The sequence below is a fragment of the Tasmannia lanceolata genome, unplaced genomic scaffold (assembly GCF_043159265.1).
Source record: "Tasmannia lanceolata isolate RefF3 unplaced genomic scaffold, GAP_Taslan_0.1 ptg000015l, whole genome shotgun sequence".
Lineage (NCBI taxonomy): Eukaryota > Viridiplantae > Streptophyta > Magnoliopsida > Canellales > Winteraceae > Tasmannia > Tasmannia lanceolata.
This window is the reverse complement of record NW_027518692.1, coordinates 2,061,230-2,349,587: the sequence shown is the minus strand read 5'-3', so window position 1 is coordinate 2,349,587 and position 288,358 is coordinate 2,061,230. Positions and strand designations below refer to the sequence as shown.

The following is a 288,358-nucleotide window of genomic DNA, read 5'->3' as shown; positions in this document are numbered from 1 at the left end:
GATGTAACGCCAAATACACATGTACTCGGGTTTAGGCGAAGCTGATACTTCCTGATTCTTTCGAAGAATTTTCTTAATGCAAATGTGTGCTCAGGTCGAGTCTTGCCCTTTACAATCATGTCATCTACATAAACTTTGACCTCTTTATGGATCATATCGTGTAGAAGAGTTGTAGCAGCCTCTGATACGTAGCACCAGTATTTTTCATACCAAACGGCATCACCCTGTAGCAGTAAGTACCCCACTGAGTAATGAACGCTGTTTTCATCATGTCCTCGGGCACCATCTTAATTTGATTGTAGCTTGAAAACCCATCCATAAAGGATAAAAGAGCATGTCCAGCTGTATTATCCACCAGGAGAGCAATGTTTGGAAGAGGAGAGTCATCTTTAGGACTTGCCTTGTTCAGGTTTCGAAAATCGACACACATTCGAACCTTCCCGTCCTTTTTGGGCACCTGTACAATATTTGCAAGCCATTCAGGATATTCCACTACTTCGATAAATTTTACTTCTAACAGCTTCTTTACTTCTTCATAGACTTTCAACTCCCGTTCAGTTTTGAGTTTTCGGAGTTTTTGCTTATTTGGCTTAGCACCAGGAATTAAGGGTAAGCGATGCTGAACAATTTCTTCACTTAATCCTGGCATGTCATCGTATGACCAAGCAAAAACTTTCTTGAACTCTTTAAGTAAGGTGATCAATTCCTCGCGCTCTTCAGGAGATAAAATGTTGCCAATTCGGATCTCCCGAATCAAGGTTTCATCACCTATATTCACAATTTCAATTTCCTCTTCGAGTGGCTTTGCTCGACGACTCTCCTCCTGTTGGATCATGTGCCTGATTTCAGGGAGAGTGTCGTCGGCATCCTCATCAGAGGGGGAATCTTGATTGTTATTATTAAGATTATCAGATTTTGAAGCAGAAACATTAGAAACAAAAGTAGAGACAAGAATGTATACAGAAGAAGAATCCTTTATTTCATTGAATGTTGAATCAAGTACATCAAATGATGAATTACCCACATCGAGCTTTACAATGGACTCTTGAAATACATTTACAGACTCAACAGATATGTTGACACCAATGTCAACTAACTCTGAACTATGTACTGAAAGAATATCTGACTCAACGATAGAAACAACATCTGACTCGATTCCGCTGGAAGAAGAAGAATTGCCACCGACCTCAGGAGACTCAACCTTTATAGTACTTGCATCAAAAGAATTGTTAGAATAAACAGACTCCGAATCAGACTCAGAGACTAACACATACTTACGAACAACTAACTTTTTGAAGGAATACAACTATACTGGAAAGTAACCTGGGGTAGGACCTAAGAGGTCCAGTTAGTCAACAGTTCCTCTGCCGGGGTGATTAGGTGAGCGGGATTTAGAATCAAAGCACTGTGATCAATCACAGCAATAGTCTGGGACTCCACATGAAATAATGAATTCAGAAGACTCGGCTCCATGTGTTCTGCCCAATCAGTGTTCGACTCAATTTTTGTGATCTGCACACCTGTCAGCTCATCTTCTAACTCAATGTCGAAGAAAATTTCAAAACTTGGCAACCTCTGACCTGTATTCTCATCCAGCCAAGTCTCAGCAAAGCCACATAAGGGAAAGTCTGCACCCTCTTTCCGGAATCGGCCGTTCATTGTCAAATTAATTGGCGCCACTGCTAATTCTAACCCTCTTCGGCGACATTTTGATCATTTCAACATCAATTGTTTCATCTCTTTAACTTCTTTCTTCGTGGATTTGTACTCCAGCCCAAATAGACCATTAAATGTTTTGAATACTGGAAACTCAGTCAAACCCTTATGATATTTACCTAACTCGGCACCTGGTATGTACCCCTGTCGGCGAATCATCTTGATAACATTCGAATTTGTGCTGGTTAGGAGACAAATTTCCTCATTCATGGCTTCTTCAACAGTGATTGCAGTCACTTCTAGCGAAAAACCAGTCAGACTTACATCTTCAGCCTTTCCCACAGTCAGGGCTTGAGTAATCTGCCCTATCTCAAGGTCTGGATCTCCTTTTACAGGTATCACACTGTTCTTGTGAACAAACTTCAACTTTTGGTAAAGAGTGGACGAAACAACCCCGACCTTGTGCATCCATGGTCGACTAAGTAGTAACAGAAATGAAGCTTTAATATCTAAAATCTGGAACTCTATTTCAAAGTCCTCTCCCCCGATCTGTATCTCAGTGACCAGAGTTCCGATTACATCTCTACGAGTGCCATCGTACGCCAGAATCCAAGGTTGTCGCAGTACTTAGTGGGCAGACATATAAACCAGAGCCATTGTCAACCAACACCTCTGGCACCTTCTTCTTATTGCAAATGACGATGATTTTTAGATATTTGGTGTGGTCTCGGCCCTCAGGAGGTAGATCTTCATCTGTAAAAGACAAGGCTTTAGACGCTCTTGCCATAGCAACTAAGCTCACCAGCTCATCAGGAGTGGTGTCGACAGAGACTTGTGCTGCGTTAAGCTCTGGAAGGACTAGCTTTCTGTGCTTAGATAAGCCCCATACTGAGATATTAGCCTGAGTCTTTTTCAGTTGTTTCAACAAGCTCTCATCTTCTTCATCTACGTTCACCTTATTCTGCCTCTGATTTTTTGCATTTCTCGTAACTTCTGCAGGATTTTCTACGCTCAACTCCGGAGGTTTGAAAACACGTCCGCCTCGGGTCATGTAACGCATTTCGTCACACTGATCATCTAATAACAATAATTCGTCCTCTTCCATACGGAAAACATACGGCACTTTACTGACTCTTTCTTCTTTGAAATCAACCGCCCTAAGAAGATACAGGGTTTTCTTTGTCTTTCCCATGCTGTCATTCTGAAACACGTAAGACGGAGACGAAGACGACTCAGCAAGTTCAGTGTCGTCAAACGAAATTACATAAGGCTCCTTCTTTTTCACTTCCTCAAGCTCTTTCTCATCAAACTTCATTACATAAGTTTTTTCTGTTGTTATGGCACAAATGACGGTTGATGGATTAAGCAAATGTTCATCAGTAAAAATGGCATTGGTAGTAGGAGGAATAGCATGATGGTTAGGAAGTGGGTTCTGAGTAATGTTTGGTTTTTCAACTGTAAGCACGTCCTTGTCAATAATATTCTGAATTGCATGCTTCAAGGCCAAACAATTTTCAGTCAAATGTTCTGGACCTCTGTAATATTCACAATATTGATCCATCTTCCAGAATGCTGGTAAGGGATTAGGGGGATGTTTAATATCGGGAGCTGGATCTTCCTATCTTTTATCAGCCTCTTGAGTATCATTGGTATAGGATACGGAAGGGGATCAAACTTTTTGTCAAAGATACTCGTCCTTGGTGTCCTTGCAACTTTTGTGACAACTCTGACCATAGGTCTGGTGTAACTGACAGCGTGAACCTCCTTGGGCTGGATTACAAGCCTTTTACCCTCTCAAATTTCAGAACAAACTTTTGCTCTCAGATCCTTTGCTATGGCATCCTCTATCTGAGTACCAAAAAAGATCATGAGGGGAGTCTATGCTTGAAGGTCGGATCCAAAGTCCTTCAGGAGGGAGCACTAACAGGGCACACCAATCTTCAAATATAGGAGAAAGTTCAAAAGACCCAAATCGAAAGACATGAAAAACAGGATCCCAAAGTCCAGCAGCTGCTTGAAGAAACTTCCAATTTATACTGCGACTATTCAAATGACTAAATGAACCGATGAAATGCTCAGCCATACTCCTTTCTTCACACCTTAACGAAAAAGATTTAATAGTCTCAGCTATCCATTTGTCTAACAAATTATTCGCCAAGATCAGACCTAACACCCAGATGAAACAAGATGAGAAGGGAATGAATATAACATTGAAGGAAATAAGTAAATAATAAGAAGAAATTTGACAATTGATTATACAGGAAGGATACAATCAGCGACACTAAGTTTTTCATCAAAGATCAAAGATAATCAATAGATCAGAAAATAGACCACGGCCATAAAATGACAGAAGTAGGTCATAAACCGGATCTAAATCTGATGATGAATATCAACAACTTTACGATCAAGGAGATCAGAGTGATAGACCATGGCCATAGGGACAGCGAACAAGCTATCGGCCAGATCTCAAGACGAAACAGGTAGACAGACAAATATGTACCCTAATGAATAATAAATACACAAATTGAATCTATGACACAACAAAAGAATAGGTACTCTATCAAAGGGAAGCAAATAGACCGTGGCCATAAAAACAACATATACAGGCCACTAATATAATAATGAAAGTAATTTGACAAACGATCCACAAAATGGATAGACAAGAATAAACAAAAGGATCATGATGAAACAAACTCATGGTTTATCCTTAGCTGGTGTAAAATTCGATAGCATAATGGCTATGCAAGAAAGTCAAGGTAAAGTAAACCAATGGTTTAACTAACTCTAAAGAATAACGGTCATGCTTAACATGTTCTGCGAAAAATTCAGCAGCATAACGGCTAGACAAGAAAGTCAAGGTAAGGTAAACCAATGGTTTAACTAACTCTAAAGAATAGCGGTCATGCTTAACATGTTCTGGGTAAAATCCGTCAGCATGACGACGCTACAAAAGGAATCTCAAAGCTCAACATAAACATAAGCTCATAATCGGTAAACGAAATAGGGTTATCAAATGAAGGACTGATCATAGGTGAGAACATATGACAACGGGTCAAATCCTATAACCAACACATCGAAGGATAGATTATGGCCAAGGTAATGGCAAGGAAAAGCCACTGACCACATCTAGATCTAGATAATGAATGGATATAATCGATTGAATTGAATAAGGAACTCCAACTAAGAGGAAAATCCTGATATATATATATATAATAAGTATATATAGATATATATACATATACATATATCCTAACCAGTGACACCAGCCCTAAGTCTAATCTAGCGGAGTCAAGAAAGTCTCAACTCAAGACAGACTGATGAGTGTACTAGGACCGTGTTGTAGCCATATAAAATAAGCTACCCTAGTCTACAAATGAGACAAAGTTCCTAACTCTAGGCTTCACATGTGTAAGCAACACATGTTCGTCCCTATATGAATGCAATATATATAAACATGGGCACTTCCTAGTTGGATTTCACTAAGTCAGTAAGTATATACATAATTTATAAAACAAAGTAGGGCTCTGGACTCAATCTATCGGGTACTATGCGTATGATCCATACTTAATATGTATAACAAAAGTACGTCCGATGTTATACATAGTATGCTTCATTGCTTATCGGCTCCTGTAGACAAAAGTACGCCCAATGTCTATGGCTGCAGCACCGGCGCATAGCTTGAAAATAGATACAATAGCACCATCAGGGTAATGACATCCCATTTGGTACGCATTGAATCTATCCCATGGAACCAATGATAATGAAAAATAATGAAAAAAATATATAATATGATAATATATGATGTGCAGTGTGATACCTCTTGATCTAAGGATAAATCTTCAAACCAAGACGTATATAAACAAGCTCAGAGTCGCCATCCATGGATAGGCCATAGAACCCCAAAAACAAATTGTGGGACCCGATCCCGCCAGAGGGGAATGGCCCGCGAGCCGCCTTCCTCTCTCTTGGTCTCTCGTACCCACATGAATGGCGTGTGCTTTTTATTACCCAACAAGGCAGGCAACAACCAAGCCATAGGGTGCAGACAAACGTGCAACCCAGTACCCATAAGGGCAGGGGTAAGCCACCGAGCCTAGCAAGGTGTGATTTAATTCATCTTTTCTGTGAACTTGGGATCACTAAGGCAATCCGAATTCCACACAAAAGCGAGTGACAGAATCGCCACCTAGATGAGAGATCTAGGACCCATAATTGACCAGAAATCTAGACTCGTTACCTGGTTACAAGAATGGAAGGTATGGGGAGTTACCACCACATGCACCATTCATGCCCGATAATCGGTCTTCAATTCCAAAAGTTAACTCTTTTGAATTTCTTTTAAATGGCTCATTTAACTCTATATTAATGTGCGAACTACGTGACATGCATCCTAAGATCTAATTTCAATGTAATTCCTAAATGTGTATCTTGATTTTCTTAATTTGTTTGAACTCAATCTAAGTGAAAGTTCTCATAAAATTCTAATTTTATGGAAAGTCCTAAGTGATTTAATTACTTTTAATTTAAGGATTAATATACAAAACCCCACCACTTATGTGTGGAGCCGACTCAGGCTAGGTCGGTGCACCTGAACTAAGCTACTTATGCCTAACTCATCTAGGACACCGACCTAGACTGGATTGACTGTTTTAACAATTTAAGAGAAATTATTTAATTCAAGTTGAAGATTTTATTATCTAAGATGCTATATGGTCCTATCTAAGTGCAAGACGTCCCTTAGACTAATGCAGGTTAACCTACATCCTAGGTAACTAGGTTTGTCCTAGGGGGAAATTGGGTGACTAGTGTAACTAGATCTATGGCACGGTTGCTATCCATAGCAAACGCCCGTGATGAGGCTGGACTCCTAACTCTAGGACTCCCTAAAACCTAGGACACAACGTGACGTAAGTGTTCCTAAGGGCCCCTAAAGGTTCCTACGATAAGAGACGGTAATCCAACGGCTTCTAAGACGCGGATCGAGTTAATTTGATTTGTTGAACTTAATGATTTTTTATTTTTGAGAATTTTTGATTCCTAAACAACTAAGGAATACCAAAGGCTCTATGGTTCGCAAGTTTCGGTCTCGAATCACAACCATGGGAGGGAATCGTGCTCTCAACCCTTGTATAATTTAGCACGTAAGTTATAGTATCTTATTGCCTGGCATGTTTCTCAGGATTTTCATGGACAGTGGACTTCGGAGCCAATAACATACTATAATTTACGCACTCCAATTATGCTGGATCGATCGCAATTAGTATACGATTATGGTTACTATCTCAGCAGTTAAATTGTCACAGCATAGCTAATTTACATAGGCAATCTATGAACCCTAAGGTTTTTGTTTCAAAAAAAGTTAGGAATTGAATTTATGATGAAAAGTTAAGGTTTTTTGGAGATTTTTACTGACCTTTGTATTGATTTGCTATTAAATTATGATTTAATATCATTAAGACCAGATTGCTATGATCACACAGTAACCCTAAGAAATCGAACTCCAAATCAGTTGAAACGTTTTCAGTAACAAGATATAGATGATTGTGGCTTACTGAAAAAATTTCATGAATTATCATTAAGATTTGATATCAATTTCTGATTTTTCAAAATTCAAATCAGATTATAGATTAACACAGCAACCTATATCATATCAATTTTAAATAACTCCAAACTTTCACAGAATAAAGATATAGATGATTTGAGCTTACTGAAATTTTTTTATGAATTATCATTAAGATTTGATATCAATTATTCAAATTTCAAATCAGATTACAGATTAACACAACAACCTATAGAATATCAATTGCAAATCAACTTAAATTCTTACAATATAAAGATAAGCATGAGCTTAGACTACTGTATGACTTTCATGGGTTTTTATTATGATTTGATGCCAATTAAAATTCAGACAAAAATCGGATGAAACCAAAGAATTACTTGAAAAGCAAACCTAATGGTATCCTAAAATCAAATTAAAAATTTCAGTAGATAGATAATAGATTATAAAATTTTCTATCAAAATTTTAAAATTAAAAGTTAAATCTCCTCCATAAAATTGATTTTTAAATAGAAAGGAGATTTCATTTCCTAGGAATTAAAACCCATTTTTTTAAAAGAAACTTGTGAAATCATATTAAATCTTTGTAAAATCTTTTGAAACTTTTTCACTAACCTTCTAATAGCCTAAACTACTGGTTTGTAGGAAAAAGATTCGAAATTTCATTAATTTAATATAAAAAGAATTACGACACGTAAAACGAAGAAGTGATTAGAAAACAAATAAAAAAACATTTTTTCGAAAATCCAAATTTATGAGAAATTTAATTTATTATTGAACATTAATTCTAGAGAGTTTTATCAATTTTTAAAACCTTTTGATATTTATTAAAAATGGCCAAAATTTAAAATAATTTAAAACCGGATTAAAAAAATTCAAAAAACTCCGAAAATTTTTGGGTGGTCTGGAAATCAAAATATTGGTTTGGAAACAAGATTTTACAGATTTTGGACATGGGTTGATATACGTTTGGCTTCGTTCATCAAGAAATAACCCCTTTCGGGGTTATTTTTGAAAAAATAGAATGCAAATTAAAACGGCCAAACCGCGACTAGAACTTAAGTTTTCAGTAGTATTTTATTTTATAGAAATCCCAAAAAATATCAGTTTTTAAAGAAACCCACGTTTTCAAACACTTGCTTTGATAATCTGATTTAAATCCACATTGAATAAAAAACGAAAGAAAATCATTATTAAATGGAGAAAAATTAATTTTTTTGTGAAATTTTGGATTTTGAAAACTTATAATCTATATTATAACATACTGGAATTTCAAGAAAAAATTCATTGATTTGTTCTATCAAAAGTAAAACCCTAGCATGCTTTTCTACTTTTGATATTACAAAGATAAAGATCCTACCTTTGATCACGCTCCTTGTCTCTACGGTGCGTAGATCCGACGTATACGCTTTGTCGCACCCTTTTATATGATGAAGAAGAACCAAAGAACACCCCAAAGATCCTTGATGTGTGATTTGTTGAAGAAGAAAAGGGAATTCAAGAATCCCTTTTGTGAAGAACCCTTGAGAGAGATGAACACACTTCAAGAGAGAAGAGGTTTTTTTCTCCATTTTTTTTTCTTTTTTTTTGGGAGGAGAGAGAAAAATGACGAATTTGGATTTTTTTTGGATCTTTTCTAGGATTGTTTGCTTTGATTTTTATTCAAAAAATGCTAGGGTTAAGAGAGAAATAGTAGTTTTCAATGTGAGAGCTCCCTTTTTGGCTTGTTTCCAATTTTTTACTCTTGTTTTCTTTCTTTCTTGTTTCCAAATTGGATTTGATTCCAATCTTAATTTCTTGTCAATCAAAACATGCTATTCTTCATTCCACATTGCTTTTTTGGAAGAAAACTTTTTTTAACAAATCATTCATCTTTTCATTCTTTTCTTTTTTTATTCTTTTTATTTTTCTTTTAACAAATATGATGTCACCATTGTGACGTCATCAAGGTTGGGTACTCAACTCATATGGGTCAGCCATGTGGGGCGCCCACCATGGTGGTCAAACCATATGGGTGAACCCACATGAGCTCCATGTTTGCGGGCTTTAGCCCAATGGGCTATTTCACACGGGTTTCGGGTTTTTCCGTAAAAATTCAATAAAATCTTTCTAAATTCAACATTCTATATATGGACCCAACCCATTTGACATTTATGGTGCATCCCTCACACATGATCGGACCATCTTTTTTGGAAAATAACTTTTCGGACCAATATGCCCCTATTGACTGTTAGACATCCAAATGCGACCAAAATACCCTCAGATTGGTTTTCCCCTAAAGGGAAAAATTAAAAATAGAAAGTCTTTGTGGTCAAACTTCAAAAATAGAAACTTTTAAAATTAGGTCCTTTCGGTGAGCAATATTAAACAGGATCATTTGGTATCCCCTGAAAATACCAAAAATGCCCTCAACACTCAGAATTTCTAAATTAAGCGAAACCCTGAGAAATTCTAAATTTAACAGGTTTTTCAAAATTCAGGAAATCATTCATAATCTCTCAGACATATTTCGATGATCAAAAGAATTACAAAGAAAAAGATCAAATTGCCCTGAGGTACTAGAATTTGGCGAGACTAGGGAAAACCCTAAGAAATTCCAAATATAGCAGATTTTCAAAAATTGATGAACGGACTTTAGATTTCTTAGACACAACTTAGGGACCAAATATGATATGTTGAAAATGTCTAAAATACCCCCGAAGTGCAAGACTAAGAGAAAATCTTGAGATATCTAAATTTGGCAGGTTTCCCAAATCTTACGAAATTACTCCAAATCCATCAACCGTACCCTCAAGGTGGTTTTGGATATATGAGAAATGGTTGAAATATTCATAAGATGATGAAAATGTGGAAGCCCCATGAGTTTCTAAAAATAGTAGCTTTTTCAAAATTTGTAAAATCACTCAAGATTTCTCAAATATAACTCAGGGGTCAGACAAGACACATCGGAAATGACCAAAATACCCATGTAGTGTAAAAATGGGCAAAAATGAGGGAAACCCAAAAACTTCTAAAAATAACAGATTTTTTCAGTTGGTTGGAAACTTGAATTTTCATCTTCTAGATACCATTGGAACACCCTACAAACCTTTACGATCGCGAATCAACTTCAGAACTCCTTCAACGAGGTGAAATCTACCCTAAAATGCACAAATGCCTAATCCTAGGTGGAATGCGGACTCGAGACTTGATAAACTTCCAAATCTTTTGCTTTTTAAAGTATAGTAAAATGGAAGTTTCTACATAAATATGCTCTGTATACCATGGATAACCAGAAATATATATGGGTTCGTGCTTGATTACGAATGGAGAAGGTCCGAAGAGCACCCCCAATTCGTCTGAGTGCAAGCACTTGGTCTCTTATGCCATTTATTATTAACCTTGAAGAGTTTTGGCAAAAATCATGTAAAATATGAACAAATATCTCCTAGTGGGCATCTACCTAAACATGCATGACCCGGGGATAAAATAATAAGCATGCACAAAATAAATGGAAGAAGTGTCGTCTAATCACAGCTAGGTTATGACTGACATGCCTAACTGGTGTCTAAGTTCTGGTGGACAAACACATGCATGCTACAACTAAAGGTATAAGGTCTGTACAGGACAGTAAAAAAAAACACAACAGAACATATATCATGATTCGATACCACACACGACACATCCTAAACTCTAAACGTACTCCTCGACTCTTTGATGGTCTGATGTTCCTCCAAGCCGCCTATGTATCCCCGTCTCCACGAGAATCAGAGTCACGTAGTTCTTCGTGCCTATTCTAAACTATAATGCCTAAGACATCTAGACCTCTATCCTAGACTCGACTTAAAAGACCGGACTAGTTATTAAAGCTTCTTGTGCGACTATTTAAATTCCAATGGATTGTGAATTTTTAGGACACCCTATATGCCTTAACTAAATGCAAGTTAGCCTTAAGCTAATGCAGGAGGTTCCTACAACCTATGTGTAACTAGGCTGTGCTTCCTAAGAAAAATAATGAGATTACTAGCGCATCCTAGACCTAGTCATCAGTTGGCGATATGAATCGCCAACTGACCGGATGGAGGCGTAACAAACTCCTAACTCTAACACAAACACACAACAACCACAACAGTCAAAGAACATATCAAGGAGAAACTCCTAACTCAAAAAACTCTCTATCTAGGACAAACTCCTAACTCTAAAGGAAGATCTTCTTGAAAAAATAAGGTTTTAAAGTTATTTGAATGATTATTAAAAGATTTACAAAGTCTATTTACAAAGTTTGGCTGGACTTCGGATAAAGATCCCAAGCTGCACTACGTACCTCGTGAAAGAGGATCAAGCCAACGTAGTTCGGAATCGAACTCTCCTAACTACCACTAAAACACAACACTTTTCAAATGATTTAATGATTTTTATGTTTTAAAAGTTTGTAAATGTTTTTTTTCGAATTTTAAATGTTTCAAATGCTTTTGGATTTTAAAGTTTTCCAAATGTTTTTGAATTTTTAAATGCTTTAGATGTGTTTTAGATTTTTAAATGTTTTTACCCTTTTGGTCAAAGACCTAAGGGAATACACAAAGCAAAACCCTAGGGCCAACAGGGGAAACCCCTAAACCGGGTAAGCTACCAAAGACAAAGAAATGATCTAAGATCCCAAACAAGCAAAGCTCTAATAAAACTATGCTAGTCTCTAATAAAGAAGAGCGATGGCAACACTAAGGAGAAACTCCTAACTAATAACACTAAGGAGAAGAAAAAATAAGTCAAAGACTATCTAGTAACGCTACCAAAAGATCGAATGAGTCAAAGACTCTCTATTAATACAACAAAAAAAAGATGAATGAGTCAAAGACTCTCTAATAATAACACCTAAAGGACGAGTGAGTCAAAGACTCTAATAATACCACTAAAAAGACAAATGAGTCAAAGACTCTAATAACACCACCTAAAGGACGAGTGAGTCAAAGACTCTCTAATAATACCACTAAAGGGACAAATGAGTCAAAGACTCTAATAACACCACCTCAAGGATGAGTGAGTCAAAGACTCTCTAATAATACCACTAAAAAGACAAATGAGTCAAAGACTCTCTAATAATACAACCTAAAGGACGAGTGAGTCAAAGACTCTCTAATAATACTACCAAAGTAGAGGCTAATGAGACTAAGCAAATCTCCTGGACATAAAGGCGGGCTCCAAGTATCCTTATCATTGCCCTTGCAATGATAAACAGGGATGAGGTAACTAACAGACCAAGTTGGTCTCCAACTAGTAGGAGTACATGTTGGGATAGAACTTGGAGAGGATTTTACAAACAAGGCAAGGTCTTGCCTCCTATGAGTTAACCTTCTACAAAACTAAGATAGGCTCCCTAAGGGATATGTTCTAAACAACAAGGCTTGTCTCCAAAGGAGAAGTGCCTTAATGAGACATAGTGTGTTTCCTAGTGGGGTTCTAGATGACTCTTTCATTGCCCTAGCAATGAAAGGGGAAAACTACCATCTAAGGGTATCCAAGAGACTATGCAGGTCTACTAACGTAAAAGAGGGGAGAGCTACTCGGACCAAGCTAGTTCCCTAAAGATGGGCTTTTTCTAACAAGACATAGCTTGTCTCCAAAGGGGAGGCTCCAGCTAGCGCCATCATAGCCCTTGCAATGATTTTAACCCAGCATAGACAAATGACACATGTGAATGGGATAAATTGAGTATCATTTATAACCGTTAACTTGTCTAATCAAAGTATATCCTGATATAAACCTGAGCATTTAGAACCTTAAAGTTTCTATCACATCAAGTATGAAAGCAAATTTCGTAAGTCAAACTATTTTTGCTATATCAAATAACTTGTGAGAACAGTGTTAGAATTAAAAATGATAGCAAATAAGAGCACATATCTTTCTTCAAGTTGTTCAGAGAAATGCAAAGGGAACAAGTGAACAACAACCATCATTTATACTACCATTTGGGTAATGAGGCATATTCATCTCATTTCCCTTTAGTTATATTTTCTTAAACTCATTAAGGACTATAATAGTCTTTGGAAATTTATCACAATTATGAAATGAGAGCAAAATTGTCTCATCATCTAAGTGAAGGATTGCTACTGGTCATTACTAGCCAAAGGAAGTGACTATTTCTAAACAGGTTTATTATACACATATCCAAAAATGATCAGTTCTTATGTCATTCCATATGCGAAAACAAAAGAGATAAGCTAGGTTCTCATCCAAAATAGGAACAATTTAATCCTTTTTCATGTATCATCAATAAACCAATTAAGTGATACACATCAAAGCACAATTCCCTGATATCATTTTACAAATATCAATAGCAAATGACCAACTGTGATATATTCACTTCGATACGTGATCCATCTGAGATCATTTATCATGTATCAGTAACCAACAACTAGTTAAACTTTATATACATCAAAACACAATCCATTTGCTGTATTTTACGTATGTTGATCGTCAACAGATGAATTCAATGTACTCATTTAAACATATTCAACCTAATATCATTAATCAATATACATACCAAAGCATACTCATCTTGAAATCATTTCACATATGCTAAATTCCATATCAATGAAATTAACTAATGCTTAAAACCTCTTGTGTTTTTCGAAAGCTTAGATACTTCACCACTACTTTGAACTATATTGACCTGAGATAAATAACACTCTTATTCCCTCATTATTAGGTAACTGAACTATGGAACCGAACAAGAATCAAGAAAAATTTGAGCATTTCATGAAAGTATTTCTTGAACAAAATCGTGGAAGCTACATAGAGATCTTGAATCCGGATTATTAAGCAAATGAGATATCAAGGAGAAAGCAATCAAGAGGCTTGCAGGCAAATACTTCGAATCTTAGTATTGCAACAGTAAAAATTACAATTACAAAACAAATGACGGAAAACCCTCACTTATTAAAAACTTCGCAAGAAAACTGGTAAAAATTGCAAAAAAAACATAAGTCACTGATCTCAGAAATTGTCACAACAAATTTAATGCAGTACAAAATATTGCACAAAAGCTCAAATCAAATCTACATACAAAGCTATAGGGAAATAGCTAGTTCAGATCCAAGCACAGAGCATACAAAGATTCAAAAGCAAATGAAAAATTGATGCAAAAAATGGAACCCTAACTTTACAGCAAAGGAAATAAAGCAAGGAAGAAAATCAGAAATTGAACCTGTTGGAGAGAAATATTCAGCCAGAAAATGTTCGTATTTGATCCGATCTTCTCTATCTTTCTGATTTTTCTGAAATTCCTTCTTTTAAACCATCAATTTTTCTCAATGCTCTCTTAGTTTCTCGAGTCGATGGCAAAGAACAGAAGCCAGAGACATTTAGAGTTTAGAAGAAGACATAGCTTGGATCTAAGATTTCGAAGATAAAAGAGGACTTTTATGGTTCTAGCTTGGATTCACAACTCACAAAGCCAGATCTATATGAAACAGGCTCGATTAAAGGGAAAATAAGAGAATAGAGGTTTGCCAGAGCTCCAATGAATTCAGCCGGAGAAGATGATCCAGGTTAAGGTTAGGGTTTGGGAAAAATCTTCTTCTCTCTCTCTCCAGCTCTCTCTTTCACTCAAATTTCCAACGAAAATAAATCCCCTTTTTTCCTTTTTTCATTCGTTTTTTTTTTATATAAAAAAAATGGTTGCCGATATTGGCACTACCACAATGTGATGCGTGAGCGGTTTGATAAGGTGCGCCCATCATTCTTGTTTTATTATAACCTCGCTCTGCCCATTCCAGGATAAATCACCCCCCTTTTGGATTGGTACTACGCACACCATATTGGCTCGTTCGCTAGGCAAACACACTCGGATCTCGACGAAATTTTGCAGGGACCCTGGTGGGACCCTAACCTAGCTTAGGATGAAATTTGGGGTCCTAATTCACTGATTTGGTGGGATTTTGCACAAACAAATGCGAACTTGGGTCCGGTCAAAATCGGGTGTCTACACCTACTAGGGATCCTAAACTACCCTAGGGTTAAATTTGGGACTCTAAATCACTGGTTTGATAGGGGTTTAATCAAACGAAGTTATTTGGGGTTCGGTCAAAATAAGGTGTCTACACAAAGAAAGGCTTGGGTTGTGTATTAATGCAGTCTGGGAAACTTATTGCATATGCATCTCGGCAGCTGAAGAAGCATGAGCTCAATTACCCTACGCATGATCTAGAATTGGCAGCAGTTGTCTTTGCCCTCAAAATATGGCGTCATTACCTGTATGGTGAAAATTTTGAGATCTTCTCTGATCACAGAAGTCTAAAATATTTGTTTGATAAAAAAGAGCTGAATATGTGCCAACGCAGATGGGTAGAGTTCCTCAAAGATTATGATTTCTCTTTGAATTACCATCCTGGTAAATCTAATGTTGTGGCAGATGCATTGAGCAGGCAGAGCGAATCTAAAATACTCAGTTTATTGGTAGAAGAATGGAAACTCCTAGAAAAATTCCAAGACTTGAGACTTGGATATTGTGTTGTTAGTGAGAAGTCCATACTCGCTAGTTTCCAGGTCCAGACAGATTTGATTGACTTGATCAAATCAGAGCAGGTTGGAGATCCACATATAGAGGAGATTAAAGCAAAGCTAGACAACATAATAAACTTCACAGTTACGAGGATGGTAGCTTGTATTTTCAGGGTAGGTTATGTGTTCCAAATAATGCAGAGTTAAAAAAGAAGCTATTAGAGGAAGCACATCAATCTCGATATACCATATTTCTAGGTAGCACAAAAATGTACCAAGGGTTAAAAGGATATTGCAGATTATGTGGCTCATTGCTTGACTTGTCAGAAGATAAAGGTGAAGCACCTGAAACTTGAAAGTACTCTACATCCATTAGAGATTCCACTATGGAAATGGGAATCGATATCCATGGATTTTTTACTTGGGCTACCAAGAACCCGCAAGGGCATGGATAGCATTTGGGTAGTAGTTGATCGCCTAACATAGTTAGCCCTCCCTGAGAGCATTCGCCCCGAGCGAAGAACTAAATTCTACCTGAGAGCGCCTGCCCCGACAAAACAACCAAACCCTTCCATTCAAGACCCCTGTTGCATCCCTTCCATTTGAGACCCCTGAGGCATCTCTTCCAAATGAAGACCCCTGAGGCAACCCTCCCAAATGAAGAGCCATGAGGCATCTCTTCCAAATGAAGACCCCTGAGGCATCCCTTCCATTCGAGACCCCTGAGGCATCTGATCTTTCTAAGATTTCAATCTTCGCAAAATCATTTTCTATTTTTTTTTCTTTTTTTTCTTTCTTTCTTTCTTTCTTCTTTCTTTCTTCTTCAACTAATCTTGGGCCAGTCAAAATGTGTTGGCTGTTCAGCTTTGGCATTCGCGCGACAAGCACGCTATTCCAAAGAGGGGCATCTGTAGACATCCCATTTTGACCGGGCCCTAAACCCCCTCATTTGAACAAAATCCCATCATATCAGTGAGTTAGGATCCCAAATTACACCATAAGCTAAGTTAGGATCCCACCAAGGTCCCCGCAAAATTTTGTCGAAATCCGAGTAGGTTTGCCTACAAAACCAGCCGAGTAAGAAGCGAGGTGCAAAAACAGAATGGGGATGAATTATCCCATTCTAATTTTTGACCTAATTTCTTCCCGAGACCACCCATTTTCAGGAAAACACATAGGAGGGGTGCCTTAAGGTAATAGAAGGGGATAAAATTATGTTAATTTTTAACTTAATTTTTTCTCTTTAGACCACCCTTTTGCCACCAAAATAAAACAAAATTTTTGAAAAGGGGTTGTCCTATAAACTAATGGGGGACAAAAATTAAGGAAAAACTCTATAAATAGAGCATTTGGGCTCTCATTTGAAAAACTTAGGGTTCTTAATCTAATTTTAGAGAAAAGAAGAGAGAGAGAGCTTTCTAGAGAGAGAGAAGATTCTAGAGAGAGAGGCTTTCTAGAGAGAGGATTATAGAGAGAGAGCTTTCTAGAGAGAGAGAATTCTAGAGAAAGAAGGAGATCTAGAGAGAGAAAGAAGGAGGCGAAGAAGATTTCACGGAGAGATGCAAGAGAAGAGCCCAAGGTTAGTAGATTTTGAGTTTTCTTTGAAAATCTAACATAAAATGGGAAATCAAAGTGGAAAATGCTTAAAAATGGTTAGATCTAGTAACCTAGGGCTAAAATCTACCAAAATATGTTTAAAAACATGTCTCATATAAAGATCTAAAGCAATTCATCTTAGATTTTGAGTTCTAGTTGAATTTCGATGTGAAAATGGCAAAATAAATTGCTGTCCAGGTTCGTCACTTTAGTTATAGTTATGCATGTGTATGTTTACCACTTTCTAGATGTGATGAGTTAGGACTAGATATGATTGATGAAAATTGGTAACATGGTTATCTGTTATCAGATCGATACTAGTTTTCTCCGCATCTTTCTGAGAGACGAAATTCCCCTCTCCGGACCGGGTCCCACACACCCTTCTCAGATGAGAATGCAGATGGAATTGCCCTCGATATCTGAAAAAGGGTTAAACAAGAGGAAGAACGTCGAGCATAGCCACTCAAAGAATAAATCGAATCTGTTGATAGCGGTATCGAAATTCGAAGCTCGGGAAAGATGGATTGGCAAAACTTTATCTCCCGAGGAAGGCAAAGAATTGATAAACCTATTCAGAGGGGTTTGAGGTAGTCTTGCTTGATCCTATAAGGATAAACCGGGTGAATGCCCTGTCGTTGTGCAAAGCAAGACTCCATTAGCTTTAGACATTCAGTCAAGAGGCAAAATTCAAGAGAAATGAACATCAGAAATCCAGTGGAGCTGATGAGATATTGAGAGAAGACTTTCATGAAATGAAGTCATCGATATGAGCTTAAAGAGAACACTTGGGCTATGGAGTTTCAAGTCAAAACATACTAGGAGTAAGAACAGTTCTTATGTCAAAAAAAAAGAGAACATCAAAAGAAAGAGAACATCAAAAGAAAGAGAATATCCAAAAGAAAAGAAAGCATGAGGCAAAGACAAGAAGGAGAATGGAATGTGTCCCTAAGACAACTCCTTAGGAATATCAAAGACCCAGATGATGGAGTCAATGAGATAGATCATATATGAAAATTATTTTCAGCATTTGGAGACTCATAGGAGTTGTAGAATTTTGAGTACCAATTCAAGATCTCAAAGATTCGAAAGTGGAGCATCGTAGTTCAAGTCTTACCTGAAAAACTGCCAGACTCCTCGACAAAAATATTCAAAGCTGTTGAACCTTATTCTTCAAAAGCTTGTACATTAAAACACCAGGAGGCTACCCTTGGACGTTTGAGCCCTTATAGCCAAAATCCTGACGTCTTAAAATCCATTTGTAAAACCTTTGGGCCGAAAAGTAAAAAAATCAAGCCATTTCTTCAAACCACAATATAAACCAAGAGCATTTTTTAAAATTTTGGTTCCGAACTACGTCAGACCTGATCCCCACCTCTTCCGGGGTACGTAGGCAACCTGATCAACTCAGGTTCGGTCAGCCTTGAGGATAAAAGCTAAATCATCCTCCTTTCAAAATTTTGAAGCTAAAAGGCTAAACCAATCTTTGACAAACCCCAAAGCGAACTACGCAGACCTGATCTTCCATTTTTTGGGTAGGTAGGCAATCTGGCAAGACTAGATACGGTCCAAATCGTTTGATCCAAAGAAATATCCTACCTTTTTGTACTTAAGCTTACCTAAAAAGTCCTTCTGGTGAAACAAGCAAAGGCTAAAGGCGAACAAATAAAAATAGAAAAAAAAGAAGAAAAGAACGAGATTCTGAAGACCCACTAGTTTGAAAACCCGAAAGGGTGGCCTAGACAAAACTAAGAGTCATGTACTTGCTAAGTCAATAACCAAAGGGATTGGCTCATGCTAAAGTAAGGATAGCGGTCTGATTGATTGGAAATTTGAAAGAGGCAAAAACTTCACATAAAGAGTGAGTTACATAGAAACAGAAGGAGTTCCTCAGTTACGAAGAATTTCAGAGTTTGAGTAGCATGAAAATTCCAAGCAAAGGTTGAGACAAGTGGTTTATTAGACCAGAAGCCTGGAAGACATCAGTTGTGACTTCTTGCGAGAGGAGAAATCAATAAGATAGAGAAGTAGTCTTCAAACAAGACAGGATCTTGAAATCCAAGTAGTGTCGGCAAGACTTGCATTGATATCCTTTCTAAACTAGGGGCATTAAGACTGAGTAATCCGAAAGGGGTAATAACCATGATGGGAATCCTGATGGAGAAAATTAGTATCTCTTGACCTGGTTTTCAAGATTATTCTGAGAGCGGCTAGTCTTACCATTTTAAAAAATACACATTAGATTTAAGAGTGAATCAAAATTAAGTTGAGTCCCTCGAATAACGTACATTTTCTTTGATGGAGTCCTTGGAAGTCTGTTCCTCGTTCATATCCATTTTTCTTTGAAGGTCCAAAGTTGTCTGGTATTGGAGTAAATGGGTATATACCTTCCAAAATGACAAGAAAACTCAGAGTAGATCCTGGTTTAGGAATTAAGGAGGAGGCAAAACGCATCTTATGCAGACTTGCCAAAGATATCAAAGCTTCAATCAGTGAGCAGTAAAAGAGATAATTCTTAGACTCAGCCATTGTGGAGAGTGTCTTATTACTAAACCAAAGAAAGAACCCATGCAAATACAAATTTTTCCTACTTATCCCGGTTCTGCTTTCTTAAGGCTTTTGTCATGGAAGTACATCACACTAGGGGGCATCATAAAAGATACTAAGCATGCAATGATAACTGGGATATCTATTCTCAGCAAACAAAGATAAGAGAAGCTTGAGCACATTCCTTTGAGTCAAGTTTTTCAATTGAATGCATTCTTCAACAAAGTCAATGTTCAGAAAATCAATTTCCCTAACAGAGTCTAGAATTAGCTCACACAGTCTCCAAAACTTAAGCAGAATGTTGTTCACCTTTTGAAAAGAGACAATACCCGAAAAATCCATCAAGTCATTGTAGACACCCCATTTTGACCGTACCCTAATCCCTCCCTGTTTGAGCAAAACCCCATCAAATGAATGAGATAGGACCCCAAATTTCTTACCAAGCTAGCTTAGGATCCCACCGAAGTCCCTGCAAAATTTCGTCAAAATCCGAGCTGATTTGCCCAGTGAGCGAACCCCGAAAAGTGTCTTGGTGCAAGTTTAGAAGGGTGGCGATTTAGCCAGTAAAGGGTTTGTGCTGGAATCTGAAAAAACAGTTCAAATTTGCCATTGTAGGCTGTCCAGGAGGATATCGGGGTACACAGATTAATGTACAGGATAATTGAGGGGTGCATTATCCGAGGCCAGGGCAATTTTGTAAATAGTAAAGATGCTTTTCTTCCCCTTCAAGTTACCATTAGGCCCTAATCTAGATTACTAAGGGGTTAGGGGCTAGGATTAGTTAGGAGGCATCTTAGGAAGCTTTCTTGGAAGCTTCCTAGATATTTTTAGGGTTTTGATCCTAGCCATCCAATGCACTAGGTAAAATGAAGGCCTAGGATTTGTGGAGAAAAAGAAAATATTTGCCCCCTGTTTTCTGTTTGACCCCCCCTGCTTATATGAAAAATTATTGAAATCCATTAGAAGCGGGGTTGTCCTGGAAAAGATGGGGGGTCGCATTTATCATTTCTCTTGCCTTACAAAAAGCCCATCGAGCTAGGGTTTAGAGAGGCTCCTTTTGTTTTAACACAGAGAGAGAGAGAGAGAGAGAGAGAGAGAGAGAGAGAGAAAGAAGGGGAGGAGCCGCCATCTCCACGGCCTCATCTCCATCTTCGCCATCATCTCCCCATCCTCCCTAACAACCACCACCCTCTTCTCCAACCATCTCCATCCTCTTCTTCTTTTCCTTCTTCTTCGTTTCCTCCCCTACCTCCGACCTCACTCCCTCCGGAGCTCCGGCAGAATTCCACCATCTCCATGGATTCCGGCCTCCATCACAAGCAATCACCATCACATTCAACCCATACCTCTACCCTCAACATTTCCTGTTTCTACCCCTTTCTATTTAACACCAAACCCATTTGATCGTCTTCATCAAACCCCACTCTGCAACATCCAAAATCCCAAAAACCCTGACTAATTTCCCCAATTTGCAAACCCTCTTCTCCGGTGGCCATCACCGGAATCCCGCGAAGCCATCACAGCCACCATCTATTTTTCTTCCTCCACCACACCCCCACCTTCATTTCTAGCATCAAAACCCATTCTCTCCGACCCATACCCACCTCTAATCTTCCTCCCACCTCAGCCACCACCATAAGTCCACCATCATCTCCATTTCTTTTACAGAACCCCATTTTCTTCCCCAAGTCCACCACCACCTCCACCCATTTCTGCAATCCGAACAACCCCTCCCCCCCAAAAAAAATCCAATACCCCATCAAACCCATCTCATTTTCTACCCATAATCTCCCAAACCCACCTCCCATTTCTCTACAACTCCAGCCGGCCACCTCCATTAAATCTGCCCCACAACCATCTGCAATTCCTCCATCACCTAACCCTCCTCCACAATCATTTTCATCTTTTCATCTTCACCCTCACCTCCGCAAAACCCTCTTCACCCATACCGCCATCCAATCTTTCTTCGCCATCACAGAACTCGTTTTCATTTTAACTGAGATTTAGAGAGAGAGAACGAGCATAGAGAGAGGGTTTCAGAGGCTGAGAAAGAAGACATCTCCATTTTTCCGGTGAGGTCATCGGAGCTCCGGCCGGCCATTTTCCGGCTCATACTAGCGTCCGCCATCACCTTCATCATTACCTGCTATTCCCCTCTTTTCTTTCACCGATTGTTTTATTTCCATTTTTCGAAACCCTAACCTTAACCTTGTTCTTCTTCAACCATGTCTTCCGGCCAAGATCTGACCTGATTCCGGTCATGTTCTAAGGTTTGAATCCTTCAGGAGATCTTGATCTACTAATTCAAGTCATTTACAGATCAGAATAAGGTAAGTTTCTGTTCTAGCTTGTTCATTTCATGGAGCTTGTCTGATTGCTTTACTATTTGTTCTATGAATTCTGTTGGCTGTGAAATGCCTCCCTATGGAATTCCTTAGCAAAATCTGCATATGATATTCGACCTTTAAGTAATTTCTCTGAGCTGAAATACTAGAAGGGTTAGGTGTATTAATGCCCACGTATACGATTTAAAAGAGATCATGTGCGTTTATTCTAAACTGTTGGCAGATTCATTATTGTGATTTTCCTCATGATGTTTTAGTAGCAGTTTGCATCAAATTTTGTTATTTTGTTAGCATTTGTGATTAAGTTCAGATTGGCATAATTGTTATAATATAGATGATGTCATCATGAGCTGTGGAGGTATTCCACTTTTAGAATAAAAGTTCAATGTGTATCTTTCATTTCGCTCATGGGCTCTCATTTTGGTATTTGGAATTCTCGAGGTTATGGATTTGTTCTTCATCTTGTTTAGACCATAAACTAGATCCGTTTCTTTGGTTCTTCCAATGATTGGTCACGGTTATTTTAGTTTCATTGAGTTGTTGGGATAGGCTAAAAAGTTGAAGCAAGTGAAGTAGGGATTATCATTGAAGGGACTTACTCAATCGTAGTAGTACCCTCTTTCCTTTTATTCCCTCTTTCTTTAGGATAGAGATTTCTCAGACCTTTAGATTCCCTCATATATTAGTTTCTCTCCATTGTAATGGCGATGGCGGAATGTTTCTTGAGCCACCCCTTCGCCCTTCGTGTCCATTTCTCCCATCTCATCATTTTCTACAGGGCTTAGAGGTTTCTCCTTTTTTGAGATCATTACTTCTTATAAGGTTTAGGACTTCCGTCATTTTCGAGATCATTCTTTCCGCATTCCTTGGGATCCTTTTTGATTTTCGGGATTCTCAAGATTTTGGGAACACTTTGTCTGGCTTATGGCGACGATGGAGCGTTTCTTGAGCCAGCCCCTTTCCTTCCTGCCTAGAGCTTTCGCAGGTTAAGGGATTCCCTCCTCTTAGAGTGTTTAACTAGTTAGGACCCTTCCTCAGTGACTGATTGTTCAATAATTCTTCTTATAGGGTTTTTGTCTGTCCATTTTGTTTAGAAGTCTACCCTTAGGGTTAGAAGCTTTTTCATCTCTCGTTTGTTTAGGATTTTCTCTCGCCATTAGATATCGTCTCCTTTGGAGATTTATTAGGGCTCATTAGTTTTGTTTTTGTCTCTTCGAGATTGTTCTTTTCTTTGGGATTTTAGTCCCCCCTATTTTGATTTCTTTCCCCTTAGGCTTTAGGGATCCCGTTTCCCTCTAAATTACTCTACTGTGATATGGTGGGTAAGGAGGCTCTTCTATCGGATCCCCTTTAGCTGAAGGGTGTTAACACACTTTTTAAACGTCAAAAATATAAAAGCACTTCAAAAACATTTGAAAACATCAAAAACCTTTAAAAAATCTAAAGTGTTGAGTTTTATAGTGTATTAGGAAAGTTCGTTTCGAACTACGTTGGCTTGATCCTCTTCCACGAGGTACGTAGTCCAGCTTGGGATTCTTATCCCAGGTCCAGCCAAACCCTTGTAAATAAATCATTTAACCCTTTTAAAAAAAATACCAAAAATCTTTTGTACCTGTTTTCAAAAGCTCTTCCTCTAGAGTTAGGAGTTTCTCCTAGATAGAGAGTTTCTTTTAGATTTTGGAGTTTGTCTTTGATTTGTTGTGTGTTTATTGTGTGTTTGTGTTAGAGTTAGGAGTTTGTCCTAGCTAGGAGCGCCTCCGTCCGGTCAGTTGGCGATTCGCATCGCCGACTGATGACTAGGTCTTAGATACGTTAGCAATCCTATTGTTTTCCTTAGGGCATACAGCCTAGTTACACGTAGGTTTTAGGAACCACCTGCATTAGGTTAGGGCTAACCCGCATTTAGTTAGGGCATATAGAGTGTCCTAAAATCCACAATCCACTGAAATTTAAATAATCGTACAAGAAACTTTAATAACTGGTCCGGTCTGTTAGATCGAGTCTAAGATAGATGTCTAGGTGTCTTAGGCATCATAGTTTAGAATATGTGCGAAGAACTACGTTGCCTTGATTCTCGTGGAGGCGGGGATACGTAGGCTTCTTTGGATTAACATCAGATCATCTAAAGACTCGGGCGAAATCGTTAGAGTCTTAGGGTCTATTGTTAGCACTTAGGATTTATGTTGGTATATTAAATTTTGCGTAGGATCATGATAGTGTGCGTTCATTTCTTAGCTTTCTCACATGCTTTATTCTTTTATCTGCCTGCATTGCTGTTTATTCTTTATTTCGTTCACATGCTTCTTCTTTTATCTGCCTGCTTTTCTGTTTATTCTTTACTTCATTTATTATATCTTAATTTATTTCATGATTAACTGCTAGTTCTAGATTTTTTATCCTGTGCAGACTTTATACCTTTAACTGTAGCATGCATGTGTTTGCTCACAAGAACTTAGACACCTATTAGCATGTCACTCATAACCTAGTTATTCTTAGGTGACATTTATTTCGGTTCTTTTGTGTGTGCTTATTTTCATCTCCGAGACATGCATGATTAGATAGACGTTTTCTCGGAGATGCATGTTCCCATTTCACATATTTTTGCTTAAAACTCTTCGAAGTTAATAATAAATGACATAAGAGACCAAGTGTACTCACTCGGGCGAATTGGGGGTGCTCTTCGGACCTTCTCCATTCATCATCAGGCATGGACCTTCTGTATCTCTGGTTATCTGTTGCAAGCAGAGCATTTGTTTTTGGTTCCGTGGCGTATCCATGGATGGCGACTCTGAGTTATTTTTAGATATATCTTAGTTTCGAGCCCTGGCTCCGGATCAAGATGTATCTCTTTCTTTTTATATCGCCACTCATGTTATGCTGTGAGGGTGGCAACAGTTTCGAGAGTTCCTTGGTAGAGCTCTCCTTCACGTTGTGGAGATCTAGAGGATGCTAGAGACTCGTTCACTCATCATTCCTCGGATCGGGGTCCACAGGCTGGCGACTCTGCTGGGGAGTTCTTGAAATATTGCCTAACTCTATAAAAATGCCATTTTTACTAACTTTGGAGAAATTTGGGCTAGAATCATTTTAAATGGGAACTCTGTCGTCAGAATCCAGGGGCACCAGATAGGTGCGTAAATAAAACGAGGGATTCACACACTGCACATCATATGTTATCATATTGTTTATTCTTTATTTCTTTCATTGTTTTTCATTACCCGGATGGCGCTGTTGAATCTATTTCCAAGCTATGCGCAGGCGCTGCACCCGTAAACCCTCGGTGCACTTGTGTTTACAGCAGCCGATGAGCAATGAAGCATACTATGTATAACACTCGGTGCACTTGAGTTATACATATTAAGTATGGTTCATATGCATAGTACCCGATAGATTGAGCCCTACTTTGTTTTATATATTATGTATATACTTACTGACTTAGTGAAATCCAACTAGGAAGTACCCGTGTTTATATAAGTATATTGTATTCACATAGGGGCGAACATGTGTTGCTTACACATGTAAAGCCTAGAGTTAGGAGCCTTGTCCCCTTTGTAGGCTAGGGTAGTTCATTTTATATGGCTACAACACGGTCCAAGCACACTCATCAGTCTGTCTTGAGTCGAGACTTTCTCGACTCCGTTAGATTATATTAGGGCTGATGCCCCTGGTTAGGGTGTATATATATATATGTATATATATGTGTGTATAGTGTATTATTCTTATATTAGGGCTTATCCTTCTGAATAAGGTTTCTTTATCTATTTGAGTCATACCATTCTTTCAGACCCGGTCGATGACTCTTGCTCTTGCTTGGTCATCATCCAGATCGAAGTCTACCCTGTCATCTTTATCATATGATTATTCCTGTATCTCGGATTTATATCCGTTTTGTCGGCTGTCAAATCGGGGCTTGCTTTCTACAGAGATTTTCTGATCTATTATCGCCGATTAGAGTTTGTTAACTATTTCAGTCTTGGATCAGGCCGATGGTTCTTGTTCACCACCTTTTATGACCATGATCCATTTCTCGATTCCTCGTTATCCGTTTTATTTAAAATTTGTGAACCTAATCATTCATTGCTAGCTGTTAGACCAGGACCTGTCTATCAATGGAGTTTTCTGGTCTATCCATTAGCCACATTGTTTCGTTCCCCAGCCTTCGGACCTGGTCAGTAATTTTCCTCTATCGTTATTATGACCGTGGTCTGCCTTTTGTCTCTTGAGTGTACAGTTGTGTCGTCCCTATGTACATGACTTATTTGCTGAGTCGATTTGTAATTACCTTCTTGTACCTACACCATTTGTTGAGCTGATTGTCTAGATTAGGACCCATTTTCAGTGGGTATTCCTGGTCTAATTCATCCTATCTACATTCTCTTGATTCGGTTGGTGGCATTTCCATTGCCATTGTTGAAACCATAATCTGTCTTCTCGTCCTCGGAATGCACATATCTCTTGTGTGTATATGATTCTGTCGGTTGATTAGATTAGGACCCATTTCTAGTGGGGGATTCTTGGTCTAATCAATTATATTTACATTCTTTCAGATTCACCTGACGGGTGGCCTGCACTGGTCACTCTCATGGCCACAGTCTATTTGCTACCCTTTGATTGTATATCCATTCTTTTGTTGTGTCATACATCCATGTTGTGTATAATTTACTCATTAGGTTAGATCCTTGCTCGTTTATTTGTTTTGTCTTAGATCTGGTCGATGGCTTGTCCGCTGTCTCTATAGCCATGATTTCCCCTTTAGTCTTTTGGTCGCAAATCCAACCCATGACCAAGCGTCGTCATTCATGGTCAGTCCTTCATTTGATTACTTCTCCTTGGTGACCATATTTCGCTTACCGATTGTGTGCTTATCTTGCCATTATTATTTGAGTGCAAGTATCATTGCTGAGAGTCCTACATTACTGAGTTTCTATTCATTTACCCTTATGCTGAGTTGTGGGGATCACCTTATATAGCCGTCATGCTGCCAGATTTTATATAAGCACCTTGAGCATGATTGTTATCTTTTCAGAGTTATTGATAGGCAATGAGTTTACTCTACCACGATCCTTTTTGGGGCCGTCATGCTACCAGATTTTACTCAACTCATTTTCAGTGTGATCGCTATCCATTAGGATTATTGATAAGTCATGTGCTTACCCTACCATGATCCTTCTTACAGTTCTGCTGTTGGTTTTATCCAATGGAGAGATGCGTTTGTATTATCTCTTGTTTCAACTTGTGTATATCATTTTCATGAGATTGCCTCATACTAAAATCAATTTTTGTCAATTCCATGACAGGAGTCTGACCTACTTGACCTCACCCATCTGCTGCACCAGTTTCCTTTTATTTTACCCAGATAAAATGGCTATACCTATGGACATCCTGGCGGGAGTGATAGAAGTTCTAAAGGAAGTATCTAGAGAAGTGTCCAGTGTGAAGGAGGAGGTGGCCCTTCTGAAAACAAAAGATGATGGAAAATTCATGATTTCTGAAGTGGTAGAATTTCTGAATGATGTATCTAAAGAAATGTCCAGTGTGAAGGAGGAAGTGACATTTTTGAAAAGAAAAGATGATGGAAAATCCGTGATTTCTGAGGACTCTGTAGTCCAAAATCATCTTCCTGTGACCCTTGATCCTATCAAGGCCATGATAGCACATATTGGTGATTCTGAAGAAGAACAACTTATTGAAGAGAAGTGTTTTACACCTCCTACTGTCGTAGGAAAGGAGAAAGAATTTGCTGACGAGTTTAAGACGTTGTCTCCTATGATCCCTATTCCTATCTCGGTCCCGGTATCACATATTGATAATTCCAAGGGCAAGCAACATGTCGAAGAGAAGTGTCTCCCATCTCCTACTTCGGTAGAAAAAATGAAAGAACGTGTTAAAGAAATTGAAGAATTGACCATTGATCACCAAAGCGTGAAGAATCCAAGGAACGATAGCAAATCAATTGTTGATTCTAAGAAGATCAACATTATTGAGTCATCTCATCAAGCACCTCAACCCGTCATGCAAAAGTCTGATTAAGGAGATGAAAAACCAGCACAGAAGCCTAAGAAGAAGTTCACTCCATTACCGAAACCTCCAGCGGTCATTCTCTGAAAACTTGTTAAGGATGGACAGTTGAAACTCATGGCTCAAAAGCCACCTCCTAAGGTTCTTCCAAGGTTCTACAACAAGGACGAATTCTGTGAATATCACCAAGGCCCTGGTGTGGGACCCGATCCCGCGAGAGGGGTGGGGCGCGAGGCGCCACGCTCTCTCTTGGTCTCTCGTACCCAAGCGAATAGCGTGTGCTTTTTATTATTGATTTTAATTACCCAACCAAGCAGGCAGCAACCAAGCAGGCAGCAACCAAGCCATAGGGTGCAAAACAAACGTACAACCCAGTACCCATAAGGGCAGGGGTAGGCCACCGAGCCTAGCAAGGTGTGATTTAATTCGTCTTTTCCGTGAACTTGAGATCACTAAGGCAATCCGAATTCCACGCAAAAGGGAGTGACAGAGTCGCCACCTAGATTAGGGATCTAGGACCCATAATTGACCAGAAATCTAGACTCGTTACCTGGTTACGAGAATGGAAGGTATGGGGAGTTACCACCACATGCACCATTCCTGCCCGATAATCGGTCTTCAATTTCAAAAGTTAACTTTTTTGAATTTCTTTTAAATGGCTCATTTAACTCTATATTAATGTGTGAACTACATGACATGCATCCTAAGATCTAATTTCAGTGTAATTCCTAAATGTGTATCTTGATTTCTTAATTTGTTTGAATTCAATCTAAGTGAAAGTTCTCCTAAAATACTAATTTGAGGGAAATCCTACATATTTTAATTAAGAATTTATAAGAAAACTAATATACAAAACCCCACCACTTATGTGAGGGGCCGACTCGTGATTGGTATGCCATCAAGCATCCAACCTGCCTACGTACCCAAGCCTCACTGGGATCAGAGTCGACGTAGTTCGGTGCACCTGAACTAAGCTACTTATGCCTAACTCATCTAGGACACCGATCTAGACTGGATTGACTGTTTCAACAGTTTTAAGAGAATTTATTTAATTCAAGTTGAAGATTTTATTATCCTAGGACTTTATCTAAGATAATATATGGTCCTATCTAAGTGGAAGACGTCCCTTAGACTAATGCAGGTTAACCTACATCCTAGGTAACTAGGTTTGTCCTAGGGGAAAATTGGGTGACTAGTGTAACTAGATCTATGACTCAATTGCTAATAATAGCAATCGGTCGTGATGAGGCTGAACTCCCTAACTCTAGGACACCCTAAAATCTAGAATACAACATGACACAAGTGTTCCTAAATGGGGCTCTAATGGTTCCTACGATGGGAAGCCGTAATCCAACGGTTCCAAAGACATGGAGTGAGGTAGTTCAATTTGTTGAAGTTGATGATTTTTGATTTCAAGGATTTTCGATTCCTAAACATCTAAGGAATACCAAAGGCTCTATGGTTCGCAAGTTTCAGCCTTGAATCGCAACCATGGAAGAGAATCGTGCTCTCGACCCTCGTATAATTTAGCACGTAAGTTATAGTATATTATTGCCTGGCATATTTCTCAGGATTTCCGTGGACAGTGGACCTCGGAGCCAATAACATACTATAATTTACCCACTCTAATTATGCTAGATCAATCGCAATTAGTATACGATTATGGTTACGATCTCGGCATCTAAATTATCCTAGCATGTTCTTTTACAAAGGAAATCTAAGACTCCTAAGATTTCTGTTTCAGCAATTTAAGGAAAGAATACGTGACAGAAAATTAAAGTTCCCTGGAAGTTTTCATAATGATTTTGGTTAATTTCGATTTTTAATTGATTTTATCAATTTCAAATCACATGGATGATTTTACAAGTGAACTCATTGCAAACAAAATAAGTTGAAATTTCTACAGTAACAAGATATGAATGAATATAGCTTACTGGAAAACTTTCATATATTTTTACATTAAGTTGCTATTAATTTCCGATTTAATAACAATGAGACCAGATTTTTAAAATTACGAAGAAACCCTTTGAAATAGAAATCTAAATCAATTGAAATTTCTAAAATGACAAGGTATGAATGAATATAGTATACTGTGAAAATTTCATGAATTTTATATACGATTTACTATCAATTTCATATTTTTAAAGATTCAGATCAGATTATGAATTTACACAGCATCCCCTAGGAAAAAAATTTCAAATCAATTGAAAATTTTACAGTAACATGTTATTTGTAATATAAGACTACTGTAAAGTTTTTGAAAATTTTAATCATGATTTGATATTAATAAAAAACCTCACAAAATCTGATTGTTTCATAAAAAAATATCAAACAATATACCAAATAGAATCCTAAAATCATTAAAAATTCATGGCAGAATATATCAGCATCATATTATTTTACGACAAAATTGCATTAAGTTTAGAACTTATTTGGTATATTTTTCATTTTTCTTCTTCAAAAAGATGTCTTTTAAGAGTTTTCTATTTTTTAAACATGATTTTTGAGAAAATTATGACTTTGAAAGATGTCCTTTAACATTGCTCTGATATGATGAACACAAGAAAATTATAATATTCCAAGAAACAGATCATCCTAAAGCAGCTATTTTTTCCAATTTCCTAATATCCCGGTCATTATTTCAAATTAAATTTCAAACTTCATTCAAATTCTAGAAATCCTTAGATCCAACATTTGATCCAATCCGATAGTTCTTTTAGTCCCGTTACATAGATCATTGCATTAAATTTTGAGACGAATCGAACTTTGAAACACTCATGTAAACCCGATTTTGAGACAACCCATATATTATTGAATTAAACGAGCGTAAATACTAAAACCATGCAAAAATACGTAAAAAAATACGGAATAATTCTAGAAAAATCTGAGAAGAGTGTACCTACCTTTGGTATCGATCCTAGCCTAATCTGAAAGCACGAGAATCCGAGGATGATGATTTGATGCCGAAATTCCGAGATTGGATCTGAAAGCCTCTCTCAATGTTGGTGAAAAATAGCCTTTCCTTTCCCAAGAGTGTGAACCAAAGGATGATCAAGCCTCAATGGAGAGAGAGAGAGAGAGAGAGAGAGAGAGAGAGAGAGATGAGAGCTTGAGAGATGGAGAGATAAGAGAAAGAGAGAGAGAGAGAGTGGTAGTAGAATTTGGAGGAAGATGAGAGAGGGTTGGGCAGCCACAAAGAGATGGATGTCCCTCCCTTTCCACACTCGTTTTCCCTTCTCTTCTTTTTTCTAGAAAAAAGCAAACAGGTCCCTATATGTCCTTCTTGTAACTTCCTTATGCTGCCTTGTACCAAAATTAAATAATATAAAGTTTCCACTTGTGGTGTTTCTCAAAAAAGAAGGGAAGAGAAAATATCTTATAAAATATATATCCTTCCCACATTTTTTTATTGTGTCCAAAATAACACCAACTACCAGCTGCTTATATGGCATCTTTCCTATATAGAATTTTGATGATGTCACTTTCAAAGAAAGTTTCTTTCCTTGTTGTTGCTCATGTTAGCAATATAATATTGCTTTTGGGTAATCTCTATCAGCCAATGGATTCCTCTTTCCCACGTGACATATCAAAATTGCAACGTACAAAACGAAAATAGCCACCATGGACTCGGCCATGTATTCGGTCATATCAATGAAATAATCTCCAAAATCAATTATGCCTAACTCAATTCAACTCCACTTCCATCTAGGCACTATAAATTAAACTTTATAATAATAAACCCCCACTTTGGTTGGACGAATGCAATGTGGAATAGATTTAGCGCTTTGGATACAAGTGTGTCCCCTCTATTCGACCGAATGAAAGTTGATTTTTACACTTTGCTAGGCCCACTTATTCTGTAAAAATTCATGAATTGAGAATATCCAGCCTTACTAGTTTGGGTAGAGACTCATAATGAAATTTACATGGAAATTAGACGGACCCACTAGTATGTTTGGAATCAATAACAACGGCCCCGCACCCAATTTTTGATAAAAAGAATGAAATCCATAGAAAACTTTAGAAATTTGGGAATGGGTTGCCTACTTAGAATGATCCGAACTGTCCATTTGGTGGGACCATTTGACAATCTTGATTGTTCAAATAATGGGCTGCAAGGTGAATTGGTTGACCACACCCTTATCCCCTTCTATAAGATGATCCTAGCTATTTAATTGATGGGCCGCGATGCAAATTGGTTGCATCCCGCAATTCATTCCGTGGGCTGATCCAAACCATCCAATTTATTGGGCTGCAATAAAAACAATTCGCATTCCTCAAATCCTCCTCGTAGGATGATCTCAACCGTACAAGTGATGACCCTTAATATGAATATGTTGCAGCTCTAGAAATCAGCACCTTGGGACGATCCAAACCGTCCAAATGATGGGCCACGACATAATGAATTGTGTTCCACCAAATCATTTTTGCGGGCTGATCCGAACCGCCCAATTCATTAATCACGACTCGAATTGATTATGCCCCGTGAACCATCTCCATAGCATGATCTAAATAGTCCATTTGATGGGGCCACTTGATGATCTTGACCGAAGCAACTTATCACAAAGCTCTCTCTCTTATTTAGATTCCTGTGGATCACCCTTCTCAACACCCGGCGAAAAAATGCGAAACACGGCGGAAATGACCGAAGAGATCGAGAAAACATAACAGAAGGACACGAAAAATGAAAAACACTAGAAAACCGATAAAAAACACTAACCTCTTCATTGATTAAAGCGGAACAAAATGGGGGTGTCTACACCTGGTCACATCTCCAATCGTTTTCGCTCCCTCAAATTTACGATCCAGGATCTCATAGATAGGGACCGTCCCATTTGGCCCGGGTTTAATGCTACTCAAAATCCTTCACCTAGACGTGTTGATATTTCTCCAGCTGTTGCTAAAGCTAACTCGACGGTTGAGCCTTTTGAAGATCCTTCCGTCATCATTCATCCCACATTTGAACTAGGAGGTACTTCGGCTGCAAATTTGGGAATGTCAGAGTTAGAAATGTCAGGAGGTAGTTATATGCCAGCAAGATCGTTACCGATGCCAGTTATTGAAGATCAGCTTGAAGCCGGGTCAACAGGACCTACACCAGGGTTGAACCCCTAGTTATGGACATCATGGAGAAAGGACTGCCACCCATAACCTTTCAGTGCCAGTTCATTTGCCATCGAAGAAGTGTTGTGTGTTGTTTGTCTTTCATTGAGTGTATACCAATCTTCTTCTTTCAAAGTTGGTAAGTCTTATTGTGTCGATGTCAAAATAAAAAAAAATAAAAATGTGTGTCATGTTTGTCAGTCATGTTCATTCATAGTCTGTTGTTTCCATCCTTTGTCAAGTTCAATGTAGAGCCCATTAAGGCGCGTCGAAAAAAAAAGGAATTACTAATGTACTTAAGAGTCCTCAATTCAATAAAGTTGTTCATTTTGTATTTTTTATGTTCTATGATTCACTCTTAGATTCGATGTTTAAATAACTAAAGACACCCTTCTCGTATGAGAATGCAGACAAAATTCCCCTCGAGATCTGAAACATGATCAAATGAGAGGAAGAGCGTCGAGCATAGCCACTTGAAGAAGAAATCGAAGCTATCGATAGTGGTATCGAAATTCGAAACTCGGGAAAGATGGATTGGCAAAACTTTATCTCCCGAGGAGCGTGAAGAATTGATAAACCTATATAGAGGGGTTCAAGGAAGTCTTGTTTGATCCTACAAGGATAAACCGGGTGAATGCTCTGGTGTGATGCAAGACAGGGCTCCACCATCTTTAGATATCAAGTTGAAAGTAAAAATTTTAGAGAGTGAAGCATCAGACATCCAGTGGAGCTGATAAGATATTGAGAGAAGACTTTCAGAAAATGAAGTCACAAATTTGAGCCCTAAAGAAAAGAAACACTTGGTCTACGTGTATTCAATGGGATTTCGAGTCGCAACATCTCAAGCGTATGGACATTTCTAATGTATAAAGGCAAAAAAAAGGGGGGGTGGGGGTGTGAGAGAAAGACAAAAAGAGAAGTGAATAAGTCTCTAAGACAACTCCTTAGAAATATCAAGGACCCAGATGATGGAGTCAGTGAGATAAATTGAATATGATAATTGTCTTCAACATTTGGAGACTCATGAGAGTTGTAGAATCTTAGACATGGATTCGAGATTTTCAAGACAAAAGATGGGCACCATGTCTGAAGTCTCGCCAGGAAACCGCCAGACTCCTCGATAAAAATATTCAATGCCTTTGAACCTACTTCACTCAAAAGAGCTTGCAAGGCAAAACACCAGGAGGCCATCCTTGGACGTTTGAGCCTTTATAGCCAAAAGCCCAACGTTTAAAAAAAAAAAAAAAACCTTTTGTGAGCCTTTTGAGCCAACATTTTAAAACCAAACAATTCTTTCAACCATATCATAAACCAGGGGCATTTTATGCACCCGAACTACGCAGACCTGATCCCCAACTCTTCGGGGGTACGTAGGCAACCTGATCAATTCAGGTTCGGTCAACATTTGGGATAAAAGCTAAATCATCCCCATTTCAAAATTTTGGAGCTAAAAAGCTAAACCATTCTTTGTTTAACCCCATGGCGAACTACGCGGACTTGATCCTCCATTTTTGGGGTACGTAGGTAGTCTGGCAAGACCAGATTCGGTCCAAATCGTTTGAACTTTTGATATCTAACCATTTTGAACCCGAGCCTACCTATAAAGTTCTTCTGGTGAAACAAGCAAAGGTTAAAGGCAATTGAAAACAAAAACAGAAAGAAATGAAAAGAACGAGAGTCTGAAGACCCACTAGGTTGAAAACCCAAAAAGGCAGCCTAGAGTCATACGTTTGCTAAGTCGATAACCAAATGAGCTGGCTTATGCAAAATGAGGATAGCGATCTACTGGATTGAAAAATTGAAGAGGCAATCCAGTCAAAGGCGAAGACTTTCCAAAAAGTGAGCTGATAAGACATGGAAGGAGTTCCTCGATTATGGAGAACTCTGACGTTTGAGTAGTATGAGAATTCCAGGCAAAAGCTGAGGCAAATGGTTTGCTAGACCAGAAACCTAGAATGCAATAATCATGAGTTCCCACCAGAGAAGATTTGATGAGATGAAGAAGCGATCACTTCAGAGGGCAGGATCTTGGAATCCAAGTAGTGTCAATGAGATTTATTTTGACACCTTTTGTAGACACCCCATTTTGCTTTGCTTTAATCAACAAAGAAGTAAGTGTTCTTGTTATCAGTCTTTTTCAGTGTTTTCCATTCTCGTGTCCGTCCATTATGCTTTCTCAATCTTTCCGATCATTTCCGCAACGTTCCGCATTTTTCTTTTCGCTAAGAGTTGAGAGTGGTTATTCAGAAGAATCCAAGCCAGGGGAGAATTCGGACCCTTTCGGTGGGTCCGCATTGAACATTTATTGAAATTTGGACCGGTTTGGGGGGCCCGCATTGAACCTGTTGACTAGATTTGGGTCAAGCAAATGTGCCCCGCATTATTTTTAATAAAAAGCATGAGTTCTGAATTTATTGGGATCGAATAGGCAAAGCTGACTTACATGGTTGCCATAATGTATTTCGGCCAATCTAGCATGGGCTCTCGACTGTTGTAATTCAAGCTTAAGGTGGCAGCCCATCAATGGATTGATTTTCACTAAAGCGATTTAGTCATCGCAAACTATTTGTGTTGTGGCCCATAAAATGGACCATTCCGATCGCCTTATTGGAAGGGGTTGTGGGCACAGTCTATTCATGTTCAGCCCATCAATTTGATGGCTTATATCTTCCTTTCTCTTCCCGCATTTTGGTTTGTGGATCAAAATCCTACCCTGGAAAAAAAGTAGAGCAACTAATTTAATTCCATGGGGGTTTGGAAAATTTGAGTGGGACCCGCAATTCCTAGAGAATGAGATCCTCATGAGACTTAGAAAAATATCAAAAGAGGAAAATTTGATGGTCTCCAAGCCAAATTCGTTTGCTTTAGGTGGGGTCCATTGGTTGATCTTATCTTTAGTAATAAAATCTCCTCTCTTTTCTTCTTGGAAAGGTCTATAATAAGCTCATGCAAAATATAGTTCTTTGAATCTTGGCTGATTCCCGCTCTCTCTAGTTTAGCAAGAAGCCAAAATCCTTGGTTTCTTTCTTTTCTAGTTGGAAGAAATTATCTTGGCAAGGGTTATTAAAATAGAAAAAAATAAAAATTCTGAGAGGGAAGAAGGAGATTTCGGCAACTTTCCGACATAGATTCTAAAAAAAAAAAAAAAGAATATAGAGCAACAGGATAGAAGGAAAAAAAGAAAAAAAAAAAGGAGGAGGGTGACCTTGATCGCTGGCTCGATGTTTCCCACTTCCCCGGATAGCTTCTGTGTTTTCCTCTCCCCTCAGAGGCTCGGTTTTGATCTCTCCTCTCATAGGCTCAGTTTTGATCTCACACAGACCACCCTCTGTTTCTCATCTCACGCAGACCACCCTTTGTTCTTCATCTCACATAGATCACCCTCTGTTGTCTTTAACCTTCCTATTCTCTCAATAAGCCCACGTGTTCTTCCAACTCTCTGGAATACTCCCACAAAACTCAAACTTCATTTCAAAGAAGAACCAGAGCGTCGGTTTCTTTTCAAAAAAAAAAAAAAAAAAAGAAGCTAAAAAACGGAGTGCCGTATCTGTTCCCATCACCTTCCCCTCTCAATCTCTCTCGATCATTCTCAACTAACACCACCCATCTCTCCCTCACTCTCCCACTCGATATCTTCTCTATATACTCACCCCTCCATCTCTCTCACTTTTTTTTTTAGCCCACCTAAAAAAAAAAAAAACGAAAAAAACATAGTATCGTTTATACTCTGTTTTTTTCTTCTTCCACCATCTCTCTCTCTCTCTCTCTCTCTCTCTCTCTCTCTCTCTTTCTCTTTCTCTGTTCATCTATCCCTCTCACTCTCATTCCCTCTTAGCCTCTCTTTCGGCCTCACTCTCTCTCCCTATATACCGTTCTCTCTCTATCTCTACCTCTCACTCTTATTCCCTCTTAGTCTCTCTCTCTCTCTCTCTCTCTCTCTCTCTTACTCTCTTACTCTCTCTCGGCCTCCCTCTCATCCACCTCATCCCCATCAGTAGTGAGAAGAACAACAAGCAAAATCTAAAAAAAAAAACGAAGAAAGAAAGAAAGAAAGCGGGAGATCGGATCGAGCTTCCGCGGGATTTTCGGACTCTGCGGCTCTCGGATTCGGCGAGGATCTTCACCGTAGGTAGGTACACTGTTCTCGGTTTTTTTTAGAATTATTTGGTATATTTTCGAATTTTTGCATGATTTTTAAGCATTTAATTGAATTTAATTCAATATTATACGTGTGAGCTAAAAATCATGGTCTGCATGAGTGTTTCAAATCCGTTTCGTCCCAAAATTTAATACGATGTTCTACTTAAATAGAGTAAAATAATTTTCTTGTAAATGCTTAATCAAATCACTTAGGATTTTTCATGAAATTAGAATTTTAGGAGAACTTTCACTTAGATTGAATCCAGACAAATTAAGAAATCAAGATACACATTTAGGATTCACATTGAAATTAGATCATAGGATGCATGTCCCGTAGTTAGCATATTAACAGAGAATTGAATGAGCCATTTAAAATAAATTTAAAAGAGTTAGCTTTTGGAATCGAAGACCGATTATCGGGCAGGAATGGTGCATGTGGTGGATAAATCCCCATACCTTCCATTCTTGTAACTAGGTAGCGAGTCTAGATTTCTGGTTAATCATGGGTCCTAGATCCCACATCTAGGTGGCGACTCTGTCATTCTCTTTTGTGCGGAATTCGGATTGCCTTAGTGATCCCAAGTTCACATAAAAGATGAATTAAAATCAATAATAAAAATGCACACGCCAATCGCGTGGGTACGAGAGACCAAGAGAGAGCGTGGCGACACGTGCCCCACCCCTCTCGCGGGATCGGGTCCCACAGTTTGGCGACTCTGCTGGGGACCACCTAACTTCATTCAAATTTCAAAAGATAATTCATTTGAATTTAATTTAACTGGCTCATTTAACTATATACTTGTTAGATTAGTTTGTCTTGTTTTATTTTCTCATCACATCTTACTCAAACTGAATCTAACAAAACCTGAAGGCATCATAGATTGCGCGAACTTATTGCACACACTTACATCACTCGCATCTAAACTCTTGCATCTCACGTGCACACACATCCTATTTTAGGAACCCGGAGTGTTATCTAGCATGGTTGACTGGGATTTCATCACCTGGTGCCTCTGTGCTAGAGAAGCATTCCACCTTTAGCCTAGCACCTTATGGTGCGTAAACGGATCTTTTGTTCACATACTGATACGCCGGACACTGGTACAGTATATCGAACATGGATTCGCGCTAAGGGAGCTCTTGGCCTTACCCCTAGATTAACCCACACATGCATGTAGAATACGAACACATGTGCATCACGTGTGTGAGCCTAGTTTAGGATATCTTACCCATTTGTGTCTAGATTAGGCCGTGGTCCATCTTCTAATGGTCATGATCAGTCCTTAGATACACGAACAAAGTCATGAGTCGAGATTCTCTCTCCACTCCGATAGATTAGGATTAGGGTTGATGCCTTCAGGTAACACTGTTAAAATGTGCAAAGATTAAAAACTTTCCCTTTGGAGTTAGGATATAAATCCCATCATTTCCAAAGATCTCATAGGATTAGCCATTCATGATCTATCCGTTGAAAGCAATCTTATGCTATCCCATCTCATCTCTTGATCGTACGTCTTTCAATCATCTATCATGTGATTCGATCATGTATTCATACTTTCTTTATACTGGCAGGAACTTATCCCAATCTCGTGTTCATGTAATCCTGATCATTCTTTATCCCTTCTCTTGGCTTACAGGCACCATGTCTACTCGTGCAATTCTTGATTGGATCCGTGGTACATTAAGAGAATCTCACATCTATGCCATAAGTGAGCAAGAGAAAAATCTCTTCGGCTACGTGGCAACCATCAAGCTCGATTGGGGATTACTCTATGCTGCATTAGAGTGTTGGGATCCCGATCATCATGTCTTCCGTTTTGGCAACCAAGAAATGTGTCCCACCTTTGAAGAATGGTGTGCCTTATTGGAATATCCTGTGGATGGCCCTCTAGTGAAGCCATCCTGTGTTCCAGATTATCGTCCTTTGTTCCTTCACTTAATGAATAATCCAGATGAATCCATGAACTCTTTCATGAAAGGCCAAGAAGTGTCCATGCAACATCTGATTGACATTTACCCTCCTATTGGACACATTGGTGCTGTTGATATTCAGAAAGCCCGACGTCGTGCTCTGAGATTCTGCTCTTTTGCTAGGTTCCTCATTGTCCAGCCTTCTCGCTTTGCGTCAGCTGTTCTCTTGGACCTCGTCGATCAAATGGATCGTGGTGCCAATCCAATTCCTACTATGCTTGCACAAACCTTCAATGGATTGGATGATATGGCTCACTTTCGTGCCACTTCAGGTCCAGGCTCTTATATTCGCTCTTTCGTTGGGTCTTTCTCAGGATGTCCTGCATTACTCCAAGTGTGGTTATGCCACAAGCTAAAAATTGCAGCTCCTGTCCATTTTGATCATACGTTATACACATTCAGTGAATGGCATCATGATGTTTCTTTCGATCACAAAGACGATTGGGTTGAATGGTTAAATTCTCGCCAACAAGATCAGATTTATTGGCAAATTCCTGGAATCCAAGAAGCCGTCTTCAACACTGGAGAAGCTAACTATGTTCGCCTTCTTGGCCTCAAAAAGACTTCCTTCTATGTTCCTGCCAGGATTCAGCGTCAGTATGGAAGGGAGCAATCCATTGTGCCTCCCCTTCGTCATTTCTACCCGCCTGAGGATCTCAAGCCCAAGATTGTCAAAGCCGTTTCATCTGATTGAACCATGTACTCAAATTTTAATGATTGATCAATAAAGTTCATCTTTCTCTCTCATTATCCTAGTCTATGCATGCGTCATTGTTTACTTCTTTCCGTGATTTTAAAATGTGTCTTTCAAATATTTCAGGGCAGTAAAACACCATAGCTAACCCCACTGCTCCTTGGGTTCGGGTCTCTTCACAATTGGAGAGGAATTCTGTCTCTCCACCACCCTCTCTGAGAACCCCAGCATCTCCTTCTTTCTCATCCTCACCAATGGTAGATAACCAAGATGGCCTTCCACCTGCTGCTATTACCGATACTCTTACCTTGATTCTCCAACAGCTTCAAGAACTCAAAGAGGAGAACCGAGTTATCAAGGCTCAGCTTTCTGAAAAGTTGGGACCGTCGTTGTCCAAGGATAAAGGGCCTATGCACCAAGCAGCTACTTCAGCAGCACCTGCCCAACCAGTGTTCATCAATATCCCTGATAAAGCCGAAGAAGACTTAGAAAAAGAGCAGTACAGCGAGGATCGCAGTAGGCCTTCTCAGTTCATGGTTGATAAGTCTGTTATGGAGAAATTAGAGACTCTTACCAGGAAAGTTCAAGACATTCAGTTTCAAGACCAAGGTGGTTTCAATCCCAGTGATCTTACTCTATTTCCTGAAATCCGCCTTCCTGCTAATTTTCAAATGCCCGATTTCGACAAATATGATGGTGTGGGTTGTCCAATCACACATTTGCAAATGTTCACCATCATGTGTCAGCCTCAAGGCTTATCTCCTGAGCAAATGGCTCAATTGTTCCCAGTTTCCCTAACCAAGGTTGCTAGGAGATGGTTCATGGTCTTGGACAAGACTCGTTACAGGACATGGAAGGATATCGGCGAGCAATTCATCAGGCAGTTCAAATATGATGATGGGACAGAAATCACCAGAAAGGATTTAGAGAGAACAAAGCAAGACTCGAGGAAATCCTTTCTGATTTTTGTGAAAAGATGGAGGAGAATAGCAGCTCAGATGATGGAGCGCCCGTCTGAGGAGGAGCAGGTTCAAATAATCATGAAAAATATTTCCCCCCAACTCCAGTATCACATGTCATTACAATATTATCCAGACTTCAAGCACTTCATTGTGGCAGGCACCCAGATAGAGGAGGCTATGGCTCAAGGTGTATTTAACCGTAGCAACCCAAACCCCAGAGACTTCAAAAAGCCCCCTCCAGCCCAAGTCAGTAGCATCTCTCGTTCCAACGCTCAGTCCTCCAAATCCCAAGAACCTCTAGTAATGGACTATGCTCAACCCGCGACCGCACCTCGGCAACAAACCCGGGTAGAATTTACCCCTCTCCCCATTCCATCTTCAGAGGTGCTTAAGCAGTGTCTGGCTTCAGGTCGCATAACCCTACCTGCCATCCGGCCTCCACCCAATCCTCTACCTGCAAATTGGCGAGCTGACCTACACTGTGAGTATCACAGAGGTCCTGGTCATCTTACTGACAACTGCATTGCCTTGAAATATAGAATCTAGAAACTCATTGATGAGAAAGTCATTGCCTTCCAGCCAAGACCCAATGTCACCCAAAACCCGCTACCTGGTCATGCTAACCCTCCTGCTGCTGTTAATGCCATAACCATAGGAGATTCTGAGTTTGACTCTCTCACCCTCATATGTGCCTTGGAACCCATTTCTGAACCCCAAATCATATTCTGTGATGAATCATACCTAAGAGAGTCTGTACCTCCCTTGGTAATCACCTATGAGCCACAAGTCCCTCAAATTATCACTTATGATGAGCCAGAATTAGATATTACAAGGGGCGGAAGAATTTTCAAACCTGCTGAATTGAGAGTCGAAAATCCAGGGGCATTGGCTCGAGGAGAGGAGCCGCAATATGTGAAAGATCCAGATGATGAAGTTGTGCAGCAGTTGAAGAAAACTCAGGCTGTTATATCTGTATGGGGATTATTGATAGCATCAAAGAAACACCGAGAGGCTGTGTTGAAAGAATTGAATACCACACAGGTATCCTCAGAGATATCTCCGGAGCAACTGGCTGAAGTTGTTGCTCTAACCCAGGCCACCAGGGCCATTAGTTTCTCAGATCAGGAGCTGCCTCCTCAAGGTCGGAATCATGCTAGAGCTCTTCTTGTCACTATTGTCTGTGGAGGCAAGAAAGTACCATCTGTGTTGGTAGATAACGGATCCGCCTTGAATGTGTGTCCATTGAGAACTGCCATTACCTTGGGTTTCGGCCCACTGATTTTGCAGAATCAACCCTTGGTATCCTCGCATATGACAACACCAGCAGAAATGTGGTCGGAGTCCTCACCACCAAGATCGTTATAGGCGGTCAAGAATTTGAGGTTGAGTTTCAAGTTATTGATATCAAAGCCTCGTTCAATATGCTTCTAGGACGTCCCTGGTTGCATAAGGAAGGTGCTGTTGCTTCAACCCTTCACCAAAAACTGAAGTTCATCAAAGATGGGAAGTTGTTCACTGTCAGAGGTGACGAAGAGCTAGAAATAGGGCAGATAACAGGAGAAACCTTGATCATTCCAGTTGCAAAAGCAGATGACTACAATTTGAATGGCTTCGCATTCGACGTTGCTGCTATTTCTTATGAGGATGCCTCTCGGGAGGAGTTGTGTTTGCCGTTTGCCATCAGTCCTGTGGTTGCCAAAATAATGAGAAAATGAACTACTTCCCTGGTATGAATTTGGGCCGTGATCCAAGCAAGGCATCTCATTGGCGCCCAATCAAAGCAAACCACGGAATTTTCGGTCTTGGATATGTACCCACTGAGGAGGAGGAGGAAGCCATGGAAGAATTGTTGAAATTGAAGGAAGAAGTCCGCTGCACCGGAAGGGTACTCCCAATGGCTCCATATTCCTTATCGATGAATGGTCACTTTATCAAAGAAGGTGAGACCTCTACATACTATGGGTTTTCTGAACCATGGTATGACTCAGTGACAGGGATCACGATACCTGGTTTTGAAATATTCAGTGGCCTCGCTCTCCCAGAAATAGAACCGCCGATATATTATGTTGAAAAAGCTGTTGAGGACTGGTTAGTCTACCTTGAGCCAGATGTTCTGGGATCCTTGTTTGAAGAAAATGTGCCTGATGTTGATTAATATTCTGAAGAACAAGAAGAGACAGATTGTGAAGATGTGCTAGTGGCAGTTATTCAGAGTAATGATACCTTTACTGAACCTCAGAGTCAGATTGCACCTGCAACATAAAATCTTTCAAACTGGAGTTCTGATGTTTTTCCATCTTATTTTATTGCTAAGTCAAGTCTAGTCAAGTCGATTGAATCAGTGTCAGTGCCTAGTCCAGGCGAGTCATTTTCTGATTTTATTTACTATTTGAATCCTGAGCCTGTTCAGGATGAGTCCAATGATAATGATGTAATTTCTTTCAATTCAATGAAATCTGATTCTCAGTATGTCTCTGTGTTTGCTTCTGACTTTAATAATGATAACACTCCCTCCTCAGACGAGGAAGAAGGGACCGACGAAACTCCTCTTGAATTGCAGCATATGCTCAAACAAGAGGAGGAGCGCCGAGCCCAGCCTCTTAAAGATGAAATCGAAATTATAAACATCGGAACAGAAGATTTAATACAGGAAATACGAATTGGAAATACTCTATCCTCTGAAGAGCGCGATGAATTAATAAACCTACTTAAGGAATATAAAGAAGTTTTTGCCTGGTCCTACAAAGATATGCCCGGGTTGAGTGAAGACATTGTTCAGCACAAGCTACCTTTGTTACCGGGAATTAAACCTAAAAAGCAGAAGCTAAGGAGAATGAAGCCCGAGTGGGTCTTGAAAGTAGAAGAAGAGGTTACTAAGCAGTTGAATGCTGGATTTCTGCAAGTGGTGGAATATCCAGAAATGGCTCGCAAATATAGTACCTGTACCGAAGAAAGATGGAAAGGTGAGAATGTGTGTAGATTTCAGGGATTTAAACAAGGCAAGTCCAAAAGATGATTTCCCTCTACCACATATCGATATCCTGGTAGACAATACGGCCGGGCATGAATTACTATCTTTCATGGATGGTTTCTCGGGCTACAATCAAATTAAGATGGCACCCGAGGACATGGCTAAGACCTCGTTCATTACACAATGGGGGACATATTGTTATCGGGTAATGCCATTTGGTCTTAAGAATGCTGGTGCGACATACCAAAGAGCAGCTACAGCCTTACTCCATGACATGATACATAGAGAAGTCGAAGTTTATGTTGATGATATGATTGTAAAGGCCAAGGAAAGGAGAGATCATATCCCAAACCTTAAGAAGTTCTTTGAAAGAATTCTCAAATACCAGCTTCGCCTGAATCCTAGCAAGTGTGTGTTCGGGGTTACCTCCGATAAGTTGCTTGGATTTATGGTGAGTCAAAGGGGCATAGAAGTAGATCCTCAGAAGATTAAGGCTATCCAGGAGATGCCGCCGCCTAAAACCGAGAAGGAAATTCGGGGATTCCTAGGAAGGATACAGTTCCTAAGGCGATTCATTGCCCATCTTACATCAACTTGTGAACCTATCTTTAAGCTCTTAAAGAAAAATTCTTCCAAAGTATGGACGGAGGAATGTCAGCAGGCCTTTGAGAAGATAAAACAAAGTTTGTCTGAACCGCCAATAGTAGCACCAGTAATACCGGGGCATCCTTTGCTGCTTTACTTGTCAGTAACAGAAACCACAATGGGTTGTATGTTAGCACAGCAAGATCTAGAAACCAAGCATGAAAAGGCTGTGTATTATCTCAGTAAGAAAATGTTGGAGTATGAACAGAAATACACTGTCCTAGAAAAAACATGCTTAGCCTTGGTTTGGGCTACTCAGCGACTCAGGCATTACCTTTTATCACATAAGGTCCTGCTTTTGTCAAGGATGGATCCTCTGAAGTATCTCTTTGAAAAACCAGCCTTGACAGGAAGAACTGCCAGATGGTTATTGTTGTTGTCTGAGTTTGACATCACCCATGTAACCCAAAAATCAGTAAAGGGCCGAGTCATTGCTGAGCAATTGGCAGAAGCACCCCGAGAAGAAAATCAGCTTTTCAAGCCGATGTTCCCAGATGAAGAGATCATGATGATAGAAGATTGAAATACTCAAGAGGGGGGGTGAATTGAATTTAACTCAATATTAGGCCTTTTGAAAATTACCTATGAACCCTAATTGGAATTTTTCTTCACTTAATTAAATATTTGGTTAGTGCAAATATAATTGAAAGAACAAAGTGAAATGCCAAGCCAAACAATAATGGAAATGCAAGAGTGAGAAATGACACACCGATATATAGTGGTTCGGCCAACGGCCTACTCCACTCTACTCAAGGTCGCACTTGAGGGATTCCACTATTGGAGACCTCCACGATGCCCGGCTCCGAGGCGGTTACAATTCCAAGGGATATTAAACAAGGATGCCCTTACACCTTTACAAAGACTCTCCTTCTCCGCCGAGTTCTAAGCGGTTGCTCTCTAGGGAATTAAAAACGGAATGCCCTAGCCACCTATACAAGATAAGAAAGATTGATAGCTTGGCTTCTTCTTGAAAGCTTGATGCCCTTTGTAGTTCCTTGATTGCTCTTCAACAAAGATTTGCAAGTGATAGCTCTAAAATATCCAAACTCAATAGGTTCACAAGTGAAAGGCAAGTTTGGGAAAAACCAAAAATCTTAAGCTTGAAGGGGAATAATCCTCTAGATGTTGTATAAATAGTCTCTCCTCAAAATATGACCGTTTGGGGGTGTAGATAACAAAAATCAACTTTTAAATCAAAACCCAACGGCTCTTTTTTGAGCTGTCGCAAGGTTCTCGGAGTTCCGAGAAATATTCTCGGAGTTCCGAGACAACGGCCAGAAAATGGAATTTTTCTACTGGACCGTTTCTCGGAGTTCCGAGAAATTTTCTCGGAGTTCCGAGAAAATGTCCAGACGCTACTGGACCTTTTCTCGGAGTTCCGAGGGAACTCTCGGAGTTCCGAGCTCGGAGCTCCGAGAAAAATCTCGGAGTTCCGAGAAGCCTAAAAATCTGCAGTTTTTGATTTTTATTGCTTGTTTGATTTTTAGCTTTTGGAACTCAACTCCTATGATTATTTTGGAATATTTATGAGGGTCCTAACATGTTGGTCCACCACATAACCATTCACTAATCCATTTTAAGTTCTTAAGTGTTCTTTGAAAAACATTTTGAAAACACTTTGCCTTGACTTGGAAATCTAAAGAGAAAGGATGTACAATGATACCTATGTAGCTTTCAACTTCTCTTTAGTCTTGGTCTTCAATTGATCTTCCATCTTGTGTATGCTTGCTTGAGAGATGAGGTGAGCTTCACTTAGCTCCTTTGACTCTTGTATGGGATATCTCCAAGCATGACCATGTTGTGTGTTGGTTTCTTCAATGATCAATCCTATCTCAAACACACCACTTCAAAGCAAATTGATTAGTATTCAAAAACACAATCAATTATGTTTAGAATCATCAAAACAAGATAGGAGAGTAGACCCTTGGGCTTACAATCTCCCCCTTTTTTATGATGACAAACAAAATTGATTATGAGGTGTGTGTGGAGTGACATAGTAGGCAAGTGAATACTGGAACTCCCCCTCAATATATGCACACATATAAATGATACAAGTTATAAGCATGTGGTGCATATAGTCAATTGAATAGATAATCAATTTCAAACTTCTCCCCCTTTTGTCATCGACAGAAAGGGTGTAAAAAAAAATTTAGGAGTGGATAACTCCCCCTACATCAATGCTTATGGTATAGAAATATATAACCAAGTAATGTACATATACCTGTTCATGATCGAGATGTTGACATATGTCAAAATGTTAGGTATTTTAATTAAAGTGAAGATACCTCTCCAACTTAGAAAACTAAGAAGGCTAAGAATATCAATTGAGTGATTTTTAAGATTAGTATTTTACATCTCATTCATGCAGATACTACCAAACAAAGATGGTATATATATAAACACTATATAGATAAGCTGGTGAAAGGCACAAAGTATTTATTTGGCAATTTTTTTGATTTGATCCGCACTCCATAAGTTTAAGGCACTTCAGATATAACAAATTATATTATCACTAAGGGGTTTTGTAAAGATATCCGCTAATTGTTCTTCAGTGTTGATATATTTTAAGCAAATATCCCCTTTTTGTGAGTGATCTCTAATGAAGTGGTGCCTGATCTCAATATGTTTTGTTCTTGAGTGTTGTATGGGGTTCTTTGTTAAGCTTATAGCACTAGTGTTGTCACATTGGATGAGAATATTGTCCATTTTAATTGCATAGTCCATCAATGTGCTTTTCATCCATAGGACTTGAGCACAGCAAGCTCCAGCTGCCACATATTCTTCTTCTGTTGTGGACAGAGCTACTGAATTTTGCTTCTTGCTAAACCAAGAAACAAGTGATTTACCCAAGAATTGGCAAGTCCCACTAGTGCTTTTCCTATCTACTCTACATCCAGCGAAGTCTGCATCTGAATATCCGATGAGAGTGAAGGAAGATGATCTTTCATACCATAGTCCTAAACTTTGGGTTCCTCTTAGGTACTTGAAGATCTTCTTAACTGCCGATAGGTGAGACTCTTTTGGATCCGATTGAAATCGAGCACAGAGACAGACAGTAAACATAATGTCTGGTCTGCTGGCCGTCAAATAGAGTAAACTACCTATCATACCCCTATACATCTTTTGATTCACAGATTTGCCAAATTCATCCTTTTCTAGCTTAGCAGTAGTACTCATGGGAATTCTTGATATCTTACTGCTATCCATGCCATACTTCTTTAATAACTCCTTTGTATATTTTTCTTGATTTAAAAATATTCCATTTTTATATTGTTTAATTTGGAGTCCTAAGAAGTAGGTTAACTCACCCATCATGCTTATTTCAAATTCATTTTTCATAAGAGTTGCAAATTCATCACATAATTTTTGATTAGTTGAGCCACAGATGGTATCATCCACATAGATCTGGACAAGGAGGATATCTTGATTTTCTCTTTTGATAAACAGTGTTTTATCCACCTTTCCCATCTCGAATCCCTTTTCAACTAAGAAAGTACAAATCCTCTCATACCAAGCTCTAGGAGCTTGCTTTAATCCATATAAAGCTTTATCAAGCCTGAAGACATGATTTGGATGTTTGAAGTCTTCAAAACCTGGAGGTTGCTCAACATACACTTCCTCTTGGATATAGCCATTTAGGAAGGCACTTTTGACATCCATTTGATATAGTTTAAATCCTTTATGAGATGCATATGCCAAAAGTATCCTAATAGCCTCCATACGGGCAACAGGAGCAAATGTCTCATCATAATCTATCCCTTCCTCCTGATTGTACCCTTGGGCTACAAGCCTAGCTTTATTCCTAGTGATAATTCCATTTTCATCCAATTTATTTCTATACACCCATCTCGTGCCAATGACTGGATGATCACTAGGTCTAGGCACTAGCCTCCACACTTTGTTCCTTTCGAATTGACTTAGCTCTTCTTGCATAGCCATCAACCAATATTCATCCTTTTCAGCTTCCTTGATGGATTTTGGTTCTAATTCGGATAGGAACGCCAAATTGTTACTCACACTACGATAGTATGATCTAGTTCTTACTGGCAATGTGGCATCACCTAAAATTTGGGATTCAGGATGATCTACCAATGTTCTCCTATCCCTAGGCAATGAGTCATCATTTTCATTTTCTACTTCCTCACTAGGTAATGTATGACTTGTTGATGCATGAGGAGGAGCACTCAATTTTGGAAAAAGATGTTCAATGGGTTCATCCTCATCATGTGGCATTTCTTGTGGTGTTGGCTCTCTTTCATCAAATGTCACATGCATGGATTCTTCTACTACTAGGGTTCTCCTATTAAATACTCTATATGCCTTGCTATGAGAAGAATACCCTAAGAATATTCCATCATCCGATTTCCTAACAAATTTGTGTAGATTATCTTTGATGTATAAAATAAAGCATTTACATCCAAACACTCTAAAATAGCTTATATTTGGTTTCAAGTTTTTCCAAAGCTCATAAGGTGTTTTCTTAGAAATTGGCCTTAGATATACCCTGTTTATGATATAGCAAGCGGTGCTAACCGCTTCCGCTCAAAAATATCTAGGGAGATCATTTTCATGCAACATAGTTCTAGCCATTTCTTGGAGAGTTCGATTCTTTCTTTCTACTACTCCATTTTGTTGAGGTGTTCTAGGTGCGGAAAAATTATGTTTTATGCCATGTTCATTACAATAAGTGTCAAAATGTACATTTTCAAATTCAGTTCCATGATCACTTCTAATGTGGGAGATGGCAATACCTTTTTCATTTTGAATTTGATTGCACAATGTAAGAAAGTTTTCATAAGTTTCATCTTTATGTCCTAGAAATATGACCCATGTGAATCGTGAGTAGTCATCCACAACTACAAACACGTACCTCTTTCCACCTAGGCTACTAGTCTTCATTGGTCCAAAAAGATCCATATGAAGTAGCTCCAAGGGGTAGGAAGTTGAAATCATATTTTTAGGTGCAAATGAGCTTTTCAATTGTTTTCCTAATTGACAAGTTCTACAAATGTGATCCTTGATGAATTTGAACTTAGGCAATCCTCTAACACTTTCTTTTGAGGAGAGGGTCGAAATGAGATCCATTCCGGCATGACCCAACCTCCTATGCCATAGCCAAGAATCCTCACTAATGGCATTAAGACAAGTCACATTTTGGAGTCTAAGATCATCTAATCCAATTGTGTAAATGTTATTGTCTCTAGACCCTATGAATTTCACTTCTCCATTTATCTTATTTTTAACAATGCATTTATCGGGATTGAAGACAACTTCAAAACCATTATCACATAATTGACTAATGCTAATAAGATTATGGGACAAGCCATCAACAAATAGTACATCATGTATGGGAGATGTAGAGTTACCTATGGTGCCTTCACCTTTGACTTTTTCTTTCTTATCATCTCCAAAGGTAACGTCTCCACCATCCTTGAGCGATAGGGATGCGAATTGAGTGAGGTCTCCGGTCATATGTCTAGAGCATCCACTATCAAGGTACCATGTGTTCTTCTTGTTATGGCTTTTAAGGCATACCTACATATGAATAGGCAAGTGAGATCCCTTAGGTACCCAAATCTTCCTAATCTTGCTATGTTCATTTGTTTTCACATTAAAGTTCAACTTAATCTTATCTTGTTTAGCATGTAAGCAAGCAACCTTGTAATGACCTTCTAGACCACAATAAAAGCAAATTTTGGTACCGCTAGAAGAAACCTTTTCAAGTTTAGTTTTATAGTTGGATATTGTGGTGTTCCATTTATGTCCAAGTCCACTTTTGTCACTTGACATTCTTTGAAGATTTACAAGCCTATCCAATTTTAATGAACTATTTTCAAATTTTTCAAAAAGTTTCTTTAGTTCATCATACTCAAAAGATAATCTACCATTTTCATGCTTTAGATTGTTGTTTTCATTTGAGAGTTCTTGTCGGTTTTTATTTAAGATTTTGATAGAAGCTTTTAACTCATGAATTTCTACTTTGTATTTTTCATTCTTATCATCTAAAAATTCATGATCCTTTTTTAACCAACCAAATTCTTTTGTCATGTTAGCAAGAGAATTTTCAAGTGATGCAATTTTATCAAATTGAATTTCAAGTTCATCATTTGCATTTTGTAGGGAATCAAGAACTTCTTTTAAAACAATAACATCATTAAAAGTGTTTACCTCATTGTTGTCGTTTGTTGAGGCCATGAAGCATACGTTCCTTGCTATCAAGCAATCTTCGCCATCATTTTGTTCGCCTTCGCTATCAATTTCCTCATCCCATGTGGCGGTCATTTCTTTCTTGCCATCTCTTCTCTTGAAGCGGGTGTTTGAAGTTGGTTCATTGTTGAGTGGACAATCCGGGCGAATGTGTCAAAGCTTCTTGCAACCCTAACATCGTGGTTGAGAAGATCCATCACCGAGTTCTTCTTTCTTCTTGAATGGAGGGTTTGTCCTTCTATTTTTCATCCCTCCCATGTTCCTTTGCAAGAATTTGATCCTTCTTGTTAGAAGGGCAACTTCATCTTCCATGTCTTCTTTTGCATCTTCATTTTCACCTACATTACAAGCAAAAGCAATTCCTTTTCCTTTTTCGATTTTAGTTTCGATTTCGGGTGCTTTTGTTTTGAAAATCATTTCATAGGTGATCAAGGACCCTATTAGTTCATCTAGGTTCAATGTGTTCATGTCCTTGGCTTCAGTGATTGCGGAGGTTTTGGATTCCCAAGACAAAGGTAGGGACCTAAGGATTTTAGTCACTAAATCTCTATTGGAAAATTGTTTTCCAAGACCCCTTAATCCATTTACAAGATTGGTGAATCTAGTGTACATGTCGGCAATTGTTTCATCGGGTGTCATTTGAAAGAGTTCGTATTGCCGAAAAAGATGGTTCATTTTAGATTCTTTTACTTGATTGGTTCCCTCATGAGTGACTTCTAAAGTGTCCCAAATTTCCTTAGCCGAACTCAAATTTGATACTCTATTGAATTCTCCGGGAGATAAAGCACAAATAAGAGAATTCATGGCTTTGGCATTATAATTCGAAGCTTGTTGTTCGGCTTCGGTCCAATCATTTAAATTTCTTGTGGGTAAGATGTATTCATTATTAATTGCTCTCCACATTTGATAGTCTTGGGTTAAAAAGATTTTCATTTTGGTTTTCCAAAAACCATAGTTTGTTCCATCAAAATAGGGTGGCCTAGTGTTTGAATAACCTTCATGGTGTTGAGGGTAGTTTGCCATTTTAGAATCTTTACTCTAGACCGGTTAGGGTTTTCTAAAAATTAGAGACGAGGCTCTGATACCAATTGAAATACTCAAGAGGGGGGGTGAATTGAATTTAACTCAATATTAGGCCTTTTGAAAATTACCTATGAACCCTAATTGGAATTTTTCTTCACTTAATTAAATATTTGGTTAGTGCAAATATAATTGAAAGAACAAAGTGAAATGCCAAGCCAAACAATAATGGAAATGCAAGAGTGAGAAATGACACACCGATATATAGGGGTTCGGCCAACGGCCTACTCCACTCTACTCAAGGTCGCACTTGAGGGATTCCACTATTGGAGACCTCCACGATGCCCGGCTCCGAGGCGGTTACAATTCCAAGGGATATTAAACAAGGATGCCCTTACACCTTTACAAAGACTCTCATTCTCCGCCGAGTTCTAAGCGGTTGCTCTCTAGGGAATTAAAAACGGAATGCCCTAGCCACCTATACAAGATATGAAAGATTGATAGCTTGGCTTCTTCTTGAAAGCTTGATGCCCTTTGTAGTTCCTTGATTGCTCTTCAACAAAGATTTGCAAGTGATAGCTCTAAAATATCCAAACTCAATAGGTTCACAAGTGAAAGGCAAGTTTGGGAAAAACCAAAAATCTTAAGCTTGAAGGGGTTGCAAGTTAGCTTGAGTGCTTAAGAGGGTTTTTCAAAAATCAAGAGAGAGGAAATAATCCTCTAGATGTTGTATAAATAGTCTCTCCTCAAAATATGACCGTTTGGGGGTGTAGATAACAAAAATCAACTTTTAAATCAAAACCCAACGGCTCTTTTTTGAGCTGTCGCAAGGTTCTCGGAGTTCCGAGAAATATTCTCGGAGTTCCGAGACAACGGCCAGAAAATGGAATTTTTCTACTGGACCGTTTCTCGGAGTTCCGAGAAATTTTCTCGGAGTTCCGAGAAAATGTCCAGACGCTACTGGACCTTTTCTCGGAGTTCCGAGCTCGGAGCTCCGAGAAAAATCTCAGAGTTCCGAGAAGCCTAAAAATCTGCAGTTTTTTATTTTTATTGCTTGTTTGATTTTTAGCTTTTGGAACTCAACTCCTATGATTATTTTGGAATGTTTATGAGGGTCCTAACATGTTGGTCCACCACATAACCATTCACTAATCCTTTTTAAGTTCTTAAGTGTTCTTTGAAAAACATTTTGAAAACACTTTGCCTTGACTTGGAAATCTAAAGAGAAAGGATGTACAATGATACCTATGTAGCTTTCAACTTCTCTTTAGTCTTGGTCTTCAATTGATCTTCCATCTTGTGTATGCTTGCTTGAGAGATGAGGTGAGCTTCACTTAGCTCCTTTGACTCTTGTATGGGATATCTCCAAGCATGACCATGTTGTGTGTTGGTTTCTTCAATGATCAATCCTATCTCAAACACACCACTTCAAAGCAAATTGATTAGTATTCAAAAACACAATCAATTATGTTTAGAATCATCAAAACAAGATAGGAGAGTACACCCTTGGGCTTACAATGAATATCCAGAAACTGGTTGGACCCTCTATTTTGATGGAGCAGCAAACCAAACAGGGCAAGGAGTAGGGGCATTGCTGGTGTCACCTCGAAATGAGCATGTTCCGCTTGCTGTTAAGTTGCAATTTAATTGCACCAACAATATGGCAGAGTATGAAGCATGCATTGTTGGGCTTGAGGCTGCATTGGCCTTAGGCATAGAGAATCTTGACGTATGTGGAGATTCGAAGTTAATCATTTGCCAAACTCAAGGAGAATGGAGAACCAAAGAAGAAAAGCTATTGCCATATCATGAGTACTTGGATGCTCTTGCTAAACAATTCCAGTGCATCACTTTCAGTTATCTGCCAAGGTTGAAGAATAGATTCGCCGATGCCTTAGCAACATTAGCTTCTATGATTGACATACCTCACAATATGAAGATGAGGCCCATCACGGTTCAAGAGCAATGGGCTCCTGCATATGTTGATGCTATAGAGATAGCTGCAAGATGTCCCGATGGTAAACCATGGTATACGGACATAAAGAACTACATCTCAGGCCAGGGGCATCCCAATGAGGCGTCGAATAAAGAAATAAGGACTTTGCAGAGATTGGCAGCTAATTTTGTCATTTGTGGAGGAGAGTTGTATCGACGGTCTTTCGATGGAATTCAACTCTTATGTGTCACTGAAGATCAGGCAGAGAAAATTCTCGCAGATATTCATGAAGGGGTGTGTGGGCCTCATATGAATGGAAAGATGCTGGCAAAGAAGATCCTACGTCTGGGGTACTATTGGCCAACATTGGAAGCAGATTGTCATACATTTGTGAAGAAATGCTATAAATGTCAAATACATGCGAATCTCATCCATGTACCACCCACCGAATTGCATTCTCTTACCTCTCCTTGGCCGTTTTCGGTATGGGGAATTGACATTATTGGCAAGATTTCTCCCAAGTCATCTAATGGTCACGAGTACATACTCGTCGCAATTGACTACTTCACCAAGTGGGTCGAGGCCGCTTCTTATGCAAAGCTTACGTCCGCATCAGTTGCTAAATTCATACGCACCAATATCATATGCAGATATGGAATTCCCCATGAACTTATCTCAGATAACGGATCTCATTTCAAAAAAGAAGTAATCACTCTTTGCGAAGAGTTCAAGATTAAGCATCATGAATCCTCACCCTATCGGCCGCAGACAAATGGAGCGGTAGAAGCTGCAAACAAGAATGTCAAGACTATCATTAGCAAAATGTTAGAAACTTATAAGGATTGGTCGAATAAGTTGCTGTACGCCTTGTGGGCTTACAGAACATCAATTAGAGCTTCAACTGGGGCAACCCCTTACTCTCTTGTTTACGGGATGGAAGCAGTGCTACCTGTTGAGATCCGTGTACCTTCGCTCTGGGTATTGACTGAGGTCAAGTTGCCAGAAAATGAATGGGCAGATGCCAGATATAAAGAGCTGAACATGCTAGATGAGAAAAGGTTAAAGGCGCTTTACCATGTGCAAGGTTACCAGCGCAGAATAGCTCGGGCTTTTAATAAAAAGGTTAAGGTCAGAGATTTAGAAGAAGGCAATCTTGTTCTCAAAGAGAACCGAGCACCAGTGTTTGACCCACGAGGCAAGTTCAAGCCAAATTGGTCAGGACCCTACATTGTGGACCAAATCTTACCCGGAAAAGCTGTCAAGCTCCATAATTTGAATGGAGAAATATTGCCAGAACCAACAAATCTTGATCAACTCAAGAGGTTCTATGCTTGAACACCAGAAGGCCGTCTTTTGGCCGAATAAATCCCAAATTCATAACCAAAAATTAAAAAATATAAAACCTTTTGCAAACCCTTTTGAGCCTAAATAAAAATTTTCTTCAAAACCCAATATACTAGGGGCATTCGCCCTGAACTACGCATGACCTGATCCCTACACCGGGTACGTAGGCAGCTCGGTCAAACCGAGTTCGGTTGTTTCAAAAGAAGAAAATCGATCATTCCAAAAAGAAAGTAAAAAAATAATAAACAAAAAGAAAAGAAGAAAAGAAAAAGGAAAAATCCATGCTATCCGAAAAGAAAAGAAAATTGAAATACCTTCAAGCTAGGGGCATTCGCCCTGAACTACGCATGTCCTGATTCCTACACTGGGATACGTAGGCAACCTGTTCACAGGTTCGGTCGAAACTCTTGCAAAACCTTAAGCCATTCTTTGAAAAGCCCTACCTCACCTATAAAGTCCTTTTGGTGTTCAAGTAAAAAGAAAAATAAAATGAAAAAAAAGAAAAAAAAAAGAAATGGAGCTTGAAGATCTGCTAGATTGAAAACCTGAAAAGGCGATCTAGGCAAAATTTATGATCATTCCCCTGCTAAGTTGAAAACCTGAAAAGGCGACTTAGGCAAAAGTTAAGGGGGTGGCCTGCTGAGTCGAAAACCTGAAAAGGCGATTCAGGCAAAAGTTAAGGCCGAGCGATCCGCCAAGTTGAAAATCCAAAAAAGGAAGACTTGGTCATGGTAAGATGGGATTCTCCCCAGAAGAATTACATCGATCTCTGAAATCACAGTAGGTCGGCAAAAATAACAATGAGTCCCGAAATTAGGGGCATTAATTTCAAAGCAATCCGAAAGACGATAGAAAGATATATGAAGTATTACTGTCTTAAAAAATAAGTGAAGATGTTTATCAATGGAGAAATATTCTTTTAAAGAGGCCGGCCTAACCCAAAAGAAAATGCTGATAAGTCAGAAACATCACGAGATTACTTGAGTAATCTTTCTTATTTTGTCTTTTTATTACAAATGTCTGTGGTTCTATTTTTTTAGAAAAATTTACGAACTCTATTTTTTAGAATTGTTGTAGGGTGCAATCACTCTGAAGGCAGGTTCATTAACAGGTTCTGAGAAACTTGGAAAAAGGTGACACTGTCACGAATGGCGAAGATCTTTGAAAGAATAATCTCTGGTCAATGAATAGAAGAAGGTTAGAATGCCTCAAATTGGGGCAGGTTGCTAATGAAGTGGCATCTCATATTCAAGCCCTGAAAGTCCTTTGCTTCATGGTGTTATTAAATCCTTTGCTTCTAAAGTTGTTAATTAGAAATTTCGATTTCTTTCAAAGCTCAAATTATCATATCTCTCTGAATCCATTTGAAAATCATATTTTCTCTTTGAACATCATACAGCTATGATGTCTCATTTCCTTGGAATCCGTACAAATACGATATTTCATTCTCTTCGAGTCCATACAACTATGGTCTCTTATTCTCTTTGAGCATCGCACAAATGTGATATCTCATTTCCTTGGAATCCGTACAAATACGGTATTTCATTCTCTTCGAGTCCATACAACTATGGTCTCTTATTCTCTTTGAGCATCGCACAAATGTGATATCTCATTTCCTTGGAATCCGTACAAATACGGTATTTCATTCTCTTCGAGTCCATACAACTATGGTCTTTTATTCCCTTTGAACATCATACAACTATGATGTCTCATTTCCTTAGAATCCGTACAAATACGGTATTTCATTCTCTTCGAGTCCATACAACTATGGTCTTTTATTCCCTTTTGAACATCATACAACTATGATGTCTCATTTCCTTGGAATCCGTACAAATACGGTATTTCATTCTCTTCGAGTCCATACAACTATGGTCTCTTATACCCTTTGAACATCATACAACTATGATGTCTCATTTCCTTGGAATCCGTACAAATACGGTATTCCATTCTCTCCGAATCCATACAACTATGGTCTTTTATTCCCTTTGAACATCATACAACTATGATGTCTCATTTCCTTGGAATCCGTACAAATACGTTATTTCATTCTCTTCGAGTCCATACAACTATGGTCTTTTATTTCCTTTTGAACATCATACAACTATGATGTCTCATTTCCTTGGAATCCATACAAATACGGTATTTCATTCTCTTCGAGTCCATACAACTATGGTCTCTTATACCCTTTGAACATCATACAACTATGATGTCTCATTTCCTTAGAATCCGTACAAATACGGTATTCCATTCTCTCCGAATCCATACAACTATGGTCTTTTATTCCCTTTGAACATCATACAACTATGATGTCTCATTTCTTTGGAATCCGTACAAATACGGTATTCCATTCTCTCCGAGTCCATACAACTATGGTCTTTTATTCCCTTTGAACATCATACAACTATGATGTCTCATTTCCTTGGAATCCGTACAAATACGGTATTCCATTCTCTCCGAGTCCATACAACTATGGTCTCTTATACCCTTTGAACATCATACAACTATGATGTCTCATTTCCTTGGAATCCGTACAAATACGGTATTCCATTCTCTCCGAATCCATACAACTATGGTCTCTTATCCTCTTTGAGCATCATATGAATATGGTGTCTCATTTTCTTGGAATCCGTATAAATAGGGTATTTCATCTTATCCAAGCCCATTCAAAAATGATGCTTCGTTTTCTTCAAAAATCTTTCGAAAGTTAACAATTATTCTCTCTAAGACCATTTGAAAATGGCATCTCATTTCCGCTGAAACCGTTCAAAAATGGTATTTCATCCTCTTGAGAATCCATTCGAAAATGATATCTCATTCTTTCATTGCCCGTTCGAAAACGGCGCTGCATCATAATCATCTTTTGTTCTGGATTGCAAGATTTTTGCACCCAGAGCAAATCAGGTTCTCCGTTATTCTAAACTGCCATTTCATGGTGTTTAGAGTAAATGATTTTTGATATATGTTCAAATTCTAGGATTTCATCTAGGGTCTTGCATTAGGTAGTATATGTTTGCGTCTAGGTTCCATTTTGTCGAGAGTCCTTTGTCGATTAAAGCCACGCAAAATGGTTCTGTCATTTTTGCTTTGGTATTCGATGACTACGTCATCTCTACCAAAGAGGGGCATCTGTAGACACCCCATTTTGCTTTGCTTTAATCAACAAAGAAGTAAGTGTTCTTGTTATCAGTCTTTTTCAGTGTTTTCCATTCTCGTGTCCGTCCATTATGCTTTCTCAATCTTTCCGATCATTTCCGCAATGTTCCGCATTTTTCTTTTCGCTAAGAGTTGAGAGTGGTTATTCAGAAGAATCCAAGCCAGGGGAGAATTCGGACCCTTTCGGTGGGTCCGCATTGAACATTTATTGAAATTTGGACCGGTTTGGGGGGCCCGCATTGAACCTGTTGACTAGATTTGGGTCAAGCAAATGTGCCCCGGATTATTTTTAATAAAAAGCATGAGTTCTGAATTTATTGGGATCGAATAGGCAAAGCTGACTTACATGGTTGCCATAATGTATTTCGGCCAATCTAGCATGGGCTCTCGACTGTTGTAATTCAAGCTTAAGGTGGCAGCCCATCAATGGAGTGATTTTCACTAAAGCGATTTAGTCATCGCAAACTATTTGTGTTGTGGCCCATAAAATGGACCATTCCGATCGCCTTATTGGAAGGGGTTGTGGGCACAGTCTATTCATGTTCAGCCCATCAATTTGATGGCTTATATCTTCCTTTCTCTTCCCACATTTTCGTTTGTGGATCAAAATCCTACCCTGGAAAAAAAGTAGAGCAACTAATTTAATTCCATGGGGGTTTGGCAAATTTGAGTGGGACCCGCAATTCCTAAAGAATGAGATCCTCATGAGACTTAGAAAAATATCAAAAGAGGAAAATTTGATGGTCTCCAAGCCAAATTCGTTTGCTTTAGGTGGGGTCCATTGGTTGATCTTATCTTTAGTAATAAAATCTCCTCTCTTATCTTCTTGGAAAGGTCTATAATAAGCTCATGCAAAATATAGTTCTTTGAATCTTGGCTGATTCCCGCTCTCTCTAGTTTAGCAAGAAGCCAAAATCCTTGGTTTCTTTCTTTTCTAGTTGGACGAAATTATCTTGGCAAGGGTTATTAAAATAGAAAAAAATAAAAATTCTAAGAGGGAAGAAGGAGATTTCGGCAACTTTCCGACATAGATTCTAAAAAAAAAGAAAGAAAGAATATAGAGCAGCAGGATAGAAGGAAAAAAAGAAAAAAAAAAAAAGGAGGAGGGTGACCTTGATCGCTGGCTCGATGTTTCCCACTTCCCCGGATAGCTTCTGTGTTTTCCTCTCCCCTCAGAGGCTCGGTTTTGATCTCTCCTCTCATAGGCTCAGTTTTGATCTCACACAGACCACCCTCTGTTTCTCATCTCACGCAGACCACCCTTTGTTCTTCATCTCACACAGATCACCCTCTGTTGTCTTTAACCTTCCTATTCTCTCAATAAGCCCACGTGTTCTTCCATCTCTCTGGAATACTCCCACAAAACTCAAACTTCATTTCAAAGAAGAACCAGAGCGTCGGTTTCTTTTCAAAAAAAAAAAGCTAAAAAACGGAGTGCCGTATCTGTTCCCATCACCTTCCCCTCTCAATCTCTCTCGATCATTATCAACTAACACCACCCATCTCTCCCTCACTCTCCCACTCGATATCTTCTCTATATACTCACCCCTCCATCTCTCTCACTTTTTTTTTTAGCCCACCTAAAAAAAAAAAAACGAAAAAACAGAGTATCTCTATACTCTGTTTTTTTCTTCTTCCACCATCTCACTCTCTCTCTCTCTCTCTCTCTCTCTCTCTCTCCATCTATCCCTCTCACTCTCATTCCCTCTTAGCCTCTCTCTCTCTCTACCTCTCTATCTATCTCTACCTCTCACTCTCATTCCCTCTTAGCCTCTCTTTCGGCCTCACTCTCACTCCCTATATACCGTTCTCTCTCTATCTCTACCTCTCACTCTTATTCCCTCTTAGTCTCTCTCTCTCTCTCTCTCTCTCTCTCTCTCTCTCTCTCACTCTCTTACTCTCTCTTAGCCTCCCTCTCATCCACCTCATCCCCATCAGCAGTGAGAAGAACAACAAGCAAAATCTATAAAAAAAAAACGAAGAAAGAAAGAAAGAAAGCGGGAGATCGGATCGAGCTTCGGCGGGATTTTCGGACTCTGCGGCTCTCGGATTCGGCGAGGATCTTCACCGTAGGTAGGTACACTGTTCTCGGTTTTTTTTAGAATTATTTGGTATATTTTCAGATTTTTGCATGATTTTTAAGCATTTAATTGAATTTAATTCAATATTATACGTGTGAGCTAAAAATCATGGTCTGCATGAGTGTTTCAAATCCGTTTCGTCCCAAAATTTAATACGATGTTCTACTTAAATAGATTAAACTAACTATCGGATCGGATCGGACATTGGATCAACGGTTTTTTAGAATTTGAGTGAAGAGTGGTATTTTATTTAAAATATTGGCTGAGTAATTACGAAATTCGAAAAAATAGCCATCTCAGGATGATCTATTTTTTGGAATTTTAAAATTTTCTTCTATTCATCACATCAGAACAAGGTTGGAGGACGTGTTCCGGAATCGTAATTTTCTCGAAAATCGTGTTTTAAAAATAGAAAACTCTTCAAAAATATCTTTTCAACGAAGAAAACTAAAATATATACTAAACCAATTCCAAAATTAATGATATTTTGTGGGAAACTCATATGATACTGATACATTCTACCATGAATGTTTGAGAATTTTTAGAATTTGTTTGGTATATTATTTTATGCTTTTTTTTGAAAATTATTAGATTTTGGGGGAATTTTTACTGACATCAGATCACAGATAAAATTCTTAACATTTTTACAGTAGTCTTATATTTTATATTTCTTACTTTTGTAAAAGTTTCAAGTGACTGAGATCTTGTTTCGTATGGGGTGTAGTGTTAATTCATAATCTGGTCTGAAAATTGAAAAATTCGAAACTGATAGTAAATAGTTTCTAAAATTCATGAAAATCTCACATCATGCTATATTTTTTCATATCTTGTTACTTTAGAAATTTCATTGAATTTAAATTTCTATTTCTAGTAGTTTCTGTGTTATTTTTACAATCTGATCAATTAGTTGTTAAATCAAAATTAAATATGATCTTAATGTAAAAATATGTAAAAATCTTTCAGTAAGCTAAATTTCATCATATCTTACTGCTGTAGAAGTTTCAACTCATTTCGAATTTGTTTACAACAGTTTCACTTGTAAAATCACTCATATGTTTAAAATTGATAAAATTCATTGAAAATCCGAAATTAATTGAAAATCATCTGAAAATCTCTAAAGAACCTTAAATCTCTGTCACATATTAACTCCTTAATCCATTAAAATAGAAATTTTAGGATCTTTAGATTTTTCTGGAAAAATGGCCAGCGCATCTATAATCGTATCTCAATTGCAATCGATCTTTGACAATTTGAATATTTAAGCTATAGCATGTTGTTGGCTCCGAGGTTACTGTCCACGGAAATCCTGAGATATGCCAGGCAATAAGGTGCTATAACCTAAGTATTAAATTGCACAAGGAAAGAGCGCACGATTCCCTTTCTTGGATGCTATTCTGGGCTGAAATTGATGAACCCTAGAGCCATTGGTAATCCTTAAATGTCCAAAAACTGAAAATCCTTGAAATCTGAAATTAACTAACTTCAAGAGCTTAAATCGATTTGTCTCGAGTCTTTCGGAACCATTGGATTATGGTTTCCGGTATAAGAACCATTAGAGCCCAATTTAGGAGCACTGGTGTCAGGTCGTGTCCTAGGTTTTAGGGAGTCTTAGAGTTAGGAGGCCAGCCTCATCACGGACGCTTGCTATGGATAGCAACCGTACCATAGGTCTAGTTACACTAGTCGCCCAATTTTTCCCTAGGACAAGCCTAGTAAACTAGGATGTAGGCTAACCTGCATTAGTCTAAGGAACAACTTGCATTTAGATAAGAATCATATAGAATCTTAGATGAAATCCTAGGATAATAAAATCCTCAACTTGAATTAAATAACTCCTCTTAAAACTGTTGAAACAGTCAAATCCTGTCTAGATCGGTGTCTTAGTTGAGTTAGGCATAAGTAGCTTAGCTTAGGTGCACCGAACTACGTCGACTCTGATCCCAGTAAGGCTTGGGTACGTAGGCAGCTTGGATGTCTGATGGCATACCAACCACGAGTCGGCACCACAACAAATTGTGGTGTTTTGTATATTAATTTTCTTGTAAATGCTTAATCAAATCACTTAGGATTTTTCATGAAATTAGAATTTTAGGAGAACTTTCACTTAGATTGAATCCAGACAAATTAAGAAATCAAGATACACATTTAGGATTCACATTGAAATTAGATCATAGGATGCATGTCCCGTAGTTAGCATATTAACAGAGAATTGAATGAGCCATTTAAAATAAATTTAAAAGAGTTAGCTTTTGGAATCGAAGACCGATTATCGGGCAGGAATGGTGCATGTGGTGGATAAATCCCCATACCTTCCATTCTTGTAACTAGGTAGCGAGTCTAGATTTCTGGTTAATCATGGGTCCTAGATCCCACATCTAGGTGGCGACTCTGTCATTCTCTTTTGTGTGGAATTCGGATTGCCTTAGTGATCCCAAGTTCACATAAAAGATGAATTAAAATCAATAATAAAAATGCACACGCCAATCGCGTGGGTACGAGAGACCAAGAGAGAGCGTGGCGGCACGTGCCCCACCCCTCTCACGGGATCGGGTCCCACACCTTTCTAAACTAGGGGCATTGAAACGGAGCAATCCAAAAGGGGTAATAACCATGACAGAAATCCTGATGGAGGAAATTAGAACATCTTGACATGGTTTTCAAAATTATTCTGAGAGCGGCTAGCCTTACCATTTAAAAATACACATCAGGTCTAAGGGTGAATCAAAAGTGAGTCGAGTCCCTCGAATAATGTACGTTTTCTTTTCTAGAGTCCTTGAAAGTCTGTTCCTCATTCATATTCGTTTTCCTTCAAGGTCCAAGTTGTCTGGCACTGGAAGAATGAGTGTATACCTTCCGGAAAAAAAAATGAAAGATCCTGGTTTAGGTATCCTGTTCAGACATGATGAAGATGACAAATTTCAAGCAGTAGGTGGTGGAAAGAGTGAACCTCAAATAGAGGTCAATGAAAGGAGAAGTCTTTGAGCTTAGCCATTATCCCATCTTTATTCCAAAGAAAGAACCTATGAAAACCCAAATTTTCCTACCTATCCTGGTTCTACTTTCGTTGGAACTCTTGTCATGGAAGTATAATACACTAGGGGGCATCTTTTATGACTTGCGTCATAAAAGATATCGCGCACAAAGGCAATCAGTGCCAATGTTTACAACAAGTTGAGATGAGAGAGATATAAGCATGTCTCGAGCCAAATCTCTAAACTCCTCAAATGAATCCTCTTTCTAAAAGAGTCAACTTCCAAAGAAAATCAATTTCCCCAGCGGAGTCTAGAATTTGCTCCCGCAACCTTCAAACCTCAGCAGAATGCTTTTCACCTGTTAAAGAAGGGTCAAAACCCAAAAACCCTTGTCAAGTTACTTGAGTTTGATCCTCAGCAAGGAGCCCATACTTCCAATTTTCTCGGCAAGGGAAAGCTAATCCCAGAATTCCTCAAAATCTAAAAATCTAAAAATTGATTCTCCAATCAACAAATAAGTTATCCGTGCAAGTCTTGTACATGCTTGGCTCTTCGTGGTTTGCCAGGCAGGCACATCATGGACCCTTGCTTCCTGAGTGGTTCTTCGTGATCTGTCATTTAGGATATATCATGGACCCACTATCCATGCTCATTTCATTCATCTCCATTACTTGTTGTTATTCTTGTTGGGCTCTTCGTGGCTTATTACCACGGACCCCAAATTTTGTACTAGGCTCTTCGTGGCTTATTGCCATGGACCTTAGATTCATTGCCTGGCTCTTCACGACTTGTTGCCGTGGACCCTCGATTACTTCTTGGCTCTTCATGGTCTACCATTTGGGTACACCATGGACCCATGCTCCCCGAGTGGCTCTTCGTGATATGTCCTTCTAGAAATATCATGGACCCACTATTCATAGTCATTCCATTCATATCTTTTACATGTCATTTGTTTCTGCATGTTGGGCTCTTCGTGGCCTATTGCCTCGGACCCCAAATTCAATGCTTGGCTCTTCACGGGGTATGGCCGTGGACCCTTGATTCCTTTCTGCTGGGCTCTTCATGGTTCCTTGCCATGGACCCTAGATTCATTGCGTGGTTCTTCACGGCTTATCACCGTGGACCCTCGATTACTTCTTGGCTCTTCATAGCTTATGGCTATGGACCCTTGATTCTCATTTTTCTAATCCATTAATCACCCAACATCTTTCTTGCGAGGTTCTTCGTGGCTTACCACCATAGACCCTCGATTTCTTCTTGTTGGGCTCTTCGTGGCTTATTACTACGGACCCCGGATTATGGCTTGGCTCTTCGCGGTTTGTTGCCGTGGACCCTCGATTTCTAGTTTCCTAAAAAAAAAAAAAAATTTGTTCCGCGAGGCTCTTCGTGGCTTACTACCACGGACCCTCGATTCCCGTTTGCTTGGCTCTTCACGGTTTACCACCGTGGACCCTCGTTCTCTGCAAGGCTCTTCATGGCTTATTACCATGGACCCCTGATTAAAATTTCCATTCAACTGTCGATCTTTCTTGTCTAGTTTGGTGAAAAGCTGGACCGTAACTCCATCTAGTTATGCTATTGTTCTTAAAAAGTCAAGTCATGGTCCGTAGTTCCACAATATACCTCCACCTAAGTGCGGAGTCAGGAATACCTGTGTGACCGATGTGTTACTCGAATTATTTGTCTGGTGAGAGGCTATCTCACCAATATGTTTTGAATTCTGAGTTATGTGTCCAGTGTTTCACCAAATTAATTTTAAGTCATGTTGAATGTAAAATTTTAAAACCAAATTCTCCCTGAGAGCATCCGCCCCGAGCGTAGAAATCTGAGAAGTACCAAATCCCTTCTATTTAAGACCCCTGAGGCATCTCTTCCGTATAAAGACCCCTGAGGCATCCCTTCCATTTTCAGATCATTGAGGCACCCGTTCCATTTTCAGACCCCTGAGGCTTCCATTTCATATCACAACCTTTACGGTATCTGATCATTCCAACAGTCCAATGTTCACAAAATCATCTTCTTCATTCTTCTTTCTCTCCAATCAATTTTGGGCCAGTCAAAATGTGTTGTCTGTTCAGCTTTGACATTCGAGCGACAAGCACGCTCTGCCAAAGAGGAGCATCTGTAGACACCCCATTTTGACAGTACCCTAATCCCTCCCTGTTTGAGCAAAACCCCATCAAATGAATGAGATAGGACCCCAAATTTCTTACCAAGCTAGCTTAGGATCCCACCGAAGTCCCTGCAAAATTTCGTCGAAATCCGAGCTGATTTGCCCAGCGAGCGAACCCCGGAAAGTGTCTTGGTGCAAGTTTAGAAGGGTGGCGATTTAGCCAGTAAAGGGTTTGTGCTGGAATCTGGAAAACAGTTCAAATTTGCCATTGTGGACTGTCCAGGAGGATACAGGGGTACACAGATTAATGTACAGTATAATTGAAGGGTGCATTATCCGAGGCCAGGGTAATTTTGTAAATAGTAAAGATGCTTTTCTTCCCCTTCAAGTTACCATTAGGCCCTAATCTAGATTACTAAGGGGTTAAGGGCTAGGATTAGTTAGGAGGCATCTTAGGAAGCTTCCTAGATATTTTTAGGGTTTTGATCCTAGCCATCCAATGCAAGAGGTAAAATGAAGGCCTAGGATTTGTGGAGAAAAAGAAAATATTTGCCCCCTGTTTTCTGTTTGACCCCCCTGCTTGTATGAAAAATTATTGAAATCTATTAGAAGAGGGGTTGTCCTGGAAAAGATGGGGGGTCGCATTTATCATTTCTCTTGCCTTACAAAAAGCCCATCGAGCTAGGGTTTAGATAGGCTCCTTTTTTTAACAAAGAGAGAGAGAGAAGGGGAGGAGCCGCCATCTCCACAGCCTCATCTCCATCTTCGCCATCATCTCCCCATCCTCCCTAGCAACCACCACCCTCTTCACCAACCATCTCCATCCTCTTCTTCTTTTTCTTCTTCTTCGTTTCCTCCCCTACCTCCGACCTCACTCCCGCCGGAGCTCCGGCCGAATTCCACCATCTCCATGGATTCCGGCCTCCATCACAAGCAATCACCATCACATTCAACCCATACCTCTACCCTCAACATTCCCTGTTTCTACCCATTTCTATTTAACACCAAACCCAATTGATCGTCTTCATCAAACCCCACTCTGCAACATCCAAAATCCCAAAAACCCCAACTAATTTCCCCAATTTGCAGACCCTCTTCTCCGGTGGCCATCACCGGAATCCCGCGAAGCCATCGCAGCCACCATCTATTTTCTTCCTCCACCACACCCCCACCTTCATTTCCAGCATCAAAACCCATTCTCTCCGACCCATACCCACCTCCAATCTTCCTCCCACCTCAGCCACCACCATAAGTCCACCATCATCTCCATTTCTTTTACAGAACCCCATTTTCTTCCCCAAGTCCACCACCACCTCCACCCATTTCTGCAATCCGAACAACCCCTCCCCCCAAAAAAAAATCCAATACCCCATCAAACCCATCTCATTTTCTACCCAGAATCTCCCAAACCCACCTCCCATTTCTCTGCAACTCCGGCCGGCCACCTCCATTAAATCCACCCCACAACCATTTGCAATTCCTCCAACACCTAACCCTCCTCCACAATCATCTTCATCTTTTCATCTTCACCCTCACCTCTGCAAAACCCTCTTCACCCATACCGCCATCCAATCTTTCTTCGCCATCACAGAACTCGTTTTCATTTTAACTGAGATTTAGAGAGAGAGAACGAGCATAGAGAGAGGGTTTCAGAGGCTGAGAAAGAAGAAATCTCCATTTTTCCGGTGAGGTCATCGGAGCTCCGGCCGGCCATTTTCCGGCTCATACTAGCGTCCGCCATCACCTTCATCATTACCTGCTATTCACCTCTTTTCTTTCACCGATTGTTTTATTTCCATTTTTCGAAACCCTAACCTTAACCTTGTTCTTCTTCAACCATGTCTTTCGGCCAAGATCTGACCGGATTCTGGTCATGTTCTAAGGTTTGAATCCTTCAGGAGATCTTGATCTACTAATTCAAGTCATTTACAGATCAGAATAAGGTAAGTTTCTGTTCTAGCTTGTTCATTTCATGGAGCTTGTCTGATTGCTTTACTATTTGTTCTATGAATTCTGTTGGCTGTGAAATGCCTCCCTATGAAATTCCTTAGCAAAATCTGCATATGATATTCGATCTTTAAGTAATTTCTCTGAGCTGAAATACTAGAAGGGTTAGGTGTATTAATGCCCACGTATACGATTTAAAAGAGATCATGTGCGTTTATTCTAAACTGTTGGCAGATTCATTATTGTGGTTTTCCTCATGATGTTTTAGTAGCAGTTTGCATCAAATTTTGTTATTTTGTTAGCATTTGTGATTAAGTTCAGATTGGCATAAGTGTTATAATATAGATGATGTCATCATGAGCTGTGGAGGTATTCCACTTTTAGAATAAAAGTTCAATGTGTATCTTTCATTTCGCTCATGGGCTCTCATTTTGGTATTTGGAATTCTCGAGGTTATGGATTTGTTCTTCATCTTGTTTAGACCATAAACTAGATCCGTTTCTTTGGTTCTTCCAATGATTGGTCACGGTTATTTTAGTTTCGTTGAGTTGTTGGGATAGGCTAAAAAGTTGAAGCAAGTGAAGTAGGGATTATCATTGAAGGGACTTACTCGATCGTAGTAGTACCCTCTTTCCTTTTATTCCCTCTTTCTTTAGGATAGAGATTTCTCAGACCTTTAGATTCCCTCAGATATTAGTTTCCCTCCATTGTAATGGCGATGACGGAATGTTTCTTGAGCCACCCCTTCGCCCTTCGTGTCCATTTCTCCCATCTCATCATTTTCTACAGGGCTTAGAGGTTTCTCCTTTTTCGAGATCATTACTTCTTATAAGGTTTAAGACTTCCATCATTTTCGAGATCATTCTTTGCGCATTCCTTGGGATCCTTTTTGAGTTTCGGGATTCTCATGATTTTGGGAACACTTTGTCGGGCTTATGGCGACGATGGAGCATTTCTTGAGCCAGCCCCTTTCCTTCCTGCCTAGAGCTTTCGCAGGTTAAGGGATTCCCTCATCTTAGAGTGTTTAACTAGTTAGGACCCTTCCTCAGTGACTGATTGTTCAGTAATTCTTCTTATAGGGTTTTTGTCTGTCCATTTTGTTTAGAAGTCTACCATTAGGGTTAGAAGCTTTTTCATCTCTCGTTTGTTTAGGATTTTCTCTCGCCATTAGATATCGTCTCCTTTGGAGATTGATTAGGGCTCATTAGTTTTGTTTTTGTCTCTTCGAGATTGTTCTTTTCTTTGGGATTTTAGTCTCCCCTATTTTGATTTCTTTCCCCTTAGGCTTTAGGGATCCCGTTTCCCTCTAAATTACTCTACCGCGATATGGTGGGTAAGGAGGCTCTTCTATCGGATCCCCTTTAGCTGAAGGGTGTTAACACACGTTTTAAACGTCAAAAATATAAAAGCACTTCAAAAATATTTGAAAACATCAAAAACCTTTAAAAAATCTAAGGTGTTGAGTTTTATAGCGTATTAGGAAAGTTCGTTTCGAACTACGTTCGCTTGATCCTCTTCCACGAGGTACGTAGTGCAGCTTGTGATTCTTATCCCAGGTCCAGCCAAACCCTTGTAAATAAATCATTTCACCCTTTTAAAAAAAATTACCAAAAATCTTTTGTACCTGTTTTCAAAAGCTCTTCCTCTAGAGTTAGGAGTTTCTCCTAGATAGAGAGTTTCTTTTAGAGTTAGGAGTTTGTCTTTGATTTGTTTTGTGCTTATTGTGTGTTTGTGTTAGAGTTAGGAGTTTGTCCTAGCTAGGAGCGCCTCCGTCCGGTCAGTTGGCGATTCGCATCGCCGACTGATGACTAGGTCTTAGATACGTTAGCAATCCTATTGTTTTCCTTAGGGCATACAGCCTAGTTACACGTAGGTTGTAGGAACCACCTGCATTAAGAAACTTTAATAACTGGTCCAGTCTTTTAGATCGAGTCTAAGATAGATGTCTATGTGTCTTCGGCATCATAGTTTAGAATATGTGCGAAGAACTACGTTGCCTTGATTCTCGTGGAGGTGGGGATACATAGGCTTCTTTGGATGAACATCAGATCATCTAAAGACTCGAGCAAAATCGTTAGAGTCTTAGGGTCTATTGTTAGCACTTAGGATTTATGTTGGTATATTAAATTTTGCGTAGGATCATGATAGTGTGCGTTCATTTCTTAGCTTTCTCACATGCTTATTCTTTTATCTGCCTGCATTGCTACTTATTCTTTATTTTGTTCACATGCTTCTTCTTTTATCTGCCTGCGTTTCTGTTTATTCTTTACTTCGTTTATTATATCTTAATTCATTTCATGATTAACTGCTAGTTCTAGATTTTTTATCCTGCGCAGACTTTATACCTTTAGCTGTAGCATGCATGTGTTTGCCCACAAGAACTTAGACACCTATTAGCATGTCACTCATAACCTAGTTATTCTTAGGTGACATTTATTTCGATTCTTTTGTGTGTGCTTATTTTCATCTCCGAGACATGCATGATTAGATAGACGTTTTCTCGGAGATGCATGTTCCCATTTCACATGATTTTCGCCTAAAACTCTTCGAAGTTAATAATAAATGGCATAAGAGACCAAGTGTTCGCACTCAGGCGAATTGGGGGTGCTCTTCGGACCTTCTCCATTCGTCATCAGGCACGGACCTTCTGTATCTCTGGTTATCTGTTGCAAGCAGAGCATTTGTTTTTGGTTCCATGGCGTATCCATGGACGGCGACTCTGACTTATTTTTAGATATATCTTGGTTTCGAGCCCTGGTTCCGGATCAGGATGTATCTCTTTCTTTTTATATCGCCACTCATGCTATGCTGTGAGGGTGGCAACAGTTTTGAGAGTTCCTTGGTAGAGTTCTTCTTCACGTTGTGGAGATCTAGAGGATGTTAGGGACTCGTTCCCTCATCATTCCTCGGATCGGGGTCCACAGTCATCTGAATTCTGTTCTCAACACATATCATGCACTTCTAATTACTCTCGGCAAGAGATAATTAATCCATCAGTGAAATCATTAAAGTTTGGTAAATCTATCAATCATGCCGTGACTAAATAGAATTTCCTTTGAATCTTTGTCTAGTCGGCGAGATCCCAGGCAGTGGGATTGTTTAGATGTTTTGTTGTTTAGAAGAGGAAGACCAAGCCGTGGTCTGTGTAGTTGTTGTTGGGTGAAATGCAGTTTCACCGTAGAGTCTGTGGTTCAATAAAATGCAATTTTATTGATACCATTAGGGGGTAACAGGCAGTGTTACCACAGTTTTGAGAGTTGGTGAAAGGCAGTTTCATTGTAAAGTCTGTGGTTCAATAAAATGCAGACTTATTGATACCGTTAGGAGGTAACATGCAGTGTTGCCAGAGTAAAGAGTTGGGTGAAAGGCAGTTTCACCGTGAAGTCTGTGGTTCAATAAAATGTAGTTTTATTGATACCATTAGGAGGTAACAGGCAGTGTTACTAAGGTTAAAGAGTTTGGTGAAAGGCAGTTTCACCGTGAGGATTGGCGGATCAATAAAATACAGTTTTATTGATATCGTTGGGAGGTAACATGCAGTGTTACCAGAGTTAGAGAGTTGGGTGAAAGGCAGCTTCACTGAGTGGTTGGCGGATCAATAAAGTGCAGTCTTATTGATACCGTTAGGAGGTAACATGTAGTGTTATCGAGGTTAGAGAGTTTGGTGAAAGGCAGTTTCACTGTAAGGTCGGCAGAACAATAAAATGCAGTTTCATTGATACCGTTGAGGGGTAATAGATAGTATTTTAAAAATGAAGACCTAGAGGAAGGCAGTTCCTCACAGAAGTGAAGATCCCGAGAGAGGCAATTTGTAACGGAGATAAAGATTCGGAGAAAAGCAGTTTCTCCTGAAGATGAAGACATGGAGGAAGACAGTTTCCTCACAGGAGTGAAGATCCCGAGAGAGGCAGTTTCTCGTGGAGAAGAAGATTTTGAGAAATGCAGTTTCTCCCGAAAATAAAGACCTGGAGGAAGGCAGTTCCTCACAAAAGTGAAGATCCTGAGAGAGGCAGTTTCTCATGGAGTTAAAGATTCAGAGAAAGGCAGTTTCTCTTGGATATGAAGATTGGGTGAAAAACAGTTTTCCCTTAGAATTGGAGATTGGGTGAAAAGCAGTTTCCCCGTGGATATGAAAGTATCTTTAAGCGTAATTTCACCAACATGATATGAATGCTGAGTTAAGAGTCGGAGAGAGGCTATCTCACCAATGTTTGCCAAGTTAAAATCTAATGGATGGAAATTTCATCAATATGATAATTTTTGCAGAGTCAGAGTCCGGTGAAAGGCTATTTCACCATTTTACCGTTATGAATATCATTTTCAAAACTAAAAATCTAAAATTTCGTATTTTTCAATTTCGGATCGGCCAAAATGAGTTGTCTGTTCAGCTTTGACATTCAAGTGACAAGCACACTCTGCCAAAGAGAGGCATCTGTAGTCACCCCATTTTGACCAAACCCTAAAGAGATACATATGATTAAAAATTCCTTCAAATCATGGAAGAGCCCCAAATTTCTCCCTAGCGTAGGTTAGGATCCCAGCTAGGTCTTTGCAAAATTTTGTCAAAATCCGAGCAAAAATGCCTAATAAGACGAGTCGAGTTAGAATGATGTAAATAGGGGAGTGTATTAGCCATTAGCTTAGCCAGCTTTTACACTAGAGTGAAAAGGGGGGTGATTTAGTTAATTCCACTAAGAAAACTTAGCTTAGCAAGTAAGCTACCTTTAAAGGGAGTGAACTATCTCACCCTAATTTTTGACCTAATTTCTTCCCAAGACCACCAATTTTCAGCAAAATCAAATATAAAACACATAAGAGGGGTGTCTTAGGGTAATAGAAGGGGATAAAATTATGTTAATTTTTTACTTAAATTTTTCTCCTTAAACTTCCCTTTTGCAATCAAAATCAAAGCAAAATTTTTGAAAATGGGTTGTTCTATAAACTAATGAGGGACAAAAATTAAGGGAAAACTCTATACATAGAGCATTTGGGCTCTCATTTAAAAAAAATTAGGGCTCTTAATTTAATTTTAGAGAGAGGGAGAGAAAGCTTTCTAGAGAGAGAAAGAGAGAATTCTAGAGAGAGAAAGGAGATCTAGAGAGAGAATTCTAGAGAAAGAATGAGATCTAGAGAGAGAAAGAAGGAGATTTAAAGAGAGAAAGAAGGAGGAGAAGAAGATTTGAAGGAGAGATCTAAGAGAAGAGCACAAGGTTAGCAGATTTGAGTTTTCTTTGAAAATCTAACGTAAAATAGAAAATCTAAGTAGAAAATACCTAAAAATGGTTAGATCTAGCAACATAGGGCAAAAATCTACCAAAATATATTTAAAAACATGTCTCATATAAAGATCTAAATCAATTTACCTTAGATTTTGAGTTGTAGTTGAATTTCGTTGTGAAAATGGCAAAATAAAGTGCTATCCAAGTTCCTTTTTGCCATTTTCATTAATTTTCGGTTGGAATTCGTGAAAATTTATTATGCTTAGGTGTAGAGCTCGTTGAGATCTTCGATTTGGCGTATAATGGCCCAAATTGACTAAGAAACGAAGAAGTTATGCCAATTTTAAGATTTCAGCTGAAATCTTAAAATGGTCAATTCTTGGATATTTTGTGAAAATCTTTAGATCTGATGTGTTAAACTTTAGAATTCAAAAATTTATGTGTTAATATATGTGTGATGTGAATATCTAGTGAAATTCATGATAGATATAGGGTTTCGATGTGAAATGTTCTTGTAAGATATTGAAAAACTTCAAAAATATATGTTGTCCAGATTTGTTTTTTGAGTTTTTCACTAAAAGTCGGTTAGAACTTAGTGTTTTACTTCATATAAGACTTGTAGAGCTTGTTGATATCTTCGATTTGGCATATTACGGCCCAAATTTGGCCAAAGGATGACACAGTTATGCTCTTTTTAAGTAACAGCCATTCAATGTGTTAAATTTTCTAATTTTTGAAAATTTATTGCGTCGAGTAACTTCTGGGCCGTTTCTGGCAGGATTCGGCCGGAGCTATAGAAGACAAAGTTGTTTGTTATAAGATTTCCTGAAACTTTGTCAGTGTGTGTATTTTTCCAGAAACAATGTCCGGCGTGTCAAAAATCACTTTCAAAGTTTCAATTTTCTGGTAAAACTGTGTTTTCTGTAACAGCATATTGTCAACCATTTTTGGGGCACTTATGGCCGGATCTGGCCAGATCCGTAGAAGACAAAGTTGTTCCTTGAATGATTTTCTAAAACTTTGAGTGTCAAAACCGAGCGCGAACTCTCAGCTAAAACACTAATGTGCTTTTTACTGGCGATGAGCCGGAAATGGCCATTTTTGGGCCACTTCCGGCCGGAACCAAACGAAGTGGATTGAGAGAATGTCACTCATGCTGAGATATACAATTTTGATTAGTAGGGATTTTTATGGTTTTGATGTTTGAGGGGTCCGAAATTCAATGAAAAGTTTCATTTTCACACTATTTGACATAACTATGCAATTTCTTGAAAATCATGAATAGCATGAGCTCTAACTATTTTTAGTGGTTATTTTTTGATGTTTTGAGTTTGGAAGCAAGTCATGAATCATCTTTTGGATGTTTTCTATGATTTACTTGCCATTTCTTGGATATTTTTGTGAAAATTGCTTCTTTAGTTGTGATTTTGCCTTTTATTGCTTTTCAAGACTATTTTGGGCCTATATCATTTTTAATGCTTATAGTTGGATATGATGAGCGTGCTAACAAGTTTTAAATCATATATTGAATAATTTTCATGAATTGTTTGGCATTTTTACAGTTTTTTTAAGGTTGTTTTGAGCTTAGATTAATTCAAATGGATGTTTTTTTATTATGGTGAGCATGCTAGCAGATTATAAATCATATATAGAGTAATTCTTATGATTTATTTTGAATTTTTGTGCATTTTAGTGAAAAATTGCATGTTGTGTTGTGTGCTTTTAATACATTTTCAATCATAAGTTATTGAAATCAATGATGTATGCAAATAAATAATTTAATCATGATCAAACCTGAATAAAACATGTTGAAAATATCTAAAAGAAGTTGAAATTAAGCATTAAAAGATGCTAGGACCCTGCTAGAGACACACCAAGAACAAGCATGCTCAATTCTTCCGGTTCTTGAACTAAATGATAACTTAGCATCTAAAACTCATAGAATCACTTCTAAAACATGTTTAAACCTTTCAAATCTTACGAGTTTCATTATTGAAGACATGTCATGTCTCATTCCGTCTTTGAGATCCATTGCTTACATCTCTTGCCTCTCGGTTGCATCATTGCCCATTGATTATATCATTTTTCTTCATTGCAAGGGCGATGAAGGCATTAGCCCAAGCTCATCTTTAGAGGGACATACCGAATCATGGTAGTACCCTCTGTCTTCTTTCCTCTTCTTTAGGAGAAAATATTTGGCCTTATAGATTCCCTTGAACATAGGTTCCCTTGTTCATTGCATGAGCAATGAAAGAGTCATCTAGAGCTCATCCTTAGGGAGACAAGCTATGTATCAGTAGAAAAGTCATTCCCTTTTGGGACAGGCTTTGTCTCATTAGTGATTCTCACAAGTAGTTGTACCCCTTTCTAGTTGAAAACCAACTTGGTCTGTTAGTTGCCCTATTCCTATTTTTCATTGTAGGGGCAATGATAAGGATACTTGGAGCCCACCTCTTTGTCTAGGAGACTTGCCCAGTCTCACTAGTACCCTTCTTTATCTACTTTTCTTCTAGGAGACTTGCCCAGTCTCATTTGCACTCCTCTCTTAGAGTTACCTGGTTAGGAGTTAGTCCTTTAGTATATGAGTCTGTCCTTAGCTAGAGAGTCAGTCTTTTAGCATAGGAGTCTGTCTTTCAGGAGGCTGTCCTATCGTCATAGGGAGCTAGGATTCTGTCCAACCTTACACAAGTTATGGGATTCTGTCCAACCCTTGCAAAGTATAGGATTCTGTTCAACATTTGCAAATCTTCTGAGTCTGTCCTGCCCTTATAGATGTTTAGGAGTCTGTCCATTTCTTTTGTGAGTTTGTCTTTAGATAGGAGTTTCCTTTTTAGCTATAGGGATTCAGCCATTCGCACTGACACTCTTCCATGTTGTGGATCACGAGGTGTAGACATATGGGTTCCCTTTGGCTGAAATGGTGAAATCACTTTAAAAATTCAAAAAAATTGGAAAACTTTAAACAACAAAAACACTTGAAAACATGAAAATTCAAAGACAACAGAAATAAAAAAACATACAAAAGCATTCTCAAAAGTTACGAGTCATTAGGAGAGTAGTTAGGAAAGTTTGTTCTGAACTATGTTGGCTTGATCCCCTCCCACTGGGTACGTAGGCAGCTTGGGATCCATATCCCAAGTTCAGTCAAACCTTCAAAAATAAAGATCTCAAACCTTCCAAAAATCCTTAAAAATCATTAATAAATTCAAAATCCTAAAAAAGTGAGAAACTCTTAAAAACCAAACCTTTTCAAAAAGATCTTCCCCTAGAGTTAGGAGTCTGTCCTAGATGTTTGGGATGTCTTAGAGTTAGGAGTCTGTCCTGGATATGTTGATGCTTTGTGTGTTTTGTGTGAGTGTCCCTAGAGTTAGGAGGCCACGAGTCGTGGTTTGTTAGACACTTAGTCGAGCCAATGGTTAGATTATGATGCACTTAGTTAGCCCATTATTTTTCTTAGGATATACAGCCTAGTTACACATAGGATGTAGGGCCCACCTGCATTAAACTAGGTTGACTTGCATTAGTTTAGGACCATATAGGTGTGTCAAAAATACTTAAACAACTTAAACATGAATCGTGTCGTGTCGTGTCGAGTCTAGTGTGGTCTAGGCACATTTAGGCATCGTAGCTTAGAATAGGCCACCGAAAATATGGGTTTGATTAACCCAGATTATGAAGTTAATGATTTTCAGTTCTTTAAAGGTTTCTAACTCCTAAAATCTAAGGAATACCAATGGCTCTAAGGATGACAAGTTTCATCCTTGGGTTGCATCCATGGAAGGGAATCGGGCTTTCCACTCTTACACAATTTAGTATATTGCCTGGCATGTTTCTCAAGATTTCTGTGGACTACAACCTCGGAGCCAACAACATATTATAATTCAAATGCTCAAATTGTCAAGGATTGATCGCAATTAGGATACGATTATGAATGCCACATTGGCATCTAAACTATCCTTATATTGCAAGTTTACAAAGGAGATCAATGATTCTTAAGGTTTCAGTTTTGGTGGCTTAAAGATTTAACATATGATGGAAAATTATAGTTTTCTGGAAATTTTCATGACACTTTGAATTAATTTCAATTTTTAATTGATTTTACCAGTTTCAGGCCAGGTAGGTGATTTTGCCATAGATGATTATTAGACATAGGATTATAAAGTTGAGGCAAGTACAGTACAATAACTACATGGATACCAAAATAATGAACAACAAGGGAATACACATCCATGGCAACCAAAAGATCATGTGTGTGTATATATATGATACATAAAACTCAGTATACATGAGCCAATAGATGGAAGAGACACACCATCTTCACATCATGTCAAAACATCATCAGAGATACATGAATGAGTGTGAAAGACATGTACTAGACACCACCACAATAGATACAGTCATACAATCTCTGAGACATGAACCAAAATAAAACATAATGCCCTCTAGGCAGATATCAGTACATCCATAATCATGCCATACAAGGCATCTCCATCCATATTTATATACACATAAAATGCCCCTACTGGGCACAACCATCTATCACTCAAAATATCAAGCCCACACTAGGCATCATCCACATATCGTAAAGCCCATATCGGGCACAAACATCATCCATGAGAGAATAAAAACATAGTCAAAAAGCCCATACTGGGCAAGAGAAAGCTAAACAAAACATGATAATCAGCAGTAAAATGTGATCGACTGTTGTAAGCCAAAGGGTTCCCACGGGTTAATCATTCATCTTATCTTCTTGTTTTGATGCTAGCAAACTAAATTGATTAGCTTTTATGAACTAATGTGTTGTCTTAAGGTGTTGTGTCATATACAGGAATTTCATGTCATAATCGCATTACACAACTCAACTCAACACATAGCTTGTGGATCAAGAAAGCAAGGAGCAAACAGCTTGCACCTACATTGGAGTCATTACCATTTGGAGATGATCAAGTCAAGGAGCTCAACATGAAGATTCCACAAGTTCCCCAGCAAGTGTCAAGAAGGAGCTTGGAGTTGAACATGCCATGGTGACACCTCATGTACCTCAACATGCATAGAAGATTGAAGGACAAGTCACAAGAGCCAAGACAAAGTTCAAGATGTTCACTCAAGCCGAAGAAGTCCAAGAAAGTGCAAAGAGCAAAGGCATTCCAAGAAGACTCAAGGTTTTTACTTTTAGAATGTATTTGGAGCCCTCTTGATTTTATGTTTAAATGCACTTTCAAAAAGGTTTTCACACTTAACTTTTTACATCTTTGGAAACCATACACACACACCCAAAAATGTGTTTGAAAACCTAGGACTTTAGCCCAAGACCAAAGCCCAAAGCCCCTGGATTTTAAAAGTTAAAAATAAAATTTTACTCAGGGCCGGTCGACCGGGCTATGCCGGGCGACCGTGAGATGCTACCTGGAACTTCAGGGCATCTCAAAAATTATAGGGCCGGTCGACAGAGTTAAGCCGAGCGACCGTGGATATGTTTTCTTGAAATTCAGAAAACATCTAGGTTGGGCTTGGAGGTCGACCGCCATAGGTCCGGTCGACCGCGATAGTGTTTTTGAGCTGAAAATTTATTTCAAACAGGTAGCCCTCGTCGGGCGACCGCCTTAGGGCCGGTCGACCGCGATGGTATGAATTTTGAAATTCAAATAGAGAGCCCGATAAGGGCAAGCGATCGTCGTGCCTCGATCGACCGCCGCGACATGAAAATAGAGCCGTTGGGGCTTTCGCGGGTTGACTTTTTCAACTCTGTAATTTACAATTTTACCCATAAACGGTCATATTTCCTTGTGGGCTATATATACACTATCCAAACCTTTCAAAACAACCTTTTGGCAACCTAAACTTTTATACGAAAGGTTAAAACCTCTTTGAACTTGTATTTGTACATTCTATGAAGAGGTACTCCATAGGCTTTACATTTTATCTTTCTTGGAGTATTTGTGAGCTTTCAAAGTTGTAATCAGCTTACCTAAGAGGCAAAGAGAGTTCTGATTTCTATTTCTTCATTTGTTTGTGAGGGTCTCCGATTCTGCCCGTTAAGAAAAGAGAATCATTGTAAGAGGGAGGTGCCCTCGTAAGGTTTTGTGTGAAAATGGTGTGATCCCTTTGAAGGAGAAGCTGGTGTACGGCTTTGAGATTCACCTGTTGAAGAATCTTATTGATTTAGTGGAGATCCCAAGGAGGAAAACTTGGAAGAGTAGAGGAGGTCAAGTTGTGACCGAACCACTATAAAACTTGTGCCTTGTGGATTCTCTCTTATCTCCTTCTATTTGCACTTTGGTGGTTGGTAATCTCTACCCTTTATTTTATGTTTATGTTTCATTGAACAAGGGTTAGAGTATATAAGCATAAAGTCATATCTAATCCCTATCCTACATTATATTTATTAATTGATAAATGGTTAGACTTATTAAGGCTTAATGGGTAAATTAATTTTAATAATCCACTTAATTAAGCCCCAAATTTTAATTAGCCAATTCACCCCCCTCTTGGATTGTCACCTTGTATTTCATTTGGTATCAAAGCATAGGCTCTTAAAGAGATTTTGAAATTCAAAATCTACAAGAGATAAAGATCCGTGACAATCCAAATGGACTTTGAGTTAGGACAATCCGCTATAATTCCCCAATTCTTTGATGGAACAAATTGTAGAGCTTGAAAAATAAAAATGTTTGCCTATCTCAAATCCATAGACATTGACATCTTAGATGTCATTGAAAGGGGATTTTCTATTCCAAGTAAATGCACTAAAAATGATGTACAATTATTTTCATTAAACTCAAAAGCTATTATTATAATATGTTGTGGACTATGTCCCAATGCTTTTGAGAAAATACCATCATGTATAAATGCAAAAGATATTTGGACTAAACTTGAAAATTCTTATGAGAAAAGTGATAGTCTCTCTTCAAATGATAAAAATATTATTTTTGAACAAAAAGAGACTCTACAAAAATCTTTTGCAAAGGAAAATTCTTTCAAACATTCAATTTTCGATTTGAAAAAACAAATTAAAAATTAAAAATGGAAGTAAATGAATGCTTGGAAAGAAATGAAAAATTAAGTTATTTAAGTAAAATCTTGATAAATAAAAATGATGACTTAATTAAAAAGTGCACTATCCTTGAAAAAGAAAATGAAAGCCTTGAATATACAAACAAGGATTTAAATGAAAAATATAAACTTGTTTGTGAAAATGAAGAACATTTAAAAATTAATTCTACTCATCAAATAAATCATTTTAAGAATCAAATGAATGAGTTTGAATTAATAAATAAAGAACTCTTTATAAAGAATCAAAGATTACAAGAAAATAAAGATAAATATACATGTTTTCATATGTACTCTTGTGGTTCTAATTGCTCTTCATCTTCCCTTGCTTTTTCATGTTCATATTGTGGTAGATTAGGGCATCACAAATCTAGGTGTAAGCTTAGATTTGTGAAATCAAACAAGTTTGTGTGGATAAGAAAAGATTCACTTCCACACACAAACTTGGTTGGAACCAAAGTAATTTGGGTTTCAAAATTCCCCACTAAAGCTATTTATTAAAAATGCAAATATAATGGGGTTGTGCTTAAATTGCTATATCATATGAATTTTTCTCTAGATACTATCTCAATGTTGCATTCATTGTATCTAGATCACATGTGCTTTAATGATATATCATTTTATAACTAAGCATAGATACATATCATTAGTCACGTTTTTAATAGTATGTATCTTTGCCTATTGAGCTTCATGATCATATCATATATCACTTATAGTCTATAAAGAAAATAAGAAATTACCTCTATAGACTATATGTTGTGGTTTATTAAAAATCCTTTAAGTAAAACTCATCTAAGTGCAAAAACACACACATCTGCACTTAGCATCCACAATTAGATGAGCTAACATGTCAAATTTTGCTAAACATAGATCAAACAAGTGTCACATGTTGTATCTAGATAAATCCATCAAGAACACATCCAATATAAACTTTATTGAAAATATATGTCCATTTATTTTCTTGAGCTTAAATGTTAGAAAAATATAAATGAATTTTTAGATGTCCTCACATAGTCTAGGGATCGAGTTTACATGTTCATTAGAATCCCATAAATGCAAAAAATAGGAGAAATTCGATTTGTCCACAAAATCCCTTGGAAAATATCAAAAAATTGAAAACAGCGGTGTATCGGTCGACCGAGCCTTGGCGAGCGACCACGAAAGGCAACCTAAACAAATAAAATCGAAACAGGCTAGACGCAGCGGACGACCACATGAACCCGGTCTACCGCAAATGATCGAAATACGAAAAATAAAAGGGACAGGCGGGCCGCGGCGGGCGACCACGATAGCCCGATCGACCGCGTTGGTCGAAAACTGTGTTTTAAAGGGCGTCCGCAAATCGATTTCTTCACTTCGCTGTTTCTTTCTCTCCTAGGGTTTTCTTTCCTCTTCACTTCCAAGCTATTTTTGATCAAGAACTTCAAGATTAAAGAGTTCTAGTGAGTTTTCTTCCATTTCCTCCTCTCATTCTCTCGTTCTTCCCCTTCCATTTTGTATCTTCCACTCCATTCCTTCTCTTCTTTATTTCTCTCATCACATCTATCTCTAATTCACTGATTTCTCTCATCCTTCACCTTCTTCTTTCTTCCTTCATTATCTTTCACTTAATCCCTCATCTTTCACCTCGTTTTCTAATCTTCTCACAAAACCCTAACCCTAGAATGAAATCCTCAAGAAGGAAAATGCTTGCACGTAAAGAAAAGAGGCCAAGATCTGAATCCAGAGATAAGGAATTTCCTAATGAACACTTCTTCAATCAACAAGCACAAGAAAGGTACGAGCTCCTCAAAGATAGGCCAATCATCTCGGGAAGGAAAGTCGAGATTGCTGACCTTACTAAGTTTGATCTCTTCAATCTCTTTGCGGCACAAGGATGGGTAACATTTCTAGAATCTAACTACTTGATCTTCCCCAAGCTTGTAAAGTTATTTTATGCAAATCTTTTAATATCAGATGGAGGAGCAGTGATGAATAGCTACTGTAGATCACAGCTTGTGTTGAATGTTGCAGAAATTTGTAATATCCTTGATGTCCCTAATAAGGGAAAGAGAATCTTCTTATGGGGAAAAGATGACATGGAAAACCATCACTTCACAAGGAAGGATGTTTACGAAACTTTAGGATCTTTCCCCCCTACTGGTGAAAAATTGAATATCATGTCTAATCAAATGAACCATTAGGCCAAAATAATCCATAAAGTTGTGGTTCACAATTTTATTCCAAGAGCTGGCAATCTTGATGCAATTAAGCCATTTGAAGCATTCTTAACTCACTGTATTATTAAGAAGATTCAACTGAACCTTGGTACCATCATTTTAGGATTCATGGTTGAAGCAGTTAAGAAGGGAAAGTGAGGTTTACCCTACGAGATGCTCATCACTAAATTGCTAAATTATAACGGAGTAGATTTGATGAAGGCCTGCTTCACATTGCCTGATCCTGTGATCGATTCTTCTACCTTGATTCAAATGGGAATAAGAGATACCACAGGAGGAGGTAGCAGTAGAGTTGGCTCTAGTAGAGTACCATGGGGACAGGCTGAAGTTGAGCAAGTACAAACTACTGAGCCTCAGAGATCATATGAGCATTTTGTCAGACAGATTGATCAGATGAGCGCAGAAATAGGAAGGCTTACTAGGGCTAATATTCAGAGGGCCAATGATCATTCGCAACTAATGGATACCTTAGCCACTAATAAGAGAGAGAGAGAGAGAGCATGATGAGCTATTACAGGCTATATCAAGATCTCATTCTCCTCGACTTTACTCATCTACTCCTCCCCTTGATCAACCTCCTCCAAAGATGTAATAAATTCCCCAGTTTGACTGTAGTTGGTACACCAGAAATGGTATACTACAGTGCTGCTAGGACATCCTTCTCCATTTCTTCTTGCCCTAGATGAGCTTTTGGATATTATTATTATTATGTTGTGATAAATGTTGCCCAGAAAGGGTCTTATGCTTGATGGACGTTTATGCCCAGTAGGGGCTTTCATTTTGTCAATGTGGATGGATATGTCATGTTTGGCATATGTTTGGATGATTTTAGATATTTGCCCAGAGGGGCATTATGCTTTTATGGTTCATTTTGTTTGTCATATCTTAGAGATTGTATGACTGTCTCTATAGTGGTGATGAGTTCTTGTTCTCACACCCATCATGTGTGTATCTCTGACATGTTGACAGGATGTGAAGGGGGTGTGTCCCTTCCATCTTCTATTCATGTATATGGAATCTTATTTCATCTTATCTTTATATATACATGATCTTTTCGCCATGGATGTGTATTCTCTTATTTCATTATTTTGGTATCCATGTGTTTATTAGACTGAATTCACCTCAAGGTCATCATATTTTGTCTAATATTCATCTATTCATGTTCAAATTGTGAATATCTTTTGAATGGAACAAATGTGGAACGGTTAAAGTGATTTTATGCTTGAATCCTTTACAGTTAGACTAGATGCACATAGTCAGGGAGAGCTTTCACTTGCAAATGTATAACTATCTAGGGCCAAATAACTTAAACTCAAAAGTTATTTTATAGTTCTAAGCATGTTCATGCTCAGGAAAAGACTTGTCTGTCCTATGACAAGAAAACTCCTACATAATGCAACTTATGAACTTGAAAGGTTAAGTTATAGATCTGAGCATATCCTTGCTCAGGTAAATACTTATCTGCTTCAAAAAATTACAAATGAAGCCCAAGTATTCAAATCATTCTGCCATGTCATGCCCTACAACAAAGGTTTCACCTAGGGCCAATGACAAATTCATAGGGGGAGAGCCAAATGGTTATATTTTCATGCTTCTATAGATCATTCTGATGTGCTCACAAGGTCTATTGCCCATATTCTTATGCTTAACTTGCGAATCATTTGATCCAAAAAAGGGGGCTTATCATGCATTTTACTTTTGTTTTCTCTTTTATAAGCATTCCTAGAGCTTGAATGGTATATCATATACAAGGCACATAGCTTAGACAAGCTATTATTCATCTTGACACCCCACCTGCACTTCCACTTGTTGATACCTACCATTTTGCTGTTGCTAAAAGGGGGAGAATTTTGAAAATTGATTAGGTAGTCCATCTGTATATGCACCATATGCTTTGTAGCCATTAATTATATTTGTGCATATAGTGATTGGGAGCTATGCTCTATTGTGCATATCATATCATGCATACTCATCTATTTTGTTAACAACTCCTTCCTCCCTAATCAATTTGTTTGCCATCATAAAAAAAAAGGAGGAGAATGTAAGCCCAAGGATTCCCATGAGTTAATCATTCATCTTACCTTCTTGTTTTGATGCTAGCAAACTAAATTGATTAGCTATTATGGACTAATGTGTTGCCTTGAGGTGTTGTGTCATATACAGGAATTTCATGTCATAATCGCCGTTACACAACTCAACTCAACACATAGCTTGTGGATCAAGAAAGCAAGGCGCAAAGAGCTTGCACCTACATTGAAGTCATCACCATTTGGAGATGATCAAGTCAAGAAGCTCAACATGAAGATTCCACAAGTTCCCCACCAAGTGTCAAGAAGGAGCTTGGAGTTGACACCTCATGTACCTCAACATGCATAGAAGATTATAGGACAAGTCACAAGAGCCAAGACAAAGTTCAAGATGTTCACTCAAGCTGAAGAAGTCCAAGATAGTGCAAAGAGCAAAGACATTCCAAGAAGACTCAAGGTTCTTACTTTTAGAATGTATTTAGAGCCCTCTTGATTTTATGTTTAAATGCACTTTCAAAAAGGTTTTCAAATGGTTTTCACACTTAACTTTTTACATCTTTGGAAACCATACACACACCAAAAAATGTGTTTGAAAACTTATGACTTTAGCCAAAGACCAAAGCCCAAAGGCCCTGGATTTTAATAAAAGTTAAAAATGGAATTTTACTCAGGGCCGATCGATCAGGCTATGCCTTGCGACCGCGGGATGCTACCTGGAACTCCAGGACATCTCAAAATTATTGGGTCGGTCGACCGGGGTACGCTGGACGATCACGGATATGTTTTCTGAAAATCTAGAAATCATCCAGGTTGGGCTTGGAGGTCGGCCGCCATAGGTCCGGTCGACCGTGATAGTGTTTTTGAGCCAAAAATTTATATCAAACAGGTAGCCCTAGTCAGGCGGCCGCCCTAGAGCTGGTCAACCGCGTCAGTATGAATTTTAAAATTCAAATAGAGAGCCCGATAAGGGCGGGTGACCGCCGTGCTATCTTCTTGTAATTTATAGTTTTACCCCCAAATGGTCATATTTTCTTGTGGACTATATATACACTATCCAAACCTTTCAAAACAACCTTTTGGCAAGATTAAATCCTATCTTCTTGAACCTAAACTTTTATATGAATGGTTAAAACCTCTTTGAACTTGTATTTGTACATTCTATCAAGAGGTACTCCATAGGCTTTACATTTTATGTTCCTTGCAGTGTTTTTGAGCTTTCAAAGTTGTAATCAGCCTATCTAAGAGGCAAAGAGAGTTCTAATTTTTATTTCTTCATTTGTTTGTGACGGTCTCCGATTCGGCCCGTTAAGAAAGGAGAATCATTGTAAGAGGGAGGTGCCCTCGCAAGGCTTTGTGTGAAAAGGGTGTAATCCCTTCGAAGGAGAAGTTGGTGTACGGCTTTGAGATTCGCCCGTTGAAGAATCTTATTGGTTTAGTGGAGATCCCAAGGAGAAAAATTTGGAAGAGTGGAGGAGGTTAAGTTGTGACCGAACCACTATAAAACTTGTGCCTTGTGGATTCTCTCTTATCTCTTTCTATTTGCACTTTGGTGGTTGGTAATCTCTACTCTTTATTTTATGTTTATGTTTCATTGAACAAGGGTTAGAGTATATAAGCATAAAGTCATATCTAATCCCTATCCTATATTATATTTATTAATTGATAAAGGGTTAGACTTGTTACGGCTTAATGGGTAAATTGATTTTAATGATCCACTTAATTAAGCCCCAAATTTTTAATTAGCCAATTCACCCAGCCCCAAATTTTTAATTAGCCAATTCACCCCCCTCTTGGATTGTCACCTTGTATTTCAACTGTGTCTGCTGCAAAGAAGGTGCTGGCCATCGATCAGTCCTGAGGTGGAGGAGGTGTAGTATTTGGTGGCCTGACTCCGCTAATAAGCTTGCATCATCTCCCTATGCTGCCTCGCCATAAGCTCCATAAGTCTCTCATGATCAGAGGCTCTCTGGCTCTCAGCAGTCGTAAAGGTAGTAGAGAGGGTATCAAACCCAGTAGTGAGGGTGTCCATGCCAGACTTTAATGATGCGATATCTCTGGAAAGAATCTCATATACACCAGTGGTAGGGGGCTGACACTGCTGAGCCTGTGCTTGCTCATGTTCTCTACTCTGCTTCTGCATCAGTGCCACTAGTTCAGCTTCATCCACAGCCACTTCTATGTCATCTTGTGTGACCCCACTAGGACCACCTACTCCTGGTATAGGAATTCTCATAAGGGTAATGGTGGAATGGTTGAGTGGTGGACCAGGGTTTGTTGAGAAGGCTTTTTCCAGATTAATCTTATGAAGCCTTAGGAGTTTAGTAATTTAGATCCCATAAGGAAGACCAGCTTGTCCTCTCTTTACTGCCTCATCCATGTATCTCAAAATAATATACCCCAAATTCAACTGAATTTTCTTCATGATACAGTGGATCACAATGGCTTCAAAGGGCTTCACAGCATCAAAATTTCCAGCCCTTGGAGTGATATTGTAGGCTTCTATTTTATGAATCAGTCTAGTCTTGTCATTCATCGAGCTAGCAGTGACATTAATCTTTTCTTCAAGAGGGGGGACTGTGCCTGGTGTCTGGTATACTTCTGACATATTGAAGTGGAGGCCAATTTCATTTTTCCCCCAAAAGAAAATTATTTTTCCTGCATTAGGTTTATCAAGCCAAGTACATAAATAAAAATCTGATTTTTACTCTTACCCTCGCTATTTACAGGTTTCGAGGCTAGAATTTCGCAGGGTGCTAATTTGGCTGACACTGACATAGGTCTACAAGAGTTGGAAAACGTGATTTTTCATCTCTTTTGATGGGTTTTCGAGAAGTTTAGGCCGACCGTAACTCTTCTGTTTGGACTCCGAATCGCACGCGGTCAAATCCTTTGGATTCCTCGTTCCAAGGAGATTCCAATGAACCTAATATCGGTGGTTTTTGAAATACGAAGTGCTTTTGGGTAAACACGATCATTTGCCCCAAAGTTAACTTCTCGGTTGAAAGACCATGTGGAAACGGAATTTTTGGCCATGCCGTGAAAGGCAGGATATCGTGTAAAGACTGGCTTTGGTTTCACCTATAGGTAAAGTTCATTTTTGGAAATTTATCCTAGTTTCATAACCTAGAGAGATTGAGAGAAATACAACAGGTGCTCTGGGACTCGTCATGAGACTCTTCCTCGCGACAGCCTATCATAAGTTCCACCTTGACAAAATTGGGTGTCTGCAGGGGGTAATCCAACCAAATCATTAGGAAATACTTCTGAAAACACACACGGTGACTATATCAGTCACTGTAGGTTTGGGCTTCTTTTCATTTGTAACTTCCACACTGACTAAGTATCCTTCACAACCCCATTGTAACAATTTCTCTGCCTTCATAGCTGCTATGAACTCTAGTCCTTTTTTCTGCCTTACTCCTTCAAAACAAAATTCTGCCACTTCCGGTATGCAAAATGTCACCTTCTTATAATAACAATCTACTCTAGCATGGTAAGTAGAAAGCCAATCCATGCCTAGAATAGCATCAAAGTCATGCATATCTAAGAGTACTAGATTTACTAAAAGGTCTTGATCTCTTACTTTAACCACACACCCCTTGTAGAACAAACCAATCTCTAACATATCTCCTATAGGTGTAGTTATCCTCAAAGAAAACCCTAGGGTTTCTGGTGTTATGGCCAATGCTTTAACAAATGTAGGGGATATAAATGAATGTGTAGAACCGTGTCAATTAAAATTTTAGCATCTACTGAATTGATCAAAAGTGTACCTTCTATAACTTGATCTGAGGCGCTGGCATCCTGATGGGTCAATGCATATACCCAAACCAATTGTGCTGCCGGTATCCCCTGACCCTGTCGTTGGTTCCCCCTCTGCTGATTCTGATTAGGCCTTGGTTGATTTTGATTCCTACCCATCTGATTCTGTGAGGGTGGTCTAATAATTGGCTGTTGTGATTGAGTTGGAGGTTTAAATTGTTGCTGCTGGGGTCTGAAAAACTGCTGCTGAAATGGCGGCCTAAACTGCTGCCTCGACGGCTCTGGACACTCAACCCATATATGTCTAGATCTTCCACAATTATAACACACTCCTTTCATCATCATACAAGGCCCCCCATGAGTCTTCCCACAAGCATGACAAGCTCTAACACCATGCTGATATGAAGCACCTTCTATCTTACTCCTCTTAACTGGAGATTCTTGTGTAGGAAATGATCTGCTTTGATTCCTAAAAGCCTGTAAGTGCCTTTCTTCCTCCTTTGCTTTTTCTGCTTTAGCACAAGCTTCTTCCACCGAGTTAAAATCTAGAATGCTAATTCGAGCCCTAATCAAAGGGTGAAGTCCCCTAATGAACTTCTGGACTCAATCCTCTTCTTTTGTTATCATCCCAGAAGCATAATGTGCCAATTTTGTGAACTTATTACCATACTGAGCTATGGTCACACTCCCTTGGGTCAACTCTGCAAACTGAGCTACTAATCTATCTTTCACATGGCGAGGAAAGAACTTATTATCAAACCGCACTTTAAACTGCTTCCATGTCTCTCCTCTAACCTTAGGATAATTTTGAAGAACTGGGTCCCACCAAACTCCAGCCTCCCCGGTCATGGAAGATGCCACCAATTTGATCTTCTGCCCATCGGTGCATTTCGTGACATCAAAGATCCTCTCTACCTGTCTCAACCAATCATCTGCCTCTAATGGGGTTCCCATCCCTTTAAACTCTGGTGGATGATAATCCTTATACTCCTTGTGGATCCTGGACTCCCTTGGAGCCACTTTGGCACTTTCTATACCAGTGTTGGAATTCCAACGAGCTAGGACATTTTCTCCTAGAACTTGCAGCACCGCTTGATTTGTGACTTGATTTGCAGACTGATTTTGCAGGTAATCAGTCAATGCCTGCAGTGCTTGAGTTAATCCTGCTTCCTGAGTCTGTCCTCCTACTGCCCCTGACTGTCCCTCTGCTCCCTCCAAGGGACCATGACTACTCTCACCTCTCCCCTATGATCCTTTTGCCATTAGCTTCTGTAATAGGAAAATAAACAAAATTAGTTCTATAAAAAAATATTAATTGTAACTTTACATAATAAAAATATATGAAAGTAATTCAAATGTGAGAGAGACACAATACGAAACACCCTAACTACCCATCCTGGATGTACCCATTCTCACAAGCGTGCCAAGAAACGGCTCTAATACCAACTGTAACGACCTGTGGACCCCGATCCGAGAGAGGCGGGGGACGAGCCCCACACGCTAAGTCTCTATGGATCATCCACGTGAATGGAGAGCTCTACCAAGGAACTCTCGAAAGAAGTGCCCCTCATAGCATGAGTGGCGATAAAAGGTGAGATACCTCTCGATTCGGGGACTAGCCCAGATTTGAGGCGTACCTTAAACAAAGAAGAGTCATCATCCAAGGAAGTGAGCCAAGGATCCCATACTATGCTCTGTTGCAACGGATAACCAGAGATATAAAATAAGGTTCATGCCTGGTTACGAATTTGGAAGGTCCAAAGAGCACCTCGTCCTCCCAAGTGCAAGCACCTGGTCTCTTATGCCATTTACTTATTAATTTTGAAGAGTTTTGGGCGAGAGTCATGTGAAATGGGAACGAATATCTCCGAGAAGATGTCTATCTAATCATGCATGTCTCGGAGATGAATAATAAGCACACACAAAATAGATGAAAATAGTGTCACCTAAAATAACTAGGTTATGAGTGTCATACCTAATTGATGTCTGAGTTCTGGTGTGCAAACATATGCATGCTACAGCTAAAGGTATATGATCTGTACATGAAAGTAAGAAAACAAAGCAAAACACACAACACAATTTAATTCTATACATGACTGGACAAGATGAATCCTAAAACTCTAATGCGACTTGACTCGGACCAAGATGGCCGTCCATCCCAGCTGCTCTACGTATCCCGGCCTCGGGAAGAATCGGAGTCAACGTAGTTCGGTAACTACGATGCCTAACCATCTAGAACCGCTATCCTAGACTCGATCCACTAGACTCGACTGATTTTTTAAAGTTTTTTATACGATTGCTTAAATTCAAGTGAATTGTAATTTTTAAGACTCTCTATATGTCCTAACTAATGCAAGTTGATTAGCCTTAAGCTAATGCAGGTGGGCCCTACATCCTATGTGTAACTAGGCTGTGCATCCTAAAGAAAACCATGGGCTGACTATATGCTTCCTAGTCTAACCATCGGTTCGACTAAATGTCTAACCGATCGACTCGATGCCTCCTAACTCTAGGGACACTCACCCGACAGGACACACCATATCAATACAAATCAGGATAGCCTCATAACTCTAAAACACCCCAAATGTCTAGGACAGACTCCTAGCTCTAGGGGAAGATCTTTTTGAAAAGGTTTTGAAGAGTTTTTGTATTTTTTTTGAAGGTTTGAAATATTTATTTTTAAAGGTTTGGCTGGACTTGGAATGTGGATCCCAAGCTGCACTACATACCCTGTTGAAAGGGATCAAGCCAACGTAGTTCGGAACATAATTCCTAACTACTCTCTTATGACTCAAGATTTTTGAGATTTTTGGTTTTTCATATGTTTTTTATGTTTTTGACACAAGAGGACGTAATCCTATCATCATAAGGGGAGGACAGACTCCTGATATCCCGCAAAGGTTGGACATCATCCTATGCTTTGAGGGGGAAAAAGACAGAATCACGACTCTGCAAGGGTTGGACAGCATCCTATACCTTGCAAGAGTGGATAAAAACACATGATATGATTAGAGGTTGGAAAAAATCCTAACCCCTATGATGATAGGACAGACTCTTGAAAGAAGGACTGACTCTCTAGCTAAGGATAGACTCCTATGCTAAGACTGATTCTTTTAAACTAGCGACTCTAAGAGGGGGTGCTATCTAAACAAGGCATGCTTTTAGAGAAAGGGAAGACAAGGAAAAGTGCTAATGAGACTACGCAAGTCTCCTAAGGATGGACTCACTAATGAGACAAAGCTTGTCTCTAAAGGATAGAACATTCTCTGCACGAGACATAGTTGTCTCCCTAAATGGGTATGACTATCTGCTGAGACATAGCTTGTCTCCCTAAAGGGTGGGCTCAAGATATATCTTTCATTGCCCTTGCAATGAATGGGTTTCTAATATCTAAGGGATACACATATAAAAGACTGGTCAAGTCCTTTGAAAAGAAGAGGGGAGTGCTACTTGGACTGAGCAAGTCCCCTAATGATGGGCTTGGGCTAGCGCCTTCATCGCCTTTTCATAATGAGAAAGGGCAAGGGTTCAAAGGGTGTCTAAAAAGCTAAGAAACTTCTATCTAAAGAAGGAGAAAGAAAACAGGGGGTATCACCATGACAAGGTATGTCCCTCTAAATATGGGCTTGGGTTAGCACCTTCATCGCCCTTTAAAGAAATAAATTCTGTAAACACTATGAAATCACCATATGCCTCACTAGCGCACCAAATACTATGTATTCAAACCAAATAGATAAGGACTAAACATTTGAGCATGTCATTGTACCTTTACACTGTATGAATAACTAGAGTGAACCCCCAATGCCAAAACTATAAAATCAGCATATTATCCAATACAAAAATAGTAAAATTGAACCAGTGAATGACTGAACTAGTGCATAAACCAACGGGACAGTGACTGAGTGTAATCACAATATGAGTGTATAAACCTGATGCTACTTCTTATGCTTCAATCAACAGGCAACCAGCTATGGTATATACACATTGAAACACAGTCCATTTGATATCACTTATATATGTTAACTCACCAATGAACCAAATAAACTATGCACACATTGAGGCATATTCAACTTGATATCAACAACATAAGCATTAGGACTTAAAGCAAGGTTATGAATTCTATTTTCTTATCAGTGTAATATTCATGAACACTAATCAATCAAAAATTGAACACCATAAGAACTGAACCAGTTTTTCAATCAAAACTAATCAACATAGATCAATTATAAGAACATGAACCCCATCCCACTATTAAGGACTGAACCGATCTTTCAGCCAAGGTTCCATTACAACAATCAATTCATTTCAAAGAGGTGAGAATCACCCGCATCAGGGACTAAACGAATCCTTTAACCAAAGTAGAATCACATAGATCATTTGATTGTAAAAAATGAAAATCATCTAAGCATAAGGAATTAATCAAATCCTTCAAACAAAATAAAGAACATAAATCATTCAACCATGTGTAATATAGCAGGGATTTACCTGAACTAGAAAATGAAGAGAATTGAAAATTTTTAAAAGGACATTACACCTGCTATGCCGATGATCCACAGAGTCAGTTCCGAGAGATCTTTCTTCTGCTAATCTTCTTTACTTTGCTTCTTTTTTTTTGCAACTTGAGGCTGGAACTTGCAGAGGTTATCGGATCGTGAATTTTTGTCGGATTCCGGCGAAAATTGCCGGAAATTATGGAAATGAGAGATCTAGGAATAGAGGTGAGAAATGATATCTGATAGAATGAGGAATGGGCTGAGTTGGATCCGGATCTAGGGCTTGCAAAGAAGATGAACAGAAGATGAAATCCAGCTAGATCTTGAGCTCACCGGAGCTTGCCGGAGAAGAAAAAATTTGACCGGAGAAGAGAATTAAACAAAAAAAAAAGGGTGTCAGATCTGGGATTAGGGTTTGAGAGATGAAAAGTATCAAAAGAAGAAGATTAAAAACTCTAATGAAGTAATTTCATGAGGAAAGTTTGGTCAGATCTTGACCGGAGCACAACCGAAGAATGGCAGGAGATTAGCTGGATCGGAGAAGAAGAAAATGAACGAATGAGTTAGGGTTTGGAATTTTAGGGAAAATCTCAGATCTATGAATTTCAAGGTTAGAAATGAACAAAATTTAACAGAGAATAAAGATCTGTAAAAGAAACTTGATCAGAGACTGGCCGGAGTTCCGATCGGAGATGGCCGAATCGATCGGAGAAGAAGATGAACAAGAGGATTTTTTTTTGTAAGGTTTTTAGAAGAGATTAGGGCAAAAATGAGGGGACAAAAGAGAAGAACAAGCTTAACTAGATAAAAAATAGATCGATCGGAGCTAAGCCGGAGCTTTAGCCGGAAATAATGGAGGAGATCAATTTCTCTTTCTCACTCGCTGGTTTTCAGAAAATGAGAAAACCCCCTTCTGCAGAAATGGGTTTTTTTTTCATTTTTTATAGAATGAAGAAGGGAGGGATATCGACATAACTAGTTTGATAAGCGCACGATTGCGCAAAAAATTGATGGGCGCACCTTCGGATCGTGTCCTATTCGGCTCTAGGTCGGCCTCCTCCAGGATAATCCACCGCCCTTCTGCGAACTTGCACCACGACATTGCTTGACTCGTTCGCTAGGCAAACGCGCTCGGATTTTGACGAAATTTCGCAGGGACCTTGGTGGGACCCAAAGCTAGCCTAGGGTGAAGTTTGGGACCCTAACTCATTGATTTGATGGGGTCTTGCGCAAAATTGGAAGGTTTAGGGCACGGTCAAAATGGGGTGTCTACACGACCCGAATTTTCAAAAGGCCTAAAATTCGGATCGTTAACTGACTAATGGAATAGAGTATAGAGAATTTATTTCTAAACCATAATTTAACAAGTCATAATGAAACAAGCTACTAACCATTTCTTATAACTACTAAAAAAACAACAACGAAAAAGTTTACACTCTTATCCTATATGAAATTACATATCTCATAACTCTAAAAGGAAAAAAGCAAGTTACCATATGGACAACTATACATCAAAATTTACATGTAACACCCCAAAAAAAAAACATTCCTAAGAACGCATGTAGATCATCGCCTCCCTCACTAGATCCCCATGTCCCCAAAATTCTCATTCTTTACAAATGTATCATCACCTTCCACATAGATGTTTAAGGGTAAGTACATCTCTAACATGCGTTATTCAAGATTCAATAAATATATAACGCTTTAAAATAATCTAAAACATTTAAAGACAACCTGTAAAAATAAGAATTAATCACTAAATTATTTGAAAATAAATTGTAATTGGAACTTAGAGTTGATTAACATGGAAAGTGGGCTATAAAAAAATTAAATGAAATTCTTTACAAGTAATGAACTCACACATGAAAACATACTCACATGAAACAACACATAAACTCACCCATGAAAATTAAAATCCTATATGAACACCCATAAGTTCCTTTCCAATTCGACACAATATGCAAATAAAACAAATACTTTCATCATTCTAATTTTTCTTTTTAAACAAGTTGCTCTCACATATGGTCCAAGAGCTACTTATACCAATTCGGCTTTTGGAATTCCATTACCAATTCGACCATTGGATACTTATTTGCTCCGAGTCCCTCCCCAATTCGGTCAAGGCGTAACATCGGAGTGGATCACTGCGCAAGTCCTATACATATACTGCTAGGGTTCCTTACCAATTCGGCCTAGGTCTCACCACCAATTCGGCCCGTGAGTCTACCTCTTATGGTCTCACCACCAATTCGGCCCGTGAGTGTGTTCCATATGAGTGGTTTCTTTGTAGATAACCCTGTATTTTTTTGCAGTATCTATCATTCTTATTTCACAGCCAATTTGGTTTATCAATCCATTTTATTCATAAATTAACACATCCATTCAAATAATCATAACTTCACTCATGTATAAGATCACATATGCATCACATTTGCAATAAGTCTCCTACATAAACTTATCCATCTCCTTCAAATGACTGTACATGCAACTCATTTCCATATTACCAAATGCATTAAAATTATAATACAACCACTAATTATAAATTTTATAGATATGTAAATTATTAACTATCTTTTTTTTAAGATATATATCTGCATTAACAAATTTTCAGCAGAGGGGCAAGTTGATGTTTAGTCAAATCAAAATACAAATCATATCAAATTTTATATAAAATCAAATGAAACCATTTGAAATTGAAAGAGGACTTATGATTAAAAAACATAAAATTTCTCCAGAAGTTTTACAAATTTTTTTTTTTTTATGATTTAAGTATAAAGAAATCATCATCTCAATTCAAGGTTTAAACAAAATTTCTACACAGGTAAATTTATATACATTCAATACAAAATCAATATCAAATAGAATTTAAATTTAAATTTAATGAATCCAACTGGATTTTAAAAAAATTATTACAATTTCATAGCATATAAATTTTCTGTAATTTTTGTAGTTTTATATGATAGCATTAAGAAGTCAGGAAACAATACTTAAACTCAAGCTGTAAACACAGTTTCCATACAGGGCAGCTTGATATCTAGTCGATTAAAAATCTATATAAAATTGAATTTAAAATTAAATTAAATGAAACCACTTGGATTTCAAAGAATTCTTATTATTGTAGAACATATAATTTTTCCAGAATTTTTACAGTTTTTTATAATAGCATTAATAAGTTGGAAAACAGCACTTACATACAATCTTTAAACACAGTTTTTGTACAGGGCAGCTTTATGTCTAGTCGATATAAAATCCATATAAAATCAAATCGAACTTGAAATTGTATAAAACCACTTGGATTTTAAATAATTATTACTATTACAGAACTTATAACTTTTACATAATTTTTACAGTTTTTTATAATAGTATTAAGATGTTATGAAACATCCCTTACAATCAAACTTTACATAACATTTCTGTTCAGGGCAGGTTGACCTTTACTCAAATAAAATTCCATATCAAATCTAATTTACATAAAAATTGAATGAGACCACTTATATTTGAAAGAAAATATAAGATGAAAGAATATTTAAATTTTTCAGATTTTTTAGATCTTATTAACATGGGTTTAAGAACCTAGAAGTCAGAATCTAAATTCAGATTCTAAATACAATTTATGCATATAAGATATTGATATGTGGTCAAAGAAATATTCATATCAGATTGGATTTTCATTAAAATCTAATGAAACCACTTGGATTTTAATCATGAATAATTATTATAAAATATATTATTTCCCCATAATATTTGGAAAAGATTACATATAAATCAATAAAAATATATGAATTAGCATGTGAATTCTTACCTTTATTCCCTCTCAAATTGATCTAAATATTTTCTCCAAATCTCTTTCCTTATTGCTCTAGGTTTCCTCTTTCTTATCTTCAGTTTTTCTCCCTAAGACCACAGTAAATCTCTCTCTTGTTTTTTTTATTACACTCCATTCATTTTTTAACTTTTATTTGAGGTTAGTAGGATAATGCTAGCCATTAAACTTATTAATGCTAATGGTGTTGACGTGTTGTAATTAAATTTAATCATAGAGTGTTGTAGTTTCTCTAACATGGACACCTAGATAGGAGAGGATAAGATTCATGGCTTACAGCCATGTGTAAAGAGGTGCTTTGAATGAGTTTTTACCCCCTCTGTTTAACATATTTACAATATGGCACCCATTAAGGAAATGTTCATTCTACCCTAAATGAAACAAAAATTTACAACACCTACCATTTTACCTTTTAAGTCCAAGTTGCTAAGATCATGGGCCTTGTAGATCTCCATTAATCTCCAATACAATAAAATTGTAAATAGCTTCAAATTAAGGTTCTTAAGAGTAATATACTTAAAAATTCTTCTAATCATCCCATAATCTGTATCTATATAGTAGAAGAGAAAAGAAGAGAATTTTTTGAATTATTTCAAAATTCTAATAGAATTACACATCACTTTTTTAACTTTTTTTAACAAAGGCACCCATTCAACCCACATATTTTCAATCCTACCCCCTCCTTTATGCTTTTTAACAAAGGCACCCATTAAAGCCACATAATTTCAATCCTACCCCCTCCTTTATGCTTTTTAATTATGGAAACCTCTATAGATTGGAGGGCTAGGATCAGCCTATGGAAATGGTCTTACGGACACAACCTTTTGTTGTTGTGATCCATCACATGGACCGTTTGGATCAACCGATGATGTGGTCCGTACAATTCTTTGTCAGCCCGTGCATCGCACGGGTTTTTTTACTAGTATATACTATATAGCATAAGAGAAAAGGAGAGAATTATTTGAATTTCTCCCAAAATTCTATGAGAATTACACATCACTTTTTTTGACTTTTTTTAACAAAGGCGCCCATTCAACCCACATATTTTCAATCCTACCCCCTCCTCTATGCTTTTTAACAAAGGCACCCATTAAAGCCACATAATTTCAATCCTACCCCCCTCCTTTATGCTTTTTTAATAAAAAAAGTGAACAAAGTCAACATAGTGACGTTTTTTCTTTACAAAATTACGGATTGGGTACATATGTTACATAATACTACGGATTTTTTTGAACATATTACATAATACTACGGATTCATAATGCCTTTCAAAATATTGACGAATTACGAGCACCTTAAGAGGAACAACATATTATGGAAACCTCTATAGATTGGAAGGCTAGGATCAGCCTATGGAAATGATTTTACAGGCACAACCTATTTCTATTGTGTTTCATCACATGGACGGTTTGGATCAACCTACAGTTCTTTGTCGGCCCGTGCATCGCACGGGATTTTTTTACTAGTGTGTGTGTGTGTGTGTAGCTAGAGAAAAAAGGAATTTCTTTTCTTTTTATCTGAGATTTACACGTCAGTATCACTCTTTTACCATTAACCCCTTTGCTGCTATCTAACATCTATATCTATGAGAAATTATTTGAGGGTAAAATCGTCAATATATTCCTGATATTTTACGATTCTATTAGATGTCTATGCTTTTCGCACAATTTCTTTGTCTTATTCATACGAAAAGTACTGACAAAGGGTACCTGTCTATGACAATTACAGAAAAAATACCAAGAAGAGGTATAGACATATGACAATAACGACAAAACTACTTGATATTTCGCATTTGTGACAACTTGCAAAATATTGACAAATTCTGGGCACCTGAAGAGGAACAACAATTATGGAAACCTCTATCGATTGGAGGGCTAGGATCAGCCTATGAAAATGATTTTATAGGCACAACCGATTGATGTTGTGTTACATCATCACATGGACGGTTTGGATCAATCTATAACTCTCTATAGATCGGAGGGTTAGGATCAACCTATGAAAATTCTTTTTGGGGCACAACCTATTGAGGCAGTGGCCCATCTAATGGACGGTTTGGATCATCCTATAGTACGAGCCATACCATACATTTTAATAAAGTGAGGAGTGTGATCATAAAAATACGGTGAGTTGTGCCATTATAAAATATGGTAGTGAGGACATTAGCACTATATATAATTTGAAACCATCGCTGTATGCTTTTGTAATTAAAAAAGTGGACAAAGTCAACATAATGATGTTTTTTCTTTGCAAAATTACGGATTGGGTATAGATGTTACATAATACTACGGATTTTTGGGAACATATTACATAATACTACGGATTCAAGACGCCTTTCAAAATATTGACGAACCCGATTATTTTTTAATACAGAACATGTTCATTTAGTACATAATACTACGGATTTCGACCACCTGTCAAAATATTCCGGGTCCACTCGAATGCATGGGCTTGGCTATAGATGGTGCGTGAGACCCACCTGTCAAAGCATGAGTGTGAAATACTCCACTTCATCAAATGGGAAAGTGATTAACCATTTATATTTTTCTCGCCCCGTGCATCGCACGGGTGTTTTTACTACTACTAATATATATATATATATATATATATATATATATATATATATATATATATATATATTAAACGACCTAGGTGTTACAGCATGTACCGGGTCAAGGCAACCTCTGTTAGCCCAAGGTTCCCCATGGGTTCAACTAATCACTTTTACCTTGTTGTTTTGAGGCTCGCAAACTGAAATTGATTAGTCTTTATGGACTAATGTGTTGCTTTGTAGTATTGTGCCTTAGACAGGAAACTCAAATGTCACACCAAAAGGCAGCACATTTAGCATAATATAACTCAACACATGGCTTGCGGATCAACATGCACAATGAACCAAACGAGCTTGTTCATACATTGGAGACATCATCCTTGGAAGATGTTCAAGTCAAGAGCTCAAGTTAAAGATCCCACAAGCATACCTTGCAAAGTGCCAAAAGAAGCTTGGAGATGAACTAGCATTGATGACCACATCATGTACCATTGAAGATGTTTAAAGAATGGAGGAAGTCGCAAGGCCCAAAGCATGTTGAAGATGTGCAAGAAAGTGCTAAGGAGCCAAGGCAATTCAAGAAGACTCAAGGTTCTACCTTTTATAGATTGTATTGGAGTCCTCTTGTCAAAATGTATTTGCACTTTCAAATGATTTTCAAAACAACCTTGACATCTTTGAAAACCACCCACACACCCAAAAATGTATTTGAAACCCTTGGACAAAAGCCCAAAGACCATAGCCCAAAGCCCTAAAGTTCAAATGTGTAATAACAAGTTTTCAAAACAGGGCCGGCCGACTGGGATCTCCCGGGCGACTGTTGGATGGATGCTAGAACTCTGGCATCTACCCGACAAAAGTGGGCCGGTCGACCGAGGCAACCCCGGTCGACCGCGGATAAGCTCCTGGAAATTCAAGAGCCATCCAGAAAGGTCTTGGCGGTCAACCGCCATTGGTTTGGCAGATCGCGAATAGGTTTTGGACAAAAATTAAAAATGTCCAGAAAGCCCTCGACGGGCGACTGCGACATCCCCAGTCGACCGCGACTGTTTAAAATTTCAAAATAAAAAAGAGCGCCCGATAAGGGCGGGCGACCGCAACATCCCGGTCTACCGCCCCCATTGGCAAAGTAGTCGTTGGGGCTTGCGCGACTTGCTTTTTCTTGGCCCGTTATTTACGGTTTGGCCCCCAAACGGTAATATCTTTGCTTTGGCTATTTATACCCCTATCCTAGACCTTCTAAACAACCTTTTGCAAGATCATTTCACATCTTTAAGAGCTTAACTTTGAAATCTAAGGTTGTTCCAAAAAATCCTCTTCAATGCTTTGCCTTGTGTATTTACATTCAACAAGAGGTTCTCCATAGGGCTTTATTAATGTAATCTTTTGGAGAGACTGTGAGCTATTCATTGTAACCTTTGGATATTGAAATCTTGGGGTAGATGGCAACCCAAGAGGGGGGTGAATTGGGTTTTAAAACTTTGCCAAAAATATTGCGAAAATGAAAACTAAGTGGCAAATTAAAACTTTAAACACAAATGAAAATAAACCACAAATGCACAATCACAAAATAAAGAGAGTGAGAGAAATAGACAAAGAGCACCCGAGATTTATAGTGGTTCGGTCACTCAAGGACCTACTCCACTCCACCAAGACCTCTTGGTGATTTTACTACGGATTCCCTTAATTGCGAGGAATCAATCCAATTACAAAGGTTCGGCTCCGCCTCGCAAGACTTGCCACGAACCGGAGAAAGCTCCGCGTCTCCAACACTCGCTCTTGAGATGGCTACGCGTTTCTTCGCACTAGTCAAAATGCAATGTTCTTCAAATAAAGAAAACTAAAAATCCCTTTACAAGGGTTACAAAGGATGGATGAAGATGTACAAATATAAGCATAATCCACTTCCTTGGTTAGAGATGAGAGAGGCATTAAAAACACTTTGGTTTGATCTTTTAGATGTTCAAGATAATGCAAAAAGATGTTTAAGAAAGGTTTAGATAGTGTATATATAGCCCATTTGAAAATATGACCATTTGGGGGTAAAACTGTAAAAAACGGAGTTGAAAAAGTCAACAAGAAAAAGTCCCAACGGCTCTTTTGCTAGGCCGCGGCGGTCGACCGGGCCACAGCGGTCGCCCGCCCTTTATCGGGCGCCTTTTTTATTTTCAAAATCTCTACCGTCATGGTCGACCGACCCAATGGCAGTCGTCCGGTGAGGACTACCTGTTTGCTCAAAATTTAAATTCAAAAACTTTTTCGCGGTCGACCGACCCTTGGCGGTCGTCCGCCCACACCATGCTGGATTTGTTTTTGTTGAAACAGAAACCAATCCGCGGTCGTCCGGGACTACCTCGGTCTACTGGCCCTATAAATTTTGAGAAGCCTGGAATTCCAAGTTCCATCTCGCGGTCGCCCGGCATAGCCCGGTCGACCGGCCCTGTATGAAATTCCTTTTTTACTTTAAAAACTTTAGGGTCATTTGGGCTATGGTCTTTGGGATTTATTCCTACGTTTTCAAATATATTTTCAAATACATTTTAACCTATGTTTAGTGCCTTTGACATCTCTAAAAACACAAGGAGATGAGTACAAACTCTATTGACTTGAAAAGGCACTACAATCTTCTCTTGATCTTCAAGGATTCAAGTCCTCCATGCATCTTGGATCATCCTACCTTTGGCACTCCAAATGCATTCCAATTAGCTTCAATGCCTTGATCCAAGCTTCCTTGATTGCACACTAATGAAATCTACAACTTAGACAAACAAAAGCACATTAGTGATATAAAATCACTTGTGTATGAAATCATCAAAACAAAAAGGTAATGCCAAGGTTGGAACTATTGGGCTTATAGATATCAAGAGGCATTGAGTGAGTTTCCACCTTCTTCCTTTTCATTGTAATCGGGGTCTACGATTCGGCCCAACAACAAAGGTGAATCCGGCGCAAAGATGAGTGATTCCCTTGGAGGCGGTTTGCGAAGAGGGTTAATCTCCTTAGAGGCGGTTCGCAAAGAGAAGTGATTCTCTTGGAGGCGGTGTGTGAAAATGGTTGATCTTCTTGAATGTGGTTTGCGAAGAGGGTTTGTTCCCTTGGAGGCAGTGTACTTTTGCAAAGCTTGGGACTTGGCATGTGAAGTCTTATTTTAGTAAAGAAAAATTCCAAGGAAAGTCCAAGTACTTGGGTAGTGGAGTAGGTCCATTTGTGATCGAACCACTCTAAATCTTTGTGCGGTCTCCTTGTTCTCCTTCTTGCCTCATTTGGGTGTTTGGTAACATCTAACCTTAATTTATGTTTATGCTTAATTGAACAACGGTTAGATTTAAACTTATAATGTTTTCAAAATCTTAATTAAATTTGATTTTTTAATTTCTATCAAATTTAGTATAAAAATTTTAATGACCAATTCACCCCCCCACCTCCCCCTCTCGGTTTGCCCTTTGGGATTCAGCCTTCCTTCCACCAAAGCTATGCAGAAGGTGGGACCCATTCCTATGCAAGAGCCGTTCGTACGCTCGATCGTAACTTATAGGCACATGTTTTCCCTCGACGGTCCGATGTTCAATTCTTACTAAATGAGTGATCATCCCCCACGAGATTGTTTTAGGACTGTCTTAAACATCCAGCTTAGTGCTGCCACGTGTTCTAAAATAGGAATATATTTGTCATTAGTATGATGATATAGAGACTGATTTGGAGATCTAGAGTGGAACCGAACTAATAGCATCTTCACAAGCATGGTTTTAAATTTTGACCGAAATTTCGGATTTCGGTGGAGACCGACACCGAAATCACACTTACCCGAAACAGTATTTTATTTTGGCCGAAATTTAGGGCGAAATTTCATTTTTGCTAAATTTCACCCAAAAAACCTGTTTTTTTTACAGAAATTTCAACTGAAATTTCGATCGAAATTTTGATCGAAATTTTGTATCAAATAAAATACTGTTTTCTTTGTTTCACCGGATTTCGGCCGAAATTTTGATTTCTAGGGCTTCAGAAACCGGTATCGAAATCGAAATTTAAAACCTTGTTCACAAGTTAGAAATCTTGGATCCTTGATTTTTCGCTTTACCCCCTTAAATGGCAAAACTACCCTCCAATGCCATGTGGCATGTAGGGATTTGTTCGGTTCCACTCTAGGTCCCCAAATCAGCCTCCATAGCAGCACTCTTGTCATTAAGATCAACTACCAAGACCACATGCATCTGGTCTTGATGAATGAAAACGTTTATGATCTAATATGCAGCTGGCATATGTGCCTGGTATCACATCCAATCTCTTCTCTTCAAAGTCCAATGCCGAATGGAGACCTCAAACACTAGATTTAGACATGCAAAAATAGTAGCTCAAACACATCTTAAATAAAACATTTTCCACCATGCCTATCATAGTCTAGAATCATCCGGTGAGGGCGACACCTAGGTGATAGGCCATACTGATCATAGACCACAGAATAGTGGCTTAAACACATCTTAGAGAACATTTTTTTCACACAAGGTGATAGGGTCGCACTTAAAAACTGAATTGGGGTTCAAAGCTCTTGGTGGGGATGTTTCCCATGTAAAGTTGATCATTTTGTGTAATTCTGATGGAATCAAAGAGTATATATATATATATATATATGGAAATTTTATCAGCACTACTGTATTTTGATGAGGCACTCCTCACATTATTAAAAATACGGTATGGCCTGCACCATAGGATGATCCAAACCGTCCATTAGATAGGCCACAACCTATATAGGTTGTGCCCCAAAAATTATTTCCATAGTTTGAACCTAACCCTCCGATCTTAGAGGGTTAGGATCAACACTCTAACATTCAGATCGGAGGGTTAATTTGGATCAACCTATGGAAATATTTTTTAGGGCACAACCTATTTAGATTGTGGCCCATCTAATGGACGGTTTGGATCACCCTATTGTGCGGGCCATATCGTACTTTTAATAGAGTGAGAAGTGCCCTCATCAAAATACAGTAGTGCTGGGAACATTTCCCTCAATATTTTGGAAAGTGATATATTCGTAGCTTAATTTTGTTTCCTTGGGCCACCCACTTACCATATATGGGTCCGGACGACCCAAGAGCCCGCCACTAGAACCCAACCCTTAAGGGGCTAGGTCCAAGGGGCGTCCTGCTAAAACAGTTTCCTTAACCTTCGGCGAATAGTAATGAGTCTTCACCGGTTCGGTGGCATCTTTGGTTGGATCTTCCTTATGAATCTGGTCTTCTCTCCAGAGGGGCTACTCAGTCGACTGGTAGAACAAGGTCCCACGCCTCCCGGCCAACTAGGATGGGACATAAAACGTCTTCAGGTCTTGCACAACCGATACCTCCATTTTTGCCATGGATTTTGTGAGCCCATCAGGAGTGCGCATCGTTTGGACCTCTTTTTGGAGAAGAATTCCATTTCTAGAAGTCCCCTCTCGTATGTCACCTTACTCACTTCAGGCCTTTGGACGACTAAGTCAGCTCGGCTTCTCTTTCAGAATCAGATTCACTTCCGACGTGGACACACTTGACCCTGCGTCACTTGATGTATCATCGAGAAATACCTATTCAGATTCTGCGTTGCTTGCTGCATCGAGAATAGCTTCTCCTTCTGAACCTTCGTCATTCTTTGAAGAGGGAATTGATGATGATTCCAACCGGCTCTGTAGTTTCGAGGCTGGCTTAGATCTTTCTGCTGTTTTGGGGAACATCTTGGCCTTCACTTCTGCTTTGGTTGGCTCCCTTTGAGGGGTCGCAGAGGCAGAAGGGTGACCCACGAACCAGGGTCTAACAGGATGCGATTGACATTGTGATTGTCAATCTCCCCAATCACTTGGGACGATTGTGTTCAGTTGTTTTCAGAATGAGGACGTCGTTAGTGAAGGTGACAGCAGCTGAAGACTGAGCATACAGGGCCTCCTTCATTTCATGAATCATGATAAGAAGCCTATCTGTAGTAATACGGATGGGATGGAGGAAAGAAAGAATAAAGAAAGAGTGTGTTAAAGGGTGGTCACAACTCACAACTCACCAATAAGATAGAGGAGATCTGGCCCAGGGAAAAAGAATGGGCTAAATATAATATCACCTCCCCATTGTTACACCTTTTTATTCGAAGGGGTCCCTTTCTCGTTCTACCCCCATCGAGGGCATTTCAGTACTTTTCTCCCCCAACCAATAATTCCATCTCCGGACCGGGAAAAACCGGTGTCCAACCGGCAAAACCGCCGTCATTTCCTGTGTTTGACCCCAGCAAAAAAGAAAAAGAAACTCTCTCTCTCGCTCTCATTTAAAGAAAAAGCAGAGATTTTTTCTTCAGAGATCGGATTTATGATTATCAAATTTATGCATTTCCTCGATCTATTCAGTTTCCAATAGGTTTCAGCACTCGAATTTCTCCATCCGCTCCCCAATCAGGTATTTCTCACCCTCCCTATAACTTTTTCAAAATTTTTAGGGTTTCTCGCCTTTTATCTCTCTGATTCTACTTTATTAGCTAAGCTCGTTGCATTAGATTTGATCTCGATCGTGTAATTCTGGGTTTATCGTGTCATATTCTTCTTCAATTCTCCTCCCGTTTGATGATCTGTTTAGCTTTTTAAAAACTGTGCTTATCGATGAAACTCATTCATTTTTTTGCTTTTTTTTTCTTCTATGGAAGTGGGAGAATCTGTAGAACGATGGCGAATCGGATGAAGGAAGACGAGAAGAACGAGAAGATCATTCGTGGTCTTTTGAAACTTCCTCCCAATCGAAAATGTATCAATTGCAACAGTCTGGTATGCCCTTGTGTCTCCATTCATTTTCTTTTTTCGGGATTTGAATTATGGGTGCTTTATTTAAGGGATCAATGTTCGAGGCAATAGATCTATAATTGCACACAAGCATGCGGGCTTTCTATTGTAAAATTCATTTGTAATTGTTGGGAAATCCAGTTTTCATGATCAGAATAGACTGAACACTGAAAACATTGTTATTTGTAAAGGTTCCTTACAGTCTTGATTACCTTCCTCAATCTGTTTAGAAGCTATCATATGCCTTTGCCCCATAAATCTTCCATAAAATGACTCGCCTCTTACTTTTTTGGCGGTAGTCAATGCACTCATGAGCAATAGGAATCAGGTGTCCTTGCACAGAGGTTCGTTACAGTCTCGAAAAGATTGGATCAAGTACTTTCCTCAATCTGTTTCGAAGCACCTCAAGGCCCTGTTCGTTTAAGATTATGAATACTGATTGTGAGGGCCAAACTGATTATTGGATTCAAACCTACATTTAAATTGAATCCAATAATCGGTTTGGCACTCAAATCAGTATTCATAATCTTACAGGCCTGTTTGTTTTAGATTATGACAACTGATTGTGGAGTCCCCAACCGATTATTGGACTCAAATTTAGTGCAATTTTTTGTCCAATAATCGGTTGGGGACTTCACAAACGGTTGTCATAATCTAAAACAAACAGGGCCTAATCAATTTAGTATACATGTTAAAGTATAAAAGATTGAATAACGCCTTCTCCAACAGTTTAAGCTTTTGGAGTAATTGGTTGTTTCACATAGTATCAGAGCAACGGTCCCGAGCTAAAAAATCCTCGATATTAAAAATCCACATGTAATGGCCAACCCAAAAGAGGGGCCACATGTGCCAAGTGTAGGCCAACCCTAGAAAGAGGGGCCACACACGAGGGGGAGTGTTGAAGTATAAAAGATTAAGCTTTTGGAGAAATTGGTTGTTTCACAATACATTCATGATACACCCACTGGCTTGTCAGTACCTTCCCGTTTCATTTCTCTTTGGGATGAGAGTAAGGAAGTTGGCATTGATGCTTCCAATTGGGTTCTCATGAAATTTTTTATGCTCTGTTTAGTTGCTCATTTTGGGGGGATTGTAAGAGTTTCAAATGCTTGAAATCTTCCAAAGATCTCCCTGTTAAAGTATAAAAGATAAATAACGCCTTTCTCCAACAGCTTAAGCTTTTGGAGAGGTTGGTAAGTTAACATGGTATCAGAGCCAAAGGTCTCGAGTTCAAACCTCCCGGATAGCAAAAATCCACATGCGATGGTCGGCCCAAAGTGGGACCACATGTGCCACGTGTTTGCCAAGTGGGCCACACGTGCGGGGGAGTGTTAAAGTATAAAAGATAAATGACGCCTTTCTCCAATAGCTTAAGCTTTTGGAGAGGTTGGTAAGTTAACACTCCCCAAAGCATTTTTGGTTGTCATTTAGACCTTTGACCACTAGACAACTTCTAGACATCATTATTGCTTTTTATCTTAGGCCTACGCGGTGGAGATGTTTCCCCCCCATAATCATCTCCCCAAATTTCACCATTTTTGTGGAATTTGAGGAGAAGATCTCAAGAAGTTCTTGATTTATTCTCTTTTCTTCCTTTCTTTCTCTTCCACCCTTCATTTTGGTAATGGCACCCTACATCTTCCGCTAATCTTCTCATGGATTGCCGCGTAACCAAACACCACTGTACCAATCTTCCATGCTTGTCTTCTCCCCTTTGACCACTTCTTCTACTAATCTCCCACCCAACTTCAAGCAACCAAACAGAGCAGTAGAGGACGTTCACATCATTCACAGAGTCCAGAGCCCAGACTCCCTCTATTTTGATCGGTAAATAGCACATGGCAGCATTAGTGGTGTTTAGCAGCATGTTGTGGCAGATTTCTTGTTTTCTGTATGCATAATTATATGAACCATACATATGATATGCAAATGTTGTGTAACACTGGGAGATTTTTCATGGTTTGACCAGCTTGTGATCTGTTTAGTTCTTTCCATTTCATTTTAGTTTTGAAGCAACCAGAATTTATAATGATATCTAGTTATAGTGGGTATAATTCTGTCTCTTTTGTAATCTACCTGGTATAGTGATAAGAGGTTCATTCCTTTTGGTGTTGGCCTAATGGGGTCAACTTGGTTCCATTGTATAATTGCTTCCGTAGCCTAATCATTCTGTTACCATTCCAAAAAGAAAGAAAGGAAAAAAAAATCGTTATGACAGGAAAACAGTGTGTGCCTTGCCTGAACATGATCCACTCAAGAAATATAGGCTTTTATTACTAGTCTTTATGTGTTTTTATGATTAATATTTTATGGGGTACAAATAAGAATCTAGAGCTTATATTATGAGTCAGGGAAATTTACATTTATGAGGTTTTGAACAACCCAAGTTTTCCATCATAATTGTATACATATCTGGTTATATCCATTATACAGCATAGTACTAAAGGAGTCAATTCCAAACTTGGTGAGTTGACTCGACTCAATAGGGAATTGAGTTGAGTGCCAATCTGGAGATTATATATGCACTGGAATAGCAGATGACGGACTCGAAACCATGACCTAAAATCTGAAGCAAAACATACTGAACCTCTATGCCATGCATTTCTATTGGGTTATGTTACTAACAATGTATGTATGTACAAACATATGTACATTAATACAAACACACATTGAAGCCTTTATTGAGTCATTCATGACTCGACTGACCCACTTTTTCTGGCAAGCAGGGACCACAATATGTGTGCACGAACTTCTGGACATTTGTTTGTACAACCTGTAGTGGAATTCAGTAAGCATTACTTGCTGCTTTCTTATAGCTACTGTCTTTTCTGGTCATGTGTCGATTTGTTTTCCACATTCAGCTCCTTTCTGGTTTCCCTAATCCATTCTCATGGAATTTGATGATCTTTAATAAAGTTCTACATGAAATATTGAATGAGATTCCTGATTCTCTTGAATGAGAGCCTCTGATATATAGTATTGATTTCATTTTCATGTTAGTTCCAGGCGCTCGAAGTTAAATTTTCACCTAACATAATTAAAATTATTTCCAGTCGGGAGTTCACCCACCGCGTGAAATCGGTATCTATGGCTAAATTTACTTCACAGGAAGTGAGTGCTCTTCAAGGAGGGGGAAATGAGGTACATGCATGCATCTTTCACATCTGATCAGGATTTGTTCTTTTCAATCTGTTAACAACCATCTTAAACATACCATTCAGAAAAAAAACAACGATATTAAACATCTCACATTAATATTAAAAAAAAGCTTATCTTTCACATTGCTGTACTAATCTTTATCTCATTTCACAGCGAGCGAAGGAAATTTATTTCAAAGAATGGGACTCACAGCGCCATTCTGTACCTGATAGCAGGTTATTACTGAATCTATGTTTTACTATCTTGGAAATCATAGAAACGGCTGAAATTCTAACCTTAATGCTTGTTTTTAGCAATGTCGAGAGGCTCAGGGATTTCATTAAGCATGTTTACGTTGATAGAAGATACACTGGGGAGAGGAGTGTTGACAGGCCTCCAAGGGTGAAAGTATACCAAGTTCTTATTTATTATGAACTTATAAATGTTTTCTATTCATTATTGTTTCTCTAAATTTTCTTGGAGCCCTATATCCACCTTCATTTGTTAAAACTGTTGTTCTTCTCTGATGATATAGGGTGACAGGGAGGATTCTAATGAAAACAGAAGGTTGGATGCATATCGTGGTGATTCTCGAAGCCCACCATATGAGGACGCATATGAACGTCGTTTCAATGAACGATCGGGTCCTGGTGGAAGGAATGATGATAGAAACTATAGATACAATTATGATGAAAAAAGAAGTCCTGGATATGAGCAAGAAAATCTAAGGTATGGTGATTACAGGAAGAGTCCTGTCCACTTTGAGGTTGTAGATGATAGGCTTCGAAATGGGAATCAGAATAGGAGATTTGAAGATCGGAGGCTCGCTGATGGATCGTCCCAGCCAGAGGGTAGGTCACCAAACCATCAGAAGGGCGTAGATATATCCAGTCCCCCAGTGGTACGTCCTGTTAGAGATATTTTAGGTGAGGATATTCCACCTCTTCGTGTGGGTGAACCTCCGAAAGTAAATGGTGGCAAGTCGCTTGATGGTTCTGCACATACACAGGTGGGTTTACTACTCAATTCTCAATTCACTATGTTTTAGATTTGGGGAAGTGCTTCTTGTTGTTTCTTGGTCGCTTGGCATGTCTACCGTAACACAAATATGTCTACATTGATGTGGTTAAAGATCAGATATTCTTTTAATAATGTCGATATTTAATTGTTTCATGTTATAATACATGTCTGTTGAAATATATATGGACAATCAATTGAGTGATGTTACCAGGACATGCATATATCTTTCAAGAGAAAAAGAAAAAAAAAAATGAAAAAAGGGGTCTGTTCATACGTTCGATATGACAGATATTGTTTGACCTTTTTAAATAGGATTTGGTTCATTAGTTCTCCAAATGTTGACTCTTCTCATATTTTCAAACAATTTTAAACACATTATGGGTTAGTGCTTCTGTTGTTTTGGTTTTCTTTAAACCATTTATCAAGCCCAAATAAAATAACTGTTCACTAGTACATTAAGGACTTTTAGGTCCCACCATAATCTCATAGTTACCAGAAACTTCCCAGTTGGATGAGAAGCTCGCTTTGGAAGCCAAGTTCTTCTCGCATCCCAAATTTAGGGGAAGCGCTCCCCACATGCCTCCCATGCGTTTCTCTTAATTAAGAGTCCGCTTCCTATTTAGATAATTAATATTTCCCTAAAAGAGTGTTTTCTCATTTTGATAATGCCGAAGGAGCGTATTTTAAAAAAGTGTAGTTTGAACTTTATAATATCTCATCATAAGTTTCAAATGAAACTTATATGGATTTTTTTCCAACAACTTAATATTAAATATACATGAATAAAATGTGTGAAACTATAAATCCCTAAAACCTGTAATTCTAATTAGTCTCATTCATTTCTAATGAGGTTTGCAAGTCAATGAAAGGAGGGGGTTTAGTTGTGAAGAAGCTGTCGGAGATGAATCAACTGCTGTTGGGTAAGTGATTGTGGATATGAGTCTGAAGGCCTTTGGAAACAAATCTAAGGAAGGAGTATGGGGAGGGCCTCATTGAGTGGTTTGTAGTGATGACGAGCATTTGGGCTCCACATTCTCTTTCGCTTCAGCTGTTGACATAGATTGTTGCACAGGACCCAGGATTTTTACTTGGTCGAATTAACTCCATAGCTAAGAGATATATCTCTTTACTATTGAGTTCTCAGAGTTCTTCTGGTATTTGTATCACTTGACTTTGTTGAAATCTTCTATCCTAAGAAACCCTTGTGATAGGGCAACTTTACTTCCCACGAATTCCCTTTCTAGAAGCGGTCCGATTGGGAGAGCATACAGTCAATTCAAAATTTTGGTCTACGGCCTCGATCTTGCTGTAAAGAACAGCTGATCCAATTACTAAGATGCACAGCTTTTCAATTAATTCTGTTACTTTATCCTACGGCTAGTGGATGTGATCAGCTATTCCTAAATCCATACATATTCAATTTCCATTGGTTTGTGGATGGAAACCACGCTGACATAATTATAACCATGTGCTATTGCATGGCTTAGTAAAATCACCTGCTTGCTATTCCTAAGATGTCGGGGCTTAATTTTTGTTTTATCGATTTCTGGATTTGACAGCCTACAGCGCTGTATTATTCATTATTAAATCTTTTATTTTGAATGACTGAATATTGGATTAAAGAATAGGACCGAGATGGTCAAATACAAAGAAACGAAGAGAAAACAAAAAACAGATAAACCAAAAATACTTATTAAATACAGATAAACCAAATATTCAGTATTAGATATTCTAGTAATTGAAATACTTATAAGGGTTTTCATTGCAGAGGACTGCCTCGTCCAGTAGCCTGGGGTCCACTGACGGGAATTCAGTGGAACTCAAGCCGGTAAGTGCAGGAAGTTTGATTGATTTCAATGAAGATCCTGAACCTCCACCTCCTGCAGCACCACATGACCCATTGTCAGGTCCATCTCCCCAGCAACCTACAACAACTCCAGCCAGTGATGGCGGCAACTGGGCATCTTTTGATTTTTCTGCACAGGAAAAAGCACCTCAGCCACCTTCAAATGCTACTACACTGGAATCTGCACTGTCCCAGTTACTGTCAGCTCCAGCAGCCCCACCTGTAGGCAACACATCAACATTGTCTGTAGGTGGTGTTGAGTCCTTTTTGAAGGGTACTAATGGAGGGCAGTGGTCGACTATGCAACAATCTCAGCCATCTTTCGCAGGTGTTGATAGCCGGTCAACTGTTCAGCAGTTCACTCCGCAAGTTACTGGAGCTCCAAACAATCAGGTAATTCATGTCACATTTGCTCTCTCTGCATTTGTTTCTGTTAAAGTATAAAAGATTAAATAACGCCATCACCAAAAGCTTAAGTTGCTAGAGATGGCGTTATTTAATTTTTTATACTTTAACACTCCCCGTCATGTGTGGCCCCTCATTTTTAGGGTTGGCCTACACATGGCACATGTTGCCCCTCTTTTTTGTTGGCCATTACATTTGGATTTTTATCAAGGAGTTTTGAACCCAAGCCCTTTGCTCTGATACCATGTTCGTGGTATCCTAATCTCCATGATAGAAAGAAGAGATGAGAGAGTTGGAGTTCTCTCCCTCTCATAACATATGTTTTTGTGACTACGGTTACCAGTACAATAACAAAAAAATACCCCAAAATGGGTATGTAATTAAATCACGTCTGACAGTTTCATTATGGTGCATAATGCTTATTTTGTATTCTTCTTTACAGCCGTGGAATTCATTACTTACACCAAATGCACTAGGAACTTTGATTGCTCCGTTGGGACAGCCAGCTCAAGCTGGCCGAAGCCCACCGCAAGAAACAAGTGCAGGAATTGCACCACAAACTCTCCCTTCAGAAGCAAAACCTAGTGGAAGAAAGGAACTTCCGGAGGTATTAATGTTCCCACTTGTTCATGTCATGGGGCTCATCTCTTGTGTTTAATTAGCTTTCCTTACAAATATTGAATGCTTTGCAGGACCTTTTTGCTCTAACTTACGCCCCAACACATGTACCAGTTCCGGGTTGGCAAACTAGTGCACCTCATGGCATGGGATTTGGCATGCAATATCCAACCACAATGGTATCTTATATTATCTTTTCTATAGTTGATTACTCTAGGTAGCAGATAACAACTTGTAAATATGGATTTGCAGCTGCAACCAATACCAGTTCTTCCTCAGTCATCAAAATCTACAAACCCATTTGATCTCACAAATGAAAGAACTCTAGGTCATGCTCCCACGGTATGTTGACTTTCAATATTTCCACTTGATTTTGTTTTGCATGTATTATTACTTTCCTTTTTTCTTTTCTGTATTCTTCTTTTATTTGTCTTTTGTTTCATTTGTGAGTATGTTATGGTTAGCTAGTATACTGGGCAAAACACATCTTAGGTCGCCCACTGTCCCTTTCAGGCATGCTTATACTGTCATACCTGGGAAACGAATCTTCTTGAAGAATTTTGTGGCTGTTTTGGATTTTTTAATTAAGGATAAAGTGAAACTAAATTTGAGTTTAAAAATAGAGGTTTGGTCATGATTCTTGGAAGTTCAATTGACTGTCCAGTGCAAAGTGGTAGAAATTTTTTCTTCAAGAATATGCCTGAATTGAATATCTTGGTTTGATTGGGACTACTGAGTTTCTTTTATTGTAACCACCGATTAAATTAATGTGCAATGCAAAACGAAAATTTTTCTTCATGAACATGTCTTAATTTAATGCCTTCGCTTTCATTTTTCTCCTCTAGTAATTTAATAGGTCCCAGTAGTTTGGATTGATGTTTCTTATTAATTTATTGGAAATGATTGCTGCAAAGACTAATGAGAATATGCTCTACGTATGACCATAGTTTCAGGTTTCGATTTCCATATGCATTTCGGTTATGGAAATGGAAATATGTTGATTTCATATGAAAATTTCGGTAAAAATCCTGCAAAATTCCATTTTAAAAAAAAGAAAAAGAAAGAAATCCTGAAAAATCATGGAAATGTATGGAAACATTTGCAAGTAATGAACATTTAAGATGAAACTTCAGGAAAGAGTGGCGTCCCCTTGCCCCTCCTAGAGTGTGCATCTTTGGGTGGACTGCCTTCTTGAATACAATTCTTACGGTTGACCACCTGAGGAACCATTAGATGCTGATTATTGACCATTGTCCTCTTTGCATAGAGACACGGGAATCAGTTGATCACATTTTTGTGCATTGTAAGTTCTCTAGAGACATTTGAGGCCGAATTCTAAGGAGGTTTCGAATCTTTTTGGGTCTTCCCATGATCGCATCTCGCATGGCTGATCTCGTGCACTGTTGGTCTTTTGCTCCGTGGAAGAGAAAAGAGAGAATACTATGGAAAGTACTTCTTCCTACGGCCATTTGGGTGATTTATAAGGAAAGAAATGACCGGTTGTTCCGCAATTCGGTTAAAGGCTCAGGTTTTGCATTCACAAAATTCATTTCGCTCACCATTTTTTGGGGTCAAATCTCTCCCGTGTTTCGGACTTATTACCTCTACTGGCTTATGGAAATTCAACCCGCAGTGTCAAGCATATGATGTTGACTCCTACTTTTCTACTTTATGTTTTTATGTGGGCCATTTTACAAAGACTACTCCCTAGATATTATGTTTTATCCTGTTTTAGGAAAGTCAAAGATGTATCTGCTGCAGGTCTTACCTATCATTTTCTCCTCAGCCTTCTTACACTCTTGTCCATCACATTTTCTGTTGTTTCATTTATTCTTATATGTACGGGTGTTCAACTGTTCCATTCGTCAATTGTTACGTAGATTATTCATCACAATCTATATTTTCTCTTGCACCATTTCAAAAAAAAAAAAAAATCTATATTTTCTCTTTAGGCACTTTTCTGATTTTTTTGGTGCAACTGTAAAGTTTAGGGAATTGATATTTGCACGACCCAAAAGCAATAAGAGCATGAAGCTCATTTGTCATTTTGCCAGAGTTCACGCCCCAGCCCCTTTTCCTTTAAAAATGCCCTAAAGAGGCAAAAGAAAATAAGAGGAAAGAGGGAAGCTCGATTTCGCTTTCATGCTGCTTTTGCCATCAAAGTTAATTTCCTCTTGTTTGTTGGGTCTCAGTTCTTTGTCATGTGCTTTTTAATGTGTCCTGTGAACCAAATGGTTCATTAATAAGCACATGTATAGTTATCTTTTTTTTTTTAATGGTCACATGTATAGATATCTATAATACTTTTTTGGATGCAGTTCCCATCCATGGGATCTTTGCAAGGTGCTCTACCAAATATGGGAGTCCCTCCACCCTTACTCCGTAGTTCCAGCTTTGGCACCCCTTCTCCGCGATGGGTACATCCCCACACACCATCTTATGCATCTGCAGTGTCTCCAGGTACAATCGTTGTGTGGCCATTTACTGTTTTCTTTCTTGTCTTTTCTGATTTGTATTTTGAATATTCAGTTTCTCTTATTTCCAGTACTGTTTTCAGGTGCATATATGGTGCAACAAGCACCAAGTAGCATGCCACCTCTTGGGTAAGTCTGTCATTATTTCTATGTTTACTTTACGGTCCACTGAGCTAATACAAGAGCCCCTCAAACATTTTCATAACAAGACAAAAAAGCACTATGTCCAGAAGACAATGGTTAAGTACTCCATTTTTTATTTATTTCTTGATGAATGACCTAAACATAATTCCATTGTTGTTTCATTTGTTAATTCGAAACATTTACATTTTGTAAAAGATTGATTAGTTTTGAATTTCTTAGTTCCTAAATTTCTTCTTCCAGGTTACAGCAGGAAGGATAGATTTGAAAGGTTGCTTTGGTACACTAAATTTTACGGATGCTTTGAACTTGTGGTCATTCTTTTGAATTTACAAGTCATTTGCCTATTCCTTATGAAATTTGGGAGGTTTTAAAAACAATATCTTGATGAACTTCCTGAATTCCCAACTCTTTCTGTGGTGATGCAGCTGCATCTTGTTCAAGAAATCCATATCCTTGGAGGGTATAAACATATTAAAATAAAACTCATGTACTACTCTCCCACTCAATTATACTGATCTGAAACTTTTGATCACTGAATGATTTTGATTGCTTTAGCTGCGTCTTGTTTGAATTTCAGAACCAACTTTGCTCTATTAGTGACATGGATCCCCTAGCATTGGTCACCCAAGCTGAATAGCTAGCTCTGATTCCAATTATTGGACAAGTATAAATGCTGTTGGCAGTTGTCTGATAACTAAGGCCACTTATTGAATTTAAAAGGAAATGGTACGCCCTATAAAAATATAGATATTAGATTCGTAGCATGCTACAACATTGCCTGTTTATCTCTGAGTCTGGTCAAAGATCAAGATGCTCAGGCAACGTGCGTGTAGCAGAAAACTACTCAACCAAGAAAATGCCAACTATATCACATAAATGAACATGAGACCCCCACATTTATAATATGGACAAAACTCTAATGAACTATCAAATTCAGAGAGCTAACAACCTGGTCAAAACTAAGGATTTCGAAACTCATACTAACAGGTAGCTACTAACTAAATTAATTTTTGTGTGACCCATAAGCAGAAGATTTTATAAGATCTACTAACTAACTAAACCGTCAAAGCCAAGGGACTAGTTACTGGATTTGGATTTTTTTTTTTTCTTGTCATTTGACTCCTGCACCTAAGACCAGGGTAGGATTACGCATTGTATTCACGTAGTCTACCCTAATAAATTGTTTTTTTTTTGTTTTGAAAATTGACAATTCATTAAATTTAAAAGGTTTAGCCAGGGACAAGCTGTCCCACAGCTTACAATTTCAGATAGATAGCGATCCGAAGACTGATTACACTTTTAAGGCGGGGAGTTAGACAATGATACAACTAGGATATATTCCCGCAGGACCCCCTCCTTAACTAACGAATCTGCCGCCTCATTTGCAGATCTCCTTCGGTGTTCTATCTTGGGCTTCAATAGCATCATAAGATCTAAAATTTTCGCAATCAGCCCTTGAAATCTCCAGGGACCTTTGGATTTATTTGATGCCCAGCTTACTACATTGGCTGAGTCCCCTTCCACTATCAGCTGTCTCATATCGTTTTCATGGCCCATCGAAGTCCAAAAAGGAGGGCTTTAACTTTGGCTTCATTCACTTAACATTCTCCTGCCGGCCCCGAGTAAGACATGATTGATGTTCCATTTTCGTCCCTTATGAGGCCCCCAATTCCAGCCTTGCCCGGATTTCCCAGCGAACTCCCATCAAAATTCAGTTTAAACCCACCCGGAGGCGGTGGCTTCCATTTGGGCTGGGGTTTAATCCTGATAGTTCTATCCCATATAACTACCCACCAATTTTGCAGAATGTCACCAATTCCGAAGGGAATTTTCTTTCTTGATTTTTCCCAGGAAATGTTTTCCACTCTGATGTCCGATGCCACCCGACTTACACTTCTATTTTTCTCCTCGAAAATGCCTCTGTTCCTTTCTTTCCATAGTAGTCTGCCAACATCCCCCAAAAGACCATTGCTCCAGTGCAGTAATACACTTCTAATAGATCTCGGGCAAACCCATGAAGTTCTAAAAGCACGCATCGCCTTGTTCCATAAGTGGGAGGAGAAAGGGCAGTGCAACATTAAATGGTTTAACGTCTCTTCTGGTTTCAAGCACAGGGCACATCTCATGTGGGCCCGAGATCCATGCAAAGGCCACCACTCTTGGAGGAGGTAAAGAGATCCAAATTTTACTTATTGAGGATCCTCGACCTTTATTAACTGCGGCAAAGAAAGACTTTGCTGAGAATTCACAATCCGGCTCTAGGTTCCATACTCATTCGTCTTCTTTAAGGTTTGAGCAATACACGGAGTCTAACTGGCCTAGGATCTCCTATAGGCCCGAGATCTCCTCCTCTTTTACATTCCTTCTTAATCTTAAGTCCCAAAAGCCCCGCCCCATGGCATTGGGTCTTGTCATATGGTCCACCACCGTTGCCTCAGGGTTCAACGCTACCCTAAACAGTCTCGGGTATGCTTCACTAAGCAGTTTATCACCGCTCCATAGATCTAGCCAGAACATGACTCGAGTACCTTTACCAACTTTGTATCGGATTAGCGGCTCAAATTTCTCTCTTACCGAGCATATTGATTTCCAAGCCCCTGATCCATTACCTGATCGCAGTGCTTTGGCTTTCCATTCTCCCCATTCCAAGCCCTAATGAATTGTTTGAATGCAGTGTTTATTCATTTGTTTATTTTTCACAACAATAACCCACTTTTTCACGCATTTCTAATATGCCTAGTGATGGGTATTAAATACGGCGTGGCCGTAGGATCTCACCACGTGTCACTCCCATATCACCAAGATCTTAGCCATGATCGCCTGTCATCATAAGGGGTGTTAAACACGGCATGTCCACAGGATCCCGCCACGTGTCATCTTCTTATCACCAAAATCTCGGCCATAATCACTCATCAGCACGATTATGGGGAAAATTACATGCCAAATTAGCAGCCCATTAACGAGCCATGCATGCCACTTATCTCCTATAGCCAGAACGCGGCCCAATCCGAGAAGGTCCACGTGGCGCACCATGCAAGGGTATTGCATGCGAAAGGAAAGGATAAATACGTTACAGAGCCTCCTGAAGAGGGGGGAATCCCAGGGGGATAAAGAAAAAACACCATTAAAGGCCACAAAGATGTGCCATTAAGGGCAAGTTCTAATCACCCATTAAGGCCATCTCCCCAAAGAAGAGTGAGGAAAAAGGTGCTGGACGCCCACTTCCCCCCCTTCTTGGGTCCCACTCTCAATTCAACCACCCTAATAATTGAAAAAGCCCCTATGTTTGATTCTGGTAACCTAGCCATCCCCTCCATTAATCTTGCCGTTTATTTATATGATTGAGCTGGAATCTGACTTGGGTGTCGAAGTGGTCGTCTGGGACCCACCCTGGACCCCTTTGTGATTGTAGATACTGGACGGAGGCCCTCTATCCATCGCACGATCACAGATCCAGATTTCAGCACCATCATATTGGCGCCATCCGTGGGACTCATTTGAGCTCGAATATCTTGCAATGATGAGAAACCCTAACCTACAGCAGGAAGTTGGAGTGGTGACTAGGAGTCAGGCTCAACATGCGACAACCGATGCTTCCATTTATCGAGAACAGAATTCACGTGCTTCAGATCAACAGCTGCCTGCCTCAAGCGCACCCCAAATGTTTTCGACCATGGAGATGTTCAATGAACTCTGCCAAGAAATCCTTCTATGCTTGCCCCCCGGCCCTACATCACCAGTTCTCGAAATCCCCCTGCCCCCCGTGGACGAACAAAAGACTACGAGACAGAAGTGGGGAGTCACTTGGAGACCACATCATCGACGATAGCGGGAGCGGGTTCGAGCCGCCTCTCCTTCGACTAACAGCCCCATGCTCCCTGATGAAGGGGCTCGCCAGACCAAGGGATGCCGGCAGACCACTTTCAAGCAGACTACTCAAAGTCGCGCTAATCTCACCCGGACCGCCCAACCCCACGGGTTGCCCCCCGCGCACGCTGAAGAGGTAGCAACATTGGCTTAGCTGGTGGGTCTGGATCAACCGGCCGAATTGCAAAGACAAATTCAGGAGGTCAGCAAGAGATGAAAAAGCCTTACGGCAACAACATTCTAGAAGAATGGGAGAGGGAGACCTCCTCCCCTTTCACCTCGGATATAATGAGAGCCCCCGCAGAAACGGGAATAGACCTCTCGTGGTTTGGCTGCTACGATGGCACTGCCAACCTGTTGGAATTTCTGCAGACTTTTAGAAGAGTCATGGCCCTTCGTGGCGCCTCAGATGGATTCATGTGCAAGGCCTTCGCTTCCCTGTTAAGAAAAACCGCCAGTGATTGGTACCAGCGCCTGGAGCCTGACTCCATTGGGTCCTTTCATGAGTTTGGAAGAAAGTTCACAACACAGTTCGCCAACAATCGCCTTCGCCATGACCCAGCAGACGCCTTCTTAGCTCTCCGGCAAAGAAGAAACAAAACCCTGAGAGATTTTGTCCTTAGGTTCAACGCCGAGCTATCACAATTGGCCAACATCGATATCCAGATAGCAGTGATACCACCATTGACCAGAATCTTAAAGTACATCTTACGCTCAAGCCACCACGGGACCTGCAAGAGCTTGAGTCCAGAACCAACAAGCTCATCTAAGCGGAGGAGGCTTGTGGTCGGGAGCGGAATCAGCCGGGTCCCGATGAAAAGAAAAAGGAAGATTCGAGGGGAGCAGGAAAGTCGAGAGCCGAGAGCCGAGGAGAGACCGATGAATAGGAACTCGAATCCAGTTTTTGAAAGATTGGGAAATGCTCCATTAAAGGTCCTTCTTTCCCACGTCCTCTTCGCAATCAGAGATCAAGGTCTCTTGCCCCCCCCCCCCCCCCTCAAAAAAAAAAAACAGAGCATTGAAATACAGGTGTGACAACCCAAAAGGGGGGGGGGGGTGAATTGGTCAATCAAACTCTTTGGGCTTAATTAGGTGAGTAATTATAATTAATTTACTAATTAAGCACTATTTGATCTAACCCTTGTTTAAATAAGTAATATAAACAATCTAGGGTTTAGATACACCTTTATGTTTATATGCCCTAACCCTTGTTCAATAAACAATAAGCATAAAAATAAGAAGGATAGAGTTTACCAATCACCAATGTGCAAATGAGAAGGAGAAGAAGAATCAATCCATAAGGCACAAGATTTATAGTGGTTCAGTCTATCACAAGACCTACTCCACTCTTCCAAGTTTACCTCATTGAGATCTCCACTAAAATGATGAGATTCTTCAACGGGCGAATCTCCAAGCCATACACCCGACTTCTCAAACTCCAAAGGGGACACGCCCTTTCTGCACAAAGCCTTGCCGATGGATCACACCCTCTTGCAATGTCTTCACCTTTCTTAACGGGCCTAAGAGTAGACCCTCACAATGTCTTCACCTTTGTTACCGGGCCGAAGAAAACACTCTCAAATATAATGAAAATAACATGAAAAACTCTCGATGCCTCTTTAGATAGGCGGATTACAAACTTTAATAGCTCACCAACACTCCAAAGAAAGATAAAATGTAAAGCCTATGGAGTACCTCTTGATAGAATGTGCAAATGCAAGATCAAAGAGGTTTAGCTTTTGATAGAAAAGTTTTGGCTCAAGGAAAATGGGATTTGATCTTTCTAAAATGTTCAAAAGCTTGTAGAGATAGGTTTTAATCATGTATATATAGTGTATTTGAAAATATGACAATTTGGGGTAAAACTGTAAATAACTTGCTTGAAAAAGTCAAGCAGAAAACGCCCTAACGGCTAGTTTGCTCGACCGCGGCGGGCGACCGAGCCATCGTGGTCGCCCGCCCCTATCGGGTGCCCTTTTATATTTTCAAATTTCTTACCGTCGCGGTCGACCGGCCCCATGGCGGTCGTCCGGCGAGGTCAACCTGTCTGCTCGAAAATTCGGCTCAAAAACATATCTGCGATCGACCGACCCATGACGGTCGCCCGCCTAAACCCATGACGGATTGTCCCTAACTTTCCAGGAACACCTCCGCGGTCGCCCAGCTCAGCCCGGTCGATCGTCCTGCTATTTTTTCGTAAGTGCTGTAATTCCAGCAAGCTTGCTGTGGTCGCCTGGGAGACCCCCGGTCGACCGGCCCTAGTTAAAATTCTATTTTTACTTTAAAGCTTAGGGGCTTTTGGGCCATGGTCTTTGGGCTTAAGTCATACGTTTTCAAACACATTTTTGGGTGTGTTGATGGTTTTCAAAGATGTAAAATGTTAAGTATAAAAACCATTTGAAAATCTTTTGAAAGTGCATTTAAACATAAAATCAAGAGGACTCCAAATACATTCTAAAAATAAGAACCTCGAGTCTTCTTGGAATGTCTTGGCTTCTTTGCACTTTCTTGGACTTCTTCGGCTTGTGAGTGAACTTCTTGACCTTGTTTGGCTCTTGTGACTTGTCCTCCAATCTTCAATGCATGTTGAGGTACATGAGGTGTCACTATGGCATGTTCAACTCCAAGTTCCTTCTTGACACTTGCTTAGGGAACTTGTGGGATCTTCATGTTGAGCTTCTTGACTTGAACATTTTAAATGATGATATCTTCACTGTAGGAGCAAGCTCTTAGTTCCTTTGCTCCTTGATCCACAAGCCATGTGTTGTGATGAGTTGTGTAATGGCGATTATGACATGAAATTCCTGTATTCAACACAGCACCTCAAAGAAATACATTAGTCCATAAATGCTAATCAATTTGAGTTTGCTGGCATCAAAACAAGAGGTAAGATGAATGATTAGACCCATGGAAACCCTTGGGCTTACATTCTCCCCCTTTTTTATGATGGCAAACAAATTGATTAGGAAGGGCAGGAGATAATAAACAAATAGATGAATAAGCATTAAACACTATAAATAATGAAGCAATGCTCCCCCTCATTATATGCACAAGTGTAAAATGATAATGTAAATCATATAGTGCATATACAATTGGACTTCCTAATCAATCCTAATCTATTTCCAAAAATCTCCCCCTTTTGGCAACAACAAAAAGGTAGGGATATGCAAGTGAAAGCGCAAGTGGGGTGTCAAGATGAATGATAGCTTATATAAGCTATATATATGGTATATGATATGACATTCAAGCTCGTATGATGCTTATCAAAATAGAAAATAAAATAAAATGCATGATAAGCCTCTTTTTTTTTTGTTCTATAGGATTTTCAAGTTTAGCACAACTATGGGGGCAGTAAATCATGTGAGCACATCACAACGATCTATATAGACATGAGTATATAACTATTTAGCTCTCCCCCTATGTCTTTGTCATTGGCCCTAGGTGAAACCTATGTGATTGGACATGACAGGACACTATGATGGAAAAGGTGAATGATTTGAACACTCGGGCTCCATTAGCAACTTTTGATCATGTAAGTATCTACCTAAGCAAGGATATGCTCAGATCTATGACACAACCATTTAGGTTCACAAGTTGCTTCAAGAAGGGGTTCTCTAGACAGTGAGCAGACAAGACTCTTCCAGAGCATGGATATGCTCTGAACTGTGATATAACTTTTGGAGATTACTTGTTGCTTGCCCTTGAGATTTACACATATGAAAAATGTAAGCTCCCCCTGACTATGTGCATCCAAATATAAATTTGAATATCAGGCACATAGGCCCTTGATTTGAAACCACCTTAACCATTCATAATTTTTGCTTCATTCAAATGAGAATTACAATTTTGAATAGGAATGAATGATTATTAGACTCAAGAGGATATGAGTTTAAGGCAGATGGTCTAATAAGCACATGGATAAGGAAATGAAACCAATGAGGTAAATATCCATGGCAACCAAAAGATCATGTATACATAGATAAGAACTATAAAGCTCAATATACATGATCAAATGAAGGAAGATTGAGACCACATTTCAATTTAATACATCTTGAAATGATAAAAGGGGTATTTGGAAATCTCTCGAAATAAGCAAAATTGAACTTTGCATTCTTCTATCCGGAACTCTTCTACTGATGAATGTTTAGAAGAGCTTAGATCAATGCTTGACCCTTTCTTCCATGTAAGGGAGCATCATTTGACAAATCTTCCCGGATTGAGAGATTGGGTACTTGTTTTTAAATCCTTCTCCTTTATCAAAGGGTCATCCTTGAGAGGATGAGCATGAAGTGCACATGTCAGCCTTTAAATATGAATCTTCAATTTTCTTAGTCTCTGTTCATCCTTCACTGTGGAAGAATGTAGAGATGGACAGAGGAAAGTTGAGTACATCTACCATCTTATTACATCTGGCACAATGGAAGGAGACAAGTACCATAGACAAGCTGCGAATGACCTATGATTTGAATGGAGTCTTCCGAACCTAAAATCTTGGAAGAGATGATGGGACATGATAAGCTCAAAAAATCAATTCTCTCTCCCAAGAGATTGTCAGTGGCGTTTAATAAAGCCTATGAGGCAAGGCATGACAACACACAATGGCTATAGATATGTCTATAAATGTATAGCCATTTGATCTTATCATGATAAAAGATGTTCTTCTTCAAAACTCATGATAAGAGACACACTTCATAGGCAATGAGATAAATAGCTCAAGCCCTATCCTATGAAGGAGAGTTCTAGAGAGTTTTAAGACTCTAGAACATGATACTTATCATTGGAAATGATGAAACCATAAGAGTACATCCAAGATAAGTATCAAGCCTAAGAAGATATGGCACTGAGACACAGGCTAAGGGATTTTGTCATAAAAGAGAGATGATCTCAAAATGTAGGTATAGGACAAATCACAAACACCACACATATAAAGCAATAAAGCTCCATATGGGTGAACTCATCACATGTAGTGTGATACCCATATCAACCTACATATGATAAGATGGATAGAACAGATATTACATATATAGCTCTCCCTTTGTTAGAGACTCATCCAAGGTATGAATCCAAAGGGCTGTCCTAACCACAAGCACCAAGGCATTTTGGGGTGAATGATTGACAGACAACCCTTGGGCTACTATTGCATGCTTGCTAGGGATACACGAGTAATACCAAAAGAAATGTCAGCCTAGCAAACCATGCTCCCCCTAATTATGTGCATATATATATATATTTTATATAAGTGACACTTCAATGCACATATGGCTTGTCATGGTGAAGATGTTGGCTAGAAGCCAAAGAGATTAGATGTTTTAATTAAAGTGAGTGTACATTCTCAATCTTACAGGATAAGAGGACTAAGAGTACCAATTGAGTGATTTTTAACTTTAGATTTGCCATCTTTACCATGTAGCTAATATCACATAAAGGGAATAAACTATAGATTATATACATATGTCTATTTAGCACAAATCTGTAGGACTCAGACAAATGACTGGTAGACTATAAAAGATTATGTCTGAGAGAGACATCCATGACTCATGCAAGTGATAATATATCACTTATGGGTAAAGATGAGCAAGATATGGCATTTTAAGCCTTTATGGATAGTCTACAAAGTTTGGACCCAAGTGACATGACTCATAGGGTTCATGGTCCAAACAACTATACTTACATCCACAAACCACCATATAAAAGTAGGGTATTAAGTACCAAGTGCATAATTCCATGGAAAACCAAAATGTATGGGAGACAAGTGTTCCCATCACAATGCATTGTATACCAACCACAAACATGGGTAAATGCCCAATAATGATACTAGATTCTTATAACATTTTCAACTTTACTCAAATGAGTTTCATATATTGAATCTAGACTCATTTCCAACTTTCCTATATAATATACTCTTATATGAACTTAGGAGATGATCCAAGGATTTTAAGAATAACAAGTGATAATCACCTTGGACACAAGCATTCCAAAATGAATTACCATGACTAGATAGTTTAATCTTAGTCATTAGAGAATATTCATTTTGAGCCTTTTTGGAACACATCAATTTTAACCCATCAGGATTTCTTATGCATTTAATGATAATCACTAAGCACATAAGAATGGGTTTAAAGGACAACTAGGTGTAAAGTAATACACATGCTTACTCACCTAAGGCACAAAAGATGTCTAAGCACGGATTTGAGTGGATTTCCTTAAATATGGCTTTTAACTCATTAATTTTGCTAGAGATGACATCCCAAACAAGTTGAATGTCCTAACATCTAGCAGCTGCCAAATTTGTCCTAGATAGAGTTCAAATATGGAGGAAATGGACTTGATAGATCAAGTTGAACTCAAGAGCAATGGAGTGGTTGATTTTCATAGAAGCACACACATGGTTTTCACATTGAATTTTCTATTGTGGATTTTCTTGTAGATGAATACTAAGTGCAAGAAGATATGAGATAAAGTGCGCACTTAGACTAAAAATTCTAGAATGATATTCAATAAAGTACAAGGATATAGTCTACAACAAGTATAGCATTATTTTACCTATAGACTATAGCATGGATGTAATGTGATCATTAAAGCTCAATTTGCAAAGATACATTCTATTAACACATGAAAAATGGTATGTATCTAAGCTCAATTAAAAAAAATGATATAACATTAAAGCACAAGAATTCAAGATACTAAAATATTAAACTTGAAATGAAGTATTTGGAATGAAAAAATCATATGATTTAATATTTAATATTTAAGCACAACCCCATATATCAAGATATTCAAATGATGATTTGAGTGTGGGATTTTGGAATCCAAATTGCTTTGGTTCCACTCAAATTTGTTTCCGGGAGTGTATCTCTTCTTACCCAAACAAACTTGTTTGACTTCACAAATCTAAGTTTGCACCTAGATTTGTGATGCCCTAATCTACCACAATATGAGCAAGAATAAGCATGGGTAGATGAAGAGTAAACAGAATCATAAGACTTTGAAAGTAAACAAACATGTTTATCTTTTTCATCTTAAAGTCTTTGATTCTTTGATGAGAGTTCTTTATTTACTAGTTTTATCTCATTTAATTGATTTTCAAGACAATCTATTTTATGAGAGGAACTAGTTTTCAATTTTTCTTCATTTTCATAAACATGTTTATATTTTTCATTTAAATTCCTGTTTGTGTTTTCAAGGCTTTTATTTTATTTTCCAAGAATATTGCATTGTCTAATTAAGTTATCATTTTTATTTATTAAAACTTTGCTTAGTTGACTTAATTTTTCATTTCTTTTCAAACTTTCATTAACTTCCGATTTCAAATTTTCAATTTACTTTTATAAATCGGAAATAGAATGTTTGAAAGAATTTTCTTCAACAAAAGATTTTTGTAAAGACTCATTTTGTTCAAAAACAACATTTTTATCATTTGAAGAGAGACTATCATTTTTCTTATAAAAATTTTCATGATTACTCCAAATATTTTTTGCATTTGTACATGATGGAATTTTCTCAAAAGCATTAGGACATACTCCACAACATATTATAATAATAGCTTTTGAGTTTAATGAAAATAATTTTGCATCATTTTTAGTACATTTCCTTGGAATAGAAAATCTCCTTTCAATGACATCTAATATGTCATAATCTATGGATTTGAGATAGGCTAGCATTTTAATTTTTCATTCTCTAAAATTCGGTCCATCGAAGAATGGAGGAATTTGAGCGGATTGGCCTAGCTCGAAATCCATTTGGATTGTCACAGATCTTTCTCTTGTAGATTTTAAAATTAAAAATCTCTTTAAGAGCCTTAGCTCTGATACCAAATGAAATACAGGTGTGACAACCCAAGAGGGGGGGTGAATTGGTCAATCAAACTTTTTAGGCTTAATTAGGTGAGTAATTAAAATTAATTTACTAATTAAGCACTATTTGATATAACCCTTGTTTAAATAAGTAATATAAACCCATTTCAAAAAAATAAGTAATATAAACAATCTAGGGTTTAGATACATCTTTATGTTTATATGCCCTAACCCTTGTTCAATAAACAATAAGCATAAAAATAAGAAGGATAGAGTTTACCAATCACCAAGAATCAATCCACAAAGCACAAGATTTATAGTGGTTCGGTCTATCACAAGACCTACTCCATTCTTCGAAGTTTATCTCCTCGGGATCTCCACTAAAATGATGAGATTCTTCAACGGGCGAATCTCCAAGCCGTACACCCGACTTCTCAAACTCCAAAGGGGACACACCCTTTCTGCACAAAGCCTTGCCGATGGATCACACCCTCTTGCAATGTCTTCACCTTTCTTAACGGGCCAAAAAGAGTAGACCCTCACAATGTCTTCACCTTTGTTACCGAGCCGAAGAGAAGACCCTGAAATACAATGAAGAAAATAAAATGAAAAACTCTCAATGCTTCTTTAGATAGGCGGATTACAAACTTTAATAGCTCACCAACACTCCAAGGAAAGATAAAATGTAAAGCCTATGGAGTACCTCTTGATAGAATATGCAAATGCAAGATCAAAGAGGTTTAGCTTTTGATAGAAAAGTTTTGGCTCATGGAAAATGGGATTTGATCTTTCTAAAATGTTCAAAAGCTTGTAGAGATAGGTTTTAGTCATGTATATATAGTGTATTTGAAAATATGACCGTTTGGGGTAAAACTGTAAATAACTGGCTTGAAAAAGTCAAGCAGAAAATGCCTCAACGGCTAGTTTGCTCGACCGCGGCAGTCGACCGAGCCATGGCGGTCGTCCGGCGAGGTCAACCTGTCCACTCGAAAATTCCGCTCAAAAACCTATCTGCGGTCGACCGACCCATGGCGGTCGCCCGCCCAAACCCATGACGGATTGTCCCTGACTTTCCAGGAACACCTCCGCGGTCGCCTGGCTCAGCCCAGTCGACCGACCCGCTATTTTCCGCAAGTGCTGTAATTCCAGCAAGCTTGACGTGGTCGCCCGCGGGACCCCCGGTCGACCGGCCCTAGTTAAAATTCCATTTTTACTTTAAAGCTTAGGGGCTTTTGGGCCATGGTCTTTGAGCTTAAGTGCTAGGTTTTCAAACACATTTTTGGGTGTGTTGATGGTTTTCAAAGATGTAAAATGTTAAGTATAAAAACCATTTGAAAACCTTTTGAAAGTGCATTTAAACATAGAATCAAGAGGACTCCAAATACATTCTAAAAATAAGAACCTTAGGTCTTCTTGGAATGTTTTGGCTCTTTTGCACTTTCTTGGACTTCTTCGGCTTGTGAGTGAACTTCTTGACCTTGTTTGGCTCTTGTGACTTGTCCTCCAATCTTCAATGCATGTTGAAGTACATGAGGTGTTACCGTGGCATGTTCAACTCCAAGCTCCTTCTTGACACTTGCTTAGGGAACTTGTGGGATCTTCATGTTGAGCTTCTTGACTTGAACATCTTCAAATGAGGATGTCTTCACTGTAGGTGCAAGCTCTTGATTCATTTGCTCCTTGATCCACAAGCCATGTGTTGTGAAGAGTTGTGTAATGGCGATTATGATATGAAATTTCCGTATTCAACACAACACCTCAAAGCAACACATTAGTCCATAAATGCTAATCAATTTGAGTTTGCTAGCATCAAAACAAGAGGTAAGGTGAATGATTAGACCCATGGAAACCCTTGGGCTTACAAGCACCGACCCCAAAAAACGTTTCACCGGAAAATTTTGCGATTTTCATATGGATCACGATCATGAAATTGACCATTGCTACCATCTTAGACTACAAGTGGAAAAGTTGGCCGAGGAAGGCCACCTGAATTAGTACCTCAGAAGCCCCACAAGAATCGAGCGATCACATCGCCAACCAGAGGCGCACCCCACTTCTCCACCTCGCCGTTCAAGGAGCAGGCACCGATGCCACAGCAGGCACCGCTCCCGTGATCGTCACCACCACTCCGACACCATCGATCCCCCATGAAGCATGAGGCCATACTCGGGAAGATTAACATCATTACCGGGGGACCAGCGGCTGGAGGATCAACCACCGCCGGACGACGTGCGTACGCGGAGCGAGGGCTCTTTCTCGAGATGCCATGAAAGAAGGCTCGGACAGACCCGCCTCCAGCAGAAGAGGTCGTCTCCTCCAATCAGGATTACGACGGATTACAGGTCCCGCACGACGACGCTCTGGTCATCCAATTGATCATCTCCAACCACGATGTCAGAAAAATTCCGGTCGACACGGGTAGCTCGGTAAACGTGCTACACTTCGGAACGTTTGAAGAAATGAAGTTGGGCGAAGGAAGGTTGGGACCCGCCGAATACTCCATATACTGATTCTCTGGGGCATCCGTGCAGATCAACGGCAAAATCGACCTCCCCGTCACTTTCGGGACGTACCCCCTCCAAAGGACAATCATGACAACCTTCTTGGTTGTTGACGTATCCTTCACATAAAGAGCCATCAACGGGCGACCGGCCTTGAGAGATCTCGGAGCGGGAGTGTCCACCCCCCACCTTAAGATGAAGTTCCCAACCTTGAAAGGTGTGGGAGAGGTATGCGGACAGCAGACTGTGGCGCGTCAATGTTATTACACCAGCTTGAAAGGAAGTAATGCACCAATGGAAAATTTTGCGATTGGTAGTGAGGACCCCAGGGAGAGAGCCCGAACAGTCAGGGGCGAACCCATCAAGGAGTTGGATTCAATCCCTCTATCTGAAGATCACCCCGAAAGGACAGTCTAGATCGGTTCCTTGCTAACAGGTACGTTGCGAACTCAACTAATCGGTTTCCTAAAGGCTAACAAGAATGTTTTTGCATGGTCCCCCTCCGACATGCCGGGCATATCTTCGGAAATTGCGGTCCATAAGTTAAGTGTGGACCTAGCTCACAAGCCCGTTAGACAAAAGAAAAGGAATTTTGCCGCGGAACGACAAACACACATAAAGGCTGAAGGTGCAAAGTTGCTACAAGCCGGATTCATCATGAAAATCTGGTACCCCAAATGGCTATCCAACGTCGTAATGGTTAAAAAAGCCAAAGGTAGTTGGCGGGCTTACATAGACTTCACCTACCTAAACCGCGCTTGCCCCAAAGATCCCTACCCCTTGCCCCGCATAGGTCAATTAATCGACGCCATCTCTGGACACGAGCTCCTCAGCTTTTTGGATGCATTCTCCGGATATAACCGGATAAAATGTACGACCCGGACGTTCTGAAAACCGCGTTCATTACCGACCAAGGCCTGTACTGTTATACGATAATGCCGTTCGGTCTGAAGAACGCTGGAGCAACGTACCAGAGGCTCGACAACAAGCTATTTCAGAAGCAGATAGGGAAAAATGTGGAAGTCTATGTAGATGACATGTTGGTAAAAAGTTTGGGAGCCCGGCGACACATCGCTGATCCCGAGAAAACCTTCGACGTCCTGCGACGATCACAGATGAAGCTCAACCCGGCCAAGTGCGCCTTTGGCGTGACGTTGGGGAAGTTTTCAGGCTTCATGGTCAGCCAGAGAGGCATCGAAGCTAACCTGGAAAAAATTCAGGCTATCCTGAACATGGAACCACCAACGAATGTCGTGGAAGTTCAGCGGTTGACGGGGCGGGTTGCTGCCCTTAGCCGTTTCATGTCCAAGTCAGAAGAAAAATGCCAGCCATTTAAACTCTTGAAGAATATTCAAAAATTCGAATGGACCCCCACGTGTCAGGAAGCGTTCGACTCCTTGAAACAATACCTCCAGGCACCACCGGTGCTCACCAAACCCGAATCAGGAGAGGAATTATTTCTTTACCTGGCGGTGAGCTCTACTGCGGTAAGTGCCGTCTTGGTCCAACAGAAAGGAAAACAGGAACGCCCAGTGTATTATGTGAGTCGGATCCTCCATGATGCGGAGGTCCAATATCAGAACATCGAGAAATTCGCCTTCGCCATTGTCACCGCTGCCCGAAAACTCCTTTCGTACTTTCAAGCCCACACCATTGTACTCCTGACAGATCAGCCCCTACGGAAGATTCTAAAAAAACCAGAAACCCCAGGACAACTGGTAAGCTAAGCGGTCGAGTGGAGAATTCGACATCCAAGTACGACCAAGACCAGCCATCAAATCACAAGTCCTCACGGACTTCATCGTTGAGCTCACCAGCCCCGCACTGGGCTCCCCAGCAGAGGAAGAAGCCGTGGCCCCAGTTGGATCTTTGGCTACTAATGATGAACTCACTGAGTCTGACCCGCCCCTAAGGACCGGAGAATGAACGAAGGCAGACGTGCCCTCCTGGGTACTCCATGTGGACGGTTCAGCAAGCAAAGGAGGATGTGGGGCGGGCATAGTTCTCATGGGACCAGACGAGTTTCTGGCGGAATATGCCTTGCGATTGGACTTCAAGTCCTCCGACAACGAAGCTGAATATGAGGCCCTGCTAACAGGACTAACCCTGGCCGCAGAGTTAAAGTGTGAACAAGTTAAAGTCTACAACGACTCACAATTGGTGGTCGGACAAGTGAATGGGACGTACACCGCGAAGGAGCCAAGGATGGTAAGATACGTTGAGAAAGTAAGGGAGAAGTTGACAGGGCTAAAAGAGGTCGAGATTCTACAGGTGCCTATGGGGATGAACGCCCGGGCGGACGCTCTCTCTAAAATGGCCTCGGAAGAAACGTGCCACTTTGGCTCTGTTTACACAGAAATTCTACTTCAACCCAGTATCGAGGAAAAACAAGTCATGGAAAAACTGGCAGAACCAAACTGGATGGACCCTATCGTGCAGTACCTACGAGATGGGATGCTGCCCAAGGACAAGTTGGCATCATGAAGATTAATTGCTAAGACAGCTCATTATGTGCTCCACGGAGCTAAGTTGTACAAACGCTCCTATACCTGGCCGTACCTCCTGTGCCTTGTACCCTTTGAGCCAGAGTACGCTCTGCGGGAAGTGCATGAGGGAATCTGCGGAGATCATGGAGGGGGGAAAATGTTGGCACAGAAAATTGTAAGGCATTGATATTTTTGGCCAACAATCCTGCGAGATGCCCAAGAATTTGTCAAGAAGTGCGGCCTGTGCCAGAAATTTACTACCATACCCCGACAACCAGACACCCCATACACCTCCGTATCCAGCCCCGTACCTTTCGGCATCTGGGGGATGGACATGGTCGGTCCGTTCCCAAAAGCTCCGTGAGGGCACACCATGCTGTACGTGGCCATCGACTACTATACCAAATGGGCTGAAGTCAAAGCCGTGGTGAAGCCTACCTCCAAAGCAACATAGAAGTTTTTCTACCACAATGTGGTCTGTCGTTTTGGCATTCCAAAAATACTCATAACAGACAACGAGCCTCAATTCGTGAGCGCGGAGTTTGGTAAATTCTTTGACCAGCTAAGTATCGAGCATAGATTTGCATCGGTAGCGCACCCCCAAGCCAATGGACAGGTCGAAGTCACAAACAGGATATTGCTCCAGAGTCTCAAAAAGCGACTAGAGAAAGCCGAAAAATCCTGGGTGGACGCGCTGCCAAATGTCCTCTGGGCCTACCGAACAACACCCCGAGCAACAACCGGAGAATCCCTGTTCAGTTTGACATTCGGAGTAGAGGCGGTCATTCCAGTGGAAATCGGAATTCCGTCCTTCGGCGTAGAAAATTTCGACACGCGGGAAAACTCCGAACTCTTCAGGAACAACCTCGACTTAATCTTAGAAAAAAGGGAGCGAGCTAGGCTTCGAGTCGCATCCTACCAACAACAGGTTCCTTGGTACTACAACTCCAGGATAAAGAAACGCTCGGTACGACCCGGGGACCTTGTATTACGACGAGCAGAGGTCTCGGACCCCCAAAACTCCGAAAAACTCGCCCCAAAGTGGGAAGGTCCCTACCGAGTCACCCGTGCGCTCCAACCCAGAGTCTACTAATTGGAACACCTTGATGGTACCCCGGTACCCCAAAGTTGGAGTATAGATAACTTGGGAAGGTTTTATCAGTAGAGTGAAAGTGTAAGTTTTGTTTTTTGAAAAATATCATGTGTTTGTTTTTTGTTTTTTCAGAGCAGAGTAAATGCAACCTCCTTCAAGGTCAATAAAATGACGTTTTCTACATACTACACGTATCTCCACCCCCTCGGTCCATGCTGTGCGCTGGGCCGGGAGGGCACAGGAAGTGAAGAGGTAACATCAGGGATGATCTCCTAGATAATACCCTATAATGCTTCCCATGAAAAAGACCTGCCTTTTCTAAGGACAGGCGGGTCCATCAACTCCGAACTGATCACTCGAGAGGAAGATCACCTACCTACGAACAGGATACCCGGACATAACGTCCCATGAGGATGTGGTAGCTCCACGACAATCGCCCCTTCTTGCGTGGGATCTGCTAGTACCGGAACCTCAGAATCATGCCTCAACGTGTCTGGAGGGAAGGATGGATCAACTTCTCGCACACGCCGCTGATGCTCAATAAAGGCATCAATCTCGACAGAAACACTGAATTCTGTCGCGGCCATATAGAAATCGTTGGAGCCCCGCCATTCTTCCCGCGCCTTAGCCAACTCTTCGGCACGGGTAGTTCGAGCGACTAACAAGTTGTTCTCCGCCTGATCCCTCTTAAGCTCGGAGAGCTCGAGCTTATCCTTAAGGTCCTTCACGACGTCCGCGTATGACAGGTTCTCCGCCTAGGCCTTCCCTAAGTCCTCTTCCAGCTTACGGACGCGCTCGTCACATCTCTCCCTAAAGGTATCCATTTCAGACTCATCTTCAAGCATGTACTCTAGCATCTTCCTCGCATAACTTTGAGCCTGCGAAATGATGTCCCAAAAACAATCAACGGTTGGTCATGAGCAAAAGGAAAAAGCGGGCTAAAGAATACCTACACAATGTGAAGAGTGAAGGTAATGAGCAGCCACTGAACGCCGGGAATAGCTCTCCTGCTCAGCCTCGTCACCAGGAAGAGCGGTCATTAGGCCCATCTCCACACCAACCCGCAGGTTCTTGAGGTCGCTGTCCTCCTCGCCTAAACACCTCACTGCGCATCATGAAGCACCATTCGGATAACTCAATTTGGTCCAAGATCAACTTGGTCATACTAGACCCTTCTATCTGGCTCGGAGGGTCGGACAATAGCACCCACTGAGTTTTGATAGATCGACCGGCTTTTCCTTGCGAAGTACGTGAGGGAGTAGCCCCGCCGGAGGCTCCATCTCCTTGACAGGGGGAGGTCTTGCCTTGTCCTTGGCCCCGACGGTGCGAGAGGAACTGCCTAAGAGTACGGACCTCAGAGGCACGTTCACCTTTTCCGAGCCGCCGCCATGAACTCTGAAGGGATCCGTGCCCGCCCAGAGGAACTCTTCGACGACTCCCCCATAACCTCCTTTCCCTTCGCGGGAGGATCTGTAGACGACATATCTGCTACGGAAAACCAAAGAAAAAAGTTCAGAAACGAGAGCAAGGATCCTACGAAAACCTAGAAGAAGCGCCTTTAACGAGGAGAGGGGCTCACCATGAATATTGGCCGAGCTCTCTCCCACATCCTCAGCCGCCCGGGACGCTCTCTTCTCCGGAATGCGGTACAGCTTATACTTCTTCAGATTTTTCTCTTCCTCCGTTTCCCAGTCGTGAGTTTTGCTAAATCAAACTTATTGTAATCTGAGAAATCGGGTAAAAGCTCCCTCCACTCAACGGTGCGTTTCCAAGACCTAGGAAAACTCCAATTCGCATCTACCGGATGGGTAATAAAGACGAACTCCTCTTTCTACCTTTTGATAGAAGAAGGCATATTTGCAGCAATCCTCACTTGGGGACGTTGGGTTAGATACAACCAACTGTCCCCACCCTTCACTTGGATACTAAGGGTGACACAACACCTAAGCAGGGGGAGAGTAACCTGGACCTTCTGCGTGTGAGCCTTGGCTACGAAGGCCAAGAGAGTACGCCAACTATTGGGTACTAATTGCGAGGGTGCTATCTGATAGAACTGCAAAGCTTCAACAATGATCCCTAACAAAGGAAATCGAATACCCGCCCTAAAGTCTCTACGTAAAAAGCTACTTCCTCCCCGGAAGCACCCTCACACACTCGGTCATCGGGAGTAGGGAGCCGGATCCCGTACTCTGCGGGTATCCGATACTCCTTCCTAATTCTTGCGACCGCCCCCTTTTTCAAGGTGCTTCCTATCAACATCACGCCCTCCGGGCGGAGGGTGTCACCGACCATTAAGTTCATAACGTCCTCCTCACGGGTAGGAGGAGCCCGGATAGGAAACTCAGATTGTGTAGCCTCCGAAGATTCTGACCTAGAAACACCAGAACTGCCCTCCAGTTCTCTGGGCGTTTGATCGTCTTGGGAGTTACCTCCCTTACCCTTTACCAGTCTCCTTCTCCTACCCCCTAAACCCTTTGGTTTGACACCCTCTACCACCACAACAGACTCACTGGAAGGATTCTGAGAATCGCTTGCATCCGACATTGCTAAGAAATAAAACGAGGAATTTATTAAACCAAAAGGTGCGATACTCACCGGAAAAGATGACAGAAAGGGACGAAGATCGAATCTAAACCAACGGCGAGAAAATCTCCCTGAGCTGATTGGAGAAGCGGCGAAGGAAAGCACCCGGTGGAAAACCCCTTTGCCAAAAACTCTAGTTCTCCTTGGGAAAAGTAGAAGGATGTAGAAAGCGGTTTTCGGAAATGCTTTTAAGTTAGGGTTCTCGCACGTGTCAATCGGCATTTCTCTCCCTTTAATTGGATGGGGCGTCTACACGTGGCGCCGTTTTAGGAATTTGAGGAAGCTGTCACAATCGAAGCGCCATTTCGACGTAAAAAGACGCATATGCCCCTGCTGCAAACTTAAGGAACAATCTACTACCACGTTTCTCCCGCCAAAATAAAGCGGATCACCATTTAAACAGTCCGCCCTTGCCTTCCGGTTTTCCCCTATTCCACTTGATGGAAAAAGAATCTGGTCGAGCAGAAAGGGGTCGGATCTCAAGGCAATTTTCCACCCTTACCTTCCAGTTTTCCCCTATTCCACTTGATGGAAAAAGAATCTGGTCGAGCAGAAAGGGGTCGGATCTCAAGGCAACTTTCCACCCGTGCCCTCCAGTTTTTCCTATTGATGGAAAAAGAACCTGGTCAAGCAGAAAGGGGTCAGATCTCAAGGCAACAGCCCACCCGTGCCTTCCAGTTTTCTCCTATTCCACTCGGATGAAAAAAAAAGACCTGGTTGAGCAAAAGGGGTCAGATCTCAAGGCAACGGTCCGCCCTTGCCTTCCAGTTTTCCCCTATTTCACTTGATGGAAAAATAATCTGGTCGAGCAGAAAGGGGTCGGATCTCAAAGCAACTTTCCACCCGTGCTTTCCAGTTTTCTCCTATTCCACTTGGATGGAAAAATGACCCGGTTGAGCAAAAGGGGTCGGATCTCAAGGCAACAGTCCGCCTTTGTCTTCCAGTTTTCGCCTATTCCACTCGGATGGAAAAAAGGCCTGGTTGAGCAAAAGGGGTCGGATCTCAAGGCAACAGTCCACCTTTGTTTTCCACTTTTCTCCTATTCCACTCGGATGGAAAAAAGATCTGGTTGAGCAAAAGGGGTCAGATCTCAAGGCAACAGTCCGCCTTTATCTTCCAGTTTTCTCCTATTCCACTCGGATGGAAAAAAGACCTAGTTGAGCAGAAGGGTCGGATCTCAAGGCAAAAGTCCGCTCTTGCCTTCCAGTTCTCCCCTATTCAACTTGATGGAAAAAGAATCTGGTAGAGCAAAAGGGGTCGGATCTCAAGGCACCGATCCGCCCATGCCTTCCAGTTTTCTCCCATTCCACTTGGATAGAAAAAGGACCTGGTTGGGCAAAAGGGGTCGGACCTCAAAGCGACAATCCACCCTTGCCTTCCAATTCTCTCCTATTCCGCTCAAGGATAGAAAAAGATCCGGCCAGACTAGAAGGGTTGGATTAAGTATCAAGTTAAAACCTACGCTTTACGGGATAGATAAGACAGTAGTGCGTCACCCAACACTCCCTCACCGACAACATTTCCTCACCCCAGTTAGGAGGGTGTAAAAGGCGTACCTATTACACTCAGACCAACAGGCAAAGAACAAGAAGATCACACAAAATGAACACAAGAGGCAAAAAGTCTGTTCATTAATAAGATTATGGCCCGCCGGCCTACAAAAAGTCGGGCCCAAAAAGGGCCCCATCCATCATGGGCCCGCAGGCCCTACAACACTATGGCCCCTCGGGCCCCACCCATGTACAAAAAAAGGCGGAAAAAGGAGGTAAAAGAAGGAAAAAGACCCATAACCAACAGGGTCTTGAAACATCATTTTTTTCTTTTCAAAAAGAAAGAAAAGGGAGAAACAGCAGAAGCTCGACCGATGAAGTATTGGCCGCTCGATCCCTCCCCCGAACTCAGTCTGAGCAACTATTCGAGGAGTTCTCTTCACTGGAGAGGTCTTCGTCATCTACCCTCTCCTCCATAAAGCTCTCTAGGAGGGGATCCACCTTGTACTCGAATAATTGTTCGTTGAGCAGTAAATCTTCTGCCTCAGCTCTCGGTTCTCCATCTTTAGACCTTCAATCTCCCCGCTCATCTCCAGGACACAGTCGCAAAGTTCCATTTCCTGGCGGTGAACGTACGAGAAGAATGAACGCTTCTTGGCTATATAAGCCTCTAGAGAGTCACCGTCGTGGGGTGGAGAAGGGAGGTGATGAGGAGGGAAGCCAAGAGGAGGACCTGGGTCCTTCTTATAGCACATGAGGTCCCGATCTGACTCGGAGTCACTGGAGGTATCCACAATAAGAGGTGCCTTGCCTTTGTCGCCGGAGGAGGGACCACCAACCGATTTAGACATTTTTCAAAAAGAAAAAAAAGGAGGGAAGGAAAGAAAGCAGAAAAAGGAGAAAAAAAGAAAGGAAAGCTTGCAAGAAGGAACGTCCCAAAGGTTCCCTCTTATACATGAAACTGAGACTCTTGGGCTACGGAACGATACGACGTGCACTACACGTGTCTTTCTCCTATGGGATGGTCAAACGGCGATTCATAATTATGTTGACACCCCTCGAGAAGATGCCACCGACTAAAATCTCCCCGCACCTTCACATTCCAAGATTCTCATAATTACCCCTGGCCTCATATTCTATGACCAGACAAAAGAGTTACTCCCTTGGTCTATCCAATGGACCAAAGGAGTAGGGAGGTATTATGATGGGTATTAAATAAGGCGTGGCCGTAGGATCTCGCCACGTGTCACTCCCATATCACCAGGATCTTAGCCATGACCGCCTGTCATCATAAGGGCTGTTAAACACGGCATGTCCATAGGATCCCGCCACGTTTCATCTTCTTATCACCAAAATCTAGGCCATAATCACGAATATGGGGAAAACTACACGCCCCCATTAATGAGCCATGCACGCCACTCATCTCCTACAGCCAGAATGCGGGCCAATCTGAGGAGAGAAGGTCTTTTCTCCAAAATGATTGAGAAGGTCCACGTGGCGCACCATGCAAGGGGATTGCATGCGAAAGGAAAGGATAAATACGTTACAAATGCTCCTGAAGAGGGGGGAATCCCAGGGGGATAAAGAAAAAACACCATTAACAACCACAAAGATGTGCCATTAAGGGCAAGTTCTAATCGCTCAATAAGGCCATCTCCCCAAAGAAGAGGGAGAAAAAAGGTGCTGGACGCCCACTTCCCCCTCCTCTTGGGCCCCACTCTCAATTCAACCACTCCAATAGCAGAAAAAGCCCCTATGTTTGATTCTGGTAACGTAGACATCCCCTCCATTAATCTTGCTGTTTATTTATACAATTGAGCTGGAATCTGACTTGGGTGTCGAAGTGGTCGTCCGGGACCCACCTCGGACCCCCGACCCCTTTTTTGTGATTGTAGATACTGGACGGAGGCCCTCTACCCACCGCACGATCACAGATCCAGATTTCGGCACCATCACCTAGATTTTTCACCCTAAAGACATCCATTCTGATGATGACCTTTAGAAAAACATTTGTGAACTTTTTTGAATGGTAACCATTAAAAAGAGACCTTTTTTGAATGGTCATGATATTCTAGCTCTTTACCAGCACACCCTTTGGAAAATTTTAGTGTGCCGTTGTCTTCTTTGCTGCCACGCAGTAACAATGTAATTTAGTCATGGACAAGTGTCAAGTCAAACATGACTCGACGTCCCATACATAGTGGCCTTGGTGAACCTACTATCCCTGAGTACAGTTAATTTATTATATTAAAATTTAGTATTATTATTCAATATTTGTTCATATAAAATCATAATTAATGGCTGAAAACAAAAAAAAATGTAATTTTATCAATCGAAGGTTAGGATGTTTTCCATGTGAGTCAGAAAAATCCATTGCCTTTTAGAACTTATTTTTATATTGTGGTTGGTAAAATTGCAGACATCAAGGATTTTTTTTATTTTTTTTAACTTGCAGACATCAAGGAAATGCAGGCTTTGCCAGTGATGGATCTTTCTTCGGCACCATAGGTGTGGGTCAACAGCCTGTTGGCAGATACTCCGAACCCACCACTCCAAATTCTTTCTCTTCTATTGGAGGAAACCCTTTTGGATAGACAGAAGAACAAAGCTATTTGGATCCCCTTTCAAGAAAAGTTCGAGGGAAAAGTTTTCTTGTCTGGAGGAAAAGTTTGACTGGTTTCTTTTGGTTGAGGATCAAGCGAATTGATCTGCCCTAGTAAGGATTTTCAGTCATCTTGGCCAAGGTCAAGCTTAAGATTTTTGTTGGCCTTGTAAAATTAGTGTGAAGAGAAGAAGGCAGTGTATGATTGAGAGGTATAGCATGGAGGCCACAAGGGAACTAAGGCAGTATTTATATTTCTGGGTTTGGTGTAAATCTCATTATCTTATTTCATTGATGTTGTGTATTTTTCTGTCTGCCTGGCTTCCCAGTTTAAGGGTTTTGTCTCTTTTGTATTGATTGGTGGTCTCCTTTATGTCTAGGGTTTGTAATTTTGTAAAAGGTTGCTGTTTTTTAATCTCATAATCATGGTTATTGCTTTGGGGCTGAGAAAGACTTGTAAATTGATATAAGCTGTGTAGACCTTGTACTGATGAACATTTTTGTGTGGCTTGGCATTGTTGCTTTCCATGTTACTGTGTTTGCTTGAACTGACTGCATTTTGTGGAATCCTAGAGTCCTAGACTTCTTTTTGGAATTGGATTGCATGGTTTTCTTTCTTTTTTTTCTCTGGTACTGAATTTGTTTGCTAGAGTTTTTATATGGTGGAAAAACATCCCGCCTTTATTTTTTATCCTATATGAGCCTCATTTTTTGACTTTTTGTTGGATAAAAAATCAAGGGTGAGGGTGGGGTTTTTTTCTCTCCCCGTCCACGTAAAGGCTGGCCACCATATAATTTCTCTGTTTGGTATGAACTCAAGGTTTTCCTTTTTCAAGACTATGTTTTCTTATTGCTCTTTCCTTTTTAAATCTTCAATTTGTCGAGTAAAATCAAGATTTAACCCTTCATGACCTAATTGTATTACTGTCTACAATTGATTCTTAGTAATAATCATAAATAGTAAATACTCATCTCCTATTCTATGGGTACCCCGACAAGAAAGTATCTCACCACTTTATTGAAATCCGGTTCGCTTATAACGGCACTAGGTAGAAGAGGCCACATAGGCAGTGTTTGCTACAGATCAATGCTAACAAGCAATTTTCATGTTCCCCACAAGGATATGTACGCACAATCAATACCGTTGATACTATTTAACATCATGAGTAACCCCTTGAATAGACATCCCATGTGTAATATAAAAATAACTACCAGCGAACTATTTATCTTTCGTTATGTCCTGTTCGTTTAAGATTATGACAACTGATTATTAGTGTTACACCCATTGTTCTACTCAAATTCAAATGCAATTTTGAGTCCACTAATTGGTTAAGCACTCACAATAGGTTGGCATAATCTTTACTGAACAGGACCTTAGTAAAAATGCTAAATGACTTGATAGATCAATGGCCTAGGATCAATGAGATCAAGGTTTTCTTTGGCCCCCCTTGGGGATTCGCTCATTACTTTGATGAGATTCGTGATAGATTGAATGGTGTTTCCTTATCTTTTATGCATATAAGAAGATCGGCAAATGGGATTGCATATAGATAGACTAAGTCAAGAGCTTTTTTATTTCCTTCCTCCTTAAGTAGGGTTTACTTTGTTTCATTTTTCTCTCTGTGCTCTATATTATTGGTCGTTTGTGGTTTGTTTTTCTTGGGGTGCACTTACTCAATCACCCTCTTATTAATGAAAACTGCTAGTATTAAAAAAAATATGAAATCAAGGTTTTCTAAAAGGCATTTTAGCTGGATTTGTGGTGGCTTCTCAGATCAATGGATCCGATCGAGCCTAACAACAATAAACCCACTTAAATTGAAGGATTAGGATCACTTGTTTTGTGTGGGTCCGGGACATCCACATGGATCCTTTATATGGCGATGCGTGAAAAGATATCCAAATAGAGAATCTCGCCTCCAAAATGTCTATACTTTTTTTCTTCTTCATTTCCTCCTACGAATTTTTCTTTTCCTTTTTTTCCTCCTACGATTTGTCTCTGTGGGCCTATTTGTATGTTTGTTTTGCTTATGTTTGCTTGGTCCTTTTGGTCTGTTTGCTCTAGCTAATGCTGGAGTGATTTCTGGTTTATGTTGTTTTCGTTGCTCTCTGAGCTTGTTGACTTTTTTTCTGTTTCTCCTGTGCACTATGCTAGGGGTGGTCTTTGGGCTTTCATTCTGTATCTTTGTTCCTTGTTTAATATATCTGGTAGGGTCCTCCTGACCCAGCTTACCTATCCACAAAATAAAAAATAAAAAATAAATTTTTTTTACCTTAATCTCACGTGACATTTACTATCTTACTTTATGATGAAAATGTTATTCGGACAAGTAAATAGATATGTTAGCTCCACAATGATCTCTCTCTCTCTCTCTCTCTCTCTCTCTCTCAAAATGTCTGTTTTTTTGTTATTTCGCTTACACTTTAACCAAAATAGCTCCCACAAACAAATAGCAAAATCCACATCTGCAAATTTCTCAAAGCAGCTCTGCCAATATACATAATCGCTTGTTAGGGTAAGCTCTTTACTCTCGTTTATTTATTTATCTTTTTTTTTTGTTCACTTTAGTGTTGTTTCTGTGCTTCTTTTATATATCTGCTGCTTTCTGATTAGGTTTTCGTGCTTTGTTTTCGTGCTTTGTTTTCGTATTCTTTTTTTTTGTTGGGTTCATTTCCGTCTACTTGTGGGATTTATTCATGTTGTTAGTACATAACCCATATAGTATTTTTTCCTTAGATTTTTTTTTTGAGTGGTAATTTTTTACATAGATTTTTATGTATTTGTAGAATCAGGAGAGTTCAGGTTGAAACCCTAAGGGGCCGTTTGGATACATGGCTTTTATAATCCAGGGTTGTAAAATCGTAGATTTTATAAGCTAAATCCTGGATTTTAAGGGTTGTTTGGATACATGGATTTTATAAAACCTGAATTATGGATTTTATAATCCAGGATTCTGCAAGCTAAAACCTGGATTTAGTGGCTGTTTGGATACATGGATTTTATAAAACCTGGATTTTATAATCCAGGATTGTAAAAATCCTGGTTTTAGCTTATAAAATCCAAGTTTTAGCCTGTAAAATCCAGGATTTTACAATCCAGGATTATAACATCCATGTATCCGTAAAGAGGTGGGGGTGGCACCAATTGATGAGAAGATGAGAGAGCACCGCTTAAGATGGTTTGGGCATATCCAACGTAGGCCTTTGGATGCTCCAATGAGAAGAAGTGCCTCGTGCCAAGTTGATGGAGTAAAAAGAGGTAGGGGTAGACCGAAAACAACTTGGATAGAAACAGTGAGGAAAGACTTGAGGGCTAGGAACTTAACGAGAACATGACCTTGGATATGATAGAATTGAAGAAAATGATCCATGTAGACGAACTCAACTAGTGTCAGGATTAGACTAAGTCAATTTGAGCCGGGTAGATCCTTTCACCTTCTTCAGGAAAAGTTTCTAAAGGATTCATTAACCGACCCCAACTAGTTTGGGACAAAGACTTAGTTGAGTTGAGTTATCCAAATGGCCTCTATAAATATGGATTTATTCTTTTTTGTTGTTGCATTTCTATCTTGTTTCATATTTATTTTGTGATTTGTGTTTGTCTGATAATAGAAAACGCTTGATGTTGGAATGTTGATTATTGTATAGTTATAAATTCTTTGTGGCATATATGATTTCGCATAGATGTTATCCTTTTTTCTTTCTTTAATTCTTCAGACTCTTCAAAGTGGATTCAAAAATTTTACTTAATTTTTTTTCTTTCTATTTTCTTATTGGAATGTATTGAATATATGATCATAAGAAGTTGTTTTGCGGATTTTTTGTGTTGGTTTCATGCTGGCTTCTCTCATTTGGAGTTTTTATGGCTGCATTAATTCCTGGACTAGTTGTAGGTGGCCAAATAAATAAAAACCTAGGACGCTTATCATTTAACTTGGATTTAAATTAAAAGCAGTTCTCCAATTTGTATTGTATTATCTGTTTGGTGCTTGTTTTTATTGGGCATATTTTATGTCTATCTTGCATTATTTTACAGATGTAGCCAGATTTTAGCAACTAGCTGTCATATGTACACTACCAATTTGAGTATTATTTATTTGAGCTTGAGTGTATCAAGCAATTATTATCCCATCCCCCAATGACAAGGCTTGGTCTTTGGTCTGTTTATTTATTTACTTTTTTTAACTTCCATACTGTGGAGGGTGGATGTTCAGTGTGTGACATCTCATGGCTTAGTATACTTTTATCTTGCTATTTTCTAGTGATGTTTGATTCCCATATGGTGGTTTTTTATGTCTACTGGCTCACGGCTACGTATGCATGGTCTAGCAGGGAGGTCGAGCCAATTTCTAATCGTCTGGATTGTTTCTTCCTTTCTGTCGATTGGGGTGTGTGTCGGTGGGTGGGTGGGTGGGGGGGCACTTCCATACCCTTTGAAAGGATCATTCATTGCCCCGTCTCTGACCTTCTCCCTCTCCTCTTTGGCATAAAAAACCTCATAATGCCAGCCCCTTTTATGTTTGAGTAAGTATGGCTGACTCAGTAACTTTTAAGCCCATGGTGTCAGAATGGTGGTCTTCTCACCATTTTGAGGGGAGCCCTGGTCTTCATCTCTTTAGGAAACTCAATGCCCTCGAGGCTGTTTTGCGCAAGTGGCACAAGGAGCACTTTGGCATCCCCGGTTCTAGGAAAGTAGCCATCAAAGCTGAGATTGAGGTCCTAAACAAATGAATTAGGAGGTCTTATCGAGGCAGATGTCTAAGGCTCTCTTGTTTGGTGGCTAGAGATAGAGTATAATGGCTAGTTTTAGGAAGAGAGGGGGGGGGGGGGGGGGGGTTAATGTGCTAAAGGTAGGTGGTCATTGATTTGAAGCTAGAGATGATCTTGAGGAAGAAATTGTCAAATACTTCCAATCATCTTTAAGTGTAGCGAGAAAGATTAGGGTGACATAGACTTACTCCTTGAGAGCGTTCAGTGATGCATGGATTTGGATTCGCATGTCGGGATTCGACACTATTTCGAGGTGTTGGTGTTGGATTCAGCAAACCCCCAAAAGTAGGATTCGGATTCGGTATTTTTTAAATAAAATAAAATTTTCAAAATTAAAAATTTAAATATATATATATAGAGGAAAAGGATTGTACGCTCGACCGTACCTAAAGTTAGGTACGGTAGAGTGCCAAATCACATGGGTCCCACATTTTTGGTGAGCATCTAAACTATTCATTTGCAAGGCCCCATCATAGATAGGGTGCATACCAAAAATCAGCTCCATAGGATGATCCTAACCCATCCATTTGTGGAGGCCAAAATGGACAGACAGTGTTTGTCCACAAATCTGCCCATTTTGGCCTCCAGTTTTGGAGGGGTTAGGATGATTCAATGGTGCTGATTTTTGGTATGCACCCTATCTATGATGGGGCCTTGCAAATGAATGGTTTAGATGCCCACCAAAAATGGGGGACCCATGTGATTTGGCACTCTACCGTACCTAACTTTAGGTACGGTTGAGCGTACAATCTCATTCCTCATATATATATATATATATATATATATATATATCTATATGTATACATAATTATGTGTATATATATATTCATGAAAAACTTGAGGGTAGAGGATGGAGGCGAGTTTGTATTAAGAGAGTCGAAGGAGGAAGGGGGTCGATGTTCGAGGGTTGAGGCGCTAGGGTTTTTTTTAAAAGAGTACGGGTTGTGCTTCCATATAAAAAAAATGAAGAAGAAAACACGTTTAAAGGGAAAATATATAGGATTTGCATTTTAAAAAGAGACAACAATGAATCGGATTTGCTGGAAAAAAAACAGGATTTGTGCGGGAAACGGCTACGACAAGAATCCGGGTGTATCCCACCCGAATCCATGTCTGATTCACATGTGAAGATGTGTTGACACGGATTCGGCATAGGGGGTGATCGAGTCGTTATCAGATCAAATATAGATTAATTAACCTAATTATTACTACTAGAACAGTGGTAAGAAAATGATTGTATCCATAGGGAACTAGAAGGCTAAGATGCTATGGAAAGAAAGTAGTTTCAGATTTTTAAAGAAAAGAAAGAGTTTTTAAATTTAATTGGAAAGCAAAATAATGGAGGATTAAAAATCTATAAAAAAAAACTGCCTTCAAGTTTTGAATCCACATTGATCCATTAATTAATCTCTGGCGCACACTTCGGTTCTCTACGACTACAAGTCAGTGATACCACAGAAAAATAATTGCAATTTGTCCTAGTTATAATCTATCTGGCCAATCACTATCGTCTTTCGCTACGCTTAGCACGTTTAGTTCGGTCAGTTATAGATTATCATCGGCATAATCACAATCACTCTAAGAACTATTGCTTGAATAGAAAATTTTGAATCACAGAAACAAATTTTCTCAACTAAATATAACAAAAAAATTTATTCAACAAAATAAGAGTCTAACATCATGCAATCAAGTGTACTAAACCAGAAATCAATTAATTAAATTCAATGCTTCATTTACACTTAAAGACAAAAGAAAACTTAGCCACTCATGATGCTATTCAACACGACGTAACAAAGACGACGATCTCCCATGAAGTGCGGTGCGCCGGTGGATGGTGAACGGAAACAAATGACAGCGGTAGTCAGCGAGCAATGGATGAGCAATGGTGGAATGGCTGTGGCTTGCGAAGCAATCCAAAGTTGAATGAATGCCCTCGAAGGTTGGTCCGTTCTTTCTTATCTTGGCAGAGAGAAAGTTGTTATTCTATATGTAAAGACCAAATACAAAATGAAAACTTCCTTGAATTAGCAAGCTAGAATTAGAAAAAGATCTCCCCACATGCGGTCATGTTCTCCAAATGGCAACAAATGGCAACATTGCCTTCACCCCCAGCACATGTGGAATATAGCCTTTCTTTATTTACATTGCCTAGCTTCCAAGATATTCAACTAAAATCGGCAAGCGTTTGATTTGGACGATAGTTCCTTTTTGAAGATTGATCTACAATCATAAAAATTCACAAAGTGATATCAGTTTAATTATAAATATTTAATTAAAATCATAAATTAAATAACACTTTTCATGAGTAATTATGGCCCAATCACACTCCCCAACTTGCACTTATGCTCATCCTCGAGTGAAAGAGAACACAAAATAAAACTACTCTTCCTCTCAAATAATCAACCCAACTCAAACACTCAAAAGAATATAAAATTCTATCAATCAATCCATAGCATATATTCTTTAGAACTTTGATCTAAATTAACACAAAGCTAAACAAAGAACAATAAATTCTCCTACAGCCTGCCAATCTCCACCTATGCTTCCAATCCAACTCATCTCAAGCGCATGCCATAATACCCGAGTACTATACTGCCCATTCATTTTGACTCATGGAGCTAAGACACTATTTTTTACTTTAATCCGTGCAATGCCTTGACCTCTTAAGCTTTCTAGATGACCCTTGTAACGAGCTTTAGGCCAATTACTCTCAAACCAGACAGTTTTAAGGAATTAAGTGTAAAACACCCCTCGGGCTTACTTACTCAAGCCAAAAAGGCTACAAGCCAAAATTATATCAAAGATTTTTTTTTTTACATTTTTTTTACTAACTAAAACCATCCGTTTTACGCAAAACTCAATGTTGGTGAGAAAGAGCACCAGTTACTAAGAAGGAAATAGTAACTTGTGCACTTGCATGCTTCGTTTTTTTTTTACACAAGGCTTGCATAGTTAAACTTGAATCATCATTAACATACACAAGAGTTGGGAATTTTAAACATAAAGCACACCGCTAAACAATCAATAGGAGAATAAAAGTGTTCTATTTTTAACTAACTGTTAACGTAACCAACAGACTTCTAAATCTCATGCTACAACTATTGAAAACAACGTTATAAACTTAAAAAGTGAAAAAGTTAAGCATGATCAGCCAAAAATTCAGAGTCGTTCTTAGTGTTCTCCCTCCCCAGCCTAAATGACATTGTTCCCAATGGCATGCAAAAGAATATGACAATACAAACAGAACGAAGAAATAAAAGCCATATGAAAGAACAATACAACCTTGTGAGTCAGAGCACTATCCTCATGTGCAATCTGCCGCCACACGCATCGCCTACCTGGAAATAAAACTAAAAGGACTACAAAGAAAAAGAACAATGTAAGATGGTGGGTTGCCTCCCACAAGCGCTAAGTTTACTGTCTTCAGCTAGATGGAGTAAAACTCAAAGCACTCAAGAGACTGGATCTATCAAATCAATCGACTCAATTATTTGCCCATCCATGAGACCATCCACATAAGATTTCAAGCGTTGCCCATTCACCTTTAAAATGTGCCCCGTTTTAGGATCTTGAATCTCAATAGCACCATGAGGAGACACCTGAGTGATCACAAACGGTCCATCCCATCTACAGCGAAGTTTACCAGGAAAAAGACGCAATTTAGAATTGAAAAGCCACACTTTCTGATTTGGCTCAAAAGACTTGCAGACAATGTGTTTGTCATGAAAAGCTTTGGTCCTAGCCTTATAGATTCGTTTCTTTCATATGCTTCATGGCGCATCTCTTTCAACTCTGTGATTTGGAGACGGCGATTCGAACCCGCTTGTGCCATGTCAAAGTTAAATTTTTTAATGGCCCAATAAGCACGATGCTCTAACACAACCGGTAAATGACAGGCTTTCCCAAAAACCAATCGGTAGGGAGACATGCCAATAGGAGTTTTATAGGCAATACGATAGGCCCACAATGCATCATGAAGTCTCAAAGACCAATCTTTCCTGTTAGGCCTAACTGTTTTCTCCAAAATGCGCTTTATTTCCCTATTAGACACCTCAACTTGAGCACTAGTTTGCGGATGATAAGGTGTTGCCACCTTATGAGTAATTGAATATTTCCACAGTAACATCTCAAATTTCCAGTTCTTAAAACGAGAACCACCATCACTGATGATGGCCCGTGGAATTCCAAATTGACTGAAAATATTGCTCTGCACAAACTTATCACCACCTTGTGATCATTGGTTTTAGTGGCCACTGCCTCAACCCATTTAGACACATAGTCTATCGCCACAAGAATATACTCAAAGCCAAACGATGAAGGAAACAGACCCATGAAGTCTATACCCTAAACAATGAAAATTTCAACCACCAAAATGAGATTTAGAGGCATCATATCCCTTCGAGACATGTTTCCTACTTTTTGACATTGGACACAGTTGCGACAAAACTCGTGTGCATCCTTAAAAAGAGTTGGCCAATAGAAACCACTTTGCAACACTTTAGCGGCGGTTTTCTTGCCACTGAAATGTCCCCCACAAGCAACAGTGTGACAAAAAGTAAGGATACTAACAAATTCACTCTTTGGGACACAACGACATATGACTTGGTCGGGACAATACTTGAATAATTCCGGGTCCTCCCAAAAATATGACTTAAGCTGTGAAAAGAAACGGTCTTTTTCTTGCTTAGACTAACCAGCAAGAATCTTTCCACTGGCCAAATAGTTCACAATATGCGCAAACCAAGGAGTATGATTATGAGAAACAACGAATAACTCTTCATCAAGGGAAGACTCTCTGACCAACTCGGTGGCGGTGGGAGGCTCAATTAGGATCCTAGATAGATGATCTGCTACCACATTTTCGGAACCTTTCTTGTCCCGAATTTCCAGATCAAATTCCTGTAGCAAGAGAATCCATCTAATCACTCTAGGTTTGGTATCTTTCTTGGCAAGCAAATGCCTAAGAGCGGCATGATCAGAATATACCGCAACCTTGGATCCTACAAGATATGTCCGGAATTTATCAAGAGCGAACACCACAGCTAGCAATTCTTTCTCAGTGGTAGTGTAATTAAGTTGAGCTTCTGAGAATGTTTTGCTAGCATAATAAATGACAATGGGCTTTTTGTTCACTCTTTGTCCCAACACTGCTCCAACTGCATAGTCAAACGTGTCACATAATCTCAAATGGAAGACCAGTCAGGTGGTTGCATTATGGATGCTTTAGTCAAAGAGGTTCTGAGAGTGTTGAAGGCTTTGAGGCATGCATCATTAAAGACAAAGGGTGCATCCTTGGCAAGCAAATTGCACAAGGGTCTAGAAATAGTGCTGAAGTCTTTGATGAAACGCCTATAGAAGCCCGCATGACCTAAAAAAGAACGGACCTGACGGACTGAAGTAGGGGGTGGGAGTTTTGAAATCAGATCAACCTTGGCTTTGTCAACCTCTATCCCCCGTTGTGACACAATGTGGCCAAGAACAATCCCTTGTTGAACCATAATATTGCTCTTCTCCCAACTTAAAACAAGATTAGTCTCCATGCAACGTTTCAAGACCTTAGACAATTTTTGAAAACAATCATCAAAGGACGATCCAAAAACTGAGAAATCATCCATGAAGACTTCAAGAAATGGCCCCACCATGTCAGAAAAGATAGCCATCATGCATCTTTGGAAAGTGGCTGGTGCATTTCATAGTCCAAATGGCATCCGTCGGAATGCGAATGTACCATAGGGGCATGTGAAGGTGGTTTTCTCTTGGTCTTCTGGGCACACAGGCACTTGATTATACCCAGAATAACCATCCAGGAAACAGAAATGGCTCTAGCCTGCTAATTTCTCAAGAATTTGGTCAATGAAGGTCAGAGGGAAGTGATCCTTGCGGGTGATTGCGTTCAACTTACAATAATCAATGCACACTCGCCAACCTGTCGTTTTGCGAGTGGGAACCATGTCACCTTGATCATTCTCCACCACATCAGCCAGCCTTCTTTGGCACCACTTGAGTAGGACTCACCCACTTACTGTCTGAGATGGGATAAATAATACCAGCATCTAACCATTTCACCACCTCATTCTTAACAACCTCGCGCATGTTGGGATTCAATATTCTTTGCGCATCGTGGAAAGGCTTCGCACCATCTTCACAATAAATGAGATGCATGCAGTTAGATGGGCTGATTCCTTTTAAATCTGCAACCGACCACCCAATGACGGCCTTATGATCGTTGAGAACACCCAACAGTTGGCTTTCTTGGTCAGATGTCAAACTGGAAGCAATGATAACATGTAAAGTATCATCTGACCCCAAGAACGCATACTTCAATGAATTTGGCAGTGGTTTCAAATCCAAAACCAGAGGGGACTCAGTAGAACAAGATTTTGGCTTTTCAGCTAGGTTGGGTAGGGTCTCATACTTGATAGTCCATGGAGGCCTATATGAGGGAGTTGGGAAATCTAACAATGTGTTCACCTCCTCTGTATATGCCTCAATATCGAAATCTTCCACCCCAAAAGAAGTCAAACACTTTTGCAATGGATCATCTGCTAAAAATTGGGAAGTGTGATCTGACACCACTTCATCGATAAGATCCACTGTAAAACATTCCTCCTCTCGCTGAGGTCCTAAGGAAGTATTGAAGATGTTCAATCGGAGCTTCTTATTGCCAAAGGAAATATCCATTGCACCTGACCTACAATTTATGCAAGCATTGGCGGTGGCCAGGAATGGACGTCCTAAGATAATCGGCTGTTGTTTTCCATTATTTGCCATTTCCATGTCAAATACTAGGATTTCAACAGGAAAATAAAGCTCATCCACTTTCACCAAAACATCCTCAATTAGACCTCTAGGTATCTTTATGGACCGATCGGCAAGTTGGAGAATAACTTCTATGGTCTTCAACTCTCTGAACCCAAATTGTTCATAAACTGAGCTTGGTAACAGATTGACGCTCACCCCTAGATCAAGGAGTGCTCGCTCAATGGAAAGGTTTCCAATGACAGATGATATAAGAGGAGCTCCAGGGTCCTTAAATTTAGGGGGGAGTTTATTTGATAGCACCGCACTCATTTGCTCAGTCAAATGGACTGTTTTCTGAACTTGGGTTTTCAGCTTACGCTTTTGTGTGCATAAATTTTTCAAAAATTTAGCATAAGCTGGAACTTGCTTGATTGCATCAAGAAGGGGCAGATTAATTTGAACTTGTTTTAACAATTCTAACATCTCTTCCATCTTGGCGCCCTTTTTCCCAAATAAGGAAGATGAAGGAGACTCCAAACATGAGGGGAAAGGGGCTTTTGGCATGTAGGAATCAGGTTCGCTCTCCCCAACTTGTTTGTTCTCCTTGTCTTTGGTAACTTGAGTCTTGGTGACTGCACTAGACTCTTTCTCAGTACTCTCTTCAGAGGTTCCTACCACTCAGTCATTCCTTAAAGTCATGACTGCCTTGGTTTGCTCATGGAACACTTTGTTGCTAGGCTGGCTATTCGGATTACTTACCGCTTGACTCGGTAGTTAGCCCTCCTCTCTTCTACTAATGGCATTCTCTAGTTGGCCCAATTGGGTTTCTAGCTTGGCGATGGATTGGGTATGTGAGTGGAGGATCTGAGTATTAAGTTCCAACCCATTCAAAGCGCGCAACACTTTTTCCTCGAATGCTGAATTTTGTTGAGGTGGTGGAATTGGTTGTTGCGTGTCTCTATAGGCATTCTGTTGATTGGAAAAAAATTGCCTATAAGGTAAATTTTGAGAGACATTGGGTTGTTTCCATGAAAAGTTTGGGTGATTTCTCCAACCCGGATTATAGGTATTTGAAAATGGATCATGCCCGGTTTGGAGAAACCTTGTGCAACTTGCACGTGCTCTTGAATAAATTCAGGGAATTGCGCAGCTGAAGGACAATCGCTCATGTAATGAGCTGGCGCAAAGAGCACACACCTCTTGGCAATTTTGAGATGGGTGTATGGCTGCCTGGAATTCTGTCCTACAGCCAGTAATCGGTCTAACTTCTGAGATAGCATATCCACCTTGGTGTTTATGTCTACCGATTGGCCTATCTCATAAATGCTGCCTTTCTTTTGGGGGTCTGTGAGTGAATTTTCAGTTCTAGAGGCCGAGACATGATGCACGAAATTTTCGCTAAGGGTCTCAAATAATTTTCATGCCTCGTCCTCGCTTTTATGCATGAACGTCCCACCACAAGAGGCATCTACCATCTGCCTATGTCTGTCAATCAGTCCATGATAGAAACATTGGACCAAATGCCATTTAGGCACAACATGATGGGAGCATTTACGGATAAGGTCTTTGAGTCTTTCCCAGGTCTCATAAAATTGCTCACCATCAATTTGCGAGAAGCTAGTGATGGCACGCCTAATTTGATTGGTTCGACCTATGGGAAAATATTTTTTAAGGAATTCTTGTTGCATTTCTGGCCATGTAGAGATAACCACCGCATCCAAGGAATTTAGCCATTCTTTGGCTTTATCCTTGAGAGAGAATGGGAACAAAATAAACTTCAGGGCATCATCCGAAAAATTCTGGATTTTTATAGTGGAGCATATCTCCAGGAATTCATCAAGGTGCTTATATGGCTTCTCATTATTTCGTCCATAAAAAGATGGAAGCATTTGAATGACACTGGACTTAATTTCATATTGGGTTGCATTTGAATTACAACCAATGGTGCGGTTGATGGGATCAATGCGTTGGAATCTCTTTGCTTCGTCCACTTGGTTGCCTTCAAAAACCAATAAAAAGAAAGAAATTAGATTGAACTAAAAATTACAACTAAAACTAGAATAAAATAAAAAATAAAAAAAACTAATACAACAGAAACAAAAATGAAAGAAACTACTGAATCAAACAAAGCAACCGTGCTTCAGTTCCCAGGCAACGACGCCAAAATTTGATCGAGTCGTTATCAGATCAAATATAAATTAATTAACCTAATTATTACTACTAGAACAGTGGTAAGAAAATGATCGTATCCAAAAGGAACTAGAAGGCTAAGATGTTATGGAAAGAAAGTAGTTTCAGATTTTAAAGAAATGGGGTTTTTAAATTTAATTGGAAAGCAAACAGGGAGTTGAACAAAATAATGGAGGATTAAAAATCTATAAAAAAATCTGCCTTCAGGTTTTGAATCCACATTGATCCATTAATTAATCTCTGGTGCACACTTCGGTTCACTACGACTACTAGTCTAGTGATACCACATAAAAATAATTGCAATTTGTCCTAGTTATAATCTATCTTGCCAATCACTTGTGTCTTTCGCTACGCTTAGCACGCCTAATTCGGTCAGTTATAGATTATCATCGGCATAATCACAATCACTCTAAGAACTATTGCTTGAATAGAAAATTTTGAATCGCAGAAACAAATTTTCTCAACTAAATATAACAATAAAAATTTATTCAACAAAATAAGAGTCTAACATCAAGCAATCAAGTGTACTAAACCAGAAATCAATTAATTAAATTCAATGCTTCATCTACACCTAAAGACAAAACAAAACTTAGCCACTCATGATGCTATTCAACACGACGTAGCAAAGACGATGATCTCCCATGAAGTTCGGTGCGCCGGTGGACGGAAACAAATGATAGCGGTAGTCAGCGAGCAATGGATGAGCAATGGTGGAATGGCTGTGGCTTGCGAAGCAATCCAAAGTTGAATGAATGCCCTCGAAGGTTGGTCCGTTCTTTCTTATCTTGGCAGAGAGAAAGTTCTTATTCTATATGTAAAGCCCAAATACAAAAGCAAAACTTCATTGAATTAGCAAGCTAGAATTAGAAAAAGATCTCCCCACATGCAGTCATGTTCTCCAAATGACAGCAAATGGCAACATTGCCTTCACCCCCTCACATGTCGAATATAGCCTTTCTTTATTTACATTGCCCAGCTTCCAAGATATTCAACTAAAATCGGCAAGCTTTTGATTTGGACGATAGTTGTTCCTTTTTTGAAGATTGATCTACAATCATAAAAATTCACGAAGTGATATCAGTTTAATAATAAATATTTAATTAAAATCGTAAATTAAATAACACTTTTCATGAATAATTATGGCCCAATCAAGGGGGCAAAGAATTCGTGCAACATAGAGAGCATCAAGGTGAGTCTAGAGGTTTTGCCATCTCTAAAGATGAAGTCCGAGCGGCTGTCTTTGGCCGGAGTAAAGACAAAGCTCTGGGTCTTGATGGCTTCTTATTCATCTTTCATGAGATTTGGGTTATAATTGCTAGGTGATATCCTGTGGGTTATTGAAGAACTCTTACTATTAAGAAGCTTGTGAGGCTTTCAACTTCTCTTTTATTACATTGACACCTAAAGCAAATAATGCCCTTGATGTTAAGGATTTGTGGCCGATTAGTCTCCTTGTAAGTATATACAAGATCATCTCTAAAGCTCTATCCTTGAGACTTAAGAAAGCCATGCCTCTCTTGACAGCTCAAAATCAATCCGGCTTTATCAAAGGCAGGCGTATCCTAGACAATATTTGGATGGCCAATGAGGTGATTGTCACTACCAAAGTCAGTGACCAAAGCGGCATGCTTCTTAAGCTTGACGTCTAGATGGTTTATGACAAAATCAAGTGGTCTTTGGTGTTTTGGACTCTAGAGAAAATGGTGTCATTTGAAAAACACATGGAGAAAATGGATATTGTGGTGCATATTGACTACTGACTTTTCCATCCTTCTTATTGGTGGCCAAATCGGCTATTTCTTGCCCTCCAGAGGCCTTAGGCAGGATGATCCTCTATCTCCTTTCAATTTCACCCTTTATGATGAAAACATTGGATATATTATATCTACCTAAAGCAATGGGGATTGGTTTCCTCGGCAGCCTCGGAGCCTAATTGGCCATGTTGTTGTGTATTATCTCCAATATGTTAACGATACTCTCATCCTAGTTAAAGCTTTTGATGCTCATATGTCTAACCTCAATATTTTTTACTACTACCCTTCATTGAGGAAACTTCTGGCTTAAACAATAACAGACACACCTCTTTAGCTTACACTATCAACCTGGATGATGCTCGATCGACTGCCATTGCCACTGAGATGAGAGAGAGAGAGAGAGAGAGAGAGAGAGAGAGAGAGAGAGAGAGAGAATATCCAATAGATAAGAATACTCATATGAGGGTATTTCTATCAGATCCTTCAAAAAAATTCTTTGAAATGTTATAAATTAAAGATCTTCATACGTGATCCTTGTTATATCAGATACCACTATCAGATACCACAATCCGGTTCCAAGCAACATATGCTATAAGACCTTTCCCTCAATAAAAACAGGCTGATCACAATCTATAGCTAAAGAGGGCCTTATGGAAATCTTCTTTTGTTTTGCGTTGTAATTATTGTATGTCCTCTCCTAGAAAATGTGGTGTCATTCACAAGGTTTGATTTCAGTACCTTTATGTAATTTTTCTATCCTAACACTGTACTCCTTAAAGACTGTTAAAGTATAAAAGATAAATAACGCCTTTATCCAACAGGTTAAGCTTTTGGAGAAGTTGGTAAGTTAACATGGTATCAGAGCCAAAGGTCTCGAGTTCAAACCTCCCGGATAGCAAAAATCCACATGTGATGGTCGTCCCAAAGTGGGACCACATGTGCCACGTGTTTGCCAAGTGGGTCACACGTGCGGGGGAGTGTTAAAGTATAAAAGATAAATAACGCATTTCTCCAACAGCTTAAGCTTTTGGAGAAGTTGGTAAGTTAACAATGACCATTTTGTCTTCATTGCCATTTTTTAATCAAGATCCTCTATTTCTCTAGCGGGCCTTCACATTTTTTTTGGTACATTAGATTTAAATGAAACCGAAGAATTTTTTATCCTCTTGCCAAACGAATACAAACATCACATTTATACTACTTTAGACTCCCTACTTCCTAGGTGTTTCCCACATTCCCTTGCCACATCTGTTTTTAGAATTTTAATGAAAGAGGAACGATACCATGTTCAGTTTGAGCTAGCAACAATGACATACAATCCATCAATATCCGCATGCCCCTATGTTCTTGGGCAATGGCTCTACACATCACCCTGATTCGATGATCCTAATATCCACATGTCCCACATTCTTGTGAATTTGTGATCTGATTCTTCATTGGGTCCACCAAGATGGGTAATGGCTGTACACATCACCCTGATTCGATGATCCTAATATCCACATGTCCCACATTCTTGTGATCTGATTAGTCATTGGGTCCACCAAGATGAGCAATGGCTTTACACATCACCCTGATTCGATGATCCTAGCCTTTTAGAATTGTGTGCTTCAAATGGATTGACAAAAAGAAAATGGTCGGTGATTCCCATTCAACTAGATAAAGTCCATTGATTGAATGCCTAGGATGTATGATCAAAATTGAGTTTTGAGCAATGATATAGTCAGGGTGGACCCTTCAGTTGTAGAGCGTGGAGAACACTAGACAATTCTGCCTTTTGTATCATTTTGTTGCATAGAACAACTGTGTGGTTTGTTTTCCTTGATGAACATGGCATCGTGGAGTTACGGGTGCAACTCGGATCGGGTTGAGGCCAACCCGAACCTGACCCGAGGAACTATTTACTTGACCCAAACCCGACCCGACCCGACTCCCAACCCGACGAGGTTCAACCCGACCCGACCCGACCTGAGGAACCCTTTTTTCCAACCCGAATCCGACCCGAGTTCAACCCGATTTTAAGCTTACAAAAAACAAAATTGATAAAAAATGTCGGGTTTCACTCGGGTCAGGTTGCCCAAGTCCTCAACCTGAACCCGACTCGAACTCAACCCGGGTTGCCTAAGCCCTCAACCCAACCCGACCTCACTTCTTTTTTTTTTGGGTTGAACCCGACCTGAGTTGCACCCGTAGGTGGAGTTCAGTCCTCTTAATGAATAAAGAGATGAGTCATCACCTCGTCTCTTCATTCATTGATTGGAAAGATTTACAATCTCATGCAAAATTCTAGTGGTATTTTGGTAAACTGGGAACAATATCAAAATTTCACAAGAAATTGAACTAATCAAAATATTGTGCAAAATCAACACATTGGAAAGATTAAAGACGAAGTTCCAGCTGGCTAGTAGATGTATTATGTGCAAAGAAGAGGAAGAAATTGCAATCCAGCTACTGTTCATTGCATATTATAGAGAGATGTTTGGTTGGTTTGGAATTGGTTATGCAACCAAGAACACTTAAGGAGGTGTTGGAGGGTTGGCATTGTAGACATCTAGGAAGTTTGGGGTGAATTATTTGGAACATGACACCTTTGGCTGTTTGGCAGGGACTTTTGAAATCAGAGGAACAAGCGGATATTCAATATTCAGTCGAAGTCAGCAAAATCTGTTGCAATAAAATAGGGCAATTTTCTTTTTAATTTGAAAACGGCTATACAATTTGTTTCTCTTTTTTCCCTATTATTATTATTGTTTTATTTTCTTATATTTTCTCTCTTATATAACTATTATTTTCATTCCCCCTCCCCCCCCCCCCCGCCTCTAAAAAGGTAAAAAACGGCATTTGCGTTATTATGCTTAACTGAAATGAAATCCCAAAATTTTTTCAGTATAAATCAGAGTTGAAAAAGTCAGACTCAGACAATTGCTCGGTCAAGGTAAAAGCAAGTTGACTTTGGCAAGTCAATGATCGACATGCTTACTGTTTCATGAACCCTGTAGAGTCAAAGGAGTTCTATTGACTTGGTAGGGACAGAGACAGACTTGAATGCTGCATTGAATATTTCTAGTGCTTCACTAACTTGAGAGGGCTTCATTCTGCTGCAACTGAAATTCAGTGTATTTATGTTCTTCATTTTGTGAAATGTTCGCGTTACTCCTATTATTCTTTTTAGTTACAAAAAATGGTTCATTTAAAATTTAAAGCTGGTTTCTCATACTCATCTTGACATTCACAGACTCCCTGTGTCAGTGCTTATATGTCGTCTTGAGCATTGTATACATCACTGTAAGTCTTATCCCTGTTATCTTATCTTGATTCCTTTAACTCTCCCTTTGAAAGGAACTGAAACTTGTTGATTGCTCAGTAGTCTTCTCTCTCATATTTCACATATTTGATTGGTGATGTTATCACGTATGTCGATTTATGATGATCTGTTGTCCAGGTGCTGGGATTTCGTTCTGCTTATTTTTAAACCTTTCAGGGGCATAAAAGAAGATAATTCTTTAAACGTAGTCTGTGCTCTTAAGTTCTCAATGGGGGATGCAGAAAATGCCTTACCTCCTTCTAAAAAAAGGGTTGCAGGAAGGGAACTTTCTCGGGACAACCCGGGTCTTGATGATGAAAATGATGCTCCTGACCAAGAGACTGGGACTTTTCAGAGAGCCACCGATGAAGTGTTGGCGTCCAGAAGGATTGTTAAGGTGTGCCGGCCTCAACCTTCTTCGACTGCCTCTAATCCATTTGCTGGGATCTGCTTAGTACCTCAGACTAATTCCAGTGAAGTAAAAACTACTAATGCTACTGTCCATCATCAATCTGATAAAGGAGTTTCTGAGGAGGTAGATGGTGCTATCATCCAGGGAAAAACTCGCGATGAAGAAACTGAAAAAGGAGCTGTTACAAATGAGCCACATGGCGCCGACGAGAGCAATATGCAGTTAAAAGATAAACCTGATGGGTTGGTGACTGAAACTGCTGATAAGGAGGCAAAAGACTCTGTTGAAGAGGCCAGCAAACATGAGGAAAGCAATAAAAAAGAGGGTGGAGGAGAAGCAACTGAGAATGAAGTTAAAGAAGCCAATGGCCAAGAGAATAGACCCATGAGTTCGTTTCAGCAGTTGTCTAGCAGCCAGAATGCCTTTACAGGACTTGCAGGAACTGGGTTTTCAAGTTCATCGTTTTCATTTGGGTTGATTCCGAAAGAAGGGTCTCCCTTTGGTGGGTCTTCTGGGTCTCGTTTTGCGTTAAAGAACAAAAACACATCTTTCCCTTCCTTTGGTATTGGGGACTCCAACAATGGCATCGGTAGTTCAACCTCAAATGTTACTAAAACTGACGGGATTGTTCAGCCATCAATGCAGGAGGTGCCCGTTGAGACAGGGGAAGAGAATGAAAAGGCTGTCTTTACCAATGATGCGGTATTGTTTGAGTATATTAAGGGAGGGTGGAAGGAGCGAGGTAAAGGGGAGCTGAAAGTGAATGTATCTACAACAGGTTCCGAAAGAGCGAGGCTTGTGATGAGGGCTAGGGGTAACTATAGGTTGATCTTGAATGCTAGTCTTTACCCAGACATGAAACTCACCAGCATGGAAAAAAGAGGCATCACTTTCGCTTGTATGAATAGTGCCAGTGAAGTAAAGGATGGACTTGTTACGTTTGCTTTAAAATTCAAGGACGCTTTTGTTGTGGACGAGTTTCGAGGAGCTGTGACAGCCCACAAAGGTAAGAAGACCACTGTTTTGAACACACCTGAGAATTCTCCAAAGACTTCTGATGATTGACACAGCAGTTTTTTTTATACGTAAGAATCGGCCTACTGGGAAGTTTTAGCATGGGTAATTGCTGCCTTTTTTCTTATTTCGATTCTCGTTTACGGTCTTTAGTCTGTTTTTTTTAAAATATAGGAGGTGTAGGTTATACTATATGGAATCCTATGAAACTGGTTGGCTTTTGTTCTGCATTCTAGTCCCTTCTGCATTAGCTCCAGGCAAGGATCTTAACATTTTTTTCTTATGCAATCCAATGGCATATGGTCTTGCAGCTTTTTCCCATTGTTATATTTGGTTGGAACTGCTATATTTTCTCTGAAAAATGGAAGTACTACTGAGAGTAGTAACACTTGAATTATAATTCTGTACTCTATCCTTTCATGTTTGTAATGTCTATATGCAATCTTTAACGGGAATATCCTAAAATAAAGGCTCTAACTGGTTATTGCATAAAGGATTATCAACTTATCATACTTGACAATCTCGTCCGAGTGATTTATTTTTGTTTTCAAAAGAAATGAGGGATTACTGTGTGATTTATGCACTTTGCTATATATGATACTGTTTGTTACCGGGCCTCGCTTGATTTAATTCTTCCGATGTCACTTTTGTGTCCCGGTGCTTGACTAACTCCCATGGAAAATGTTTCCAAAATCGAGAATTTTAACCTTATTAGACTCTGGATTTTTTGCAAGTTAGGATCGATGCTTTTGGGCTGTTCAATATTGGGACAACAAGCCAGGGTTTATTTTATCCTTGGATAGACTTGCTATTCTCTGTTTACTTTGATTTTCTTCTTGGATAAAATATTACCATAACAAAATTGATTTTTTTTTTGAAATGATGCAAATTATATTAAATCGGGGGAGAAAACCACCCAAGACGGAGATGGTAATAAATTCAGAAGAGAAAGAGTAATAGAAAGATGAACTACATAAAATGATCAAGGAGGAAGATGGTCAGAAATCTCTAGACCAAGTTAAACCTTGTGAACTCCATCTCTGGCGAGCCAATCTGCCTCGCTATTAGCTGAAGAAAGAGCTATAGAAAGATGAACTACATAAAATGATCAAGTTGGAAGATGGTCAAAAATCTCTAGGCCAACCTTGTGAACTCCTTCTCTGGGGAGCCAATCTGCCTTGCTATTAGCCGATCGACAGTCGATCGTGTTGAACCATGGTTTTAAATTTCGACCGAAATCCGAAATTTCAGATTTCAGTCTATCGAAACTGAAATGCACCGAAACTGAAATTCCTGAAATTTACCAAATTTCGGCCTAAATTTCGGAAATTTCATTAAAATATCAATTTTTTTATTATTTTACCCAATTTCGACCTAGAGGAACGAAATTTCTTAGCTTTTTACTGGAGCTGAAATTTAAAACCATGGTTGAAACCAGTCTGAAAGCCCCTCCACCCAGTTATGAATCTCATCGTTCATGTCCACTACCCTTCAAGGGTGAGAGCAACTACCATCCATCCATCCTATGACATTTAAAGAGTCACCTTGCACTATAAGCCTTCCAAAATTGTTATACTCGATTATCTTAATTCCCTATTGACTCAGGCCTGCTCGGGAAGACCATCTAATTCTCTGGAAAGGAAGTTGGAAGAAGAAAGGATTTTTTGGTTCTTATTCCACAAAAACAAAAGCACTTTTTCCTTGGTTTTTCTTCTTTTTTAAGTTGACAATTTTATTGATGCTATGAAAATTACAATGGGGACCGGGGTCCCAACTTGCATTACATAGTATCAAGGAGCCCTTGGCCAATGGAACGAAACAAAATCTACTGTTGTGAAACCGCTAAAGATAGATGAATACTTCCATGCACTCCCACTATGCTAGTTTGCTATGTCCCTTCCCTTTTGAGTTCTTCATCTACCGTATTCAAAGAGAAACTGTGAGCCCAAGGGTTCAGCAAGTACTTCCATTGACATGTTTTGATGATTAACAAACTCAATTTGTTATAAAAAGGTTTTATATACTAATGATTTTCATTGGCTAAGTGAATGTGTTCAAAGCATTAGTTCTTTCAAAATTGCACAACAAATGGTCAAATCATTCAAGCTCAATGTGGAATCAAAGACATGAAGAAGGCATCATCAACACAATGACAAATCAAAGCAAGAGGAGGCCAATATAAAGACAAGGTGATTAAATGGTGAATTCAAGCCCAACAAGGATGATCATCAACTCAAAGGTTCAAGCTAGGCTCAAGCATAAATGGAGTTGATTGAAGACAAGTCAAAGCCTCTTCAAAGTGCCAACAAGATTGAAGATCAAGCTATTTTAGAATGTATATGGTCTATCATGTATAGTCTAGGTCAAAGGCACAAAAAAGAGTTAAAACCAACCTCAAATAGAACTTAAATGGTTAGTGAATGATCATGATGGTGTCCTCACATATTTGGACCTACATGACATTCCATTTATTGTGATTGAATTAAGTTCCAAAGGCTCAAAACAAATCAGCAACAAAAGCAGGAAATCTTGCTGAAAATAGGCTTCTTGGAACTCCGAGAGTTATTCTCGGAGCTCCGAGAATTGCTCCAGGTTCAAAAAAAAAACCCTGTAACAGTCCACTCGGAGCTCCATGCGCGGACTCCAAAAGACAGTTGGGGAGCCTAAAAAAGGCATATCTTGACCTCCCCTATATATATATATATATATATATATATATATATATATATATATATATATATATAGAGGAAACTGTTGATGAGCTTAAGCTCACCAAACTTATGGTGAGCTAGCTTGCCCAATCACATGGGGGCCCACTTTGTTAGGATGATCCAAAGCATTCATTTGAAAGTCCCTTACATAGATGGGGGGTGTACCAAAAATCAGCTCCATAGGATCATCCTAACCCCTCTATTTGTGGAGGACAAAAATGGACAGACACAAATCTGCCCCATTTTTGTCCTCCACAAATGGAGGGGTTAGGATGATCCTATGGAGCTGATTTTTGGTACACCCCCCTATCTATGATAAGGCCTTGCAAATGAATGGTTTGGATCACTCCCCAAAATGTGGGACCTATGTGATTGGGCAAGCTAGCTCACCAACAGTTTCCTCATATATATATATATATATATATAGAGGAATAAGATTGTGCGCTCGACCGCACCAAGCTTAGGTGCGGTCGAGGGTGGAAAACTCATGTGGGCCCACATAGTTAGGATGATCCAAAGCATTTATTTGCAAGGCGCTTACATAGATAGGGTGTGTACAGAAAATCAGCTCCATAGGAACATCCTAACCCATCCAAAAGTGGAGGGCAAAATGGACAGACACCGTTTGCCACAAATCTGCCCATTTTGCCCTCCACTTTTGGAGGGGTTAGGATGAACCAATGGAGCAAATTTTTTGTACACACCCTATCTATGATGGGGCCTTGCAAATGAATAGTTTTGATCACCACAAAAATGTGGAACCCATGTGTTTGGGCCCTCGACCGCATATAACCTTATATGCGGTCGACTGCACACTCATTTTCCTCATATATATATATAAAGGAAACTGTTGGTGAGCTTAAGCTCACCAAACTTATGGTGAGCTAGCTTGCCCAATCACATGGGTCCCACATTTTGGGGAGTGATCCAAACCATTCATTTGCAAGGCCTTATCATAGATAGGGTGTGTACCAAAAATCAGCTCCATAGGATCATCCTAACCCCTTCATTTGTGGAGGACAAAAATGGACAGACCTATGTAAGGGACTTTCAAATGAATGGTTTGGATCATCCTAACAAAGTGGGCCCCATGTGATTGGGCAAGCTAGCTCACCATAAGTTTGGTGAGCTTAAGCTCACCAAACTTATGGTGTATATATATATATATATATATATATATATATATATATATATATATATATATATATATATGAGGAAACTTTAAGGTCACCAAACTTATGGTGAGCTTAAGCGCCCAATCACATTGGGGCCTACTTTGTTAGGATGATCCAAAGCATTCATTTGAAAGGCCCTTACATAGATGGGGTGTGTACCAAAAATCAGCTCCATAGGATCATCCTAACCCATCCATTTGTTGAGGTCAAAATGGACAGACATTATTTGTCCACAAATCTGCCCATTTTTGTCCTCCACAAATGGAGGGGTTAGGATGATCCTATGGAGCTGATTTTTGGTACACACCCTATCTATGATAGGGCCTTGCAAATGAATGGTTTGGATCACCACAGAAAATGTGGGACCCATGTGATTGGGGTGCTTAAGCTCACCAACAGTTTCCTCATATATATATATATATATATATATATATATATATATATATATATATATATGAGCCTTGTGGCCTTTGGAAAATCACTTAATGAGTTAACTAACATTCTAAGAGCATTAAAAGGCATATTTACTCATTTCCATCAAGATTTTTACTCTCTCTTTCTCTTGTGCTTTGACCTTAGATTATTCTTGAGAGACCGTAGGCTTTTCATTTGTTTATCCTTTTCTTGTGAGAAGAGTGAGTGTGTTCTACATGTTATCAGCCTATATAGAGGCAAACAAGCTACATCTTCAACTCTTCTTTGTATTTGGCAACCAATGGTGCCGTAGAAGACCCTTGGAGCTTGGACCATCGGTTTGTACTTGGCGGAAGGAACGCCGTATTTAAGTTCCTTGAAGAAGATAATGGAATCCTAAAGGAGAACAACTTGAGAAGAGTGAAGTAGGTCTTGGGTTAAGACCAAACCACTATAAAAACCCTTGTGTCTATTCTTGTCTCTTCTTCTCAACTCTTGTCGAAAGCTTTTTACTCGTCTTTGAATCTTAATTTTAATTTTCTAATCAATCTAAAACTAGGGCAAACAAAGTTTTTAAATCCTTAAAATTTGAAAAGACACCCAATTCACCCCTTGCTAAGTGGAATTTCAGAAACCATCACCATACATTAACCTTTCCATTACATTACCCAATGGTGTGAAAGGGGCTAAAAATCCTCCATGAGATACTTCATATGAGTGCCTTGAAGAGAAACTCCAGGCCCCAGAAAGATTCCAACACTATATATACCTCCTGTACCACCCCATGCACATTTATCATCATTGAACAAAATTCCAAATTTACATCCTACCTATACACTAACTTAAAGAGACCTCAATAAAATTCTTTGTGATCTTCTATGAAGATCTTGAAGCTTCCTAACTTCTTCCATCCACCAAAAACTTTTTCATTGTTCTAAATTGATAAATAGTAATTTCAAGATAAACTTGTTCAAGCAGCATTGCCAATCCCAAGAAAAACTTATCCAAGGATTAATATCCTTGTGGTGAACAAATTTTGGTGAGTCTGACCAGGCAGATAGTCACCCTAGTGATCAATCATAACTATAATTTTTTGGGTGAACACAACGATAATTTTTTGGGTCCTAGTCCCATGTCAGACGATCATTCTCTGTTTGGCTGCATGTAGTTACCTTGTAGATTAGTGGTATAAGTAGTTAGTAGGGAGGAGACAAACATTTGATTTACCTAGAATTCACTTTGTAGAATAGTGGTAAATAGAGTTTGGTTGGCAACCTCGTAAGGTAGTTGTTGGGTTTTAATGGGTTCACAAAAAATGTCATTACCAATATAAAAAGAGGAGAGAGAAGGAAGAGAAAAAGCATCATTCTCCGAGCCAAATTTCACCTCTCTTTTTTGAGAAATTGGCTTGGAAGGTAATAAGGAGGTGGCAAGTGATGCACGGGCGGGTTGCGGAAGCTTTAGGCTAGAGGAAAGAGAAGGAAAGTGGATGAAAAAAGAAGAAAAGGGGTGGTTGTTGAGTTTTAATGGGTTCACAAAAAATGGTAATAAGTGAAGAGGGCTTGGGGGCTAAAACAGGGGAGAGGGAAGAGGGCTTGAGGGGCTAAAACAGGGGAGAGAAAGATGGTGTTTTATGGGGCTGATTAAGAAAGACTTTAGGACTGAGATTGAGTGGTTGTTGAAGGGTATGTTGGGGCAAACTATGGACGTAATCGCCTGAACATGGAGGAGGCAAAAAGGCCTAAATTTTAGGTAAAAAGGAGAGGCTGTTTGCGTGAAAGGAAGGCTGAAATTACAGGTCAAATTCGGATGCTGTGTAATTTCTGGGTTGGTGAAGATGGTTTGTAAAGGTGGTATCAATCAGATGGAAGGGTGAAAGGGTGATTAAACTACGGGATGATGGGGCTGTTTAACGGGAAAATAAGAGCAGCTGATTGCTCTTTCTGTTGGGGCAAAACGAGCAGCAGGTGGCTCATTTGTGATTGGATTTCTGAGGCAACAAAGATAACAGGCAACAAAGATTTTTCAATCAATAAAGCTGCTTTTCATTCCATTGATTCGTTATTTATAGAGGAAGTCTCCTAAACCAAAAAAATAGCAACTAAGAAATCCATTCCTAATAAAACTAACTTCCTATTTTATCCGGCTAAAGTCAACCAAAACTTCTAAAACTCCTAAATCTTATCTCATACCTTACTACTAAAACACAAAAAGAAAATTCCTACGTAAAAGCATCTTAATGAAACTCTTAAAAAAAAATCCCTAAAATCTCTAAGCAAATCCTAATTAAAAGAAAACTAAAATAGGATTCTTGAAACTTCTAATGAATGAGGACCATCGATCTTGGCACCGTTAATCCACGCCATCCGGAGGGATGCACCCAGGGCGGAGCTACATGTAGCATAAGGGGGGCAATTGCCCTTTTTGAGTTGGGGCCAAATCCTTAATAGGCCCAACTCAATTTGGCCCAGCCCCCTTTAAAATTTGAAGGCCTGCCCCCCTTATGTATAAGCATGTATAAGCTTGCCCCCCTTATGCATAAATCCTGCTCCGCTACTGAATGCACGTCACTAGACATGCAATAATTACATATGAAACTTGTCAAGTAGTCTCTAAAGATTTCGATGCTATATTGGCAACCAAACAAGAGATTTTGCTGACATGGCACCCAAATGCAAAACAAAGCCCCTAACAAACTACAAAAATCAATGGTTTCTGCATAAACATTACAGTTATTTAAATAGATCCAAAAGTATTGAGTCATCCCATTCCGGACCAATTTCTAGGACTAATGGCCACGATTTGAATGACTCAAATACTTAATATAATAACGCAAGAATGACAGGTATGACTTGTAAAATTCATGTTTTAGCTTGTAAGCAATGATTGGATAGCTAAAATCCTCAATTTAATAATTCACCAACCTTGATTTTATGAAATCGAGCTTTTAGAAATTTCTTTAAAAAGAGGGTGGGAGGTTTTACATGAATGCTTGTTTTTCATGCTTGAACAAATACACCAGTTTTTTCCCCTGTTTCCTTTAAATAAAATAAAAAAAGCAACAAAAGGATTGGTATTGCCACCCATAAAAAGGAATATATCCTATACTTTATTTGTTTAAGGCTCCATCTTCTCCGCCACCCTCTAACCTTGGTAGGAGCTGAAGTTTTGATGCCCCTGAACTCTCAGCGTATTATAGCACTTAAACCCTGTAAAAGTTATGATATACTCTTGTTTTGTTTACCACCTTAGGGCCAAAAAGAAAACCATAAATACATGGGAAGAGCTCCAAATCCAAGTCAGCTGTGCCACGTGGCACCTTCTTCACTGGTTGGCATCTGCGTGCAACTTTTCGGGGTCTCCAGCTGCCCACGTGGCATCATCATCTGAGTCATCTCTGGGCCCACCACTCCATGCTGTCATGAATTAGATGTTTATAAGTGATTAAAACAGAGGATTAATAAACTAATGTGATTGGAACAAAAAGATGGAATCCCAGCTCAATGCGAAGGGTTATCAAGACTTCAAGAGTAGTTATACATGGGTTAGAGTTAGACAAGTATTTCATATTGTGGCGTGGTTTCCTTATGTTGGGGTTCCACGAAAAAGCAAATAGTCCCACATCGGATAAGTAAAGTGGATGGGGATGGGTTTTAAGGGAATGGGCACCCTCCCTCTAACGGCTAGCTTTTAGGGGTTAGTTCTACCCGTTTAAGTTCCCTACAAATGGTATCAGAGCTCGGGGCGAGTTAACCCCGGTTTGCCTCCGAAGGCGGTAATGTCCCTCGGGGAAGATCTTAGAAACCCCGGCGTAGTATCTCGTGGTTCCCACGTTGCCGCCGCGTGGAGGGGTGAGATAGTCCATGTTGCTTCCGTGTGGAGTGGGAGAGTGTTGAGGTTCCACGCAATAGCAAATAGTCCCACATTGGATAAGTGAAATGGATGGGGATGGGTTATAAGGGAATGGTCACCCTCTCTCTAACGGCTAGCTTTTAGGGGTGAGTTCTAACCGGTTAACTTCCCTACATCTTAGTATTTTGTATGGGTTTTATCAATAAAATTTCAAGTGCCGCTCCAAGTTCTTAGATAAATTCTGGGTTTAAAAAAGGGAAATGATATCCTCCTCCCCCCAAAACGGATAAAATCCCCTCTCTTTAACGGTTTCTGTGAGAATGGTTCACTGCTTGAGGATAAATTCACCCCCTTTTAAGTTTCTCTTTGCCATTGAAACTTAACGAATGACGTTTTGTTGGGGGGGGGGGATATCATTGTCCTTAAAAAAATGTGTAATTATACATGGGCCCCATCACTTGCTCCAATAAATGGAATGCAGGATAATTCTGGGCCACTTTTCTTTTCTTTTCTTTTTTCCTTTTTTTTTCTTTTTTTTTATGACATGGGATATCCCAATTCTGGGCCACTTTGGCGGTTTTAAAGTTAAAATTACTCTTGAAAGATAATTGAGAATTAAGTGAGGAGGCAAACTTGGATTAGAGGGAACGCCGGTGATGGGATTAGGGTGGAGAGTAGCTCTGTTGACGTGTACGCCTGGTGCCAAGATGATAGGTTCCTTTCGCTTTGGTTGCTGATGTGGCACTCGCCAACACTTGAGTCCACATGTATGTCTGTGCCGTGAGAGAGCCAGTCATAGATTGAGGCAGAGTGGTCCCTAAAAACAAGATCAAAGTAAGGACAATTTGGAAGATGATTAATTAAGACTGGGTAAGGTTAGGATTTTCTTACTACAGTATATATAGGGCAATGATAAATTCGCACCCCTAGTAACGTGAATTGACGCTAAAAAGCATTAAAGTCTGCCACGTATACCCTCTTTTATAGGGGTGCGAATTATCCTACAGGGGATGCCAATTTATCATCGCCCTAAATATAACCTAAGTTGATACTCGCATCAGTTTTGAAAAAAATGAACAAAATCATGGGGCAGAAATGACACCGGGGAGGCATTAAAGGAGTGAAATTATCAGAATCTGTTTTCTGCCCCAAGAGTTGGTATTCTGATTCCGTTGTAATCTCATTGCAATTTTTGTTAGAATTTTTTTTTCCGTTAACATGGAAATCTAAAAATGATGTGATTCCCATTCCTGATTCCAGCAATCAAACTGCCGCATCTAAGGTATTATTTTGTTTAAAAAATTGCCTTGTACCTACTCTTTAATATAGAGATTTGCTAGGGTCAATTGCAAAAGGCATTTCGCACATGGTCTGTCACATGTCAGAGCAGCCACCTTGTGGATGACAAAATCTGCTGAAAAGTGGGCCTCTGTGGCTGCTATGACATGTGTGTAATGCCTTTTGCATTGGACCCTAGCAAAATCCCTTGGTAGAGTGCCTCCACAACAAAATAAGCATTGGTGGAGCGCCTCTTTAATTAATAGAGATGTTACTCTTTTAATTAAAAATGGGATTTGCTGGGGTCCATCATGAAAGGTATTTTGCGGAACGTCTGTTGCATGAGAGAGCAGCCACATAGGCTCAATTTTGAGTCTATGAGGACCATCTCATTAACTATTTTGATCTTATTTGCAGTCTTCAATTTTAAATTGCTGTTATTGGTTGTGTAAATCAAGAAATGCTGCAATTATCATAATAACAAGGGGGTTAGATTATATTAGCCCTCTTATATACTAAGATTTTGTGTAAAACATTTTGAGAGAGTTCATGGTCCCTTCTATTGTGAAGATTAATAATCGAGAATCTACAATTTGTAAGCACGGGGAATTGTATTTATACCCTCTTTTCCTTTGAGGGCAAATTATGAAAAAAAAATGCAAAGTTTACGTTATATTGTGAATAAAGGGTGGGGTTTTCAAATTCATGAGAAAAGGGCTGGCAGGTACGGTAGGGAATGTAAAATGACAAAAATACCCTCCATCACTTTAACCAGTCATTTTACCCTTTCTCCCCCTTTTACTTTTTTTCACTCATTTTCTCTATTTTTCACTTGTTTTTTCACTCGTTATTCCCCTTTTACCTTGCCGACAGTGACTATTCTTGCCGGAAAGCTTCGGTCGGCGTCAGAAAGTTTTGGTCATCGCCGGAAAGTGTAGTCAGTCGTTCTCCCCCTTTTACGTCGCCGACTATTCTTGCCGGAAAGCTTTGGTCGGCATCGGAAAGCTTCGGTCCTCGCCGGAAAGTGTAGCTCCTCTTGCCAAAACCACTACTTCAACTCTCCCAAGGTTATTTTTAAACCATTTAATCCCACTACTTCAACTCTCCCAAGGTTATTTTTAAAGCATTTAATCTAGGGTTCATTTTTTGGGTTTTCTTGTTAGGGGGTTGGATATGAAATAGTTGGAGCCATTATTGAAATTGTATAAAGCTATAATTAGTTCCTGTGTTAGGGTTTCAAAGGGTTTCAGTTGATTTGTAGGTTATCAATGGTTTGGAAAGGGTTTGATTTTGTTGATTTTCATTTTTTTAGGGTTTGGATGGAATGAAAGAAATATATTTTAGGAACCAAAAATTTTCTTAGTTTCCATGTATTTGACTATGGTTTCAAAGGATTTAATTTAGGGTTTCTATGTTTTCAAGGGTTTCATTTAGGATTCCAAAGGGTTCCATTTGTTATGAAAGGTGTAATTGTGGTTTGTTAGGATTTCATTCAGGATTTTTAGGTTTCATTTTGGTGGCCAAGGGTTTTATTTTTGTTTTTAAATTGTGTCATTTGATTTTGTTGGCAGAAGGACCGTTATCGATTTTGTTTTGCACTCTTTTGACAGAAGGGAAAGAGGCAGAACCATTATTTTTGGGATTTGTGAGACTTTAGAACCCTTGAAACCAGTAAGTATGGTTCCAAGGATGCTTGTAAGCAGTGATTTTGATTCCAACTGTCTAATACTGTGTTTGAAGTGGTTCGAAGTCTGAAAATAGTGGTTCCTATTGTTCCTAAAATAGTGGTTCCTATTGTTCCTTCTGTAGAAATAATTATCTCAATTGTCAATTTTGGTTCAATTGTGGTTCTAACTATGTAACTTCTGGTTCGAACCCTCATATTTGTGGTTCGAAGGATTGTTACGTTCTTTCTCCTGGATTTTCCTATGGTGAAAAATGGCTACTTCGAGGGAGCCAACCTCCAGGAAAGAGTATACTTTTTAGGAGAAGAAAGTTGTATGTCTTTCATTCATGAGAAAAGAGTTTAAGTACAATTCAATTCTCCAAATGACAACTACCAAAACTGACTCCACGTACTAGTAACAGGACTCCATAACTGACACCACAATGAGTCAAAACCAACTCCATTACATACATGGGACTGACCCTACAGACACATAACAGAAAAGAAAATAAGTAAATAACTGCTACAGATTGTGCACGTAACACTCCCCTCCACTTCAAGCAACCTTGTCCTCAAGGTTTGAATCTGGAAACCTCTTCAATAGATCATGGTAGCGCTCCCAGGTTGCATCTTCAACTTCAGCTCCTTGCCATTTCAGTAGCACTTCAGTCATGGTTCGATTCCCACGCTTCAGAACTCGACGATTTAAGATGATTTCAGGTTGAGGTTGGATTAATCCCTCATCAGTAACTGGTGGCAGCGAGGTGTGGGTTGGAATGCTCTCTCCCAACTTCTTCTTGAGCAAAGAGACATGAAAAGAAAATACTGGGTTGACTGAAGAAGGCCAATGCCCTCCCTTCTTGCATGGGGACACCACCGACCCCTTTTCTTGAAGCATCACACTCAATGGTGAAAGGTTTGGAGAAGTTGGATAGAGCCAACACTGGGGGTTCAGCCATTGCCTTTTTGAGGTCTTCAAAAGCTTCCCTTGCTACATTGGACCATTTGAAAGAATCCTTCTTTAGCATAGCCGTCAAAGGTGCTGCGATTTTACCATAATCCCTTATAAATTTTCGATAATACCCACTTAACCCCAAAAACCCACGTAATGCTTTAGTTGAAGTAGGTAAAGGCCAACTAAGTATGCAAGAAATCTTGTTTGGGTCAGCAGGTACTCCTTCTTGATATTACATGACCAAGGTACTCCACTTTGTCACAACCGAACCTACATTTAGACTCCTTTGCATAGAGCTTGTGAGATCTTAATAACTCCAAAGTAAAAGGTGTGCATCCCATGATTGGCTTTACACAAGTATGTCGTCAAAGAAAATGAGAATAAACTTGCGTAGGTAGGGTTTGAATACCTCGTTCATCAAACCTTGAAAAGTTGATGGTGCATTGGTGAGCCCAAAGGGCATTACAAGGAACTCGTAGTGGCCTTCATGAGTCCTGAAGGCTGTCTTAGAAATGTCGTTCGGATGCACTCGAATCTGATGGTAGCCTGAACGAAGGTCAAGCTTGGAGAAGATTGTGGCACCATGCAACTCATCCAAGAATTCTTCGACTACAGGGATTGGGAACTTGTCTTTGACAGTAGCCTGATTGAGAGAACGATAATCCACACACATACGCTAGCTTCCGTCACTTTTTCTCACTAGCAAGACAGGTGAGGAAAAGGGGCTTTCGCTTGGTCGAACTATACCATGCTGTATCATCTCTCTTACTAACTTCTCAATTTCTAATTTCTGACAATGAGGGTATCTATATGGCCTAACACTGATTGGCTGAGTTCCATTAAGCAAAGGAAATCTGTGGTCATTTGGCGTTGAGGTGGTAGTCCTTTTGGTTCTCCAAAGACATCTTGGAATTCAGCCAGCAATGTCTTGAGATATGAGTTGGGATTTACTTGCAGCAGACTCCCCTCCACACTAAATAATTGGAGAAGTACTGCTCTTGTTTCAGTTTTAGAAGCCTTCTTGATGCCATCCCCATTAGTGACAGTTAGCTCTTTTGTCCCCTCACCCTTAAATTGGTGACTCTTCCCATCAGTTGTAAATTGCATAGAGAGATTAGCAAAATCCCACAAGATTGGGCTAAGGGTCCTCAACCAATGGGCTCCAAGAACCACATGACAACCTCGTAATTGTAATAAATAAAAATCAGCGGTTATGGGAAAACCTTGTATGATTATAGTAACTCCCAAACAACAACCTTCACTTGCAAGCTTTTCTCCATTCGCCACCATCACCCTGAAGTGGCCACCCGAACTAATTGGTAGTCCCACCTTACGAGCAATACTCGGATCAAGAAACTTATGTGTACTACTGGAGTCAATCAAAACCACCATTTGATGTTGACCAATAACACCCTTCGGTCTCATAGTTTGAGGCGTTGGTGCACCCGCAATGGCATGTAGTGAAATTTCGGGGGTGGGATCTCCTTCAACATTTACTGCATCAATGGCTTCGAAATTGGCATCTCCTTCCACTTCCTCCAGTAAAGGTTCCTCTGGATCAGCACCATCAAGTAGAAAAAGTTTTTGAGTTTTACATCGATGTCCGGGTGAGTTTTTCTAATCACAATTATAGCAAAGTCCCCGATCACGTCGATCCTTCGGCTCAGCTTGGGTAAGCCGTTTAATTGGTGGTGAAGAAGGTTTAGGGAGCAATGCACCGGTTGACAAAGAGCCTCTGCTTCCTTCAATTTGGGCTCGCAGGCGACGGGCTATCATCTTTTCTTCTTGTAATCGAGCCAATCCAAAGGCAGCTGAGAGGGAGAGTGGTCGAAACATCTGGACGTCGAAGCGAATTTCATCCTTAAGGCCACCAATGAAGCAACTTATCATAAATGACTCGTTCAAACCTTCGGTGCGGTTCGCGAGCGCTTCAAATTCTGTTTCGTACTCAGATACGCTTGTGGTCTGAAGCAATTTAGCAAGCGCTATTGTAGGATCTTCATACTCTGTCGGTCCAAATCGAACCTCAAGAGATTTGGAGAAAGAGTCCCAATTTGTAAGAGCTCCTCTTTTTTCCATCCATCGGAACCATTGTAGCCCCTTTCCTTCTAAATGGAAAGGAGTTAGTTGCAACTTTTGATTGGGAGGTGTTTGATTATAACGGAATAACTGTTCCGCATGATAAACCCACCCTGATGGATCCGCACTTTCGAACTGAGGAGAGTCCAGCCTGGTAGACCGCGTTTGGACCCCCCCACTCCCATCAGTGGGTGAACTCGCGGTTTGCCTATTCACGGATTGGCGGTTTGAATCCTCCGCTCTATCTTGAAAAGGCTCTCATGTAAGCTGTTCGTACTTGGAGTCTAGTGTAGAAAATCTTTCAAGGAAATCATTCATCAGTTGAAGCTGTAGAGTCCCCCTGTATTTTCATGGTGGTCTCCTTCAATTGTGTGACTGGCTCATCCAATTTCGTTAAGCGGGTTCCGTCCGCCATACCAGAACCGTTTATCTCTGATACCAAATCTGTTACGTTCTTTCTGTTGGATTTTCCTATCGTGAAAAATGGCTACTTCGAGGGAGCCAACCTGCAGGAAAGAATATACTTTTTAGGAGAAGAAAGTTGTCTGCCTTTCATTCATGACAAAAGAGTTTAAGTAGAATACAATTCTCCAAATGACAACTACCACAACTCCACAACTGACTCCACGTACTAGTAACAGGACTCCATAACTGACACCACAATGACTCAAAACCAACTCCATTACATACATGGGACTGACCCTACATACACTTAACAGAAAAGAAAATAACTAAATAACTGCTACAGATTCTGCACCTAACAAGGATCTTCTATTTCGGCATTTTTCAATGGGTTCATCTTTGGTTTCTTTTTTGTATATAGTTGGAACCATTTTTGGTTCCAAAGGGTTTCAATAGTTTAATTTTTGGTTTCAAAGGGTTTCAATGGTTTAGGGTCGCATTTATGGTTTCAATGGTTTGGCTGGTTTCATTTAGGGTTTCAATGGTTGCATTTAGGTTTTCAATGGTTTGAAGGGTTTCATTTGGGGTTTCTATGGTTTTCAATGCTTTTCAATGGTTGCAATGTTTTGAATGTGTTTGAAGGGTTTCAATTAGGGGTTTGAAAGTTAGAACCGTTATTCCATGGAAGTTGGATCCATGAAACCACATATTCTGCCCAAGTTGGAACCAGTATTCCATGGACCCTGAATGCAGTAATACTGGTTGAAACTGTCTATTTTGTGGTTCCGTAGTTCCTCTATTCAGTTATTGTGGTTTGAACTTTCTAATATGTGGTTCCAATTATTGTATTTGTGAACTTTGTAATAACATTGGTTTGAAGTGGTTCGAAGTCTCTAAATAGTGGATTTTGTACGAACTATCTGAAACATGGTTTTCTTCGAAGTATCTTTATTTTGAACTTTTCAACTATCTTCTACTTGAAGTATCTTCCCCTCCAACTTTATTCTCCTGCTTTCTGCAGATAAGGACCGGAAGCGGCTCCCTTTTTACTTTGTGAACCCCACTAAGCACCTAAGCCAAAACTCCTATAGTCATGCGGCGCACGAAGCAAAGAAAGAAGAATGTGAATGTAGATGAAGGGTCTTCCACTCGCAAACGACGTGGGAAGGCTATCCGTGAGCCCTCCCCTAGTCCTCCTGCCTTTGACGAGGAAATGGGCAATGAGGATGAAGATGTAGAGGTTGGGTCCCTCGGTCGTATAGAAACGAAGGGCATACTCCGAGGTAGGAAAGTCATTTTTAAAGATGTCGAAGTTTTTAATGTGAAACCCTTATTTCTGGCCTTTGGATGGGTCAATTTTCTCAAAATTCACCGTGAGTCGTACCCGACTCTCGTGAAGCAATTCTATGCCAATTACAGATTCGACAGAGATTTGAAGGTGTTCCAATCCAGAGTAAACAATAAAACCATCCATATGACACTTGAAAAGTTTTGTGAAGTTGTCTCTCTTCCCATCACAGGGGACGAAATCTACTTTTGGCCTGGTAATATGCATGACATTAGTGCCTGTATACATGATCCGGTCGCCGCCTATGGGGAGCTTGGTTGCGAAGGGCCACCTACTGATGGGTCAACCAACGTATCATACAATTCCCTCAGCCCTATGTGCAAAGTCCTACACAAGATTCTGACGAGCAATATCACGCCTCGCGGAGGCAATGCTGACATGGTCCGGCCTTTTGAGGCTTTTATTATGCACCAACTTCTTCGCGGCACGCCCCTTCACCTTGGCTATATCCTCCTTAGGTTCATGGAGAACACGAGGACGAAGGCCTTGGCTAGTCTACCATTCGGGATGCTTCTCACGCATGTCTTCAACCATGAGATGTTGATACAAGGTGGTGAAGAACACCTTAGTCCCTCTACTATGTTCAATGCTAAAATTATAAAGGCCATGCGGCTTGATATACAGGGCCCTGCTCCTCCTCCTCGTCAGCCGGTTCAGCGTTTTGCATCACAGGAGTTTGTTGCGCAGGAGCTTCGTGCACATCGTCAGTACCTTGACTGCCAGTTTACCACGGTTCATCAGCTTCTAGAATCCCATCATCAAGACCAATTGGCGACTCAGCAAGCTTTGATTGGGCTACGCACCGAGGTCTCCACCCTCCGCCAGGACTACGCCACGGCAGTGACCTCCCTCCGCCAGGACTACGACACATCGGTCACCTCAGTCACGGAGCAGGTTTCTTCACTCACCAACTTGGTCCGCCGTCTGTTGCCCCCAGATCATTAGACAGTTGCTGTGCAATTTTTTTTGTTTACTGTTTTTTGGCATGTATATGGATCGTATGTTATTATGGTTGTTGTGGTTGATATTATGGATTGATGGATGTTATGTTATATACGGGTTTCATATGTTATTATGGATGGATGGATGATATGTTAGTATGGTTCTATTTCTGTGTCTTGCTTGCATGGTATGTTTCTGATGGTTGTTATGAATTTGATTCAAGTATCTATATAGCTATGGTTGTTTTAAGTGATTTTTGGTGGTTTAAGTTTGAATGGTTTAGCATGGGTCTTGTACGGTTTGTTATGGTTGCTATTAGTTGGGGAGCCGTATGTTGTTTGAAGCGATGTTCGATTGTTTAAATTTGAAGGGATTAGCTACGGTTGTCATATTTGGTGTTGATGATCTTTACGTATGGTTGTTTGAAGTTACTTGGGGAGCCCTGTGTTGTTTCAAGTGATTACATATGGTTTCTCTATCCTTGTTGTTTCAATGGAGTAATACTGTGTTTGAATAGACTAATATTGTGTTTGAAGTGATTGTTGCTGGTTTCGACAGATACAGACCAAGTTAAGAAAATTGTTGATCTTTCGCATCAATTATTTGCATCTTCGTCATGGTGAGTAACTGTTCTATTTTCCGTTTGCATCTCCTCGTGTTTCTACCTCAACTGTTTAATAGTGCCATTTTTTGCAGGCGAAATATGTCTTATCTAGATGCTGTCCGTCACGCTTTCACGAGTCCCTAAAAAAGATTCGGTTACGGGATGCGCATAGGGATTTCATAAAGGAGACCCCATTTACAGATTTGATTATGCATGAGGGCCTCAAAGATGTGGAGTTGCGGAAGAAGATTTTGACGACATTGGTAAATAAATGGGATCCCAAACGGAAAGCATTTCGTTTGGGCGGCATTGTAGTCCCATTTCTAGTTAGTGATGTAGCGAAAATATTAAGTTTAAGTATGATTAGGGAAAGGCCGCAATTAGATTGGTCTAGCAGGGATACTGTGGATGGTTGGAGGTTTGGGGCTCCAACCGCCACCTTTGACGAGGTGGTCAAGGTTATTCATGCCGATATGGATTCAGACGAAGAAGACTTCGTGAAGTTTACTGTGAAGCATTTGATATTGTTATTCTGCAGCACTGTCTTGCTTGCGCAGAGGGACCAGAAGGCATGTTCTTGCCTCTTCTCGTATATTGATCTGCAGACTATAGGAAATGTTGCATGGGCTTATCCCGTTCATGAGTTCTTGGTCAGATCATTAGATTCACATGCTGCACTCTGTGGAAAGGGACATATATTGGGTTGCTCTATCCTTTTACAGGTAATTTTCCATTCATTGCATATAGTTTTTTGTTTCTATCTTATGCGGATCTAATCTAGTTTGATATCAGGTATGGCTATTTGAGCATACCACGTTATGGGCACCTAATTGTCCTGATGCGTATCCGCATCTATTTAAGTGGACCGCTCAGATGAATACGAAGAAGATGGAGCATCAACAGTTGATTAACTGTATTCTTCATGGGACGGTGAAAGCCTCAGAAGTGAGAGTATAATGCATGCTGTTCGTTGTATGTCTTTCGTGTTATTTTTACAGTCGTATTTCTAATTAATAATATGGAATGTATTCCAGGTGGTTAGGAGGGTCGAAGCTATGGCAAGGGAAGAATATCTACTTCAAGTCGATGATCAACACGACGATGCTAGTATTCCTTGCGATTCAGTCGGTTCAATTGTGGTTCCAGTGGGGATTGCATGGGTCCAACTGTGCCTGTACTGAGGGATCCAATGAGGCCAATTGCGACATATCAGAGGAGGGAACGAATGAGGAGAAGTAGGAGAGGAAGAGGGGAACATGGGAAGTCTGAGGTACATGAATTCGTTACAAAGAGGTCAGTGGGGGATGGCATGGGTCCAATTGTGCCTGTAGTGGGAGATTCAATGGCGCCAACTGCAGCAGAGTAGGGGATGGAAAGAAGGAGGAGGAGTAGGAGAGGAAGTGGGGCACATGAGAAGTCCGAAGTAGATGAATCTGTTACAAAGAGATCATTGTTGGAGAGGATAACCAAAGTTGAACGTGAAATGAGGGAGATAAAAACTCATTTGTTCGGGAGAGATTCGAGAAAGAGGGAAGGTTTGGAGTCAGGGAATGATATCCCAACGAAGATAACGAGAAAAAGGGAAGGAGAGGCCGGAAATAAGGATGGGGATGCCGAGATAGTGATTGCCAAGGGGGAAGTAGGGGATGGTGTTTTTGTAGATGATATGGGGAAATATTTAGTTGATGATAGCGTAGAACATATCTCTATTGATAGCCTAATTACTCGGGATGTCAGGGATGCTGCAGCTAAATGGTTATCGTGCTTGACAGTCCTGATTTGAACCCCAGTCAGAGTATGAAATCAAATAAGAAAGAAGATAAAAAACTGATTGGGAGCATTGAAAAAAATGTAAAGCAACGTCGAAGGAGGTTACAACCTAGTAGAGCACTCAATTCACCGTATGTCATAAGCAAGCGGAAAAGCATTTATGCTCTTCGCAATGTCACCGGGCCTGCAGCGATGAAGGTGGATGCATTGGCAGCGCTACAACCTAGGTAAATTTTCTTACAACCTAAATTGTTTTGGAATTCTAATTTCTCCGATTAATTTCATAGATAGGTTGTTTCAGTACAATTATATGAGCAAAGGTCCATAGAGGTAGATGACTTTTTACTGGATTTGCAGTGACAGAATCATTCACAGTGATGGGTACCCCATGTGTAAAGAAGACTTGCTTATACTAACCGATCGTAGAGGGTGGTTATCATCTCCGGTAAGATGTTATATGGTTCACTTAGTAACGTAAAGAGTGAATAATGCGTTGCTACACATATCTTCTTAAATTCCTTCTCGTTGACCTATGGTCTGTTCTGTAGATTGTTAATGTATATGCATTTGCCTTACTACCCATCTAGCTGTGAGTTTAACTTCACTTATAAGTAACGATTTTTGTTTTTCAAGCAGCTACTTATACTTCACGAAAGATGTGAACGTCCCGATTCATGTTCCATATTCGTAAATCGTCTAGTGGACATCCCACTTCAACAGATACAAAAAGTACTCATTCCAATTAACATAGATATGGTTCATTGGGTTCTTCTAGTGTTGGATATGGGGCATCGTACCTTCCTTCTTTACGATTCTCTAGTCGCTCGCACGGATTCTAGAAGAGCACAACCCCTTGTGAGTACTACTCTAAACTTGATTGGTAGGTCAATTATTAATTAATTTGTGCTGAGTACTGCCCTAATGTACGGAATTATTGATTTGTTGGTCGATTACCTTGTTCGATGGTTCAGAAGGGTGAAAGACATTGATATAAGTGCATTCCCCATTGATGTAGTGGCCGATCGGCCCATACAAGGTAATAGGTATGTTACGTGCAATTACTTCAGTTTACGAAACCTCCGTAAATGATTAATTCTTATTGTTGCATATGTTCTTCATGTTTTGCAGCCACGACTGTGGGCTGTTCGTTTTGAAAGAGATGGAATACATTACCCGTGACGCTAGCCTCGATTTCACCCAGAAAGATATTACGGCTATGCGAGCTTCGCTACTTTTCGAAATGTTGAATGGGATGTATGGGACAGTATCCTTATAACTTGTTGACATTCTTACCTGGGAGACATTGTTGGTGGTTGTACATGTATTAGACTTCAGTTGGTCGCCAGCTGATCCGATACTTGCTCTCTTCGTTCAAGAAGTAGGTGGCGGAAATCAACCTGCTAGGGTGAGTGGATATTTTTCAAACAATTGGGAAACATCAAAATGTTTTATTTATTCATTATGATAATTGTGCTTCTTTGCAGGTAAGCCTTGTTCCAATTCCTGGCTCTCTTCAGCGTTAGTGGCAACTTGAAGAAGTCGTGGATGAAGAATGGCTTCAACATCTGCTCCTTCAATGGCAAGCTTCTGAGTGAGCAGGATCGGGAGAAGCGGAAGAAGTTGCAGGAAGAATGGGAGAGATGGGGGAAGCGCTGGAGACAGTTACATGAGATGGCGAAGCTACTGATGAAGAGGAAGAATATGAAGCCAAAGAAGTGGAAGTTGAAGAAGTCGTCGATGTTACAGAACAGATTGTCTCATATGATTTTTTAGTACTAGTACTCATTGATCACACTCTAATTTTTTTATCCTCTTAACTTTTAAATGTTGATTGTATGTTTAATTTCAACCTGTAACTGACACAGCTGAGACTTTTTTTTTTAGTCCCTATGTTCAATGAAACCAAGAGGTAGGTGCTAATTTTTCTTTCAGCCATTGGTCTCTCACTATTTATAAATGTAATTTGCAATTTATTATTTTCGCTGATATTGGCACTACAATGTTTTGATATTAGGGCGAAGTCCTGTTATCTTTGCCTTATCATAGCATTTTCGTAATTGTACTACTTTGACAGCTAGTTAAATAAAAAATGAGAAGGTGAGTTTGCTCCATTATCAAAGCATGGGATCTGTTTCTCCCCTTTGAACTTTTCAGGTTTGTTTGTGGATCAATGCATGTCTAAGGTAGTGCTTTTACTAAATCTGTGTTATCGTTTTTTCTGCCCTTGTTTGACCCCTTCACCTGAAATTCATTTATCTTGGCTGGACAAATGTTTTTCAATTCTGCCCATACGAAAAAAATACCGGAATTGCACCCAATATTACTTACACAGTTACATGTAAACCCCCTTAAAGGTTTGAATTTGTATAACGTAGCCCCCTCTTTGAAACACAAGCAATGGTAATGAAGACCTCATACACCCCTCCGAACCCCATTCCCATATCCAAACACTGGGATTTGAATTGGTAGTAGATCCGAAAGTTTGTTTCCGAACATCTACTTGTCTTCATTCGGAAGTCCGAAACAAAGTTTGGACGTCCGAAACGGACATCCGAAAAAATGTTCGGACTTCCGAATGAAGTCCAGTGGAATGGCAATTGTACTGGAATTCATTCGGAAGTCCGAAAGGTTTTGTCGGAATTCCGTTTCGGAAGTCCGAACAAAGTTTCGGACTGCCGAATGAAGTCCAGTGGAATTGCAATTCTACTGGACGTAGTTTGGAAGTCCGAATGGTTTTTTCGGAATTCCGATTCGGAAGTCCGAACAAATTTTTGGACTTCCGAATGAAGTCCAGTGGAATCGCAATTCTACTGGACTTTCTTCGGAAGTCCGAACAAATTTTCGGACTTCCGATTTGGAAGTCCGAACAAATTTTCAGACTTCCGAATGAAGTCCAATGGAATCACAATTCTACTGGACTTTCTTCAGAAGTCCGAATGGTTTTTTCGGAATTCCGATTCGGAAGTCGGAACAAATTTTCGGACTTCCGAATGAAGTCAAGGGGAATCGCAATTCTACTGGACTTACTTCGGAAGTCCGAACGGGTGTTCGGAATTCCGATTTGGAAGTCTGAACCAACTTTCGGACTTCCGAATGAAATCCACTGAAATCGCAATTCTACTGGATTTCATTCAGATTTCCGAGGCTGGGTTCGGAAATCCGAGTACGCCTACGTACACATTGTTGGTCCACAGATGGAAGGGTTACGATGATCCGATGGACCTGATTTTTTGGGCACACCCTATATATGTGACGGCACATCAAATGAACGCTTTGGATGATCCAAACAATGTGGGGCGACTTATTTTTTGGTAGTGTTTGGAACCAATGATATTTCTAACACCAATGATACATTAATGATCACTTTTACAACAGTCACGATCAGCTGTACAACCAATTTAATACTATAAGTCTATAATAACGTTTAATTTATACAAATTTTGTGTGAGTAAATATCATATGCAGTATGAAGTGTCCCAAAATCAATGCCACTTTGTACAAAAAAACCAACAACTCCATCCATAAGCAAAGAAAGGAGGTGCGAAGGACACACCGGACCTACAAGAGAAAGTTGCAACAGTCAATAAAATGATGGGTTTGATAGAAAAATCATATCCAGTGAGTAATAATGGAACATACCTATTTTCTGTAGGTGCGGATGGACCGATGGGCGTCATATTTAACTGACGATTTACTAGGGGGGATTTTTGCACGTTCTTTTTTTGTGTCCAGGTTCCCCACATGATTTGCAGTTGTGATGTTCTCCAAATTGCAGCCCTCTTTCCATTCGTACTTTTTTCGGTCGTCCAGGCTGTTTTCTTACTCGTGGTGGCAACACTACTTCTAAAACATGGGATGGCTCCGGCCATTGTGTTCGATCTAAAGTAGGGTGAATCACCTCCTCATATATAGTCCGATAAGTTGAAGCCAAAAACCAATCCTGACAGTACCTATATTTGTCCAGCTTGTTTACTCCCATGGCTGCTATGGCATGCCCACACGGCAATCCCATCATTTGGAAAAGACCACACGTACACGTTCTCTTCTCTAAGTCCACACAATCCGTATTAGTTGATGATATCACTTCATATTCATTCCAACTACACGGCCGGGGTGTAAACTTACTGTAGACACCCCCATTTTGCTACGCTTTAAAAAGCGAAAGATTCGGTAGTATAATCGAGTTTTGAGTCCATATTCAGCATTAGATTAGGCATCTATGCATTTTATGGTAGATTTCACCTCATTATGGGAGTTTTGAAGTTGGTTCGCGATCCTGAAGGTCTCTAGGGGGTTCCTTTGGCCTCTGGAAGATGAAAGTTTAAGTTTCCAAGCAAATGAAAAAAACTTGCTATTTTTAGAATTTTCAGGGTTTCCCTCATTTTTGCCTATTTTGAACTGCAGGGGTATGTTGGTCATTCCCGATGTGTCTCATTTGACCCCCGAGTTATATTTGAGAAATCTTGAGTGATTTTACAAATTTTGAAAAAGCTGCTATTTTTAGAAACTCATGGGGCTTCCACATTTTCATCATCTTATGGATATTTCAATCATTTCTCATATGTCCAAAACCATCTCGAGGGTACGGCTGATGGATTAAGAGTAATTTCGTAAGATTTGGAAAACCTGCTAAATTTAGATCTCTCAAAATTTTCTCTTAGTCTTGCACTTCGGGGGTATTTTAGACATTTCCAAACATATCATATTTAGTCCCTAAGTTGTGAGTCCGTTCATAAATTTTCGAAGATCTGCTATTTTTAGAACTTCTCAAGGTTTTTCCTAGTCTCGCCAAATTCTAGCACCTCGGGGTAATTTGGTCTTTTCCTGTGTAATTCTTTTGATCCCCGAAATATGTCTGAGAGATTATGAATGATTTCCTGAATTTTAGAAAACCTGCTAAATTTAGAATTTCTCAGGAGTTTCGCTTAATTTGGAAATTCTAAGTGTTGAGGGCATTTTCGGTATTTTCAGGGGGTACCAAATGATCCTGTTTGATATTGCTCATCAAAAGGACCCAACTTTAAAAGTTTCTATTTTTGAAGTTTGATCACAAAGACTTCCCATTTTTAACATTTCCCTTTAGGGGTGAACCAATTTAAGGTTATTTTGGTCACATTTGGATGTGAAATTGTCAAATAGGGGCATTTTGGTCCGAAAAATTATTTTCCCAAAAAAGATGGTTCGATCATGTGTGACGGATGCACCATAAATGTCAAATGGGTTGGGTCCATATATAGAATGTTGAATTTAGAAAGATTTTATTGAATTTTTACGGAAAAACCCGAAACCCGTGTGAAATGGCCCATTGGGCTAAAGCCCGTAAAGATGGAGCTCATGTGGGTTCACCCATATGGGTCGACCACCATGGTGGGCGCCCCACATGGCTGACCCACATGAATTGAGCATCTAACCTTGATGATGTCACAATGGTGATATCATATTTGTTAAGAGAAAAATAAAAAGAATAAAAAAAAGAAAAGAAGGAAAGAAGGAAAAGATGAATGATTGCTTAAAAAAGGTTTTCTTCCAAAGAAGCAATGTGGAATAAAGAATAGCATGTCTTGATTGACAATAAATTAAGATTGGAATCAAATCCAATTTGGAAACAAGAAAGAAAGCAAGCAAGAGGGAAAAATTGGAAACAAGCCAAAAATGAGAGCTCTCACATTGGGAACTACTATTTCTCTCTTAACCCTAGCTTTTTTGTATAAAAATCAAAGCAAACAATCCTAAAAAAGATTGGAAAAAGATCAAAATTCATTTTTTTCTCTCTCCTCCTAAGAAAAAAAAAATCTCTTTTCTCTTGAAGTGTGATATCTCTCTCAAGGGTTCTTGACAAAAAGGAATTCTTGAATTCCTTCTTCTTCTCCAAGGCATTACACAATCAAGAATTATTGGAGTGTTCTTTGGGCCTTCTTCATCATATAAAAGGGTGCGACAAAGCGTATACCTCGGATCTACGCACCCTAGAGACAAGGAGCGCGATCACAGTAGGATCTTTATCTTTGTAATATCAAAAGTAGAAAAGCATGCTATGGTTTTACTTTTGATAGATCAAATCAATGAATTTTTTCATGAAATTCCAGTATGTTATAATATAGATAATGAGTTTTCAAAATCCAAAATTCGATCCAAAAATTAAATTTCCTCCATTTAATAACGATTTTCTTTCGTTTTTTATTCAATATGGATTTAAATTGGATTATCAAAGCAAGTGTTAGAAAACGTGGGTTTCTTTAAAAACTGATATTTTTTGGGATTTCTATAAAATAAAATACTACTGGAAACTTAATTTTCAATCACGATTTGGCCGTTTTAATTTTCATTATAATTTTCAAACAATAACCCCGAAAGGGGTTATTTCTTGATGAACGAATCCAAAAGTATATCAAACCATGTCCAAAATTTATAAAATCTTATTTCCAAACTAATGTTTTGATTTCCAGAATACGCAAAAAATTTCGGATTTTTTTTAATTTTTTTAATCCGGTTTTAAATTATTTTAAATTTCGGCCATTTTTAATAAATATCAAAATATTTTAAAAATTATTGAAACTCTCCAGAATTAATTTCCAATAATAAATTGAATTTTTCATGAGATTTTTTTTTTGAAAAAAGGTTTTTTTATTTATTTTCTAATCATTTTTCGTTTTACGTGCCGTAATTCCTTTTCGTATTAAATTAGTAATTTTTTGAAAATTTTCTTTACAAACCAGTAACTTAGGTTACTGGAATGTTAGATAAAAATTTTAAATTAGTTTTGCAAAGTTTTAATATGGTTTTGTAATTTATTTTAATAAATGGGTTTTAATTTGTAGGAAACAAATTCCCCTTTTCTATTTAAAAATCGATTTTATGGAGGTGATTTAATTTTTAAGTTTTGAAATTTTGATAGAAAATTTTATAATCTATTATATATCTACTGGAATTTTTTATTTGATTTTAGGATACTATTAGGTTTGCTTTTTAAGTAATTCTTTGGTTTCATCCGATTTTTGTGTGAATTTCAATTGGCATCAAATCGTAATAAAAATTCATGAAAGTCATAGAGTAGTCTAATCTTATGATTATATTTATTCTGTGAAAGTTTGGATTAATTTCAATTTGATATGCTACAAGGTGATGTGTTAATCTATAATCTGATTTAAATTTTGGAAAATCAGAAATTGATATCAAATCTTAATGATAATTCATGAAACTTTTCCAGTAAGCTACAACTATGCATATCTTCTTACTGGAAAAGTTTTAACTGATGTGGAGTTTGATTGCTTAGGGTTACTGTGTATTCCTAACAATCTGGTCTTAATGATATTAAATCACAATTTAATAGCATATCAATACAAAAGTCAGTAAAAATATCCAAAAAACCTTAACTTTTCATCATAAATTCAATCCCTAACTTTTTGAAACAGAAACCTTAAGGTTCATAGATTGCCTTTGTAAATTGGCTATGCTGTGACAATTTAACTACCGAGATCGTAACCATAATCGTATACTAATTGCGATCGATCCAGCATAATTGGAGTGCGTAAATTATAGTATGATATTGGCTCCGAGGTTCACTGTCCACGGAAATCCTGAGAAATATGCCAGGCAATAAGATACTATAATTTATGTGCTAAATTATACAAGGGTTGAGAGCACGATTCCCTTCCATGGTTGTGATTCGAGGTTGAAACTTGCGAACCATAGAGCCTTTGGTATTCCTTAGATGTTTAGGAACCGAAAATCCTTGAAATCTAAAAATCATTAACTTCAGCAAATTAAATCAATTTACATAATGTCTTTCGGAACCGTTGGATTGCGGTTTCCATCGTAAGAACCATTAGAGCCCTATTTAGGAACATTTGCGTCATGTCGTGTCCTAGGTTTTAGGGAGTCCTAGAGTTAGGAGTCCAGCCTCATCACGGGCGTTTGCTATGGATAGCAACCGTGCCATAGATCTAGTTACACTAGTCACCTCACTTTTCTCATAGGACAAGCCTAGTTACCTAGGATGTAGGTTCACCTGCATTAGTCAAAGGAATGTCTTGCACTTAGATAGGACCATATAGCATCTTGATGAAGTCTTAGGATAATAAAATCTTCAACTTGAATTAAATAATTTCTCTTAAAACTGTTGAAACAGTCAATCCAGTCTAGATCGGTGTCCTAGATGAGTTAGGCATAAGTAGCTTAGTTCAGGTGCACCGAACTACGTCGACTCTGATCCCAGTGAGGCTTGGGTACATAGGCAGCTTGGATGTCTGATGGCATACCAATCACGAGTCGGCTCCACAACAAATTGTGGGGTTTTGTATATTAATTTTCTTGTAAATTCTTAATTAAATTATTTAGGATCTTCCATGAAATTAGAATTTTAGGAGAACTTTCACTTATATTGAATTCAAACAAATTAAGAAATCAAGATACACATTTAGGATCTACATTGAAATTAGATCATAGGATGCATGTCACGTAGTTAGCACACTAACATAGAGTTAAATGAGCAATTTAAAAGAAATTCAAAAGAGTTAACTTTTGGAATTGAAGACCGATTATCGGGCAGGAATGGTGCATGTGGTGGATAACTCCCCATACCTTCCATTCTTGTAACCAGGTAACGAGTCTAGATTTCTGGTTAATTATGGGTCCTAGATCCCACATCTAGGTGGAGACTCTGTCACTCTCTTTTGTGTGAAATTCGGATTGCCTTAGTGATCCCAAGTTCATATAAAAGATGAATTAAAATCAATAATAAAAGAGCACACGCCAATCGCGTGGGTACGAGAGACCAAAAGAGAGCGTGGCGGCTCGCGCCCCACCCCTCTCGCGGGATCGGGTCCCACACTTACTGCCATACAGACATGATCTGTCTAACCATTTTTCTGCATTATGGGTCAAATACTTTTTCCATTCAGAAGCAGCCTTGAGGCGAAGGTGGAAGTACTCTTGTACTTTCCATATAGTGTGATCGACTAGAGCCGCGATCGTAACTCCCGTTTACCCTTTAATACGTTGTTGAAGGACTCCGTGGCATTAGTTGTTAACATATTCCACCTAGACTCTTTAAAGTATACATTAGCCCAGTTTTCTTTAGGAATCTCAAATATCCATTTATCTGCTTTTGCATTCTTCTCTTTAATACATTCCATCGTCTCCTTATAGTCTCTCTCCCTTAAAGCATATGCGGCTCTCGAAAATAGTTTGCAAAGTATTTGACTTTTAAAGGTCTTCAGGAAATTGGCATTGAGGTGACGAATACAGTAGTTATGGTATAATCCCGGCAATGCTTCGTCTATAGCTCTAGGCAAACCCTTCATCCGATCAGAGGAAATAGTGAATTCGTTGTTGTTTTTTTCTGCTGATATCACCCTCTGGCGGAGTAAAAGAAGAAACTATAGCCAACTCTCATACATCTCATTCTCAACCACTGCATATGCTAACGAAAATAATCCACCGTCACCATCTACTGCAGTCGCAGCCAATAAAATTCCTTTATACTTGCCTCGCAAATGTGTCCCATCAATTAGTATCAGTGGTCTAATTGTTCGACTGAAGGCGAGTATGCTAGGGCCGAATGACCAAAATAAACGACAAAATGTATTATCTCCACCCGTCCATAGCTCCCGACTTCGATATACACACATAATGGTGCCAGGATTGCATCTCTCCATCTCTTCAGCATATGCAAGAAGGATGCAGTAAGACGCCTCGGCATTTCCACACATTATTCCGTGTATAATGACCTTCGCATTGAAAGCCTTCGCATAGCTTATGGTTACACCCCACTTATCATTTATGTATGCTCTTATCAAAGTAGGCCTCACGTCTTCTGGGCGGGGAAATAACCCAAGGCAGGTGTCTGCTGCCCAAGCTGCTGCGACAAACCTCAAAGTATGTGAGCATGTATGCTCTGGCACAAACCTTTTTACCATAACATGATCCAAATAATTTCTCCCACTGATCTTCCTTATCAAAGTCACCTTCGCACTCATCTTCCTTATCAAAGTCACCTTCGCGCTCACTGTCCTCAACAAAGTCATCATCACCAAATGAATCATCACCCTTTATACTGTTACCATCCTCCCATTCAATGCCATCACTAACATGCATATCACTACGGAAATCCCTGCTGAACTCTGCATCGTGCCTGCACAGTAGGGATTACGTTACAATGAATATTGTATGAGACACACATAGAACGGGCCAAATAAATGTAATTACTAATTAGAAGATTACATGGCAGTGCTCATATTGACTTGTATTTTCCTCTGTCTCATTAAAAATAGGGTCCTCGTAGTCTTTGCTTCAAGTCCACTGAATATCTTTTCGGATTCCGAGCAATATTGGTATCTTTTCGGATTCTACCCAATATTGGTATGTTCTTCGGACCAGCAACGTCATTTTGATTAGGTGTTGCTGAGGCTGCACGGATGGAATTATTTCTGGGGTTCAATGGCGGTTCAAGAGGACGACAAGAAGGTTCACAAATATTTCCATATAAAATAGGATCTTCATAATGTTGATTTCTATCCCTCATATTCCTGACCAATGACAAATTTCACATGACCTAATAGTGTAATCGAATGAGAGTTCAAAGAATGAAAATTTCCACCTGAGTGAATATTTTACCTCCGGATGGGGATCGGTGCAGAACTAATTGCTGCTACTTTGTACTCTTTGGTTATGTACAGGCTCATACAATTGAAGAGGCTATTCTCAAAAAGCATCATCACCATAGCTAGGTCATCATCATTTCGAATGTCGTACAACAAGATTTGATATGGATCCACGACATATCGACATTTTATAGATTGTGAGATACCGGTTGCTGCGGTCCCAATTTTTTGGTGAACTAGAGACTCAAATTCTAAAAATTTTATATGCCGATTCACAATTAAAGACATATTCGTCCCGCCAATATACTGAAATGATACTTCATCCTTGAAGTACCCATCAACGTGTAAGGTAAAAGAAGCCATTCTTTCCACCATTTTCGCAAACCCTATTAGGATCAGAACCATTATTAAACCTTCATAAAATTTCAATACAAACTATGAACAACCATTTACAATTGTACAACCACTTTAGAATGTTAGAACCACAATTGGAACAACAAGTTAGACTCTTGAAACCACATTTTATACCTTGGAAGCACTGCAGAACCACATTTTATACCTCGGAACCACTACGGAAACACATTTTATACCTCGGAACCACTAGGGAACCACAGTTTATACCCCGCAACCACTCCGGAACCACATTTATACCTCAGAACCACTAGGGAAGCACATTTTCTACCCCGGAACCACTATGGAACCACTGTTCATACACCGGAACCACTAGGGAAGCACATTTTATACCCCGCAACCACTACGAAACCACATTTTATACCTCAGAACCACTACAGAACCACATTTTCTACCCCGGAACCACTAGGGAACCACATTTCATACACCGGAACCACTAGGGAAGCACATTTTATACCCAGCAACCACTACGGAACCACATTTTATACCTCGGAACAACTAGGGAACCACATTTTCTACCCCGGAACCACTAGGGAACCACATTTCATACACCAGAACCACTAGGGAAGCACATTTATACCCCGCAACCACTACGGAATCACATTTTATACCTCGGAACCACTAGGTAACCACATTTTATACCCCGCAACCACTCCGGAACCACATTTTATACCTCGGAACCACTAAGGAACCACATTTTCTATCCCGCAACAACCACGGGACCACATTTCATACCCCGCAACCACTAGGTAACCACATTTTATACCCCACAACCACTATGGAACCACATTTTATACCTCCGAACCACTACGGAACCACATTTTCTACCCCGGAACCACTAGGGAACCACATTTTATACCCCGCAACCACTCCGGAACCACATTTTATACCTCGGAACCACTAGAGAACCACATTTTCTACCCCGCAACCACTACGGAACCACATTTCATACCCCGCAACCACTAGGGAACCACATTTTATACCCCGCAACCACTACGGAACCACATTTTATACCTCCGAACCACTACGGAACCACATTTTCTACCCCGAAACCACTACGGAACCACATTTTTTACCCTGGGACCACTCGGGAACCACATTTTATACCCCAGAACCACTACAGAACCACATCTTATACCCTAGAACGACTTCTGAGCAATATTTTATACCTCGGAACCACTACGAAAACACATTTTATACCCCGCAACCACTCCGGAACCACATTTTATAACTAGGAACCACTAGGGAACCACATTTTCTACCCCGGAACCACTAGGGAACCACATTTTCTACCCCGGAACCACTAGGGAACCACATTTCATACCCCGGAACCACTAAGGAACCGCATTTTATACCTCGCAACCACTACGGAACCACATTTTATACCTCAGAACCACTAGGGAACCACATTTTCTACCCCAGAACCACTAGGGAACCACATTTTTTACCCCATTACCACTCCGGAACCACATTTTATACCCCGGAACCACTAGGAAAACACATTTTATATCTCGGAACCACTAGGGAACCATATTTTCTACACTGGAACCACTACAGAACCACATTTTATACACCGGAACCACTAGGGAACCACATCTTATATCCCAGAACAACTTCAAAACCACATTTTATATGCCGGAACCACTAGGGAACAACATTTCATACCCCGGAACCACTATAGAGCCATATTTTATACCCCTCAACCACTACGGAACCACATTTTATACCCGGGAACCACTACGGAACCACATTTTATACCCCACAACGACTACGGAACCACATTTTATACCTCGTATCCACTAGGGAAACCCATTTTATACCTCGAAACCACTAGGGAACCATAATTTCTACCGTGGAACCACTAGGGAACCACATTTTTTATAACCCAGAACCACTAGGGAACCACATCTTATACCCCGGAATCACTTGAAAACCACATTTTATACGCCGGAACCACTAGGGCACCACATTTCATACCCCGGAACCACTAGGGAACCATATTTTATACCCCGGAACGACTAGGGAACCACATTTTATACCTCAGAACCACTAGGGAACCACATTTTTTACCTCGGAACCAATTGGGAACAACATTTTTACCCCAAGACCACTCGGAAACCACAATTTATAGCCCGGAACCACTAGGGAAACACATTTTATACCTCGGAACCACTAGGGAACCATATTTTCTACCCTGGAACCACTATGGAACCACATTTTATACACCGGAACCACTAGGGAACCAGATCTTATACCTTGGAACCACTTGAAAACCATATTTTATACGCCGGAACCACTAGGGAACAACATTTCATACCCCGGAACCACTAGGGAGCCATATTTTATACCCTTGACTCACTACGGAACAACATTTTATACCCGGGAACCACTACGGAACCACATTTTATACCCCACAACCACTACGGAACCACATTTTATACCTCGTAACCACTAGGGAAACACATTTTATACCTCGGAACCACCACGGAACCACATTTTTTATACACCGGAACCACTAGGGAACCACAACTTATACCCCGGAACCACTTGAAAATCACATTTTATACGCCGGAACCACTAGGGCACCACATTTCGTACCCTGGAACCACTAGGGAACCATATTTTATACCCCGGAACCACTACGGAAACACATTTTATACCTCAGAAGCACTAAGGAACCACATTTTCTACCCCGGAACCCGTAGGGAACCACATTTTTTACCTCATGACCACTCGGGAACCACATTTTATACCCCGGACACACTAGGGAAACACATTTTATACATCGGAACCACTAGGGAACCATATTTTCTACCCTGGAACCACTACGGAACCACATTTTATACACCGAAACCACTAGGGAACCACATCTTATACCCCAGAACCACTTGAAAACCACATTTTATACGCCGGAACCACTACGGAACAACATTTCATACCCCGAAACCACTAGGGAGCCATATTTTACACCCCTCAACCACTACGGAACCACATTTTATACCCGATAACCACTACGGAACCACATTTTATTCCCTACAACCACTACGGAACCACATTTTATACCTCGTAACCACTAGGGAAACACATTTTATACCTCGGAACCACTAGGGAACCATATTTTCTACCCTGGAACCACTAGGGAACCACATTTTTACCCCGGGACCACTTGGGAATCACATTTTATACCCCGGAACCACTAGGAAAACACATTTTATACCCCGCGACCACTACGGAACCACATTTTATACGCCGGAACAACCACTAGGGAACCATATATTTTACTCCGGGACCACTCGGGAACCACATTTTATACCCCGCAACCACTAGGAAAACACATTTTATACCCCGCAACCACTCCGGAACTACATTTTATAACTAGGAACCACTACGGAACCACATTTTCTACCGCGGAACCACTAGGGAACCACATTTCATACCCAGGAACCACTAGGGAACCGCATTTTGTACCCCGCAACCACTACGGAACCACATTTTATACCTCAGAACCACTAGGGAACCACATTTTCTACCCCGGAACCACTAGGGAACCACATGTTTTACCCCGTGACAACTCGGGAACCACATTTTATACCCCGGAGCCACTAGGGAAACACATTTTATACCTCGGAACCACTAGGGAACCATATTTTCTACCTTCGAACCAGTAGGGAACCACATTTTATACATCGGAACCAGTAGGGAACCACATCTTATACCCCGGAACCACTTGAAAACCACATTTTATACGCCGGAACCACTAGGGCACCACATTTCATACCCTGGAACCACTAGGGAACCATATTTTATACCCCGGAACCACTACGGAAACACATTTTATACCTCAGAACCACAAAGGAACCACATGTTATACCCGGGAAACACTACGGAACCACATTTTATACCCCACAACCACTACGGAACCACATTTTATACCTCGTAACCACTAGGGAAACCCATTTTATACCTCGGAACCACTAGGGAACCATAATTTCTACCCTGGAACCACTAGGGAACCACATTTTTTATATCCCGGAACCACTCGGGAACCACATCTTATACCCTGGAACCACTTGAAAACCACATTTTATACGCCAGAACCACTACGGAACAACATTTCATACCCCGGAACCACTAGGGAGCCATATTTTATACCCCTCAACCACTACGGAACCACATTTTATACCCGATAACCACTACGGAACCACATTTTATTCCCCACAACCACTACGGAACCACATTTTATACCTCGTAACCACTAGGGAAACACATTTTATACCTCGGAACCACTAGGGAACCATATTTTCTACCCTGGAACTACTAGGGAACCACATTTTTACCCTGGGACCACTCGGGAACCACATTTTATACCTCGGAACCACTAGGAAAACACATTTTATACCCCGCGACCACTCCGGAACCACATTTTATAACTAGGAACCACTACGGAACTACATTTTATACGCCGGAACAACCACTAGGGAACCATATATTTTACCCCGGGACCACTCGGGAACCACATTTTATACCCCAGAACAAGTAGGAAGACACATTTTATAGCCCGCAACCACTCAGGAACTACATTTTATAACTAGGAACTACTACGGAACCACATTTTCTACCGCGGAACCACTAGGGAACCACATTTCATACCCAGGAGCCACTAGGGAACTGCATTTTATACCCCGTAACCACTACGGAACCACATTTTATACCTCAGAACCACTAGGGAACCACATTTTCTACCCCGGAACCACTAGGGAACCACATGTTTTACCCCGTGACCACTCGGGAACCACATTTTATACCCCGGAACCACTAGGGAAACACATTTTATACCTCAGAACCACTAGGGAACCATATTTTCTACCCTGGAACCACTAGGGAACCACATTTTATACACCGGAACCAGTAGGGAACCACATCTTATACCTCAGAACCACTTGAAAACCACATTTTATACGCCGGAACCATTAGGGCACCATATTACCCCGAAACCACTAGGGAACCTTATCTTATACCCCGGAACCACTTGAAAACCACATTTTATACGCCGGAACCAGTAGGGCACCACATTTCATAGGACGAAACCACTAGGGAACCATATTTTATACCCCTGAACCACTACGGAACCACTACGGAACCACATTTTACACATCGTAACCCCTACGGATTCACATTTTATACCCCGGAACCACTTGGGAACCACATTTTATACGCCGGACCCACTAGGGAACCACATTTCATACCCTACAACCACTAGGGATCCACATTTTATACCCCTTAACTTAGTACAGAACAACATTTTATACTCCGGAACCGCTTGGGAACCACATTTTATACGCCGGAACCACTACGGAACCACATTTCATACCCCGGAACCACTACGAAACCATATTTTATACCCCTGAACCACTACGGAACCACATTTTATACCTCGGAACCACTAGGGAACCACATTTTATACCCCGTAACCACTACGGAACCACATTTTATACCCCGCAACCACTACGGAACCACATTTCATACCTCGTAACCACTAGGGAACCACATTTTATACCCTGGAACCACTACGGAACCACATTTTCAACCCCGGAACCACTTGGGAACCACTAGGGAACCACATTTCATACCCCAGAACCACTAGGGAACAACATTTTATACCCTTGAACCTAGTACGGAACCAAATTTTATACCTTGGAACCACTGGGGAACCACATTTTATACGCCGGAACCAGTACGGAGTGACATTTTCTACCCTCGAACCAGTACGAACCAAATTGGGTAGAAACAAGTAATGGTCTTTTTCCAGCAGAGAAAATGGTGGTTCTAACTTTCTTTTAAAACCCAAAAAAATAATGGAAACAATTATACAACCAACATAGAACAACTTGGGTAATTTCTCTCTTTTTTTCAACAGAAAACAATGAAAACCTTCATAAAATGTTCAAACTCAACAAAACTGAAAACTTTCATAAAATGTTAAAACCCCACAAAATATGAAAACCTTCATAAACTGTTAAACCCTATTGAAGTAGAGGAGCATGGACCTACTTGGAGCTATGTTTATCACCGAAGTTCAAATTTCTCACAAGTAATGGTGTTTTTTTTAACAAAATACAATGGGATTGGAGCTTCCAAAGGATGGGAATGGCTGCACTGGTGTTTTTCACGTTGGCTGGGTGAGGAAGAAGAAAGAAAAACGTGGGGATTAGAGCATAAAAAATGGTGGGAAAATGAAAGTGGGGGTATATTTGTCCTAAAACTCATACTCTCTCACCTGACAGCCTTTTTTTACAATATTTAAATATCTACCTTTTATTCACAATTTAGCATAAACTTTGCATTTTTTTAAGCATTTGCCCTTCTTTTGATTTTCTCAAGAATTTCATTTTTATAAAACGAGAAACAAAAGGTGTGGAAATATCATTTTCTCACTAATTATCCTAAAAAAATTACATAATGTAATATTATATCTACAGTTCTACACTCCTTTACATTGGATCTTACCTTTTTGTTTGAAATTTTTGATTAAATGCCCATGGTATATTGGGAATGAAAACCATATCTACACTCTTATTTAGCGCTCTCTCTGCATTTTAATTATCAAAGGCTGTTCTAATTCCCAAAATGCTGCAAAATGGGACGGGAGAAGATATCCAGACTCCCTTGTTTTTATAATGGCACCCTACTTACTTTGTTTTCTTGTTAATTGTATAATTCCCACTTTGCCATCACCATCCAATTGAAGTCTCCTCACCAAAAACAAGAGTGTATATATTGTTTCCTTATTGGGAACTGTAAGAGCACTACAAGAAAAAGGGTTATTACTGACGCTCACTTACCGGCATTCTAAAAAAACGTCGCTAATATTGTATATACACCGACGTTTACTAAATAAAACGACAGTGAATTGATATTTTCTTGTAGTGGAGCCAAAGTAAACTAGTAGGGAAGTGATATTTTCCCCCCCTCTCACGGATAAAATCCCCCCTTTTAACGTTACCCGCCGTTAAGTTTTGAGGGCAAAGAATATTAGGAAACTGCTTAAGTTACGATCCTCTATATCATGTGTATATTGTGTAAATTAGGGAATGCCACTGTAAATTGGGCAATGAAGGTTCTAGATGTTAGCTGAAAAGGAAAACATATATATTCACTACTGTAGCTTACCTATTCCAGTGTGGTAATTACGATCCTATTTTTAGGATCCACTCTTATGTACTCTATATATGTACACAACCTCTGTACACAAATCAATAGAGAAATCCGATTCAACATCTTCTCTTTATGGTATCAGAGCAGTAAAGCTCCTTTTCCCTTTGAGGACCATTCTTCCGTTCTCTTACGAGACTATTTTTCTTTTTCTGTTGTCGGTAGCCATTTTACCGGCATCACAACTATTCTATCCTCTATCCTGTGGATCTTTTGTTTGTTCAAACAACCCTTTCATCCTTTAACATGGAAGGAAAAGGAGGAAACAGCAAGGTTGAGGACTCCAACAATCCATTGTTTTTGCATCATTCGGACAGCCCGTACGGTTCTTGTATCCCAACCGCTAACCGGTGACAGCTATCCGACATGGAGTAGAGCCATGGTTATGGCTCTCAATGCAAAGAATAAAACTGGCTTCATTGATGGCTCCATCAAAAATCCCACTAATTCAAAGGAACCTGATCGTGTGCAGTGGGCTCGCTGCAAGATCATGGTCATATCTTGGATTCTTAATTCCTTGTCTCAAGAATTGGCAAGCAGTGTTATTTACGCAGAAAGTGCACATGAGATCTGGTCCGATCTGAAAGAGCGTTTTTCTCAGGTAAATGCTCCTCGTACATTTTAAATTGAAAAATATATTATTTCCTCAACACAAGATCAATTATCTATTGCTGCTTATTACACTCGAATGAAGGCATTGTGGGATGAACTTGCCAATTTACAGCCCTTACCTAGTTGTACTTGTGGTGCCTTAAAGGTATTAACTGATTACCAACAGCAACACAGATTAATTCAATTTTTTATGGGTCTAAATCAATCTTTTGCTGCTGTCCGTGGGCAAATACTTCTTATGGACCCACTTCCTTCTGTTAATCGTGCCTTTTCTCTCATTCTACAAGAGGAAAGACAATGCGATGTGGAAGCTGAAGGACAACAGAATATGGAGACTACTGCCTTAGCTGCTAAATATGCGGGAAATTCTAATGATCGAAATAATCGTGAGAATAACAAGAAGAATAGTAAGGGTTCTCGTCGCCCCACTTGCGATGATTGTGGATTGGAGGGTCATACGATTGATAAGTGTTATAAATTAATTGGGTATCCACCAGGACATTGATTTTACAAGTGCATCCCGCAAGCAGTTGCAAATCAAACTATGCAACAGAAAGGTAACAATGAAAAGGCTAATGTGGAGAATCTTCCAGCCGGATTTCCATTTACATCCGATCAATGTCAACATCTACTATATATCTCTCATCAACAAACCTCAGGCCATTGCACATCATGCAGGTAGCATCCAACCAACTGCTACTCTTTCAGGTATATCACTAAGCCTATCTACTTCTCATGCATCTTGGATAATAGATAGTGGTGCCACTGATCACATGGTTAGTTCTGTGTCCCTTCTTACCTCCATCACATCAACTGGTGCTACTTCTGTTAAACTTCCCGATGGGCGAAGTGCCCCTGTCACAGATATTGGAACTGTTGCATTAACCTCTTCCTTTATCCTTCATGATGTTCTTTGTGTGCCATCCTTTCACTTTAATCTTATTTCTGTTAGTAAGCTCACTCTTACGTCTAACTTTCTTCTCACCTTTTCTTCTCAATCGTGTCTTATACAGGACTGTACCTTGAGGAAGATGATTGTAGCGGGTAGAGCGCAGGATGGCCTATATCATTTTTCAATCACATCTCCCTTGGCATGCACTTCTATTAGTTCATCTTCTGATGTTTGGCATAGACGTTTAGGACATGTATCCAATAAATGTTTACATTCAATGTCTAAGTTTATTCCTGATATATGTATTTTAGATATTCACCATTGCACTATTTGCCCACTTGCTAAACAACATCGTTTACCTTTTCCATTGAGTTCAATTTCCACAATGCTCCTTTTAAATTAATTGATTGTGATATTTGGGGTGGTTACAATACTGCATCGCTTTCTGGTGCTCGATATTTTTTCACTATTGTTGATGATTTTAGTCGTGCTACATGGGTTTATCTCATGGCTCATAAATTAGAAACCCGTTTCCTTTTGCAATCTTTTATTAAACTTATTGAGAATCAATTTGATCAGAAGGTCAAACAAATCCGTTCTGATAATGGGGAGGAATTCGCTATGCGTATGTTTTTTCGTGAACACGGAATCATTCATCAGGTTGGTTGTATAGCAACTCCACAGCAAAATGGAGTTGTAGAACGCAAACATCGTCATCTCCTCAATGTAGCTCGTGCTCTTCATTTTCAAGCCCATCTTCCTATCCGATTTTGGGGTGATTGTATACTTACTGCAGCTTATTTTATTAACCGCACCCTAACTCCTCTTCTTTCTGGAAAAACCCCATATGAAAGATTGTTTTCTAACAGACCATCTTATTCTCACCTAAAGGTTTTTGGATGCCTATGTTTCGCATCCACCCATGCCTTAAAGCGAACAAAATTTGACCCTCGTGCTACTTGTTGTATTTTCATTGGGTATCCATATGGGCAAAAGGGCTACAAACTTTATGAGCTTAGTACTGGGAAAGTGTTCACATCTCGAGATGTAATTTTTCATGAAAATGTGTTCCCTTTCAGTCAAATATCTCATCATACCTCTTCACCTGTCCTCCCCCTACCAATACATGATTGGTATTAATCCACCTTCCTCTCAGATAGAAATGCATGACCCCCCTCCCATGCCCCCCTCCTCACCTTCACTTCCTCTTCATCTCTCCAATCTTACCAGTCAACGTCCTCATTATTTACAAGATTACCATTGCAGTTTGGCCCTCCAACCTCTCGCTACTCAATCACCTTCCCTGGAGAATGGTCAGGTCGTAAGTACCCCTTATCCCTTATCTAATTACTTGTCTTATAATAATTTTCCCTTTCCCATCGTGCTTTTTCTGTGGCAATCTCATCTATTTCTGAGCCCAAGTCTTTTAAACAGGCTGTCAAAGATCCTAAATGGAATGATGCCATGGCTGTTGAAATCAGTGCTCTTGAAGCTAATGACACCTGGACTCTTACTGATCTCCCTCATAGCAAAATACCCATTGGTTGTAAATGGGTCTACAAAATCAAGTACAATGCCGATGGCTCTGTTGAGCGCTAAAAAGCACGACTTGTAGCTAAAGGATATAATCAAAAGGAAGGTTTGGATTTTCATGAGACTTTCGCACCTGTTGTAAAACTCGTTACGGTTCGGGTTCTTCTCACCGTTGCAGCTATTAAGAATTGGCACATGCATCAAATTGATGTCAACAACGCCTTTCTACATGGTGACCTGAATGAAGATATTTACATGCAAATTCCACCTGGTTTTCGTCGCCAGGGGGAGACTCGGGTTTGCAAGCTAACTAAATCATTGTATGGTCTTAAACAAGCTTCCCGTCAGTGGTGTGTCAAATTAACTACTGCCCTCCTAGATGCTGGATTCGTTCAATCTAAAGTGGATTATTCCCTTTTTACACGTTCTTCTTCAAACGGTTTTGCTGCCGTATTAGTCTATGTGGATGACATCCTCATAGCTGGAACTGATCTCGATTCTATTACATCTCTAAAGAAGTTTCTCCATAGCATATTCACTCTAAAAGATCTCGGTCGTCTCAAGTAATTTTTAGGTTTGGAGGTTGCTCGTTCTACGTGGTATTTTTCTCTTTCAAAGAAATATGCTCTTGAACTTTTTGAAGATACTGGTTTTGTTGGTTGTCGGCCTGCAAAGAATCCTATGGAACAGAACCTTCGACTCAATTCCACTGATGGTGATGTCTTGCCTGACCTGTCCACCTATCGCCATTTAATTGGGCGCTTAATTTACCTTACTATAACTCGGCCTGATATAGCTTTCTCGGTTCAAGCTCTCAGTCAGTTCATGGCCACACCAAGACAACCGCACTTAGATGCCGCTCACAAATTACTCCGCTATATCAAGCAATCTCCTGGTCAAGGCATTCTTCTTTCATCTTCAAGTAATACACAATTACGTGCATTCTGTGATTCTGATTGGGCAAGTTGTCCTGAAACGCGTCATTCCGTTATAGGTTATTGTATCCTCTTAGGCTCCTCTCCTGTTTCATGGAAGTCTAAGAAACAACGGACACCTTCACGATCTTCTGCTGAAGGCTGAGTATCGTGCAATGGCTACCACTTATTGTGAAGTAACATGGCTCCTTCACCTACTTCGGGACTTGTAGCTTCTGCATCCTCAACCGGCACTCATGTTCTGTGATAATAAAGCTACACTCCACATCGCCGCTAATCTGGTTTTCCATGAGCGCACCAAGCAAATCAAAATTGATTGCCACATTATCCGTGAAAAGTTACAAGATGGTGTCATTCGTACAGCTTATATCAACACCAAGGACCAGCCTGCTGATGTTTTTACCAAACCATTAGGTGTTGCTTCTTTCCAAGGCCTAATTTGCAAGTTGGGTGTCTGTGATCCTCACGCTCCAACTTGAGGGGGGTTATTAGGAAACTGCTTAAGTTACGATCCTCTATATCATGTGTATATTGTGTAAATTAGGGAATGCCTCTGTAAATTGGGCAACGAAGGTTCGAGATGTTAGCTGAAAAGGAAAACATATATATTCACTACTGTAACTTACCTATTCCAGTGTGGTAATTACGATCCTATTTTTAGGATCCAGTCTTTTGTACTCTATATGTGTACACAACCTCTCTACACAAATCAATAGAGAAGTCCGATTCAACATCTTCTATTTAAAGAAAAATGTTAAAAGTAGGGGTGTTCGTTCAGTTATAACCGAACCGAATAGACCGAAATTTGATAACTGAAATAATTTCGGTTATCAAATTTCGATAACCGAAACCGAACCGAAATTTCTAAAAACCAAACCGAAACTGATTAAAAATCCGGTTATAACCAAATAACCGAATAGTGGAAGAAAAAGAGGGAAAAAAGTAAAATCTCGGTTTAGATCGGAGAGGTAGGATCATCGTATCGAAATGATTTTTTGAGCACAACCTAATTAAGTTGTGATCAATCAAATGGACGGTTTTGGTCATCCTAAGGAGTGCCCATATAACACTTTTTTTTATTTTAAATAATGATTTTTATCATAATTTTGAGATAACCAAAACCGAACCCGAATAACCGAATTTCAAAAAAAAAAAAAAAACTGAAACCGAACCGAAAATGGAAAAAACCGAACCGAACCGACCAAACTAATTCGGTTCGGTTATTCGGTTATAACCGAATAATGAACACCTAACGGGTAAATTTATCCTCAAGGAGTAAACCATTCTCACAGAAACCGTTAAAGGGGGGCGGGGGGGATATCATTTCCCAACTAATATTGTATTTATGAGAATAAATACCTTAGAGGAACCAAAGAGTCAGATCCAACGAAAAACTGAGCAGAGTGATGGGACACAAATACGGCGTCGTTCTCAGATATCGCCACGTGTCGCCCATGCACAAGGAGAAGCTAGCCATCATGAAGAAAGACATTGGAAAATGATAAAGACCATGTAAACATGACACGTGTCACGGTCCAGGCCTCAACATCACGAATTATGGAAGGAAGTGGCCGGCGAAGCCACTCGCGCTGGCAAGACAGGGACGGCCCAATCCTGCAAAAGAAGGCTTTCTCTCCGTAATGATGAGAGGGGCCGCATGCCTCCCTTTAAAAAGGAAGGAAAGGAAGAAGAGAGAGGATCCACATTTTTCCTAAAGGATTTCCCCCATTCTCAAAAAGCAACCGGAAAAAGAGGCGAGGCACCAACATAGGAGACTAGGAACGCAATCCTGCTCTCCCTGCTAGTCCCCTCTGACCCAGTCATTCGCACACCAAGAAAGGAGCCTGCGCATTGGCCCTGGTAACCCTGATCAAAACCCCTTCCTCTTCTTGCTGTCCTTTATATTGATTGGTCGCAGTGGTCGTCCGGGACCCACCCCGGACCCCCTGACCCCCTTTGTTTGTGATTGCAGACCCCGCGGAGGCCCTCTACCGACCGTGTGATCACCGACCCGGATCCAGACGCCATCATACTGGCGCCATCCGTGGGACTCGTCGAGTACTGAACGCCTTATGGCGATGAGAAACCACACCCAACAACAAGAAACAGGGGTAATAACCAGGAGTCAAGCTCAGTGCGCGCAAACCAACAGCTCAAGCTCCCAGAGCCCAACTCACCACTCTCGGGCCGACACGAGCCCTCCTCTAGCACACCGCAGATGGTCCCCACCATGGAGATGTTCAACGAACTCCGTCGGGAACTACTCCAACGCTTGCCTCCTCCGGCCCCGGAGGGGCCCCCCCTGACAACGCAGAACCAGACAGAAGCCTATGACGAAAGCAACAAGGAACAGCCAGGGGGGCGTCATCTCCGGCAAAAGCAAGCGCCGACTCGCCGAACGCTGTCCCCGTCAACGAATAGCCCTTTGCCCCCCGTAGCTAGGGGACGCCAGCGGGACAGCGGGAAGCAGGCTACGCTAAGCCGCGCCCCCTGTCCAAGCTGCCCGTCTCCAGCAACTGCCCCTGGCTCGGGCGGAAGAAGTGGCAACCTCAGCGCAACCGTCCAGCGTGGACCCAATAGCCGACCTGCAGAGGCAGATTCGAGAGGTAAAGCTAGAAATGAAGAAGCCCTACGCCCATGGCATCCTCGACGAATGGGAAAGAGAAACGGCATCCCCATTTACCGCGGAAGTCTTAAAGACCCCTGCAGAAGCAGGCATAGACCTCTCCCGTTTCGGTCTGTACGACGGAAGCACTGACCCCCTTGAGTTCCTCCAAACCTTTAAAAGGGTAATGACGCTCCACGGTGCGTCGGACGGATTCATGTGCAGAGCTTTCGCCTCCCTGTTAAGAAAGACCGCTAACGACTGGTACATGAGATTGGAGCCCGACTCCATCGCATTCTTCCACGAATTCGGGAGGAAGTTCAGGGCAAGATTCGCCAACAACCGCCTCCGCCATGATCCAGCGGACGCCCTTTTAGCTCTCCGGCAGGGAAGAAACGAGACCCTAAGAGACTTCATGTTAAAATTCAACGCCGAATTGGCCCAACTTTCTAACATGGACGTCCAAATAGCGGTCGCCACACTAAAGCATGCCACCACCGATCCGAATCTCAAGCTGCATCTAACCCTCAACCCACCACGGGACCTGCAGGAACTTGAATCCAAGGCTGACAAGTTCGTACGGGCAGAAGAAGCCTGCGCCCGAGAGCGGAACCAGCCCGGCTCCGATGAAAGAAAAAACAACGACGGCAGAAGGATCCTGAGGCCGAGGGCCGAGGAGAAACAGGCGAGCCGGAACCCCATCCCCGTCTTCGAAAGACTGGGAAGCGCCCCGCTAAAGGTTCCCCTCTCCCATGTCCTACTAGCCATCAGAGATCAGGGTCTCCTGACGCCCCCCCCAAGCGCATGGCCACAGACCCAAAGAAGCGGTCTACCAAAAAGTTCTGCGAATTCCACGGGGATCACGGCTACGAAACTGACCATTGCTTCCACCTCCGCCTCCAGCTGGAAAAACTGGCCGAGGAGGGACACCTGAATCAATATCTCAGGAGCCCTGGCGAAAGTTCGCACAAGGTCCGGCATCCACCCAACGAGCCCAGAGGCAGGCATCGGTCACCCGATAGACGCCGGTCCAGCGGCCGTCGCCGATCCACTAGCCGGCACCGATCCCCGGGCAAGCATCGCTCCAGAAGCAGACGTCGATCCCACAGCAGGCAAGACGCACACCTCCACCAGCGCCCCCGGAAAGATGAACCCCCCGAACAACCGCAGGCCCGCGAACAGCCTCCTACCATCATAGGAAAAATCAATATCATCGCGGGAGGACCGGCAGCGGGAGGGCCGACAACAGCCGGTCGACGGGCCTATGTAGAGCGGGTGTTCTCCATGGATATGCCCTCCAAAAAGGCCCAAACGGACCCGCCCCGACAAGACCAGATCATTACGTTTTCTAACGAAGACCTCGACGGGCTACAGGTCCCGCACGACGACGCGCTGGTCGTCAGACTAGTCGTCGCCAACTTTGACATAGGAAAGATTCTGGTCAACACGGGAAGCTCCGTCAACGTATTGCACCTCGGAACTTTTGAAGAAATGAAACTGGACAAAGAGAGGCTGGGACCCGCGGAGTATTCTATCTACGGGTTCTCCGATGCGTCCGTACGGGTCGACGGCAAGATCGACTTACCCATGACCTTTGGGACGTACCCCCTCCAAAAAACCATTCTGACCACCTTCATGGTCGTAGACACACCGTTCACTTACAGCGCCATCATTGGGTGCCCCGCTCTAAGAGATTTGGGGGCAGTGGTCTCCACCCCCCACCTCAAGATGAAATTCCTCACTCCAATCAGAGTAGGGGAGGTCCGAGGGTAGCAGATGATAGCACGCCAGTGCTACGCAGCAAGCCTAAGAGGAACCAATGCGCCGGCTGAAAACTTCACAATCGGTAGTGAAGACCCTCGGCAGCGGGCCCGCACAATCAGAGGAGAACCCACCGAGGAGCTAGACTCCATCCCCATTGCCGAAGATCAGCCGGAGAGACAAGTTCGGATAAGTTCCCTACTGAAAGGCCCCCTGCGAGACCAGATGATCACCTTCCTCAGAGCAAACAAAGACATGTTCGCATGGTCAAGGACATGCCCGGGATACCCAAGGAGTTGGCCGTTCACAAGTTAAACGTGAACCCAGCCCTTAAACCCGTCCGGCAAAAAAAGAGGAACTTCGCGGTAGAACGTCAAACTCATATAAAGGCCGAAGTAGAGAAGCTGCTACAAGCCGGGTTCATCAGAGAAATCCGGTACCCTGAGTGGCTGTCTAACGTCGTCATGGTCAAAAACGCTAGTGGAGGCTAGCGGGCCTGTATAGACTTCACAGACCTAAACCGGGCCTGCCCAAAGGACCCCTACCCCCTCCCGCGCATAGACCAACTCATCGACGCCACATCCGGACACGAACTCCTCACCTTCTTGGATGCGTTCTCGGGCTACAATCAGGTGAAAATGCACGAGCCAGACATCCCAAAAACAGCGTTCATTACCGATCAGGGGGTCTACTGTTACACCGTTATGCCATTCGGGCTCAAAAATGCGGGCGCCACCTCCCAGCGGCTCGTAAATAAGCTATTCCGGGCGCAAATCGGAAGGAACGTAGAAGTATATGTAGACGACATGTTGGTAAAAAGTCTGGAGGCCTCCAAGCACGTCTCCGACCTTCAGGAAACTTTCAACACTCTGCGGCGAGCCCGGATGAAGCTAAACCCCGCCAAATACGCCTTCGGAGTAACTTTCGGAAAGTTCTTAGGGTTCATGGTTAGCCAGAGAGGGATCGAGGCCAACCCTGAAAAGATCCAGGCCATCCTAGACATGGATCGAGGTCAACAGCGGTAGAAGTACAAAGGCTCGCGGGTCGAATCACGGCCCTCGGCCGATTCATGCTAAAGTCGGCGAAGAAATGCCAACCCTTCTTCAAACAACTGAAAAATATACAAAAATTCGAATGGACCCCGGCCTGCCAAGAAGCATTCGACGACCTGAAGCAATACCTTCAGACACCACCTGTACTCGCCAAACCCGAGCCGGGGGAGGAACTATTTCTGTACCTGGCCATCAGCTCCACGGCGGTGAGTGCGGTATTGTCCAAGCAAAGCAACAAGAAGAAGCATCCGGTGTACTACGTGAGCAAGACTCTCCACGGTGCAGAGGTCCGGTACCTAAACATAGAGAAATTCGCCCTCGCAGTCGTCAGCGCCGCCGAGAAGCTCCGCCCCTACTTCCAGGCCCACCCCATTGTGCTACTAACCGACCAACCCCTGAGGAAAATTCTCCAAAAACCAGAGACCTCGGGCAGGATGGTAAGTTGGGCCGTTGAGTTGGGAGAATTCGACATACAGGTTCGAACGAGGCCAGCTATCAAATCCCAAGCCCTCGCTGACTTCATAGTGGAATCCACGGCCCTGGCCGCGGAACTAGCAACACTGGAGAATGGCGAGGGCTCCACCGAACAGACGGCTCGCGAAGACGTGGCGCCAGACTCAGCGGAGCAAAGCAACGAGATTCATTGGACCCTGCACGTTGACGGCTCAGCAGGCAAAAAAGGGCACTGGACGGGGGTAGTCCTCCACGGCTCAGAAGGATTTACACTCGAATACGCCCTCAGGTTAGATTTCAAAGCCTCCAACAACGAGGCTGAATGCGAAGCCTTGCTAGCAGGACTAAGTCTAGCCGCAGAGCTCGGTGCGGAAAAGTTAAAAGTCTATAGCGACTCCCAGCTCGTCGTCAACCAAGTAAACGAGATATACGAAACCAAGGGCCTCAGAATGAAGAGATACCTCCAGAAGGTAAAAGAAAAACTGCAAAGAATGGGAAAGGTCGAGATCCTCCAGGTACCGCGAGACATGAACAATCGAGCGGATGTACTATAAAAAATGGCCATCGAAGAGACCCATGACTTCGGTACCGTGCTCACAGAGATACTGCCCCACCCCAGCATCGACGAAGTACAAGTGTTGGAGATTCCACCCGGACCGAACTGGATGGACCCCATCATGCGATACCTGAAGGACGGGATACTGCCCGCGGATAAGCTAGAAGCCCGATGCCTAACCGCGAGAGCCGCCCACTACGTGGTCCACGGGCCCAGGCTCTACAAACGGTCATACACATGGCTGTATCTCCGGTGCCTAGTACCCTCCGAATCAGAGTACGCACTACGAGAAGTGCATGAAGGAATCTGCGAAGACCACGGAGGCGGCAGGACTCTGGCTCAAAAAATCGTGAGGCACGGCTACTTCTGGCCTACGATCCTCAGGGACGCCAAAGAGTTCGTCAAAAAATGCAACCCTTGCCAAAGGTACGCGACCACCCCCCGTCAACCGGCCACACCATACACCGCGATGGCAGGACCCCTGCCTTTCGCCATGTTGGGAATGGATCTACTCGGGCCTTTCCCAAAAGCCTCTGGGGGGCGTATAATGCTATACGTCGCCATCGACAACTTCACCAAATGGGTCGAGGTTAAAGCCGTAGCAAAGCCCAACTCAAAAGCGACGGAGAACTTCTTTTATCACGACGTGGTCTGCGTTTCGGCATCCCAAAGTCACTTGTAACGGACAACGGTCCCCAGTTCGCAAGTGCTGAATTCGGCAGATTCTGCGATAGCCTGAGCATCGAGCATCGTTTCGCCTCCGTAGCACACCCGCAGGCCAACGAGCAGGTAAAGGTAACTAACAGGATCTTGCTTCAGAGCCTCAAGAAGCGATTGGGAGAAGCAGGGAAAAATTGGGTGGAGGCGCTCCCTAGCGTCCTCTGGGCCTATCTAACGACGCCGCGGACCGCGACTGGAGAATCCCCTTTTAGCTTAACCTTCGGGACCGAAGCGGTCATTCCGCTAGAAATCGGCCTCTCCAGCTTCCGCACAGAGAATTACGACGAAAAGGGAAACTCTGAACCCTACGGAACACTCTCGACCTCGTGCTCGAAAAGAGAGAACATGCCCTCCTCCGAACCGCCTCCTACCAGCAGAGGGTGGCACGGTACTACAACGCCCGGGTAAAAAAGAGCTCGGTAAAGCCCGGAGACCTGGTACTACGGTGGGCGGAGGTATCCGACCCCCGCAACACCGGGAAACTCGCACCTAAATGGGAAGGACCATACAGGGTCGTTCGAGCACTCCGCCCCGGGGCCTACCAACTAGAACGCCTCAACGGGACCTCAGTCCCTCGAAGTTGGAGCATGGACAACCTCCGAGAGTTTTACCAATAAAAAGATAGGGTAAGTTCCGTGTTTTCCTTTAAAAGCATGATGAGTGTTTTGTTTGTTTCTTTTCTGTGTTTCTAGAAGCAAAGATGTATCTCCCTTCTTAACAAATAAATGGAATAGCGTTTCAACTTGAGCCATGTGCATCTCCACTTTCCGGCCCATGATAAATGAGGGACCCGAAAGAAGACAGGGAGTGAGACAGAGGTATCGTCGGGGCCACCCCCCCCCCCCCCAAAGATACCCTAAAACACTCCCCATGAAAGACAGGGAGTGAGACAGAGGTAGCATCGGGGCCGATCCCCCTGAGAATACCCTAAAACGCTCCCCATGAAAAAAAAAGACCTCCCCTTAAAGGGCAGGCAGGACCCATTAACCTCGAGCTGATCACTCGAGGGGAAGATAGTCCTTCCATAAATAAGATGCCCCACTGGGGTGCACCAAATACGCTCTCGCCGAACAAATTGCAATTTAAACACCAAAAGGCGCGAACAGCACTCGGCGCATGATATACCCAAAGAAAGAGGAAAGAAAAAAAAGTCCACAACATTATTACAGGAACCATCAAGAGAAAACAAAAAAAAATGAAATCCAAAGGGCGCCCGAGCCTCACCGAGCCCCCGCAGGAGTCTCAGTGACTATAGGAGCTTCCGGAGCAACCGCCAGATCGTCGGCCGGCCTCGTGGTATCCGCCGGCACCGGCAAAGGACCCCCCGTAGTAAACTCCTCAGCCTCATGCATCAGCTTCTCGAGAGGAAAGGAGGGGTCCACCTCGCGGACACGCCGCCAGCACTCAGCAAAAGCGTCTATCTCAATATCAACGCTGAAGGGGGCGGCGGCCCTGAAAAACTCCTCGGAGTCACGCCACTCCTCCCGCGCTTTTGCCAGCTCCGCGGTGAAGGTCTCCTGGGCCACAACTAATTGATTCGCCGTGCGATTCCTCACATCCTCGGAAACCTCGAGTTCCGCCCTAAGTTGGGTAATAGTGCCCTCCAATGCCGCCTTTTCAGCCTGGCCCTTCTCTTGGGCCTCGCTCAATTTACGGACTCGGTCCTCAAAAGCGCCGATCTCGGACTCGTCCTCAATCATGTACTGCAGCATCTGCCTGGCAAAAATTTGGGCCTACAAGAGCCCCCACCACAAGAAAGAAAAAAAAAGGGTAAAAAAAGTTGCCGCAAAAATAGCAAAAAAAGGGGAGGGGGAAGGGAAAACAAAAGGGCCCACCATCCAGTACTTACGCAGGACATCGAATGAAGGTACCGAGCCCCCACAACCTTACGATCAAAGCTCTCCAACTCAGCCTCGTCACCAGGAAGGGCGGCCATCAACCCAAACTCCACCCCAACACGGGGATTCGCAAGGATGCTGTCCTCTACACCAACTTTCCAGTCGGGCTTAAAAAGTTCTCCCCTCGCCCGATAAAATTCCGGAGAAAGCTCCATCCGCTCCAGAAGCACCTTGGTCATAACCTACCCTTCCAGTCGACTCGGCATATTCTCCACGAAAGATGCAGAAGGACAGGCCCCCCAACCGGTTTGTTCCTTATCAGCACCGGAAGAAGCCACCCTCTTGGCAGGGGGCTCCGACTCCCTGGGAGGAGGCCTGACCACACCCCTCGACACGGCTGACTGGCCAGAGGAACTCGACGGTGCGGATGAGGGAAGCCTTGTTTGCGTCCGCTCGACCCTGGCCGCAGCCATAAAATCTGAAAGGATCTTCTTACGGGCAACCGGACCCTCGGTCGCCGCCACCGTGACCCCCTTTCCCCTGCCGACGCCATCAGAAGAAGACGTGCCCACTGCCCAAAACAGAAGCATAACAATAACTCAACAGGAAGCAAATGGCAAGCTAAAATAATAAAAAAAAAGAGCGGGCGGGGGGGGGGGGGGGGAGACCAACCCGGGGAAGAAGGCTCACCACGACGGCTGGCAGAACTCTCCCCCGCTCCCTCACCCATACAGCGGACCCTCCCCTCTACAGTGCCCACCAAACCAAGCCTCCTCAGGCCTCTCTCCCACTTAAACTCTGAAACGTCGACAGGCTCCCCGGAAGCAAGTTTCTCCAAATCAAACCTGCTACAGTCAGATTCATCAGGAAAGGCTTTCCTCCGCTACTCGACAGAGCGCCTCCAAGAGCGGGGAAAGCCCCAATCCGCATCCGACGGAGGAATGATGAATACGAACTCCTCCTTCCACTTCTTGATGGAGGAAGGCAAGTTCGCCACGATCTTCACCTGGGGACGCTGGGTCAGATACAACCAGCCGTTTTCCTCCTTCACCAATGGGCTGAGGGCTACGCAACTCCGAAGCAGAGGAAGGTTAGGCTGAACCTTGTGAAGGCCCGCCTTGGCCACAAAGGCCAAAAGAGTACGCCAACTATTAGGCGCCAGCTGGGAGGGAGCCACCCGGTAGAACTCGAGGGCCTCCACTATGATACTTAAGAGCAGGAACCTGACCCCCACCCGAAAAGCTTGGACATAAAAGGCCACCTCTTCCTCCGTGGCACCCTCGCACACCCCCTCCCTAGAAGAGGGAACCTTAATCCTGTATTCATCGGGAATGTGAAACTCCCTCCTGTGGACCCCGATCTGAGATAGGCGGCGAGGGAACGGGTCCCCCACACCCTCTCTGGATCATCCACGTGTGAAGGAGAGCTCTACCAAGGAACTCTCGAAACGGATGCCACCCTCATAGCATAGCACGAGTGGCGATATAAAAGAAAAAGATATGTCTCGATCTGGAGCCAAGGCTCGAAACCAAGACATACCTGAAATAAACTCAGAGTCGCCATCCATGGATATGCCATGGAACCCTAAAATTAAATCCTCTGTGCAATGGATAACCAGAAATATATATGGGTTCGTGCCTGGTTACGAATGGGGAAGGTCTGAGAGCACCCCCGATTCGTCCGAGTGCAAGCACTTGGTCTCTTATGCCATTTATTATTAACTCCAAAGAAGTTTGGGTAAAAATCATCTGAAATGGGAACAACCCTCAAGAATCGTCTACCTAAGCATGCATTTCCTGAGGATAAAAATAATAAGCACACAAAAAATAAATGAAAGATGTGCCACCTAAGCATAGCTAGGTTATGAGTGACAAACCTAATGGGTGTCTAAGTTCTGATGTGCAAACACATGCAAGCTACAGCAAAAGGTATAGGATCAGTACGAGAAAGTAAGAAAACACATCAAAACATATAATAACAACATAATAAATCTTAAGACTCTAAATTATTAGCCCGAGTCCTCGGATGGTCTGATGTTCATCCAAAGAAGCCTACGTATCCCCGCCTCCACGAGAATCAAGGCAACGTAGTTCTTCGCGTCTATTCTAAACTATGATGCCTAAGACACCTAGCCCTCTATCCTAAACTCGATCTAAAAGACCGGACCAATTATTAAAGTTTATTGTACGATTATTTAAATTCCAGTGAATTGTGAATTTTAGGACACCCTATATGCCCTAACTAAATGCAGATTAGCCCTAAGCTAATGCAGGTGATTCCTACAACCTATGTGTAACTAGGCTGCGTATCCTAAGGAAAACAATGGGATCACTAACGCATCTTAGACCTAGTCATCAGTCGGCGATGTGAATCGCCAACTGACCAGACGGAGGCGCTCCTATAACTCTAGGACAAACCCCTAACTCTAAAACAAACACAAACAAGCACACAACAAACAGACAACAAATCAAAGACAAGACCATAACTCTAAAACCCTCTATCTAAGACAAAGTTCTAACTCTAGAGGAAGAATTTTTTCGAAAAAACAATGTTTTGGAAGATTTTTGGTATTAAATGATTTATTTACAAAGGTTTGGCTGGACTTGGGATGAAGATCCCAAGCTGCACTACGTACCTCGTGGAAGAGGATCAAGCCAACGTAGTTCGAAAATCGAACTCTCCTAATATGCTATAAAACTAAACACTCCAAATGATTTAAAGGTTTTAATGTTTTTTAAATGTTTTTGATATTTTTAGAGTTTTTCAAATATTTTTGAGTTTCAAATTTCTAATGTTTTTGGATTTTAAAGCTTTTCCAATGCTCTGAACCTTTAAATGTTTTCAATCTTAAAGGGGACACGCAAGTAATACCATAAACTAAGGCAAAGCCTTAAAGCAAAAGGGGGAAACCCCAAACAAGCAACAAAGGTCTCAAAGAGGCGAACCACAACAAGAAACTGGCGTCTCAAAGAGACAAACCACAACAAGAAAGATAGTGCCCCAAGAACAGAGAAAACAATCTAAGATCCTAAGCAGGGAAGGCTCTATATGACTGAGTTAGTCTCTAATGGAAAAACTCCTAACTAATAACACTAGGGAGGAAGTACAAATGAGTCAGAGACTCTAATAACGCTACAAAGGATGAATGAGTCAAAGACTCTCTAATCAGGGCTGACTCCTATGCGAATGGACTATCGAATAAGGAGAAGCTCACAAGTAAAAAGGAATAAAAGACCCTGTGCATAGTTAGCAAAGGTGAAACACCCAGCCGGGCCGGACATCTACCTAGCCCTAGGGTGCAACAAATGTGCAACCCAATACCCATAAGGGTAGGGGTATGCTGCCAAGCCGAGTAAGGTGTTCTCCCAAAACCAAACGACGCACAAAGAGGAGGTTTAGCAAGAGAATGAGACTGGGTAAGTCTCCTAGACACAGAGGTAGGATAGAGAAAAATGCTAGCAAGACTGGGCAAGTCTCCTATATACAAATGAGGGGTATGCTACTTGGACTGAGCAAGTCCCCTAAGGATGGGCTTGGGCTAGCGCCTTCATCGCCCTTGCAACGAGAGGGAATTCTAGTATCTAAAGAATTTAACAAAAATCTAAAAGACTGTGTTAGTCTATCAAAGAGAGAAGAAAAGTCTACCAGATAATCACAAATTCCATTCTATTCTTATAAAAATAAATCAAGTGCTAAGCAAAGAAGAATTCTCAATAAAACAATACACGATCTAAAACAATTATAAAATGATAAACAACATTAATTAGTCCAGACCAGCCGCTGGATAGCCTAATAAAGTAAAAACAATATCCAAACACTTCAAAACCAACCACAAACCCCAATACGGGGACTCCAATGAAATCAGATGATGCCAAAGTAATCATCTGATATCAAATACACATGATAATATTTCTATATCCCGCCTTGAGATCAGACAGTACTCATGTCGATAATATCGAATAGAGTAGTCATCTGATCTCCTTCTTCCTATTAAACAATTTATTTAAATAAAAAGGAATGAGTATAATAAGCTTTGAGATAATCTCACCTGAATAATCCATTTATCTTCAGAATCTAACTCAAAACTATAAGATGAAAGAGAAATATTAAATTTCCAACAGATTATAGAAACACATTAAATGATATTTACATCACCCTAAAAGATGGGCTTGGGATAACTCCTTCATCGCCCTTGCGATGAAAATGCTAATGAATAACAAGGGAAAACATCTAAAAGACTAAATTAGTCTCTATACAAGGGAAGAGAGAAGAGGGAATAGAGGTTGCTGTATGATCTAAGCAAGCCCCCTAAAAGACTCTTACTTAGAAATATGAGACAAACAAAGATTATAATAGAAAATGTTGAAAGAAATCTGCCCGTCAATCTTAAAATATTGGTAAGCATTTATCTTCTATAGTTCAATTGATGACCAAAAAAAATAAATTGTACAATCATTTAAAGATATAAATTGGCATGCAAGTAATATGAGTACTCCTCATCTAAGAATTAAGCATAAGCAAACATTAAAAAATAAAAATGCCTCTATATTTCAGGATCTCATAATACAAAAGAAATAAGAGATTCAAACCTATAATCAGAGAACCATTATAAGGAATAGTAAATGTAAAAAAAAAGGCCTCAAATTAATAGATAATCAGCGTCCCATCTTCCTTTCTAATGCAAACATAAAAGGGAAAAATTCCATAAAAAATGCATTAAAAACCCCTGATACAATCCCTCCAACTTATAGCAAGCATCAATCACAGAGTACTGGATTGCAAGCATCCATGAAAATAAACGAGAATATAAACAGATATTCAAAAGACTTACCATAATAGCAGAATTATCTGACGAAAGAAAAAATAAAACAATTTACATATAATACAAGGAAACTTTTGTTCTTCAGGAGAACATATCCAATCAACAAAGGTAATAAACTTTCAAGCATAACTACTCATCTATGATCAAGAAAATATCTTAAAATTAGCAGACAACAAGCAAAAATCATAATGCCGAAGAATTACTCTAACTAGTATAACTATCATATTAAACCAAAATTAAGGAAATGAGAAAATTACCTGAGTTCCAACAAGGTTGAACAATGGAAATTATTCCGATCTAAGTGATGATCGGATCCGAGATGAGTTACCGGAACTTGCAGAAATTGCCGAAACTCGCAAAATTGTAAGAGAAAGTTAAGAAATAGTAACCAGATCTTTTCTCTTTTTCTTGAGTTCTCCTCGATCTCTCTTTCTTCCACTTGCTCTTCTTTACAAACTTTATTATGCAAGTTCTAGAAATGATTTCACCTCGTCCTTGGATCAAGCTCGGATTTCTTCTTTTCGAGAAGATGAACTACTAATTAAGTGCTAACACCACCAGATTCAAGTGAGGAGTTCAATTCTCAAGACAATTGAAACAAAAGAGCTTATATTCGCATTTTTTTTTTTTGTAAAAGGAAACAGATCTAGACTTAGGGTTTATAGCTAGGAAATGAGGATTTTCAAGTTTCTAGAATAGAAAATGATAGATCGAAGGTTTTATGAGTGAAGATCTAAGGTTATGGACTAAAATAGGGTTTCATGAAGAAAAGCTATGAAAAATCTAGGGTTTCCAGCAAAGGATTGGTACAAAAAAACAAACTCAGATGCAGGAAAATGTCGATTTGGACATGGCCGGAGCTCCAGCAAGAACACCGGAAAAGAGGGATCGGAGAAGAAACAAGGTTAGGGTTTAGAAATCTCCTTCTATTTCTCTCTCAGCTCTGAGACTTTTTTAGAAAATGAGATCTCCTCGTCTGCTAAAATGGATCGGATCATCGTCTTTAACCGGAATCCGGCATACGCTATCGGAGAAGATGATGCTGAAGATGAGGAAAATGTGCGGCTGGCTGGTGGTGAAGTGAAAACCGGATTCTAGTGAATTCCGCCGGAGAGACGATCGGAGGCGATGGATCTAGGGTTAGGGTTTTAGAAATCCCCCATTCTCTCTATCGTTCTTCTTCCTCTCCCTTTCTAACAGAGAAATTTTTTTTTTTTTCAAAACGAGGCTTAACCTGTTATTTATATTAATTTTTATGAATTGATATTACCACCCCATTTTGATAAAGCGCGCGGTTGACGGAAAATTTGATGAGGCGCGCGATTGGATCGTGTCCCATTCGGACCACGATCAGTACCACTCAGGATAAATTCACCCCCCTTTGGATTCGCATTGCGCGCATTCTCTCAGCTCGTTCATTGAGCAAACGCGCTTAGATTTTAATGAAATTTCACGGGGATCTTAAGGAGACTCTAACCTATCTTAGGGTAGAAGTTGGGGTCCTAACTCTTTGATTGGGTAAGGCTTCGCACAAACACAGTGAACTTGGGTCTGGTCAAAATGGGGTGTCTACAGATGCCCCTCTTCGGCAGAGCGTGTGCAACACGTGAATGCCGAAGCTGAACAGACAACACATTTTGATCGACCCGAAAACAAAGCAAAGCAATTTTTTTTGTTTTTGGTTCTAAGAACGATATCTACAAAAGTAAAACAACAAAAAGACACCATAAGACTCAAAGCAAATAGGGAAGTGGCATCCCACCAACCCTAAAAAATGATAACAACGATATCTCAAAGAGATAACCTTTCTCTAACGCTCATGACTCAACTAAAACAAACAAACACAAAAACACTTCTTCATTTTTGCAATCACAAACATTCAAAGAAAAATTTTGCTTTATATGGTGCCGCAGAAACCAGCTCCATATAAATCCAAATTCGTATGGTTCTGCACAAACCAGATCCACATGAACCTTCTCTCAAATATACCAAAACAATCATAAAAACAGACACTCAAAAGTTTTTTTTTTTTTTTTATATATGCAATGCTGCATAAACCAGCTTCATGCGATTTTTCAAAACAAATGCGGTGCCGCATAAACCAGCCCTATATGATTTTTCAAAACAAATGTGGTGCTGCATAAACCAGCTCCATGTGACTTTTCAAAACAAATGTGGTGCTGCATAAACCAGCCCTATATGATTTTTCAAAACAAATGTGGTGCTGCATAAACCAGCTCCATGTGACTTTTCAAAACAAATGCGGTGCTGCATAAACCAGCTCCAATGCGAATCTTAAACATAAAACCAAACACTCAAAGAGTTTAAAAACGGGGCGATAGCTATACAGACCATTGCTGAAAATCCATCTGTTTAGTTATCAAGGTAACTCTGACTCCTCTCTTTCAAGGTAGCGAATCACCTAAGATTTATATAGCGCTGCATAAACCAGCTCTACAAGAATCTCTTCGCAGATATGCCTGACTCCCAACTTCGTTAGGTAGCGACACATTGCGGATCAACCTTGATCTGTATGTTGCCGCATAAACCAGCTCCATACAGATACAAAACCAAACACTCAAAGAGTTTTTTTTTTATATATCCTTGTATGAAAAACTTCATCAAAACGAGTATAAAACCAAAAAAGTCTTATTTCAACACTAAAGAAAAAGATCAAACCACGCAGTATAGACTCCAGTAATTTCCAACTTTATTGGAAACTCCTCAATATGATGAAATTAAATCAGCCCGTGAAACACGGAACAATCAACGCCTAATCTTATTAGGAACTCAAAATAATAGATGATTGAAGGAAAAGACATTATAAACTTTCAAATTGATGAAAGAAAATGATCAGGCCATGAAACATAGATTCGGATAACTTTCTTCCTTACTAATCAAAACTCAAAAACAATTGAAGGAAAAGATTGACTCTTATTGATGGACTAGTCATCTTTCACAAAGAGTGACTAAAAAGCATGATTCCGATCAAAGACCGAACTCAAGTAACTTGAAGAAATTTTCAGGTATCAATCCTTTTTCAAAATGAAAAACATTCAACAGAAGTTTGAAAATTGCTAGAATAAATTTTAGACTCCATTGGGGTAAAGAATTTCCAAAAGACCTGACTCCAAAGGAAATCAACTAGATTGAGGAGCTCGACTCAAAAGAGCACGCTCGAACTTCTCTAGTCGATATCTGATGAAAATATCCATCTCAATCATCATCGCTTGCCTGACATCTTTTATGACGTAAGTTATAAAAGATGCCCCTAGTATGATTATTTCCATAACAAGATTCATTATAGAGCAACATAAGAAAAACAGGCCAAAGGCTTTTCATTATCAAACACTTGGGATTTACAAAAGATTCTTTTTATGAACACTTGGATTCACAAGGCTTTACACAGGTACAAGAAACTCGTTCTGCTCAAAATTCTCTTCATTTCTGCCATCTGTTGATACTGCAAAGGAGTTTAAAAGTCTACCACCTTCCGAACTCTACTCGGTTTCATATTATCCACGAGAGCCACTAATTCTCTTTTCTCTGAGGGATTTTTATCACCCCGGCTTTGGGAGAATTTTGACTAACAAGACCTCAAAACTCGAACTCGACTCAGCAAAGGAAAGACTTTGACCAAAAACAAACGAAGACTTTGACGACACATGACTTTTACACTAAGAGAGATTGAATCTGCTTCTTAGACTGATAAATATTTTAAAATGTTAAAAGCCAACCACTCTCTGAATCTTTTGAATACCACGTTTAAAGGTGTTTTATTCCTCTTTTCGGTATTTCAGTCATGGTTATTATCCCTTTGGATTGCTTAGTCTGAACCTCCCTAACTCAAAGAGTATCAAAGAAAGCCTTGCTGGCGCTTACTCAAATATTGAAGTAATGCCAAAGAAAATAAAGCCTAGCTGGCTCTTAGAAATTGTCCTTTCTGCATGAAGTCACTGCCAAGACCAAATCGCCTTTTCAGGTTTTCGATTTAGCGGACCGCATGCCTTAATTTTTGCTTGGACTGTCTGCCCTTGCAGATTTTCCATCCAGCAGGCTCTGCACCCTAACTTTTGCCTAGACCGCCCTTGCGGGTTTCCGGTCTAGCGGGTCTAAGACTCCATCATTTTTTTTTTCTGTTTCTCTACAAACCTGGGCCAAAAATACACTAGAAGGACTTTCAGGTAGGCTTAGGTTCAAGCAGGGTAAACATTGGTGTGTTTGAATGTTTTTAAACCGAATCTGGACCTTCCAGACTGCCTACGTATCCCTGAAGAAAATGGGAATCAGGTCTGCGTAGTTCGCCCTTTTGGGGTTTCAAGGATTTCTTTTCTTTTTCAAAATGTTGTGAAAGATGTGACCGAACCTGAATTAATCAGGCTACCTACGTACCCTTACAAAGGGATCAGGTCATAACGTAGTTCAGGTTCAATATCTTTTATGATGGTTTTGAGTTTGTCAAAGAAAGGAAATATATTTTTTTATTGGCTCAAAGGGTTTGCAAATGGTTTTAAACATATAGGTTGTTGGCTCAAAGCTCAAATCGATCAAAAATGGCTTCCTGGTGTATCAGGCGTAATATTTTTTTAGCTGATCCAGGTTTGTAGGTTCATTTAATTTTTCTCCATTTTCATTGAGGAGTCTTACGGCTTTTCCAGGCAGGACTTCATCAATGATGTAAGGACCAGACCAGTTTGGCCTGAATTTACCTCTCGGGTCAAATATTGGTGCTCTATTGGATTTCAAAACAAGATCTCCAGGCTTCAAATCTCGGACGCGAACTTTCTTGTTGAAAGCTCTTTCAATCCGCCTTTGATATCCCTGAATGTGATATAAAGCTCTCAGCCTCTTCTCATCTATCATCTGCAGCTCATCATGTCTGGCTCTTGCCCACTCAGACTCTGGTAAGCTAGCCTCTATCATCACTCTCAAAGAGGGAATTCTCAGCTCAACCGGCAAAACCGCTTCCATTCCGTACACCAAAGAATACGGAGTCATACCTGTCGAAGATCTGATCGATGTCCGATAAGCCCACAAAGCATATGGAAGTTTGTTCGACCAGTCTTTATAAGTCTCAGTCATCTTATTGATAATGACTTTGATATTCTTATTCGCTGCCTCTACAGCCCCATTTGTTTGAGGTCTGTAAGGAGACGACTTATGATGTCTGATCTTGAACTCTTCACACAGGTGTAAAACCTCCTTTTTGAAATGTGACCCATTATCTGAAATCAACTCGTGAGGTACTCCGTATCTACAAATAATATTCGCACGAATGAACTTCGCAACTGTGTTCGAAGTTATCGAAGCATAGGATGCAGCCTCAATCCACTTCGTAAAGTAGTCGATAGCTACCAAAATGTACTCATGCCCGCTCGAGGACTTCGGATAAATCTTCCCAATTATGTCTATTCCCCATACTGAGAATGGCCATGGCGAAGACAAAGAATGCAACTCCGAAGGAGGAATATGAATGAGATTCGCATAGACCTGGCATTTGTGACATTTCTTCACAAAAGCAAAGCAGTCTGCTTCCATTGTGGGCCAGTAAAAACCAAGTCTCAAAAATTTTCTGGATAACATTTTTCCATTCATATGAGGGCCACAGACTCCTTCATGGGTCTGCTCAATAAGCTCTGCAGCTTTGTCCTCATCCACACACAGGAGTTGTATACCATCAAAAGATCGTCGGTACAGCTCTTCACCACAAATGATGAAGTTGGCAGCTAATCTTTGAAGAGTCTTCCTCTCTTTGCTCGAAGCTTCAGGAGGATGTCCTTCACCAGAAATGAGATTCTTGATATCAATAAACCACGGCTTCCCATCTGGACACCTGGCTGATATTTCAATCGCATTCACATGCGCAGGAGCCCACTGTAATCTCACAGCTAAGGGTTGGACCTCCATAGTTGCAGAGATGTCAAGCATCGAAGCCAAAGTAGCCAAAGCATCAGCAAAATGATTCTTGGTTCTTGACAAATGAGTAAAAATGATATTCTTAAATTTTTTAACCAGAAATTCCAAATATGTATTATAAGGAATCAATTTATCCTCTCGAGTTTTCCATTTCCCATTGATCTGACAAATAATGAGCATTGAGTCCCCAAACACATCTATATCTTGAATTTGAAGAGCCAAAGCTGCCTCAAGTCCTGCTATACAAGCTTCATATTCTGCCATGTTATTCGTGCATTCAAACTGAAGCTTGATGGATATAGGGATATACTCCTTCTTTGGCGATATCAAAACAGCACCCACTCCTTGACCTCGGTTATTGACTGCTCCGTCAAAATACATCGACCATCTGGTACTCGGAGTTTCTTCTTCAATATCCATGATCTCTTCATCAGGAAATTCAGCCTTCAGAAAAGCACTCTCCTCAACAGGAGAATCAGCTAACTGCTCTGCTATAACCCGTCCTTTGATGGACTTCTGAGTGATATAAGTGATGTCAAACTCAGATAACAGTAGCAACCACCTTGCGGTTCTTCCAGTAAGAGCGGGTTTTTCAAACAAGTACTTCAACGGATCCATCCATGACAGTAAAAATACTTTGTTTGATAATAGATAGTGCCTAAGCCTTTGGGTAGCCCAAACTAATGCTAGACAAGTCTTTTCCAAAATAGTGTACTTTAACTCATATTCTAGCATCTTCGTACTGATATAATAGATAGGCTTTTCTCGCTTAGACTCTGGATCTTTCTGAGCAAGCATACAACCCATCGCAGTATTTGTAATCGACAAATACATCAACAAGGGTTGACCATGAATGACGGGTGATAAGACAGGAGGCAAAGATAAACATTGCTTAACTTTTTCAAACGCTTCCTGGCATTCATCATTCCACTTATTCGAGGAGCTCTTCTTTAAAAGCTTGAAAATTGGTTCACATGTCATAGTTAAATGAGATATGAACCTTCTCAAGTATTGAACTTTCCCGAGGAAACCTCTGATCTGCCTTTCTGTTCTTGGCGGTTCCATTTCCTGGATTGCCTTGATCTTTTGAGGATCTACCTCAATTCCTCTTTCACTGACCATAAATCCAAGGAGTTTCCCTGATGTAACTCCAAATACACATTTGTTCGGATTCAGGCGAAGCTGATATTTCTTGATTCTCTCAAAGAATTTTCTCAAAGCAACTGTATGCTCCGGTCTAGTCTTTGCTTTAACGATCATGTCATCTACATAGACTTCGACTTCTTTGTGAATCATATCATGAAGAAGAGTAGTTGCTGCCCTCTGATAAGTTGCACCAGCATTCTTTAAACCAAATGGCATTACTCTGTAGCAGTAAGTACCCCACTGAGTGATAAACGCTGTTTTCATCATGTCTTCGGGTGCCATCTTGATCTGGTTGTATCCCGAGAACCCATCCATAAATGATAACAAAGCATGTCCAGCAGTATTATCCACCAGGAGATCAATGTTTGGCAATGGAAAATCATCTTTTGGACTTGCTTTGTTCAGGTCTCAAAAATCAACACACATTCGAACCTTCCCATCCTTCTTGGGCACTGGTACTACATTAGCGAGCCATTCAGGGTATTCAACCACTTGGATGAATTTCACCTCTAGAAGCTTCTTGACTTCTTCATAAACTTTTAACTCCCATTCAGTTTTGAGTTTTCGGAGTTTTTGCTTCTTTGGATTAATGCCAGGGATCAAGGGTAATTTGTGCTGAACAATCTCCTCACTCAATCCCGGCATGTCATCATAAGACCAAGCAAAAACCTCTTTGAACTCTTTAAGTAAAGAGATTAATTCTTTGCGCTCCTCAAGAGATAAAGTTTTGCCAATCCTTATTTCCCGAATTAAGGTTTCATCACCAATATTCACGATTTCAATTTCCTCTTCAAGTGGTTTTGCTCGGCGACTCTCATCCTGTTGAATCATGTGTTTGATTTCAGGGGAAGTTTCGTCGGCATCCTCATCAGAGGGGGAGTCTTGATTATCATTATTATTATCAGATTTTAAAGCAGATTCAGTAGATGAAACAGAAACAGGAATGTACACAGAAGAAAATTCCTTTATTTCATTGAAAGTAGAATTGAATACATCCAATGACGAATGGCCCACATCAGGCTTTACAATGGACTCATGAAATGTATTTACAGACTCAAATGATAGGTTGACATCAGTATCAACCGATTCAAACAAATGTAAAGAAGAAACGCCAGGCTCATCAGCAGAAACAGCCTCCAACTCGACTTCACTAGGTGAAATGGATTCATCACCGACTTCAGAAATAGACTTGACCTCTACAGTACCTGCATTAAAAGAATCATTACAAACGGAAGACCCTGAATTAGACTCAGAGAATGACACATACTTATAAACAACTGACTCTTTTGAAGGAGAAAGACAGGACTGAAAAGTAACCTGAGGTAGGACCTGAGAGGTCCAATTAGTCAAAGGTCCATCAGCCGGGGTGATAAGGTGAGTAGGATTCAGTACAAGCGGGCTCTTGCTGATCACGACCACAGTCTGTGACCTTTCATGAAAAAGGGAGTTCAGTGCATCTGGCCCTACTGTATCTGCCTAGTCTATTTCAACCTCCGCTTCAACTCTTGTGCCCTGCAGACTCATCAACTCATCATCAAGCTTTAAGTCAAAGAAAATCTCAAAGCCTGGCAGCCATTGTCCAGTCGATTCATCTTTCCATGCTTCGGCAAAGCCACAAAATGGGATATCAGATCCTTCTTTGCGGAACCTCCCATTCATAGTCAGATCAAATGGTCCCATTGGCAAGTCCAAACCTCTACGGCGACACTCTACCCATTTCATCATGTACTGCTTCATCTCTCTGACCTCTACCTTGGTTGGTTCATAACCGAGCCCAAACAAACCATTGAAGGTCTTGAATACTGGCCACTCAGTCATACCCTGATGGTATCTGCCCAGCCCTGCACCCGGGATATAACCTTGTAAACGTATCATCCTGACTACGTTCGAATTGGTACTACTTAAGAAAAAGATTTCTTCATTCACTGCTTCTGCCAAAGTTATAGCTGTCACCTCCAAGGAAAATCCAGTCAGGCTAACATCCTCGGAGTTATCAACAAAGAGTTCCTGAGAAATCTGTCCCACTTCTAGGTCAGGGTCTCCTTTAACAGTTATCACCTTGTTTTTCGAAATAAATTTCAACTTCTGATGTAAGGTGGATGGTACAGCTCCAACCTTATGTAACCATGGGCGACCAATCAACAGCAGAAAGGATGCCTTAATATCAAGAATTTGGAACTCAATATCGAATTCCTCTCCACCTATTTGCACTTCAGTTATTAAGGTCCCTATTACATCCCGCCTAGTCCCATCATAGGCCAAGATACCCTGATCTGAAGGAATGAAGCTTTCAGGTCCAAAACCCAAGGTAGTTGCTGTGCTTAAGGGGCATACGTTCAGTGCAGACCCATTATCGACAAGGACTTCAGGTACCTTCTTTTTGTTGCAAATAACAGTTATTCTGAGGGCTTTCGCATGATCTTTCCCTTCGGGTGGCAAATCGCTGTATGTAAATGATAGAGTTTTCGCCGCTTTAGACATGGAAACTATGCCGACAAGCTCGTCGGGAGTTATTTCAACAGACACTTGAGCAGAATTTAACTCTTTCAACACCACTTTCCGGTGTTTCGAAGATGACATCAAAAGTCCCCAAACAGAAATGTTTGCTTGGGTTTTCTTTAACTGCTTTAGAAGGTTATCATCTTCTTCATTTATCACAAGCCGATTCTGTCTTTGGCCATCAGCAGCCCTTGCAATCTCAGCCGGATTGTCAGCGCTCAACTCAGGAGGTTTAAAGACTCTCCCTCCTCTGGTCATATGACGCATCTCGTCACATTGATCATCCAGCAACAGTAATTCATCATCATCCATACTCAAAACATAAGGAACTCTGACATCTTCTTGCTCAAAGTCATCCATTTCTAAAACATATGCGGTCTTTCTTCCTTTCCCCGTGTCATCATTATGAGGAAGATACGATTGAGATGAAGAGGACTCCGCAATCTCTATGTCACTGAATGACAAAACATAGGGCTGCTTCCCTTTCACATCTTGAAGCTCTTCTTCATCAAACTCTAAAACATAGGTGTTATCTGTCATGATAGCACATATAAGGGCAGAGGGATCAAGGATGGGCTCATCACAAAAAATGGCATTAGCTGTAGGAGGAGGAGCAGCACGATGATTCGGGAGGGGATTCTGAGTAATATTCGGCCCTTTAATTGAGAGCTCATCCTTATCAATCAGATTTTGAATTGCATGCTTCAAGGCGAGGCAATTTTCAGTCAAATGGCCAGAATTCCTGTGATACTCACAATGCTGATCTAGCCTCCAGTATGGTGGTAATGGATTTGGCACAGGTTTCAGATCCGGAAGCTTTATCTTTTTGTCCCTCACCAGCTTTTTCAATATCATCGGTAAAGGATAAGGGAGGGGATCGAATTGCCTGAAAATATTTTTTCTTACTGGTCTAGCCACCTCAGCGACAGCCTTGACCTCTGGTCTGAAAGCCGGCTTGAAATAGTTCACTGCATGAACTTCTTTAGGTAAGGCCATAGGCCTCTTGCCTTCCCGCACATCAGACAGTGCCTTTGCTCTGAGTCCTTTAGCTATAGCATCCTCCGTCTGGGTGCCAGTTTTTATCAAATGATCAAAACTGGGATAGTGTTGGGGTGCTATGAAATGGAAGTATTGTGGAGACAGGCTTTTGATCACCAACTTGATCTGATCTTCTTCTGGCATCCTCTGACTCAACTGTGCAGACTTGCGCCTCCAGCGCCTGATAAACAACGTGAAAGTTTCCTGAGGACCTTGCTTTAGCTGCTTCAGGTCTCTCTTTGTTATCTCGATCCCCTCCTCCATCGAAAATTGTTCAACAAACAAGTTCAATATATCATCCAAAGATCTTGTTTCTTCCGGCTTTAACCTCAGAAACCACTTCTTAGCTATTCCTATGAGAGACATGGGAAATAGCTGAGCCATTTGTTCACGGCTCAACCCGTGCTGCTGAGAGAGGGTTATGAACCATCTGACATGGTTTCTGGGGCACCCAGTGCCATCGTACCTATCATAATCCGGCGCTTTGAACTTCGGCGGTAAAGTAACAGTAGGAGTCTCAAAGTACTCGGAAATGTCGAATCTTTTCAGCCCTTGGAACTTCATGTTTTCAATGTCCTTGGCCATCTTCTGACACATATTGAATAACTCACTCTCCCTATTTGTCTGCGGAGCACAATACTCTTCAGCATATTGGCCCTCGTCGAGGTCAATCTCCTCAGCAAGCACATGAGGTCTATTGGGAGCAGGAAATGCAGAAGGAGTAGGCTGGATGACATGCGCTCTAGAAGTAGAGGTCTTGTCAGTATTCTGAGATTTCAGCACGGCCATTTCTTCTTTCAATCCCGAGATATCTCGAGACATGTTTCTCAGCATTTCTTGAATAACCAACATGGGATCAGTTATATCAGCCATTTGGTCAGACTCAGATGAGTTAGGTAACTCAAGGGTAGGGGATAAAGATTCTCTGGATGATATAGGTGAGTCAAAATGACGGACAAGTCTAGAAACAGAGGAAGATCTAGACCAGGTAGGTTTGGACTGGTTATCTTTTGATGGAGCGATGGTTGCTCTCTTTCAGAATCCTGATTGGAAATTAACATATTAGATTAAATGAGTGATGAATGAAATAAGACATTTTGAGCAAATAAAAATAAGAGACAACAAACACACTTTCATTGATAAAATTTGAATTGTGATTACAACAGTTGAACTGGTAAAAGAAAGGATAGCATGGCCAAAACAGTGAAATTCTGAACAATAAGATGCTCAGGACAAGATAGATGAAGATTCTCAATCGTCTTTTTCTTCCAACCTTGCCCTCTTAGGTTTACGATTTTCGATGTTCTCCAATAACCACTGATAATACCCCTCGGATACTCCACAATAAGTCTTGCCTCGCAAGCCCCACGATAATCGCATTACTTTATGATCCCAATCTCTACAGATTTCTTCGGCAATATGACGATTGAATTGCACAAGAGGACGATCAGGTGCTGGAATATAAAACTCAGTTCGAAAATCCCCATGCGAACATTCAGTTTGGAATCCTCCGAGCTGACGGAAGATACGGTCTGGGATATAGAATGAGGTTTTCTCCAGACCAAGAAATTGAACAATTCTACTAGCTCGGGTCTGGGTCACGAACTGATGATAAACAGGGAACCACCAAGCAATTTGATCAGCTTGACGGGAAGCTAACCACTCAATCCATTCAGCCTTAGAATAGGAAAAAGTTTTCTGTTCCCATTGGTCAAACTTGGACAAGGTAAAGTCTTTGTTTTGCAAAGGTACATAAATTTAGAGTTTTAAACAGAGCCAAATGTACAGAAGGACTGGGGATCCAGCAAAAGTGGTACGGACTCCATTGACAATGTCATCAAATCCATTTAGGGTTTCTGCAAGCATGGTGGGGATTGGATTACTCCCTTTGGAAATTTGATATACAAAGTCCAAAAGTTTAGGGGAAGCATAATGGATATCTTGGGAAAGTAACCATTTGGCGTAAACACACAAAACCAGGGCATGACTACGGCTGGTTTGGAATTCCTTGGTTAGCTTACCAGGCTGAGCAAAAAATTTGACCAATTGCTTAATGGACACACCTTTCTCCCCTAAGATGGATTTAACTGGAACAACTTGAGAGGAGATAAGCTGCTCAAAGATATGATTATAACCTAACTTGGTATCAATTTTGACCAAGGGGCCAGAGCGATCACGGTCCATCAAATAACACCACTCGTCAAAAATGGGGCAGACCTCTTGCATGCCGAATCGAAACACATGGACATCCGGCTGCCAAAAAGTGGCGGCTGCCTTAAGGAGGTTCCAGTCAATCTTATGGGTAGCCAGACGGTAGAAATGGGAAAAGTCATGACCAGAGAAGCTAAGGCGACCACCTCTACGATCAGAAATCCACTCTTTCAACACTTCATTAGACATGATAAATCACCTGATAATCAAGGAAGGTAAATAAAATGAGAATGAGGTCGACTCTAAATATTGAGATACAAAAGGAAAGGTATTGACAAAAATCGCATGCTCAAAGGATACGGGTAGGATACAAACAGGATCAAACTTTTCCATCAATGATCTCGATAGGATCCAAGGGTAAAATATGGATCAAACGGATAGTCACTGGATGATAGATCATGGTCATAAGAATGACAAAGTAAGGTCAAGGACCAGATCTAAAATCTGCGTGATGGATGGATATATTTGATCAACTTAGATTAGAAGCTCTTACTAAGAAGTAGGTCCTGGTCTAAGAATCAAGAAATACCAAGATTGAATTTATCATCAACGAAACAAGATGGAGGCCATGGCCATAATAGTGTCAAAACAGAATCCACTGACCAGGTCCAAATCCGAAAGATGAACTGATACTAATGATAAACTTAGACAAGGAAACCTCACAAGAAGAGTAGGCTCGAGTCTAATAGGATCGACTTTACCATGAAAGAATCAAAAGATAGACCATAGCCACAAGGGTGACAAAGAAAGAACCACATGGCTGGGTCTAAATCTGAAAAAAAATGATTGATATGATTGACTGGATTAAATAAGGAACCTCACTAAATAAGTAGGCCCTAATCTAATAATCAATAAATATAAATATATATATACATGCATACACCCTAACCAGGGGCACCATCACTAGTCTAATTTAGCAGAGTCAAGAAAATCTTGACTCTTGACAGACTGATGAGTGTACTACGACTGCGTCTGTAACCACATGAAGTGAGCTACCCTAATCTATAGATAGGACAAGGCCCCTAACTCTAGGCTCCACAAGTGTAAGTAACACATGTTCGTCCTTATATGCAAACAAGAGGACAATGCAATATATAGAAGGGGTACCGATGTGAGGTCCACCTGGCCGGGTGCATAGTTACTTGTACACTGTGACATAGAGTCCAGTGTACGAACTATGTCCGTTTTACACACGAAGTGTCCAGGTGCTGAGTATACTACTGGTGCGGTGGCACTAGAAGGCGGGTATAGCCCTCACGGCTCCTACTCATAGTATCTCGAATAGGTCATCTGATAGTATATCCAAAGCAAACCATAGCAGAAAGTAACCACAAAACAGATAATATATGCATGGATGAAAGTGGTGTGTGAACCTTTGTTTTATTTACGCATTTAATTGGCGCCCCTGGATTCTAAGCAAAAAGGTTCCCATTTAAAATGATTTTAACCCAAATTCCTCCAAAGTTAATAAAAATGGCATTTTAACAGAGTTAGGCAATGTTTCAAGAACTCCCCAGCAGAGTCGCCAGCCTGTGGACCCCGATCCGAGATAGGCGGCGAGGGAACGGGTCCCCCACACCCTCTCTGGATCATCCACGTGTGAAGGAGAGCTCTACCAAGGAACTCTCGAAATGGATGCCACCCTCATAGCATAGCACGAGTGGCGATATAAAAGAAAAAGATATGTCTCGATCTGGAGCCAAGGCTCGAAACCAAGACATACCTGAAATGATTTATTTACAAAGGTTTGGCTGGACTTGGGATGAAGATCCCAAGCTGCACTACGTACCTCGTGGAAGAGGATCAAGCCAACGTAGTTCGAAAATCGAACTCTCCTAATATGCTATAAAACTAAACACTCCAAATGATTTAAAGGTTTTAATGTTTTTTAAATGTTTTTGATATTTTTAGAGTTTTTCAAATATTTTTGAGTTTCAAATTTCTAATGTTTTTGGATTTTAAAGCTTTTCCAATGCTCTGAACCTTTAAATGTTTTCAATCTTAAAGGGGACACGCAAGTAATACCATAAACTAAGGCAAAGCCTTAAAGCAAAAGGGGGAAACCCCAAACAAGCAACAAAGGTCTCAAAGAGGCGAACCACAACAAGAAACTGGCGTCTCAAAGAGACAAACCACAAGAAAGATAGTGCCCCAAGAACAGAGAAAACAATCTAAGATCCTAAGCAGGGAAGGCTCTATATGACTGAGTTAGTCTCTAATGGAAAAACTCCTAACTAATAACACTAGGGAGGAAGTACAAATGAGTCAGAGACTCTAATAACACTACAAAGGATGAATGAGTCAAAGACTCTCTAATCAGGGCTGACTCCTATGCGAATGGACTATCGAATAAGGAGAAGCTCACAAGTAAAAAGGAATAAAAGACCCTGTGCATAGTTAGCAAAGGTGAAACACCCAGCCGGGCCGGACATCTACCTAGCCCTAGGGTGCAACAAATGTGCAACCCAATACCCATAAGGGTAGGGGTATGCTGCCAAGCCGAGTAAGGTGTTCTCCCAAAACCAAACGACGCACAAAGAGGAGGTTTAGCAAGAGAATGAGACTGGGTAAGTCTCCTAGACACAGAGGTAGGATAGAGAAAAATGCTAGCAAGACTGGGCAAGTCTCCTATATACAAATGAGGGGTATGCTACTTGGACTGAGCAAGTCCCCTAAGGATGGGCTTGGGCTAGCGCCTTCATCGCCCTTGCAACGAGAGGGAATTCTAGTATCTAAAGAATTTAACAAAAATCTAAAAGACTGTGTTAGTCTATCAAAGAGAGAAGAAAAGTCTACCAGATAATCACAAATTCCATTCTATTCTTATAAAAATAAATCAAGTGCTAAGCAAAGAAGAATTCTCAATAAAACAATACACGATCTAAAACAATTATAAAATGATAAACAACATTAATTAGTCCAGACCAGCCGCTGGATAGCCTAATAAAGTAAAAACAATATCCAAACACTTCAAAACCAACCACAAACCCCAATACGGGGACTCCAATGAAATCAGATGATGCCAAAGTAATCATCTGATATCAAATACACATGATAATATTTCTATATCCCGCCTTGAGATCAGACAGTACTCATGTCGATAATATCGAATAGAGTAGTCATCTGATCTCCTTCTTCCTATTAAACAATTTATTTAAATAAAAAGGAATGAGTATAATAAGCTTTGAGATAATCTCACCTGAATAATCCATTTATCTTCAGAATCTAACTCAAAACTATAAGATGAAAGAGAAATATTAAATTTCCAACAGATTATAGAAACACATTAAATGATATTTACATCACCCTAAAAGATGGGCTTGGGATAACTCCTTCATCGCCCTTGCGATGAAAATGCTAATGAATAACAAGGGAAAACATCTAAAAGACTAAATTAGTCTCTATACAAGGGAAGAGAGAAGAGGGAATAGAGGTTGCTGTATGATTAAAGCAAGCCCCCTAAAAGACTCTTACTTAGAAATATGAGACAAACAAAGATTATAATAGAAAATGTTGAAAGAAATCTGCCCGTCAATCTTAAAATATTGGTAAGCATTTATCTTCTATAGTTCAATTGATGACCAAAAAAAATAAATTGTACAATCATTTAAAGATATAAATTGGCATGCAAGTAATATGAGTACTCCTCATCTAAGAATTAAGCATAAGCAAACATTAAAAAATAAAAATGCCTCTATATTTCAGGATCTCATAATACAAAAGAAATAAGAGATTCAAACCTATAATCAGAGAACCATTATAAGGAATAGTAAATGTAAAAAAAAAGGCCTCAAATTAATAGATAATCAGCGTCCCATCTTCCTTTCTAATGCAAACATAAAAGGGAAAAATTCCATAAAAAATGCATTAAAAACCCCTGATACAATCCCTCCAACTTATAGCAAGCATCAATCACAGAGTACTGGATTGCAAGCATCCATGAAAATAAACGAGAATATAAACAGATATTCAAAAGACTTACCATAATAGCAGAATTATCTGACGAAAGAAAAAATAAAACAATTTACATATAATACAAGGAAACTTTTGTTCTTCAGGAGAACATATCCAATCAACAAAGGTAATAAACTTTCAAGCATAACTACTCATCTATGATCAAGAAAATATCTTAAAATTAGCAGACAACAAGCAAAAATCATAATGCCGAAGAATTACTCTAACTAGTATAACTATCATATTAAACCAAAATTAAGGAAATGAGAAAATTACCTGAGTTCCAACAAGGTTGAACAATGGAAATTATTCCGATCTAAGTGATGATCGGATCCGAGATGAGTTACCGGAACTTGCAGAAATTGCCGAAACTCGCAAAATTGTAAGAGAAAGTTAAGAAATAGTAACCAGATCTTTTCTCTTTTTCTTGAGTTCTCCTCGATCTCTCTTTCTTCCACTTGCTCTTCTTTACAAACTTTATTATGCAAGTTCTAGAAATGATTTCACCTCGTCCTTGGATCAAGCTCGGATTTCTTCTTTTCGAGAAGATGAACTACTAATTAAGTGCTAACACCACCAGATTCAAGTGAGGAGTTCAATTCTCAAGACAATTGAAACAAAAGAGCTTATATTCGCATTTTTTTTTTTTGTAAAAGGAAACAGATCTAGACTTAGGGTTTATAGCTAGGAAATGAGGATTTTCAAGTTTCTAGAATAGAAAATGATAGATCGAAGGTTTTATGAGTGAAGATCTAAGGTTATGGACTAAAATAGGGTTTCATGAAGAAAAGCTATGAAAAATCTAGGGTTTCCAGCAAAGGATTGGTACAAAAAAACAAACTCAGATGCAGGAAAATGTCGATTTGGACATGGCCGGAGCTCCAGCAAGAACACCGGAAAAGAGGGATCGGAGAAGAAACAAGGTTAGGGTTTAGAAATCTCCTTCTATTTCTCTCTCAGCTCTGAGACTTTTTTAGAAAATGAGATCTCCTCGTCTGCTAAAATGGATCGGATCATCGTCTTTAACTGGAATCCGGCATACGCTATCGGAGAAGATGATGCTGAAGATGAGGAAAATGTGCGGCTGGCTGGTGGTGAAGTGAAAACCGGATTCTAGTGAATTCCACCGGAGAGACGATCGGAGGCGATGGATCTAGGGTTAGGGTTTTAGAAATCCCCCATTCTCTCTATCGTTCTTCTTCCTCTCCCTTTCTAACAGAGAAAATTTTTTTTTTTTTCAAAACGAGGCTTAACCTGTTATTTATATTAATTTTTATGAATTGATATTACCACCCCATTTTGATAAAGCGCGCGGTTGACGGAAAATTTGATGAGGCGCGTGATTGGATCGTGTCCCATTCGGACCACGATCAGTACCACTCAGGATAAATTCACCCCCCCTTTGGATTCGCATTGCGCGCATTCTCTCGGCTCGTTCATTGAGCAAACGCGCTTAGATTTTAATGAAATTTCACGGGGATCTTAAGGAGACTCTAACCTATCTTAGGGTAGAAGTTGGGGTCCTAACTCTTTGATTGGGTAAGGCTTCGCACAAACACAGTGAACTTGGGTCTGGTCAAAATGGGGTGTCTACACCTCCTAATCTTCTCCACCGCCCCCTCTCCCAAAGTGCTCTTATAACCCGCCACCGGCCCAGGGCGAATGACGGAGCCAAACCAAATTTCCCTAATCTCCGCCTCACGAGCGGAAGAAGCATGAAAGGGAGATTCAAGGGGAGCGGCCCCCAATGACGACCCAGAAGCCCCAGAGCTATCCTCCAACTCCCTAGGCTGCTGCTCATCTCGAGAGCCACCGTCCCCACCCTTTACCAACCGCCTACTCTTCCTTGGCAGTACCCTCTCCACTACTTCTACTGACTCGAAAGACATCGTAAAACAACCAAACGACAGACGAAGTAAAAGACACGAAACTCACCGAGGCAGATAGGCAGGAGAGGACAAAAGACCAGAGGAGTTGGTGAAGAACGGCGCCTAGAGGAACCAGCGGAGAAGGGAGCCCACTTCACCCGAGAGAAACAAAGAAAAAGCAAAGGTGAAATCCCCAAAAAAAGTCTTAAAAAGAGTTAGGGTTTCGACACGCGTCGATTGAATCCCCTCCCTGTCTAATCCGATGGGAAGAGGACGCGTGGCGCCGATTGGGAAATTCGAGGGAACTGCCAAAATCAAAACGCCACTCTCCCCTGGCTGAAAAGACGTCACTGCCCCTACCGCTGAATGGCTTCCCCAGCAAGCCATCTCCCTGTCCTCCCCGCCCAACAAAAAAAGAGTATCCGACGATGGAACCCTTCACAAGGGCCCGGCAAACAAATCCACAAGATGGAAAAGGCCACATACGATGGCAAAAGGCTCGAAACCCTTCACAAAGGTCCGGCAAACAAATCCACAAGATGGAAAAGGCCACATACGATGGCAAAAGGTTCGGGACCCTTCACAAGGGCCCGGCATACAAATCCACAAGATGGAAAAGGCCACATACGATGGCAAGAGGCTCAGAACCCTTCACAAAGACCCGGCAAACAAATCCACAAGATGGAAAAGGCCACATACGATGGCAAAAGGCTCGGAACCCTTCACAAGGGCCCGGCCAACAAATCCACAAGATGGAAAAGGCCACATACGATGGCAAAAGGCTCGGAACCCTTCACAAGGGCCCGGCAAACAAATCCACAAGATGGAAAAGGCCACATACGATGGTAAAAGGCTCGGAACCCTTCACAAAGGTCCGGCAAACAAATCCACAAGATGGAAAAGGCCACATACGATGGCAAAAGGTTCGGGACCCTTCACAAGGGCCCAGCATACAAATCCACAAGATGGAAAGGGCCACATACGATGGCAAAAGGCTCGGGACCCTTGACGAGGGCCCGCTATACGAATTCACAAGATGAAAAATACAGCGTACGGCAATACCACCAAACAAAAAAAAACTATTCATAAACTACTTCCTTCTGGCCCACGGGCCTACAAAAAGGGGGGGTAAAAACAAAAAGGCACGCAGGCCCAGGCCCCCAAGGCCCCCAACAAAAAGAGGCTTCCTCCAAAATTTTGCTCATCCCGCCACCTCTAGCTCAGAGCGACTGGCCGCTGAAAGAGTTTTCCGCATCAGAAATCTCCTTATCACTCTGCTCCTCCTCCGAAGAGCTCCCCCAGCGCCGATTCTCAGCGGATCGGGTCTGGTCATTTAGCCAACGCACCCGATTCCTCAACAAACCATTCTCCGCCCGCAAGGCCGCAATCTCCCGATCCATGTCGATCATCCGGCTACAAACCGCCATTTCCCTACGATGGACATGAGAGAAGAACGACCGGTGGCGATGAGCAAAAGCTTCATGGGACTACCTCTCGTAAAGGGGAGGAAGGGGAGAGCGTGGGGAAAAGCCCGGAGCTGGGTTCCTCTTAGAAATCGTTGGCCGGGGCCCCAACCCGTTGGGGTTAGTCTCAGGACTGCTGGGAGGACTCCCCTCGGTAGCAACTCTCCCCCCACCACTTATAGAGAGACCTTGAAAAGACGACGACATCTCCGACGAGCCCGAAGATAGGCCGAAAGAAAGCAAGAAAGGGAAAAGAGACAAAAGGGTAATCTGCATACAAAGCAGAAGAACTCGCTCCTTATAAAGCCAACTGAGAAGCCAGTGGGCAGGAAAACGAAGCGACTTGCCCAACGCGTGTCCGCCTCCCATTCGATGAGTAATCAGCATGACGCGACGGCGCCGCGGTTCCTCAGGAAGGAACCGCCGGACAAGGCAGCACGCCTTCTCGCATTCCAAGGCCCTCATAAATGCCTTCGTCCCGATATTCTTTAACTAGATGAGCAAACCTTCTGCCTCGATCCGTCCAATGGTGATGGGACGTAAGAAACGGCGCTGCACTCGAACCCCGCCACGTGTTGGTCCTACACCCGCAAAACACAGCCGTCAGAAGGAAAGGCGTTGGGAAGTGGTTAGACCGCACGATCGTGACACGCGTCACCCATAGTCCGAACCTCATCACCACTGATCACCCGACACCCCCCCCCCCACCTGACCAGCAGGAAGGGTCCGGAGACGGGAAATCAAGCAAGAAGGTCCGGCCGTAATCCCGCCAAAGAAGGAACGCACGTCTGGGCCCAGAGCCCCGGCGCGAGCGCTCGGCGCACCGGCACAACGGGCAAAAAATCCTAGCACACCAGATAAAGGCCCGGAACCCCACACAAATTCAAACAAATAACAACACCCCAATCCCTCGCAGCAAGGGTAGTCCGCGCTAAACACAGTGCAAAAGCAACCAAACAAGACAGGGGAAGCAACATAAGAAGCACATCACCAAAAAGAGAAAAAAAAAGAGAAAAAATGCCATCCATTCATAGTCACATCATCCTGGCCCGCAGGCCTACAAAAAGAAAAGGAAACAAGAAACAAAGCGCAGGGCACGCAGGCCCCAAATCCCCGACAAGAAAAGAGAAAGGCGCGCAGAAAAACAGGAAAAGCCAAAGACTAATCAGAGGAAGACTCCTCTCCCGAAGGATTCCTTTCCTCCTCCCAGGAGCTCTCCAGCAGGGGGTCCACCTCATATTCAAACAGCTGCTCATTGAGAAAGTGAACCTTTTTCTGTAAGGCCTCGTTCTCCCGCTTCAGGTTCTCGATCTCCTTGTCCATCTTCAAAATACGGCCACGCAATTTCGTTCCCTGGCGATAGGCTCGGGAGAAAAAAGACCACTCCCTGGCGACACGAGATCGAGACGATTTGTCTTCCTTAGGCAAGGAGGAAAGGCGAAGGGGGGGGGGGGGGGAAGCCGGAGGAAGAACCTGGGTTCCTCCTAGCCTTCTTCCGACGAGCCGCAAGATCCTCCTCCGAATCGGAAGACAAGTCAGGGTCACTCGACGATTCCTGGAAGAGGCGGGCCTTGCCCCTAACTCGCAAAGGAAAACCGGACATATTGTTGAAGAAGGCACGAAAGAACACCTACTACAAAGCGCAGGGTAATCCCCCTTTTAAACTCAAGAAGGGAATCCTGGTGCCTCGAAACAAGGCAACCCACTTAACGACGCTACCGTTTCCCGGGGACGGCCGCCGGATAAAACGACACTCCTCCTCTCACCCCGAAGTCCCCATAAATGCCCTCATCATGACGTCGCTCGTGCAAAACGTTACTCCCTTAGCTCATTCAATGGACCAAAGGAGTAAGGGGGAGTTATGATGGGACACAAATACGGCGTCGTTCTCAGATATCACCACGTGTCGCCCATGCACAAGGAGAACCTAGCCATCATGAAGAAAGACATTGGAAAATGATAAAGACCATGCAAACATGACACGTGTCACGGTCCAGGCCTCATCATCACGAATTATGGAAGGAAGTGGCCGGCGAAGCCACGCGCGCCGGCAAGACAGGGGACGGCCCAATCCTGCAAAAGAAGGCTTTCTCTCCATAATGATGAGAGGGGCCGCGCGCCTCCCTTTAAAAAGGAAGGAAAGGAAGAAGAGAGAGGATACACATTTTTCCTAAAGGATTTCCCCCATTCTCAAAAAGCAACTGGAAAAAGAGGTGAGGCACCAACAGAGGAGACTAGGAACGCAATCCTGCTCTCCCTGCTAGTCCCCTCCGACCCACTCATTCGCACACCAAGAAAGGAGCCTGCGCGTTGGCCCTGGTAACCCTGATCAAAACCCCTTCCCCTTCTCATTGTCCTTTATATTGATTGGTCAAAGGATCTGACTTGGGTGTCGAAGTGGTCGTCCGGGACCCACCCCGGACCCCCTGACCCCCTTTGTTTGTGATTGCAGACCCCGCGGAGGCCCTCTACCGACCGCGTGATCACCGACCCGGATCCAGACGCCATCACGGAGTTGTGTGCATTCTTCGGCAACCATATACCTTCTTGAGAGTCCAAATACATCTGCATTTTAAATAAGTAAAAAAAGGCTACTGATATTGGCACTACAATAGTTTGATATTTGCATTAACTCATCTTGTCTTTTATTACTTAAACAACTATCAAAAATGTCCAACTAAAAAAGAAAACACAAGCTGAATTGGTGCAATTATCAAAAGATGGAAGCCATGCAAAATGTGGGCTGACATCTGCACGACCTATTTTTTTATAATGGGGCGAATAATCTTGTTTTATTATAGTTCTCTATTTGGCCGCTGAGAGTTTTTAACAGCTGGTTTAAAAAGTATAAAACAAGGTGCTTCGTCCCATTATCAAAACAGGGTCGTGCAGATATCAGTCCAAACACATTCCATTTTAACATGTGTTATTTTTTCCTTTTTTCTTCAGCTTCACTCTTTTACCTGTACACTTGAAGGATTATAAGAAGAAAGATGGTTACTCAGTAAATATTCCTGCAGAAGAGACAAAGGTTATAAATGCTTGGATTTTTATTTTCTTCTAAAATTTTGCTATGCATGAAATTGCACCTTTCTCTGTGTGACACGTGTCAAAGAGTCCACAAGGAATTTTTCACACGATTCAAACTTGGCTATGGACGCAAACTTTAGAGGGTCTGGCTCAAAAAAACTGTCATGTATGTTTTAAGAGCTAGGTTATGGATAATTACCATTAAAAACAGTTCAATTACATGGGGAATGATACTATGAGAATTCTTAATTAATATGAGACTTGAGTAAGCCTAATCGGGTGGATAAAGGAGGGGGATAAAAATACGGCATACTTTTATTCCGTGGCCAGTGGAAGGAGGAGGAGAAATAGGATAGATTCTTTAGTAGATATGGGAGTGGCAGTATCGGGTAAAGATGAGATTTCCAGAGTTGTTTTACAGTTTTACAATTCCTTATATACTTCGGATGGGGGTCCCAGACCAACTCCGGAGCATCTTGACTTTAGCAGTTTGGATCTATCTTTGTTTGCGGAGTTGGAAAAACCGTTTGAGGAGGAGGAGATTGAGAGAGAGGTTTTTGCTCTGAGCAAAGATAGAGCTCCGGGGCCGGACGGTTTTTGTCTTGCATTTTTCCAATCTTGTTGGGAATATGTGAGAAATGACGTATTAGATTTTTTTTCATTGAGTTTTTTAATGGTATGGAGCTGGACAAGGGGACGGGGGCTACCTTCATCACTCTTGTTCCTAAAGTAGCGGGGGCAACAAAAATTGCAGATTTCCGTCCTATTAGTCTTGTGGGTAGTTTATATAAAATTTTGGCTAAGGTTCTAGCGGAGCGCTTGAAGAAAGTTCTACCGGTAGTTATCTCTGATTATCAAAGTGCTTTTGTAGCGAAGAGACAAATATTAGATTGCTCCCTTATTGCCAATGAGGCCATAGATTATTATCGTAGGCTCAAGTTGAGAGGAATTATTTGCAAATTGGATATGGAAAAGGCTTACGATAGAGTGGAATGTGACTGTTTAGATTTCCTGTTTGCTAAAATGGGTTTTCGGAATAGATGGCGCAGATGGATTATGTCCTGTGTATCCTCGGCGTGGTTTTCAGTGTTGTTAAATGGGTCTCCTAAAGGCTTTTTTAAGTCTTCCCGTGGTCTTCGGCAAGGGGACCCTTTATCTCCCTTCTTGTTTGTCATCGTAGCGGAAACTCTGAGTAGATTGTTAGCTAAAGGATGCGATGTAGGGTTGTTCAATGGCTTCAGTATTGGGAGAGACTGTGTGGAGGTCTCTCACCTCCAGTTCGCGGATGATACGCTCTTGTTTTGCGTTCCGGAGAGATCCCAAGTGTTAAATTTAAAGTACGTTTTGAGATGTTATGAAATGTTAACGGGTCAAAGATCTAATTTCCATACGTCTAGATTGTTTGCGTTGAATGTCCCCTTCGATGAGGCTCTGGAGTTCGCGAGGTTATTGGGTTGCGAGATGGATAATCTTCCGGCCTCGTATTTGGGTCTGCCCTTGGGGGTTGGAAGACCAAATAAGGCATTTTGGGAGCCGATTTTAGAAAGGATTAGGCATATGTTGGATACTTGGAAGAGAAATTTAGTATCGAGAGGTGGAAGATTGGTTTTAATCAAGGCAATCTTAGCAAATATTCCTGTATATTTTATGTCTCTTTTCAAGTGTCCTGTCAGTGTCTCGTTGAGGATTGAAATGATCCAACGTAGATTTTTGTGGGGAGGTAATGAGGACAAAAAAGGATTCTCTTTGGTGAGTTGGAAGGATGTTTGTGTGCCCATCAAGGTGGGTGGTTTGGGTATTAGAAGATTTAGGGAGTTTAACCACGCTTTGCTTGGAAAGTGGTTATGGAGAATTGGCGAAGAAAGATCTCATTTGTGGGTTATGGTCATTTGTAGTAAGTATGGTTGTCAACCCGGAGGGTGGGAGTCTTTCGATAATTTTAAGTCAAAGGGGCTAACGGTGTGGAGAGATATTTTAAAAATGTCCCCCCTATTCAACCTGAATATTAGATTTAGGGTTTATGGAGGGGATAGAGTTAAGTTTTGGAGTGATTTATGGTGTGGTGATAGCCCGCTCAGGTTGTTGTTCCCGAAAATTTTTCGGGTTGCGGTGAATAAAGAAGCTATGGTGAGTGACTGTATGGTTAGTAGGGATGGTGTTTGGGAATGGTGCCCGGCTTATAGAAGAAGGTTCTTTGCTTGGGAGTTAGATTTTGCGGCTAAACTTAGGAGGCTTTTGGATAATGGCTACATTAAAAGAAAGGGGATGGATAAGAGAATATGGACTGCAGATTCTCTGGGTTTTTTTTCTGTCAGATCTTTCTATAGAGCTTGATGCCCTGCCCGACTCCCTCTTTTTCAGCAAAGGTGTGGAAATTTCATTGTCCGCCGCGGGTTAGTATCTTTGGTTGGGCCGCATGTCGCGACAGGATTCAAACCATTAACTTTCTGAGAAACCGAGGTATGTGGCTTGTTGATCACTGCCCCCTATGTCTTGTGGATGGGGAATCTGCGGATCATCTATTTATGCATTGTTCGTTCACCCAGTCTATATGGGGCCGCATATTTCTGAGATTTGGGATCAGCTAGATTTTCCCTAGATCTATTGAATTGTTGTTGCAACAATGGAGCTTTGTGCCTTGGAAGAAGAAAGGAAAAATTTTGTGGGAAGTATGCTTGCTTGCCACTTGGTGGGTGGTATGGAAGGAGAGAAATGCACGGGTGTTTGAGGGAATGTCCGAGGCTCCTCATTATCTTTATATGCGAATAATTGCTTTGGTTATTAATTGGACGAGATGCCATCCATCTTTCCGGTTTGTCTCAGCGTTTGATCTTTGGGAAGGATGGGGGGTGGTGTGCTTGAGTAGTGAGTGGGCTAATAAAGTTGTGCAGAGATGGGAACCACCACCTCAAGGAGTGTTAAAAATAAACTTCGATGGTGCTTGCTTTGGGAATCCTGGTCCAGCCGGGGTGGGAGGTTTATGTCCTGATGATGCCGGCAAGGTTCTTTCGTTTTTTTGGGGTTCTTTAGGTGTGACTGACGCTACGGAGGCGGAAGTCCAAGCGGCTTTCAATGGCATAAAAAAGGTGAGTAGGGACCGTCCGAAAAGTGTAATTGTTGAAGGGGATTCGTTTAATGTTATCCGGTGGCTGAGGGGTGGGATGGCTTTACCATGGAGGTTTTTGGATCTTTTTGATGAAATGGAAGATATATTAGCGGAATCAGATATTGAGTTGATTCATGTTAGAAGGTCTGCTAACGAGAAGGCGGACGCTCTTGCTAGAAGAGGGGTGGTATGCATCTCGATGAATTGGTCTGATCAATTTCCTATTTGATGGCCTAGTCATTTTGTAATTAGTTTTTATTTTTTATTTTTGTTCTGTATCTTTGGGTTTTCCCTTTCGGATGTCCCTTCTGTTTCTTTTTAATATATGCCATTTCAAAAAAAAAGAAAGCCTAATCGGGTCCAAGGATAGTATGCTAGTATCGATCGAGACCTTTCATTCTGCGAGCCATACTGTGTAGATGAATTTGATGATCCTGATTGTCTGATTATAAATTCCAATTGGAAGTTTAAGAAAAAGATAATGAGTAGGTGGACAATCACTCTTGTGGTCACTGCTGACAGGCAGTTTTTGGGCCCCACACCAAGACATTTAAGTGCAATCCAGACTGTTGATCTTTTAGAAAATCATGATACAACCCACACGGTCAACTGATCCAATTAGGGACAAATGAAATAAGAGGGTCCCATTAATTAAGTGGCTGTTAGAAATGTTTGATTTTCACATTATGACATGTAGGAGTTATGGGACCCTCAAATGAAGGATTTGGATCAAGCTTCATCAAGTGGGTGGGCCCATGTTAAGCTTCCTCAGAGTCATATATAGTTGCTGACCTTAGACGCTCCTCAGCCATTTGTAGTTGGTGTTGAAACCTACTGATCTCTTGTTGTAGCTCCTACAAGGAACAAATAAAATTTATTTAAAGACTGAAACAACCAATTATTCTAAAAGCTTAAGCTGTTAGAGTTGGTGTTATTTAATCATTTATATGTGAATAGACTACATGAATTTGGACATTTTGTTTACACAAAAAAGTGTATTTTTACCTCCACGTGGGAGTTAACGGCTCCGGGGCTGATTCAAATCGGTAAATTTACATACAAAAAGTATATTTTATCAGAATAACAGAAAAAAGTGAATAACCATAAAAGTGAAAATATATGGAGAGAGAGAGAGAGAGAGAGAGCTTTGCTAATTGAACAGCCATGTCGTTCTCACACTTGAGTTTCTTGAGGGTCCTAATTAAATACTGCACACGTGAAAACCATTAAAAAAAAACATTTGATTTTTCGTCACAATCAAACAAATATAAAGATCAGAAAAAAAAAGAGACAAAAAAAGGGAAGTGAAACCGGTACACGTACCTCTCTATTTTGAACAGCACTACTGCACAAAAGAACGTAAAAACGAATTTATTGGTCTAAATCCGATCCAAGCTAAAAATAATAATAAAAATAGAATTATAAAACGAATTTTACTATACTCAAATAGGAAAAAAATAAGAAATGTGGGCCATACCCTCCTCTATCATGGTCAGAAAGATTTATGTACCGAGTAAGGACATCTTCAATTCTAAAAATCAAAACCCACAAAGAAAAAAGTGAGAAAAAAAAAAAAAAAAAAAACCTTTAGAAACTTAAAGCAAATATGAGATAATTAAGAAAAGCAAAATCATCTTTTTCTTTTTAATTAGATCTTGTAATTGCACCTTCTCTTGCCGGAGAAGTGACTAAGTCGTCCAGAGGGAGAGAACATGATAAGAGCAATATCGATATCACACAATATAGAGAGCTCATAAGCCTTCTTAATGAGGCCATTCCTTCGCTTTGAAAAGGTAACTTGTCTATTAGTGTTGTTTTCTATTCTCTTTATTTGAAGCTTAACACGGCCCATGATTAGGGAGATGAGGAAGGTGAAAGATGAGGGAGAAAGTGTAAAAAGGAAAACTCGGCAAAGAAAATGGTTTAAAAAATGTGGATGAAAGGCTTTTGGGGACAAAAGATGCATTTCTGATTGACACGTTTCAGTCTTCCATATTCCTCGGCAAAGAAAATGGCTTCAAAAAAATTTTAGGCTATTAACGTGGCAGTGCCAAAATCAGTAGCCTATTTCTTTTGGCCACTGATATCAGCACTAGTGGACTACCATGTTTTGATAACTGCACTAAATCATATTGCCCTTTATAGTTTAAACAGCTATCAAACGTTATTACAGTTCCCAAAAAGCTCTAAGAAGCCAATTAAAATGAAAAGACAAGCTGAGTTTGTGCAATTATCAAAACATTCTAGTAATAATATCATGAGCCAATGAATAAGGGAAATGATATATTCGCCCCCTTTTTTACTTGGGAAAGCTGCCTCTAGTGTATCTTTCATGTGGGCCCTACTATTTTACACTAGAGGCGGCTGTCCCAAGCAAAAAAAAGGGGGCCTCTATATCACTTCCCATAAATAAATACTAACAAAAAACCCTGTGCGATGCACGGGCCGACAAAGAATTGTACATACCACATCATAGGTTGATCTAAACCGTCCATGTGAAGGAACAATACATAAATAAGTTGTGCCCGTAAAATAATTTCCATAGGTTGATCCTAGCCCTCCAATCTATAAAGGTTTCCATAATTGTTGTTCCTCTTAAGGTGCCCAAAATTCGTCAATATTTTTATAGGTGTCCTGCATTCGTAATATCAAACTTTCCATAATTTGACCCGCACATAGTGAATAAGGAAAAGTAGTTCCCGATTTCCAACCCGACTGGGTTCAACCTGACCCAACCCGATTTGCAATTTCCTCAACCCGACCCAACCTGATTTCCAATTCGTGTCGAGTTGACCCGATTTGATATGGTACCATTTGTTGACCACCTCAACTCAAGCCGGGTTGTTTTGGATTTTGAGAGCCAATAGTGAGTCACCAATAATCAATTTTTAACTCACAATCGGTTCTCAAAATCCAAACCAAACAGGGACTAACAATTAACAAAGGAAAATGTTATCCGCACTACTATATTTTGATGATCACACTCCTCACTTTATTACAGTACGGTGTTAGAGATCTACATGATGATGGTTGAGAGATAGAAAGAGGGGAGAAGAAGTATGTGAGAGAGAGAGTAAGAGACAGAGAGAGAGTACGAGACAAAGAAAGAGAGAGTAAGAGACAGAGAGAGTAAGAGACGTCAACGAGAGAGAGAGAGAGAGAGAGAGAGAGAGAGAGAGAGAATACGTTCTCAAAAGCACTCTCTCCCCAACACACATATTATATTAATATGTATATGGAAAAGACCAAGATGCCCTTGCTTGGGCGTCAGTACATTTAACACTCCCCCTCAAGCTGGAATGTATATATCATACATTCCAAGCTTGTTACAAAAATCTTTCAATTTGGCACATCCTAATGGTTTGGTAAACATATCTGCAAGTTGATCTGCGGATCGGGTAAACACTGTGCAAATCTCACCACTCTGAATTCAATGACGAATGAAGTGACAGTCACCTTCAATATGCTTGGTTCGTTCATGAAACACTGGATTCGTTGCAATATGAATTGCCGCTCTATTGTCACAATACAACTTCGCTGGAGATGTCGATGCGAACCCAATCTTTGATAAGAATGAGTAAAGCCATATTAGCTCCCCACTCGTATATGACATAGCTCTATACTTAGCTTCTGCACTTGACTTGGATATAACATCTTGCTTTTTACTTCTCCACGACACCAGATTACCTCCGACAAATGTGCAATATCCTGTCATTGATCTCCTGTCAGCAGGAGATCCTGCCATATCTGCAATACTGAATCCTTCTACCTTTTCATGTCCATATTTTCTGAAGCACAGACCCTTGCCTGGCGTACCCTTTAAATATTTGATGATCTGAATGACAGCGGCCCAATGGGAGGTACGTGGAGCACTCATAAAGCGACTAACCATAGCAACTGCAAATGATATGTCTGGACGGATGACAGTCAAATAGATTAGTTTCCCAACCAATCTCCTATATTGACCAGGATCATTCATCAACTCTCCTTATCAGGAAGAAGTTTAACATTTGGATCCATAAGGATAGTCGCAGATTTCACCCCCATTGAGCTTGTCTCATCTTAAATGTCCAATACATATTTCCTTTGTGACAATGAGAGACCACGACGAGAGTGAGGAACCTCAATACCAAGAAAATATCTAAGCTGACCCAAATCTTTAGTAGAAAATTTACCCTGGAGGAAGGACTTCAGATTGTGTATGCAAGACTTGTCATCTCCTGTAATTACAATGTCATCAACATAGACTATTAGGAGGATATATCCAGAACTAGATTTGTAACTGAACACATAATGATCAACAACACACTGCTTCAACCCAAAACGCAAAACCGCAGCACTAAATCGTCCAAACCAAGCCTTGGGCGACTGCTTCAATCCTTAAATCGCCTTCTGAAGATGGCATACTGATGAGAACATCTCCCCCTGAGCAACATACCCAAGAGGTTGCTCCATATAAACTTCTTCAGACAGATCGCCGTGAAGAAATGCATTTTTTACATCAAGTTGATACAGAGGCCAACCACGATTTACTGCCAGAGAGATCAATACACGAATCGATGGAATCTTAGCCACTGGGGAAAACGTCTCCTGATAATCGACAACGAACGTTTGAGTGTATCCTTTAGCGACAAGGCGGGCTTTGAGACGCTCAATAGACCCATCTGGAAGGTACTTAATTGCAAATACCCAGCGACACCCAACAGTTTGTGCACCAGGAGGAAGGGGAACTAGCTGCCACGTTTTATTTGAGTGAAGGGCACCCATCTCAGCATCCATAGCAGCCCTCCATCCTGGATGATTCAAGGCATCTGTGACAGACTTAGGCAAACTAATCGAAGACATGCTAGAAACAAAGGATTGAAACGAATGTGAGAGATGAGCATAAGAAACAAAATTAGATATAGGATGAGCAACACTACGAGATCTAGTACAGGATGCAATTGGTGAATCAGACGGTGGAGAACAAGTACCTGAAGGCTGACAATCCGACTGCGGAAGAGGATCAATAGGCGGAGATGGCGCTTCTTCAATCGTAGAATGAACAACCTGGCGAGATCCCTGAGTATAAGTTTGCAGTTTAGAACCCTCAGAAGCCACAGGAGGACCCGTTGACATATCAGGGACAGCCACAGGGGCTGGTAGGGGAGGACCCATCAGAATAGGAACATGCAGGTTAGTGATGTCAGCAGGTAATGGAGAGCCTGTGGAAGACAAAAAAAGCTGGTTCTCAAAGAATGTGACATCTACAGAGACATATGTCTTCCTAAGGCGAGGACTATAACATTTATAGCCTCTTTGGGTACGAGAGTAACCTAAGAAGAGGCACTTTTCAGCTCTGGGTTCCAACTTGTCAAGTCCTGGAGACAGATTATGAATAAAGAATGTACATCCAAAGACACGGGGCACTAATGGAAATGGGTCACCGAGAGGATACAAGACTGAAAAAGGCATGTTCCCAGATAAAGTTGAAGAAGGAAGACGATTACCTAGGAAGTATGCCGTGAGGACTGCATCACCCCAATGAATTTTAGGGACTTTCATTTGAAACATAAGTGTACGAGTCATATCCAGTAAATAACGAAGTTTTCTTTCAGCCACACAATTTTGTTGTGATGTGTGAGCACAGGATGACTGATGAATAATACCACGGGAGGAAAGAAAATCATGAAAGCCATTAGATACAAAGAAATATTCCTTAGCATTATCAGTACGTAAACAATTAATAGAACATTTAAACTGGTTGATTACTTCAAAATAAAAATGACGAAATGAATTAAACACTTGAAATCTATCTTTAAGTAAAAACAACCACACGGCTCTCGAATAATCATCAACAAAGATAATAAAATATTTGTGTCCATTTAATGAAGTAGTTCTAGCTGGACCCCAAACATCAAAATAAATAAGTTCAAATGGACGAGACACTCTACTACTAAGACGAGAAGGGAATGACACACGATGGTGTTTCCTTAACTCACACGACTCGCAATGAAAAGATGGAACAGGCTCCAAAACAAAAGAAGATTTCCTAAGCATATCCGCAAGAGGATGTCCCAGACAACAATGCCATTGATAGGCATCCACAGAGGAACGAAGAGCTTCACCAGCACCGGTCTGATCAAGGTAGTAAAGACCGTCAATCTCACAGCCCACTCCAATCTTCGTCCCAGTCTTTCATGTCCTGAAAAACGCAATAAGAAGAAAAAATAAATAAATAAATTGAAAACCTCCACAATGCACTCTAACAACCTATTCCAATGCCACAGTAGCCCTAACAACAGACACAACGAGGCAACAATACTTCAGCCAACAAACACAAGAAGGCGATCACCAACAATAACCACCACAACACCCCCACAACAAAACGACCAAAGAGAGGCTACAACACACGTGGCCAACCATCCACAAGTAAATCACCACAATTGTGCCAACACAACCACCGACAATACAAGAAATAGATGAACCATCTAACCTCATTAAACCACCACCAACAACAACTATGGTGCTGATTTAGATCATGGGTAACGGAGCAAGCCACAAATACCACAAACCACAAGTTTCATAATAAAGAGATAAGATATGATTTAGATCATGCGTAAAGGGGATGTAAGGATTGGAATCACCAACGAGAAAGAAAGACAAGAAGGAATTGGTGTAGAGTTTGGAGAAAAAGAACTGAAGGTGCTGATTTTTTAATAGGACAAAAAACTAGGGTTTTGTGAATAAGACAAAAAAAATAAAAATTTTTAGGGAAATGATGGGGAGAAAATGAAGAGGATGGGGTATGGGATTTTTGGTTAAAGTTTGGGTTGGAAACTCCCAACGGTTAGGGTTGAAATAAAAAACCCAATGAAAAATTGAAAAAAAGTAGGCACGAAGAAGAATAAGGATCTTATTGTTAATGTGGATCTCTCATACCAATCGCTCTGATACCATGTTAGAGATCTACATGATGATGGTTGAGAGATAGAAAGAGGGGAGAAGAAGTATGTGAGAGAGAGACAGAGAGAGAAATTATGGAGGGAGAAAAAAGAGACGTCAATGAGAGAGAGAGAGAGAGAGAGAATACGTTCTCAAAAGCTCTCTCCCCAATAAACATATTATATTAATATGTATATGGAAAAGACCAAGATGCCCTTGCTTGGGCGTCAGTACATTTAACATACGGTATGGCCCGCACCATAGGATTATCCAAACCGTCCATTGTGGATTGTGGAGACTATTTCAATGTTGAAAAAGAAAAACATATATACATAACTTCTTCAGATTGAACCCAAAATCGGGTTTCAGGTCGGGTCGGGTTGGGCTGTCGGGCAACCCGACCCGACCCGATTTCCAATTCGGGTTGATTTTTCCCAACCCAACCCGATTTGTGAAAAAGCTTAACTCGACCCAACCCAAATTCGGGTTGAACCCGACCCGCGTGGGAACATCCAAGTAACAACGATGGTTTCAAATTATATATAGTGCTAATGTCCTTACTACCATATTTTATAATGGCACTACTCACCGTATTTTGATAATCGCACTCCTCACTTTATTAAAATGTACGGTATGGCCCGTACCATAGGATGATCCAAACCGTCCATTAGATGGGCCACTACCTACATAGGTTGTGCCCCAAAAATAATTTTCATAGGTTGATCCGAACCCTTCGATCTATAGCGGGTGATAGGTTGATCCAAACCGTCCATGTGATGGAACACAACATCAATCGGTTGTACCCGTAAAATCATTTTCATAGGTTGATCCTAGCCCTCCAATCGATAGAGGTTTCCATAATTGTTGTTCCTCTTCAGGTGCCCAGAATCCGTCAATATTTTGCAAGTGTCCTGCATGAGTAATATAAAGTAGTTCTTCGTCATTGTCATGTCTTTATCTCTTCTTGGTAGTTTTTTTTCGTAATTGTCATAGACAGGTACCCGGGTCTATACTTTTCGTATGTAGATTACGATTTTACCTTAAAATAATTTCTCATAGAGATAGATGTTAAATATCAGCAAAGGGGTTAATGGGAAAAGAGTAATGCTGATGTGTAAATCTCACAAAAAAAGAAAAGAAATTCCTTTTTTGACAAAGCTTGACCCGACCCAACTCAAATTCGGGTTGAACCCGTCGGGTTCATGTTGAACCCGACCTGCGTGGGAACATCCAAGTAACAACGATGGTTTCAAATTATATATAGTGCTAATGTCTTCACTACCATATTTTATAATGGCACCACTCACCGTATTTTGATGATCACACTCCTCACTTTATTAAAATGTACAGTATGGCCCGTACCATAGAATGATCCAAACCGTCCATCAGATGGGCCACTGCCTACATAGGTTGTGCCCCAAAATTAATTTTCATAGGTTGATCTGAACCCTTCAATCTATAGCGGGTTATTGGTTGATCCAAACCGTCCATGTGATGGAACACAACATCAATCAGTTGTGCTCGTAAAATCATTTCCATAGGTTGATCCTAGCCCTCCAATCGATATAGGCTGATCCTAGCCCTCCAATCGATAGAGGTTTCCATAATTATTGTTCCTCTTCAGGTGTCCAGAATCCGTCATTATTTTGCAAGTGTCCTGCATGAGTAATATAAAGTAGTTCTTTCGTTATTGTCATATGTCTTTACCTCTTCTTGGTAGTTTTTTTTCGTAATTGTCATAGACAGTTACCCTAGGTCGGTACTTTTTGTAATGTAGATTACAATTTTACCCTCAAATAATTTCTCATAGAGATAGTTGTTAGTTATTAGCAAAGGAGTTAATGGTAAAAGAGTAATGCTGATGTGTAAATCTCACCGAAAAAGAAAAGAAATTCCTTTTTTCTCTAGCTATATATTAGTAGATAAGAAAAGAAGGGAGCATGAAGTTGGGAGGAGAAAACGTGTCTCATTGATTCGGGTTTTCTCCGTGGAAATGAAAATGACTAAAGTACCCCACTATTGCTTGGAGTGGGTAAACTAGATTAAAACATGCATTTTGGGAAATGATATATTCGCACCTTTTTCTTCCTCGGGCCACCCCCTCGTAGCGCATAAGGTAGTTATAAATACACTAGAACAGGCTGGCCCAGGGAAGAAAAGTGGGCAAATATATCACTTACCATATATTATCCATAAGTGGGCTTTTCCTTTGACCTCTAATGCCTTAATATTTGAACCAAATGATTCATCCTAACCATCCAATCTATAGTTTGGAAACTCTCGTACATTATAAAACTCATTTGACGTTTGAACCTTTGACTCTCCCGAATTATGCCTGCGTCAATCACACTTTGCTACATTAACTTGATACTCGATAGCACCGAGTCGAATCAACTAAGATTTTGCTGAGAGAGAGACCAAACCAGACCAAACCGTGAGATAGCCTTGCATAAATCAATGGTTGAGATCACCTGGGGGCGTGATATTCAAATCCAAAAGCAGTTGATGGAAAAAACAAAGCACCAAAGTTTTATTAAATGAGAAAATGGGAAGCATTTGAGAGAGAGAACATGGCCTCCCCCATCCTTCATATTATAAAATAAAGAATAAGAATTTTTAGAAATAAAAAAGAAAAATCCCGAACCGCACGATCTTTCCTTGACAGGAATTACTGTTCTAATGGTACATGAAAGAAGCTTCCATGAAGAAGAATATTACCAAAACAAAGTTCTAGTGCTGTGCCACAAAATTTCCCTTACTGCAAAACCACCGTAGGCTCAACCGGAGAGAACCCACTTGTTTGCCACCTCTCCCAGCCTCCTCTCACCAGGCAAACTGAACATAAGTGAAAGTGAAAAAACATGAGCAAAACTGATACCTATGTAAATGTAGCATGTAAACCAACCATTTCATGTGAGCCATGGCCATGTCACAAATATCTCCTGTTTTTTTTCAAAATATAGCAATTTTATTGTGATTTTTGATAAAACGACAAAATCCCGAATTAATTCCGAGAATTTAAAAAATATAGCATCATTTTCATTTTCCACGTGAATATCACGATATTTTTATATTATTTTTACTATATTTTTTATTTTATACCAACTCAACTCAACTAAGCCTTTGTCCCAAACCAGTTGGGGTTGGGTAATGAATCCTTTACAAAATTATATTTTATATTTTATATTTTTTCTTAATTCATATATATTTGAGATAATTTTATGCTATCATTTTTCCCGATATAAACCTGAAAAAAAATAAAATAAAATATCCTGACATTTTCCCTTGCCAAGAAATTCCCAAGAACGATATTTTGTGACATAGATCCATGCGGCCACAACCTACTTGCGGGGGCTCATTTACCATCGCCTGTTGAACAGAGAGCAGATAGCGGAATTCTTGCACCAGTAAGTTGGCGCACATACTTTATATGGGAAGATGAATATCAAAGCTCTTCTAGGATTTATATTGAAATATTGGTATATCCACCGGTTAAAAACTAAGGGTGCAACTTGGGTCGGGTCGGGTTTAGCTTTTCCCCAAAAATGAATTGGAATCAACCCAAACCCTACCCGATTTTAAGGTAAAAGCTCAACCTGAATTCCAAAAAATCTACCCGAGATGCACCCCTATTAAAAACTCATCAACTCGGCTGGGTTGACTCAATTTTACATTGGTCAAGTTCTTGCCCAAGTCCAGGTTTTACCCTACCGAGTCAATTTAAAAAATCCTTTTGACTCACCTAAGTTAAAGAAACATTGATTGAGCCCCCTAGTCCACTACTTTTAAAACATGGGGTATGCAACATCAATAGCCAATTCAATGAAGGAAAACGACAGGAGTTTCAAAGTGAAAAGGAAAAATGGTACACTGATTAAAAGGCTAAGAGAACTTAAGAAATAATGGAAATGATTTCAATTTTTTTTTCCGAAACAAGAAGAGGGGATTACCTGCGTTACACTCCCAGAACCGGCTATCCCTGGGAATCTATTGACGCGGCGCAATCACTGCCAACTCAGCAAAAGAAAACAAAGGACACTAATTCAGACTGAAAACAAATGCATCATTTAAAAACAACAAATAACTTATTAAGATATGCCTATGCAAAAGAAATTATAAATTCCACCTCCCTACTGCCCACAAAGATACAGAAACCAACTTAAGATTAAACATGGTATTAAGGAAATGACAAAATAATCTCACATTATTAGGGTCTCAAGATCTGACATGCAAAGGTGATTGTGGCTTTCAAGATAAATAAGGCACTTCAGGAGTTTCCCCAAGATGATAATGTTAGAAATTCTCTTGATGGTGATGATCCCTGATTTTTCACGGACATTTTACCTTTTGGCTCCGATTCTTTCGACGTAAAATGGACATAAAACAAATTTTACGCTAATGTTTCCACTTAAAATGGGGGCGGAATTTCTTTTATGTCCATTTTATGTTAAAGTCACCGTTTCTTTTGATTTAAAATGGGCATAAAACAAATTTTAACAAATTTTCCGAATTCAATTTGCTTAAACATTCACGCTTCTCTGGGGTTTGTTCTCTAGATTAGCTAATAATGATAACAATAATTGAAGTACCAGCAGTCGTAGCATTGTTGGTAAAAGTACTAATAGCAGTAATGCAGCATATAGTGTTCTCTTTTCTTTTATTTCATCAAATAACCATACTGCACATATAGTTAAAGACACTGAAATTCAATGTATACACTATTCACTTCTTTCTGATGACGATTAGAAAATGTATATGAGAGAGGTTCATCACATCTTCTAATTGTGATAGGATGAGCGTGAATGGAATATACACCACGTTTCAGTGAATATGCAATGTGATGTTATTCCTCTCAAAATAATATACTAATAATAGTAATAATTAGTGATGATTTTTAGTAATATGATAGTTACAAAAGGGCCTTTTAGAGAAAATCAATTAATCACCGGAGACAAAATTTGGAATTTTACACTTGCCCAACCAATTGCATTTAGGCCGATGGAATTCCTTCGTTATTCGTACCCCACTCTTCATCAGCCTCGTTGCCATTAACAAGGACGGCGCCATTGGTAGAATCATCCAGCTCGATGGTCTCATCTTGACCCTCTTCTTCTCCATTCTCTTCTATCACCTATAATGTAGAAAGTTATCATTATTTAGTATGATGACACATGGTTAAAGTTCTCATTATTTAGTCTTATGACACATGGTTAAGAAATAGAAAACTATCTAAAGAAACCCATAAATGATACATAAAGAATAAAATAACGAAATTAAACAGCTATCAAAGATAGATATTAACTTTTGCATTTTAAAATTTAACACAAGGACATAAAACCCTGAAACGAACTGCTGGCAATGCAAAATACAAGCGTGGAGGAAGAAGAAGCAAAAGAGGCAATATTTAGGGACAAAATGTTCAGAACTCCTCAACGTCTGAGCCACAACTAAACTTTGTCGGCTTTAGTACTAAGTACAAACTCTGAAACTATACAAAATCGGCCAAGTCAGTAAAAAGCATGGTTTTAAATTTCGACCGAAACAAAAAGGTGCCGAAACCAAAATTTCCGTCGAAATTTATAATAAAACAACAATTTTTTATTACGTTAACGAATTTCGAAAGAAATTAACAAAATTTCGGTAATTTCAATGGAAATTTCGTCCTAAAAATATGGGATTTTGCCAGCCAATACCAAATTTCGCCCGAAATTTTGGGATTTTGGCTGAAATTTCGGTTTCGGATAACTCTAAAATTTTAGCCGAAACCAAAAATTAAAACCATGGCAATAAGCCCGTACAATTTTGTATTGACCCCTAGAGACTTTCTACCAAGGGAGGGTTAAACTCAGAAACTACAAAACCTTTTCTGAGCGCTCACCATTTTTTCGAAATGAAAAGCATATCCCAGATGTTGGTTACCTAGGTTACTATTTTAGCAATTTTGCATTTTTACAAAGAAATTAAAATAAATTAAGGCATAGATCATTGCCTGAGGCTAGAGGAAACCGGCCAGGCTCTTAGGAAAACCACCGGTGCAAGGAGAAAAAACAGCAAAAGCATTCCTTTTTTTTAGTTTTTTTTAGAAGTAACAAAATTTATTAATAAGCCCTCAACCAAACAGCAAAAGCATTCTTTTAGTTACAAAAAGGATTTCTTTGTAACATTTTCAAAATTATAGCAGACTAAAAAAACATGGTCTCCATGAGATATCATTCTTTTAATCAAGAAAGTGTTCCTTTATAACATTTTAAAAATTAAAAAACTGGTCTACAAAACCCGATTATTCAGAAGCCATTATAAATTGTTTGTCTCTTTCAAGCAGTTTCCTGCAGACATCTCACACTGTTCAGAATCCGATGGTACAGAAGCTACTTACAAAAACAAAATATTTATGGCATTTTTTTTGTACATCGCAGTTCAGAGCCTTTTGGTGCCCAAAAAAGTGAAAATATCAATTTTAGCTTCCTGCAGATATCCAAACCAATTTCATAACCAGTGTTTGAACTTGAGCACTTGGACTCAGACAAAAACACGGGCCAGTAAAGGGAGTCTTAGATTGCATGGTTTTAAATTTCGGCCGAAACGTTTCGTTTCGGCCGAAATATTTCGGTTTCGGTGGAAACCGAAACGAAATTCACTGTGAGTCGGAAAAGTACCAAACTTCGCCGAAACGTTTCGGAAATTTCGGCCGAAACGTTTCGTTTCGGTAAAATTTCGGTGAAATTTCGGAAATTTCGGTGAAGTTTCGGAAATTTCGGTGAAACGTTTCGGAAATTTCGGTGAAACGTTTCGGTGAAGTACAAAATTTCGGTGAAATTTCGGAAATTTCGGTGAAACGTTTCGGAAATTTCCAAAATTTCACCGAAATTTCGGTGAAATTTTTACAAGATTTCGTCCGAAATTTCGTTCCGAAACCGAAACGTTTCGGTTTCGGTGATGACCGAAACCGAAACCGAAACCGAGATTTAAAACCTTGTTAGATTGATTTGGTAGGGGAAAACTAGGACCCAGACCAGAACTTGGCAAGGCAAATAAAGGGAGTCTTTGATTGATTAACTAGGGGAAAACTAGGACCCAGACCAGAACACAGTATATTCGGAACAGTGTATTCCCCTCCTGCACACAATCCTAGTTAGGTGGAACAAAACAAAATTTGAACTAGTAAGGAAATACATGTGGCTTACCTCATGACCTAGATCTCCATTTTCAAGAGCGGTTTCATCCTCTTCATCGAATCTCATACTTTTGAATTCTTCCACAAGATTGATGCTGGGTTTATCAGCATAGCTTAAGTATTCCTCAGAAAAAGGATATGATCCCCTATTCCAGCAACAAAGAAATCAAAATCAAATCAGTCCATTAATTTCACAAACAGGTACAGAACAGACCAACTCATTAATTTCCTGAGTATTGAATTATATCTACACTGTCTGCCAAAAAAAGAAAAAGGAAAAAGGTACGACTCTAAAGATAGACAGGAAGGTTGTGATAACTATGGAAACAAAACAATAGGGATTTCTAGCATTGGGTAATCATTTTTACAAAATCGGTGAAGCTTTAAGTCAATTTTTTTGGGTTTGAAAACCCGAAGACAACAAACAATCTCTGATTATTGTATAAAGACTAGATTGTTAATGTTGCCAAACCATTTCTTTGTTTGGCATGTTTGATTCGTGGTGTTTGGCCTAACGAGTGGTTTAAGAAAATCATTAATCCTAAAGAAACGAGCCTGGCAGGAAGTTTTTATTTATCATTTCAAGTCCATATCACTCAATCTCTGATTTCCGACAGAAAATTCATTTAATATCGTAACAATATAGGAACGTGAATCACTTAGTGTCTGAAATATATCACGCAAAATCATGCCTAAGCATACAAATATGAAAAAAATCCATGACAGTAGTAGTACCAGAAAATGGAAAAGACCATGATAAAATCATGAAGGAAAGAGAGATTCCAGGACAGATATACAATGGAACCACATGAAAGGTACCTTTTCTGTGAAAGACTAGCATCGATGGCAAGGGCAAGCTGCCAATCTTCAAACAAATTAGGGTACTCTTCGGGGTCCGCTAAAGACTCAGCAGCCTTTTGGTTGACCTGAAGACAGAAATAAAATTAGTGAATCAAGGAATTATATTCTCTTTCTCAATACGAGAAAAGCAGTTACAGTGATGACCAGATGAAACTGAAGGAAAGGATATGATGCTGCTCATAAACAGCATATAAAAAACAGACTGCTTGAATCAAGAAGAATTTTTTTTGAGCTTTCGTAACTAATTATCTTGCTATTCTAATCCCAAGGAAAAGGAAAAACCTTATTGAGGTCATTTCTCCACATTCCTACTATCTCAGGAACCTTGCCTGGAAGATAGGACCTAGCCATAAAAGCAGCCTCTGGTATCCGATTGCTGTAAATGAACTACCGGCAATATGAATATCAACCAATAATAATGCTGAAAAAATAACAAGAAAAATTCGAGATTTAATGTACATGGTACAGTACATATTGAGAATAAAAGGGTTACCTCTCCACCAATAGCTGGAGACACCCCTCCATTTCCCCTAGCATGAGTAGGCAAAGGTAGGCCACATTGTTCTTCCCTTGCTCTTTGGCAAGAGATGCAAGTCTAGCTACACCTTCCTCATCCCCGAGAGCAGAGTAGATAAGCAACAAGCCACTCAAGTCCTTTGCATGCACTAAACATTCCTCGGCCATTTCAAGCTGCATCGAAAAAAAGGGTCCTAAATCAAAGGTGCTAGATATGCATTGAAGTGTGGAACTTAATTCATTCCTAATTCAAAAGTAAAAATAAATAGGGATGCAAGAATCACAGTAGCAACAGACAGAGTGGTCAGAATCGGGAAAAGGTATCTTTAAAACATCAAGATCTAAAGGCCTAAAATGAGAACACATGAGACCAAGATTGAAATGTTCAGATGTGTTTTTCGAACTAAATGGGTCAGCTTATCTAACATGTGATCTTACAAAAGTGGGCATTTGATCTCCTTAATTAAAATGATGTAATTTCTCCATTGCCAACAGCCCATTTAGCAATATCAGGCCATTTGGAAATTTTTGAGAAGCCATGAATATTGCAGGTTAAAAAAGTACCTTTCCATTCGACATAGCTAATTCTCCCAATTGCTTCCATTTCGATTCACTTTGTACTTCAACAGCAATTTCCTACAAAGAAAGTAGTGTCCTCAAAAATAAAGCAAATGAGTTCAAGAGCTGTTCATTCTAGAGAGAAACTGAAACAAGCTCAAGCAATATAATAATGTAATTACTGTTTAAAACTTTAAATGGATCCTTATGCATTCATTTGATAAACAGAAACATACCTTTGCAACCTCTAGCTTTTTAAGCTGCAGAGCTAGCTCAAATCTATAATTAGGATCTGTAGCTACTTCCAGTGCATCCTCCAGCATGCCGCGAGATTCCAAGAAACGAGCCACACTGGGAAGTAAAACACATTGTTCCCAGCGCATCAGAATTCAATGAAATCTTTAGACATGTTTAACACAAACCAACCAACAGTAAACAAAAGCAGAAGAGACTTTAACTTCAGGATAAGAAACAATCTATGATTTGTGGACACGGACATGAGTATCGCATGTTGACACGGACACGGAGTGTCGGGCACGGGAAACTATCAAACTCTAGAAACGGGGACACGGCTAAAATAGAAAGTACATATAATCATGATTTGTAGATACGGATTTGTGTGTCGAGTTTTAACACGGATACGGGGTTTCTGACATGGCAACCCCTAAAATCTTGAAATAGTCACACTCATCTACATGCATACATATAAAGTTATAGACACTTCTAGCAGTACATTTAAAAGTGTCTAAAGGAGTGTCTACACGTGTGCACACGAGTGTCGGCAATAAATTCAAAGTGTCGGCTAAATCGTAGGAAACAATAGAAGGCCTAGAACATACAAGAAAATGGTTATGCTGTACCCCTCAAGTTACAAAGTTGAACCATAGTCAAGGTTATAAATTTCGTTTCGTTTCGTCCGAAATTTCGGTCAATTTCGGTCATTTCGTTCGAAATTGACCGAAATTTCAGATTTCGTCCGAAATGGACGAAATTTTGAATTTCGTCCGAAATTGGCTATAACGGTTAGTTTGACTGTTTTTTGCAGAAATTACATCAATGCCCCTGTAACGGCTCTTTTGGGTTTTTGACCATTTTAGCCTCCAAATGTGACCGTTTATAGCTATTGGGAAGGGTATTCTAGTCATTTTTACTTGCACAAACAATAAAAAACTCTATAAATAGCATTTCCCTACCTCCTTCTCCTCCACCTTCACATAAGTGATTCTCCTTCTCTTTTCTACTTTCACTTACACTATCTATTCTAATAAATTTCCCACAAGTCTACACTCTTCTTCAACTCAATCCAAGTCCATTTTGGAGCAAAGGGAAGGCCTACCTTCAACTTACAACTACAAGAACTATTTCCTAAGGCTTGCAAATTACAAGTTACACTATAAATTTCAAGTGAAGGCTTACAAGTTACACTACAAATTTCAAGTGAGGGAAGGCTAATATTATCTTATTCTCTTCAAATCAAGTTCAACCTCAAGGTTCTCTTTATTTATTTCCATTTCCTTTCTTTTATTTCTTACTTCATTTGTCCCCTTCTACTTCATTTTTTTGTAATGTGTTTCAATTTTCTTTCTTCTAATTCATTTTCCCCCTTCTTCTACTTCATTTCAGAATGAGTGGGTCGGGCTCGGGACCTTTTGCAGGAGCATCCTCTATTGGTTCGGCACCCGCTAGATCGGATAACCCGGCATGGGCTTACGGTACATTGGTTCCGGGTCAAAAAAATAAAGTAACTTGCATATTCTGTGGCCAAATCATATCGGGTGGAGGTATAACCCGCTTGAAAGAACATTTAGCGGCTGTTCCTGGTGAAGTAGCATCATGTAAAAAAGTGACTGAAGATGTAAAATATCGAATGAAGCAACTTTTAGATGCAAAGAGAAAAGAAAGAGCTAGGATGAGCTTATCCAGAGCAGAGATTGGAGGTTTTTATGGCACACCAGATGAAGAAGAAGAGCAGGATGAAGACATTGGCACACCATTGCCTCAACGAAGGGGTAAGGAAGTTCTTATAGAACCGAGTGGTACAAAAAGGAAGAAGAAGGGAATCACAGGAGGGATCAGGAATTTATTTGCACCACGAACAACCCCTGGAGCCCAGCCAAGCATTAAAAGTGCTTTGGCTACCAAAGAAATAGTGGATAGAGCAGACATGACGGTTGGCATGCTTTGCTACGATGCCAATCTCCCTTTCAACGTTGCCAATTCATCTTTCTGGCAACCTATGTTTGATGCTGTGAATGTCGTGGGTTCGAGTTATAAGGCACCTACTTATCATGCTTTAAGGGGTTCCATTTTGAAGAATACAGTGGATGAGGTAAACAACTACTTGGAGGAGATTAAGATGTCAAGGAGATACACTGGCTGTAGCCTATGAAGCACGGGTACGGGTACGGGGTGTGGGTATGACACCACACGGGTACGTGCGTACGTGATTTGCCAAAAAAACCGGGTGCGGGTACGTTCGGGTACGCCGAATATAATAATATATTTTAATATTTTATTATATATTTATAAAAATTTAAAAAAAAATTGTAAAGCAATCAAATAACAATAACATCACCAAAATGAAAAATTCTAATATTAATCTTCATTTCATAAGTGATTAAGTTCCATATTTCATAATATGAGGCATCAATACATCATTCATTAGAAAAAAAAGTCTGTCACCAGTGTGTTGACCAGTGCCTGACAAGATGAATAATTTTTAGAAACCAAATTATGAGATTTTTTTTACCGGACTTTTGGGATTTAATAATGTTTGGACAAAATAGATTTTATGAACTTTTAAAATTTGAAAAATACTCCACCGTTTGGAAGTTAAGAAAGTTAAGAAAGTTAAGAAAGTTAAAATTTTGACCCGACCCTTTTTCTTTGAATTTTGTACTAGAACTGGAGAGTTGACTTTTTTTCCTTTTAGATTTGGGTGTTGAAACTATTTTTAATAAATCCAAAAGGGGGGTAAAGACATTTACTTAAATGGTTTACATGTAAATACCGAGTACAGGAAAGTAGAGAGAAGTACAGGAGAGGAAAGAGAAGCAGCAGGACGTGTCGGGTACGCGTGGTGCGCACCCGACATGCACCCAACCACCAAAACTAGTTTTTTTTTTTTTTAAAAAAAATGGGGTACGTACCCCGGACGTACCCGGGGCGTACCGGGATGTACCCGCACCCCATACGTGTCGGGTGCGGATGAGGGAGCCCCGGGAGAGTACCCGTGCTTCCTAGGCTGTAGCATTAAGGCAGATGGATGGACAGACACCAAACAACGTTCCCTAATCAACTTTTTGGCGTACTGCCCTAAAGGAGTCGTATTCCTCAAATCCGTTGATGCATCTGGCATAGTGAAGAATGCCGATGAATTATACAATATCTTTGAAAAGATTGTCAGAGAGGTGAATCCGGAATATGTGGTGCAATTTGTAAGTGACAGTGAGCCAAGTTACAAAGCTGATGGGAAAAGACTAGATGCCGCGTTTGGTACATTCTTCTGGACTCCGTGCGCAGCTCATTGCTTAGATCTCATCTTGGAGCATCTGTGCAAACCGACTGTATTTCCTCACATAGCAACCACAATTGAGAGGGCTCGGACGATTACAAAGTTCATCTACAACCATGGAAGCCTCTTGAATTTGATGAGGAAGAAGTTCACAGGTGGGAAGGAGTTGTGCCGCCCTGCTGCAACTAGATTTGCTACAAATTTCATTAGCATACAAAGTCTGGTGTTGAATCGGAAAGCACTTCAGCAGATGTTTGTGTCTGATGAGTATAGTACTAGTAGGTTTGTCCAACACCCACTGAGTGAAGGGGTGGTTAGTACTTTGTTGGATAAATCTTTTTGGGACCAATGCAAGTACATTCTAAACATCAGTGAACCTTTAGTGAAAGTGTTGCGTTTAGTAGATCGACAGGGCAAACTGGCGATGGGTTACCTATATGAGGCCATGGATAAGGCCAAAGAGAACATCAAGGAGAGGTTGAAGAGAAAATCATATTACATGCCCATCTGGAGGATCATCGACCAAAGATGGGATAGGCAACTCCACAGTCCCCTCCATGCAGCAGGATATTTTCTTAACCTTGCTCTCTTTTTCACTCCTACCTTCTCTAGGCACAGTGAAGTAACCAGAGGCTTGTTGGCATGCATCACTCGACTGGTACCTGATGAAGCTACACAAGACCTCATCACCAATCAGATTGAGGATTATCGAGAGGCTAAGGTATGTTTGGAATGAAGCTTGCAATCCGCAACCGAACGAAGTTGGGACCAGGTATATTTGAGTTGTTTGTTTAATTAAGTATAATTCATTTTAACTTTCAGTCTCTCAACAAATAATGCTTTACTATTTGTTACTTTACAGTTGCATGGTGGAATCAATTCGGAGGTGACGTGGAAGAATTACAGACCTTTGCGATCAGAATCCTCAGTCAGACCTGCAGTGCAACTGGGTGTGAACGGAATTGGAGCATCTTCGAACACATTCACTCTGCAAAGATAAATAGGTTGGAGCACCAGAGATTAGATGACTTGGTGTTTGTCCATTACAATCTTAAGTTTCGAGAAAGGTATACAACGTAGTATAATGTTTTCAACTCTCACCTCATCACTTTAAGCTTTTAAGTTTAACCTTTGACATTAAACTTAATGTTTTCCTTTTCAGGGATTTGTTGAGGAAATCATCTACCACTAGTGACCCTTTGAGCATAGACCATCTGGATGTCATGATGGATTGGGTTGCAGAAGAAGAAGATGTCATATTCACGCCGGAACACATTGGGTGGGAAAATCTTGAAGCACCAACTGCTGTGGTTGGGGCCGGGGACGACGACGACGACGACTTTCTCATGCCTCTTGGAGAAGATGTCCCTACTGGTGGTCCAGGTGGTGATGACGGCGGCGACGACGACGAAGAAGACATTGAGTATGATCATCCGGGTTATGATGACTGAGAGTTGTTGCTACTAGCTATTGTCTATGTTTCACTTTCATGTATCTTTTTTTTTTATGTTTTTCTATGTATCAGACTATCAGTTGGACTTGTGCAAGACTTTATGTGTTTAAGTAATGAATATGCCTTTTGGGACACATATTTTGGACTATTAATTAGTTTTCCATCTTTTTCTATTGATTTTTTTTTTTTTGGATTTTTCTCATATTTTTTAATATATTTTTTGTGTGAACGAAAAGTTTCGACCGAAATGCACCGAAATGACCGAAATTTCGTTTCGGTGGCCAAAACAAAATGGCGACCGAAACGGAATTTACAACTATAACCATAGTCAACAATAAAGAATAATCTCAGATAATTGTTTGTCCCAATTTTACATATTGTATGAACATTGAATATAAATCAATTTCTATAAATCATAACTATGAAAAAGGTGATTAGACACATCCGAAATGTTATTTTCAGAAACCATCCAACTTTTCACATCTAGCAGACTCTGGCAGAATAAAAACAAGCAGTGCCATAGGAATAGATATTGTAAGTGCGTGATCCAAAATTTCAGACTCCAGAGACATGCAATAAGATTGGAAGATCATAAAATGATGGCGGAGTCCCAAACTCAGGAGTTTCCAAAACATACTAGATTAGTAATATGTCATTAGAACATGTGATGGGGATCATAGACCAAGGTTGCTAGAGCGGGAATTGAAATGGGAATCGAAAGCGGGAATCGAAGGCTCCAGGGATGGTCGGAAGCGGGAATCGTGAAGTCGCTGGAGAGTCGTCCGGGAATTGTCGGGGAATCGTTGGGGAGTTGGGCATCGAGAGGTAATCTCCGGGGAATCGCCGGGAAATCGCGTTTCACATAACATTAAACCGCGGTTCCCAAAAGTAAGAATCGGGTTTCTAGGGAATCATAAACCACGATTCCCAAAAGTGGGAATCAGGTTTCCGGCGAATCCGAACCGGGATTCCCAGTTTTTTGGGATTTGAGAACCCGGGAATCGAGGTTCCCCACTCCTAGGGAAGAATCCTGCTTCCTTGTCATAAACGTCCCTTGCGTGTTTACTCTAGGTGGGCCGCACTCATGGGCCCACCACATAGAGATCTTTTTATTTGTTTTAGGGTTGCTTTATTGTTTTTAACGATATTTTGGGGCATATTTGATTTTATTTGGGTTATTTTAGTCTTTAGCAAGTTTTATTCTTTTAGGGATTCGTAATTTAGCAGGTTTCTTTCTTTTAGGGATGTTAAAAACCTATATATAGGCCATACTAGAACTTTTTTCTTGGCCTTTGATGAATTATTGATTAATTGAGTGAGATTTCTTTCCCCTACTTGAGTTCTTCTTATACTCCTCCCTAAATTCTTCTTCTCTACTTCCATCTATTCTCTTTTTCTTCTCTTTTCTTCCATTTCTTCTATTTTTCTTCTCTACCCTACATCAAATTTGGTATCAGAGCAAAAGATCCAAGTTAGGACTTTTACGATCGAAGTTAGTCTGTGGTGAAATTCATGGAAGAATCGATCAAAGGAGGGTCTGCCGAGGTGAACTTCATCATCATCCCAATCGAATTGTTACCCTCTTTCAATTTTCAGCAAGTTACCTCCAAAGGCTGCCACAAAAACGCTCCTTAGACTCACCTACTTTCTCTCAGCCCAGTACCTTCAAACCAACCCCTTTTCTCCACCTTGCTTCAATTGATTCTATTCCCTAAACATCTTCTCCAACACCTATAGAAGACCACCCACAAATTGTCTCCTATTGCCTTGTTTCCTCACCCGAAACACCAACTTTCAGTTTCACTACCGCTTCCCACCATCTGTTTATTGTCTTGACAGCGTCTTACATCCTCCCACATACCTTTGTTGGCCATAGCAACCACCTAGACACCATAAAACCAGCCTACAAGCACCTGTTTAACTTCCCAAAACCCCATTCGATTTTTAAAAAAAAAAACCAAAATAGAACCAAAGAAATAAACTCTAGACCCTAGTCCAACCCAAGCCAAGCCAATACATAACACCAATCTCAAACTTCAGTCCTTCTCAGCCCAAACCTCATCCACACGCAAAATCCTTTTCCGGAATTTCAGAATTTTCCACGCCCAAATCTCCACACAGTGCCGTGTTCCACTAAAGAGGAAGAGGAAAGCATCAGGTTGTTTTTTCAAAAAGGTTAAGTTAGCTTTCCACTAGTTATGAATAGAGACTCTACCTACAGCTGTAGGTAGCATATTACCAACAAAAATATTATCTCGAAATCTGAAGGTTCCACTAGTTATGAATAGAGACACTACCTGTAATAGTAACCTTCTATTACAGGCAAGGTTTTAAATTTCGACCGAAATCTGAAATTTCGGGTTTCGGTTGAGACCGAAACCAAAATGGGGTAAACTCGAAACGTTACAAAATTTCGAGCGAAATTTCATTTTCCCTGAAATTTCGGGCCAAAATTTAAGGAATATCACCAAAAAATCTGGGCTTTATTCATTATTTAATATATCCCGAAATTTCGGCAAAAATTCTAGGGATTTCGGCAAAAATTCTAGGGATTTCGTCCGAAATATCGTCCGAAATTCTAGGGATTTCGCCGAAATTTTGTAGGGGATCAAATGTTACATTATTTGATTTCTAGAGATTTCGTCCGAAATTTCGAAATTTCGGTTTCGGTGAGGACCGAAACGCATTCCGAAACTGAAATTTAAAACCTTGATTACGGGTTACAAAGGTAAAGGAGACCTCCTATTCCAATTTGATAGCTTTCCGGATGTGCATGTACGTGACTTACACATTAAGTTATCTCATATCCCCCCCTCTTCCATTGGACACCCCCAATTTCAATTAGCTATTCATTTTATATTAACCCCATTTTCCTCCCTTGGACAACCCCCTCCTCTACTTTTCTAAGTTATTCACGTGACTTAGTCACGTGGATGGAGTCTGAGTTAAAAAAAGACCTATTACCCCCCTTTTCTTCCCTTGCGCACCCCTTTCCATTTAGAAACACCAATTAAACCCCCCTCCTTTTACCTCTAGGCACCCCTCCAAAAAAAAGAAAAGAAAAAACATAGAAAAAATCAGCACTCTCTCTCTCTCTCTCTCTCTCTCTCTCTCTCTCTCTCTCTCTCTCTCTCTCTCCACTTTCTATCTAGCTTCTCTCTACTTTCGAACTCTTTTCACTCGAAATTTGCTCGCCACTTCAACATGGAAGTTGTTTCGCGTGACCAGCAGAACACATTGACCTCAGTTACAGCAACAGGCAATGATTTTCAGCATAGTTTCAAGAGCAATCTCAGCCGTCGATCATGTTCTATCATCCGATCAGTACCTTCCTGATATCCGATCGACGACCCGCGATAGGCAGTCACTTTCTATCGCCATCGCACTGTATTGGACGGTTTGATCGCAATGTTTCCATCCCATTGGCCTTGTGTTAGTGGCTCATCAAAGACACCGATCCGCGCACGCCGTCTTCGTCACTTCTAGTACAGAACAGTTGTCAGGAAGACCACCAGGACTTCCTTGGCTATTAGCAGGCTACCAAGGTACATATCTTCTTTACTGAATTAGTGATTCAATATTACTATTGGTAGTTAGGCTATTAAATTGCAAAAGGGCCCACATACATCCTATTTTTTTCATCAAACCCTTACTTTCTATCCATTGAAACCCCCCTTTACCCTGCATACCATTTTTTTTACACCCACCTCTAGTAGTTTCCTTTATTACTTGTTTCCTTGCATTAGATTAGCATAGTTTAGTTGCATTACTTCTAGTAATTTGCGCTGTATATCAGCAAAACCCCCATTCTTCCCTTACCCATAGTTCATGAGCATAAAAACACGTTCATAAACCAAAATGGAAGACCAAGTCAACACCTTGGAAGATGTCGTGAACACTCTTAGGGGAACAATACAGCGAATGGAAGGAAGAATAGAAAACTCGAAGAGAACCTTAGGCAGTTGAACACATCGATGGGCAAAGGCCCTATTGAGAGTCAATTGGGTGACAGGTTTACCACTCACATGGATGGACCTGGGCTCTAGATGGGCCAACCCGGTAATGCTCTTGGACATCCTGTCGGTCCAGGCAGCATTCTCCCTACCCCTCAGAGACCTCATTTCATTGCTAGAGAAACCCCTGCTATGGAAAGTTACATGCGGGGCAATGATAGTAGAAATTACCATGTTGGCCAACCCTACCATGAGGGATTTGTTGATGAGGAACAACTCCAGGAAGACAACCAAGAGGATTATAACTGATTGATGTTGGCCAACCCTACCAAGAGGGTGTTCAATCGGTTGATAACCGAACCGAAATAACCGAAACCGAACCGAATTTTACGAAAACCAAACCGAAACCGAACCGATTAAAAATTCGGTTATAACCGAATAGTGATAGAAAAAGACAAAAAAATATGTATTTGGACGGTTTGATCTGAGGGCTATGATCAATCTATCGAAACGATTTTTTATGCACAACTACGGAGTGCCCGAATTTTTTACGCACAACTAAGTTGTGATCAATCAAATGGACGGTTTGGATCATCCTACGGAGTGCCCATACACCATTTTTTGAAAAATAATGTTTATTTTTTGTTAATTTCGGTTATTCGGTTAACCGAATTTTTTTCCCGAGATAACTGAAACCGAATAACAGAATTAACCAAAAATAAAAACTGAAACCGAACCGAACCGACCGAATCAATTCGGTTTGGTTCGGTTATTCGGTTAAAACCGAATAATGAACACCCCTACAGCCACCTACCCAGGCTAGATATCCAGATAGGTGTCTTGCTACTCGACCTCAGAGACAGGGTCCAGATCGTCACCACATTGAGCATATGGATATTATTAAAAAGGTAAAACTTGATGTTCCTAGTTTTGATGGTAAGTTAGACCCCAATGCCTTCCTCGATTGGTTAGCAGACCTGGAAGACTACGTTGAATGGTTTTCAATGACTGACTATCATCGTGTGCAGTTTTGCAAAATTAAGTTAGTAGGATCTGCCAAGCGGCATTGGCAAACTGTTCAGAGGAGCTTAGTGCATTTAGGACAACCATACAATTTCACGCAGGATGAGATGAGGATCAGGTTAAAGGATAAGTACGTGCCAACCTTCTATAAACAACAGCCGTTAAGAGATTTATTAGGGTTGATGCAGTCAAACTCTACGGTCGCTGCGTACCTAAGAAGCACGAGTACGGGTACGGGGTGCAGGTACGACACGTCAAGGATACGTGATTATCCAAAAAAACCGGGTGTGGGTACGTTGCGGGTACGCCGAATATAATATATTTTAATATTTTATTATATATTTATAAAAAATTTAAAAAACAATTGGAGAAAATCAATTAACACTAACATCACGAAAATGACAAAATCTAATTTTATTAAAAAATGAGCCCAAATCAGATTATTGGAGTCAACATAATTTTGACTCCAAAATCAGTTTTGGGCTCCCAATCGGTAGTCACAATCCCAAATTAACAGGGCCTAAACCCTAAGCCCCTAATTGCGAGCCCAAATCAGATTATTGGAGTCAAAATTAAACATAATTTGTTTAATTTTGACTCCAATAATCAGTTTTGGGCTCCCAATCGATTGTCACAATCTCAAATAAACAGCCCTAATCCACTAATTGTGAGCCCAAAACTGATTATTGGAGTCAGAATTAAACATAATGTTTACTTTTGACTCCAATATTCAGTTTTGGGATCTCAATCGGTTGTCACAATCTAACAGCCCTATTTGTTTCAGATTATGACAACCGATTACCAGCCCTAAGGCCCTGTTCGTTTCAGATTATGACAGCCGATTCCAAGCCCTAAGGCCCTATTCATTTCAGATTATGGCAACTGATTGTCAGCCCTAAACCTATTATTGGACTCAAATATAAATGTAATTATGAGCCCAATACTAGGTTTGGGGCTCACAATCAGTTGTTATAATCTCAAAAGAACAGGGCCTAAACCTAATAATAGGTTTGGGGAACACAATCAGTTGTCATAATCTCCGACAAAAGAAAAAAAGCGGGAGAGGGAGAGAGTTGTAGAGATATGGAGAGAGAGAGAGCAGTAGAGAGAGAGAGAGTTGGAGAAAGAGAGAGAGCGAGAGTCGGAGAGCCGTCGAGAGAGGTTGAGAGAGCGTCGAGAGAGGGAGAGTCCGGATAGAGCAAGAGAGAGTTGCGTTAGAGAGGGGAGGGGAAAAGAAAACCTAATACTTACATCTTTTTTAAACCCCGCCTCCCCTTTACTCTAGACAACCTCCTTAAATTAAGTATTTCTCTTTTAACACAACCCCTCTCCCTTTTTTTACCCCCACACCCCCGTAACTTAATTTTTTTTTTTTAAAAAAAAAAAAAAAAAAAAAAAAACTAAAAACGTGTCTGGTGCGTCGGGGTGCGCACCCGATCTTCGCACCCCAAACGCACCCGATCTTCACCTTCTTTTTTTTTTTAAATTTGGGTGCGTACCCGAAACGTACACGAACGTATCCGTACCAGATACGCACCCGACACGGGTACAAGAGGGTTTTTAGAGTACCCGTGCTTCCTTGCTGCTTACTTATCTAAGTTTTAAGAGCTTATGCTGAGATGTGATGTCTTTGAAGAACTTCCCATGACTGTAGGCAAGTTTGTATATGGGTTGAGGACCGGGATTAAGAGAGAAGTCGAACTCCATGCCCCTGAGACTATGGAGGAAGCCTACCATAAGGCTCTTGAAATCGAAAAATATCTTAGGTACCCCAACCTCAGAGGTGGAACATCCCAAATGAGAGAGACCCAAACAACATCACAGCAAACTGGTAGGGTTGTCTAATAAGGACAAGTTACCTCAAGAAGCAATAACACTATTTCTAGAGGTAGCAACAACTTTGGTCCCACAGTTAGCACTAATCGGGATAAAAGACCGATAACTTCTACTTCCCGTCAAGGACCTCTAACTTCAAATTCCCGTCAAGTCCCACCAGGTCCGTAGTGTTTTAACTGCCACCGGAAAGGTCGCATTGCGTCCCGTTGTCCACATCGCACGCTTACTATAGAAGAGGAGCATGGTGATCCTTTCGAGGACCAAGAGGACGAACAAGTTGAGCCACTTGATTCGGTCGACTCGGCAGAAGAAGATGACCTTGATGGAGCATATGATGGCCTGCGTGTTGGTGTAGTGCGTCACATCTTGTCCACACCTGCAGAAAAAGAGGATTGCCAGCGCACTAACATGTTCACAACTTCACACTAATCTTGAATGCGGAGGCACAATATGTAAAACGTCATCGACGGTGAGAGTTCAATGGATGTAGTCTCCCAAGCGGGTGTTTCTAAAATGAAACTCAAACCCGAACCACACTTGCAACCGTACAAGGTCGCTTGGGTTGATAAGACATCCCTACCTGTGTCACAAAGACGCTTTTAGAGGTTCGAAGTTTTCATGGATTAGTCACCTTTTATCGAAGATTTGTTAAAGGCTTCAGTATGGCTCCAATAACGGAATGCATGAAAAAGGAGAGTTCCGTTGGACCCCTGCTGCCACTCAAGCTTTCCAGAATATCAAGCAGAAGATGATTGAGGCTCATGTCCTAGTTTACCCTGACTTTTCTAAAGTCTTTGAGGTTTCCTGTGATGCGTTAGGAGTGGGGATATGAGGTGCATTGAGTCAAGAAGGACACTCTGTAGCCTATTTTAGCAAGGAAATTTAATGAGGCTAAACAACGATATTCTACGTATGATAAGGAGTTGTACGTTGTTATACAGGCATTGTTTTTCATTGGTATTACTTATTACCTAAGGAGTTTGTCTTGTATTCTGACCATGAAGCGTTGAAATACCTTCATTCACAAAAGAAATTAAATCAAAGGCACGATAAGTGGATAGAATTTCTACAAGAATATACATTCGTCCTCAATCATCGGACCGGAGTAAAAAATAAAGCCGTTGATCCCCTAAGTCGTGTGGTTAAGGTCTTACAGTCTGAGTGTCAAGGTCTTAGGATTTAATAGGCAGAAAGACAAGTATGCCACACGTCCTGATTTTGGCATCATCTTTCAAGATGTCCATGATGGTAACCGTCGAGATCATGATGATTACTTAATACGGGATGGCTATCTATTTCAAGGATCTAGGCTATGCATTCCTCAAACTTCACTTCGAAATTTCTTAGTTTGGGAATTGCATGCTGGAGGCCTAGCAAAGACACTTTGGTAGGGATAAAACAATTGCGCTAGTCGATGATCAATTTTACTTGCCATCTTTAAAGAAAGACGTAGCACAAATTGTGTCTAAATGTCGCACCTGCCAATTGGGAAAGGCTAAGAAGCAAAACACTAATTATACACGCCATTGCCTATTCCTCATTCTCAATGGCAAGATGTTAGAATGGATTTTGTCCTTGGACTGCCTAGGACAGCTAGAGGACATGACTCCATCCTAATTGTGGTAGACCGATTCTCACGGATGGCACACTTTATTCCGTGTAGCAAAACAGTTGATGCCGTACATGTTGCAAAGCTGTTATTTAAGGAGGTCGTCTAACTTCATGGGCTACCTATTTCCAATGTGTTTGACAGAGATGTCAAATTCGTTAGTTATTTTTTGAGGACACTTTGAAAGCTCTTCGGAACCCAATTAATCGTAGCTTGGGTGATTTGTTGAGATGTTTGGTAGGAGACCGTCCAGGTACATGGGATCTTTTGTTACCGACTGCTGAGTTCGCGTACAATAGGTCAATCAATCGGACTACTAGAAAGAGTCCCTTTGAGAGTGTTCGTGGCGTCAACCCTCGTTGGCCCGTTGATCTTATACCATTACCCCCTGATGCCCGTCCCTCTTAGTCCGCCGATTCTTTTGCACAGCACATCCGTGACCTCCATGCTGATATACATCGTAGGATTGCTACAAGTAATGTTGACTACAAACTAGTGTTGATGTACATTGTAGGAACCTTGAATTTAATGAAGGCGACTATGTTATGGTTCATATACGATCTGAACGTTTTCCTCGCCATCCTTTCAAAAAATTACATGCTCGAGCCATTGGACTTTTTCGTATCCTTCGTAAGTATGGCCCTAACGCATATTTAATAGACTTACTAGCTGATATGAATATTAGTCTCGTCTTCAATATTGAAGATCTTATCACATATGGAGGTACCTTCGAGCTTCCTACATGCCGACATATGTTTCTATAGGTCGGACAGCTAGCTCTTCTATTCCAGCCCCAGTACCAGTGGTTCCACCAGTTCCACAGCCTTCTGCCGACCAGATTGATGCTATACTTACGATGAGATCGTTTCATCACGCCATGGTGATTTTCAGCGCTATCTTGTCAAGTGGCATCGTCGACCAGATTCTGACGCTACTTGGCTTACCGAGGAGGAGCTTCGCCTTTTGGACCCTGACATTTTGGAGCAGTACTAGACTCTTCATTATCCGTATGAGAGTTCTTTTCAGCAGGGGGGAGTTGATGGGGATCATAGACGTCCATGCGTGTTTACTCTACGAAGGGCCGCACTCATGGGCCCACACAGAGATCTTTTTATTTGTTTTAGGGTTTCTTTATTGTTTTTAGGGATATTTTGGGGCATATTTGATTTTATTAGGATTATTTTAGCCTTTCGCAAATTTTATTCTTTTAAGGATTTTTAATTTAGCAGGTTTCTTTCTTTTAGGATTGTTAAAAGCCTATATATAGGCCATACTACAGCTTTTTCTTGGCCTTTGATGAATTATTGATTAATTGAGTGAGATTTTTTTCCCCTTACTTGAGTTCTTCTTATACTTCTCCCTAAATTCTTCCTCTCTACTTCCATCTCTTCTCTTCTTCTTCTCTTTTCTTCCCTTTCTTCTCTACCCTACATCAACATGAAATTCTAGGGAATTGAAATAGGCAAGGGGGTTCTATTTTATTTTAATTATAAGTGGTATTTAGAATGACATTAAAAGTGCAAGTAAGCCATTGATAATGATTCTGATATGGACCCCAACAATAATAGTTTCCAGAAACACAAGCAACTCCATACAAGCTTTTTTATTGTAAATATTCAAAGAGAAAAATAAGGCCTTTTTGCCTACCAATCCTAATCAGTAGCGATATCTGCAGTTAGTTGTTAAAAATCATTAAAATGTCAAAAAAATTTAACTTTTTTAAAAATATTTCTCAGAAATCCCCAAATACTATATCAAACTTATTTTTCTTGACAAAATGCCTTACAGGAAATTTTAAGACAGTGATTTGTTTGCCAAGCTGTTCGTTAGTCATGCTACTTCTTGCATAAAAAAAAATGAAGATTTCATCAGAATATAACAAAAGTTGTTGGGCTTACACAGCATGCTTTTAGAGTTACTCAAGGTTTTGTCGAAAGAAAAATTAGATCTCTAGTGTCTGTTCAGATAAGTAGTATTGAGGAACTTATTGGAAGTATTTTTCAAAAAAATTGAACTACTGGTTCTGGCTAAACTATGTCGATGACTATCGACTATTTGGGACATTTTACAAAATAGGGATTTATAGGCAAGTCCCAATAAGTAAATCTGGTTGGATAGACCTGGCATGCAACCGAGTTTGTGTCTATTCCACAGATTGGATACACTTGTTGCAAAGTTTTAGAACTTGGCCTCAACACCACTTTGTTTGGCACTAATCATCACATTGCATGCCCAAAAAGAGTCAAGAGCAGAACTAATTTAAATGAACATCTAGATAAGCCAAGTGCTACACAAGTAAAGTAAGTCAAGAAAGATAATCAGAATTGCTAGCATGATAACCCATACTTTCCATTTTAAGGTACTCCAATCGTATTTCCATTCATAATACCGTGAACAAAATAAGCTGACCTAAACATTCCAATACTTTAGCAGACACTATAATGCTTGTTGTAATTCGAGAAATTTGTGAAGTACCTATTGTGGTGCTCTTTGGGAATTGAGGGCAAGACTTCATTTGCTCGATCCAAATCTCCACGCATCACAAGAGTCTTATATTCAATCAAGCTAAGAAGTAAGGTGTACCCCACAACACTGCAGAGGAGAACACCATTAGCAACAGGAATCAACCACCAGAAGGCAGTGCTTTCTAAACCAACTCTTAAGCTCCACTTACTTAAATTCTTTGTCTATAAGAAACACCCGGCTTTGACTGGCAAGATAGCCTAACAAATACATAGGCCGATCCAAGTGAAACATAGTTGTGACCTACAATTACCAGAGAAAGTATATGCATGACTGCAAAACCATAAGTGCAGCCAGCAAAGTTTTCTAAAAGGATTATATAGAATGTATCAAGTACCTCTCCCCCGACACAATAATTAAGTCTCCAAGATGAGTTATTGTAAATGAAACAGTCCCCAACCCATAATCCAGTCCGCACACGCTCATTTGTTTCATGAAGAAGCTCAAATGCATCCGTGACACCTTCCTCATCGACTGGCTTTCCACTTTCTAAATAAGATGAAACCATGTCTCTCTGGCAAACAAGTATTCATGTTACAAACATCACATCATATTTCCCAAAATAACCTCTCCCATTCATGCAAAGATCCTCTAAACTATGCAAAATTTAAGGGCATGAGATGAATACGAGAAAACATGAGTGAGAATTCTTACATTGTACTTTAGGATATAGAATGATGTATCACTGGCAATTGACACCAGATCACCACTATCAGCCCAATAAAGATTCTGGAATAACCAAACAATAGATGAATAAAAACTATCAGCCATAATTAATTCCACATGACAATGCAGTAAACAAATAAGATTTTTGAAGAGAATTAATCACTGACTTTGACATTAACATCAATTCTGCGAATCAACCGGCACTCAGTCCAATCATAGAAGCAGATGAAGTCATTTGAGCACATTGCCAGCACGGTTCCCCCAAAAATACGTTCAGTGGAAAATGTTGGTCTTATGCTTTTCTTTTCCTGAAAGATGCCACAAATGCCAAATTTCAACACCACTTCCCAAAAGGAAAATTAAATTTCTCTACCACTAAAAACCCATGACTTCAAATATTACCTTCCTTAGGATGAGAGAGAGAGAGAGAGAGAGTAGTGGGCGGGGGGAGGCGGTGTGTGTGTGGGGGGGGGGGGGGGGGGGAGACTGAATCATATTTATAACACCAAACAATTGAAGATCAAAAAAATCTTAATCCTTGGTGTAAGACTATACCTGGAAGTTTTTACTGAAAATTTTAATCCTCGATGTACTTTCTCTAACCGCATATTCCCCATCAGCTGACCAAGCAAATTCCAGAGCAGAACCAAAGGATCTATTTCTCCACGCCAAAGCTGTATATATAATGTACTCTCCGTCCCCACAAACAACAACAAACCTCCCATTGGGATTATGCCTTAAGCTCTGGAAACACAAGCAGAAATAATATCACAATAACATCCAACCAGTACATTATATTACCCAAAACCACTATGCTACTGCATTAAAACACTTAGTTCTATATAGTGTTTAGAGTTTTAGAACAGTAACAAACAACAAACAGAAGAAAGATAAGTTGCCAGAAATATCAACAACTTAAGAGCAGTAAATTGACGTGGAGCCTTTTTGGTGGCTAGAAGTATTTCTTTATTTGCCTACTACTAAAGGTTATCCTCATGGCAATTTGTCCATTTGACATTCTGAACGCTGAATAAATCATGTCATACCTCTTCCTTCTAGAGATCAGTAAGGCCCCTATCTTGTGTAATGAAGTTTTATTTGCAAAATAAGATGGCCAAGCAATGACAATAGTTAGCACTTTTCATCACAGTAAAAATGTTATGAAAATTCTCACCTCAAAAAATTCTCGGGATTTTTTTGAACGGTTAATTCTATGGATTGTTTTCAAGTTTTGACATTTTCCCCGGGTATTAGGAGGAAAATCTTCCAGAAACGTCATGAAAATTCTGAGCTCAAAAAATTCTTGGGATTTTTTTTTTTTTTTGAATGATGAATTCTATGGCTTGTTTTCAAGTTTTGACATTTTCCCCGGATATTAGCAGGCAAATCTTCCAGAAGTTGATTTTTTGTGGGCACCCTATCTATGTGAGGGCCTATCAAATGAAGGCTTTGGATCATCCAAACAAAGCAGGCCCCTTATGTTTTGTGAGCACCACGTCATATAAGGTAGCGCTAGCGCCATTTCTCATATATATATATATTGTTAACTTACCAACTTCTCCAAAAGCTTAAGCTGTTGGAGAAAGGCGTTATTTATCTTTTATACTTTAACACTCCCCCGTACGTGTGGCCCACTTGGCAAACACGTGGCACATGTGGTCCCACTTTGGGCCGACTGAGAAGTTGGTTAGTTAACAGGGTATCAAAGCCAAAGGTCTCGAGTTCAAACCTCCCGGATAGCAAAAATCCACATGCAATGGTCGGCCCAAAGTGGGACCACATGTGCCACGTGTTTGCCAAGTGGGCCACACGTGTGGGGGAGTGTTAAAAGTATAAAAGATAAATAACACCTTTCTCCATCAGCTTAAGCTTTTGGAGAAGTTGGTAAGTTAACATATATATATATATATATATATATATATAAGAAATTTTTAAAAATAAGAATATATCTACAAATGTTCTCTTATTTTACTCTCTTTCCCTACTTTTTTTCCCTTCTTACTCTCCTTACATTCTTTCATCTTTTTTTTTTGAAGAAAACATTCTTTCAGCTTCTTCTTCATCCCTTTACCCATTCACTTCTTCTCTTCAATTACCTATTACGAGGAGAGAGAGAGAGAGAGAGAGAGGTTTTCCACTTCTACAAGAGAAGAGATTTTTCACTTTGTAGGGTTTTATTAAAGAGGTGCCTTTAGTATCTTCAGGTATTCCAAATAATAGTTATTTCACATTAGTTACTTAGATTATTTAATACTAAGGTACATGGCTTACATAATAAGCTAATTAAGTTATTAAATTATAAGTTAACGAGTTAGAAATATGCTAAAGTTTTCATTTAAAGTTACTTGACTTTAAAAGGACCAGACCAATTGATGCAGGACGATCGAAGGAAGGGCTAATACTTGGATCTGATATCAAATATGATATAGGAAGATGGCTACGAGAAAGATTATGGACCTCAAAGAGGGCTTTTGGGTAGGTTTAAAGGTAAGTATACACAAGCCGGGAAGATGTCGAAGGATGCCGGGATGGAATAGACTATGGTGGTAGGGAATGTAGGTGAAAATTAAGGGTTTGGGTCCTAAAATAGGTGATTAGATTAGGGAAATATTCCTGCGAGGTTTATGAAAGGTTTGAAGGGGTGCAGATATAAGAAGGGAAGTTGTCGAAGGACGTCAGGAAGGTGTCAAATGACTATAGGGAAAAAAAAGAGACTTTGGATAGGGATGGATTTGAATGATGTTTCCAAGGCAAGGAATTTTTTCATGAGTATTGTCGGGGGTTTTGTGTAGAAAATAGGTGAAAAATAATGCAAAAGAGATTTTGCGTAAGATTAATGGAGGTTTGGGGTTCCCAAGAAAATGGTTTATAGGAAAAAATTAAAAAAAGATGAGAGCAGATTAGATTAGTAGAAGCAGTAAATGACAAGTAATAAGAGGTAATTTACTTATCTCAAGGCTTCACACCATGAGTGTCTTTGGCATCCCACAAAAGAATCCATGACATCTCACCAAAGAAAAAGAAGATGATGAAGAAGAAGCTTTTTTTCCTCCAAGAAGCTCACCAAATGTCAAATAGCAAAATGAATGAAGTCTTCCTTCCTCACAAACCCAACATAAAGTATTTATATCAAACAAATAAAAAACCCTAAGGACTAAACTACCCCATTCTAAGGACTTAAAAGACTCCCTCCCACTTAAATTACGGTAATACATATATGGGGCCTATTTAAAACAGACATAACTCAATGAGCTTAAACTACTTTGATGTACCGATGAGCGCCACCCCCCCCCCCCCCCAACAACCCCCAAATGACTTAAAAAGGCTTAAATAACATTCTAAAAACTAAATAAAATAATTTAAACGTCAATGAAGGGCCACAACTTCTTAATTCCTTGATTCTTCATTTCATCTTGGATGGTCCCACATCACCAATGGTACGCACACATGGTTGTTCTTGTCCATGACTCCATGGCACAGCATTCTAGCATAGCCATGCAAATGTGCAACAGAACAAAATTTAGGATAGAAGAAAAATCTGGCCGAGGCTCAAAAGTATAAAAAGTAAAAAATTATTAGGGCAAAAGGTAATAGTACCAGTCCTTGATATGCAGAAGTATGAAAACTTATCTGGCATGAATTTCCTAAAGATTTATACCAACGTTTAATAAATTTCCAAGTCAATAATCACCATGCCTGAGTCAACTTGGTTTAACCTTGGCCAAGATTATGTTGAATGGTTACCTTGGCAGAGTTCTCAACCAGGTTTGAGTTTTACCTATCAATTCAATCAAAACTCCTTTGACTTGCCCAAGTTCATGAAACATTAACCACACCAATCATTGACTGACCCGGGTCGACTGCCTTTACTTACACTAGACCAAGTTCTTGTTGTTGTTTTTTTTGTTTTTTTGAAAGGTACTTGACCAAGTTCTTGTCCGAGAATACATTTTTAAATACTGATTTATACCTATGTAGTAAGCCCAAAATTTGCAAAGTGAATGCCAAACTCAAAACCATAATATCTCATGTTCAAAACAGCAAACCCCAGTACAAGGTTTTAAATTATTTAAAATAGAAGACAATTAGATTTGAAAAATGAGTGGTTAATGCCATCAACTTTCTAATAAGTATTGAGTTTCTTTTAATGTACCTTTTAAAATACAAATTCATCAAATGATCAGGAAATTGGAACTGAAGATAGACTCAATCTAAACCAATGTGGCACATGAAGTTATTGCACAAAATTCATGTAGGTTCAACAAGGAAATGACTTACTTGCGGGTAAAGATCACAGCTTCCTAACTCCTTCACAGCCAACGGCAATCTTTCTCCATCTGTGACCTGAGTAAATTGCAGATCTACCATGTCAACCTCAGTCAAACGGAACTTCGACTTATGGCACCATGACATGCATCACAAATGGTACCAATTCATGCAATAAAAACAAGGTCGATACAATTAGGATGGCCCAACCTCAAACTCTGCTCCCACGGTCCTGATATTCACAGTTTGAATTTCATTATGTTTAGCCCATATGATTTTTCCAGTGCTGTCCATACTAGCTACTGGTTCTTCTCGACCAATTTTTATCATAATGGTTCCTTCATCATAGCCAATTACAACCCTGTATAATAAATAAAGCCAAAATGTTACGCAAATATATGACAAATTATCCCATAAACAACTTGACCCCTTTTTTTTTCTAGAACTTCCATTGTCTCTTTAGAATCACACTTTTGAACCTAATAAAAGGAGCACCATAAAAGAAAAACATGAAAAAGGTGAGCAATATAAACAAATTTCAGTATGCGACAAGTACTACGAAACTGACAGACCTAAAGGAAAAACTGATGACTTCATGCCAGCCTCACTTATCCATAAATTCTAAGAAACAAAATTTCATCCTGGAACTTCAAACTCATGAGCAGAGAAAGAGGAAAGAAAGATTCAACACTCACCGCCGTGAACCCTTCATACACCCAACAGCCCACACTCGTTCGAGACCATAATTCAAAGTATTCTCAAGCCTGTAAATTAATGACAATAGATAAGAAGCCAGGTCAGATGCACGCCAATATCCTGAATTCCTTAGCTTTAAATGTCACTAATACGCAAACATCAGGCAGAGCTCTTGTTTTCCCAAGCAGAATATAAATCACATTAAAAAAATCACTTTACTCAAGTAGCATTACAACAAGAAGTGGTTAGTTATGGAAGATGCTTAGAAAATAAGAACAATCTTCCATCTACGCAAAAAAAAAGATGGTGGAAGCAGCATACAAAACCTCTTGTCCAACTCCAATTATGTCAATAATACAGCATGGCCATATAGAACATTTTGCGACATACAAAGTAACAAAAATATATGCAAATGCTCTCGATGCCTGAGTGATGAAATGTGTTCTTCTAGTCAGGGAAGGTTACAGGTTTGAGGCCCATGTTGTCAGGTTTCTGTAACCAAAAAAAAACAAGGACAAAAAGACATGCAGGCAATATACAGCACATATAATGGAAACAAAGGGCAACATTCAACAAGAAATACAGGGTCTGAATGCTATGCACTATTCGATATTCAAAATGCACATGGATAAAGTACAAAAACATGCATAGGCATTATACATCACATATACTGTAAACAAAGGGCAACATTCAAAAGGAAATACAGGGTTTGAATGCTATGCACTATTCAATATTGAAGAGCCATATGGGTGAAGTGGACCAGTGGAAGGGGACTGCTTAAATGTGATAAGGTGGTTGAAGGGGAGCCTCTCTCCTCCATGGCGGTTTGTGCCGTGGCTTGACGAAACCAAAGATCGAGTGGAGGGGTCTTCAATCTCTTTTACTCATGTCAGAAGGTTGGCTAATTCAGAGGTGGACAAGCTAGCTAAGCAGGAAGTCCAGCTCGAATTTCTTGAGCGATTTGATTTTCTTCCCCCTTGACAGCCCTTGTTGGCGCAATGGTGAGGTTGCTCCATTGTGACCTAGGGGTCACAGGTTCGAGTCATGGAAACAGCCTGTCTGCAAAGCAGGGGTAAGACTGCGTACATCTAGCCCTCCCCAGACCCCCAGTGGCAGGAGCCTCGTGAACTGGGCTGCCATTGACAGCCCTTGTTTCTTTCTTGGCCTTTTCTTTTCTATTCTTCACTGCAGTCTCTTGCTCTTGACCTCCTCGGTTAGGGTGTCATTGCCTTCGTCTTCTCTTCTCTTTAACGAAATTATTTATCATTCAAAAAAACAGTGGACCATTGTAACAAATGCTGGAAACATTAGAAGACCAAAATATCAGCCAGTTGGTTTCCGAATAAGTTACTCATATTGCACATATTCAAGGCCTGGAAGGTTGCAATGTTAAAAGCAGGGTGTTAAATGGAATACGAGGTGTGCATCTAGAAGTGTACAAACCTGTGAGGCATATCGAGGTGTATTCCTCAAGGCATACGCCTCAACGTCTGCATACAGGCCTATGAGGCGTATTGAGGCATACTAAGGTAAATGGCTAAAAGTGTCTTAGATCTGAAGTGTAAGAGACACATATGTCTTCCATAAAATGTAAAGGAGGAAATCCATCCTCAACATTTTCTTAATTTAGTTTTCCTTTTCTAACTTAAAATTAATCAAATATATAACTTAGGGTCACTATATAGAGGCTATTTTGTGAATCAAAACAGCCTTATATGAGAATAAATGGTTTTGGGGGCTACTTTTTGGAGAAAGACTATTTTTTTAATGCCGCAACTGTTCAAAGGTATCAAAATCTCTCACTTCTGTGTATTTTTATCATCAAGATCTACCTTTTAGATGCATAGTTTTTGGAGAATGTGCATCTGTTTCAACAAAGAGCAGAAAAAACTCTTTTCTCATGCTTTTAACTTCCAGTCTTCATTCCTTCAATGAAGTTTGGTTTCCCCCAATAAGATTTTTTTACTTGTAGCATTATCAATTAGCAACCTACATCTTCATACTTTCCTTGATGCCAATCAAATCCAATGCCTTTAAATGTAAAAAGCAAGTCAATGGTTTGGACCATCTCCAAGAAAAGGTTTGTAATGCAAGTGTGAGGGATGTGACTCTGACTCATAATCTTCTAAACATTAAATCAGGAATGAGACAACCATAAAGCTGCCTATATGTAAAAGGTTACAGAGTGGACACCAAGGTCTGGTTCCTAAGAATGATGGACCCAAATTTTCCAGGAGCTATCATTTGCATCTAAGTGATTACATGCCATATGTGCACCGTCAGAAGTCAAGGAAGAGCATAAATAGTCCAGAGTGACATAGAGTAGCATGAATAACTTTGGCATCATGAAGAATGTCAGTATCAATTGACCCAATGTAACTCAAACAAGAATGTTAAAAAAAACTTACCTATATGTGGTTGCATGCCATATCCGAACAGTCCCGTCCTCAGAACCTGTTATTATTATAGGCAGTTCAGGATGGAAACAAACTGCAGAAACATTGTGTGTATGGCCTTCTAGCGTCTGAACACAACTTTTTGTTTGGTAGTCCCACACCTGTCGCCATGAAATTATCAACAGAAAGCTGTAAAATAAAAAAGAAACTCAGCATTGTTCAGGAGAAAAAAAAAATCAAAAGGTGCACCTTAGCGGTGTGATCATCAGAACCAGTGATTAAAAACGGTCGATCACCACCAGTAAAGTAGTCAACACAATTAACCCCTTTTAAATGGGCATCCAATGTAAAATTTGGGTCAGGAGATCCAAGATTCCAAATCTGGAATGTTTCACATCAGAGAGAAATACCAACTCATCAAATATCAAGAAGATAAAATATGCATGCATTTATCTTTCAAAGAAAAAAAAAATATGCATGCATAGGGAAACGAAAACTCCAGCTAGCGGCCAAGTAATTCCAAACATTTTCAGCCACACCTTTAGCGTGCGATCAAGGGAGGCACTTGCAAAAGTGTTTGTGTCTTTTGGATTAAATGTGACTTGCATCACGTAGTGTGAATGTCCCTCGAAAATCTGAGTACACATCCAACCCTTCTCCCAATCCCAGAGCTTTATAAGCATGTCATCAGATGATGACAACACATATGGAAGTGTTGGATGGACAGCGACACACCTGATGTAATCCGTGTGTGCTTCAAAAACTTTAACTTTATCCATTGTATTATAGTTGTAGACACGGATAAGCAAATCATCTGCTCCAGCCACAACCCACTGTTTTCGTGCTATAAATTTTGCCGATCGCACTGCAGATTTAAAATGTAATCTTTAGTATGAATTATCAATCTTGGGAAGAACATAAAATAATTATAAATAACTGAATAACATACCTGGTAACTCAGTGACCTCAAAAGACTTTGCCATAGTCTGGAGTCATATCAACAAAATTTCGATTAGTTCCATCCACATACTTTTAGAAGAACAAAAGAAACTAATTTAGCTGTTTGATCCTCGTGTAAATGTGCATGGTAAGGTGTTAAGAAACTGGTGTCAAGAAGCAATAAGGGATAGTGGAGAAAAAACAAACACTGCCTTGGCAGAATCTTGGTAAATATTTAGCTAAAAGTTTAGATCTGAATCCATAGTTCTGATGAAAGGGGAAATAATGGAGAAATCCAGACTAAATGGTTAAGATTCATTTTTAAAAATAAAAGCTTTTTATTTCAATTTTTTGAACGACACACAATAGTCAAAGATATCAAATATCTTTCAACCAAAGGACAAGATATGCTTCATAAGGACCATATAATGCATAAATGCTCAAGATTTATTTCAACTACAATAGTAAAAATATGTCCAAGATCTTTCTACAAAAGACAAGATATGCTTCAAAAAGGTGGTTCTTAGGTTCTTAGCAAGGTTTTAAATTTCAGTTTCTGCTATAATTCCAGTCTTCACCAAAACCGAAATTTCAGCCGATATTTCGGTCGAATTTTGGTAGAAGCTAGCGAAATGTCGGATTTTTTCTCCGGGAATTTTGGCTGAAATTCTGTAAAGAAATAAAAATAATAATATTTTATTCAAATTTTGACCGAAATTTCGACCGAAATTTGTTACGTTTTGGGGATTTCGGTTTCGGAACGTTTCAGTTTCGATGTTGTCCGAAATCCGAAATTTTGGATTTCGGTCGAAATTTAAAACCTTGGTCATTAGAGCATTTCCAAATAAAATGGATTCAGTTGGGAGAAAATCTTTCGAAGCAAGACGGAGAGGTTCCCTCAAATAATGCTTGTTGGAAAGTTGTATAATACGACCTCAAGGGATGAGATACGTAGCTAGGTGCAGACTCAATGTGGCTTGGTACAATATGAGGTCAAGGATTGTGGAGGGAATAGGGCCCTTCTTATTTTCCACTTCTAGTTGAAACGGGAAGCTCTTATTTTCTAGTCAAAAAGGGAGGCAAAAGGGCTTTGGAGATGGGGGCATGGAAAGATGATGGTATTTTCAGATGGACTTTGAACAGTGAAACTTTGCATTAAGGAGAAGGAGAAGACCATCTGCTCAAAACTCCAAAATACAAGATAGGAAATACAAGAAATAGAAAAGGAAACAGAAAAAAAAATTATGGGGAGGAAATCAAACATTTCCAAAACCGCCGGCCCCACTCCTTGATGAGCAAGACTATCCGCCACAATATTTGCTGACCTCCGGATATGCTTGAAAATGATAGAAGAATTGCCAATTTTATCTTTGATCTCATCAAAAAGGTGAGCAAAGCGCCAATGTGGAACATAATTTGTATTGATTTATTTGACAATTTTGTATTTGTTACATAATCGTCAATTATGTATTAGTGATATAATTATATTTATAAGAATTACATGTAAAATGTGGTGTATATAATAAACATGTATATAACTTGTTAAATGTGCTATGTATTGATTTATCAGACATGCGCGGCAACACATGTCATTAGGTGTTCGATGCTGTTAAACCATTATGAGTGGGTTTTTTTTTTTTTTTGCTTATGTGATGGTTTTTTAGTGAATATTTGTGTTTTTTTTTAATGGTACTGAGTATTTGTGCTTATTCTAGCATTTTCTGAACTTTTATCTTAAATGTCCATCATTTGCATATAGTCACGATCTATTTTTTAATGGTAGTGAGTATTTTTTTTAATGGTGGTTCTATTTTTTAGAAGATTTCTAAAGAAATTTCCATCCAAAACCGACATGTTTCCATTTCCGTCACGATCGAAACGCATACCGAAACCGAAACCTACAAGCTTGTGTTGACATAGCCAGTACTCATTTATTAAAGAATATGGAAAATCATCAAAATATTTTTTTTTTTCATAACATCAGGTATCATTAAACAGAAAAATAGTAGAAGACAAAATCCCTAATCGAGATGATCAGACCAGCAACAAAACAGAGTACTAAATAAATATCAGCTAAAATTGAAACAGCAAGAACTAAAACCTGCTAAGACCTTCCCCACTCACACATATGGACTCTAATAATCAACCAACCACAAGACACTTCTTCATTTGCTAACCTATCAGCTTCCACATTGATTTCTCTTTGCACATTACAAAAGTGTATGTGATGGCCCTCTAATCTATCAAGAACTTCTTCAAATACATCTGCTAATTTCCAAGGTTATCCCGCCCCTTCTCTGCTCCATCTAATTATTAGAGAAAGCATCTCAATTCATTCACAAATAGACATGCAGAAGATACAATTAGATGAATTAAAAATGCATACTACATCAGTTCATGTAATAAAGAAAGATAGCCTTGGCTCAAATATTACATTTTTTATTTAAGACAATGAGAAGTTTTCACCCTGGACAAGATTAGTTCAAAACACACATACTGATTCTTTCTTCTTCCTTTTTTCCTATCTTTTTGAGTGGTAACATATATAGGTTCTTTAATTAAACAAAATAAAGCCATATATGACAACTGTTAAAGTATAAATGATTACATAACATCATCTCTAACAGTTTAAGCTTTTGGAGTAATTGGTTGTTTCCCAACAATAAGAAAATGAAGAACTTAAGCCAAAATAGTTCCTGACCTGCGACTGGTAGTTCCAGATGCACACACTTCCAGAATAAAGACTTGCCAGGATCCTGCAAGAATACGTTCAGTCAATTATAATTCCACAGAAATTATTTCAACAATAATAAATGGTTTCTTTGAACTTAAAGCAACACAAAATGTAAAACAGGGCATCTGCAATAAGAACTGCAATAGAAGTGTTATCTTCCCCCTAATTTCTGTTTATGGCCCTTCGCAAACAAAAATGATAAGATGGCGAAGACTAAAAATTATCCAGATCTTGTGATGCTCTGCCCCTAAACAAGGATTTAAATGTTGGTTTCGGCCAGAACCAAAATCGAAAATTTTCGGTTTCAGCCAAAATTTCGGCCAAAATCATGTAAAATTCGGAATTTTTTTTGGTATTTTTTTTTTAATTTTGATAGAAATTTCGATAATTTCGGCAGTTTCGGTGGAGATTTTTAAAATTCCAGTGGAAATCTTGTAAATAACCTTAAATTTCAGCAAAATTCGCCGAAATCCTGTAAAAACCCAATTCAATGTACTTTCGGTGTCGTTTTGGATCGAAACCGAAATATTTCGGCCGAAAATTAAAACTATGCCCCTAAATGCATGAGCCACATTGATAATACAATCAATTTACTAAATACTGCCAAAGAGAATGAGGTCCGTAGAAGGCAAAAAAAATCAGATAATTGATATTATTTTCCAGATATGATGGGAATTACCATGGTTCTGTTGGATGTAGGTCCACAGACTTTACCCGTTCAGATCTTTGAGCTAGTTTTCTCTGATCCAGAAGTTATCGTCAGCAGATATAAATAGAAATGAGAGAAAATATTAAGAAAATAGCAATCGGAGGTAAAAAAATCATACAAAAGATAATAATTATCAAAAATTCCAGGAGGATCAGATAGACAGTACCTTGATTTCAAGTCTAAGAGGCTGCACCATTGCCACGGATAAACAGAAAGTTCAAGGAAAATAAGACAAAAACAATTAGTCTTAGGTTAAAAACCAGATCTTGAGAAAATTCAAAACAATAACCTAAACTAACGCAACAATCCAAACTAAGAACTTAAAAAAAGTTAGACTTCAAGCGAGAATGCGAGAATTCTAGAGAATAAAGCAACAAATGGACTGTTTTCATTGAATCAAAGCGGATTGAAGCCAGATCTAAGATAAATTGAGGTGCAAAATCAAAGAGATGAGAGAAAATGCAATAAACCCTAAAATTCAAAACCGTAAACGACACTAACGCAACAATCCAAACTAAGAACTTAAAAAAAGTTAGATTTCAAGCGAGAATGAGAGAATTCTAGAGAATAAAGCAACAAATGGACTGTTTTCATTGAATCAAAGCGAATTCACGCCAGATCTAAGCTAAAATTGAGGTGTAAAATCAAAGAGATGAAAGAAAATGCAATAAATCCTAAAATTCAAAACCCTAAATGACTAACAAAACAATCCAAACTAAGAACTTAAAAAAAAAAAGTTAGATTGAAAGGGAGAAGGCGAGAATTCTAGCGAATAAAGAAACAAATGGACTGTTCTTATTAAATCAAAGCGGATTTACGCCAGATCTAAGGTAAATTGAAGTGTAAAATCAGAGAGATGAGAGAAAATGCAATAAATCATACCATTTTTCCTGAGCCCTGGGAGAAGAAATTGTCGAGAGAAACGAAGATCTGCAATGAAAAACCTCACGAGGATATCAAAATATAATACAAGAATCGGTAACTTATAGAGGAAGAATAAGAAAATAGATTTGTGAACTGAAAATCTTCGTTAGAAATAGGGAGTGAGGTTTTTGCTTGGGAGAAAAGGGGCTTCGTATTGTAAAATACGGTTGGTGCGAAGCTGGGAAAATGTCTGTGCATCTTTGGTTGTTATTATCAAAACTGCCATTGGACTTTGTTTGGGTCCCACCTTGAGTTGAGACGAATCGGACGGTTAAGATCAACCAATCGGAACAATTTGTGATCTGGGTGAATTGAAAATTGGGAAGAGATATATCCGCCCACTTTTCTTCCACTGGCCACTCCATTTAGCGTATTAATGGCTATTCTTTTTATTGGGAGAGATATATGCATTTTCAAGAATCAAGTGAGCTGGATTTGGATCTTGTGTATATATAATTAAAAAAGAAAGTCAACAAAATTCAAAGAATTTGGATTGAGAAATAACTTGGAAGGTTGTTTTTGTTTTCTTAGCTCTTATGCTATGTTTGGTTGCTTGTAGTTGTCCGGGAGATTAGGAGAAGAGAAGTCAAAGGGGAGATCAAAAGAAGATCAATGAACAGGGGATGTAGGGAATGGTGTTTGGTTGCTAGAAAATATGTGGGAGATTTCTGGAAGAACTATTGTTTTGGGCAGATTAGAATAAGAACACAAAACCCGTATCATTCTCAAAATACAAAACCAGAAACCAACATCAAATAAATCAGTAGATTTAACGAGGAGATTTAATATCAGATTTAACAAGGAGAAATGAAATGGTTTTTTACCCACATCAAAACCAGAAACCCACATGAAAACCGAGAAACCCACATCAAATAAATCAACAGATTTAGCAAGGAGAAATAGAACGGTTTTTTACCCACACCAAAACTAGAAACCCACAACAAAACCCATAAACCCAAACAAATAATCGGCAGATTTAACAAGAGAAATGGAACGGTTTTGAATTTTGGCAGAGAAAAAGCAGGAAAATCGATCTCCGACCGTCGCTTGACAACGCTAGTGGTCAAAGACATAAAAAGCCAACCAAACAGCTTCCAGTAGATCTCGAGAAGATTTTCTCCCCCTATTTTTCTTAAAAATAGGCAACCAAACAGAGCATTAAGGAATAAAACTTGGCTCCAGATAGGTCTAGAGGAACTTCCTCCGGCCCCTCTAATAGCAAGGGGTGTGTAGATATCAAATCCATGGTTACATTTTATTTTCAGACTTGGATTTGATATCTCCACACCCCTTGCTATTAGAGGGGCTGGAGGAAGTGGCTCCAGACCGGTCTGGAGCCAAGTTTTATTCGCTCTTAAGGGGCCATTTGGAAATGTGGATTTTGGGATCCTTGGGGGCCGTTTGGAAACACGGATTTTGGGATCCAGGCTTTGAAAACAGTGTAAAAGAGGGTTCATTATCAAGCTTATGTATGTTGTCCTGTCAGCGTTTCTTGAATTTTAAGTGAGAAATTCAGGTTTTAAAAATCTCTTCTGTATCCTGAGATTTCTAAAATCTGGAAATACAGGAGGATCTCCTACTCTCTTGCTAACGGGAAGAAGGGCGAGAAGTAAAAAACGAGTCAAAAACGACGGCTGGTCCGCTTCTTCTCTTGTCTCTTAGCTACAATTTTGAAGAAATCCTGGATTCTAAAATCCGCGTATCCAAACGGCCCTTTAGTTTCTTCAAAATTTCAGCCATCGTTTTCTGATTTTTCGCCCTTCTTTCGACAACACGAGAGCACCAAATAGTCCCATGTTTCCAGGTTTTAGAAATCCTAGGATGTGGAAGAGATTTCTAAAACCTTGATTTCTTACTTAAAATCCAAGAAACGTTGTCAGGACAGTAGACAACAACTTGATCATGAACCTGTAGGATACATTGAGGGGTTAGGATCTTTACCTGAAGCCATGATGTCCTTGGATCTTTGATCGTCATACATGCACTACGTTGTTTTGATTTGCCAGATGTGTCGCCTCCTTTTGTCGT

General features: G+C 40.1%; 5 protein-coding genes, 1 long non-coding RNA gene and 1 other non-coding gene across 16 annotated transcripts; 3 read left to right on the top strand and 4 right to left on the bottom strand.

The window, feature by feature from the left end:
• Positions 1 to 93,594: 93,594 nt before the first annotated feature.
• LOC143892397 (uncharacterized) lies at positions 93,595 to 96,152 on the bottom strand. Its single transcript, XR_013255489.1, has 2 exons — positions 96,026 to 96,152; positions 93,595 to 93,854 (listed from the first exon to the last, which is right to left on the bottom strand). It is a non-coding gene; the product is annotated as an uncharacterized LOC143892397 (long non-coding RNA).
• Positions 96,153 to 104,693: 8,541 nt separating this feature from the next.
• On the top strand, positions 104,694 to 139,977 carry NIG (NSP (nuclear shuttle protein)-interacting GTPase). 4 transcript variants are annotated; one of them, XM_077353872.1, is made up of 14 exons: positions 104,694 to 105,007; positions 105,252 to 105,369; positions 108,111 to 108,172; positions 108,438 to 108,525; positions 108,697 to 108,758; positions 108,837 to 108,924; positions 109,058 to 109,531; positions 111,311 to 111,781; positions 112,236 to 112,400; positions 112,486 to 112,590; positions 112,664 to 112,753; positions 114,730 to 114,871; positions 114,957 to 115,014; positions 139,298 to 139,977. In XM_077353872.1, the coding sequence occupies exons 2-14, from the start codon at positions 105,271 to 105,273 to the stop codon at positions 139,434 to 139,436; spliced, it is 2,043 nt and encodes a 680-aa protein (XP_077209987.1). In that variant the 5' UTR covers positions 104,694 to 105,007; positions 105,252 to 105,270; the 3' UTR covers positions 139,437 to 139,977. The 4 variants fall into 4 exon arrangements, with proteins under 4 accessions (XP_077209987.1, XP_077209986.1, XP_077209988.1 ...); XM_077353871.1 differs by having other exon boundaries at positions 104,700 to 105,007; positions 108,837 to 108,930; XM_077353873.1 differs by having other exon boundaries at positions 104,710 to 105,007; positions 108,837 to 108,930; positions 114,969 to 115,014.
• Positions 139,978 to 141,793: 1,816 nt separating this feature from the next.
• On the top strand, positions 141,794 to 159,940 carry LOC143846383 (nuclear pore complex protein NUP50B-like). Of its 4 annotated transcripts, none has more exons than XM_077354814.1 (3): positions 141,794 to 141,960; positions 158,132 to 158,181; positions 158,378 to 159,940. In XM_077354814.1, exon 3 carries the CDS (start codon positions 158,430 to 158,432, stop codon positions 159,675 to 159,677), a length of 1,248 nt encoding a protein of 415 aa, XP_077210929.1. In that variant the 5' UTR covers positions 141,794 to 141,960; positions 158,132 to 158,181; positions 158,378 to 158,429; the 3' UTR covers positions 159,678 to 159,940. The 4 variants fall into 4 exon arrangements, with proteins under 4 accessions (XP_077210929.1, XP_077210928.1, XP_077210931.1 ...); XM_077354813.1 differs by having other exon boundaries at positions 158,339 to 159,940; XM_077354816.1 differs by lacking the exon at positions 158,132 to 158,181.
• Positions 147,667 to 152,235, bottom strand: LOC143846661 (uncharacterized). Its single transcript, XM_077355151.1, has 7 exons — positions 152,058 to 152,235; positions 150,238 to 151,626; positions 148,909 to 149,370; positions 148,648 to 148,733; positions 148,442 to 148,558; positions 147,925 to 148,307; positions 147,667 to 147,841 (listed from the first exon to the last, which is right to left on the bottom strand). The coding sequence occupies exons 1-7, from the start codon at positions 152,233 to 152,235 to the stop codon at positions 147,667 to 147,669; spliced, it is 2,790 nt and encodes a 929-aa protein (XP_077211266.1).
• LOC143847598 (small nucleolar RNA R71) lies at positions 152,489 to 152,595 on the top strand. Its single transcript, XR_013235128.1, has one exon. It is a non-coding gene; the product is annotated as a small nucleolar RNA R71 (small nucleolar RNA).
• Positions 159,941 to 167,225: 7,285 nt separating the features above from the next.
• Positions 167,226 to 242,956, bottom strand: LOC143846657 (agamous-like MADS-box protein AGL104). Its single transcript, XM_077355148.1, has 13 exons — positions 242,724 to 242,956; positions 242,534 to 242,587; positions 242,380 to 242,398; positions 242,203 to 242,264; positions 242,062 to 242,089; positions 241,849 to 241,910; positions 238,010 to 238,109; positions 237,884 to 237,934; positions 237,432 to 237,485; positions 219,090 to 219,095; positions 202,378 to 202,412; positions 168,412 to 168,595; positions 167,226 to 167,342 (listed from the first exon to the last, which is right to left on the bottom strand). Exons 1-13 carry the CDS (start codon positions 242,906 to 242,908, stop codon positions 167,226 to 167,228), a joined length of 957 nt encoding a protein of 318 aa, XP_077211263.1. The 5' UTR covers positions 242,909 to 242,956.
• Positions 242,957 to 250,486: 7,530 nt separating this feature from the next.
• Positions 250,487 to 286,507, bottom strand: LOC143892776 (coatomer subunit beta'-1-like). 4 transcript variants are annotated; one of them, XR_013255610.1, is made up of 26 exons: positions 286,289 to 286,507; positions 285,573 to 285,593; positions 285,377 to 285,438; positions 284,665 to 284,719; positions 281,974 to 282,010; positions 281,564 to 281,889; positions 281,274 to 281,405; positions 281,037 to 281,185; positions 278,628 to 278,696; positions 278,143 to 278,293; positions 277,945 to 278,010; positions 274,222 to 274,410; positions 273,834 to 273,974; positions 273,655 to 273,729; positions 273,338 to 273,514; positions 273,152 to 273,243; positions 272,953 to 273,069; positions 257,326 to 257,440; positions 257,096 to 257,167; positions 256,509 to 256,705; positions 256,298 to 256,391; positions 255,974 to 256,080; positions 255,165 to 255,300; positions 252,927 to 253,111; positions 251,931 to 251,987; positions 250,487 to 250,815 (listed from the first exon to the last, which is right to left on the bottom strand). XR_013255610.1 is itself a non-coding variant. In XM_077397638.1 (26 exons), the coding sequence occupies exons 1-25, from the start codon at positions 286,289 to 286,291 to the stop codon at positions 251,968 to 251,970; spliced, it is 2,712 nt and encodes a 903-aa protein (XP_077253753.1). In that variant the 5' UTR covers positions 286,292 to 286,507; the 3' UTR covers positions 250,487 to 250,815; positions 251,931 to 251,967. The 4 variants fall into 4 exon arrangements, 1 of the variants encoding a protein (XP_077253753.1); XR_013255609.1 differs by having other exon boundaries at positions 252,951 to 253,111; XR_013255611.1 differs by having other exon boundaries at positions 252,957 to 253,111.
• Positions 286,508 to 288,358: the final 1,851 nt, after the last annotated feature.

Bases quoted from the DNA above. Each gene is read 5' to 3' on its own strand.
- LOC143846383 (XM_077354816.1), top strand. From the start codon at position 158,430: ATGGGGGATGCAGAAAATGCCTTACCTCCTTCTAAAAAAAGGGTTGCA.
- LOC143846657 (XM_077355148.1), bottom strand. From the start codon at position 242,908: ATGGGCCGTGTTAAGCTTCAAATAAAGAGAATAGAAAACAACACTAAT. The intron at 242,588-242,723 runs GTGCAATTACAA...TTTGATTTTTAG, and splicing joins CACTTCTCCGGCAAGAGAAG to AATTGAAGATGTCCTTACTC. The intron at 237,935-238,009 runs GTGCAATTTCAT...TCTCTTCTGCAG, and splicing joins CACGTGTCACACAGAGAAAG to GAATATTTACTGAGTAACCA.
- LOC143846661 (XM_077355151.1), bottom strand. From the start codon at position 152,235: ATGCTATCTCAGAAGTTAGACCGATTACTGGCTGTAGGACAGAATTCC. The intron at 148,734-148,908 runs GTTAGTCTAAGC...GGGACATTTCAG, and splicing joins CAGTGGAAAGATTCTTGCTG to TGGCAAGAAAACCGCCGCTA. The intron at 147,842-147,924 runs GTCTGCAAGTCT...ACTTCGCTGTAG, and splicing joins CTTTTCATGACAAACACATT to ATGGGATGGACCGTTTGTGA.
- LOC143892776 (XM_077397638.1), bottom strand. The intron at 278,011-278,142 runs GTTGGGCCATCC...CAATTTACTCAG, and splicing joins CCGTGGGAGCAGAGTTTGAG to GTCACAGATGGAGAAAGATT. The intron at 257,168-257,325 runs GTATGTTTCTGT...CTTTCTTTGTAG, and splicing joins AAAAGCTAGAGGTTGCAAAG to GAAATTGCTGTTGAAGTACA.
- NIG (XM_077353871.1), top strand. From the start codon at position 105,271: ATGGCGAATCGGATGAAGGAAGACGAGAAGAACGAGAAGATCATTCGT. The intron at 112,401-112,485 runs GTATTAATGTTC...AATGCTTTGCAG, and splicing joins GAAGAAAGGAACTTCCGGAG to GACCTTTTTGCTCTAACTTA. The intron at 115,015-139,297 runs GTAAGTCTGTCA...TTTAACTTGCAG, and splicing joins AGTAGCATGCCACCTCTTGG to ACATCAAGGAAATGCAGGCT.